The sequence below is a fragment of the Xenopus tropicalis genome, chromosome 3, assembly GCF_000004195.4.
Source record: "Xenopus tropicalis strain Nigerian chromosome 3, UCB_Xtro_10.0, whole genome shotgun sequence".
Classification (NCBI taxonomy): Eukaryota; Metazoa; Chordata; class Amphibia; order Anura; family Pipidae; genus Xenopus; species Xenopus tropicalis.
The window spans coordinates 65,319,373-65,607,730 of record NC_030679.2 but is presented as its reverse complement, the minus strand read 5'-3'; the positions used below and the strand labels follow the sequence as shown (position 1 = coordinate 65,607,730).

At 37.2% G+C, this 288,358-nt stretch overlaps 5 protein-coding genes and 1 long non-coding RNA gene across 29 annotated transcripts; 3 read left to right on the top strand and 3 right to left on the bottom strand.

The window, feature by feature from the left end:
* Window positions 1–53,798: 53,798 nt before the first annotated feature.
* On the bottom strand, window positions 53,799–59,550 carry dnajb9 (DnaJ heat shock protein family (Hsp40) member B9). Its single transcript, NM_001122724.1, is given in 3 exon segments — window positions 53,799–54,529; window positions 56,034–56,273; window positions 59,466–59,550. Coding segments are annotated over 2 exon segments (666 nt in total). The 5' UTR covers window positions 56,251–56,273; window positions 59,466–59,550; the 3' UTR covers window positions 53,799–54,080.
* Window positions 59,551–59,682: 132 nt separating this feature from the next.
* thap5 (THAP domain containing 5) lies at window positions 59,683–65,850 on the top strand. 4 transcript variants are annotated; one of them, XM_004912975.4, is made up of 3 exons: window positions 59,683–59,768; window positions 63,570–63,762; window positions 64,998–65,850. In XM_004912975.4, the coding sequence occupies exons 2-3, from the start codon at window positions 63,616–63,618 to the stop codon at window positions 65,829–65,831; spliced, it is 981 nt and encodes a 326-aa protein (XP_004913032.2). In that variant the 5' UTR covers window positions 59,683–59,768; window positions 63,570–63,615; the 3' UTR covers window positions 65,832–65,850. The 4 variants fall into 4 exon arrangements, with proteins under 4 accessions (XP_004913032.2, XP_004913031.2, XP_002932859.2 ...); XM_004912974.4 differs by having other exon boundaries at window positions 59,737–59,876; XM_002932813.5 differs by lacking the exon at window positions 59,683–59,768 and adding an exon at window positions 59,917–60,100.
* Window positions 65,851–76,016: 10,166 nt separating this feature from the next.
* Window positions 76,017–83,754, bottom strand: avpr2.2 (arginine vasopressin receptor 2 (nephrogenic diabetes insipidus), gene 2). Its single transcript, XM_002932823.4, has 2 exons — window positions 82,766–83,754; window positions 76,017–76,507 (listed from the first exon to the last, which is right to left on the bottom strand). The coding sequence occupies exons 1-2, from the start codon at window positions 83,661–83,663 to the stop codon at window positions 76,311–76,313; spliced, it is 1,095 nt and encodes a 364-aa protein (XP_002932869.2). The 5' UTR covers window positions 83,664–83,754; the 3' UTR covers window positions 76,017–76,310.
* A 16,389-nt stretch (window positions 83,755–100,143) lies between these two features.
* On the top strand, window positions 100,144–127,137 carry pnpla8 (patatin like phospholipase domain containing 8). The gene is made up of 10 exons (XM_002932812.5): window positions 100,144–100,283; window positions 105,657–106,732; window positions 107,440–107,589; window positions 109,340–109,491; window positions 110,789–110,883; window positions 114,652–114,823; window positions 117,617–117,674; window positions 119,752–119,946; window positions 123,302–123,497; window positions 126,212–127,137. The coding sequence occupies exons 2-10, from the start codon at window positions 105,695–105,697 to the stop codon at window positions 126,481–126,483; spliced, it is 2,328 nt and encodes a 775-aa protein (XP_002932858.1). The 5' UTR covers window positions 100,144–100,283; window positions 105,657–105,694; the 3' UTR covers window positions 126,484–127,137.
* A 4,008-nt stretch (window positions 127,138–131,145) lies between these two features.
* nrcam (neuronal cell adhesion molecule) lies at window positions 131,146–254,570 on the top strand. 21 transcript variants are annotated; one of them, XM_031897722.1, is made up of 34 exons: window positions 131,146–131,289; window positions 182,984–183,040; window positions 202,341–202,536; window positions 205,140–205,157; window positions 206,148–206,253; window positions 208,198–208,394; window positions 208,642–208,677; window positions 212,030–212,152; window positions 212,535–212,705; window positions 213,402–213,458; window positions 214,387–214,498; window positions 215,971–216,155; window positions 218,664–218,795; window positions 219,339–219,482; window positions 221,201–221,309; window positions 222,731–222,897; window positions 222,986–223,133; window positions 223,822–223,946; window positions 226,147–226,176; window positions 229,161–229,262; window positions 229,912–230,109; window positions 231,061–231,131; window positions 232,099–232,324; window positions 232,407–232,522; window positions 233,600–233,804; window positions 234,216–234,338; window positions 235,638–235,814; window positions 236,367–236,402; window positions 242,627–242,683; window positions 243,829–243,942; window positions 245,876–246,028; window positions 249,403–249,534; window positions 250,939–251,017; window positions 251,489–254,570. In XM_031897722.1, exons 3-34 carry the CDS (start codon window positions 202,446–202,448, stop codon window positions 251,724–251,726), a joined length of 3,978 nt encoding a protein of 1,325 aa, XP_031753582.1. In that variant the 5' UTR covers window positions 131,146–131,289; window positions 182,984–183,040; window positions 202,341–202,445; the 3' UTR covers window positions 251,727–254,570.
* LOC116409739 lies at window positions 226,112–227,702 on the bottom strand. The gene is made up of 2 exons (XR_004221986.1): window positions 227,336–227,702; window positions 226,112–226,720 (listed from the first exon to the last, which is right to left on the bottom strand). It is a non-coding gene; the product is annotated as an uncharacterized LOC116409739 (long non-coding RNA).
* Window positions 254,571–288,358: the final 33,788 nt, after the last annotated feature.

Here is a 288,358-nt window from a genome sequence, read left to right as displayed (position 1 = left end):
ATAACATATTTTCTATTGAGTGGTTTCTCTGTCTTCCATCAACTCTTATAAGTATAACTATCTTTCAAAATGAACTGACTCATTTTATAAAAACACTCATTTACCATTGATAGACACAAGGAATTTGGATGACATTTACAGTGGCTTGCAAAAGTATTCGGCCCCCTTGAACTTTTCCACATTTTGTCACATTACAGCCACAGACATGAATCAATTTTATTGGAATTCCACGTGAAAGACCAATACAAAGGGGTGTACACGTGAAAAGTGGAACGACAATCATATACATGATTCCAAACATTTTTTACAAATAAATAACTGCAAAGTGGGGTGTGCGTAATTATTCAGCCCCCTTTGGTCTGAGTGCAGTCAGTTGCCCATAGACATTGCCTGATGAGTGCTAATGACTAAATAGAGTGCACCTGTGTGTAATTTAATGTCAGTACAAATACAGCTGCTCTGTGACGGCCTCAGAGGTTGTCTAAGGCTGATGCCACATGCGGCGTAGGGCTGATTTTTTCGGCAAGCGGAAAAAAGCTTGCCGAAAAATCAGCCCTATGCCTGTTACTTGTGCCTGCCCCCGAATGAATGGGATACGCTCGGGTGCAGGCTCAAGTAGGAGGCGTAGGGCTGAATTTTCGGCAAGCGTTTATCCGCTTTCCGAAAATTTCAGCCCTACGCCTCGTGTGGCATTAGCCTAAAAGAATATTGGGAGCACAACACCATGAAGTCCAAAGAACACACCAGACAGGTCAGGGATAAAGTTATTGAGAAATTTAAAGCAGGCTTAGGCTACAAAAAGATTTCCAAAGCCTTGAACATCCCACGGAGCACTGTTCAAGCGATCATTCAGAAATGAAAGGAGTATGGCACAACTGTAAACCTACCAAGACAAGGCCGTCCACCTAAACTCACAGGCCGAACAAGGAGAGCGCTGATCAGAAATGCAGCCAAGAGGCCCATGGTGACTCTGGACGAGCTGCAGAGATCTACAGCTGAGGTGGGGGAATCTGTCCATAGGACAACTATTAGTCGTGCACTGCACAAAGTTGGCCTTTATGGAAGAGTGGCAAGAAGAAAGCCATTGTTAACAGAAAACCATAAGAAGTCCCGTTTGCAGCTTGCCACAAGCCATGTGGGGGACACAGCAAACATGTGGAAGAAGGTGCTCTGGTCAGATGAGACCAAAATGGAACTTTTTGGCCAAAATGCAAAACACTATGGGGCTGATTTACTTACCCACGAACGGGTCGAATGGAGTCCGATTGCGTTTTTTTCGTAATGATCGGTATTTTGCGATTTTTTCGTATGTTTTTTTTCGGATTCTTTACGAATTTTTCGTTACCAATACAATTTTTGCGTAAAAACGTGAGTTTTTCGTATCCATTACGGAAGTTGCGTAAAAAGTTGCGCATTTTTCGTAGCGTTAAAACTTACGCGAAAAGTTGCGCATTTTTCGTAGCGTTAAAACTTAACAAAATACCGATCATTACGAAAAAAACGCAATCGGACTCCATTCGACCCGTTCGTGGGTAAGTAAATCAGCCCCATAGTGTTTTGCATTTTGGCCAAAAAGTTCCATTTTGGTCTCATCTGACCAGAGCACCTTCTTCCACATGTTTGCTGTGTCCCCCACATGGCTTGTGGCAAGCTGCAAACGGGACTTCTTATGGTTTTCTGTTAACAATGGCTTTCTTCTTGCCACTCTTCCATAAAGGCCAACTTTGTGCAGTGCACGACTAATAGTTGTCCTATGGACAGATTCCCCCACCTCAGCTGTAGATCTCTGCAGCTCGTCCAGAGTCACCATGGGCCTCTTGGCTGCATTTCTGATCAGCGCTCTCCTTGTTCGGCCTGTGAGTTTAGGTGGACGGCCTTGTCTTGGTAGGTTTACAGTTGTGAATCCGAAAAAATCGCAAAACATACGAAAAAGTCGCAAAATGTTCGTTTTCAAGTCGGAACTTTTCCAATTCGGGTCGGATTCGTGGGTTAGTAAATCAGCTCCTGTGTGTGACGGAAAACTAACACTGCACATCACTCTGAACACACCATCCCCACTGTCAAATATGGTGGTGGCAGCATCATGCTCTGGGGGGGCTTCTCTTCAGCAGGGACAGGGAAGCTGGTCAGAGTTGATGGGAAGATGGATAGAGCCAAATATAGGGCAATCTTGGAAATAAACCTCTTGGAGTCTGCAAAAGACTTGAGACTGGGGCGGAGGTTCACCTTCCAGCAGGACAACGACCCTAAACATAAAGCCAGGGCAACAATGGAATGGTGTAAAACAAAACATATCCATGTGTTAGAATGGCCCAGTCAAAGTCCAGATCTAAATCCAATCGAGAATCTGTGGCAAGATCTGAAAACTGCTGTTCACAAACGCTGTCCATCTAATCTGACTGAGCTGGAGCTGTTTTGCAAAGAAGAATGGGCAAGGATTTCAGGCTCTAGATGTGCAAAGCTGGTAGAGACATACCCTAAAAGACTGGCAGCTGTAATTGCAGCAAAAGGGGCTTCTACAAAGTATTGACTCGGGGCTGAATAATTACGCACACCCCACTTTGCAGTTATTTATTTGTAAAAAATGTTTGGAATCATGTATGATTTTCGTTCCACTTCTCACGTGTACACCACTTTGTATTGGTCTTTCATGTGGAATTCCAATAAAATTGATTCATGTTTGTGGCTGTAATGTGACAAGATGTGGAAAAGTTCAAGGGGGCCGAATACTTTTGCAAGCCACTGTACTTTTTATTTGCCTCTATTATTGGTGCTCCTTTGAAAAATTGCAACATGTATCTGCACTCCCTTTTGGAACACAGAGACCTGTGGCAGCCCCCCTCAATATGGAGCTGCCTAAATTTGACAGCACTGTACTCATGACAGGCCAGTGGGGGGGGAGCAGGTAGGCATGCCACCCCCATCCCCTAATTTTCACAACATTCAGATGCATGATGCATGCAGGAAGCACTGGTGTGAAGGTGCAAAATTTAGCACTACCTAGCAGTCATAAGGCAGTCATAAATACTACTACTACTGTCTCAACTTGCATCTTTCTACTACTGATTTATGTAAAAAAATTTTGAAAGATCAATCTTTGCCTGCAAAGCAATCAGTTCTTCATTTATTATAGTTGCATTCCTAATTTCCTGTTGTAGTGTTTATAAGAAGCTTTTATCCGCTTTGATTGTATGAATGCTTTCCTCTTCATCCATATTAGTTCTCTACTTCTGAACTAAACTGCATGGAGGGGGGGTTCTTAACACTTACATTTTCTTCTTGAAAGAATAAATTTAGAATAGTAATAAGTAAATATCACTTTAGAAGACAAACATTTCTGTTCTGTGCTTTTAGAGGAAGAGCACTAAAGTACTGATCGTAAGGTGTTAAAATTTGATATTTCAAGGTTCTGTTTTGTATTTGCCTATTTTTTGTATTAATCTTCCCATATTATTTCTTTAATACAATATTTGGAGGTGAATTTATAAAAGTGGTTTGTGTAAAAGTATTACTAACTCAATTTGCAGTCTCTCCCTTGAATACCATTCCATTATTAACTGCCTGTTAATACTTTCATTGAAGCTCAGGGAAATAAAGCAAATGAAAATATACTGTACATATACTTTCAGCTCTTAATATTTCCATTAGGCAAAACCAGAAAGAAAAAAATTAAAGGAATAAAACTAGATGACATCACTGAGTCTGTAAGATTCCCAAATATTTACAAAATATCTGTTTCCAGAATTCATTCCATACTATGTTTTATTTGCATAAAGATTAGTAATACAAATGTGCACAAATCCATCTGTAAATGAATGAGTTGGAAGTTGGCACTCAGGTATTATGGCCCACCTGTTGCACAGTGGATATCCTAAACTTTACAAAATCCTTTTCCCTAGTTCTTAATATGTTAAAATAGAAATACATTTCTGTTAAAGTGTTTTATTTTTGTAAATCCCATATCTCATGTTGGTGAACAGTTAATTAGGTCAATCAGGATCTGAATGTGACACAAAATGATGTGCTGTGAAACCTACAAATGCATGATGTAACTCAGAATAGATCAATCAAAATCTGACAGTGTCACAAAATGATATACCATGCTACTGTTGGATGGAAGGCATTACTGGGATTAAATCAAACAAACTCTCTGACAGTGTCACTCAGTTATGTACAGAAATCTGCTCCAATGTGAATGTTTCTGATTAATCACTGCCGCTTTATGTCTCTCTCAATAATAAGATCCCTAAAGTGTGGAACTGACAAATGCAAAATTCACCCCAGAATATTCTAAAGTGGCAGATCAAAGGTCTAGAAATATAAAGAGGCTGACAAAACTCATACTGCTTTGTGCAGATGAATCTCTGGTACAAAAAAAAATAGTGCACCACTGTGGATATATTATTACTTATTTATTATGGGCATTTATATATAGTAACATCTACTTATCTGATCATAAATTCATAAACACTTGGAAATGGATTTTTCCAATAAACTGCAATTACTGTAATTTCATTAGTCAGAATGGAAAATTACAACACAATCATGTAGCTGATATGGATAGTGCTTATGAATGTGGGTAACATTTTCAAGGGATTCATGCAAAAATGATGATAGCAAATTCTACAAATAATTAATTACAACTGTGTTATTGTTGACCTTCTATGGGTTTATTTTTAATTTTTCGAGTTTGTGAATTCGAATTCTGTTTTCGCATAACAAATGGTCACTTATTTATTAAAAAGGAAACCTCTTTTGAATAAAAACTGGAATACTGTAAAAACTCGAAAAATTTGAGTTTGAGAATATGACTTGACTTTGCCTATGACAACTCCCATTGACTTCTATAGAAACTCACAAGCTTCTACATGGTGAATTTTTACATTCAAGTTTTCGGGTTTTTTGCATTTAATGAATACCAGACATATCAAGTGCAAAAAAACTCAAATCGAGAAAAAAAAGATCAAACTCGACCATTGATAAATCTCCTACTTAGTGCCCCATTGATGAAACCACGAATATTTGCCGGTTAAAAGCTCAATTGGAAAAAATTCGGAGTAACCACATAATTTTCGCTCATCATTTCTGATGGGCGAAAATTGCGCAAAAATTCTTTTCTTGGTCATACGAAAATCCTGAACGATTGTAAGCGGCGCGAAAACCTTTCTGGCTTTGAAAATTTAATGCATGATTTTGGAGGCCTTCCATATGACTCAATGGCACTCTACAGCTCCAACCTGGCCAAAAGATAGTCGCAATACCAAAGCTTGAATGAATTCCAAAATGGTCTTAGTCTTTGCGAAAAATACAACTTTTTCGTGGAAGTTAACAAAAACCATGAAAAGGTTGTGCTATTTTAACAATATTATTGTGGTCATTACGAAAAGTTCTAAAAATTAGAAAAAATATGATTTTTTCTGGAAAAAAAATCATGGTTTCATGAATGGGCCCCTTAGTGTTTGACCTGTATGATAAAAGAAGCACAATGGAGATTACAGCATTAGGTTAAAGGAAAACCAACAGTTTATATCATATTAAGTGGCCTAATAAAGAAGCTTACCAAACTGGAATATATATATATATATATATAGTATATATTGCCCTTTTATATATATATATATATATATATATATATATATATATATATATATATTTTAACCTGACACTTCACTTTCTGTCTATCATCCTGATGACGATCCTGTGGTGATCGAAACGAGATGGTATGCTGAAATAAATCACTGACTTGATTGATGCTATAGCTGTGAGTGCTTTCTACTGTTGAGTTATATATATATAGGTATAGTAGACAAACAACACTAAGCCCACTGAGTGTCAGGGACATCCAAAATTCTTCCATAATGAACTTTTTTTGTGGTACATAAATTCTTAACTCTTATATATATGGTATACACAGCTTTTGTCATACTCATATGTATTATGACATGCGGACCAGTAGAAGGGATTTATTTAAGCAGCATTGCTTTTTATTTATTCAAAAAAAGTCAAAGAAACATGGCTATTTCATTAAAGGACAAGGCCCTTTAGGGTGGATTTTAAGTATAGGGCCCTGATGTGGGCAGCTCCTCCAGCTTCCCTATACAGGTATGGGATCAATTATCCAGAATGCTTGGGACCTGGGGTTTTCCAGTCAAGGGATCGTTCAGTAATTTATGTCTATAATGTCTATAGTTTAAGTCTACTAAATTAATCATTTAAACAATAAATTACCAACTAGATTGTTCTGCATCCGGTAAGAATTACGTATATCTTAGTTAGGATCAACTGCAAGGTGCTGTTTTATTATTAAAGAGAAAAAGGAAATCATTTCTAAAAATTTCAATCATTTGATTAAAATGGAGTCTATGGGAGATGGCCTTTCCATAATCCTAGATAACGGGTTATCTGTACCTTGTACGTCTGAATGGTCTGACATGGAGTGCAGAGGCCTGCAGTTATTAGTGCACACCTGGGCCCAGGGTGCAAAGTGCAAAAAAATGGGCAATTGCAATCTTACTTTGCTTCATATGAGTTCACAAATAAGGCCTTTTATCTCATGAAGAATCCCTTAAGGGAGCATAACAGAATGTATGCTTTGTCTCCCTTGGGACATCTTTTTTTCCACTGGCCACAAAAATTCCTGCCCCTCCACATCTATTCTAAAATACTTTAGATCGCCTGTGGGCAGAGAAAATTTCCCATGGGCAGCCAAGTGCCTGGTCTGTCCTAAGAGTCTCTGTAAAAGAAAAGTAGATGCCCTCCTTGTTTTTGAGCCTAAAGCTGGCCATACACGCACCGATAATATCGTACGAAACCTTGTTTCGTACGATATTCGGTGCGTGTATGGCAAGCCGGCGAGTCGACCAATATCGCAGGAGGCTGCGACTCGCCAATCAGCCAGGTTAAAAGATTTTGATCGGGCGCCATAGAAGGCGCCTGAGCAAAATCTGGCGTCAGGGCTGATTCGGCAGAAGGAGGTAGAAATCCTATTATTTCTACCTCCTTATCTGCCGTTTCAGCCCAGAAGGTTAGTGGCGGATTTAACGATCTTTAAAGATCACAAATCGCCACGTGTGTGGCCACCTTTATATACAATGAGTTGTATAAGCATGTGAGTGTGTGTTAAACTGTCAAAATAGCTGGTGCAGTAGCAAGCACAGACTGTCAGGCAGTAAGAGTGTTTGTTTGCACTTACTGAAACTCAGTGACTGTTACTGCTACTGGGATCATCACTATAGTTCCTAGAATGAAAATGTGCATTTATGCTGGCAGCATATGAATTTTACCAACAATTTTACTGCAAAATGCTAGGCAATCTTTGCATTCTCACATTGCCTTATATCACCGTAAATTATACCCTGACAGAAAATTGCAGTAATTTAAGTTATCTTTAAGAGTATTTACAGGAAGCCTGTCACATTGTTCTGAAACTCAAAAAGGAAACTTTTTTTTCCCTTGAATTCAAATGCAGCTTGAAAAGTTGAGGTCCATTCGAGAGTCAGCCTGTAATAAATATCTTTATTGTGTAATTGATTTGCTAACAACCTTTTCTCCCAAGTGGAATTAGTAAATGCTTATTAGTGACTTTGACTTCCTCTCAATCCATCTGTTAAGCATTCCATTGCCGGCTAAGCCAGAACTGGACTCCTGTTACCTACTAACGCTTTAGATTAGGATTTGGATTGTTTCTTCATTACCAGGTAAGCATGTGCTTTTTTAACTAATGTATAGCTAAAATGAGTGACAGGTCTGAACAAACACATGAAATGAATAAAAGTCATTTAAATAATACATTTCTTAAATTTAAATGGCATAATTATACAATGTTCGTTTTTTGCATGTATAATCAGATGGAGGAACAGATGGGATATGCTCATTTTAATGTGATGTGTCAATTATACTGCCAAGAGATTGTTCACTGTAACTAAAACTTTTCCGTTTAATTGTTACTAAGAAACTGTGCAAACTCCTTCTACTCTTTTCCCAAAAGAAACATTTAGTAACTGGAAAAATCAAGGAAAACTTCACAGCAGCTAGTTTAAATCTTGGGAATATCCAAAATAACATAAAATAGGAACTTTATTTCTATCTGTACTATAGCGTAATAATTACCTTACTAAATCTGAGTTTATTAATTTTTAGCCAGCATTTAAAGGAACAGTAACACCAAAAAATGAAAAGTGTTTTAAAGTAATTCAAATATAATGTACTGTCAATCTACACTGGTAAAAGTTGGTGTCTGCTTTAGAAGGACTACAGAGCTGCTGTGTAGCTATGAGGGCAGCCATTCAGTCTGTAAGAGCCACAGGTTACATAGACAATAACTGATAAGCTCTGCAGAACATCACTGTAATATATTATTTATATTATAAGGTCTTATCTGTTATCTGATGTATAACCCGAGCCTTTAATCCTTTTTCAGCTTGAATGGCTACCCCCTTGGCTAAACAGTAGCTTGTTTATATAAACTATAGTAGCATTTCTGAAACAAACTCACAAGTTTTAGCAGTGCAATAATATAAACACTTTCATTTCTTGGTTACTTGGTTACTGTACCTTTAAGGGAAAACAATTATGATGACTATTACACTTTCTTGTGGAAAATGACACATACTGTAGTATGGTTTAATGTTAGTTTGGATACTTATATACTGTAGATATTATCAGGGTCGGACTGGGCTGCTGGGACACTGGGAAAAACCCCGGTGGGCCCCAGCAGCCCAGACCCGACCCTTGTCGGTTCCCCCCTGACATGTTAAACTTCTACGTGCTCAGTGGAGGACATCAGGTGGGGGACCCTGCAGGTGTTAGGGAGGCTCAGCGGGGAGGGGGGTAAGGAAGGAACAGCATGGCCCCCTGCGGGGGGGTTAGGGGTGCGGGGGGACGTGGCCCGGCAGCCCCGGTGGGCCCTGCACCCCCCTGTCTGACCCTCAATATTATATGTTAATTAATGCACAAGTTTAGAAAATCTTGCTTAACTTATATCAATATGATATGTAAACATTATTCACAATGTGATGGCACACGCTGCGCAGACTATTTCGGCAAATCAGCGAAAATGCCTCGCGAGGCAACTTCAGCAATTTGCTTGCACAGCGTGTGCCATCCCACCGGCGACTTACATTTTCGCTGGTGGGATGGTAGTTTGGGGAGATTAGTCGCCCGTGACAAGGGAGATTTGTCGCTGGCGACTAATCTCCCCATGTGCCAGAGCTCTTAAATATTTAAGTGATTTGAAAGAATCAAAAGAATTAATAAGAATCTACAGCAAATGAGTACTTTACAGAAATACTTAAACTCTTTCATGTTTAAATTTAGGAGAAAAGTCTTTTCACTGGAAATATTAAAGAAATAACCCTTGGTAAACAAAAAAGTCAAATTTCACATTGGGGTAAAGGAACATCTGCATTTATGTTTTGCTTCATGACTTCACACAGCTTTGTGAACTTACTAGTTCAAGCTAGGAATACAGAAGATATATTATGCGCTTCAAACACTTCCCTATACAGAATTCAAGCTTGAAAAATACATTCTTTGACTGCCTCGGCTCAAAATAATATTTATTATGCACCAAATTGCACTGAAATGAGATTTAGTTTTTTTTGCTGGAAGACATGCATAACTAACTTTTCAAATAAATATAATGAGTTCTATCATACAGTTGTGATCATTTATTACGCTAGCAGAAGGCAGAAATTGGTTTTAAATACTCACAGATGAAGTAGAGAAATCATCAAAGTGGTGGCTTCACCAGCATCTGTATTGGACGGTGCATTTGTGGAAAAAAAGCTAAAACCAATGTTGAATAAAGGTAGTCTTCAGCTGCATCAGGAATGCACAAAGTAAGCACAAAATGGAGGGACCCAGAAACCATGTTGTTCATTTCAGCTATATTCTGTTGTAAAGCAAATGGCTCAACAGAAGACACCTATCACTGTTGTGACAAAGCATGAGTATAGTTGGAAGCGGGTGGGTTTAACTAATGAGCTTACAGTGACATTACTGGAGGCAATTGTGTCTATGTATAGTGCCACCGTAATAAGACCCTAGGAGAACAACCATAAGCCTGTAATACATGTAATAAACCATTAAAACCAGTAAAGTAGATGTAAACTGCAAACACTCAACACATTAAACAGTATATTAATAAATCTGATTTGACAATGGATTCAACCCATTTAAAACTATTATGTGCTAATTAAAATACATAAACAATCAAACTAATTTCATGGTAAATAAATGCATGCTTGATTGCTGCCTTTCTATAACATCATCTACCTCCACTAAATGTAACACGGGTTCCTGCATGTAAAATGTGCACCCTAAAGTATATGCTTTCTATCTAATAAAAAAATACTTAATTCTGGAGCGCCCTCCTCTGTCCAGACTTCTCAGATGAGGTCTTATGGGGTAAAGTAAAATAAATTAAAAAAAATAAAAAAAATAGCGTAATACAGTAATGAGATATTAATAATCACCCTCTAAAACGTGTTTATATCTAAAACAAATCTAGTGAACACCACTAGATTTCTATCTAATAGCTTTTAGTTCCTTGTTAACAAGGATACACAAAAATAACATACATACTAAAAAACATAGTAATTTAGGTTGCAAAAAGTTACACGTGCCTTTTATTCTAAACGAAACCTACACAACTGCTAGTTGATCCAGAAAAAGGTAAAAACGGTATCTGAAGCCTCTCTTATTTTCCTCAGAGGGGGAAAAATTTCTGATCTCAAGATGGCATTCAGGACACTCCCTTCACCAACTTTGTGCTTAAGGTCAATTTCGATTCTCATGGGCTAAAAAAAGACATTCAACCTTTTCTTGAAGCTATCAAATGTATCTGCCAGGACAACAACTTCAAGGAGAGAATTCCACAATATCCTAGCTCTCACTACAAAAAAAATATTATTATGGGACCCTGTTGCTTCTAATCTCCATGGATGCCTACTGGAAGGACATACTGGCAAATAAAGCATCAAAGAACTATTGTAAGGTCCCTTTATATATTTATACATTTCTCAAATTAAGCACCTCATCCTCAGTTTAAACATTCCCATGTGGCCAGACCTTTTTTCATAGCTGGGACTTTCCTTACCCTTAACCAGCTTTGTTGTTTTACTAATTCTCTAATTCAGTAATAATCTCATCTGAGCACTGGTAGCCAATATTGCAGTGCAATTACACTAGTCTTTCGTGAATCTATACCTGTTTTAATACAGCTCAAAACATTGTTTGACCTTGCAGCTGCTGCCTGTTTGTTACAGCCAAAGTTATTATCCACAAGTACCCCTAGGTCCTTCTCCCCCATGGATTGTCCTAATACAGACCCATTAAGAGTATAAGTGGCTTGCACATTTATTACAAGCCAGGTGCATAAATTTATATTTATCAACATTATAGGACTGATCAGTACCGCCGCTCCCTATACGCAGAGTATGCAGTCTGCGTAGGGCACCAACAGACCAAGTCATCGGCGGCGGCTGCGGCTCCTTCTCACTTATGCGGCAGCGACAGGCCGTTTTATAAGGTTGCACCCGTGCGTATGACGTCACACGTCAGCGGCGAGGTGCAACCTTATAGAAGTGCCTGTTCTATTTTTGGCCCCTATAGTAGGTGTTTTTTTTCATTATTTTATTTTTACTTCCGTAATATTTGGGGGAGGGGGCACAAAAGTAAATTTCTGCTTAGGGCACCCATTTGGCCAGCAGCGGCCCTGGGACTGATTCACTAAAAACTGGCCTTCAAAGTTGTATAAACTTGGCATGGTATAAATTCAAATCAAACTCAATCATTGTTGTATTTATGAAATGTCACCATAATGCTGTTATTGGTTGTACTTTCAAAAATTACAAATTTTTGGAGCTGAAAGTATCGCTAAAGCTTGAAAAATTCAAGTTTAAATGGACATTGGTTTCCATAAATCCTCTTTATTTTTATCAAACAGGAATTGCTCAAGCAGCTATTTTAGGAGCATTGGCGTTCATTCTTGGACAACAATAATGTGTCTAATGATGTGATTAACTTCCCCTTGAAAATGTGTGAAATATAAAACAATGATGTGATTAACTTGCCCTTGAAACTGGTACTTGACAGATCACACCTGACAAATTTTTTTTTTGCCAAAAAAAGTTAGGGAGATTATTTAGAAAAATATGAATTTTTTTGCAAAAATTTCTGAAAACCACAAATTTTTCGTGAAAACATATCGGAAAAATTGTGTACTGGTGAAAAACCATTTATAAATCTCAAAAAATTTTCACTTTTGTGGCCACGCCCCCAATTACCATAGGCAAACCAAAATGCATTTCGATTGTAATGATATTTGGTTGTAAGCGATCAAAAAAATTAATTGGGTCTTGATATAAAGATAATGTTATACTGTATATTAAAGGAAAACTATACCCCCAGAATGAATACTTAACCAACAGATAGTTTATATTATGTTAAGTTACCTATTAAACAATCTCAGAGATCACATGAGCAGAAATAATGCAGCTGTAACTGTAAAAGGAAGTAGTGTGGGAGCAAAAGGCAGAACTCTGTTTATTAATTGGCTGATGGGGCCTAGCATGTATGTGTGCCTTGGCTTGTTTGTGTGCACTGTGAATCCTATGATCCCAGGGGGCGGCCCTTAATTCTTTAATTGGTAATTTTCTATTTTATATAGTACCCAATAGCACATACTACTAAAAAAGTATATTTTTATAAAAATGGTTTATTTAGATGGGGCAGGGTTTTATATATAAACTTTGTTTGGGTGGTATAGTTTTCCTTTAAACATTAGGAAATAGTCAACAAGGTAATGTTTTCTATTTCCCAGGCATCTTAAGAAATGGAAAAGTTAAATTTAACAATACCTGACTTTTATTTTTGTGTGTTCAATAGTATTTATATTCCTGTTTGCCCTAGTTCTTTAGGAAATGCTCAGGCACATAAGCTTCTCTCAACTACGGTTTAATACCAGCTGTGATTAATGTAAGCAGAAAGTAAAAGCAATTGTAACTCTGAAGTCAGTTTAAGCTGCTTAAGCCCAAACAAGAAATGGTTTTGTAAGTACATAAAATGCACATACAGACAGTGCCTGAGGACATTACATCTGTGGCATGTATTTTCTGTTCTATCTCTATATAAAATGGGATAGTTTACTAAATTACTCTATTAGCCAATAAAAATTCTTTCTTTTCCTTTCAAAGATTTCCTTGTCAGTCTGTTTTATCCTGCAGGATGCCTTTCTGTCAGCTTAATTTATTGTATTACTCATGTCTAACAGGATGCCTGTACATGATACCATCCTAGCTCACTAGGAGCCATCATTGACTCCACACTGCTTATTTCCCATTTTCAGTCAGTCCCTGTGGAACAGTTTCCATTCACTGAATGTCTGTAATGGTCCCTACTACATTTATCAATAGCAAGGAACCCCCAATGCTTTAATAAACCCCACAATGGTATTCTAATAACTAGCCTATCCCAATTCCAGCTAACCTTGATGCTATAACCAGATTTATTCACCTCAGTAAGCACTTTCCATTTGTTTGCATTCCTATGCACTTTCTGATAAAAGAGTAAAATAAAATATTTCATCCCTCTACTAATTCTTCCACCATCATTTAACACCCCAACTAAAAAAAAGACCTCTTGACTATCAATAAAATATAATTGTCTTTTTACTAGTCAACACCCTAAGGCTTTTCTCTGTCTATGACATTCCCCATCTTGAGTTCAGCCTCACATGTGTTTACATGAATAAATAGAAACCAAGGTATTTTTACTGCATTAACCTATACATGCTTATATGTTCTTATACAGGCCTTGACCATAATTCATCATAGATGCATGCCCAATCTGTGCACAATAATTAATGGAAATATATTTATAAAAATACAGTAAAACTCCAGCTTTAAACAAGGTACAGTATGCTGTTCATTTAATTCAATCAAAAGAAAATAAAGGAGAATACAACGTACATTGGAATAGGGAGTCTTCTAATATAATGGAGTCCTCTCAAATAAATTTGCAAAAGTGGCATTTTTAAAATGTTATTAATAAATACTGATTTAGATTTAAAATATTTGGCTAGAACTACATCAGCACAGTCGCCACTGCATTATTTTTGGTTTAGCTAGAAGGCTCATGATAACTGCACCATAAAGAGTGCAGACAGCTTTAGTCTGGTTCATTATAAGCTCAGCACTGGGAATAGGTTTCTTTATACACCTTAAGTCTAGCAAATATTGCTCCTGAAAACTTCTTTTAGCATTCCCAAGTATGAATACACTTAGAAGCTTGTGGATCTGTTCTCTCAAATATGCAACAATGCATTTACAAAACAATATCCCTCATAGTTGGTTACCATAGGCCAGTGATCCCATTATATTTGTGTTTTTGTAATACAGGTATGGGACCTGTTATCCAGAATGCTTGGGACCTGGGGTTTTCTGGATAAGGGATCTTTCAGTAATTTGGATCTGCATAACTGAAGTATACAAAAAAAACATTTAAATATTGAATAAACCCAATGGGGTTGTTTTGCCTCCAGTAAGGATTAATTATATCATAGTTGGGATCAAGTACTAGGTACTGTTCTATTTTTACAGAGAAAAAGGAATTTTTAAAAATTGGAATTATTTGCTTATAATGGAGTCTATGGGAGATGGCCTTCCCATAATTAAGAACTTTCTGGATAACAGGCTTCTGCATAACGGATCCCATACCTGTACATGTTTCTCAAAAACCCAATAATAATATAATTAAAATTAAAAGTACATGGAAAACCACCTAAACTATTATCATTAGTATTATTATTAGGTAAAAAGCTATGGTAAATGTGTACATAAATGGGAGTCTTGGCATGTCTCAGTTGAAATGATTAACTTTCAGTCTTTTCAAAATGAACTAAATAGAAAACATTTAAAACAAAAATCAAAGGAAATGTAAACTCTTTAATATCTCTTAAATCCCAAAGAAAAATAGGTTTTCCCAGTTAGAAGTAAATATAAACTTCTCATTCTAATAACCTTTTAGTAAAATCCTAAAAGTAAATAAACTTTAGTTCTGATAAAAGATTATAATGCTTAAGCTTGTACCCATAATACCTATTGCACTCATTTTTATAAGCATATACAAATATCAGTTATATTTTTATGAATCCCACCTTTTATGTACCCACCTTTCCTATTATACTATAAATATATATAATTTTTCCATTTGTGATCAGGTGATACCATTTGAGCTTAGGCCAAGTTAAATGCTGTATACAGGGTTTTCTTTGTACCCCAGAATTATATACTATATATTATTATAGAAGACATGTACTTTTCATTCAGTGATATAAGGCATGGTATCCAACCGGGAGTTAAATATGAATATTCTGACCTTATTACCATACTCAACATAAATGGTGAGATACAGTAACTGAGTGTGTCAGTAACTTAAACATCAGTCCTCCCAGGGTCCCATAAAATGTACTTAGTTTCCATAAAATAATCACAGTCAATAATTTTTTTTAAATTACAAGATGATTAATGTTGTCTCATTAACATTTATTATGTTATAAAATATTGAATATATCAGATATCTAGTTCCAGTATACACTGGTAAGGTAAGTGGTAAGAAAGACACAATATTTTTCCAAAATAATCTATAAAATCCAGCATTATGGTAAAATAACACAATGTAAAATGTTTCTTTTTCATACAGAGTAGAAAGTTATAATATCAGTTTTTGCTCTCCACAATATAAACATGTTGTCCCAATTCATTAGGTATGGTCAGTCTTGTACAACTAGCAATAATGAGCAAAATAACAAATATTTATTTGTTTGCCCTGGTCTGTTATTGCCTTGATTAGTCACTAGGAGGCAAAAATATTAGAAGGCACCTTCTTTGCATATTCCCATTTGTACGTATGAGCGTGTAACATAAAATGAATCACATGCAATATTTATTCTAATCCTTTGATAAATAGGCTAATTTCTTTGTTTCATCCTTTTTTTAAATTTGGAAAGGCTACAATGACCAACCATTTCATCTACAGAACTATTAACTAAGAGGCACGGAGGTTTTTGCACATTGTTTGAAAAGAGATTATGAAGTCTTTCAGGTGTATAGTACTGGCGCATTAATCATCATAATCATCAGTTATTTCATAGTGCCTTCAACTTACACAGAGCTTTACATCATTTATGACAAACAGGGGTCTTACAATAATTTAACAAACAAGGGTTACAGAAGAAAAATAGTATCAGATCGCAAGAGCTTACAATCTAAAGTGCATTAACAGCTTATACACTTTCTTTTTGCATTTTCCCTGATTGATGTCTGAGACAGAAGCCTCATGACAACATCCTCCTACTTTATATATTTCGCAAAAAAATGTTACTTTGGGTACAAAGGTAAGAATCTTGTATATATTAAAGATCAGACCCTTCTGTGGCAAACCTAGCAATTGTTTGAAATTGTGTTATGGAGTGTCATAAATGTTTAATTTGGAGGTATTTATAAAATGTCAGATTCATTATTGGGGCAATTTTTTGTATTTTTGAGGCATAATACATTATTGGATAAATTCTACAGTATTGGTAATCTCTTCTGAGTAAAATGTGTCTGTCTTAAAAGAGCAATGCTTGGCTTAAATGTTTTAGGGTGAAGACACATGGGCCATTCATTTTATTACAGTTGTGGTGAATAACCGCCCTGTGTGTATTCGCCATTGAGGTCTTTAAGAGCTAGGTATCTATTAGTGAAGGAGCTTAACATTGAAGGAAACAAATATAAGGTTGCATATGTAAAGAGAATGCTTTTGAATAGCCCACATTAATAACGTTTCTCTTCTGGCCCTTAGACCTTTAGGAATCCCTTGTTTCTTTCATCATGGGAAATCATGTAAAGGTATATACATAACAATATTTCAGTAAATTTCCATAAAGATAAGGAATGTGGTACAAAAATACCTAAAGAACAATACAGAATAAGTATAAAGCATTTAAATTTCACAGTTGTTTTTTAATTTTCCTCTCTTCTTCTGTGTTATTTTTCTTTGCGCTAAATTTTTATGAAGTATTCTAGTTTGTCTGCGTGGTATACCAATTCTGCTAAATCTACTTGTATATTTGCAATTGCTGCTGCAACTGCTTTAAAGGCTGTTTTAGCTGTAAAAGTTGAGATGTGATCTTGTAGTGTAAGCAATTTTCCAGCTAGTGTCTGTGCTGTAATTGGAGTAACTGGAGCGCAGGTTGATGCTACTATATCTCTGGGCTAGACTAAAGGACAAACTTGGAGATCTCTTCTCTGAAGGTTTGTGCCATAGAGCTTGTTTGCCAAAGCTTGGCAAAGTTGACAATGTATTCAAGGGGCTTGTGAGGCCTGCCATTTATCTAACCCACATTTCTTTTGAAGAGACAGCAACATTGTTAAAAGCACGGTGGCTCAGTGGGTAGCATGAATGCCTTGCAGCACTGTTTTCCCTGTGCCTGTATGGGTTTCCTCTGGCAACTCTGGTTTGCACCCACACATTCCAAAAATATACAGACAGATTAATTGGCTCTTGACTAAATTGACCATAGTGTGTGTGAATGTTATAGGGTACTTAGATTGTAAGCTCCTCTGGGGCAGGGAATGATGAGTGCTGTGGAAATGTGTCAGCACTGTATAAATAACAAGAAATAATTTTCCTTTTTGCCCATTTCAGGATCTTTTTCTTATCCCTAGTGTATTCAAGACCCAATACTATATGTTGTACTTTTACACCTACTTACACCCTCTCAGGTCCCCCACTGCCCACCCATTTATTAGCTCACCCACTACAAACCCAGACCCCCTGCATGTGTAGCAACAATACTTGCAGGCGGGGATCGGGTCTTGGTCAGCAGAGATCACTGGGTCCCGCTAGCCCAGTCCAATCCTGCCTGTACAGTGTAATCAGGCTTTTGTTGGTGGCAGAAAAGTTGCATGCCCCCAGTTCTGTCATTCTAAACATGACTATTTCTTTAAAATGAAATTATCTGTTACTACATTAACTGAACTGTGAATTTTTGTTTTGCATAAATCAATGTCTATCACTTGAAAAAAATGTGTTAAGATTTGTATGTGCCACATTTGGCCTGTAAGTATGTCATTTCTATATTAATACAAATATATTTGCACACTACTAGCTGCGACTTTGCCGACAATCCTGCATAATCAGGTGCAAAGTTGTTAGAAAAAAAACATGTCAAAATACAACTTGCATCACTATTTTAACACCAAGGTATGCTATGTAAAATCTAATGAGTGCAGTTTAATGCATCTTGGCAAATGTGTAGCTGAATGTAAAAATCTACCATAAAAAAGTGCCAACTGAAAAAAACATAGCTATTTACACAGGATTTTTTAAAATAATAAAACATTACTGCCTGAATTTGTATCATAACTTCAATGAGCGGCATAATCTTCTGGATTAAGTTTGGTGTAAAATAAATAACACAATTTTATTAATACACCAGTTGCATCTTTGTAATAGATGATATAAAACACTGAATCACACACCGAACAACACAATTTATAAATAAGCCATTTATTTTACACTATTTTTACACCTGTATTTGCATTAAATGTTTCAAACAGCTTTATAAATATGCTCTTAGCCTTTCTCCTCAGCCATAGGTGAGAAATCAGCTTTTATCCTTATCTATTTATTTATTTAAATAAGATTCCCCACAGCTGCAATCAATATAGTTTATAACATGACTGTGCTTTCATCGTTGCATGAAGGATGGAAGTTTCTATTCTCAAAACAGAGCTGCAGCAGTCCCTTGTAATGCTAATCTGTTGATCTGCAGACTGGGACACAGTATCACTTATAAAAACTGGTACTTTAGATGTCAAAATTTCCTTCTTTGGGGAGCAAGAAATCTACATCCTTTTTACTTTTACTGAATGTTGGAGATGAATGTGTTTATTCATGTCGATATTACAATACTTTGCAGTGGCAGGTACAAAACAGAGTATTGCAAAAATAAGAATTCTAGTGACACCTTGATGTAAAAACAAGCACAAGCTGATCAGTGTTCATATAATCTCTTTATGGCACATTGATAAATGGTTCAGCAAGATACATTACAAAGCACAGTTTTTACTTTAAAACTGATTGAGGGGGAACTATCTCAAAGTTGTTGCAACTCTGTGTTCCTTTTCATTATTATATTTAATTAAAAGATAAACTGCTTGTAAGTATGAAATACCATAATTACTAGCATCATCTTAATATGAACATTTAAAAAAAATCAATCTACAATTGTCTGTGTGCCTATATAATAGACACCTAACGTTGCATGGCTTCTAGAAATCCTTCACGAATCAATTGCTCCACCTAGTGCCAAAACCTTAACAAGCATTATTTTCCTTTGCCAGCATTTTCTTTTTTGCTGATTGTCTCATTAAATATTTAATAGTAAATACTAATGTTTGGTTCTACTTCTTTTGTTCCAAAACTCATTGCATACCAGAGCTGTCCAGCATGAATGACATTTTAAAGAAGTGAAAACATTTAATTCAATTACATTATTATACATTGTAACCATTTAACACTGAATCATATCCAGAATAACGCCAGCTCTGTAAGCTTATGCTGAATTTTTAGTTACAATCCCCTTGTATATGAGCACCTATCACCCATTGTCTGATGTCTGTAGGATCAATGGTCAATGAAACAGGCCATAGATTTTATATTATTGTTGGAAGACCAAGAATGTGCCTTTGTGTGAGATGCATTTCATTCTTTTGACATGCTTAGGTTTATTCTTTAGCAAAGCATGCCCTAATTCCTGATCATCTAACATCCTTCTGTATGTGAGACATCTCTAAGGCAGAGTAATCCCATTAGCATGTGTTGTAGGCTTTCAGCTAACAGAAAGTGTAAAGGGCTGCACTGCATGATTCCAGTTATTACACTTCTTGGTCAAATGATCAGATCAATGCAATTTAGCCATTTAAATGTGCAGTCACATGCGATGCAATTATTTCACTTCACTGTATTGCTGGACTGGTTTGTTACAGCAATAAAAGTATGGAACCTATTATCCAGAATGCTTAGGACCTGGGGTTCACGCGAAGATATAATTAATCCTTAATGAAGGCAAAACAGTCCTATTTGGTTTAATTTAATGTTTAAATTATTTTTAGTAAAAGGTATGGAAATCCAAATTATGGAAAGACTAAACTAGTACGTATTCATATTGATGGGTGTATTTAATAATTAACTGTTCTTAAGTATATTAAAGATATAGAGATCAAAAAAATGACCCCCTATTCAGGATACCAGAGTTCCTATGCATTCTATATAATACATTTCATAAATGTACTTAGCCTGTCCTAAATTCTTCAGTGTCTAATTCCAGGCAGTGTCATTCTGTGGCTACTAAAGCAAATAAAGTGCTGTCTTGTATAAAAAAGGGCATTGACTCAAGGGATGAGAACATAATTTTGCCCCTTTATAGGTCCCTGGTAAGGCCTCACCTTGAGTATGCGGTGCAGTTTTGGGCTCCAGTCCTTAAGAGGGATATTAATGAGCTGGAGAAAGTGCAGAGACGTGCAACTAAACTGGTTAAGGGGATGGAAGATTTAAAGTATGAGGTGAGACTGTCGAGGTTGAGGTTGTTTTCTCTGGAAAAGAGGCGCTTGCGAGGGGACATGATTACTCTGTACAAGTACATTAGAGGGGATTATAGGCAGTTGGGGGATGTTCTTTTTTCCCATAAAAACAATCAACGCACCAGAGGTCACCCCTTTAGATTAGAGGAACGGAGTTTCCATTTGAAGCAGCGTAGGTGGTTTTTCACGGTGAGGGCAGTGAGGTTGTGGAATGCCCTTCCTAGTGATGTGGTAATGGCAGATTCTGTTAATGCCTTTAAGAGGGGCCTGGATGAGTTCTTGATCAATCAGAATATCCAAGGCTATTGTGATACTAAAATCTACAGTTAGTACTAGTGGTTGTATTTATAGTTTATGTATGTGAGTGTATAGATTGGTAGGTGTGCTGGGTTTACTTGGATGGGTTGAACTTGATGGACACTGGTCTTTTTTCAACCCTATGTAACTATGTAACTATACCTATGATGCACTAAAAAAACATGCATCTCCTGTGTGATGCATGCTCAAGTTTTCAGGGAAAGATCTCTAGAGGGATTAACAGGAGGAAATAGTGAGGCGCTATAAGTTAAGCAGCAATCTATAGCCTGTATGAGGTACTGGAAACGTATCTGCAGCCACCAACACACAGAAGCCATGCTGTTCCTGGCATAGTGAAACTTCTGTGCTCCCTTCACTTTTTCGTAAAATGAAGTTTTTTAGAAAGTTGGAGGGATATATGTTGGAGTGTCACAGCCCACATTTTCACGTTGCCTTGGCTGGTCCTGGATGCAATACGTTCAGTGTCTGGGAATTATATAAAGTTTCCCATCAATAGAAATGACTGAAACACTTTAAAAAGAGAGTTCTATTATGTGAATGGCATCAGAAATGTCTTAGGTGCCATAGATTGCATGCATGTGGCATTTAATCCCCCACTAGACAAAGATAATATTTTCCGGAATTGCAAAAATTACCATTCTCTCAATATCCAAGTCATGTGTGACAGTAAGATGAATATCATGAGTATTGTCTCAGGATTTCCAGGCTCTTCACATGATTCTTACATCTTGAAGCAGTCCGGATTATATGCTGATTTTGAAATCACACATGAAATCACATATAAACATATTGCATGCTTTAAAATATCGCTTAAAATATGTAATCGCAAGATAAATAACAGCAATAAAATCGCTTCAGACAAGTGGCTTTTTTGTGAATCAATCATTAATTTTAAAAATATAAGAAGCGATACTATTTTTAAAGCATGCTAAAAATAACACTCGCTTTTTCTGCCTTTTCTGCTATTTCTCCTGATGTGCATAGAGCAGGTGCTACAAAAACAGAGCACACTCCCTCATAGAATTCCCCCAAGATTTTCTAGAGCACCCTTTTCCAGATGATAGTTCTAATCCAGGATGTTGCCTCCACAAACAGAACAAACTATACTGTGGCTTCTAATGACAAGAATATCTTTTCTGGCACTAAGATACAGGTATGGGTTCTTTATCCAGAACCTAGAAGGCTCCAAATTATGAGAAGGCCATCTCCCATATGACTTATTCAAATAATTCACACCTGTACATGGAAATGATTTTACTATGGTGTGGAATATGGGATATAATACCCAATTAAAACATATGTTTTTCACATCAGTTAAGACCAGTAAGCACCAAGATGTACTTGCTCATAATAAAAACAGACTGTAATAGTCATCAAAACAAACATTTGCCTACTTCTGTTTGCATTGTTTTTTTTTATTATACTATTATTTTGCCTGTTATAACTTTGTACATAGCCATTTTAATAATTATAAAACTAATAAAAAAATAAATATTATCCTTACATATATACTGGCAGCTATACTATCTATATTAGTTGTGTTAGTTAGTATTGTTTCCTAAATTTACAACGGTATTATCACTTTTTGTATTTGTTCCAAAAACATCTCAGGGTAGCTCTCATTAAAATCTCTTGCCAGCAATTTCCAGGTTTTCTTTCAATTAACTAAAATGCATAACTACTAAGAATATCTCATAATAATTCTGCTACACTACAGTTCTAAGGATTATGTTTGCCAATTGAGAGTGTTTGAGTATGTTTATTGTATTGCTTTATTTCTATCAGCCTTGTTTTGTTTCAAAGATTTCTGTATACTGAGAAAGGTATGAAGTATAGCACATATACCATATAGCAGTGATCCCCAACCAGTGGCTCGTGAGCAGTTGCTCTCAGTGGCCTCAAAGCAGGTCTTCATTTTTGAATTTCTAACTAAGAGGCAAGTTCTGGAGGCATAAAGACCAAGGGTACTACCAAACAGAGCCTCCTGTAGTTTGCCAATCCACATAGGGGCTACAAAACAACCAGTTACAGCCTTTTTGGTCACTCCTGGGAACTTTCATGCTTATATTGCTCCCCAACTTTTTTTTAGATTTAAATGTTGCACGCTGGTTAAAAAGGTTGGTGACCCCTGCTATATAGGATCAACTATTGTGAGTATAGTGAGTGCCCATATTGAAAAGGACATAAATTTCACTGGCTTATCGCTGACTTCTAACCTCTGATTGATGAGGTAGAATATCAAAACAAACATAATGCCTGCTAAGATTCCTAATACCTAATACTTTACTGACTGAAAGGTCAGCAACACTATAAAGTAAAATACCATATATAAAGCATGATAAAGAGTGAGGTGCCACTGAATATGTTGCTGTTAACTGCCATGTAGAATTAAGGCTTTTAAAGAATATCCAGGAGTGGATATCAGATATAGATATATCAGATAGTTACATAGTTACATAGGGTTGAAAAAAGACAAGAGTCCAAATTCAACCTTTCTAAGTGAACGCAGCACACACAAACCTGTCTATACACTCACATACATGATAGACTTTACATTTACTGTATAAACATGGAATATATATACAAAACTGAATTGCCAAGAATGGTAAGAAAGAATGTTTTCACTGTTTATCTTTCAATAATATGACACTACTAACTGTCAAGTGCGTGCTTGTTTTCGATAAGGACATATTGTTTAAAATAATATCCTGATGTGGTGATAAAATTACTCCTTGGGTCCCATGATAGAGCTGAGGAAGATGCTCACATGGGGTACTTTGGGGGTTGTAGACCTTTAAAAACCATTTACTGCATTGTTCTGTAGTATGCAAATGAGAAAGGACCTTTTATGATCTGGAACATGTAGTGCCATGCTACACTTGCACTATTGCATTGCAGAGGCTCTTCAATGGATTTGCTATATAACATATGCTTTTAATAATTGCTTGTATATTCTCTGTATTTCCAAGCGAGCCTGATGATATTTGTCAAGTCTGAATTGGGGAGATCTTAAATCTCAATTCTCAAATCTTCATTCTAGCCCTAAAACAGATCTAAAGCTTAAATCCATAGCAATTTTTTTAGATAAAATGTCAATTAAAGGAGAAGGAAAGTCTCTAAACAACACTGCCTCAAAATTAGTCATAATCTTATCAGTAATATATTGCCCTAGCTCAGCTGTGTGTTGCTGTGCTAGCCCTACAACCAAATACCTGGTCTTATCCAGTACAGCTTCCTTTTCTTCTCCAACACTGAGTACCTGGGGCCAGCGCATGCCCATTAACCTGCAGAGCTGCCCATCTTTTTTTTTCACAGAGCAGCATAGAGATGGTGACGTGCCGAGAAAAAAAACGTTGGTGCACTGGTGGACTGCAGCCTTATGAACGGCGCTAATCTTTGAAGACGGCTGATAGCATTAAGAGCGCCCAGTAGAGGAAAAAGCAATAGTGGTCCAGAAGGCACAAGGATCCTTTATCTAAAAGTGATATCATCCACCAAGAACCTTACTCCTAATAGAGAATATACCATTAAAGTGGACCTGTCACCCAGACATAAAAAGCTGCATAATAAAAGTCCTTTTCAAATTAAACAAAAACCCAAATTCATTTTTATATTAACAGAACCAAACCTATTATAAAGGCATTTAAAAATCCCAGCTGTCAATCATATATTGCCTGCCCCGCCTCTGGGCATAGAGGAGGGGCAGACAAGTACTTTAACTTTTAATTCAGCTCTCACTTTCTCCCTCCCTCCGAGCCTTCTAATTGTGTAGCCAGTGCATGGACCTGGGCATCTGGTCCCCCATTCTGGCACATACACAAGATTTTGGGGTGATACAAACCTTGCCTTAATAACAGTGTTCACAAAATGGCGCCTGCCTATTTTCTGTGATTGTGTAATTCCAGAACTGAAGGAAACAAGATTTATAATAGTGTAAGTGAAGTTTATTTTGCTTAACAAACACAGTAGAAAAGAATTTCAAATTATTTCTTAGGGTGACAGGTCCCCAACAACCACCCTCTGTACCCAATTCTGTAGGGGGAAAAAATTCCTTCCTGACACCAAGATGGCAATCGGACCAGTCCCTGGATCAACTTGTAATAAGAGCTATCTCCCATAACCCTGTATTTCATGGGGCCTTACATTAATAAGTAATTAAAGAATGAGTTAAACAAAAGTGGACCCAGTAGAGAACCCTGAGGGACCCCACTGAGAACCTTACTCCAAGTAGAGAATGTACCTTTAACAACCACCCTCTGTACCCGATCCTGTAGCCAGTTTCCTTTCCATGTGCAAACGACTTCACTAAGACCAACAGACCTTAGTTTAGAAAGCAGTCGTTTGTGGGGCACGGTATCAAATGCTTTGGCAAAATACAAAAAGATTATATCTACTGCATCCCCACTGTCCAGCTTCTTACTTACCTCATCATAAAAAGCAATTAAATGTATGTATGTATAACTTTATTTATAAAGCGCCACAAGGGTACGCAGCGCTGTACAGTCTTACAGAATACAAAATTACAGGGAGGACGAGTGATATAATAAATAAATACAATAAATACATATATGTATATATATATATATATAAGTGCCATGTGGTAAGAGACACAGTAGGAAGGAGGTCCCTGCCCCGTAGAGCTTACAATCTGAGTGGTTGGGTAACATACAGGCACAAACTGGAAGGTAAGAGTGCCTCAGGTATGGGCATTTGCCCATAAGCGCAGGACTGGGCAAAATAATGTCTTAGTGCTCCAGAAGGTAACAGCTGAGTTTTTTCTTAAAGAGAGTTAGTGAGTGTTCCCTACGGAGGGATTCAGGGATAGAGTTCCAGAGGTAAGGAGCAGCGAGATAGAAAGGTTTAAGACGAGAGAGCGCAGTGGGTGTGGATGGTGTAAAGAGACGGAGGCTCTGAGAGGAGCGGAGGAGACGACCAGGAACATGTAGGGAGACCAGTGAAGAAATGTAGTGAGGAGCAGAGGAGTGAAGGGCTTTGAATGTCAGCAGAAGGATTTTGTAAGCTATCCTTTGCTTGACAGGCAGCCATGCTAGTGAGCTTAATTGAGGCTGAGCAGGATCCCTCTTAGGAGAGAGCAGGAGGATCCTGGCAGCAGAGTTTAAGATTGATTGCAGGGGACAAAGGTGGGAGTCTGGGAGGCCAGTTAGTAGGAGATTGCAGTAATCTAAGCGGGAAAGGATAAGGGCATAGATTAGTGTTTTAGCTGTTGCTTGTGAAAGAAAGGGGCGTATCTTGGCAATATTGCGGAGGAAAAAGCGGCAGGTTTTGGCAGTGTTATTAATATGGTTAGAGAAGGAGAAGGACTGGTCAAAGATAACCCCAAGGCAGCGTGCAGAATTTACAGGGTTGATGGTCATGCCATCAATAATAATGGTGAAAGGAGGAGGAGGGCCAGGTTTGGGCGGGAAGACCATGAGCTCTGTTTTAGCTAGGTTAAGTTTGAGCTGGCGTCGGTTCATCCAGGAGGAAATAGCCAGGAGGCAGTTACCAATCTGGGTTTGAACATCAGTGGTTAGTGCAGGGGTGTCTAAATATATCTGGATGTCATCTGCATATAAGTGGTATTTAAGACCAAAAGAAGAAATAAGGTCTCCTAGAGAGAGAGTGTACAGGGAGAACAGCAGGGGACCAAGCACAGAGCCCTGAGGCACCCCCACACTAAGCGGAACCGGGGTAGAGGATTTGTTAGTAAGAGCGACAGAGAAGGAGCGGTTAGAGAGGTAGGAGGAGAACCAGGATGCAGCCTGATCCCGGATACCCAGAGAATGGAGAATTTGCATAAGAATAGAATGGTCCACAGTATCAAAAGCAGAGGAAAGGTCTAGGAGAATGAGGACCGAGTAGCGTCCTTTGGCCTTGACAGTCTGGAGATCATTTGCCACTCTACATAAGGCCGTCTCAGTGGAGTGCGCAGGCTGAAAACCAGACTGCATAGGGTCCAGCAGATTATGGGTGCAGAGGAAGTTAGTTACACGAAAAAAGACAAGACGTTCCAGGAGTTTAGAGGCTAGGGGCAGGAGAGAGACAGGATGGTAGTTAGAAAGGCAGGATGGGTCCAGTGTAGCCTTTTTAAGAATGGGTTTGACACATGCTTGTTTGAAGAGAGAGGGAAAAGTACCAGAAGTCAGAGAGGAATTGAATATGTGGGTAAGAGCTGGAGTAAGGGCAGGGGCACACTGTTTTAGTAGGGATGAGGGCATAGGATCCAGCGAGCAGGTAGTAGGTGGAGAGGATCGGAGAAGCTGAGAAACTTCAGACTCTGTTACGAGACTGAAGGAGCTGAATACGGAGAGAGGAGATTTAGGAAGGTTGAGATTACCGTTATCTGAGGGTTGGGAAAATTGCTTGCGGATAGAATCGACTTTGCTTTTAAAGAAGTCAGCAAAGTCCTGGGGGGTGTGTTCAGATATGATTGATTCATTAGGTGGGGGATGAAGTAGCGCATTAAATATGGAGAATAAGTGCCGCGGGTTTGATTTATTATTATTTATAAGTGTGTTATAGTATGATTGCTTGGCCTGGGATAGGGCAGTATTGAGGCACACCATAAGAAATTTTAAGTGGAGGAAGTCAGCTTTAACGCTTGATTTCCTCCAAATGCGCTCAGCAGATTGTGCACAGGAGCGCAGAAATCGCGTCTGAGGGTTAAGCCAGGGACGGGGATTGCGGGCACGACTGCGTTGGGGCTGCAGGGGGGCATGGGTGTTAATTGCAGATGATAAAATTGAGTTGTAGGTATTTACCAGTAACTCAGGATCAGAGGAAGCACAGGAGGAGGAGAGGCTAGAACTAAGAGAGTTAGCGAGAGCAGTTATATCAACCATTCGCGTGTTGCGAATCAGGGTTTTAGGCTGAGAGTTAGAGGGAGAATGAGACACGTGCGAGATAGAAAAGGAAACAAGATGATGATCTGAAAGAGGAAAAGGCTCACTGTTAAATGTAGATAGATCTAGATTTTTAGAAAAGACCAGATCTAGAAAATGACCATCCTTATGGGTAGCTGTATTAGTCCATTGCCGGAGATCAAAGGAGGTCTGACATGACCTGTCCTTCATAAAGCCATGCTGATTACTGCTCATAATGCCATTCTCCACTACATAATTTTGTATGTGATCCCTTAGCAAGCAAATAACTTGCCCAGCAGGGATTTTAAATTTACAGGCTTATAATTGCCAGGCTGAGATATTAATCCCTTTTTAAGTATAGGAATGACATCAGCTTTCCTCCAATCCATAGGTACCATAACAGTTGAAAGCGAGTCTGAGAATATCAGAAACAGAGGCCATTGTAAAACTGAACCTAGCTCTCTCAGTACCCGAGGGTGTATTCCATCTGGCCCTGGTACCTTGTTCACATTAATTTTAAGTAAACTTTTAAGTACCATATCCTGTGTCAACCACTGACTAGAATGAGCTGAGCCAACAGCAGCTATTGGGTGGGTCTTTGCACTCCACTACTGTATACGCTGTAGAAAAGAACTGTTGTAGCACATTTGCCTTTTCTGTATCTGTTATAACTATATTGTTACCATATTTCAATGGGCCACACTCTCAATCTTAATCTTTTTACTTTTTGTGGTTAGTTTTAGCCTCTGCCACAATGCACTCTTCATTTTCTATTTTTCCAAATTGCTGTTTTACAACACTTGTTATAGTTTTTATATTTATTAAATGCAGCTTCTGTTCCCTCTGACTTGTATTTCTTTTTTCCCTATTAACTTCTTCACCTCCGATTTAAGCCACATAGGGCCTGATTCACTAAAGGGCGATAAAAATTATCGCACGCTTTTTTGCGTTAAAAAACGCAAAATAATTTGCGCGCGATTCACCATAGTATTATCACGTGCGAAAAATCGCCATTTTCGCATGGGTTATTTCTCGCACTAGTTTTACCGCATGCGTTAATTTATGCGCTGAAAAGAATACGATCGCATGATTCACTATAACTTTTGCGTGCTAAATATCGCATTCGGCTATGCGAAAATTAACACCTACTACAGGCAGGCGAAAAATTATACAAAAGTACAGTAAATGATTTTTTGCAATAAAATAAGGACTTACAGTGTTATTTATTCAAGTATGTGTTTCCCCTAGAGTGACCCAGCCGCCAGTTTGCAGCGAAATGTTCATTTTTAATACAGTAATTTTCTGCAAGTATTGGCGTGTATGGCTAACATGGCGTGCGTTCATTTGCGCGACTATTTATATTTGGCTACAAGTGATGAAATGCTTTGCCAGGCATGGATTCGCAGCAAATTTTTGGATGTGCGTTGAATTTTTTCGGGGCGGATTTTTTCATGCGTTTCGCAAAACAATCCGCCAATGGCAAAATGCATGAAAAAATTTGCCATGCAAAAATTCACCGCACATACAAAAATTGATACAAGCGTCAAAAAATAATAGTCACAGCAACAATTTTTTTGCCCGCACAACATTTTTGCCGTTTCGTGGATCTTTCGAAAGATTTGCTAATTTTTCACTAAAGATAACCAGAACACATTTGCTCATCACTATTGGCTACTATTTATAAGCATCTACTATCTATATGATACCATTTATATGCTACCATTTATATGTGGCTAATATTTATATACACCATTTATATGCGGCGACAATTTTTATACACTATTTCTAAGCTACCATTCATATGCGGCGACTATTCGCGGGCGTAATTTAGCACATGTACCAGCAAATACCACATTGAAATAGTCTTCGCGAGTTAAATAACGCATGCAAAAAAGCGCGAGTATGCTTATAGTGAATACTTGGGTAATCCTTTCAAAGTAACTCCACAGCATTCACACCTCTGTGAGTTTCAGATGTCACCTTTCTGAAGAGTTACATAGTGCCATTGTGATTGGATTAGTGGAAGAGTATATATGCTGAGGACTTCCCATACCAGTCAGTTGAACTGAAGAAGCTGCTCGAATGAGTAGTGAAACGTCTTCAATGATTACTATACAAGTCCAGTTGCTTCAAATTTATTTATACTAGATATACCATGACCTGGATGAATGAAAATCTTCATAGACATATTGCCATTCATTTTGGAGAGAATACTCTAAAACTGGTTCGGGAATATGAAAGAACAGCAAGAAAACTCGCAGACTATCGGAACCATCTACGCTTCAATCTCAGATGCAGACATCAGGGACTCACTCCTTGTAGCCTACGCCTGGGTTCCACCGTAAAAGGTCACAGAGCCAGCAATATCTTACAGAAGGCCCAAAAACATCTACTAAATGAACGGGTTAGACAGATCAACTTCACCATTGAGGCCCTTAAACAGAAAATTGAACAACTGAAACAGACTCTGACAAAACAGCTACCTGATGTAACTCTGGAAAGGGTGGTTCAGTTCATTGAACATGCACAGATGGCCCAACACATTAAGAGTAAGGAGAGGCAAATAAGCAAGTTCACCAGCTTACTATCACGTAGAAGCGGTTTGAGGACAGAAGAACTAACCTGGAGGCAGAAAGATGAGACATCCAAGAACACCAAAGATACATGGGTTAAGAACCTATCAGACAGGGTACTTACTCAGCCAGAAAAGGACGTGCTAGCCAAGGGGTTAAACTATGCAGTGACACCACAACACATCCCAGTGGTTGAGCTCATCACAGCCACAGAATCTGCCATCAATAACAACCATATAAAGGTGGAGGAAGCAGAACAACTCAGACTAAAAGTGTCAGCTGCATTGTCAAGTGCCAGAGCACCCCCCTCTAACCTTACTACACAAGAGAGGAGAGCTCTCACATCTCTCAGTAAGGACCCGAACATCACCATCCTGCCAGCAGATAAAGGGCGATGCACAGTTGTGCTAAACACAACTGACTATCACTGCAAAATGACCTCGCTACTCAGTGATAGCAATACATATGAACCTTTAAGGAGAGACCCAAGCAGCAGTTACAAGAAAAAGGTGATAGATTGCCTACAACAACTTGAAAAGGAGGAAGCCATTGATCGAGCTTTATACCACCGCCTGTACCCCAGAGAAGCTACACCATGCTTATATGGACTCCCCAAGATACATAAAGATGGAGCACCACTCAGGCCTATTGTCAGCAGCATCAATTCAGTGACTTACAGCATTACAAAATACTTGGCCAACATCTTAGCCCCATTGGTAGGTAAAACAGTGCATCATATCCAAAATGCCAAAGAGTTTGTCACCAAGATTCAAGGAGTCAAACTAGAGGCAGAAGAAACTATGGTATCATATGATGTCACTTCACTGTTCACATGTATACCTACCACAGAGGCTACTGAGACTGTAAGAAATCGACTGCAGAAAGATGACACCCTCAGCAGCAGAACGAAACTCAGTCCCAACCAAGTATGTTTATTGTTAGATTTGTGCCTGAACACCACATACTTCAAATACAAGGACCAATTTTACAGGCAAAAACATAGCTGTGCAATGGGCTCACCAGTTTCTCCCATTGTAGCAAACTTGTATATGGAAGAAGTGGAAAGGAAGGCCCTACTCACATTCAATGGAACTACACCAAGTCACTGGTTCAGGTATGTAGATGACACGTGGGTTAAAATCAGATCCAACGAAGTGGCGGCCTTTTCAGAACACATTAACTCAGTGGACAACAACATCAAGTTCACAAGGGAGGATGTCCATGAGAACAAACTTGCTTTTTTGGACTGTTTGATATCCATTCAAGAGGGGGGTATCTTGAAAACAGAAGTATACAGGAAACCCACTCACACGGATCAATATCTGTTGTTCGATTCCCACCATCCGCTGGAACACAAACTGGGTGTCATTAGAACTCTACACCACAGGGCGGAAAGTGTAACAACTGATACAGAGTCCAAGGACAAGGAATGTAAACATCTCAGAGGAGCACTGAAAGCTTGTGGCTACCCAGACTGGGCCTTTGTCAAAACAAGAGCAATGAAGCCCAACAGGAACACCAAAAGGAATAACCGTCCTGAGGCAGAGAGAAGGCGCAATATAGTCATCCCCTATGTAGCAGAAGTGTCGGAGAAACTCAGGAGAATTTTCAACAAACACCACATCCCTGTGTTTTTCAAACCTAGCAACACACTGAGACAAAAACTTGTACACCCAAAGGATCCAACACCAAAGGAAAAACAAAGCAATGTTGTATACGCAGTCCAGTGTAGCGAGGAGTGCACAGACCTTTACATTGGTGAGACAAAGCAACTGCTCTCTAAGCGAATGGCTCAGCATAGGAGGGCGAACACTACAGGCCAGGACTCTGCTGTATTTCTACACCTAAAAGACAAGGGACACTCCTTTGAAAATAGCAATGTCCAAATTTTGGACAAAGAAGACCGCTGGTTTGAAAGAGGGGTAAAAGAGGCCATTCATGTCAAAGTGAAGAAACCATCCCTTAACAGAGGCGGGGGACTTCGACACCATCTGTCTGCTACATACAATGCTGTTCTAACATCTGTACCCCGGCAGTTTCAGAACTCTTCACACTCTGTTTGAAGAGTTGCATGATACTTGGGTAATCCTTTCAAAGTTTCGTGGATCTTTCGAAAGATTTGCTAATTTTTCACTAAAGATAACCAGAACACATTTGCTCATCACTATTGGCTACTATTTATAAGCATCTACTATCTATATGATACCATTTATATGCTACCATTTATATGTGGCTAATATTTATATACACCATTTATATGCGGCGACAATTTTTATACACTATTTCTAAGCTACCATTCATATGCGGCGACTATTCGCGGGCGTAATTTAGCACATGTACCAGCAAATACCGCATTGAAATAGTCTTCGCGAGTTAAATAACGCATGCAAAAAAGCGCGAGTATGCTTATAGTGAATACTTGGGTAATCCTTTCAAAGTAACTCCACAGCATTCACACCTCTGTGAGTTTCAGATGTCACCTTTCTGAAGAGTTACATAGTGCCATTGTGATTGGATTAGTGGAAGAGTATATATGCTGAGGACTTCCCATACCAGTCAGTTGAACTGAAGAAGCTGCTCGGATGAGTAGTGAAAAGTCTTCAATGATTACTATACAAGTCCAGTTGCTTCAAATTTATTTATACTAGATATACCATGACCTGGATGAATGAAAATCTTCATAGACATACTTATAGTGAATTGTGCGAAAAATCGCCAAAATTAAGACGCGGTAAAAATTTTAGCGCACAATAAAAATAGCGCACGTTTTATCGCCCTTTAGTGAATCAGGCCCCATAGGGTTATTCTACATTTGCTTCTTAAGGGAATAAATTGAGAACAGTACGGATTTAATTTTAAATGACAACCATTTCTGGGGGGGTTTTATGTGTTTTAGCAGAAAACATAATGCCCCAATCTATGCTCTGAAGTACTGCTAAGGAGCGTAAATTTGCTTTTCTAATATTCAGGGTCTTTGTTGCTCCAGTGTATACCTGTATTTGTTTTTTGCACCAAACATCAAATGAAATAACATTATGGTCACATAATTATGGTCAGTACTCAGAAAGGAATGCAGTAAACTAAATATTCTTTTCCACCTGCAGGCCCTTCCCATTCAAATAAATCAAAAATTCTCAGCAGGACTATTCAAACACATTCACTCCTTATCAGCAATGGGAAAGTGCAATGATAACAGATTATGTCAAAGGGCTATGTATTTGAGTGTGTTGCTATATAAGTTTATCAATATTCTTCCACCCCAAGTAGGTGATAGAAAAGAGAGAAAAGGATTTGAGGATGTCATAACAGGAGAGAATGGTAATGTTTTTAGCGGAAGGACAAATTTATTTAGACGTCACCCTAAATGCACCTCGCAACCAACTTTAACCCCACAACTTTCCCATGCTGTATCCTTATCCTAACCTACAAATGGAAATTTATACATAGAAGAAAACATTAGAAGCAAAGAAAGGAAACAAAGTTATGTTACATATACAGTAAAAGAAGGGCCTAAATGGAAGTTATCTCTTTGTGCATCACAGCAGATAGGATTACTAGGATTACTTATTGACCCTTATGCAAAGAGAACACAGTCATACAGCAATTCTGCCCGCAGAAGAAATCTGATTTTTATTAGCTGTATTTCTTTATCTACAAGCGCTTTTCACTTAAGCAGTTCATTTTATTTCTCTCTATACGCTCATTTCATTAAATTACTTCTATTTTCTTATGAAATGCTAGTTCTATTTCAATCACTGCTTCAGAACATTTCTAACATTGTTTTTAACTTCTGCAAGTTATTTTCTTGTTTTATAACCTCTTAAAATGTAGGAATAAATAGGTTTCAGAAAGTGTGTTTGTCTGAGCTTTGAATTTGCACATGTGGAATAAGAATCTTTGCAACAACTCATTTTCTATGTACTTGGCAGCATTCCCAGAATTGTAACATCCATAGTTACCCAACGAAGATTTAACCTAATGCACCCTCTTAATTTTTCTTTTATTCAGATGTCCTTGATTGTGTATTTCCACAAAACAGGTAGTTTTACAATTTCAATTTAATGAATACATGTTAATAAATAGAACACAACCATTATCATGACTTTTGTTGCTCATTGTTTATTATTTGATGACAGCAATTTTAATGTCATCTTTTCAAATACCAAGCCCACTTCCCACCTGTTGCTGCTGTTCTTAGCCTCTATTTAATCTTGCTCATGATGTTTATATATGTCCTTGGGCTTAGAGGTACCCTCTGTTGTGCATGGAGTTACTATAGAGACACTAATTACCTCTCCCATTCCAATGAACATCTCTTCATAATATGTTTTTAAAGGAGAAGGAAAGGCTAATAAAGAGTTAATCTCAAGCTGCAGGCATACCTTCAGTTGTCTCAATAGTGCCCTTAAGTCTCTCCATATTTCACCTGTTAAGATGATCAGAAGCCAAACAGGAAGAAAAAATGCTGAGCTGTGTAAAGAAAGTTCCCATAATGCCACACTCCTGCACCAAGACCGAGACCAAGGGGTATATTTATCATGCTGTGTAAAAAGTGGAGTAAAAGATCACCGGAGATGTTGCTCATAGCAGCCAATCAGATGCTTTGCTTTGATTTTCTAACTGTTGGAATCTAATTGCTGATTGGTTGCCCTGGGCAACATCATCAGTAATGCTTCACTCTACTTTTTACACAGCATGATAAATATACCCCCAAGTGTACATGCTCAGTTTGTAAGACTATGGGGCCGATTCATTAAATCACGAGTTCGAATCCTGAATGGGAAAAATTCGGATTGGATACAAAAATTTCTGATAGCAAATATCACGAAAATGCTTACGAAAAAATCATATTAGTCACGATAATATCGTATTGGCGATCCAAAAGTCACAAAATTTTCATACCGAACGATTGTAAAAGCGGGAAAACTTTTCTGTTTTTTTTCACGCAAGTGTCCGAAAAAGTCGCACACGTAAAATTTGGTGGAAATACACTCGGAGCGTTCGATTGAACGCAAGGAGCATTCGTGTCTTAGGAAATGACCCCCTATGAGTCAGCTTCCTCTTGATTGGCTCAGATCCACATTCCTAAGGGGGGGGTGAGTCCTTAGCATTCTTGAGGGAGGGGGGAGCAAGAAAGGGGAGAAAGCGGAGAGCTGCGTGTTTCTGGCACATGGATTACAGACGCAAGAAATCTTTTGACAGAGAAGTCAGTGCAGCGTTTCTGTGAGTGTTTATGGCTGTATTTACAGTACATAGACCTTTCTGATAAAGCTTACTTAGTTTTTACCTTTTGTTTCTCCTTTAACCCCTTTCTGCTTATTGTCCTTGTGTGCCATCATTTTCTTCCCCCCTCTGTCATTTTGAATCTCTCTGTATGCCCTTCTCTCTCTGTGCTTTTTTCTTTTTTCTTTTCTTTCTCTATTGTGCCTCTCTCTCTCTTAATCTTTCCACCCTTGTCTCCCCTTCTCTCTATTCTGCAACCTCTCTGTGAGTTGCGTCTCTTTCTTTCTTTGTATGTCTCTTTATCTCTATAGGTGTTTGTATATACCTAAGGGTCAGTAACTCTATATGCATCTCTCTCTAAGGATAATATCCGTTAATATTTTTCTGCATATTATAGCATTTCAAATTTTACTAATGACCATCATTAACTTATATAATTTGTTAAAGGAGAAATAAAGCCCAACTAAACTAGGAGAGAAATGTTGTACATTATGTTTTAGGGGTTCTGTACCAATCCAAGGCCTTTTTCAAATTTGTAATACTAAATATTCGTACAAAAGTAATGTCACTAGACATTTTGCAGAATGTAATAATAGTGATAAAAAATTAACTGGAAATTAAACTAGAAAAGGCTCTTTCCATAGAAGCCACACTACCATATGAGACATTTACTCTCCCTCAACAGAGGAAGAGGCATTGTAGAGGCATTATTCTTGACTTGTTGTAGGCTGTGGAAGATGGATAGATTATGGAATTTATAGTTACATAGTTAAGTGAGGTTGAAAAAAGACCAAAGTCCATTAACGCCTCCAAATGAACCACAATTCACATCTACACAAACTCATACTGATCTATTTATACACTTACATACATAAACTATATATTCCAATACCTATGCCAACTAACTAACTGTAGATCTTAACATCACAATAGCCTTGGATTGTATGCTTATTTAGTAAAAAAAAATCCAAGCCACTCTTGAAGGCAATAACAGAATCTGCCATTACAACATCACTCAGAAGAGCATTTCACAACCTCTCTGCCCTCACCTTGAAAAACCACCTACAATGTTTCAAATTAAAGTTTGGTTTCTCTAATCTAAAAGGGTGGCCTCTGATGAGTTTATCTTTTTTACGGAAGAAAAAAATCCCTCACTATCTGTTTATAATGCTCTTTTATGTACTGGTCCTCACACAATCGCCTTTTCTCCAGAGAAAACAATCCCAACCTTGACAGTCTAAACCTCATAGTTTAAATCTTCTATCCCCCTAAGCAGTTTAGTTACAAGTCTCTGCACTCTCCGGGTCATTAATATCCTTCTTAAGGACTGGAGCCCAAAACTGCACTGCATACTCAAGGTGAGGCCTTACCAGGGACCTATAAAGAGGCAAAATTATGTTTTCATCCTTTGAGTTACTGCTCTTTTTTTATGCAAGACAGCAATTCATTTGCTTAAGTAGAGTGTTCAAGTGTTTGAGTCTTCAATGGTTAAAACAAAACACCCTATGTGTGTTTAATATGCAGGTGCCCCTGTACTGGTCTCTTGGAAACTATAAATTGCTATGAGATTACTTGGACTCATTTGTGAAAGAAATGTTTTATATATTGTCAGCATACCCCTATATTGTGCCTCCCTGCACCCATGCCCAAAATAACACCATGATACTTTTTCTATGATCAAAGCGCTAGCAAAAAGGTATTGATATAATGTATTAATAGTGCTTACACCTTGAACATGAAGCAAGCCCAAACCCAATTCAAGGGACCAGAGCTATGTTTAATGAATTGGGTACTTTAATATATATTAATATACCAAAGTGGGACATATTAATTGGTTTAGTATGCTTATGATACACTTAGAAGCCGTTCCTATACATTTTAGTACAGCAATGTTTTGCATATACATAAAGTACATGTATAAAAAAGAGCCCTAACATGAGAGCTCCATTCAACAGCCTGTAAAAGTGCTGGAAATGCTTAGCAACTAAAGATTTACTGGTACCCAGAGTGATTAGAGGCTTGGTTACAATACATTTTAAAAGAACATAATAAAATATTCACTTTATAATATGCTATTTGCCTCATACTCTTTGTAATTAATTTTTCCACTGCTTTGTTGTTCTAATATAGTTTCATTTTGAAAGTTGGAGTGGGTATTTGAATATATGATTTTAGTTTCATTATATTTTAAGATAGTGTACATATTGTCTGTGCCTTTTTATGGTGGGTGGAATTCAAGATTCTTTGGCTATATTGTAGAACGAGAAAATATATGCATCTTTTGCAGCTGTCGGTCTCCAATGTCAAGCTGTGGAAATTATATATTTCCAAGAAGTACCATCTGGGCATGTGGCTCAGTGCTGCCTGCCTGCTATTTTCATGAATAATAGCTATGACTAAAGCCACAAGTTAGATCACTGTGATAAACAGCCATAGCTTTAGTGTGCTCTAAGATTTGTTGATGCTTCAGAATATCACTAAATCTGGATGGATTTCTAGTATTGCATGGAAACTAGGAAGAAGTGCTACATTTGCTGGACATTTTTTTGTAAGATATTTAAGCTACGATTTATGCTTAAACACAAATTAAAGAGGTAATTGAGAAGGGTTTTGGAAAGTACAAACATTTACATCTGTTAAATACTGTTACTTCATCTGAAACATATAAAAACTGGTGTTTTTATTTACACATCCATGGAAGCTTTCAAAATAATACAACAATGTAATTCGGTGCACGGCAAAAAAAGTGCAGTACAATTGTCTTTAACGTGCCCAACAATTTTTTGTAAATTTTTTGGAGAAGCAAAATGGGACAGATTTACTCATCATTATTTGTCATTCCAATGGTAAATAGGAAATGATCAGTAATGTGTCATCCAGTGGCAACCATACATTCTAAGAAGTATCTTGGTTTCTTTGCCAGAGGTTGCAACTTACCATTGTAAATTCCCATTGTATTTAATATTTTTCTATATTTTTTTAATATTCAAACTAGCCTAATCCTACACATCTTGCTTGGCAATAGGAGCAGTGAATTATGGGAGAAACAGAACTGATGCTGCACAGTTCACTCCCTGCTGCTTTGTCAGTCATCTTAGAGCACTGTTTGTCAAACCTTTTCATTTCAAGCTCTCCAATAATGGTCCAACCTTTGGTCAGAGTCCCCCTTAAAAGGACCAACCTATGGTCACATTAGCTCAGGAATGGATACAGATCAAAAAAAAGGTTGGCATGTCAGTCAGAGTAGCATAGGAACAGGCTGAAAAGAGAAAAAGATACACATCCATTGAGTTAAACATTTTATGTCTCTATAAAGTCTACCTAACAGATAGATGATCCAGAGACATGGAAAAAACCCATAAGACTCATTCATATGGGAAATATTCCTTCATGACCCCAAGATGGCAATCGGATCAGTCCCTGGATCAACTTAGAACCAAAACTATTTTCATTAACCCCCATTCTTGAAGCTATCTTATGTATCTATATCAGTGCTGTCCAACTTCTACGGTGCCGAGGGCCGGAATTTCTCTAGCATACATAGTGGAGGGTCGCTAATGGAAGCCAGTTTTGACCACTCCCCTTTTTGAAACCACACCCACTTCAAACCACACTTATTTTATCACAATGGTGGTAGCACAGCAAAATCCCAAATGCTTGGTCCTTACTGTGGGGATATCAACCATCATTCATATGTGAAAGAATTATGTCATATTAAGATATACCCTTAAATTCCATATGCCTCCTCCTCCCCTGTGGATAGAAGAGCAACCCCCAGTACATAATTACACACCTTTGGGACCATTTAATGGCTATATCCAACTGCTAACAAACTCCCACAACAAACCCCTGCCAGGTTCACCTCCCACAAGCAGCATAGGGCAGGCAGAGTATGGCACACACAGGCAGCACTCTGCCTGTCCTATGCTGTCTGTGTGTGCCATACTCTGCCTGTCCTACCCTGCCTGTGTGTGCCATACTCTGCCTGCCCTACCCTGACTGTGTGTGCCATACTCTGCCTGCCCTACCCTTCCTGTGTGCGCCATACCCTCCCTGCTCTATGATGGCTGTATGTGCCATACTCTGCCTACAGTACCTATGTCTGAGGTGTGAAGAAGTGAACAATGGGAGTGATTACAGTCTGAGCCTGAGGTGTGAAAACTGCAGGGGGTGAACAATGCAGGTATTAAAAGGTGTGAAAAACACAGGGGATTACATTTTTAAACAATACAGGAGGATTACAGCCTGAATCTGAGGTGAGAACCATGTAGGGGGCCAGTTAATCTCAGTACTGATACCATTTAAAGGTAAGCCATCAAAGCAGCCAGACAGGTGGGGGGCCACACAGAGGGGGGGTTCTTATCATTACTGGCCTTTAGGCTGATGCCACCCACTGTCATTGCTCCAAGGCCTCTCCAGGCTCATGGTTTGGGTACCACTGCCTTAGAGCATTACTTTCAGGGTTAATTTGGCTAATACTGATTTGGTTTAGTGATTTGTAGTTTAACAACATAGGGAGGGATTACACTGGCCTAGACATTCAATCAAAGAGATTCCAAAACTGCTATTAATTTATTATCCCTCTATATTTGTTTTGTTTTACATGTCATTCAAAACATGTTATATTACTTCTCTACACAATTGTAAAGAGGACCTTCTGACCACTGTTCTGTTGGTCGAGCTTGTGATATATATTTTAATTGTTGGCAAAAGTTTGCTTCGGCATCTACCATGCAGAAATGATGTTGCTGCCACACAGTTTTCTTAAAACTGATTTAACTTAGTCAGACATCTAGCACCATAGTTAATATGGTACTACAGCAAGTTGGAAAACACACACACAAAGTAACATACATAAGGTACTTGGTTAAATGCTATCTGCAATTACTATATTCAAACATAAGTATGAAGGTGATCATTGTTTGAATATTTAACTATAATCTAGTAAATTGCTGTATTAGACTCAATTCTACATAGTAAATTGAAAATGATACCAATGGAAAATACTTTAATACAGAAAGATTAAAATATGACATGGAGGTGGGTAAAGTAGTATTGTAATCACATGCAATTTAATGAATAATTAAATACATCATTGGTAATTTGTTTTATTCCTAAATTCAATCTAACAAAGTTAACCACGTAGTAAAAAAGCTTTAATCAAGCATACTACAAGATACTTCTCCATCCACTCTTTTATTTGATTCTACTGTAATTTTGCTGATCAAAATGTCCACAACTCCTAAAGGTATCTGGTGTAGAATTTACTTAGGTTAACCAAGCATCTGTCTGTTGGAACATTTAAATCTGAAACTTGCTGCTTACTGACTGTGTTTGTAGGTAGCTGCTGTTTTCCAGCTCTTATGTGCTAATCTTCACATATCACTTGTAAGAAACTCTTGACGCAGCTTGGTTACCCAAAGCTCACATAATTAGCCGCTATAAATAAATAATCTTGCCTTCAACACTTGAGGATTGCAAATTTGTTTAGCACCCCACTTACCAAAAAAAGGCATTTACCCCAATTGGGCAGAATTGCCGTGTGTAATATGTTTTACTTGCGCAATCCAAATGTTAGAAAATGGAAAGGTATTCCCAGGAGAACTGTGGCCCACGGTAGCACAGATTTACCTTGGGTGACAAATCTCCTGGTCTGGCTTCAGGCATGGGAAATCTGCACACCAGCGGACAACAAATCTCGTAAAAATATATTTTCTTGGTGTGTTCATGAATTGCAGTTGCTAAAATACCGGTATGTGAATCGAATAACCTCCAGAAAATGTGATTACGCAATGTTTTAGCACTGTAGATACTGACACTAATGTATTGGTATTTTTTGGGCAGCACAGATTTCCTTTGGGCAACCAATCTAACTGTGTGGTATCACCCTAAAGTGAGCAATTTTGCCGGTTTCCCCAGTCACTAAAATACAGGACAGTTTCTCTACCAGTGCTTGTTATTAGCCCAAAGCACAGCAGGAACAGCAGGATAGAAATATGAAGCTTTAAGGAGTTCAGGCAGGTGAATCCTTTAGCAGCAATGTTACCTGCCCATTCTTACCTGCTCATTGTTCTTCTAATGGGCTGCTGGGGGTTGAAAGGGATGGAGTGATTTTACTCCAACATGCAGTGCAGCAGTAAAGAGACACTAAAATTTATCAGTGCACAATCCACATGGCTGAGGGCACCTGGGAAACTTGGATAATGTCTGGCCCCACATCAAATTCCCAAATTAAATATAAAAAAACCTATTTTCACTTTTGAAAAGTGGATTTGACTGCAGGATTCTGCGGGAGAAGCTCTATTAACTGATGTGTTTTTTTTTTTTTAAAAAAAACATGTTTTCCCGTGACAGAATCCCTTTAAATAAATAAGTTCAGCTTTCCTCTAGAGCACTGCGCTGCCATTTTTTAACCATTCTCATGTAACATCCGCTGTTTTAGTCTTTTATCGTCCTTTAATTGTATTTTTACAACATGTCAATTTTGTGTAGACCTTTCTGATGAGTTATTGATGAAGTGGTTTGCAATAGTAGTACATTTAGTAATTGTATTTTTCCATAACTTACATGATGTGAAAATTTGATTTCTTAAAGGGTAATTATTATGAGTAGAATATGTCCCTGACAGCCCTTAAGCACTGACAGGCACTGTCAGTTTTGTGGCTAATTGTTAGTTATACTGTAGGCCTTTGCAGTGTCAGTGTTTGGGTAGAATTCCATTTATATCTATTCCTCACATTTTTGACCTTGCATGAACAGTGTCAGCCCTGAGTTTAAACTTTGTTCTTCACTAACCAAAGGTTTAAGTGCAAATAGCAGAAAATAGGTGCAATTTGAATGTGTCAATGCGTTTATTTATTTATTTTTTTTAAATGTTTGCGTAATTGGACTTGCTACAAGTCACTGCAAAATTCTGAACCTGTAGGACAGCATAAGCTAGAATATAGATTTGCATCTACTCCTATATAGGATTGATCTTATTCACCATCAAGGGTAAGGTGCCAGATCAACAGAACACATCCTACAAGCTGGCTGTAGCATGTGGTTGCCAGGGCAAAATTATTGGGTGGGGCTGGCCATGACCCAACTGTCTTGGTATATATTGGTACTAATCACAAAATTAATGGTAGGTGGAGGACTTTAAAGGAGAAGGAAAGGTAAAAGCTAAGTCAGCTTTATCAATAAGGTTTATATAAATACAGCCGTAAGCACTCACAGAAAAGCTGCACGCTATCAAAAGAAACACAGGATTTTCTTCTTTTGTGTAAACATGTTTTTCAGTATCAGACTTCCTCTGAGTCTATGCAGCTCTCTCTTCTCCTCTTCTTCTGCTCCCCCTGCCATAAGAATTTACTCCCTCTCCCATCAGAATGTGTGATCTATGCTACCAGCCTCTAGAGCAGGGAAGCTACAGGAGACCAAGCTAAAATGGCAGCTGTTATCTCAAACAAACCAAGGGTTCTAGGGCTGTTAACAGAATAAATATAGCATTATAGGTGGCACTAATGTGGCTAATCTATTGGCAGTAAAATGCCAAAATTACTTTCCTTCTCCTTTAAGGGCTCTGGTACACGGGGAGATTAGTCGCCCGCGGCAAAACTCCCTGCTCGCGGGCGACTAATCTCCCCGAGTTGCCTTCCCCCTGCCATCCCACCGGCGAACATGTAAGTCGCCGGCGGGATGGCAGACGCGGCGGCGCGATTTCGCGCAAATCGCCGAAAAAGCCTTGCGAGTCTTTTTCGGCGATTTCCCGAAATCGCCCCGCCGCGTCTGCCATCCCGCCGGCGACTTACATGTTCGCCGGTGGGATGGCAGGGGGAAGGCAACTCGGGGAGATTAGTCGCCCGGGAGCAGGGAGTTTTGCCGCGGGCGACTAATCTCCCCGTGTACCAGAGCCCTAAAGAGTAAGTTCAAGGATCCAGGCTCTAAGATTAAAGGAGAAGGAAAGGCTAGTAAAGAGTTAATCTCAAGCTGCCGGCATACCTTCAGTTGTCTCAAAAGTGCCCTTAAGTTTTCTCATACTTCGCCTGTTCAGATAATCAGAAGCCAAACAGGAAGAAAAAACGCTGAGCTGTGTAAAGAAGAATGCATCGCTCCTGCACGGACACTAAGACCAGCTACCGAGTAAGCGCATAAGCATTGAACATACCCTGTGAGTGTGCTTTCCATCTCACAAGCAGGCGCGGCTCGGACAGAGTAGGTCATGCTCGCATCTAGGGGGAGGGAGAAGGTTCGCTCATGCGCATTTCCTTACGCGGCGCCATATTGGATATCCAACATGGCGGCTGCAATAGAGCAAATACAGGGATTTTTAAAATCAAAAAGTGCAGGCAATATACTGGCTTTCCAGGTTAAAGCCACATGCAAGTTTAGGGAGACAGCGGGATGTGGCTAAAGTTACTACTTCTACCTCTGATATTTACCTAATATAAATATCATAGGGGGAAGTAGTACACTCTGCTGCATGCTGGCTAATGCACTGAGCAATGAGGTTCAATGTCGACAAGTGCAAAGTTATGCACTTTGGTAGATATAATATAAATGTGAGTTATACGCTAAATCAGGGATCCCCAACCTTTCATACTTGTGAGCACAGTCAAATGTAAAAAGAATTGGAGAGCAACAATAGCATCTCATGGATTGGCTATTAGGTAGCCTTTATGCACACTATCAGCTTACAGGAGGCTTTATTTAGCAGTAAATCTTGTTTTTATTCAACCATAACTTGCCACTAAGTACCCTGCTTTGTGGGTACTGGGAGCAACATCCAAGGGGTTGGTCAGCAACATTTTGCTCACGAGCCACGGGTAGGGGATCACTGCACTAAATGATAGTGTGTTGGGGGGATCCTTACTTGAAAAGGATCTAGGGATTTTTGTAGATAACAAGTTGTCTGATTCCAGACAGTGTCATTCTGTGGCTACTAAAGCAAATAAAGTGCTGTCTTGTATAGAAAAGGGCATTGACTCAAGGAAGCACTCAATTGCAAGCATGTGGGGAAGCCTTATGCAACTGCATAACTCTGAACAGAAGCCGGGACAGGCACAGTGCAGCTGAGTGCAACCATGGATTTTTAGAGTTCCTTTAATTAATAGTATTAATTCACACAATGACTGCACTGGCTGAAACTGTTTTTGCCTTTTATTATGGAATGTGATTATTGTCCATCTCTCCAAATTCATGGCCCTTTCCTCACAACCACCTAAGTTTCAAATGTAATGTTTTTCTTTATAATATTAAATTTAACAAGATAATTATGAAAAAATGCTCGCACACTTCTTAATAGCATTCACCCAGACATGTTTTCTATTACAGGTATGGGACCTGTTATCCAGAATGCTCGGGACCTGGGTTTTCTGGATAAGGGGTCTTTCTGTAATTTGGATCTCCATACTCTAAAAAATAATTTAAACATTAAATAAACCCAATAAGATTGTTTTGCCTCCAATAAGGATTAATTATATCTTAGTTAGGATCAAGTACAAAGCACTATTTTATTATTGCAGAGAAAAGGGAAATCTTTTTTAAAAATTAGAATTATTTTCTTAAAATTGAGTCTATGAGAGCTGGATAACAGGGCCCCTACCTGTATTTTCCCCTTACATAAATAAGTTTTCCTTGTACATTTAATGCAATACGGTTGTTTAAAAGGGTAGTTTCTATGTAGGGTCCAAACTACAGAGTCTCGTTACCCATCCCTGGCATATGTGATGTGCAGCTTTTTACCAGTATTTGGTCTCTGCCATAGTGACAGGGGGTTACATGTTAGCAGAAGTCATTTTATAGCCATTGAATTCTTATGTTCTTTTCTGTTGTTTTTAAAGACAGGAAAGGGTGTCAGAATTTCTCACCATGTATATCTACAATCAATATACTAATTCATATTCAAGCTAAGGTAAATGAATCATTGCTGGTTTGGCAGATGCTATGTCATAATGGTTTACTACTAGATACTGGCAGTCAGCCACACACTAGTATAAACTATTCTATGCATAAATAAAGAGACATAAATAAAATCCACCTTTGGTATTTCTGGCACAAAACTGACTATAATAAAATGCAATATACCCGCAAATTAACTGCGCAGTCCAGATGCATGCATGTTTTATTTACGTACATAAATAACACAACTATTTATTGGATGTTCATTGGCGTAATGCACCAGAAAAGATTCATAACCTAATATTTATAATTGTACCGTCCAACATGTATTTTTATGCAAATGAAAGCATAAATACAAAGTGGCACAAGGTAACTTGATGACAGAAATACAATTGAAAAAAAAGTCATTTCCACCTGCAAGTTCATTGGGCAAAGTTCATATCAATGCAAATTGGATTCAATTGCTTTAAAAAATTTCAGTTGAGATTTCATAATTTACCTTGGTGTAAAAATGACATCTGCATACGCTTATTCACTAAAATGCAAATTTTCATTTCAGTGAACGAACACAGAAGTATTTTCGTTAGTGATGTTACGCTGTAGCATAACAAAATGGCGAATTATAACTATTATATAACTATTACTCTCAAGATAAAATATCATTAACACATTAACATCTGGAAATAAAAAGTATTTTATTAATGTTACATTGGTTGATTCTTTCCCTTGTCACATGTCCTGCTCTGCAATTTTATTGTTTGTCTTGCTGTGTGTGACAAGATGCCAGGGCTTGGGTCACTTATTATGACAATGTGGCTATTTAGGTGCAGCACAAGCAGGCACACAAAAGGCAAATCATGTCAAGGCTGCAAAGATGACTCAGGAGAAGGTATGGCTGCAACTTTCAACTCCGCATCCTTCAAAGGAAGTGGAGCAATATGGAGAAGAGGGACCCGGACCATGTCATGCAGGTGCAGTGGGACATAGAAAGTAAGTTGTTAAATGTTAGGCCAAAATGTTCATGATTTATGGTTAAAAATGTGCTACAAAAAACTTTTTGTTCTATAAGAAAGACAAGCTGCACATGCATTGCAGGAAATAGTGGCAGAGGAGCAGAGGAAGGAGCAACAGGCTCCACCTAGTGCCCCAGAGGCACAGGTTAAGGAAATGTAGAGGCAGTGGAGTCTGGTAAATGTAATTATCTTTCATATAGAAATGTATGTTACTATCCCAGTATGTATATTGTTGTTAGGAGAGTTGTTCTAAAAATGGCCTACACTCAGGGCCGCCATCAGAAATCACGGGGCCCCTCACAACTACATTTTCTAGGCCCTCCCACGCCCCCAATGGCCCCTCCCCCAGTGACCCCTCCCATCAATACAAAGTACACACAGACACTGGTAGCCAGGGCCCCCTAAAACATTGGTAGCCAGGGCCCCCCTAAAACATTGTTGGTCCTCCCCCAAATTACTCATACTATGGCCCACTCCCCGCTGCTTACTGCTTCCTCCCGTGTCCTTTGGCTCCCCCCCAGCATCCTCCAGGGCCCCCCAAGCATACGGCTGCTTTTTCCAGGGCCCCCCCAAGCATCCTCCAGTTCCCCCCCCGTGTCCTCCTGCTTCCTCCAGGCCCCCCAAGCATCCGCTAGTTCGCCCCCCCCCAGTGTCCTCCTGCTTCCTCCAGGCCCCCCAAGCATCCGCCAGTCCCCCCCCCGTGTCCTTCTGCTTCCTCCAGGCCCCCCCAAGCATACTGCTGCTTTCTCCAGCCCCCCCCAAAGATCCTTCAGCTCCCCCATCACCCTCCAGTTCTCCCCCCAGTGTCCTCCTGCTTCCTCCAGCCCCCCCCAAAGATCCTTCAGCTCCCCCATCATCCTCCAGTTCCCCCCCCCCAGTGTCCTCCTGCTTCCTCCAGCCCCCCAAAGATCCTTCAGCTCCCCCATCATCCTCCAGTTCCCCCCCCCCCAGTGTCCTCCTGCTTCCTCCAGGCCCCCCCCCCAAAGATCCTTCAGCTCCCCCAAGCATCCTTCAGTTCCTCACCGGTCCCCCTGCTGCTTCCTCCGGTCCCCCTGCTGGTTCCCCTGCTGGTTCCTCCGGCTTCCTTGACGTCCGCCGCTATGTCCCACTGCTGTCTGCAGCATCTGCGCTTTTATAAAGGTTGCGCCCCGTGCGTGTGACGTCACTACGCACGGGGCGCAACCTTATATAAGCGCAGATGGAGCGGAGAGCAGCGGGACATAGCGGCGGACGCCAGTAGTAACAGGGCCCGGACTCGATTAAAGGGGGCCCGACCTAAGAAAACTCTAGCCCTCTAACAGGGCCCGGGATGACTGTCCCCCCAGTGCCCCCCTGATGGCGGCCCTGCCTACACTGACAGTTGCTTTAAATGCTTGTGAAAATAGATTAGTACAGGGCTTTGTAACTAGTGGGCAGACAAATGACTTGATATGGCTCACAAGCTCCATATACTTCCCTATGTGACATAATCATTTTAATTAATCCTGCCCTCCAACATGCTGTATGACATATGATTAGCCCACTACATGTAATAAATTGGACATTGCTGTATTAGTGCATGTAATGCATTTGGAAATCTATGTATGTATCTTTAAAAATGCTGTGTTGGAAAGTAAGATTTCATGAATTAGAAAATCCATTCCATCTATTTATCATAGAAGTTTGGTTGGATGATATCATGGCATCAAATATGTTTTACATTTAAAACCTACATAAAGAATACCACTTTAAATATGAAAAAACACATGCGTTTTGAGGCCAGATATGACATTTTTGTTGGAATTCAGGATTTTATATCAATGACACAGTCATTTTGCAGATCTAGTTTCATCAATTTGGCAGTCAGAACCAGGGGAAATATACTTTGACTAAAAAGGGGCATGAAGAGAAAATTTTAATAAATTTCAGAATTTTCGCTTCTTCGCCTGGCGAAAAGATGTGAAAATTCTCTAGCACTTAACTTTTTTCCCTAGTGAAAAGTCTGCATGACTCCATGAGCTTAATTTAGACAATTTAGTTAAGCATAAGGCTTATGCCACATGTAGCGTATGGCGCATATTGCTTTGGTTTTCTGAATTTTGTTCACTTTCATGACCAGTGAAATGTAAGACTAACAATATTTATCCTTTATTTATTGCCTCATAGGAGCTTACAATCTAAGCTATAATTCACTTTTATCAGGCATAGGGTGAATATAGAGTGGATATACATAATTGCAAAGCATTCTGGCTGGAATCAAAACTAGAACCAAAGTGCTAAAAGAACAGCAATGCTATCTACTGTGCCATTGTGCTGCCTGTACACCACTTCAAGGATAGACAGAAATGTAATGGACAAGTCTATTTAGGTTGACCCAAGTCCACAAATGTAATAAAGGCCAGACTAAAGCTCAGACATAGTATTTGCTGCTCCTGCCTTTCTGTTGTATCCAAATATCTACTATTTGCTGACCTTGGATTTTCTTTGATTTCACCTCTGGATTTTCCCTTCTGTACTTCGTTCAGATTTTGGTGTGACCTCTGCCTTTTCCTTGATAACACATCCTGTGTCCAGCCCTCGTTACATATCTATCTCTGCTACCTCTTTTTAATCAGCTACATCTCTGTCTTCAATTAAAGGAAAACAGTTTGGGGACCTGTAACAGAGGGCTTCTTCAGCCACTGGATCCAGATACTCTGTAAGCCTCACATTAACTCTTATTAGCCTTTCCAGCCTACAAGAGACTCCTTAAATAAATGTATCTGTGTTGTTAAACACAGATATTAAACATCTGTATATGTAAGATCCACATTTTACCATGGTAACCAAGATGATTCCTTCTTATGACTATGTTCTGACTAACAAAGTGATCAGGCCCTACTCAAGTTGACTTAGATAATCACATCTTTTCCCTTTATTACTGGCTGCAATCAATATAGCATCATAAGGTAAATCCATCATTGACTATAAGTTACTACCAGAACTAGAAACACCTCCTCAGAATACATAAACTGGTCCGTTTTCAGGATGTTTGGCAAAGAACCACATAATGAATCCTCCTCTTTATGTTAGCAATTAATTTATTCAAAGACATCATCGCCTAATAGAACAGTTGGAGCAGTAGTCCTTTATGATATCCATTATAGGCTGGTTATGAAAATTCTTATAGATATAGAAACTTCACCTACTGCATTCCTTTCAGTATTCATCATTAAAACTGACACATCTGGCAACCTCCTCAGCCCCACTCTCTTAGCTTTCTCTTTCAATGTGTGCCACTCTTAGTTTGCAGGCAACTTGTTCTTTACAACAGCAAAAGAAAGACAAGAGCTAAAGAGAAAAGAAAATCTGTGGAAAATTGCTATGGAAACTGCAGTAAAGTGGATAGTGTGAAGCCAAAGCCTTAAGGCAATTGTGAGCAGAATAAATCATTAAGAAATACAGCAAGAAACTGGGCGTTGGATAGTTTTTGCAGCAATGAATTACTGATGTTTCTGTTCAAGAATTTCAGAATACTGTACCTTCAACTACTTAGTCATTGCCACAATAGAGGGACATATTCCTAAAATCCCAAGCTCAAACCCATTAAACTTTATGCTATAATGCGATCTTCTGTCTAATTGAAAGGCAGCAAGTCTGATCCTCTGTGATGTATTGTTAAACTATATACTTTGTCCTACTATTGATATACATTTTTGTTAATCGGGGAAAATGTATGATTTTTTTACTTCTTGAGCTAAATGTGTGAATAGGGAAACTAGGGAATCTAAACTCCTTTGAATTCTTGAGAAGAGATTGGAAAACTGCAATTGGGAGAAGGCATCCATTAAATCTGGGAGAGTGTGCAAAAGACTGGTCCAAACTGTCAGTAGAGGAATGTAGACAGCGCATTAATGTCTATAGGACACACTTGAGATCGTCAAGAGTGCAAAAGTGGGGAGATAGGAGCCCTGGCAGGGCTTGCAATGCCCATGCTGCAACTCAACTTCAGCAGGTTTTCCAACTCCTACTGAAGTTACTAGAATTTCCAGTCATAGCCTTATAGTCTGGGAGGCTCTTGTTTTTTATTTTGCATGTGTAACAGGTTTTGTTACTTAGCAACACAGTAGTTTTGCTTAAAGGTTAGCTGTTTATGTCCATATAGAACCCTTCTGAAGTGTCTCTAATTTGCCTCAGAGAGGAAAAAATTCTGACTTACAAAAATATAACTTTGGTGCAAAAATGCTTTCCTATAAAGAATATAAGGATGCACTGAATCCAGGATTCTGTATGGGATTCTTCCTTTTTCTGCAGGAGTTGGATTCGGCCGAATCCATGGTCCTGGCCGAACAGACTCCTTAAAATCATGTGACTTTTTTTGTCACACGGAACTTGAATTTCTTCTTTTTAACCTTTTGGTAGCTTTATGTGCTCATGCAAATTAGGGTTCACATTCAGTATTCGGCTGAATCTTTCACAAAGGATTCAGGGCTCGTCTTAATCCCAAAATAGTGGATTCTGTGCATCCCTAAATGAATGAGTTAGAATGGCATTGTATGGACATTTGATTTTTTATTTAACAACCCCTGAGGAAGTCAGCTTATGAAAGAGTTTTTAAGTTCGGATAATTCTTGTTGTGATAAATCAGCTAGAGAAGGTGACGTTTGTCAATAAATCACAACAAAAATGTGCTGGTTGCAGAAGAGCCAACCTTATGGCAACATATTAGGGGATCTTTACTAATCTTATATTCTTGCTCAAACACATTTCTTTAAGAAAGCACACTACACTTGCATTTGTTAATGACCCATATTAATCCAAACACAGAAAAACTGAGTTATATAAGGAACTTGCATATCTATTCATCAGTCAGTTGCCCCTCAATATGTAGAAGAAAAAGACAGTTGGTTCCCTAATTTACAAAATTAAAAGTTTAATAGTACAGTATATGCCAAAGCTATTTGACAAATTGAGGTTCCAGCCTTTATTAAAATGTGTCTTCTATACGTCACATAAATTCAACAAAATTAAACAAAGATGGAAAAACCAAGGTATAACAAACTGGCAACAGGCTCACAGGTTTGAAAATTATTTATTTGTTTAACTCATAACTTGAGGTCCGGATAAATGGCATTTTAGTTAATATCCATAGGATTAATACTCATATGGAGTATGCCAAAAAAGTGCAGAATATTAAAAGGCTGAACATTAAGAGCACAAAAATAAGACATTTGATCACAAAACAAACGAAAAAAAATATTCAAAATAGTCAAATATTGCACATCATAAGATTTTCCACAGCAAATATAACTGGCTAATATTAGAGAAAAGAAATATTGATTTCATTACCATGGATGCAGACAATCCAATTACACATCGTATTGTTTACAAACTCAAGGGTAAGTGAAGCTTAGGGGTTACAAAAGTTACTTTGATTCTTGGCAATGAGGACTATATACTTGGCTAATGGCACGTGAGGCATGTTGATCGCAGTGGTAAGAAATGCCCCCTGCTCTCCACTCATGTTTTCAAATTGAAAGTATCAGGGCTGACACACACACACACGTGTGACAGGTAGACCTCCTTTGCTCAAAAAAATGCACAGGTGAGTGGCCTGTGTGAGTCAACCAGGAAGGTTTCCTATTAAATAACATTACAAACAATAACAGACAAGAAGATTTTCTGGCATTATTTTGTGCTGGATGCCAAACAAAACACCCTACACTCCTTAAATAATCAACAGGCTTTAGGATGAGCAAATTTCTGTTTGCAGTTTGTAACTCATCACAAATATATTAAGGGTAGACCAATTTCAGAATCGGAGGATCCCTGAAGAACCCATCTACTGTCCAACAAATGTTTCTTCGGTTTCTAAAATATACAGCAATCATATTCTATAATATAAAAAAAAAACAATTCAAAAATGGCTTGTTAAAGTTGTGAGGGAAGAACAAAATCAATGCCACTGATGGAGGAGTGGAAGCAAAGTATAAACCATTGGAGATATATTCTCAACCATAGGGCAATCAAACCTCAGATTTTCAGCTTATCTGGGAGGGGAAGACGTGAAGCATAATTCAAGCAAGGATGTACTTGAAAATAAACTTGATGACACTAAAGCACAAGTTTGGAGTTATAATAATTTTGACAGAACTACCCAACAATTCTAGGCAATCTGTGCACAGCATTACAGGAGTTAATGGCTCAGAACTAAAATGCTATTGCCCAATATCACCATGAGCACAGGCTGAAAAGACACTTCAGCCCCTTATTGTAAATACATAGGTAGTCAGGCAAAGTGCATAAGGGTAAAGACACATGGAGGTACTAGTAGCAGCTATTTGTCATGACTACAAAAATAGACAATGCTGATCTTTCACTCATAATTGTCTCTATGTGTTTTGTAGCAGAGGCATTTTTCAGCATTGTAGTACTTTCTGGTGTTTAGTAGTCGTGACAAGTAGCTGCTACTAATTAGCTCCGTGTGTCTTCACCCTAAGCCATCAGACTGTATCAGCCACTAGATCACATAATTTTAGTAGTGAAGAAGTTAAGGTTAGATCACTGGGGGGTGCCAAATTGTTAGGCACCCCCCAATAATTTTAGTCTCTTGCTACCCAGGTGGTGCTCCTCTTCTTCAAAAAAACAAATCAGCCCAGGATACTTGCAAAACAAATATTCAAAACTTAGAGCCCCCTAGTGACTTCATACCATGTCTAGAGGGGAGGAAGAAGAGGTGCTCAGCAAGATGTACCCTGGGCTAAAATGGTAAATGACTTGGGGGACACTGGGGGAGGGGTTGCCCAACAGCTTGGCACCCACCTTCTTTAAGGGGGTATAGTCATTCCACTGACTGGAGCAAAAACAGAGATTAGTACAGGAAGTTTTCTGCCAGCATTTTAGCACAGGATTATTTAAAAGTTGTCCAAACTGGCATTTTGATTTAAAGAGATGCTGTACAGTGTCCTTGATCCATGTCTTTCTAAACACAGGTCCACCCGTCCCTATTCTTTTATACATGGAATAAAAAAAAAAAAAGCGCAAGATAAACATAACCTATGTACCCGAGTAAAAAGAAAGTTACTTAGAGAATAGTTATTCTCTTATACAGCACTGTAGGCAGCAAGGTCTGGTAAACAAAAAGGACAACTTGTCTTGATTTATGATGTTTAGAACATATACAATGACAAACTAGACCATCGGAGCTTGTGCTTATTCTAAACCTGACTGGAGTGTCTTAGGGATGACAGAACCATTTTAACAAAGCTTTTGGCAAAACAAATCTCATACAAGTGAAGGGACGCTCAGTAAAAATTATCTGCAGTTATAAAGGAGTTCTTTTTTTTTTTTTTAGACCTAAATAGTTTAGTTTGCAACAGTTTTTAAGGGGATCCTACAATATAAATACATTTTTCAACTTAAATTCTTAGCACCCTATTCAGACTTGTATCATTAGCTTTCCGGATTACACACACCAATGATTCCCCAATCTGATGATTGCTTCACTATTTAGTATTACATTTAATTTAAGGTTTTTTTTTTGGGGGGGGGGGGTTGACTTTTGCTTGAACAGTTGATATGATCTCACTGTATACAATCTGTGCTCAATATTAGACGCCTTTACTGCCCTGAACAATCTGTATATGTTGTAACCATGTTTCCTCTCCGTTGAGTGACAGTCCTACAGTGCTTGCTGGATCCATGAAATCCACTTTCTGCCCTCATAGGATTTCTACGAGCCCCATCGAAACCACCGAATGTAAACATTTTTTCCATATCCTCAAACATGTCATTAAACAGTCCTCCTCCAAACGAAAAGTCCTCAAAGTGCCGTCTATGTCTATTATGAGCCTCTTGATGGCTTCTGAAATGGTTTTGAAAGTGCCTTTTCGATCTACTACTTTGGGTTTCACCAAAAAAGTCAAAGTCTTTAAATAAATCATCAAAGTTGAAGTTAAAATGTTTGTGGAAATGTTGGTCACTGCTTCCTTTTCCAGCATTTGCAAAGGCATCATGGCCGAACTGATCATACTCCTTCCGTTTACTTTCATCTGAAAGCGTCTCATAAGCTGATAACAAAAACAGGCACATTTAATATAATGAAGTGCAGAGATCATATAAAGCATTTTAAATGGTTTTAAAAATCCATCTCAAAAGACAATGACACATGTGGGCTCATTTATAATGGGTACATTTGAACTTTGGCAAGAAACCCATATCAACAAGTGATTATCTATACTTTAATTGTAGAAAAATTTGAGAAAAATTAAAGTTTCACTGGTTACTACACTAGTACAATTATGCCCACACAGTAATGAATCTGGGTTCGACCTATGTCAGAGATAAAACTATTATAATTGCTTGCTTTAAAACCTTGAAAGTTGGAGTTAGGTTTCATTCATTGACAGTTTACTGTACCTACATACATCCAAATTGTCAGCCTGACTAAATTAGTGTCTCATTTACAAGCCAATTTTGACAAAAAAAAAAAAAAAAATATGATGGCTTCAATGTGAAATTATAATACAATAGAAAAGAATGAATGCACAGTTCAAGGATCAGCGTCTGCAATTTTAACTTTGAGTGCTATCACATTTGGGGCAAAGTTCAGACTGGGAATTTTTTTATGGGCAATGATCAAATTATTATTTTTGGGAAATTTTATTTTTTTTAATCTGATAAATATAGATATTGCTCAACATTTTAAGATTACTGCTTTCGTGGTACTTTGAACTGTAAGGGAGAGATCTGGAGAAATTAATATTTGCTTTAATACAACTAAAAAGCATTATGTAACATTTAAAAAAATAGTTGATCCATAATATTGTTTACTGAGCCTGGCCCTTGACCCCTTAGGGCAGGGAAACCCAACCTTTTATACCCGAGAGCCACATTTAAATGGAAAAAGTGTTGGGGAGAAACACAAGCATGAAACATGTTCCTGGGCCTACAGGATGTTCTGTTTGGCATTATACTTTGTTTTGTTTTTATGCAACCAATACTTGGCTCCTAAGGGCTGTGGCACATGGGGAGATACGCAGCGCCACGTATCTCGAGGCAACTTCGGTGATTTGCCACCACGTATGCCATCCCACTGACGATTTACATTTTAGCCGGTGGGATGGCATTTCGGGGAAATTAGTCGCCCCGTGACAAGGGAGATTTTCGCGCGGCGACAAATCTCCCGGTGTGCCACAGCCCTTACCAGAAATTCCAAAATAGGCACCTGCTTTAAGGCCACTGGAAGCAACATCCAAGGGGTTGGGGAGCAACATGTTGCTCACGAGCCACTGGTTGGGGATCACTGCCTTAGGGTAAGGCCCCACCAGGCAGATTGTCAGCCTGTGTATAAGAGCAGGCTGACAATCTACCCGTGCGTTGAAAAATCATCTAATTGTGCCTGCACCCAGAAGCAGTGAATCTGACAGGGTGCAGGCACATGCAACCGATATCCGCCAACAAACGCCAAGTCTTGCACTTAACACTTGTTAAACACTTCAAGAAAAGCTGTATGAAACATTTAATGCTTCTTAAACACATCAGTATTTAACATACGTGCTTTGAACACCTTACCTTCAGCTATTTCTCGAAATTTTGCCTCAGCATCAGGGCTTTTATTCTTGTCAGGGTGATACTTCATTGCAAGTTTGTGAAAAGCTTTTTTGATCTGTCGCTCGGAGGCATTTTTTGGAACTCCCAAAATGTCATAATAAGTCTTTTTTGCCAGAATTATTTCTGATATCAGCAAAATACAAACAGCAAATGTGATGACTGATTGTGCTGATGCCATGGTGAATATTTCTGCAGGGCAGGCTGAGGAGAAAAAAAAGGTAAACAATTATTTCCAAGAAAGCAGTTATAAAGAACTACCTAGTCAAGGGAATCTAGTTTGCCATTATTTACAACACTGTCCCTAAAAATAAATCAAATTGCAGGAAATCTCTTCTCACAACAACTAGAGAAACACCATGTAGATAATCACCACATACATAATCCTTATCCAGATTCATGTGTAAAAGTGAAAAGCTAGTGCCATACAAAAAAAATGCAGGTAAGCAGCAAGCTACTGCACTGAGGTGGCTGAAGGGATGTTGCCTGGTGCTCACATTTTAAATACAAAAATTTGTCAGAGTACTTTTTGTGCATTCTATTGCTTATCTAATCTATCTGATCAGTTTGACAAATGTTTAAAAAATGTTAACAGAAACTTAACACTGGTTAAAATTAAAATTTAAGGCTGATGTCACAAGGGGCTGATTCTTGGTCTGCAGAAAAACGCCGAAAATCAGCCCCTTTATTTGCATTAGCCTCCTAGCTTACCTGCACCTTTAAACATTGTGCCGGCCCAGGCACAGGCACACATGGCAGATATTGGCTTTGAAATGCAAACTCTCGCATTTCTTTGCCCCGGTATTTGGCATTGTTGAGCAATACTATACACATAATACAAGTGATGGTGATCCAAATTAAGGGAAGACCCCTTATCTGGAAACTCCAGGTCACGAGCATTCTGAATAACAGGTCCTATATGTATACTGGCTTGGATCTTTCTGGCATACTGAAACTTTCTGGCTCTTCTGATTTATCAGAACATGGGATATTTTATATCCTGTAAATCAGTACTGTCCAACTGGCGGCCCATCTGTCAGGCTGCTGTAAACTGCTTACCTTTGTTTAAAATTTAAATGGTATCCTTATTAAGATTAACTTGTTCACACCTGTAAGTTCTCAGACTCAGACTGTAGGCTCCCATATTTTCACACCACAGACTGTAAGAGCAGTTCTGGCATTGTGTCATTGTATGTACTGCAGTACAAACTGTTCATCAGTGGTCATGATCAGTTACTTACATAGACATAATTTCCCTGTCTCCTTCCCTACTCTGCCTGCCCAGCCTGTGTGTGCCATACTCTGTCTGCCCTACCCTGCCTGTGTGTGTGTGCCATACCCTGCCTGCCCTATGCTGCCTGTGTGTGCTATTATGCCTGCCCTATGCTGCCTGCATGTGCCATACCCTGCCTGCCCTACCCAGCCTGTGTGTGCCATACTGTCTGCCCTGCATGTACAATACCCTGACTGCCCTGCTCTATCCTGCCTGTGTGTACCATACTCTGCCTGCCCTGCTCAACCCTGCCAGTGTCTGTGATACTCTGCCTACCCTACCTTGCCTTTGTGCGCCATACTCTGCCTGGTGTGGTGGTGTGCTACCACCTTTAATGTGGATATGGTCTTAATAACATGGGTGTGGCTTAAACTGTGTGGTTATTCTATCCTCATAAATCATGCTTTTTGATGTCATCAATTATAATTGGTGCAAGGTAATTCCTTTTACATGACTAGCTGAAAATTGTGGCTTTGGGTTCTATAACCTGTACAAAAGCACCAAGTCTTCGGTCTTGTGCCTTTATATGGTCATGGAATGCCCCTATGACTTATAAAATCCTTATATTTTAAAATAGGCAGTACATACTGCTATAAATATTTATATAAATAATAAATTCAACTGACCCTGAAAAAAACCTGGCTTTGCTTTATGGTGACAACTATAGTCAGTCAGATCACCACTATATGCCTCAGGTACAAAAGTTAGAGTAAACCCAAAACATGAATTTATGAAAACTTACTCAAAGTGCTTCTTTCGGCCTTTTTATTATATACATTCATTTTCTATCTTGGGGGTTTCTGATATAGTTACAGATTTGGACTGTTAATACCAGATATTTAGCTCAACAGAGTCAGCAAACCAAGGATTAACAGAATACAGGAAGTGCATAGAAAATGCATTGACAGGTTTGCTGACATTCTGAACTGTTCAAAAGCTGAAAGCCCACTACAATCTATCTAAATAGTTAAAAACTGCTAATATCTTAGCAATAACTAAAAACAGTAAATTGCAAAAGGATCTCAGGATAATCTGTTGAAATTGAGCCCTGAACAGCCATACATAACCAGAAAAATCAGGCAGCAAGGTCTAAACTTCACCAATCAAATCTGGGAACGTATGGACAGTTAATGATTGTAATTGAGACTACTGGTCATGGAGATTCTAAAAAATCTGACCTCAGGCAATCCCCTCTATATCCCTTGGCAATATAACCATTTAAGAAAAGGCTAAAGCTGGCCATACACGCACCGATAATATCGTACGAATATCGTATGAAACCTCGTTTAGTACGATATTCGGTGCGTGTATGGCAAGTCGACCGATATCGCAGGAAGCTGCTGATATCGGTCGACTCGCCGATCGGGCCAGTTAAAAGATTTTGATCGGGCGCCATAGAAGACGCCTGAGCAAAATCTGCCTTCAGCGCTGAATCGGCAGAAGGAGGTAGAAATCCTATTGTTTCTACCTCCTTATCTGCCTGTTTCAGCCCTGAAGGTTAGTGGCAGATCTGACGATCTTTCGTGCGACCGTGGCCACCTTAACACTTTAAATAAACCAATGATGTCTCTTTGTCCCAAGAGACAGCTCAATTAAAGCACTAAACTGTACTTCCTTATAAAACAGTTACACTAGATGGTGCAACAACTGGCAATAAATGAAATACCTAGAATCATGTAAATACTACTAAACAACCTGCAGATAGCAACTATATTCACAAAGAACTATTGAAAATGATTAATGCACAGTGTAAACTTGCTAAAAACAATGTTTTTCTTAATTATGCAGCTACTTGTCACACCTACTAAACACCAGGTATTACCCTGCCATACACATTACTGAGAATTTCTTCTGCTAAAACGCAGGCAGAGACAATTATCAGTAAATGATCAGCATTTTCTATTTTTGTAGCTGCTAGAAGTAGCTCCGTGTTCACCCTTAATCGCCAGTATGGTGACCTCATTCATACACCCAAAGTACCACCCGCACTGGGTACACAACAGCAAAGTCTCAAGAATCTCTTTCTAGCAGACAGATGTGAATGACATACAAAATCAGTCGCTATACAGTTGCTCACAGACTTCCACACAACCGCTCGCAAACCAAAACATAAAGGTACTTACCTTAAGCCTGTTACTGTGAGAGCCGCCCGGGGCAAGCACTTATGTTAGTACTGAGGCCAACCCGCCCACTCCTCCTCTCCTGTCCGCGCCACCAGCGCATCTACACGACACGATCCCCTATTGGTAGATTTAGCAACACGTGACTTTAGGCGCACGTGGACTACAGTTGTAACTCGCAGCGAGGAGCAACGTCATTTCCGCTGACCTGTCTTATTTTGACAGCAGAAATTTCTGTACTTATTGAAACTTTCCGGTACTGAGTGTAGCCATTTTTGTTTCCGGCAGCATTGTAATACATGAAACGTAAGGAGAACGTCTATCTTCGTTACCGAATTTGCTACTGAATGCAATTATCTGTAGGATGTTGTTGTACTGCTAATCCCGCTGCCTATGCCTATTTCACCACCTCAGGTGAGAGGAATGAGGTTTTGGTGAGACGCTAGGTGTCCGGATGCGGAAGTATAGCGGTGTATATTCTGTTCCCGTGGTTACAGTGCTGCGTTGTTTCAGGCTTAGCGCAAGGTCCTGGCTGCCAGTAGTACAGAACCGAGGATGACTCGATACTGCGCAGCCACGTGTTGTAAGAACCGGGGAGGGCAGGCGGCTAGCACCAAGCACAAACTCTCATTTTACCCGTGAGTTTCGTTACAGTTTGGGTTTAAGAAAGTGCTGTAGGCTAAAGTCTTTTTAAGGGAGTTTGTAGGGTGTATCCCATTAGCTGGCTATAATGTAACCCGACTTGTATAATAAAAGGGTCATTTATAAATCACGGAGGCGTCCCGTAATCATGAAAATAAAAAGACTGCAAACGGAATTCTTTAATACGGGTCATAAAACGTCAAGGTGATTTATAGTATATTCATATTTTACAATAGGGGATACATTGTAATTTGTATAAATAGAGTGAGTCATGAGAGAAGATTTTCTAGGTAGGACCTGGTGATCCTTTTTTTCCACTCTGTAACTCATGTTAGTTATAAATGACTGTAAAGCACTTTGTATCTTGCTGGATATATATATATATATATACATACACATATATATATAATACATACACACACAAACACATATATACACGCAGGCGAAGATGATATCATTAGGTACCAAACCCCAAGCTGGCAGTATATAAGCATAGTTGGTTGGCCAATTCACCTGATTTTGACTACAATGCCTGATTGCCTGGCTATGTATACCTCCCGGGGTGGGGCACCTTGAAGTTTAGCCAGTGAATAGACATCATAACTCACCTCTAAGCACAGTTATTAATCATATATTTTACAAATAATGTGTATTAAAGACAATAAACTTGGATTTGAGCAACATTTACTTAAAGGAAGCAGACTGTTTCTTTCTTAAAAGATTGGCTAAACCACAAAAGTTTTGGAAGTATGGCCATTAATAGTAGTGAAGGAGATAGGAATGCTTTTCAGATAAATAGGTTTGAGTTTATAAGCAGATGAATGGATGCCAGCTGGGTAGCCTATCTATCTGGATGGGATATAGATCAGTGAGTGAGAGTATAATAATAGTTATTAATAATAATAGAACCTTTTTAATTAATAAATAGTACTTAAAATGTGAAATTATTAAATTGCCTGTAACATGAATTCATATATGGAACTGGGTTTTGTTGAGCACATTTAAAAGCACTAAAATATTTTGAAACAATAGTCATGCATGTATTGCATTTTCTATGCAAATCATAACTATACCTGAGTTGCTTGTATAATTATAATCTGACTCAGTCCTGGGTCACTGTTCATAATACAGAGACACTCCCAGGCAAATAGATTGTCCAGCATGGGGCAAGGTGCAGGTAGCTGACCTGTGCTGACTGTCTTTTAACTTTTAAAGCACACTTTTTGTATTTAAATACATTACATTTTTTTTTAAATAAATAAGCTAGTTGGGGTCAAGAATAAAAACTGGAGAAACATTATTGCAATTCATGACTACATTTTACTTTAAATGAGTGTAGTCAACATGTTTATGTTTATTATCTAAAAAATATACATTTAGCATGAACAACATATGTTCATAGTTTACATAAGGGGAGCAAAATGTTTATTTTTGTAGAACTTACTGCTCAAAAGGCTGATGCAGCTTAAAGGAACAGTAACACCAAAAAATGAAAGTGTATAAAAATAATAAATATATTATGTACTATTGCCCTGCACCAGTAAAAGTTGTGTGTTTGCTTCATAAACACTACTACAGTTTATATAAATACCCTGCTGTGTAGCCATTGGGGCAGCCATTTAAATTGAAAAAAAGGAGAAAAGGCACAGGTTACTAAGCAGATAACAGATAAGTAGCATAGATTCCCATTGTATTCTACACAGTATCTGTTATCTACTTATGTAACCTGTGCCTTTTCTCCTTTTTTCAATTTAAATGGCTGCCCCCATGGCTACACAACAGCTATTTGTATTAACTATAGTAGTCTTTCTGAAGCAAACACGCAACTTTTACCAGTGCAGGGCAACAGTACATTATATTTTAATTATTTTAAAACATTTTTATTTTTTAGTGTTACTGTTCCTTTAAGTAACGGTTTTTACATAGTGGTGTACAGGGAGCAAACATGAAAGGGGCATATGCATTGTTTTAAGCAATGATTATTTTTGGTGCCCCAAAAAGTAGATTTTTATCCAACAGTAAATATGGAACTTGTTACCAATGCACATCATACTGTATATATAGAATATAAATGTCACAAATAAGGCTGATTATTAAATTGTAATGTTAATTGCACTGATTTCAGAGCTACCATGTACTAATAATCTGAAATATTTACTAATCAGACCTGTAATATCAGTGTATATCAAAGGCCAACCTCATTTCATGCTTAGAAATTTGCAGTGACCCCTAAACTTAGCTGCTCAGAGCGCAGCGTTCATATAGGTATCACTGACACTCCTAACAAAATCCATGGTGCTTCCTTGTGACAACTTTGAATGTCCGGATCATTACATTATAGGCAGGCTGAACCTTTATTTTGGTGCAATAACTTTAGTATAAAGAATATGGAATTTCTAGCCATATTCATTTTAAGGGTTTAGTTCTCCTTTAAGGCTGCCATACATTGGCCAGTTAGGTATGTTATATGACCAATTGTCCTATAGGCTAAACCGACAAGAGTGTGTATGAGGGGCCATACGTTCTATAGCCACCCTTCTATTTTTCCGATTGTTGGGACAGACAGCCTGAATGATTGAAACAGGAAGAAGTGAGGAGGAGCTACAGCTCTTCTACATTTGCTCTCTGCCAATTTGTCATGCACTGGACTACAAGCATTTACCTACTATAATTTGCATGGTAGTGTGTCTAATACTTAACATTAACTTTTTCTTATAATAAGGAAATAGATCACTTTTACAATTGGTATTAACACAACAGTGTTTTTCACAAGCACTTTTTGTTGGTCGCATCACATGGCATTGTTTGTCTGTTGTCCAACTCCATTATGTGCCCCCCCACACCTCACAAGGATTAGTAGAATTTTTCTTACAGAAGCTTGTAGGGCTGCATGCTTAATGTGCGGTACTTTGATCCTCTGTAAGAACTTTTAATAGGGCAGGAGAGATGGGTGAGGCATATAATTTTATTATTTATTTTCCCCCACAGACAGTGAGATTGAGATTTGCTCTTCACATTCTATTCAAGAAGAAGGGATGATTATACCCTTATTTTGCAATACATCCACCTTAGCTATTTAAAGTTATTACTTTTATTGCTGTAGGTTTGTTAGCCTAAATCATTTTTTGTAGAGTCATTTTAAAGCAAACAGTTTTTCATTTTTGACTGACTTCCTTAGTTGCATCAACAACATGAGTACTGATAAACATAGCCTCCTGTAAGCTTCCAGGTCACATACGGACTATGAATGGCCAATCACCTCCCATATTTGGTATTTCCAGGTTCTTTTTTAATGCTTGTGTTGCTCTTCAACTTTTTTTTACTTTTGAATGTGGCTCAAGGGTAAAAAAAAGTTTGGACACAGTTTGCTCTAAAAAATAGATCCCATACTTGCCAGGTGCAGGTGTAGTATAATGCATAAAAGGACATTTTTTTAATGATAACATAATTTTACTTTCTATACAGGTTTCCTTTGCATGACAGGGGAAGACTTAAAGAATGGCTGTGTAATATGAAACAGAACAAATGGTATCCCACGAAGCATCAGGTCTTGTGCAGTGATCATTTTACCCCTGATTCCTTCAGTATGAGATGGGGTATTCGGTATCTGAAACCTAATGCTATACCTACTATATTCTCGTTTACAAATAATTCCCAGGTATGTAACGCAATTTATCACTATAGTACAAGGGTGAAACAATTTTTTTGTAATGATTTCCTTTACAGATGTGGCTGAAACTTAATTGTATAATAAAAAGAGGCTTTATTTCTATAAAGAAGAATAAAAAAAAGTGTAAGAGCTCCTACACATGGGCGTTTCACCCTGCATTCCACCACAAGGGATTGCAGGATAAAATGCAGCCCATTGTTCCCTGTTGGATGGTACTCAATTCAGGCACATGCAAGCCAAATTGCAGTTTGAAAATTACATAGTTTCAATAAGGCTGAAAATTTCTGGGAAAAAAATGAACTGGGAAAAAATAAGTTGCTTGACCCAACACCCATTGACTTATACTCAACAGTTTTTATTTGCCAAGTTTTCTTGACATTTTTTTCCTCTAATTAATTGCCACTATTCAAGTTTTCAAGTATATTTATGTTTGCATTTTTCACTGAGTTTTTTTTCTCAACTTTAAAAAAAAAACTTCAATGTTGGATATTCATAAATCTGTCCCATAGTGTGAGAGTACATATATAACATATAAAAAAAAAAAGGTGTATATAATGTTGCTGTTTTCTGTCCTATTATAGTGTTCATCTAAATGATGTGTGCAAAGTATTAATGCTGTCCATTATTGAATGCATTAGGTAATTGTTAAGGTAGTAAAGTATACTTAAATGCCAGTAAAATAAGAAAGTGTTGTGTATGAGACAAGCAGAGTTAGTCAGTTTGGTGTGCAAATTTTAGGAGCTTATTTAGCCCCATTGTATGCATATAATTTATGCTGGAAATGACAGCTCTACCTTTAACTAATCTCCAAACAATGTGCATTGGAAGCGCCTAAAAATAAAGAACATGTGAATATGTTGGTGTAATATTTTGTAAATAAATAAAACACCCACAAGTGCAAGCTTGAAAAATGCACTTGTGGGTGTTTTATTTATTTAAGAAATATTACACCATCATTTCACGTGTTCTTTATTTTTATGCACTTCCAATGCACATTGTTTGGAGATCTTTGAATACCCAGTCAAAGGGGAGTCGTTGAGAGGAGGCTGCACACAATCAACACAGATTATACTCACTTTATGAAGACCACAAGAAGCGCTGAGTACTCTTCTACCTTTAACTAATGTTGGCCATCAGTTATATAACTACATTTTGTAAAAGAGAAGCGGTAAGACAGCAATATGACTAAAGATATTTGCAGTTGATATCTTTTATGTTCCCAGGATACATCTGAGTTGGACGTTTCTACAAAGGAAGGAATGCAGGATGATGCAGAAATTGATACAGACACTTTGATGTCACATGTTTTTTGTCCCAATGTGACAAACAAATTGAATCATGGTTTTGACAGAGATAAATACATTGACTCTGATTGCAAAGAGGTTCATCTGAAGAATACAATGAATGGAATTATAATTTCAGATAGTAAGGCAACAGACTTGTACTTTCCAAATTCTGACTATGAAATCCAGGCCCAGTTGATGACAAGTTCTAAGTCCTGTCAGACCTCTTCAGAAAATGTGATTGTTAGCTCTGTCGAGGACTTAATCTGCCAGAATAATCAGGTGTGTTTTGAGCTTCAAACAGACCAAAATTATGTTACAGAAAATGTTCAAGAAGACCATTACAGCAATGTGCAAAAAGAGACATTATCCCTCGGTTTGGTTAAGCAGTCTTCTAAACAGATGGCTGCAGATAAAAATTCTGTTCTAACTTTAATTGTGCCAGGTGGACTAGCTGGAAATGTCATTTCCAATAATCATCAATTTACCAGTTTAGAAAAGCTTGGCTTTGAAAATGATGCACAGAGCACCAGTGAAATCTTAGAATCTGAACATTCATATTGCAGGCAAACTACTGACCGACATTATCTCTGGCAAAAGATTGCAAAGTTGCAGTCTAAAATAGCAGTCCTTGAAGTGCAAGAAAATGCAACATTATCTCGTCTTAAATCACTGGAGTCACTGATTACGCAACTAAAGCAAGAAAATCTGCTATCTGATGAAAAGCTTAAGATTCTTGAAAATTGTAGCAGTGTTGATATTGCCATAGTATAATAAATATTTTCCATGTGTATAGTTTGTCTTGTGTGTTTAATTTTTTAAGACTTAACCCATGAAATTAATTGACGTAAACTTGGGTCTGCTTAGGAATCTTCAATCTTTTTATTACTAAAGCCACTGGACTAATTGGTAAGTAAAAATGGTTTTACCACCTAGTGCCAAATTAGTGGATACCGTTTCAACTTAAATGTATTTGTGTTCATGCCTTAACACTGATTTTTTCAACATCTAGAGAAGCAAAAAAAAAAGTAAAATGCCATAAAAAATTATGTCTTATTCTGATCAGGTAATATACGACAGTATTTAACATGTTTACACCATAATACTTAGTAGTACTTATAATTGTTAATATTTTGCAGGAAACCTTTCCTTTTGCTAAACCTTATATGGTGAGTTTTTTTTATACCTTTCCTTTTGCTAAACCCTATATGGTGAGTTTTTTTTTATATATTTTTTTTTTAATCATAAGGGCAGTTAGGTCCGTAAGGGGGTCTGTAGCAGCTTCATGTTGTAAACTTGTAGAAATAATGCAGTGTTATTTTAAGCATTTGCTAACATGCTTTTGTGGGTTTTGATATTATTACCATTTTTTTGTTGAAATAATTTTAAATGCATCAAAAAAATTTAGTACAAATAGGCAATGCAGCACTCCTAGACGTAAAACAGAAGTTTGCATATTTTGGCCAAATTGTTAGGTGCAAATAGTTGCACCTAATTTTTGTAATGCATATATATATATATATATATATAATATTTACACAGGCTGAATTTGTGCCCTAGCAATAATTAAATATATATTGTATATTTTTTGCTGGGTAATTATTGGGACAGTATAGCACCATGGTTATAGGAAGGCCCCTTTTAACGACTATAACTAAAGACCCGAGAGTATTCTTTCTTGCAAGATTTAATACGGAATATTACAACCACAGCCCAAGCACGCCAGCAAAAGGGCCTGATAGCAATTAACTGGAAACGTGCACAAAGATCTTCAGAAAAAGATTTTCACATGGTTCAGTACATACAGAGGTTGGAATACTTAACGCCACTGAAATATTCTGTAATGGAAAGGTTGCAAGGATGATGCAGCCTAGATGGATTTAGCTTTTTTTATATCATGAGCTTACACAGATTATTTTCAGTTGCCTCCTACAAGTGATAAATGAACAGAATAAATGAATGTGGACACAGTCCAGAACTCTGCACACACTACTTAAAACCTTAGTCCAATTATAGAAGAAAGCATTGGCAATAACTATCCTTACTTGATCATTCAGCCAGTTCACAATCCATGGAAAATCTTACCACCATAATCACCAGTTCTTAGTTTATAAAGCAAACATGTTTGTCGCTCTGTATCAAAACCTTGGCAAAAAGTACTGTAGCCTGACTGTTCAACCTTATTCTTACTACATAATAAAAGGTCCATTAGATTTTTATTTTTTTTTTTATAAAATTTTGCTGATTACATTAAATACTGTTGTCCAGAATCTAATTATGAAGATAACTGTTACTGTTATTACTGTTATTAAAATTAAACTGTTTTCTAAATATATCATAACATTGTATACTGTATAATAATGAACTGTATAATTTTGCCATAAAAGTACTTCCTGTTGCTTTTACATTACCTGTTAGATACCCCAAGTCCCTTTATGAGGGGGCTGCCTTTTTTGTGCAGCGGGAGTCTGTTAGCATTAGAAGCTATAACCGACAGGTTGAGAAGTGACAGTCAAGTTGGTAGATTTTGGAATATCAAGTAACAATTACTTACAAAAGCAGCACTAACAAAACAATCAACATGACCTATAGGGAACTTTTTATGTACATTAATATTTTGAAAAGTAGTTTTCAGTATCGCAGTATCGGCACTGTTGAAAAACAGGCATTCAAACTGACAGCAGACCAGTCTTTTTTATTAAAGAATAAATAACTCTTTAAGTTGTGTTAATTGAAGCAGAAGAACCACCCAGGTCTTGTAGCCAACAACACCAACTATGGACAATCCCCCCCCCCCCCATCATAAATCCCCCCTTCCCTCACCTCCTGCTCTTCTTCAGTTCTCCTCTCTTTCCTTTGTGTTTACCTAGAAAAATCGCTAAAAATCTCAAATATAAAAAAATAAGTTGTGTTAATTGAAATTGGTCCTGTTTGTGGAAAACCTGCTGTGAATAAATCACAGGTGTATACCTGCTTAAAAAATACATCAGCTGTAATTGCCTTTTTCTCTGGAAAAAGTGTTTAAACTTCTGCCATTTTAGTGAATTGTTAAATAGCAAGCATGTCAAATAACAGGACTATAATTGCCAGGGTGAGGCCAAAAAAGATTTTCAATTTGACACTAGATTACATAGAGTCCGAGTCAATTTATAATAAAGACCTGGCAAAAACTAAGCTAACTTCTCTAAGTACTCATGGGGAAGGGTTTTTTTAGGTCCAGGGCTCATTCATACACATTTCGAGGCTAATGCACAAATTCATTTTTCATTTTTTAGCAACAGCACTTTATAAATGAGACTCAGGTAGGGGGGTGCAGGGAGAGACCCATGTGCTGGCCCTCACATGTTGGGGGGAATCATTCAAAGTTAGATGCAAATCTTTGTTGCATTATGTTTAAAAAAAAAACAAAAAATGTTTGTGCCTGCATTTAGCAAGTAGCATACGCAACTGTTGCTTCACATTGAAACATTCAGGTATATCCTAGGGGAGAAACTGCGCACTTGGTAATTATCATTAGCCATATGGTTTACCTTGTTCTGTATGCTAAGATTAATCAACCAAGCTGTCATCATCCAGTACATATATTTTCCTTTTCTAATGAAATGCAATATGAAGTAATTTCCTGACTAAGAAGAATAGTTATTAGTGAAAAATTTATATAATTGTAGTTGTCTTGAATCTGTCATCTTTTATCTTGTAGTATTTTCTCTTTCACAGCAAATACAAAGTCATTTTTTAAACATAATTCTACAGGTGTATTTAGTTAGTATCATAAAACATAGAATCTGAACCCAACTCACCAAACTGATATGGTAGCTCAGGTACAGTCACCCTGAGCCTATAGCTCAGGGGTTGGGAACCTTTTTGGCTGAGAGAGCCATAAACACCACATATTTTAAAATGTAAGTCCATGAGAGCCATACAATATGTTTGGCCACAGATGCTGCGGGGCAAGGTAGGGTGGGTCCCAAAGATGCCGGATGCGATGCAGATGAGGGCGTTGCCTGCACTTGGCGGATAGAAGACGTGTTCTAAGGCTTAGAACACATCTTCTATCCGCCGAGCGCAGGCCATGCCCCCTGTTATTTTTTTTATTAAAGATTTGGCAGCGAGCCAGATGCAGCCATCAAAAGAGCCACATCTGGCTCCCGAGCCATAGGTTCCCTACCCCTGTTATAGCTTAAGGAGGTTCAACCAAAGCTCCATTCTCCACTGAGAAGTTTAGACAAAGTAGGTTAGAACATGTAGTTTTAATATATGTCTATAAATATAAAAATTAACAATTCATTCATGAACAATTCCCTGTAGAACTGAGATATAATTTGTTGTATATATATTGCATGCAGAAGCACAACACAAATGCAAGCGGCATCTAGGCAAATATTTATGTACAATGGAAAGAACATTAGCGTTATGTGGAGATATAACTGGAGGCTATATAGGTATGGGATCCCTTATCTGGAAACCTGTTATCCAGAAAGCTCTGAATTACGGAAAGCCCGTCTCCCATAGACTCCATTTTAATTAAATATTTCAGAATTTTAAAACTGATTCCTTTGTCTCTGTAGTAATAAAACGGTACCTTGTAATTGATCCCAACTATGATATAAATAATACTTATTGGATGCAAAACAATCCTATTGGGTTTAATGTTTTATTGTTTTTTTTAGTAGACTTAAGGTATGGAGATCTAAATTACGGAAAGACCCCTTACCCGAAATACCCTTGGTCCCGAGCATTCTGGATAACGGGTTCTATACCTGTACATTTTTCACAGTAGAAAAAAAAAAAAGGTGCATTAATACTATCTGAAATTCCAAAAAATAAATATAAATACAATTTTTTAGAAATTGTGTCACTGCTAAAACAAACTCAAGAAGCACATGTTGCAGTCGTTGCAAAGGCAGGTAAGGAATCTCTGGGATGCTAAAACTTGGCTTCTGGTCATTTGAAACAGGGCGATACAGTGATGCAAGGAAGAATCCACGATGCAATGATCGATTGATCGATCATAGCCTTCTGTATAGGAAGGAGTCGGGCTAGGATAGATCAATCGATCGTCACATAGTGGATTCTTCCCTGCATTGTTGTATCGCCCTATTTCAAATGACCGGAAGCCAAGTTTTAGCAGGTATTTTCTAATAAAGCATTTAAAATAATAAATGGTGTGCAGGATAGGGCAATTATTGGGGCAGGGTAGAAAAGATTTTTTACTTAAACATTTTTAGTGTTACTTTTCCTTTAATATCATTAATCAAGTAGAGCAAAATATATTTCTAGGTAACAAAATAGAAAGATCTGTGACTTCAGAAAGCCAAAGGGTTAATAGGTTGAGGAAACAAATAAGACAGCATTCTAGACCACATATGTCAAGGTATTTACAAATAAGTAATGTTACAAGACAGGTCAGCCCCTTCCTCATCTTCTTTTTGTAATATCTATGGGGGATATGTAATAAAAGGCACTCATTTTTTAACTAATCCAATCAAGTTAAAATTTACTGGTCACCTGTTTAAAAGTGAGCATCTTATTGGTTGCTATAGGTTACCACTACTGGGCAAACTTAGTGCTTTTATTGCATATGGGTGTATGAATATATCCATTAGTGGGATCCAAATTGAGATTACTCAAAAAAAAAAAAAAGTTACCACCTTTTGTCAATTATTTTTTATATCATTACTCTGGCAAGAACCTTCATAAAAAATGGCTGTCTTTTAAATATATAGTTTATATCCTATGGACATACAAGAGACTTCAGTGTGAGTGTCCTGAATTTACTTCTTTAACTGCCTGTTGAACTATATGTAATCTGGACCTGAATATTTGCAGCATTGTATAACTAGTCAAATCTCTTCCAGATAACACTCACATTCCCACAGTGCCTTAAATGTTTTATAATACGTATACCTGCAAAGAAGGTGAATGCAATCCATAGCGGGAACTGTAGTTTTTGCTTGAGGAAATTGATTTCTCATATATTGTTTCAGTTGTTAGGTAAACGGAGTAACCAATAGCAAAGGACAGACAGAAACTGCTTTCAGTCACAATTTTATTTACAAATGACTTTATAAATCACTGACTAGTTGTAAGTTGTATATATTGAAGTGTGGCTTAGAATTACAGTTTCTTTCATTAAGCAAAACAAAAATGTTTGTGCATCTGCATTAATGCATCACTTGCAAAAACAAAACATAGGTAGCAGTGAAAAAAAAGTCTTTACTTCTGGTGAACTATCTGAAAACAACTAAACGGTGAGCAACCATTCAAAACTGTTATGTTGATCAAACAGTAGATGGTGCTCTTGTAATCTTGATTGAAACTGGAGAAATACTTTGACTCTACTGCCCTGTATCTCAGTAATACTTTGTATAGAAACCCCCTTTATATAGCAATTACTTCTGCTTTTGCTTAAATGTCTGATTCAAACATTGAATGACAACTTGGAAACATTTATTGCTAAATTGCCTTGGATATTATATATATATATAATATATATATATATATATATATATATATATAATATATATATATATATATATATATATATATATATAACTTTGAGAAAGGCTGTGGATACGGCTGAAACGTTAGTTTGACGTGTTTTCATCAATAAATATTTTTTGTTTGCATTAAGTCCTGTGAGTGCGGCATCTACTTTGGATTGTACTACCTTTATTATACTGCACCCAGGCATACTTGGACTTGGATAAACGTGAGTGCCTACTTGCATGCATTCTCTCTCTCTCTCTCTCTCTCTCTCAATATATATATATATATTGCAAAGTAAAAGTCTGCTTATCAATGTTCAGATATAGGGCATTTTATGGTATAAATGTTATCATTTCTGGAATTCCCTTCCACATTCCTTTAGATTTTCTTCCACTCAAAAAGCGACACTTCTTCAAGCTGTAATCTCATACCCAAAATGCAGTCCTTTTAGTTGCAAATTAATTGATGTCTAGATCTGACAAACAAAAACTCGAGAAACTATTTCCCTGTAAATGGGCAAGTCTCAGTGTACCATCCATATCTAGGTATTCACTTAACCTATTCCATATAACAAATGGTAGATCTTAATTATAGGAAACTCCAACCAATCTCAAATCAGAGGAGGATAACTATAAGAAAGTGGAAATGTCATGGGAAGCTAGGATTAACTTGGCAAAAATGTTGCTGCCAAAAATACTCTCTCTCTTCAGAACTATCCCATTAAAAGTTCCCACAGCCTTAATGAAGTCCCTGCAGGATGTTATAATCAACCTTATTTGGAAAAAGAAGACCCCAAGAGTAGCTAAATCTTTAATGTATAGTCCATTAAATAGAGTTGGAATGGGAGTACCCAGGTTAATTAACTACGCAAAAACATGCAAAATAGATCAAATCAAAGCATAATAGCAAAACGATATCCAGAAACTATAGATACAAATTGAAAACTTCTCAGACACCCATATTAAAAGAAAACTTGTGGCTCTGGGCAATAGTTCTTAACCCTAAGTTGATTGGCCCTCACCTAAATACCTGACAATATACCTTGAGAGTATGAAGTGATGATATTGTTCTAGCTAATAAATGCAAACTCAATATACTTTACTGTTAAGATCAAGCCTTTAAAACCTACAATACCCCATTATGGGTCTTGCAAAATGGATAAGCAAAGGCATAACAGTTATAGGAGACCTATACATTGCATGCATTCTGTCATTTGACCAAATCTGACACAAAGTTCCTAAACAGGATTTTTTTCTATACCTACAAATAAGACGTTACACAATCATATGACAAGCCAAACGATTCTTACCAACCTTATCCCCTTTTACAATTCCTCAAGGGAAAAAACTAAAAATGCAAAAGGTATATCTATTGCTTATGATATTTTGACTGATAATACAACTTTTCGAAAAACTAAATCAAGTGGGAGGTGGATTTTTATTGCACTCTCCCAGAGGATGAATGGTTGGCAGCTCTCCAATGGTCCAGCAAATCTACTAGCTGCATTAACCATGTGGAAACATCAAGGAAGATCTTACTAAGATGGTACCTCTCTCATATTACAATGGCCAAAATGAGCGCTAATTACTCTCACACATGCTGGAGAGGATGTGGTCAGCCAGCTAGCATATATCATATGGTGAACCCGCTCCAATTTGAAACAATCATGGACCACAGTTTCTCAGCTTATTTCCACATTTTCTAAAGTACAAATCCGTACATCTCCAACATTAGCTTTACTGAATATCGGCATGAGCACCAGACCCACTAGAACAGTAGTGTTGCATATCCTATCGGCAGCAAGGACCCTTATAACCTCCACCTGGAAAACCAATACTGACATTCTAATCAGCTGAATTAACATCCAAGCTTCGTACGAACATGTTTAACCAATACAATGCAAAGTCCTGCTGTGGAGATTAATTAGTGGGACAGAGATATAGTAGATTAGTGCTGTCCAACTTCTGTGTTGCCGAGGGCCAGAATTTCTCTAGCATACATGGTGGAGGGCCGCTAATGGAAGCCAGTTTTGACCACTCCCTCTTATTAAACCACACCCACTTCAAACCACACCCATTTAATCACTATGGAGGTAGTGCAGCAAAAACTTAAATGCTTGGTCCTCACTGCAGGATATCAACTGTGATTCATATGTGAAATGTGATATTATGTTATATTAAGACATACCCTTAAATCCATATGCCTCCTCTCCTGTGGATAGCACAGCAACCCCCACATAATTATACACCTTAGGGACCATTTAATGGCTATTTCCAACTGCTAACAAACTCCCAGAACAAACCTCCCACAGGCAGCATTGGGCAGGCAGAGTATGGCACACACAGGCAGCACTCTGCCTGTCCTATGCTGCCGGTGTGTGCCATACTCTTCCTGCCCTACCGTGACTGTGTGTGCCATACACTACTTGCCCTATGCTGCCTGTGTTTGCTATACTCTGCCTTCCCTTAGCTGCCTGTGTGTTCAATGCTCTGTTTGATCTTCCCTGCCTGTGTGTGCTTACTCTGCCTGCCCTACCCTTTCTGTGTGTGCCATACTCTGCCTGCCCTATGCTGCCTGTGTGTGCCATACTCTACCTGCCCTATGCTGCCTGTGTGTGCCAAGCTCTGTCTGCCCTATGCTGCCTGTGTGTGCCATAATCTGCCTTCCCTACCCTGCCTGTGTGTGCCATACTCTGCCTGCCCTATGCTGCCTGTGTGTGCCATACTCTACCTGCCCTATGCTGCCTGTGTGTGCCAAGCTCTGTCTGCCCTATGCTGCCTGTGTGTGCCATACTCTGCCTGCCCTACCCTGCCTGTGTGTGCCATACCCTCCCTGCCCTATGCTGCCTGTGTGTGCCATACACACAGGCAGCATAGTTCAGGCAGTACATACAATGTCTGAGGTGTGAACAGGTGAACAATGTGGGTGATTACAGCCTGAGCCTGAGGTGTGAACACTGCAGGGGGTGAACAATGCAGGGATTAAAAGGTGTGAACACAGAGGATTACATTTTTAAACCATACAGGGGGATTACAGTCTGAATCTGAGGTGAGAACCATGCAGGTGGCCAGTTAAGCTCAGTACTGACCATTTAAAGCTTACTCAAAGGTAAACCATCAAAGCAGCCAGATAGGTGGGGGGGGGGGGCACATGGCCCGCGGGCCACCACTTGGACAGCACTGTAGTAGATCATTCAAGAAACAGTAACTGGGTTGCTATTCAATGTTAATTTATAATGAAATTAATAGGGATGCACCAAACCCACTTTTTTGGATTAGGCTCAATTAGGAATGGAAGGGGTTAAAAATCAGTGCGCAATGAAAAATTTTCAGATTCGGTTCGCCCGGGACCGCGTATTCATCCGAATTCTTAAAAAAAAAACGGAATTCGGTGCATCCTTGATATATATTTATATATAAGCTATAACTGACAGGTTGAGAAGGGGCAGTCAGGTTGTCAAAACAGTCAGATTTAGGAATTTCAAGTAACAATTACTTACAAAAGCAGCCCTATCAGTGAAAAATGATCACCATGGCCCATTCATTTAAGGAAAAGTAACACTAAAAATATTTAAGTAAAAAATCTTTTCTACCCTGCTCCAATAATTGCCCTATCATGCACACCATAATTTGAAATAAGGCGATGCAGAAGAAGCAGGATCCACTATGCGAAGATCGATTGATTGATCCTAGCCTTCCTTCTGTATAGGAAGAAGTCAGGCTAGGATCGATCAATCGATCATTGCATAGTGGATTCTGCCCTGCATCGCCTTACTTCAAATGACCGGAAGACAAGCTTTAGCAGGTAATTTCTAATAAAGCATTCAAAATAATAAATGGTGTGCAGGATAGGGCAATTATTGGAGCAGGGTAGAATAGATTTTTTACTTTTCCTTTAAAGCATTAATTTCAGATTGTTAAAAGCACGACTGGAAAAACTTTGTAGTAACCACGATAATTTCTGATGTGCGTAAATTGCGCAAAAATTTTTGTCGTGGTCGTAAGAAAATATTGTGGTTGCGACGGCGCAAAGACCTTTCTGACTTTGAACTTCAATGCATGATTTTGGAAGCCTTCCATAGGACTCAATGGCACTCTGCAGCTCCAACCTGGCCCAAGGAAAGTCACAATACTGAAGCTTGAATGAATTCCGAAATGTTCATAGTCATTGCGAAAAATGATTTTTTTTTTTTGCAAATTTATGCAAAACGTGAAAAAGTCACGTCATTTTAACAGTATTCTCGTGGTCATTATGAAAAGTTCTAAACTTTAGAAAAAATATGAATATTTCGCAATTGTGGTCATTGTGCTTTAATGAGTGGCCCGCTACATGTACGTTCATATTTTGAAGAGTACTTTTTTCGTGCAAGTATCACTTTAAGGGTTTACACCATTTATGTTAGATTAAGGTACATTCCTGGATTATATATGCATTCAAAAAAAGAAATAATGCACCACTGAACACCGAGTATAATGCTTTGTATTTCAAAACATAGACATTTCAGACTTTAGTACCGAAACAAGCCATTGCAAAATTCAGAAATGAATATATTAGCTTTTCTTCTTGTCACCACATTCAGTGGTGTTTTATGTTTCATAACTGGATACTATAGTTACCCTTCTAATGGTGAATAGCGTTCATAGCAGTTCAAAAATGTAAGGGTCTGCTAGAGAATGTCTGAAAAACATGCAACCACCTTATTTTTAAGATCACAAAGGACACATCACATTTGTTTAAATATACAAATAGTAAAGGAGTGATTTTTTAAACAGCAGTGGTTCTGTCTTCACAATCCCTGTCTCCCAGATCAATACTGGCTGTGTTTAGAGAGTCCTCTCGGGTCGATAGTGTTTCACGATGTGATACACAACGAGGAATGTGGCCACTGAAATACATGTAGATCCATGGATTGGCACAGCTGTTCAGGTTCCCAAGAAGCATGATAATAGTAAATGCAGCACCTAAAAAGAAACCATATATGGAATGATTCAAACAGAGAACAAATCATTTCAAATTGCAAAGCTGTTTCTTCTACAAAAAGTTGTCATCCTTATTGAGAAGTTATCTACCCAAGTATCCCTGTTCCCAAGTAAATACTTTTTATGAATGGCATCATTTAAAATAGCATGCCGCATTTGCAGTCGTAAATATGGGTCCTGGTACTTTCTTCCACTTTATGTAAGTGTGCAACCACTATGGTATCTGCATTGCTTTGACTTGACCTTGACTTTTGAAAAAGCCTAATACTTCTAGTGTGCCCAATTTCATTAACAAACTATTGTTATATGTAGTAACCCTTTCCACACAGACATTGCCTTAATTTCAAATTTGTGACACAGATAAGACTGATTAAGGGGACCGCCCTCGAAACATCACAAATTTGAAATAAAGACGCAGGGATAATCCCGCTGCTTGAAGTAATTTTCATGTTTTTCATGAATACAGTGTTGCCTGCATTTAGCAGCACTGTATTCATAAAGGGCTGGCTGGAGGCAGCACAGAGGCATCCCCTTGGACACCTAGGGGCACATTCATGAAAGTATGAGTTCGAATCCCGAAATGGGAAAAAGTCGGATTAGATACGATAATTTCTGATGATCGCAAATATTGCGAAAATCCTTACCAAAAAATCGGAATTGTCACGATAATATCGAAATTTTCATATCGAAGGATTGTAAACGGCGGGAAAACCTTTCCAACTTTGATCCTTCTGTGCATGATTTTGGAAGCCTCCCATAGGACTCAATGGCACTCTGCAGCTCTAACCTGGCCCAAGGAAAGTCATGATACTAAAGCTTGAATGAATCTGAAACTTTCGTACTCGGCGCGACAATATGATTTTGTCGTACAAATTTTGGCGCAAAGTACGAAAATGTTGCAGAAAATTTGCACAGTTTGACCAAATACGAATATTTTGTATTTCGTACCTGTCGTACTTTAATAAATGTGCCCCCTAGTTTAGTTTATAGCAAGGAGCAACGCAGCCCTATACTTCCTGGATGCCTATGGCAACGGCTAAGTAAAGGGCTTTTTGCGCAGGGTTTTAATGAACAAGTTCTAACCTCTTTTGTTGGGAAACCAAAAGACCTATATAAGCTGTTGGAACTGCAATCCTCAGAACTTCAGATTTAGAATGACAGAATCTAGATAACGTACATAAAATTGATTCCCATAGCCTCTAATCCCATTTTTTTTGTCACCCTCTAAATTATTTTCAGACCCTTGTTCCTTATAAAGCGCCATATAAGTTGGAGCTATAGAAATAAATGATGATGATTTTGCCTATTGAGTTAGTAAAAGAAACTAGTCATTTTTATTTCCATTATGAGAAAATCTCTAATATGCATGTATAATATTGCATATCTTAGATGCAAGAACAATGTATAAAGTATAATATATACTCGTAAGTACATAACTATGATGTATAAACAATCTTAAAAAGAGATTTAAACAAAAAATAGAAAACCTCAAGACTTTCTAGCAACTGAACATCGTTTCTGATTTTGGGCATGTAGAGACATTGTTCACTTTCATGAAAAATTGCAAATGTAAATTGCCTGTTTCAGCAGTAATAGAATTCTGTATATACAAAATTTCTGTCCAATTATGTTTCTATTCTGCTGAAAAAAAATGCCATGTACTTGGCTTCGGTGGGCAAAGTTTATGAAAACCTTATTTTTTAGTATTGATTTCACCTCTCTACCTGTTCTATCTGTGTCTGCCCTGTGTGTGTTATATATGTGCTTATAATACAGTGTGTATGTTTATAAACAACATTACTTTTATGTATTAGTTACTTTTATTTGCCCTTACAGCAGTTACCTCTTCACATTATCTTTTTGTCTTAATTTGTGTTAAACTACAATTAATTTGACCATGGAGCTGCCACAGTTCTCCTTTATGACTGCAATATCTATCATTGTAATTGAAAATACCGCAAAAGGACTTCACTTAAATATTTGTGAAGAAAAGAAAAGGTCAGAACCCAGGCCAATGCTCTTCTTTAATAAAAAAAATGCACTGCCCCTTTTTTTCTGTCTTTGGATCACCAGCTGCGCACAGAAGACAGCAATATGCTCGGTAAAATAGTACCCTGGGGTTCGCGTTTTTATTGAAGAGGAGCAATTCCAATTATAATCCAACATTTCTAGGTAAATAGATCATTTATGTCTAAATTGTTTTCTTATAGATTCATCACCTATTTTATAATATATAGCATCTTGTAGACAAAGACCATAGAGATACCAAACTACATATGATAGAATGTGAGCCAAATCTTCTATCCAGTACAAGTAAATAGCTTTTTGGGTTGCTGCCATTACTAAAAAACAGACTTTATATACCTCATCAGAGAAAGCTAAAGATAAGTTTCTATTTTTCTCTTGAAGTTACTCCCTGATATCTAAAAAAAACTGTAGAAATGAACATTTGAGTGAATATCTCTAATATATGACTGGATATTTTTCCAAAGTAATATAATCATCGAACATAACCAGATGTAACGGAAAATACCTTCTCTTTGTTTTTACATTTTGGACAAAAAGATACTTTAGAAAAGTCAGACAGCTCTTGAAAAATACCTATATTATACCCAAGATAAGCCTAAATTAATGATTTCTCCGGGATTCCGATGTGATATTTCTCTTGAAGTATTGTAATGTTTTTAAGAGTTCTTTAGTGCTAGTTTTTATTCCCCCATTTTTCAGGACAATAATCTTTACCAGAAAGGAAAAGTTGGACGATTCAACCAACATGTAAAAAAAGAGGAACAGTGGCATTAGTCAGAAGTCCAGGACTAATTGGTCTGTCATCCACTGCTTGGACAGAAAGAGGTACCTCAGCAGGAAACCCACATGACTTAGCAAAGCAACAGTCTATAAAGTTGCCAGCAGCACTAGAATCTAGTATGGTTTGATAGGAAAATGATTAAATTAGAGGTCAGGAACATACATTCTTGAATGAAAATTATCTGGGAGTGAGGAAACTTCACCTAGAGGAGACCTCCCCATCAGACCTAGGTGAGGGAGTTTTTCCGACGTTGGGGCCTGATTGGACAGGTCTTGAGGAGATGACCAGTTTGCCCACAGTACATACACAGGCCAGCGTTTCTTCAACGAGTTCTATCCTCAGGGGTTAAATGAGTGGCACCAAGCTGCATTGGCTCTTTAGCTTAAGTAAAAGGCAAAAAGTAAGAATCGGCATGGACACAATACGAGACTTGCTACTTTGTGTCTTTTGTAATTGCCTTTCTTTCATCCGAATGTCAGTACAGATACCAAAGGACTTAAAGGACATGTAAAGCCTACATTTACCTATAATGTATATCAGTTGGGCACGTCTCCCCCACCCAAATGGCATCATTTGTACTGCATGTATCCCCTCCGTTTGCCAGCACCATCCCCTTTTCCTAAAGCAAATAGCAGCTTTCACCCAGTGGCCATTTTTATTCTGATACATAATCAGTTACATTTAAATCTGCAAACAGCATACACACACAGACCCTTATTCAGTATATATTTCCTCAAGAATGCAGGCTCACACAGGCACAACTGTCTCTGATAAAAGTTCTGCTTTGTTTGAGCTGAGCTCAGGAGAGAAAGGAGAAAAATATTTGAAGCAGACAGACAGCTAGAGCTGGGTTTCTATGGGAACCAGCAATGCCATCTCTTCACTGGCTGCTAGACTGGGGGGTATGTTTAGTAATCTGAGCTTAGAACAACTGAGCATGCCCACAAGCCAAGAGCCAAAGCTAATTCCTGAGGGAGGGGGCGAGTGGGTTACAGGAGGAGAAGGCAGTCTGAGTAAAGGTGGCCACACACATGGCGATTTGCTATCTTTAAAAAAAATCATTAAATCCGCCACTAACCTTCAGGGCTGAAACAGCAGATAAGGAGGTAGAAACAATAGAATTTCTACCTCCTTCTGCCCTTTCAGCCCTGACGGCAGATTTTGCTCAGGCGCCTTCTATGGCGCCCGATCAAAATCTTTTAACCTGGCCGACCGGCAAGTCGACCGATATCAGCAGCCTCCTGTGATATCAGTCGACTCACCGACTTGCCATACACACATCGAATATCGTACGAAATGAGGTTTCATATGATATTATCGGTGCGTGTATGGCCAGCTTGATTAAGGTGATGCTGCAGCCTTACTATTAACCTCTGGACAACCAGAGTGGCAGGAATTGAAAGATTTCAAAGAGGCTGTTCACTGATTACATTTTTGCGTGTGGGGTTTACATGTCCTTTAAGGTCATCATAAGGTCTTCAGGATCAGGAACCCATAACAGGTCTCTAGATCACCAGCATAATGTAGAGGGGTAGGAATCTTAGCTTCAGAAACTTGAGCCATCTCAGCAGATGGCGCCACATTATCAGGCAGAGTAGAAGGTTCAACAGGAACCCCTTGAGAAATTTGGAGTGCATCAAGGCGGGTCAGGAAACGCTGCAGAGTTGAGACAGGTGTTGTTGCTGTGCCTCCAAACTTTTAAGGAAGTCTTCAAGAACACTTTCCAGGGTAGCAGTGGGAGCAGCAGCAGCCTGAGAGGGCTCCATTGTGGCCCATTCTAACTATCACAGCCTATGAGAAAGGAGCTCTGAGGACTGCTAGAGAGATCTTTGGTGAGCAGGGGAACTCACCGTTGCTCTTTTGTGAACTTTCTGCTGTGGCCTAACGGAGAGAACCTGAACACTGCAGAGGTGTGGTAAATGCGGTACAGACTAGTGTAACCAAAGGCATAGTCAAGAAACAGGCAGGGAGTCAGAGCAGGCTAAGTAAAATCAGAGTCAAGGACAGACGCAGAGTAGTAACCAGACATCAAAAAGTAACTAGAAGGGCCTTGGCAGGAGCTGTATAGACAGAACCAGCTTGGGCAAGGGAATGCACACGCACATTAAGCAGCACAATGGCGTCAAAACACGTGGCGTGTGCACCTATGCAGAAGAACCCGAAGAAGCATACATTAAATTAAATTAGATTCCCTAACAGGTAGTATAGTTGTAGGAAAAAATGCTTCTAAAGCTCTTTGTGGTCAAAGTGACACAACTCCTTCACCTCTTACAGTTAGTTTAAAGACACACAGCCCCTGCTACTGCACATTTACTAATGTTTTGTTCATGGAGGTACAGCCTTCTACTAATCATTTACTATCAGAAGGCAATCACAAGGCACACTTGTACGTGGAAGTAACCAACCAGTGATTAGCTTTGCGCAGATAGCTCCAGTAAGAACAATTGTTTTTTGTTTTGTTTTTTTAAATGTGATTGGTTGCTATGGGTTACTACTGTAGTGCAAATCTGGCTGGTGTTAGTAAATGAGCCTCATTCTGCTTAAAATTATAACCTTTCATCAGTTTTTATTCTTTGTATGAAGGGATAGTGCTTCGACAGCTGTTCTATATGTTTTGTATAGCCCTATGTTTTTTATTTACCACCTTTCTCTCTAATGAATCATCTCTTGTCATTTGCCAGTGTATAGGATTCTGTCTATAATGGGCTATCATGCACCACTGATTTGTTTTCTTTTAATACCAATAGTAAAGTTATAGTCAAGAAAAGCAACTGCATTAGAGCAGAAGTTCCTTCTCCAAAATAACACCTGCAAATGAAGTGTCATTTGTATTTTCTGACAAATAGTACCTGCCTGTGTGTGACAAAGTAGTGCTAAGTGTTACACCAAGTTTTGTAGCAGATAAAGCCTTGCTTTTATAGCTGTTCTAATTATGTGTTCATTCAGGCTTGAAATCATTACAGACCAACCATGTTTTGTGTATCTCTACACTGCTTTCTGTATATTTTAATATCTATGCTTTGTTCACTGCTTTACTAGAAAGGTAGTAACCAAGCTTTGAGTGTCTTTTGGCATTATACCAGCATGAAAATGTTTTCTTGCTTTCTGAAATAAATATAGTCATGCTTGCCTCTCTACATGATAGTGAAGCATCATATTATTTAGCAACCAAGTTTGTTTATGAGCTGATTGTAGTGTCAGCTGTGGAAACACCATAGACACAGGGGTCTTCTCAAAGGACTGTATGTCTAGAGAAAAGTTGCAAACAATATTATTATTTACAATTATTCTCACCTTGCTAACTCAATGGTTTCATTGCATTTTTTTGCCCATGTGGTAAAAGATCATAAACATGCTGGCAAATCTTTCTTAACTTAAGTCACATTTCACATAACAGCAGTACATGGAATGAAATGTTTATTGAAACTTACCTTCTGTAACATCCTCTGATGACCAAGCTACCCATAAATGAACTATGAAGAAAGGTGTCCAGCACAAGAAAAATGCAACAACTGTAACTACTGTCATTTTCACAGTCTTTATCATTGCCTTTGATATGCAGTTAATACTGCTTGCTCTCGATGCCCCTATGCGGTGCTGTTCTTGAAGTTCCAGATCACTGTGTTGCTTTACATATATGTTTGTTTTTATAGTTCTACAAATTTTTATCTGGCATACAATGAGTATATTTATTGGGATGAAAAATATAGCTACAAAAATCCATGTTACGTATGCCTTTGAGCCCCATGGTTCCATGAATTTTGCCCAACATTCAAAAATACCTGGGTAAATTTCTGTCTTAGAGAAAATAAACACCTGTGGGATGCTGAAGAGAAGAGAAATGCACCAGCTTGCACAGATTGGAGCATTCCACAGAGCCCTCTTCTTTTGGAAAGTAACCATGGGGTAGCATATTGCCTGAAATCTGTCCAAAGTCATCACTACGATCATGTATGTGGAGGCAAACATGCCAACCAATTGCAAGTATCGGATAAGTCTGCACATTGGATCTGGTCCAAAGAACACATCTGTAATATCCCAAATCATTTGGGGAAGAACTTGAAAAAATGCCACAACTAAGTCCGCTAAGCTTAAATGAAGCATAAACACATACATCCGAGACAATTTCTTCCTTTTGTTCCACAAAACCAAAATAAGAGTGAGGTTTCCAGCTGAGGCTACCATAAAGATAACACCAAGAACAGAAATCTCAACATAGGCTAATTGCTCGCTCCTGTCTGGTCTCTCAATGAATTGCGACTTGTTGGTCATAATTATCTCCCTGCTAGGAAATGGTTTTTCGTGCATGGAAAAGGAAAAATTATTCATCACACAGAGTGAAAGCTTTAGCTGCTGCCTTCCAAGTCAGTTTTGAAAAGACTGCTGGGAGCAGACAGCAAATTGAAATGAAAAAGAAGCAATCGTCCTTCTACTGAATGGATCTGTAGTTGTGTTCTTGGGGCGTGCTGTTCTAGAAATCTGTCCCTCTCCCTCCACTCCTCCTCCTCCTCCTGACCAATTTCAGGAGCTGTGTTCAGCTGTCTTTTACATTGCTTCCCAGCCACTTCTTGCCCAAGCCAATAGAAGAGCAGGAAGAAAAATAATGAAAAGTAATATGTTTAAACAAAATGTCAATTAACTTAGCATAGACTTGATGTTTGCTTATTAATCCTGGCATCTAATCGCAGGTGTTTTCTTTGTGTGCTAAATTATAATCTAAATTGACTGAGAAATTCAGGCATAATTTAGCTAACACCACAAAACCATAAAAGTGGAACACACACACTGACACATTACTTATTTGCCTGTATTATTATTAGATGTTTTGCAGGCTGCATATTTTAGTTATTGCATATTGTAGATTATTTATGCTTAAAAGCATTTGAAAGTATAGTACATAGAACCAAAAGCTTCTGCTAAAGCTAATGACACAGTAAATTACAATACAACAGACTTTGCTTAAGAATATATACAAATTGCAAAAACTGGCACGCAGTCCTTTAGCCACTCTAAAACATATTCTTTATCTGCAATAGTGTGGAGGAGTGTGCCAGTTTCTGCAATTTGGTTTTACGCTATACCTTCAGCTATGGGTTTGAGGTGCTGCACCTGGGCCACTACACTTCTATGGTGAGTGCGGTTTTCCTCTTGATTTTGTCAAAGCTGTTTGAAATTTTGAATTGGAGGTGGAGGGTCCGGGGTCTTTACACCTGGACCTATTATATCACTGGGTGAGCTACCGGTTTCAACGTTTATGATTAAAGGAGACATATTGGATAAATGGGAAAAACCCTAATTTTGTAGGCAATTATGAATAATACATGGGGCTGGTGTCCCTTTGGGCTTAAAATTAATCCTCTCTGTAAAAATGGCCCCTTTATTGGAGCTCCCTATAGATCCTATCACTTCTCTGTCCGAGTTTGAAATGGAGAGTGGGCGTGTCCTAACGGTCCCTGCCAGAAGCACAGTAGGAGGGGGAGAGCCAATCACAGCCCTGCACTCACACAAGCACAGACAGGCTTCAGTTCCCTATCAGGTCAGCCTAGCTGCTGATTGGTTCCTATCCTACAGTGCAGTGTACGGAGGGCCGCCGGCTCCCCAGCTCATCCAGAAAATTCAGCCAGCAGGAAGTGGCACAGATGGGCGGGACTAGTGGGGTTTTTGTGGAATTTCTCAATAAATCAGCAGGAAACACAACTTTTTAAGCACAATCCTTCTATATCTAGAGGAGTATAATTCACTGGTACATTCATAATTTTTATAGGATATGTCTCCTTTAAGTTCTTTATTTGTTAAACCTGGGGTTTACACAACTGAGTTACGATTAACTCGCGGTTATCCATTTTAAAAACTCCCCCTTATGTTAAACTGAGCCACTTGTAATTGAGATTGTTTGTCATACAAGAATATATGCAACCACATTTAACTTGTACAACATGTAAGCACATTCAGTTGTACAGCCCCACCCGCAACAAATATATCTTAATATGCTTTTATTGGAAGCAACAGCATAGAGCCCAACAGATCCATTTTGTTGCCTGTGTTGCCGACACTTGCATGTCTTATTAACACTCAGCATAGCGTAGCTGTCAATTTTTCACAGACTGGGATTAGTTGTTCTTCTCCTTTGGCAAGAAAACAATTGCAACAAGCCAGGTGCTGTTCTGTAGAACTGCCTACTACCTGCAAAAGGAACAAGACTTTCCCCTGCCTTGTACCAGTAGCTGTCCCCTTCTAAAAGTAGCAAAAACAAAATGCTTAAAAGCAACAGTGATCATAGTCAAAGTTGCCATTACTCTAAGAAACCCCTAACAACTAGCTCTTCCTATACCCTTATACCTGTAAGCATGCTGGGAGTGAATTAAATGTGTCTTTTCATGGTGTAATGTTTTATAAATCATATGTTTAGTTGACAGAATTGCCTTTGCTTCACTGGACAATGTGTAATTTTAAGAGCAATTATAATGATATGCAAGTAATAAATTATATCTGCCCATTCAAAACAAATTCATTAGACAACTTTTTCCATCCATTTGGAAATTACTTTGGCCATCAGTATACTTAGGGACTACATACAATTTTAGGATGAGCCTAAAGTGTTTGAAAATATGAATTAAATGTAAGGGTTACCCAAAGGATGAAGTCACATCACTCAGGATGTGTTACTTGGGGTTTATTGTGTTAGCTCCAACATAGTTCTTCTCCTTCATATTTTTAAAGCCAAACTCCAATATAATATCCACAGGTTGTAGAGCTTTTATAAAATAAACCTAATGCTGTAAGGCTGTACAAAGGAGAAGGAAAGGCTACATCATTGGGGGGGTGCCAAAATTTTAAAGTGGACCTGTCACCCAGACATAAAAAGCTGTAAAATAAAAGCCCTTTTCAAATTAAACATGAAACCCAAAATATTTTTTTTATTACCACATCCATACCCATTATAAAAGCATTTTAAAATCCCAGCTGTCAATCATAAAACACCTGCCCCGCCTCTATGCCTTAGGCATAGAGGTGGGGCAGACAGTTACTTTCACTTTCAATTCAGGACTTCTTAGATGTTGCTGCACTCCTCAACTTCCCCCTCCCTCCGCACCATGTAATTGTTTAACTAGTGCATAGGCATGGGCATCGGGTTCCCCCATACTGGCACAGAAACAAGATTTTGGCAGGATACAATGCCTGCTTTGATAACAGTGTCCACAAAATGGCCCCTGCCTGCTTGCTGCAATTGTGAATTCCAAGGCTGAAGAAAATAAGATTAAAATAATTTATATAGTGTAAGTAAAGTTTATTTTGCTTACCAAACACAATAGAAAACAATTTGAAATTATTTCTTAAGGTGACAGGTCCGCTTTAAGCACCCCCCAGTGACTTTAATAACTTACCTGAAACCAACAGCTCCTGTCCATGAGAATACTGCCCTACCTGCAGGGTAAAAGGAACGTTCACTCATATATACCCTGGACCGGTGCAGTTTTCTCAGGAGCAACAGGGGTATCAGGTAAGTGATTACAATCACTGGAGGGTGCCTGACATTTGGAACCCTCAGTGATTTAGCCTTTCCTTCTTCTTTAAGGGCTACAATACATTTAAAAGAGTTAAAAAGGAATCATTTAACTTTGGGTAACTCAAAAACTGTTGCTACATTAAAAGCACTGTTTACTACAAAGAAACAACAATTTAAGTATCTCCATGCATCATGTATTTATATGGAATGATCTGAACCCATGAGGTTTAGACAGCATATGAAACAATCTATGAGAAACATACCTCTGTTGCCATTTAATTGTTTATGTTACAGATACAAATATGTTTCTGTAGTTTGGAAAGACTGGATTCCCTCAGTTAAGTTTTGGAATGGTGCTCTATATAATATCTTTATACAATGATTTCCAAAACCTTTATCTAAGGTGATGACGCTAACACTACAGGCTCATTGACAACCCGCAAGTGCAGTTGCTGTCACGCTACAGTCTTGCACTTTATGTTTTGATGGCAAACACCAATGTGCTCCATTTGTATGAATGGCATGCAGTGCATCAGCATCAAAATGCTCAAAGAAATAGGGTCTAAAGAATTGGACACAGACTTCATTTGGATGCAAATTTGCAGCACAACTGCATCCAATACGACACAACTCATGGTTTTTGAAGAATAAGATGCACAACTCACACTGGTGAAAAATGCTGCAATCCCCGGTAAAAACATGGTGATTTTCTACCGGAATTGCACTATGCACCCTGCACTTGCACCAAGTGCAGCTCCCTCTGAAGGATGCATTTATGCTGGAATCATGGGGAAAAACCTCTGCATTCAGGATAAAAACATGTGTGTGAGTAAATGAACCCTTATTTGTACATATTCCAGGTTCTGGTAATTTCAATAAAGAAAATATTTTTCCCATCTTAACTACACCTCCCCACAAAGAAACATTTTGACATTTTACTGGTCCGCAGATCACTTTAAATATATGTATGTTTTTTGGTTAAAGACCAAATACATTAAAATTTTCTTCCCTTTGCAGTTTGCAGTGATACATATCGCTGAAAATAATATTTTGGCAAAGCCTTAAGAATTCTAAGCAGATACTAATACTTGGAAAAATGCCTACACTTCTACTGAAGTGGGCCAAAGTATACACAGAGACATAGCTTGAAGGGATTATTTAAGGAAAATTTAGTGGATGAATTCCTCTTGAAGATTGCAGTTGTGATGGATCAAATTCATACGTTTGGAATTGAGCCAATAGTCCTTACTAACAAGGTTGTCCAGGAACTGCTGAACTTGTGATACAAATACTGTGAGCAAACATTTATCTGAGCCTCAAGGAACCAAGAAAAGAAGAAGAAAATGGTGCCAGAAACATAGAATAAATGTTACACTCATGAAACCATGAAATAAATACTTGGTCGGAACAAAGGACAACCTTTAACCTGCATTTGATACAGTACAATTAACAGAAGGTTAATGATAAAATTAAGGAATTTTAGCCTGGAACATAATATTGGTACACGGGTAGAGAACTGGCTGAAGGATAGATTACAAATAGTTGTGATAAATGGAACATTTTCTAGTTGGACCAGTGTTGTTAGTGCTGTACCACAGGGTTCCATCCTTGGTCCTCTGCTTTTTTTTTTTTTTTTTTAAATAACACTATTTTTAAATAACACTAAGTGCCAGCAGAATTTCAGATTACAGTTGCACAAAATGCCAGACGTTTTTTGAACATTTTGTGCTCTTTCATTTTAGGGGCATTTCCTGGGGGAGGGGAGTTAGTTTAGGTAGTAAAATTATACATTATTTTTTTTTTTTTTAGGAAAACCTGAACTTTCTAAGTTTTGTGTATTTCCACTTCTGGAACAAGATTTATAGCTCTAAATACCAAAAAAGAAGAAAAATTATGATTTTTTTTTATGATATAGGGATTTATACCAGAAAAATATTTTATTTCATGCACAAAAATTTCAGAAAGCCTTGTGTGTCTCGGACATGCCAATAACAGATTTATAGTTTCATGAAGATTTCATGAAGACTTATAGATCAAAACGCCCAACAGTAAATTACCAAATTTTTAAAGCACTAATGCAGAATACAGCATACTTTAGATAACAAAGCCAAAAATCCTGGAACAGTAGCTTTACCCCAGGAAACCATATCTTTTTAAAAACGACACATTCTACCTAATCTAAAATGGGCAACCATGTCTTTCTACTTCTCATTACAAAACATTAATGCTTTTCTGAACTTAGCAGTTTCTATAAAAATGTATGGAGATTCTAAAGAATCACCTTAAAACTTTAACTTTGCAAGTTAGCATCTCCCACACAGCATTAGGTACAAAGACATCCTAAATATGAATGCCAATTGTGCATAGGATTACCAATGTATCTAGCATTTAGAGACCCCAAAAATAAGTTAATCCATACAAACTGTCCTGGTTTTGATTCAAAACCTGAAAATCGCCTCAAAGCTTTCACTAGAACCTTATCTCTCCCAAGAAAACACATCCTAATTATAAGGGCTCTGGCACACGGGGAGATTAGTCGCCCGTGGCAAAGCTCCCTGTTCGCGGGCGACTAATCTCCCCGAGTTGCCTACCCCTGCCATCCCACCGGCGAACATGTAAGTCGTCGGCGGGATGGCAGACGCGGCGGGGCGATTTCAGGAAATCGACGAAAAAGACTTGCGAGTCTTTTTCGGCGATTTGCGCCGAAGTACAGAGACACATAAACGTAAATAGTGCATATAAATTTTCACATTTGACACTGGCTGCTGCAATATAAGCACCTGGTATGTGCATTATGTGCATAAGACCCCCAAAATGGTACAGAGACCCTAGAAAACAATATATTTTTTGAAAGTACACATTCTGACAAAACAACAATGAGTAAATGTGCCTTATACTGCAACCTATCAAACTGCAAAGCTATACTAAGGGGCACATTTACTAATCCACGAATCCGAATGGGAAAAATTCGGATTGGAAACGAACATTTTGCGACTTTTTTGTATTTTTTGCGATTTTTTTGTCGCCGTTACGACATTTTCGTAGCCGTTACGACTTGCGCGAATTGTCGCGACTTTTTCGTAGCCGTTACGATTTGCTCGTATATTGTCGCGACTTTTTCGTATTGAGCGCTCGTAATCGGCGGGCAAACCTTTCAGACTTTGCATGATTTTGGAAGCCTCCCATAGGACTCAATGGCACTCTGCTGCTCCAACCTGGCCCAAGGAAAGTCACGATACTGAAGCTTGAATGAATCCGAAACTTTCGCACTCGGCGCGATGGCAACGAAAAAGGCGCGACAATTCGCGCAAGTTGTAACAGCAAAGAAAAAGTCATGACAATTTACGAAAAAAATCGCAAAATACCGATCATTACGAAAAAAAACGCATTCGGACGCTTTTCGGACTTTCGTGGATTAGTAAATGTGCCCCTAAATGTAGCGTTTTTTAGGAATGTTCTCAAAATCATAACAAAGCTTGCATTTTACCGCATTAAATGCCCTATATTTCTTAATGTACCAACATAAAACATACTAAATATAAATGCCAGGGGTCTACTGAACAGTTTCATGCCCAATATGTATAGACTGATATGCCCATCCGAAGTGTCCCCACCAAAAAAGAAAGGGACACAAAGATTTCAGGGTAAACCAAAAAAGTAGGGACCTTTGCATGTCTGGATTGTATATGCTGCTCCTCCATTATAAGGGGTGAAGTGGTAAGTCATCCTACACTAGGTAACCCTGTAAAATTGAGACAATATGCCACAAAACATAGTATACCTGCTGAAATGCCTTTGTGGTAAGTGTTGGTCAGACAGCAAGGGCAATAAAGTAAGGGATAAAAGAACACCGGGGCAATACTATAAAAAAGGTACCTTAACAGACACTACAGTGTCACAACACTTTAGTGGGGCTAACCACAACCAAACCCAGTTAAAATGGATGGTCTTAGAAGTAGTGAATCCCTTGTCAAGAGGAGGTAATTTAAAAATACAACTTCTACAAAGAGATGCCTTTTGGATTAAAAATTGGTACATTGAGACCAAAAGGTATGAATAACGGCTGGAGTATAAAATGCTTTCTCTTAATATGTACAGTAATATAATACGCTGATGTGTATATTAATATGGGCCTCTTTATTTACAGATGAATAGTTGCCCCATTATGACAATTGAATTACCTGAAAATGTACACTAGGGGGCACATTTACTAATCCACGAACGTCCGAAAAGCGGGCGAATGCGTTTTTTTCGTAATGATCGGTATTTTGCGATTTTTTCGTAAATTGTCGCGACTTTTTCGTAGCCGTTACGACTTTTTCGTAAATTGTCGCAACTTTTTCGTAGCCATTACGACTTGCGCGAATTGTCGCGACTTTTTTTCGTAGCCTTCACGCCGAGTACAAAAGTTTTGGATTCATTCAAGCTTCAGTATCGTGACTTTCCTTGGGCCAGGTTGGAGCTGCAGCGTGCCATTGAGTCCTATGGGAGGCTTCCAAAATCATGCAAAGTCTGAAAGGTTTGCCCGCCGTTTACGACCGCTCAATACGAAAAAGTCGCAACAATATACGAGCAAGTCGTAACGGCTACAAAAAAGTCGCAACAATTCGCGCAAGTCGTAACGGCTACGAAAAAGTCGCCACAATTTACGTTACGACTTTTTCGTAAATTGTTGCAACTTTTTCCTAGCCATTACGACTTGCGTGAATTGTCGCGACTTTTTCGTAGCCGTCACACCGAGTACAAAAGTTTTGGATTCATTCAAGCTTCAGTATCGTGACTTTCCTTGGGACAGGTTGGAGCTGCAGAGTGCTATTGAGTACTATGGGAGGCTTCCAAAATCATGCAAAGTCTGAAAGGTTTGCCCGCCGTTTACGAGCGCTCAATACGAAAAAGTCACGCAAGTCGTAACGGCTACGAAAAAGTCGCCACAATTTACGAAAAAGTCATGACGGCGACGAAAAAATCGCAAAAAATACAAAAAAGTCGCAAAATGTTAGTTTCCAATCCGATTTTTTCCCATTCGGGATTCGGATTCGTGGATTAGTAAATCAGCCCCTAGAAGTACCATTAATGGTAAGAGTATTGGGGCATTATGCTATTTTTTCTTTATTTACAATATGTTTATGCGTTTAAAGCAGAATGAGACTTCATTTTTCAGGTGGAATCGGTGGTAGGCCACAATTTGGCAGTACCTTATGATTATGAATGGACTTTAGGTAAAGACTATATCAAGGTTCATTTTAAGGACATTTTTTGGACACTAATTTTAATGGACAAATGGAATCACGGGGCACACCTCCTAAGTGAGGTCACTAATTGTATCACTCTTTGTAAATGTATAAATTGTGGATATATACTGGTAGGTGATTACACTTGATAAAGAGCCTCAGTGCTCAAAATATGTGGTGTCAATAAAGCACTATTTAGCAAGCTAGCACTGCTCTCTGGTGCTTTCTCTTAGTAACTGTTTTTTGATGGTACATAACATCTCTGGTGGGGGTGTTTCCGGGAATTGAGAGCGGAAGCCTTTAACCTGGAAACTTACCTTTAGTATTTTGAAATTGACAGCGCTGCAGGTTATTTATTTTAAAGCATGCAGCAATGCAGAGGAGCAAAAGAAAGCTCTGTTATTACAATAAAATAGTTCCAGGGTTCAAAACAATTGGATCCCCCCGAGGGGAAGTGGAGGGATGGCATCCCTTTGCATGACTCCTCAATTCCAGCAAAGTAAATGGGCATAGAGAGCAGCAACAAAAGATGGAAAACTGCCCTGGTGTTTAAAAAGAAAACACACATATCCATAAAACTGCCAGCATGAATGGGGAGTAGGTAACTAGTTCATAGGTTACTAGTTCAGTATAAATTGGGCACTGCTGAATGCAGAGTGGAGCAATTAAAATCAGACTACAGTACTATTAAACATCTTTGGCAAAACATTTTTAGCATTTTCTAAAATAATTATGTTTTCAAATTGATGTTAAAAGACGTACTTCAGTGTAATCCACATGGGACTGTAATTATTTCAAGTACTATAATGCTATTAGACTTTTAACAAGACAATGTTTTCCCCTTGCAATGACCTCACTCAATACTAAAGTAAGGTATTTGAAAATGAAAAGTATGAATATGAATATTTTGAGATGAAGTATACCAATTCCATGATCCATAATTATTCTCCTATATTGCAGAAGTATTAGTCACTGGTTTTCTACAGTAAGGACAATTTCATAGGTAACTCATTATCCAAGCCAGAAAAAAAAAATTAAACTTAGAGCATGCATAGACACAGTTGCCATATCTGCCCAGTACAGATCAGCTCCAAGTAATGTATTAATATCAGGCCATCAATGTTTTTACAAGCTTTAATTTTTCTAATGCAGGTCCAAACTATATACAGCAACTAGTTTCATATTTTGACTATACCATTTTAGTAATAACAGTAATTCAGTCTAAACTAAATATTTACTAACTTTATTTTTATGCTAGCTTCTGCAAATGGATAAACAAAGCAGTTAAATATACCTTTACAGATATGGGATCTGTTATCCGAAAACCCATTAACCAGAAAGCTCAGAATCACTGGAAGGCCATTTCCTATAGACTCCGTTTTAATTAAATAATTCAGATTTAATAATATTTATTGGATAAAATTGTGGAAAGACATTTGAATACCTCAAATTTGTGAGTTTACAAGCTAGAAAATCCTCTAAAAAGCTGAAAATGGCTGGAATTTTTCCTAGGATTACTCCCATTGAACTTGCATGGATTTGATGCCGAAGTTTTACATTCTAGTTTTTTGTTCTGAGACATAACACACACAAGTTCTGTTGCATTTTTTTCTTAATGTTTGACAAGAAAAATCACACAATATATTTGTAGTAACAAGTCATCTCAACTGGACTTGCTGTGTTTTTCAGTCATCCAACTGGCTTACTCAAGTCAGAATTGAGAATGCCAGTAAGATGACAAAACGCCTTCAAGAAAAATACACATCCAGTTGAGATGACCTGTCCCAGAGACCGTAAATAGCTACCCCCATGGCTACACAGCAGCTTATTTTTATAAACTGTAATGGAGCTTCTAAAATATTTTTTACCAGTGCAGGGTAACAGCACATTATATTTAAATGCATACAATACCCTTTGTTATTTGGTTGTACTGTTCATAAAATTAGCTTTTTGGCATAAAATTTGGCAAGATTTTATTTAAAACAAGCAATACCCATCAAGAAGTAAAGATGATATAGAGCTACTACTAAATCCTAAATATACATTTTATTTGTAAAGAGAAAGTCTCCATTTATTGTGATTACAGCTTATAACTTGGCGCATACATTTTAAATTCAATTTTCTGTTCCTTTCTACACGCCAAAATAGTACGCATTGTTTTTCAGTGTGTTTCTAATTCAGGCATTCAGGCAACTCAGAAATTTGATACGAGCACTGGGATTTTCCTGATCTGTTAAGGGTCCTGAACATAAATCAGAAAAAATTGTAACGCCCTCTTACTGGTTTTGCTCCACAACAAGTTGTTATATCCTTCAGAGAGATGACCCTTCCAGACTCAAAAGATATGTTTTTAACACTCCAGTCAGTTTTTGGCATGTTGTTTCTTGAGCAACTTTCCATATCTACTCACATCATACAATACCAAAGTTGCATTTGCTATTCCTGAGCTTAAGTTTATGCTAGAAAATGAAAACAATGTTGTCAGATCTATTTCTTTCCACAGTGTACTGTACAAGATCTCTTAAGTTCTGATATAAACCAGCATAGTTTAATGGATTCAATCAGAATACATCCAACATCAGAGGACACTCAGGATCTTTAAAAGATTGTTCATAAACCTTACAGCCAGAGAAGTTTATGAATAAGTTAAGGTCTTGCAAATCTCGAGCGCCAAGTAATATTTGATATATATAATGACTTAATGAAATTTGGAATTTCCTTGTCAGTCAGCACCAGGTTCACTTAATGTGTTTTTCATGATTGATACATTATTGAGCCAAAATATTACAGCTAAATGAGGTTAATGGTGAAAGTAATTTTGTTAATCACAAATTATTATTTAAGGTGCTTAGGATTTAAGCACCCTAGTTTGATGACCAGTATACAAAGGATTAAGTACCTGTATATAGCATTTATAGGTGACATTGCTGCTACTGCAAGAACAGCACAGTCTGTAAATTGACCCCAGAAAACCATACTTTTCTGAAAAAATACACATTCTTATAAATTAAAAAAGGGCAACTATGCATTTCTACATCAAACTGCAAAGCTTTACTAAAAAAACACTTGCATTTTAGAAAATCTTATCTCCTACACGTTTGTTGATACACACAAAAAAAACCCTAAATATGAATGCCAGGAGACTTCGGAACACTTTGTTGCCCAATATACATAGGGATAGGAAAAGATTGCAGCATGTGAAGACCCTAAATGAAAATAGTGCATACAAATTTTCAAGGCTGTCACTTTAGCACACGTCCTATATTTTAAAGTGTTAAAAGCCCCAAAGTAGGATAACCCCCAAAAACATATTTTTTTTTACAAATTCAAATGGCTAAATATGTCTTCCTACTCCAACTATACTAAACTTGACTTAGGGCCCAAATGCAGGCACTTGCTGCAATTTAATCGTCATAAGGCATAGACAGTCAATATATTATTGACAGCTGAGATTTTAAATTCCTTTATAATGTGTATGGATGTGTTAATTAAAAAAAAAATTAGAGTTTCATGTTCAATTTGTAAAATGACTTTCAAATTGGGGGTTTCATGTTTAATTTCAAAAATGACTTTCATTATACAGCTTTTTATATCTGGTCCCCTTAAAAGAAGATTTTATCTGTAAGGTCTATGTAAATACAGACATAAGCACTCACAGAAAAGCTGCACTGAGTCCTCTATCAAAAGAAACACAGGATTTCCTGTCTCCTTTTTTGTAAACATGTTCTTGGATATTTGACTTCCTCTCTTTAAAAAAAACCTTAATTCCTGAGGCCAGAGTCTGCACAGCTCTCTCCTGCTCCCCCCTCCCACAAGGAAGCTAGGAACTCCCTCCCTTAGGTATGTGTGATCTGAGCTACCAACAGCTAGAGCTGAAAGCAAGAAGCTACTTAAAATGGCAGCTGCTGTAATAAACAAATGGTGGGAGCTTATAGGGCTCTTTACTCAGGTATGGTAATGCTTTCTGCATATAAATAGAGTGTTCTAGGTGGCACTAATGTGGCGAATCTATTGGTAGTAAAATGCCAAAATGACTTTCCTTCTCCTTTAATGCCCTTTTTTATTCAAGACAGTACTTTATTTGCTTTAGTAGGCACTAAAGCAAATAGGCACTGCCTAAAGTTACCCAGCTTGTTATCCACAAAAATCCCAAACTTTTTTTCGGTTAAGTGGGCCCCCAACACACTACTGTTCTCTGCCCTGCCTTTATGCCTAAGGCATAAGAACGTGGCAGTCAATATATGATTGAAAGCTGAGATTTTAAATGCCTTTATAATGTGTATGGATGTGTTAATAAAAAAAAATGGATGTTTAATTTAAAAAATTACTTTCATTATACAGCTTTTTATGTCTGGCTGACAGGTCCCCTTTAACACCCTTTTATATTCAGTACTGATTGACATTGCCTAAAGTTACCCAACTTGTTATCCACAAAAATCCCAAACTTTTTTTCAGTTAACTCACCCACGTTCTATGGGGTTTTTAGAAGCGTATTTATCACAAATGGGGAGTTCTAACTTTCACCCATTAATAAGTACCATAGGAATAACTAGAATGTGGGTAAGTTTTTTTATTATTATTATAATTATTATTATTATAAAGATGTGGTCCTTAACATATCAGACTTCATTCACCCAACAGGTCTATACTTATCACACTGCACTTTCTCATAAGCCCTGTATAGATTGCTGCATTTCTCCAGTAATATAACGCTATGTGCACTATAGATTTCACACTTCATTGCCCAAGAACCCGTGTACATATAATAATGTGCATTACTCAGGCAGCCTTGTACGTATAGCAATGTCCAAAAGTATCCCAAACCTCACACAAAAGTTAAAAAAATAAAAATCACATTTTATTAAAAAATTATTATTATAAACATACAAACCCCTCAAAATGCCGCCTTATGCGTTTCGTACCCTACCGGTACTTAGTCATAGGCAGTTGTGACCCCCTGTATTCTGAAGCACATATTTAAGCACAAGGTAACCCCACCCATCATTAAAATCATTATCATTTAAAGAGAAACACCACTCTCTACACATCAAAAAGTTTTTACAAATCAACAGGGTTTTTGATTACTTTTTTGAAACATTAACAGGGTTCTGTATAATAAATACTACATCAGTAAACATCACAAGAGAATAGAAATTCAACCATTTGCTGTCCATTGGTTACATTTTAACAGTAATAATCAAATGGTAAAATGGCAATTTAATTAAATACAAACTATCATTCAATGTTTTTCAAAATTTTTTCAAAAAGACAGTTATACTGTACCTGACAATATCATTACAGATAGCTGTTAAAATACATATATAGCCCCATTATACGAGTGGGATTCAAGCAATACATTAATCAAAGCTTTTAAAATTCTTAAGAATTTTATTTTCATTTTTTATAGTAGAGAGGAGGAGGACAACCTTTACTCTCATGTAGAAGAAATTTTTTGAGTTTTAAAGTTTTTTAATTAGAATTGAAGAAGGAGATGGACTCTTTACACTCAAGTAAAGCACGTAAAATCAAACTCGTAATTAAGTCCCAAGGGTAAACGCCTATATAAATGAACAATAAAAAAAAAAACACCCTTCTTGCTAAAAGACTATGTAGATAACCCCCTCTCACTCCCAATCTCACTTTCTCAATGCCTTGGACTGAAAAGAAATTAGTTTTACTCCTATTGCATAGTGCAAAATGTCTTCTTATATTACTTTTCTGCATTGCTAAGGGATTTTTTATTTGACTTAAATGTTCCCTTGTTCTTTGCTTCAGTGATCTATTAGTACAACCCACTTATTGCTTCTGGCATTTCAAACAGGTAATTTAGTAGATGACTGTATAAGTATTACAGTTAATGTAAGCACTGATCTTAAAGATCTTGTTTATAACAGTTGATTTAAATTCTTTAAAAATATTTGTATGTTGGCAAGTTTGACACCTACGACTACCACACTTATAATTCACTGAAGTCTGAGGAAAATTTCAACAATTTGTATCTTTATTTCCAAATAAACAAACCCGATGGCTTTAAATCCTTAAGTGTATGTACTCCCTTAGGAATAGCACTAATTCAGTGATTCAATACTGGTGGGGTTACTTTGTGCTTAAATATGCGCTTTAGAACCCATGGGGGTCACAACTGCCTATGACTAAGTACTCGTAGGGTACGAAACGCGTAAGGTGGCATATTGAGGGGTTTGTATGTTTTTATAATGATTTTTGAATAAAATGTGATTTTTATTTTTTGAACTTTTGTGTGATGTTTGGGATACTTTTGGACTTTGCTGTTTGGCTTTCACTTTAAATCTGGGGGCTATGTCCTTCTCACTTTGGCTCATTTTGACTGGCCATTGAGGATGCCTCTTTATGATATAGTATAAATCCTTGTACATATCACAGAGTGTACAACAGTCCCATACATCTCCCCATGTGTAATAAAAGGCACTAAGTTTGCCCAAGAGCAGTAACCCATAACAACCGATAGGATGTTTGGCGGTGTTTCCCACCAGCAACATGAGTGGTTGCTATGCACGCGGTGCCTTGCAATGGCACGCAGCTTTGGCTCTTTACAGATGCTGGGTGCACATGCCCATCCACCAATACAGGACTAACCACAGGGGATGTTTGGTACCATGAGCGGTTAAATTGTTCCACCTGAGTGGTACACAATCTATACAAAGATGGTGAGTAAACGGTTTCCTTCTGCGTCAGTCTGCTGTTTTTCTTTTCTTTTTTCTCTTTTTTTTTTTACTTTGCCATTGCACTTGTTGTTTCTGCCCTGGACTGCTCTGTCTCGGCATTACCTGATTTTAACCTGGACTCACTTGGGTGATTTCATATGTTATATTCATATAACATTTCATATGTTATATATATATATATATAAAAGAGCAATGTAGGCCAGCACTCACGGGTCTTTTCTTGAATCACACATCAGTAGAAATAAAATTTAAGCAAAAAAGAATCTTTGTGACTACATGGTTTTTTATTGATCCGACGTTTCAGTTCCTAACAGGAACTTTCATCAGGGAAAAATTATTATATATATATATATAGTTGCCTAGCAACTTGTTTTGGCGCCAAAACTCCTCTAGAGTGTTTAAATAGATGTGGGGGGAGGGAGTGCAGTGTTTGTTTTTCACTCCAGATGAAGGTTTCTGTGTGAGACCGAAACGTCGAGTAATAAACCTTTCTATTTTTGCATTTACATTTTGCTCACAATTCTTTAAATCCTAGGAGTGTGCTGTCCTTGTTCCAGTGCATTTTTTTTTGTATTAGTACCCAGGTTTTGTTGCTACAAATGGTGTGCACCCTATGGACTATTTTATATATACATATATCACACATATATATCATATATATCACACATTATTCCCCCATGAGACTGGATTACAGTATAGTTTATACAGGTATGGGATACATTATCTGAAAACCCATTATCCAGAAAGTTCCAAATTACAGCAAGGCTGTTATAGGGAAATAATTCTGATTTTTAAAAATGATTTCCTTTTTCTCTGTAATAATAAAACAGTAGCTTATACTTTATGGTAACTAAGATACAATTTATCCTAATTGGAGGCAAAATGATACTACTGGGTTTTATTGGTTTTTTTGTTTAGAAGATTTAAAGTATAGAGATCCAAATTGTGGAATGATCCCATATCCGTAAAAGCCAGGACTCCAGTATTCCAGATAACAAGTCCCATAACTATACTGCACTCTCCCTAACATAGCTGTATATGGCAAACACCAGCAGTCCTATCCTTCCCACAGCGTGTTCTGCCAGCTTCTAAATCTCAGCAATGAATGGAACAGTATTTTCCCCCACACAAAGTAATACATTCCTCCTAAAGCCATCACTGGGCAAGAGCGCTTCACCTTTATACAGTTCTGCGCCTTTCTGGTATTTAAAACCTGTAACATCATAATCCTACAGTCAGATCTCATGTTAGTTGGGCAGCTGCAACTCCCTTTCCACAGCTGTCATTTGGTGGTGTGATATGGGCAGGGCAGTAGCAAGCAGCCAAACATACGAGCAAGTCACGCCCAGTCTGACATCACACTGACCCGCCCACACCATGTCACGTGGCTGTGACAAAACAACTTCCTCAAAATGATTCTATGAAGGTGCTGCGGCCCGTCTAATGAAGGCGAACAGACTGTAGAGTTGTTGTGCTGTAGCACTATACAAGGACGGGTTTATAAGAGGTGAGGGCTGCTGGGTGGGAAAATAATGGAGGTGGGGGCTGCAGGGGACCACTTGGGGATCTGTAGTCTGGTTTTAGAAGGAGCGTTCTTACATATTGTTTGTTCTGAGACGCTTGTTCATAGCCACTGTCTAATGGAGTGGGATGGCAGCTGGAACTATACACTGTTATATTAACAGTCCTGCTACAGTGTAATTTGTTACATGCTGCTGAAGTGTGATATGTACAGGACTATTAGCAACAATTATTCCACAGGCAAAGGACTATTATGGGAGCGCAGTATGATACGTGCAGGACTATTAGGGGTGCGGTATGCAGAGGACTATTATAGGAACGCAGTGCAATATGTACAGGACTTTTGGGGTAGCGCAGTGTGATTTGCATAGGACTATTATGAGAGAGCAGTTGGGGGAGCGCAGTCCAATATGTACAGGACTATTGGAGGTGCAATATGCACAAGACTAACTATTAGGGGAGCCCAGTGCGACATGCACAGAACTATTAGGGGAGCCCAGTGCGATTTGCAGAGGACTATTAGGGGAGCCCAGTGCGACATGCACAGAACTATTAGGGGAGCCCAGTGCGACATGCACAGAACTATTAGGGGAGCCCAGTGCGACATGCACAGAACTATTAGGGGAGCCCAGTGCGACATGCACAGAACTATTAGGGGAGCCCAGTGCGACATGCACAGAACTATTAGGGGAGCCCAGTGCGACATGCACAGAACTATTAGGGGAGCCCAGTGCGACATGCACAGAACTATTAGGGGAGCCCAGTGCGACATGCACAGAACTATTAGGGGAGCCCAGTGCGACATGCACAGAACTATTAGGGGAGCCCAGTGCGACATGCACAGAACTATTAGGGGAGCCCAGTGCGACATGCACAGAACTATTAGGGGAGCCCAGTGCGACATGCACAGAACTATTAGGGGAGCCCAGTGGATTTGCAGAGGACTATTAGGGGTGCGCAGTGCGATACACACAGCACTATGAGGGGAGCGCAGTGCTATATGCACAGGACTGCTGGGGGTACAAAGTGTTGGTGAGCACCCAGTGATTTATAAACATGCTTGCTAACTTCAACAAGTTCATACTCTAATAACTACTAGAGGGCTCGTTTACCATTTATCAGGCAGTATGCAAATTGCAAAAAAAGGCTGCAATTATTATTTTTTTTTTTTTTGCACACTACGTAGGGCAATAGCTACAAACCTCGGCGCTCTGTTTTGGGTGTAGAGACTTTCAGCTCCCCTTGCTAATACAGCATTGACTGTGTCAGCTCTTTATTAGTGAGGGACAGGTGAAGGTGGCATGTAGGCGTGCACCTTGCATGCCATTTAGAGGTGCAGAGAGCAGCAACCCCAGGGAGGGGAGGGGGCACACATTCTCTGTAAGTAAGTTGCCTTTATGCTCCTGGGGTTTATAGATGAATATCAGGTATTGACTTTCACTTTCCAAGTTGTCAGCCCCATTGCAGTTTGTTTAGAGCCAGTGAGATTTGTGCAGAGCCGCTAGGGAGCACAATGGAATCTCTTCACCTTTCCTGGGAGAGCCCAGTAGGATCAGTACAGGGTTGCTAGGGGAGAGCAACAGAATCTGTACAGGGTTGCTAGGATCGATCTATCTATAGACAGTTTATAGTAAGGATCTTACACCAGTTGTTGGACTACAGCTAAAGCAAAATGATGCTGATTTATTAAAGCTACCATCAGACTCACATCAGGAGAGCTGCATCCTTAGGTCATAGCAAGCTGGGGCTTTGCACAGATGGGTGGAGGGATGTCGATTCGGTGGGGGAGGGGTTGTCAGCAAGTGCTTGATACATGTCCCCTGACAGATATTTTTTTCCAGCTTGTCAGGGAATAACTTTCTTGTGCTGAGGTTGAGGGTACGTTTATGTCATAGCATTCTGTAAAATAGGGAGGTACTTGTGGTTATGGGAATTGTAGTTTTAAAGTAACCTTTAATACACTTTGATTAGCACCATTCAGGCTACCTAATTCTACTGACCTCCTTTTCTTTTTTTCTGTTAAAGCAATAGTAAAATAAAATACTGTTTACTGTTGCACACCTACAGGCCCACAGACTGCCAAATCTATGCTCTCCTCCCATGTAAAGTTCCGACACACAGCATTGCCATTTTCCTTAGAGTCCTGTTTAAACAAGTACAGGTATGTGACCTATTATCCAAAATGCTTGGGACCTAGGGTTTTCCAGATAAGGGATCTTTACGTAATTTGGATATTCATACCTTAAGTCTAATAAAATATTTTAAACATTAATGGGCTTATTTATCAATTTTTCAAGTTTTCAAATTCAAGTTTGTTTTTCTAAATTGAATAACCTCGAATATTGAATGGTCACTAATTTATTAATAAAGAAAACCCATTCGAGTAAAAGACTCGAATATCTCAAATTTTTCAAGTTTACGAGTTTTAAAAACCCGAAAAAAAATTGAGATTGAGAATATGACTTGAATTTGCCTTGAACAACTCCCATTGACGTCTGTTCTTGCAAGCTTTTACATGGTGAATTTTTACATTCGAGTTTTTGCACTTAATAAATGCTAGACATTCGAGTTTTCGAACCATAACTCAAATTCGAGTTTTTTAAGTGCAAAAATAAACTCAAATCAAGAAAAAAATCAAACTTGAGCATTGATAAATCAACCCCCATATAAACCCAATAGGATTGTTTTGCCACCAATAAGGATTAATTATACATCAGTTAGGATCAGGTACAAAGTACTGTTTTATTATTACAGAGAATAGGAAAATACAGGTATGGGACCTGTTATCTGGAACCAAGTTATCCATAAAGCTTCAAGTTACGGGAAGGCCATCTCCTATTGACTTAAATTTAAGCTTGTAGATTGTAAGCTCTTTTGGGCAGGGCTCTCTTCACCTCTTGTATCGGTTATTGGTTGCTTTATATGTTACTTTCTATGTCCAGTGTATGAAACCCACTTATTGTACAGCGCTGCAGAATATGTTGGCGCTTTATAAATAAATGTTAATAATAATAATAAGCAAATAATTCTAATTTTTAAAGATTTCCTTTTTTACTCTAATACTAAAAGAGCACCTTGTACTTGATTCCCAACTAAAATATGTTTAATCCTTATTAAAAGCAAAACAATTTTATTGGGTTTAATTAATGTTTAAGGTTTGGAGATCTAAATTACAAAAAGAGCCCTTATCTGGAAACCCCAAGGTCCCAGTCATTCTGGATAACATGTCATATACCTGTACGTTTAAAAATATCAAATTATTTGCTTAAAACGGACTCTACAAGAGATGGCCGTGTGTGTGTGTATATATATATAATATAATTTTTATTTTTTTTTGCACAGTAAAGGATTTTTTGTAGTTTTCGCTAAGTCTTGTGAATGCTGAATTTATTTTTGAATATTATATAGTGCTTTAGAAAAAATATCAAGTTATTCAGTATAACAGATTTCAATATAATTTTATGCTAGCACAGAAAAGTCATATTTAAGAACAGCAGAAACTAACCTTTATACTGTATGTTTAAAAGAGCTAGTGAACAGCAATCATCAGGCCACTTTAACTTTTACTCATATGACCTTGTGCTGTGTAAAAGGGGAGAGGTGTTAAGTAGAAGGCTTTGATTGGTTCAAGGCTGTGGGAGTGTTTGTTCCGACTTATGAAAATGTATGTATACCAAGGAGCTATTTCTGGTCACGCTCTGTACTCTAGGAACTTCAAGAAAATATATTTAAAGCGATTCTGTCATGACTTTTTTTTGTATTTCAACATATCTTTATTGAATTACGCACAGTATAGTTACAGCATTGTTGTCTTATAAAATTAGAGCAAATGCTTACAATCAGATGTCCTTAGTTATAAACAATGAGTGATATAGAGTGAAGAAAAAAAAAAAGAGGAGGGAGGTAAACCGGTGATCTGTCATGACTTTTTATTTCTAAATTACACTGGTTACATAGCAAATAATTCACTCTACCATTTAAAATTTTATTTTTGAACCAACAAATGTATTTTTTTAGATGTAATATTGGGGTGTAGGCAGTCATCTCAGTGCATTGTGTCCGAGTCTGAGCTTTCAGAATTTGCCATCGCTACCCATTAGAACTGCTTTCAGATAACCTATTGTTTCATACTCCCTTGTAACTGGAGGAGTCCCAAGCAGGACTTGGATTTTTTTACTGTTGAGTGCTATCCTGATATCTGCCACTTTTAGCAATACATATGTCAGGGAGCTGCTGTATTGCTACCTTCCCATTGTTCTGCTGATTGGCTGCTGGGGCGAAAGGGAGGGGGTGATATCACTCCAACTTGCAGTGCAGCAGTAAAGGGCAAAGAAGAGGCTTTGTAAGCATTCTTTTCCTGGCGAAGACACATGGGGTGATAAATCGACTTTTTAAAAGGTTGCAGAGAATTACACGCCAGAGGTTATTATACAAGTCGATGCAACTAATCGTGCGTCGATTTGCACTTTGTGGATTAGTCACTGCAACTTTTGTTTCTCTGGACATAGACATACCATTTTGAAGATCCGAGTAGAGGGGCCTGTGCTTATACAAAGGCCGAGAAAACATGCCATGTGGTAATAGCCTTAAAGCATGGTTTCTTTCAAGCAAAAAAAAAAAAAACTCTGCTGATTGTTAGCATAGCTTAATCTGGGGAACCTTTGTCTTAGGCAGCTAGTGTTATAGTTAAACAGATTATAAGAAAAAAATTTAGAACTGCCTAAACCAAGTTTACTATTGCAGCAAAACACAAGTTAAGTGGGTAATTTGGAAGAGCATATTAGTTTATCTGAGCACTGCTGATGTAGCAGGGGCCATTTCATTGTTAAAAGTTAACTATGTGGCTGCATTAGTAGCTACATGCATTTTTTTCTTAGGGCTCTGGTACACGGGGAGATAAGTCGCCCGCAACTCATCTCCCTGATATGGCATCCCACCGGCGAAAATGTAAATCACCGGTGGGTGAAACTGAAGTTTCTTTGCAAAGTAGCCCAGAGTTGCCTTGCAGAGTTGTGTTGTTTATGTTTTCCTGCCGGCGATTTATATTATTGCTGGTGGAAAAACTTTTTTTAGGAGATTAGTCCCAATGGTAAAGGAGGATTATTTTGAGCAACTAATCCTCACTTCTGCCATAACCCTAATGGAAAGTCTTTGAAAAGTCAAATTAAGTCATATTGATAAAATATATTACTTGACAAGAAGAAAGCTACAGGAACTCCATGTGGATTATCTGTGTATAATAAAACTAAATGAGATATAACAAAGTTACTAGTCAACAGTGTTGGTTGATTATTATTAGATTGTGGAAATGTGTTTAATACCTTGATCATTTAAGTTTGTTGTTATTTTATCATTTCAGGTGAAATATTTTACGTTAGAAAGTTGTACTGTCAAGTAATGTCAGTATTGCTGCTTCTGGAATCATATTTGTGCTTATGGACTGCCCAACGGAGTGTGTGGAGGAAGCAAGATTGTAAACGTTCATATTATAGTAAATGCTATTTTTATTCACGTCTCTTCTTCATTAGTAGTTATACAAATCTAAGAGAGCATCTTTGCACTACTAGCAGAGGAAGGACACTGAAAAACAAATATCAGCACAGGTGTTTTTCTTGCTCTAGAATTTCACACTTTGACACTGCTTCCTCAAGGGGCATATTAGCAACAAACAAGTCTATGTCCCGAATTAAGAACACTTTTGACACTGTTTCCAAAGCTGTGTCTAACACTCACAATGATTTAATTTCACGCATTGTACGTTCAAAACCAAATCCATCCACTTTAGGAAAAGAAGAAAGCATCAATATAAATCAGGGTGATGCTGCAGAGCCCAATAACAGTGATTCTGAGTGTAAGGAAAATAAAGACAACCACATTCTTACTCAGGCTGAATCCAGAAGTACTGAAAATGCAATCTCTTCTAAAGCATCAGACAGTTCAATAAATACTCAAAAAGAGCTTGCAGATGCAAGAACTGGTCTTTTCCATGCAAGCTATTTTACAACCAATTTTGGGGAGACTTACAACTTTTTAGCTAACCATATTAACTATTATTTCTGTAATGATACACGTATGGAGAAAACAGATATCTCACAGGATTCCAAACATGAGATTAATTCCCATTTAAACACTGAACAGAGCAAAGATAAAGAAAAGGAAATAAGTTCTGAGTCTTCAGCTGTTGATAACATGCCAGGGTCTACCAAAAAGAGCATTTCAAATTTTCTTACAAGTCCATCCAACAGCGTACATGCATTTGTGGGCAGTTACTTTGGAGGTTTGGTTCCTAAACTAAGATCTGAATCAAAGCCAGCCTTAGAGGAAAAGGGAAAAGAACAGAAGCCTGAAGTGACCGATATCAAAAAAGAGCAAGATAACAAAGAAACTAAAGGTGCAGAAGACAGAGCCAAGAAGCTGTCCCTTCAGAGGGAAAAGGTAGGTAAATAGTGCAAAATAACATGGGTACTTGTATTATGTAGTAAATAAAATTTTAATGCACAATTGGATTTCAGAAACAACACTTACCTCTAGTCAGACGTCTAAAGTAACTGGACTTTCTGAATAGTTTTGAAAATGTTTCACCGTTCATCTGAGCTGCTTTTCAGTTCAATTAAGTGATAAGGAATGACAAGGCATTTTAAACTCAGTCATCAAACTCTGATTATATTGGTTGCTTTGAACCATTAGATGTTATATGAAAATCTGCTTTAGGGCTCTGGCACACGGGGAGGTTAGTCGCCCGCGACAAAACTCCCTGTTCGCGGGCGACTAATCTCCCCAGATTGCCATCCCACCGGCGAAAAATGTAAATCGCCGGTGGGATGGCATACGCTGCAGCGCAATTTCAGTGAAATCGTGCAAGTTGCCTCGAGAGGAAACTTGTGCGATTTCAGTGAGATTAGTCGTCTGAGACACGGGAGATTTGTCGCGGGCGACTAATCTCCCCGTGTGCCAGAGCCCTTAGAGACAGTAAGCTCAGCTTTTGGGTCATTCTCAAAAGAAAGCTGCATTCACTAACACACTGCAGAACACAGCCAGAACACAAGGTTATTATTTCACTATTCCTTTTCTTGAAATGTTTTGTTTTTGTTTTTAAACAATTGTGTTTACCCATGCTGAGGTATCTTCTCAAATCATTGCAGATTATTGCCCGGGTTAGTGTTGATAATCGGACAAGAGCATTAGTACAATCACTTCGAAGAGCATCTGATCGTAGATTATGTATCAGTCGTGTGGAAGAGTTGAGTTGTCACCTACTTGAGTTCCCAGAAACTAGAGGAGTCGCAGTTAAGGTAAAAGTATTCTAAAATGTATTCAGTTCTACTCCCTGTATTATGTTTACCTATGCAACACACTACATATTTTGGGGCAGAATACTCTTGAAAAAGGCATGTGTATTTAAGAACATCTTAGATCATATGCACCAATAAAGCAGTGCTAGGCTAGTTTCTGACTTTCTGCACATAGACTAATAAAATGTGGAGAAATGCACAAAAGTGTGACCAGCTGCTCCTTGTGAAGCATGCATATCCCAGAGGGTGGGTGTTTCCTTCCAGTAGAGACTCAGAACCAGCTTACTATAGGTGTATCATAAGTAACAGAAAAAATAAACAAGCTGTTATAGCAGAATGCAACTCCACCTCTTTACTTTTAATATACAATTGATCAAATATACACAAGCATGCTTTGGGGAAGTGGCAGTTTACCTACAATTTACTACAGGCTTCTTGGCTCTCTGTAGCTATCTTCTATGAAAATCATCTCTACCATAGCCAGCATGGTAGTCTAATGTCCTTAGGAAACAGCTTGTATCCACATTCATGTAACTCAACTCTTTGAAGTCATTTAACCCATATGGTGCTATTAAAGCTTGTGTGACTTTCCTATTGTACAGGTATGAGATCCCTTATCTGGAAACCTCTTATCCAGAAAGTTCCGAATTACAGAAAAGCCATCTCTCATAGACTCCATTATAAGCAAATAATTCTAATTTTTAAAAATAATTTCCCTTTTTCTCTGTAATAATAAAACAGTATCTTATACTTGATCCCAAATAAGAAATAATTAATCCTTATTGGAGGCAAAACAAGCCAGTTGGGTTTATTCAATATTTAAATAATTTTTATCAGACTTAAGTTATGGAGATCCAAATTATGGAAAGATCCCTTATCCAGAAAACCCCAGGTCCCGAGCATTCTGGATAACAGGTCCCATACCTGTACTATATTGTGTTTTTACAAGCCATAAACACAAACAGGGGCAGTTATTATAAATTAAAAAGCCAGTATAAGTGCTAGACAATTCAATATATAGTTCCCTGCTCTACAGGATTTTCCTGTGGCTATTTAATGTCTATCTATATGTCTAGAAAATGGAACTAGTTTGCCATGCTTTTTGTGACACTAGATCGTATTCAGATGTTTCAGTTATATATTTATATATATCTGTAATGTAGTTTTCATTTGATTTCATTTTGTTATTGTAGGGTATTTACTCATTAGAATATCTTTGAAGCCTGGACCATGTGGGTTGTTCACAGGTACCTTTCAGGGACTGTTGTGTGAGCTAGGGGAAGAAATTTACTATCTCCAGACAAACTGACCCACTGAGTGATGTCACTTGTGTTGTGTTTTCGTCTGGGCAGGTTGGATGCTTGTGGACTGGATCTAAACATGAATAAACTGGTACTATTCAGGTGCGAGTCTGCCAAAGCAGACCTGTGCAGGTCTTTAGTGTGATTTGCATTGCTGCAGGTGCTTTAGCATTTGTGGCTAGACAAGCAATGTTATTATTCCCACTCCACTTGTATCAATAGAAAGCTATGCAGCTTGACAGATGGCAGGAGTTGAATGTTAATATCTTGAAAATAATTAAGATTTTTAATCAATCATCGATGGAATTACAGTATTATTATTTGTATAATATATGCATTTGTATTTTTTCTTTTTGGTTGCTCATATTATATTTTATTTAATGTTCCAGGAAATGTCAGCACTAAATCACGGTATCGAAAATACTTTGATAAATCTGTTTTTATCTCAGGAAAAAGTTATTCCTTGTTTGCTGAGGCTTCGACAAGCACATGATGAAACTCTGCAGGCGGCTGTAAGAGAGGCTTTAGCCTTAACTGGCTATCATGACCCTGTTAAGGGCAGAGGCATTAGAGTTCTCACTATCGATGGTGGAGGAACAAGGTACAAATTATTTAACCTAGCATATATGTTTGTACTTGGTTTGTGTGTGAGCACAGTGAATCATATGAGTCATGGAATGGCCCTTAATATTTAAAATAGCAATTTTATAATTAGGATTACCCAAAGGCACATACTAATAGAAAAGTATATTTTCTGTTTTATTACGGTTTATTTCAATGAAGCAGGGTTTTATGCAATATATTTTATAAGGTATAGGGGTATAGTTTCTCTTTAATGCAGTTTTGAGACAAAAGCTCTGCATGATAATGGGCTCAAAATTGTTCATTAGTGCTTTCTGGTTTCTCTTTCTGGTACTCAGCACACAGGCATAACCTTTTGCACCTCCGTTCAGAGGGGGTGGCATGGTACGTTGTATGCTAAAAAAAAAAAGGGGGGGGGTATTGTCAGTAAGCCCTTTTGTTACATAGTTACACAAACCTTTTGTGTTTGCCATTTAGACTCTTTTTGTGTATTCTCTAGTAGCCATAAGGCGGCCTTGCTTTAAAGTAGGTGTTCTAAATGTACACTTATATCAAAGCACAAGTCATGCAAGACCATCAAGGCTAGTTAGTCTAAAAGGCTGCTTGGAGTATTTATGTGAGGAAAATATCTTAATGAGGCATTAGCTTCTAGTTCTTGTTGATTTTAGTTTATTCTGTTCTTCCATCATCCAGCACAATATTTAGTTAGTACTCTCAAATTGTTCACCTTTGTTAACCTATGTGTAACCTGTATGGATTTGGTTTAGTTTATCCTTTTCTAAAAAAAAATCCAAAACATCTGTGTTGTGTACTGTGAATAAGTCATACAGTTCTTTGAAAGATAATTCATATTTGTTATGCTACTGGTTTAGATGCTTGTTAGTCCTATACATCCTTAAATGAAGACTTTCACTTGTAATTGCTTCTCTCCTACATTAGATAAGAAACTTGAGCAATAATTCAGAGACTCACTGTGACCTGTTCTGTCTCAATTGGTAGAATATGGTCCTTATTGCCTGTGTTTATTATTACCCTTTTGTGGCAGGTTCTGACAATTGGCAGTGTCTTTCTGGGATTCTTATTTTTATAGTCACATTCCGACAGCCTAATTTCTCTACATTTATATATATCATATCACACTAAACATGAGCAAAGTCTGTGCACAATTTTGTAATCTAAACTAAATTACAGGCAAACTTGTAAATTTGTGGAAATGTAATGGTATCACTTGAATGAAGTTAACTTCTGTTAGCATGTAACATGGACTGCCACTGATTTTTAAATGTTTAAGCATAATTTTATTTTTAATGTTACAGAGGAGTAGTAGCCCTACAAACCTTGAGAAAATTAGAAGAATTGACAGGTAAACCTGTCCATCACCTCTTCGATTATATTTGTGGCGTTAGCACAGGTAAAAGAGAATGTACACAACAGACTGTATTGTATGGAAAATGTTCACTTTTTGTTATCAGTTGGGTTTTATTTCTGAAAGCATAGTGCCAAACTGGGTGCTTTGACAAGAAATTATAAGATCTTATTCATGCATAATACATTTCATAAATATGGTAGAACGAATGCTTTCATGTAACAAGCAACATATATTAGAGGGGATCTCCAACCAATAACAGTTTTTGTGAAAGAAAATATAATTGCAAGTTTAAGCAAGGATATTAAAAGTCACAGAGGAGTCGAATAACAATTTAAAGGCACAAGGCCCACAGGTCATGGAACTCCAAGGTGCCTCCTAATATCTGCATATTTTAATATAGGAAAGCACCTTACTTTTTATAGTGCATACACTTCTGTGAGTTATCTGAAGCAAATGACATTGCTAAATGCTAATTTTAATTTATGGCATATATATATATGTATATATAATATATATTCCTGTTCGCCAGGATTTTGGATGTGATACTACTCTTGCTGCTGCTTAGTAACTTATTTACAGAAGAAATTTAACTAGTTATGTAAATGGAATGGGAAAGAGCAGGATGAACCCCCTGCAATCTTTAATATACATTTTTGAGTAGAGTCAATCATTTATCAAAGTACCTGCCTTAAGAAGAAAGGAAAGAATACCCATCCATGGAATTCTTAACACTGTGCCTCTAATAAACACTGGGCATCATCCTATTCATGCTACGTTCAATTTCCAGTCAATTTAATAATTTTTTTAGACCAGGCAAACTTATATTTGTCCCCAAACCCCCCTCCCTATTTATGGGAATAGCATCCAAAATTTGCTACTGTGTTGAGAATTCCAGTTGGTGGAGCCTGAAGGATGATTCCAGCTTATATGAACTGTGAACCCAAACTTTCTTGGGACAAGTACAACTCTAAAGTCTTTATATTTAGAAGGAATAGTAGAGAAAAACACGCAGAGCCTATAATGAATAAATCAGGACATGCATTCATCTCTCTGAATTATATGTGCATTTGAACCATTAGGAGAAAGACTGGGGAGCTCAAAGCATTTAGGAAGGACAGACTGATTAGGGGTAACTAAGAAAAAAACCAAGGATAGGCACAGATCAAAGATAATTCAGCAAAGCACCAGTATAATGAATTAAAACATAAGAAAATGGGTTGGGCCAAAATTAAACAGCCATTATGCTACTGGGACTTTCAAAGCCTGTAACTGATCCTAAATTAGAACTAGAGCCCTTAGAAAAGTAAGCTTATGTACATTAGTAATTGGAGCAGTTTGTCCTGCTTCAGTAACCCATAACAAGTCAGTAATTTCAATGAAATCAATGAAAAAGAATATATCAGCAAAAAAAGACTAGAAATGCAGGTATGGGTCCTATGATACAGAAAGCACGGCTTGCTAGGATTGTTTTGCCTCCAGTAAGGATTAATTATATCTCGGAGTACTGTTTTATTATCATTAAGAAAAGGGAGATCAGTTTTAAATATTTTTAATTATTTGATTCAAATGAAGTCTATGGGAGATAGACTTCCCAGAACTTTCTGGATAATGAATCCCATACTACATTTTAGGTGTGAAATCTTCCTTCAAAGCCGTCTCCAGCAGCTCCCCACCTTCTTTTCTGCTGCTTCACAGGACATAGTCGGGACTGCTATTAGTTGCCTGAGTTCAGTAGACTGATTCACAATGAGCGTTGTATTTATTATACATGCCTGATTAGTATTTTTTTAGATTCACTTTACATTGAAGCATAGCATCTAGCCAATTCTGCATTTGAGCTAAAGGTTACCATACATGTAGCAATTTTGATCTTTCATTCTACCATTGGTCGCACAAAACATTGTTCCCTCCTTCCACTGACGTGCAGGGCTGAATCGTCAGATATGGAGGCAGAAACAATAGGAATTCTAGCTCTTTCTGGCAATTCAGCTCTGAATGTAGATTTTGCTTGGGCGCCTTCAATGGCACCCGATCAAAATCTTTTGACCTGGCCGACCGCCGAGTCGACCGATATCCGCAGCCTTTTGAGATATCTGTCAATTTGGTGAGCCGCCATACACGCACCGAATATTTTGTACAATATTATCGGTGCGTGTATTACTGGCTTAACACATATTCAGACCCAGTAGCATAAGCAACTATATGTAACACTCTCTGGTAACTTTTTGATTATTTCCATGATCCCTAAATTTAGCTTCTCAGCAGCAGCCCAGACCACACTGTGCATGTGCAGTTCCACTGACTTTCATAGGAAGACCTAACAAGATCAAAATTGGTCTTTGGAAAATGCATACATCAATAATGTTATAGTGTTGTTGAACTTCTGGCCTGGTACAGTTAGTTCAGCATCTAAAATGCAGCATTTCTAGACATATTCTTTTTCAGGTTTTAGTTTCTTTAATGGATTAAATACAGCCAACTGATATATAGCTGTCCATATATTCTGGGCTAGGATTGTTTTTCAGGTTATTCACTAGATGGCGATCTAGATAAATTTTTTAAGGATTTCTATTTTTCACCTCCATACCAAGTTAAGGAAATTAACAGTGTGAAATAACATGATAAATCTACTAAAAAATATAAATCAAATAAACATATGCATGAATACAAAAAAAATCTAATTTTCCAACGTAATTATGTAATGTAATGCAATACATTATAAAGTTCATTACATAACAATTTGTTACCGCTAAATCAGCTTGAATGTAGTACAGGTATGGGATCCCTTATCCGGAAACCCGTTATCCAGAAAGCTCCGAATTACGGAAAGCCCGTCTCACATAGACTCCATTTTAATCAAATAATTCAGAATTTTAAAACTGATTTCCTTTTTCACTGTAGAAATAAAACAGTACCTGTAATTGATCCCAACTAAGATATAAATAATCCTTATTGGATGCAAAACAAGCCTATTGGGTTTAATTAATATTTTATTGATTTTGTAGTAGACTTAGGGTATGGAGATCCAAATTACAGAAAGACCCCTTATCCGGAATACCCTTGGTCCCGAGCATTCTGGATAATGGGTCCTATACCTGTATAATGTTTTTGGTGTAAAAATAAGACACTTTCTTATATGCACATGCAAACGTATTTTTGCTCATCACTAGTCAAAAGGGCCGCACATTGCAAATGAAGCATAGTATAGTTTCTTTCACCTTTCTATTTGATTCCCACTGTAAAAAACACCAAATTTGTTTTTAAAGCTAAATCCAGTGGATTTTGAAATATTTTGTTCAAGCCCCCAAAATTTGATCACTAACTCCCTCTAATAAGGTTTTTATAAAATATCTATTAAGGTTACATTAAAACTTTATGGTGTCAACCATTGCTCCACAACACATGAATATATGTTGAACCTAAATCTAACTTTCTAACTAACCTTCAAGTTTGGCTTCCAGCTAAATCTGGAAGAGCAAATAGGAAATTTCTCTTAATCGCCACCAATCATGTTCCTGCGCTTACCACAGATCACCCTACACAGCCAGTTATTGGGCAAAGATGTGGCTTGCTAGCTGGCACATATCTCTTCCTATTTGTGCCAGTTGATGTTAATCCAAGGTGGTGGGCTATGGCTCTTTTAACACTCACTAGATAGAATCAGTAGTTTTTCATGAATGTTATAATAAAAATGAATTTACAGAATCCATAGATTTTTTTTCATAACGGACACCCCAGAGTAAAATAGTATGTAATCTTTGCACAAAATGTACTATTTAGCCTGTTAAATTCTTTGTTTTCCCATTGCAGGTGCTATATTAGCTTTTATGTTGGGCTTATTTCATGTTCCACTTGATGAGTGTGAAGAAATGTACAAGAAATTGGGAAGTGATGTGTTCAAACAGAATGTTATCGTTGGAACAGTAAAAATGGGCTGGAGCCATGCTTACTATGACAGTGAGGTGTGGGAGAAAATACTTAAGTAAGTGTATCATATCTTGTGTTGCATTTTTAGCTGTTACATAATTGTGTTGTGATGTGACATTCCAGGCAGTTTTTTGAGACCTGATCACTTAATAAATATTTTGCAAGGATTGCTTACAAGGTAACTGTCAAATTTGAGTCCATTACCCTAAAGTATCAGTCGTGTTGTCAGGTTGTACAACTGAAGGTTTTGAATATAAATAATAAATTAATTAAAGCATCTGTAGAGGTAATAATATGTAAAATCAGATACATCAAATCTAATTGAATAAAAAGTAATGCAATTTTATTAAAAACTGAAAACTAAAAAATGATATACTAGTTTGGCTACTGCATGTATTGATAAACATATTAAAGCAAAGGATCAGGCAACATATTTACTGTTTCCATAAAAGAAATAAAATATAATGGATAAATGTATTTAATTATTTCTATCAATGCATTAAAATAAACCTAATTTATTAACTAATTGGTTTTTATTAGCTTCAATTATTCCTTTTGGACAAAGCCTAAAGATTCAGACAAATCAAAACCTTGTATCAATCAATGCCAGGATTCAGTGAAATGTTTAAAACTGTCCTACATTCATTGGATCTTTGTTGGGCAATGCTGATCTGGAAATTTTCTATTGTTATTTTATGGCTGTTCTCAATAGCACCAACCTTGTGATGTTTCTACAGTATGTTTGTCAGAGCCCATATAACATACAGTGAGGAACATAAGTATTTGAACACCCTGCGATTTTGCAAGTTCTCCCACTTAGAAATCATGGAGGGGTCTGAAATTCACCTTGTAGGTGCATTCCCACTGTGAGAGACAGCATTTAAAAAAAAAATATTAGGAAATCACATTGTATGATTTTTAAAGAATGTATTTGTATTGCACTGCTGCACATAAGTATTTGAACACCTGAGAAAATCAGTGTTAATATTTGGTACAGAAGCCTTTATTTGCAATTGCAGAGGTCAAACGTTTCCTGTAGTTCTTGATCAGGTTTGCACACACTGCAACAGGGATTTTGGCCCACTCCTCCACACAGATCTCCTCTAGATCTGTCAGGTTTAGGGGCTGTTGCTGAGCAACACGGAGTTTCAGCTCCCTCCAAAGATTTTCTATTGGATTTAGGCCTGGAGACTGGCTAGGCCATTCCAGAACCTTGATATGCCTCTTACGGAGCCACTCCTTGGTTATCCTGGCTGTGTGCTTCGGGTCATTGTCATGTTGGAAGGCCCAGCCATGACCCATCTTCAGTGCTCTGACTGAGGGAAGGAGGTTGTTGCTCAAAATCTCACAATACATGGCCCCATTCATCCTCTCCTTAATACACTGCAGTCGTCCTGTCGCCTTTGCAGAAAAGCACCCCCAAAGCGTAATGTTACCACCCCCATGCTTCACAGTAGGTATGGTGTTCTTGGGATGCAACTCATCCTTATTTTTCCTCCAAACACGGCGAGTGAAGTTTAGACCAAAAAGTTCTACTTTGGTCTCATCTGACCACATGACTTTCTCTTATGCCTCCTCTTTATCATCCAGATGGTCATTGGCAAACTTCAGACAGGCCTGGACATGTGATGACTTGAGCAGGGGAACCTTCCGTGCAATGCATGATTTGAAACCATGACGGCGTAGTGTTCTACCTACAGTGACCTTTAAAACTGTGGTCCCAGCTCTTTTCATGTCATTGACCAGCCCCTCCCTTGTAGTTCTGGGCTGATTCCTCACCTTTCTTATCAGTGATAGCCCACGAGGTGAGATCTTGCATGGAGCCCCCAGTCCTAGGGAGACTGACAGTCGTCTTTAGCCTCTTCCATTTTTCTAACAATTGCTCCAACAGTTGATCTATGCCCCGTAGCCCTTTCCAACCTTGTGGAGGCCCACAATTTTGTCTCTGGTGTCTTTTGGCAGCTCTTTGGTCTTGCCCATGGTAGTAGTTAGAGTCTGACTGACTGTAGGGTGGACAGGTGTCTTTAAAGAGCTCAGACAGGTGCTACTAATTTAGATTAATGAGTGGAGTAGAGGTGGACTATTTAGGCTGATGCCACACGTGGCGTTTTTACGCTGCGTATTTTCTAATTCTCTTGGCGGCTGAAAAACGCCTGATATCATCATCCATAGAAATAGCTTGAAAAGACGCGAAGCAAACCACACAATGCGGACATACGCTAGAAAACGCCTTAGCACGGATTTTTCAAGCGTAGGCCGAAATACGCCAGTACTTGCAAAGCAAGCTATTCCTATGTATACGCAAAGGCAGCTGCCAGACCTAGCGGAAATACGCAGCGTTTTTTGCTATTTCACACTATTAGCACCATGGCAACAGGATTTGCTTACGTCACCAGTACTAGGCTGAAAAACGCCATGTGTGGCTTGTGCGGCGTTTTTAGGCCGAGAAAATACGCAGCGTAAAAACGCCACGTGTGGCATCGTAACAGGTCTTTGAGAGACAGAATTCTTGCTGATTGCCAGGTGTTCAAATACTTATGTGCAGCAGTGCAATACAAATACATTGTTTAAAAATCATACGATGTGATTTTTTTTTAAATGCTGTCTCTCACAGTGGGAATTTCCCTACAATGTGAATTTCAGACCCCTCCATGATTTTTAAGTAGGAGAACTTGTAAAATTGTGTTCAAATACTCCTCACTGTATATGCTGTTGTTACAGCACACATGGTACATAGTGGTGTTGTCGATAATATAATTTGAAAATACTTGCATTTTTATCTGCATAGTTTACCTACTTTATTTTTTACATATTTTACTTGTTGCTAACAGTTTATTCTCTCCAACAGGGAAAGAATGGGTTCTGATATCATGGTTGAAACAGCAAGGAATCCACTGTGTCCTAAAGTATGTATTATATATACCAGTGTTTCAAAGGCCCAAGGCATTTCTTTATTACATTAATGGCTTCTTTATTGCATTAATGGATTTTTTTTTTTTTGGTCAAAAAAAGACTGCTGGCACCTGTTTGGATGCTTTTACTACATTTTTCCGGGAATCAGTTAGTCTCAATTGAATACTTAAATACTCATTTAATGAACTGTATTCTGCCAGGTACAGATAAAAGGGGAAAGATCCCCTTTTAGCTATTGTTTTACTGACTCTTGTTCTGGTATACCTGTTGAGTTGTAGACCAGGTTCAGAAATATGAGAGAGCCATAAAATAAAAAGAATCCAATGAGTTTAGCAGATTGATGCCACTATCTTGGATTCTGTTAGAAGTATCAGTGACACTCACATGCTCACTGTGGTCTGCTAAAGGGCTGTAGTCACCTTGGGCTGATATAAAGTCTTAAACTATAATGTGCAGCATTAAGGAGAATGAAGGCTTAGTATACTAATGGGCAATATTTCATGCTAGATAAGGAAGTTACTGATACCTGCAGCAGGTTCAGCATCAGCAAGGGTCTTAAGAGAGATACATATCATATTAGGGTTTATAAAAAACGTATCCTTTAAAGGCTAATTTACCTACAGTTATATTAGATGGTCATAGCAGACTTATAGTGATTTTTTACTTATTATGTGTTTGCATTGGGGCAAATCCACCCCTTGCGGGCACCCTGTATAGAGAGAGCAGAGAGAGAGCATGTTGCTGGAAATGAGCAAAGAGTTGTTTTTGGATGGAGGGCTCCTTTAACCAGTGCATTGCCTATGCTAAGTAAATTTGTATGGAGCAGCTGCCAATGTGTATACATACTATAGTGGTATACCCCTTCAAGGTAGGGCTCTCATCCACAAAGCATGTTGTAAAACAAGTGGCTATTGTCAGAATTGGATAGATAGAGTTACCTGTTTTTGCATCTCTACTTGTTTGAGTTTTCCTGTTTGTCTCTTTAGTTTAGCCATTAAACACTAGTTTAATGTAGTGCATGTACAGAATGCATTGTTAAATATATGTATTGCTTAATACTAAGTACACTAAATATATGAAGCTTATTTTTCTAATCAGTTCTAATGTTCAAAAATCTTTGCTTCTAGACAAGGAAAAATAATAAAATGAATGATAGTTTTCTCTTCCCTTAGTTTCAGAACAATGGCCTATTTGTGCAAGAGGGTTGTTCTCCTGCTTTAAAAAGCATCACATACTCTTAAGTAGATCAATTATTCAGTTAGAATAATACAGGCGTAGGCTGGGGAGTTTATTCATTGTTATACTTCGCTTTATCAAGTGCTGATGTAATGCTGTTAGGCTTCTGTAAAAAACAAAGACCACTTTATAAAATGTTGCATTGCAAATAGTAATTCGATTGACTCAGGCCCCAGACATACTGTTCTTCTGAATGTCAGACACGCTGTGCGCATCACTGGAAAAGTTCTTGATGAGCGTTTTCATTATGAGAGATCCAAAATGATTATACAGCTCTGACAGGAAATGCTTTTTTTTCCATGTACATTCATGTGTCCAAACCTTTATAAACATATTACAACATTCAGTGATCTTAGTCAGCATTTTGAAAACATGGAAATATTTAAAACACGGGGAGATAAAATTCAGTGAGAAAACGTATCTCATGGTTTATAACATAAAAACTCAAATCTGTAAGGAAATTTAAAACTGAATTTGGAGATATGATTTTTTCCTTAAATTGAATCTTGCCCATAATGTTAACATACATACATCTTAAGCTCAGGATTGGTGTTGTATATCTAAGACATTAGGGCTTTGAATTTGATCAGGGCTGGTCGACTGGGCTGGAGTTCTGAAAGGAGAACCTTAGCTCACATTAAGTTGTATACAGTGGCCCATATGCATTTCTTTTTCACATAAGGGGTTATTTGCTGGAGCAAAAAATGCTCCCCTATTATCCCAAGTATCAGACACCATGCTGATTTCTATCTTTAGTTTTAATGTTCACAATGTGGTAGAAATAACTGAAATCAAGGTACACTATGTAAAAGCTTGTCTTTTTACATTTCATAGGTTTCTGCTGTGAGTACAATTGTGAACAGAGGAATGCCACTAAAAGCATTTGTTTTCAGAAACTACAACCATTTTCCAGGTATTAAATCTCCTTACATGGGAGGATGTCAGTACACACTCTGGCAGGCAATTAGGGCTTCCTCTGCTGCCCCTGGCTACTTTCAAGAGTTTGTTCTTGGAAATGACCTGCACCAAGTAAGTTTCTTTTGCTAAGTTTGTTATTTATCATTAATGGTTTGCTTTGTAAACACATTTATCAAAAGAATACTTATATTACAAATTCATTTGGAACTTTCCAAGTGATGCCTATTCACTTGCAAACCACTAGTGGTCACTACATTTATATTTGCAACCACGTGTTTTCAGTTGCGCAAAGATGGAGATTGCAGATTACAAAAGGTGATTTGAGCAAGGCTTACATCTGTGAGTTTGTCTTCTCTCTTTCTTTCTGGTTCTGTGCCAACTGAGGGCCTCCATAGCCCAATAGCAGTAAATATTTGCTTCTCCGAAGATGCTCCCTGTCTTCTCTTCTGCACTGCATATGCTCTGTGCTGCTGTCACTTACCTGACTTTAGGAACATACTGTATATATAGAAATTGGGCTGGTGGATTTTTTTCCTAAAACAAGAATTTACTTGGGGGGATTTCCTCTCAGTGGCACCCCCCCAGGCTTTGGTTGCTTCTTCACAAACATGTAGTTAAGTAATCTCAAAGCAATCACTTTCATTCCATGTTTCAGAAAAGTATTTTCATTTCTAAATGTATATTGCACAACATTTTGCCATAAGTTGACCATATGCTAACTGATCACCTTAACCTGGAGCTGCAAAACCTTTTTTATTTTTATATTCCTTTTAGAATTTTTAAGGCATATCTGTGTAGATGATAATTTACCATGAAATTTGCATAATGAACTGTGAAATAAGGCAGAATAATCACATAATTCATTTAAAATGGTCTGCTTTCTGATACTATTCATATCACATATGCCTACATGCATCCAGTCTAATCTGTCTTACTTTTATAACTTCATTCTGGTCTTTGCTTTTATGACAAGCTATTGGTACTGTAATATCTGAGGCAGTGTTTCCTTTACAAACCAGTAGGTGATTAATACAAATATTATATGCCCATACACAAAATTAGGTAATGGTTTAATCGTTGCAATGGTTTTACCGTACTTTGAGTACTCAGTCATCAGGAACTTCATTTGAAGTTGGTGTACTGCAGCCTTTTCAGTGAAAACAGTAAATTTTGCTCAATAATTGCTACATCTTATAGGTTGTTTACCATTTGCGTGACAGGGAAGAAAGTGCAAACTCTGTGGGTTCTTACCCTTAGGGTGAAGACACATGAAGCTACTAGTAGCAGCTACTTGTCATGGCAACTAAAATAGACAATGCTGATCATTTACAGATAATTGTCTCTACATGTGTTGTAGCAGAGGCAATTCTCAGTATTGTCTATGGCAGGCTATTTTCTGATATTAAGCAGCCATGAAAAAATTGGTTGCTGCTACTAGTAGCTCTGTGTGTCTTAGCCATTAGTATGCATATGCTTGTCCATGCAAGAAGGCTACATTGTTTAGTGCAGAGCAACTGCTGTTCTTGAATGGGGCTTATTTTCCAGTGCCCAGGCACAAAACAGATAATAAAATATATTGCCTGGTTTAAGACGAAAACACATAGAGCTACTTAGAGCTACTTGTTACGGCTGCAAAACACCAGAAGATACCCTGCCATAGACAATACTGAGAATTGCCTCTGCTAAAACACACATAGAGACAGTTATCAGTAAATTATCTGCATTGTCTATTTTTTAATAAGCCTGTTGCAGCGTCTTTTCTGCCATAGGGTAGTGTATAAATCGATGTGGCTAATTACATGCGGGTTTTCGCTGCGGGGAATAGTCACTGCAACTTTTTAAAAAGACTAATCTCAGCGCGTCTTTATCCTAAATCTTTAACATGGTTCTGAAATATATATAGAATCTGTCAATTAAAATAGCCCATGTAAAAGGAACTGAAGTCTTTTCCTAAATAGATTATGCATACTACTACAGGTATGGGATCCCTTATCCCTGAAACCTGTTACATACAGAAAGTTTCCAATAACGGAAAGGTTATCTCCCATTGAGTACATTTTAAACAAATGATTCAAATTTTTTACTTCCTTAATTCTTAATTACTTCCTTTTTCTCTGTAATAATAAAAGTGTAATAAAATGTTTAAATGATTTCTTGCTGCCTTAAGAAATGCTGTTCCAAATTACAGAAAGATGCCTTATCTGAAAACCCCAGGTCCTAACCATTTCTAATAATACATCTATATATGTGTTGAAATCCTTTATGGTGAACATACCACTTTATGAAATTTTACATTACTTATATTTTTGTCTCTTGGACCTGTTTAAACAAGAAAGTTTCCTGGTTTGTGGGTATATGGCAGGGTAGAAGTTGAAGAAGAGAAAAATGAATTAGGTATACACAATAAACCGTGTTGCATTTTTTATCCGGAATACTTGGCACCTGGGGTTTTTTGCATAATCTTTTTTTCTGTAATGTGGAGCCACACTGTTTTATTGCATTACTATCGAAGTGTAAATTGCAGAATGTGATTTACATTGTTATTAACCATTTCCATACTGGCATGTAAAATGTAAGTCTACTGCTTCATGTGATTAAAGGAGAAGGAAAGGCTAAGTCACTTGGGGGTGCTAAAATGTTAAGCACCCCCAAGTGACTTTAATCGCTTACCTTGTATCCCTGGCTGGTGCCCCTGTTAGGAGAAAACAGCACCAGCCCGGGGTACCTGGAGCGATGCGCTTCCTCCTTCCGGCTTCGTTTCGCTGCGACTAACACAATAGGCGCATGCGCAGGAGAGTGAAAAGCCGACTTCTCTGTTAAAGTTCGGCTTTTCACTCTACTGCGCATGCGCGAGCGATACAGGAAGGAGGAAGCACTGCAGGTACCTCGGGCTGGTGCTGTTCTCTCTGAACAGGGGCACCAGCCTGGGGTAAAAGGTATGCGATTCAAATCACTTGGGGGTGCTTAACATTTTGGCACCCCAAGTGCCTTTGCCTTTCCTTCTCCTTTAAGTATTTTCCTGTGTATAAATGCAGGCTGAGAATTGGCCGATCTGCTAATCTGAGAACAGATAAGCTGATCCTTGGCCTGCATTTTTGTGTAAGGTGAGTGAGAATCAGCCCTGAGGGGTTGTATGATAGATGTACCACATGGTATAGACATTGATTTCACATTCAACATAGAGTTAATAAACTAATTAATGTATTATCATTTACCATTAATACTTTTATCATTAATATGTGGGGAAGTGAAGAATACAAAATGATAAAATATAGATATTGTTAATACTATAAACGAATGGCTACATTTTGAAATTTTCAGCAACAACTATTCCCAATGTTTTTGATGACCAGTTTAAATAGGTGATGAGGAGGAGTGTATCGCAAATTGTAGCCAAATTATTAACTTGCTGCACATTTTAAGAATCCTATTATTAATTTTAAAATACTCCTATTATATTTTACAGGATGGAGGTTTACTTATTAATAACCCATGTGCTCTGGCAGTGCACGAATGTAAGTGTTTGTGGCCAAATGCAAAAATCCAGTGTGTGGTCTCACTTGGGACTGGACGTTTTGAAAGTGCAGGGAAAGGAACCACAACCCACACAAGCCTGAAGACTAAACTCTCACATGTAATTAGTAGTGCTACAGATACAGAAGGTAAATACTATAGTTGTATTTGTTTGGCAAGGTCGCCAAACAAGCAGATCGTTCCCCTGATATACCCACATAAAGATGGGCTGCATTGTGCTGATCCGAGGGCCAAATGTTTGAAAAACAAGAATAGGACATCAGAACCAGGACCATATCAATGAGCTGATGCGGTCTCCAATCTGACAGGAAGTCAAACCTGCCCGATTGACACCAATTTTTCGGTCAGATATCCGGTGGGGAATCCCACAGGGGTCCCTATACATGGGTAGAGGCGCTGACAAATTGGTCTGAAGGACTCAAATCAGTAGCTTAAATCTGCCTGTGTATGGCCATCTTTAGACTTGCGCTTTAACTCTTGCTGTGCCTGTGGGTATAAACTATATTTGTTTATAGTTACTTGAAATGTATATCTCTTTATTTAGTATTATTGTCTACCAGGTTTCTCTGTTGTTCTCTATTCTCTAACTGTTCTTATATGCATTTAACACTGGCTTAGTATTGCCTGTATTAGTGCATCATAAATCTTGTCACTTTTTTAGTTATTATTTTTAATCTCCCCTAAACATTATATTATTTCTAATAATTGTTTAAGGCCTATAGTACGCCTGGCATCTTTATTGAGTGGTTACTACCATCAGCAAATCATGGCACCAATTGGAAACCAATGACAGGTTGGGAAGGGTATTTTAGTGCAATTCTTCTCCCTGAGAGCACTGTGGCTATCAAATAACTAAAAATTTTAAGTATTAAAAGAGGGCCGATATGAACATCAAACTAGGTCATTTGTTGTACTAACCACATAGGTAATTTTGTGGCACTATTGAGTGTTCTCAGTCTTAATTGACAAGTTAAAAGCATGGTAATTTTGAAAAAGAAAACTTTCTTTATCTTACCAGATACTACATCTCAGGTTATTATGATACTGTACATATATGTAGCCAATTTGATAAAGGGCTAAAATAAGTACACTTCCCACTGCTTATTATGTGTTAACTTCGCCTTTTGTGATTAATCTCTGTTTCCAAGCAAGTGCCACCTTATACATGCAGTCTACCAAAATTCTACTGCAGATAGATCTTTGAACCTACAGAGGCTCATTGCTCTCTACAGAAAGGGAATACATGTAGTGACTGAGCTGCCATTAATGCAAAAAGCAAACCCTAGCAATATATAAATGTGAATCAAATAAGGTTTGTCTGTAAAACCTACTCTGTGTCCCATTACCTTATACGTTTTTCATTTTCTAAAGCGATATACATTTCATTCGTTTTTATTACACCTAATTCTTTGTATTAATGACATTGTCTATTTAAAACTGTTCATTTTTTCCTGTGCTGCTTGTTCAGCAGATGCAGAGGTTGATTGTATTTCAGTATTGAGTGTGGACAATATATTATTCAGCTGAAACCTTAGTTGATGCAAATGCTGATCAGGCTTCTTATAATTTTGTTTTGTAGTGTAATTTAGTAGTCCCTAAAGGATAGGTGTGTATTGCAGCATTAACTGTCTGACCTATTAATGATCATCCAAAGTAATGGTTACTGCTCTACTTCCGAGTGCCTGCTTCTCAACAAAAATAACTAAATGAAACTTTTGAATAACTGAATGGAGCAGAGCCAACTGCTAAGCTCACAACCACTCAGAAAGGGGAATGCTGAGCTTATGCATATGTTGCAGGAGAGACCGCAAGCCCTGGGTTCCCATTTAGTTTAGTTTAGTTTGCATCCTCCTCATTTTCGGCTTTTGTATTTTTCTATAGTTAATGGAATGCACTCACCGGATACATCTCCTTAAAGGGGAACTACTGTGAAAATAAACTTTTAATATGAGCTTAATCTCGTAGAAAAAGGGAACTTTTTAAATATAATCAATAATCAAGCCACTCCAGTAATCTGTCGGCAAGCAATCTCTTTTCATGCAGGGGTCAGTGACACAATTTGATTGACTGATCAAATACAATGATGTGGGCTCAATTTGTCTAGACAATGTATTAGAGCTGACTGTTTCAGAATAGCCAGCTTAGGGCTCTGGCACATGGGGAGATTAGTCGCCCGCGACAAATCTCCCTGTTCGCGGGCGACTAATCTCCCCGAAATGCCATCCCACCGGCGAAAATGTAAATCGCCGGTGGGATGGCATACGCGACGGCGCGATTTCAGCGGGTAATTGATTATATTGACAAAGATTCTTTTTTCTATGAGATAAAGCTTACATTAAATGTTTATTTTCACAATATAGCAGATCCCCTTACTTTACTTTATTCACCTGCAGATCCCTGCAATACCTCCTTAAACCATACAGTTTCAAACTTATTGAACCTCCAAAATATAGCCTATTTAGAATTTTAACATTTCTTCTTGCTTAAGATTGGTGTACTTTTTCAGAATATTATATTCTATAAGTATAATTTTTTTTTTAATTTCAGTATTTGTCTTATTATTACATCTAAGACAGAGTTATGCTGACTGACCATTATGGATTTGGTATGCAATCCTCCAATATATTAAATAACCTATAGTAACCATAAAAGTAAAAGCTACCCACAAACTTAAGATCATTTATTACATTTTCCCCTACAGTATTTAATAATTCTATTAGTGAGAAGAATGAGCCAACCAACAAAATGTAATAGACCAAATAGAAGTGACTGCAGAAGACTTGAAATAATGATGCAGTTAATGCAGGGTATGTTCATTCTGTTTTTTTTGTTTTTTAAACAGAGGTTCATAAAACACTTGATGCTCTGCTAGAACCAGATACATATTTTCGTTTCAATCCAGTCATGAATGAAGACATACCACTGGATGAAAGTCGTAAGGAAAAACTTGGTCTACTACAAATGGATAGTATGCGATACTTAGATAGGAATGAAGAGAAGCTTAAGAAGGCTGCCCAGGTCTTGTCGCAAGAGAAAACTATTGTTCAGTCTGTTCATGACTGGATTAAACTAAAAAAAGATATGTATGAAGGATTTCCACTGTCAAAATTGTAATATTTATCTTGTGATATTCAGTATTTCTACGCTGAAAGGATTTTTACTGAGGCATAATACCTAGCACTTATAATTCTGCTATTTTAACATATAGAAATGTGTTTTGGTTTTGCCGTAATGACTATAAGGTAAAGGGATCACTGAAGATTTACTTTAATTGCTGCTCTTGAAAAGAAAAAAACAGTATGACACCTCATCACAATAGATTTGTTATTTGTATATGTACTATTTATCACATACAATGTATATATAACTGTATATTGTGAATATTTTCTTGACTTTTAATATATTCGGTTGGATAACTGAACTATTTCTCTTCAGCTTTCTATGTGATTATTTATTTAAAATTTTCTATTGATTTCTGCCTGCTACACTTCTGACCAGTTATCAAACACAGTGTTGTTTGTTTTTAGCTCCGTCCGTACCAATGAAACTAATAATGTGAGATAAGAAGGGTCTGCAACTATTTTAAATCCGTGCCACAATTCAGTTTTGTTCTGGGAACTGCCTTCATCAAACTGAGTTTATAAATGCTGGTTGTGTATTTACAGGTATGAGAACCAGTTTCTGCATGCAAAGAACTGTATCAGTTACAATTGAAAAGCAAATATACATTAACATATGCAAATAAAAACAGAAATTATTCACATGAAATGCATTACCTTATTTATTAGAATACAGGATACTTTACTTACCTTATTATTATAATAACATTATTGCAATGTGAATTGAAATGAAACTTATTGAAATCCATATTCCTCTAGCCTATGCATTATTTAAAAGGAAATTCTGCCATTTTTTCCCAGTGTGATATCTTAAGTGCATTGTGTCTTTGCATCTTTATTATAGAGTGAGATTTATTATACACCACTTCATACCGATATACAAAGGCTGTCAATCCCACTGTGGCCAAGCCTCACATCATCCTTTTATTTATACAGAGCTAGCAAGTTACGCAACATTTTACAAACAGGGCTTACATAATACAAGGATCATTAGACAGCCCTATTCACAAGATATGACATTTTAAAGGGATGAAGAATAATTATGATGATTAATGATCACCCATCTTACATTGAGTCTTGGGAAAGTATTACTCCAATCAAGATCCTATTCATGTGTCCATAAACTAAAGAATAAGAATATAGCTATATTTTCACTAGTACAGAATTCATTTAACACTTAAGATTGCCAGGAAATATAGGTTTCCATGCAAGCACAAAATGTAAATTTGAGTTAATAACTAGAATTACTATGACTTTGCATAGATTCCACCTGTCTCCTTTTGAGTTAAAAACTTTGAACTTGTGTTATTTGTAGTTCTCAAACAAATCTAGTGTCTTCTTTACCTAATGGGTTTTACAGATAGCATAACTAGCATTTCCAGCATGGCTGATAAGTCATTTGCATCTCTGTTATCACTCTATTGTATTATCGTGGCTGACATACTATAGGCTCATATTGATTGTTTGTGTTTTTTGAACACAAACCAGGTGCATTCTGGTGCATTTCTTTCTCCTGACAAATGTATGGCATTATAACACTTTCAGGCATTAGCTTTTCCTATATAATTGGGATCAAAAACTGCAACTTTTTGTACATGAGGAACTGAGCTGGTGAAAACCTTCCTTTAATCAGAGAGTCCAGTTCTGTGTCTTGTTGAATTTATCTGACAAACCCTTGGGTAGCAGCAAATGTAATTCTATACATCAGTGCTAAATTAACAGTGCCATAGTTTCATATAAATTATGAGTTATTTAATATTACGTAGACTTCCCGGCTTTCTTGCCCTTCCCCAGCATCTGGAGTCAGGAGCCACTGTTTCCCATCAGTGTGAGAGACATACGCCAGTCATACACCACTTTCCAGCCTGGCGTGTGCGCTCCGCACAGAGCAGCAAAAGCCCCAAATGACACTATTGCTTTAAATTATTCCAATTGTAAAAGTGATTATGAAGCCTTTAGAGAGGAGAATAAACAGAACATTTGTTATTCACACTTCTGGTCTACTACTGACATAATGGTCACATAATTTTAAAAAATTGCAATGAAATCATTATAACATGAACTTGCAAGTTTAAAATCAATGTTGTTTTTCTAAAGTATAGTGAGAACTATTCAAGTATAAAGGCAGTAGAGTTGAAGAAATGAAACTCAGCAGTAGACAAAATGTTTTCTAATTGCTGATATAGTTTATTAAAGCCAGTTTTAATATGCTTTTTTACTGTTTATTGGTTTGCCTCCTCTAGCCCTTCTAGCAGCTACCTGTGGCTTATAGCAATCTGTTTGCCATTTATTTAAGCTGATTGACAGCAAGTGAATGACTCACGGCATGCAAAACTTTTAGTATGATACATTTTAACTTTCCTAGAGAAATAGTTTAATCTTTCCCTATTTATAAATGATGGGTTCTTGTGCACCTTGAAATCCAGCCCCAATATAACATAAAACTGGAATGATTTTATTTCGGCTACAGGCTCTTTGCCAGGGATGGGCTGCACCTCAGTGATGGCGCAGCTGGTTTGGGATAGAGAATGACTATAGGGTTGGAGAAGTTTTTATTTTTTTTGGCGGGGGGTATAGTGAGTAATTCTGCTGAAGATAGGTTCGATGAGCTATGGTATGGTAAGGCCCCATCTAGAATATTGATACCAAAATTGAATAAAAAGTTAAACCTTTAATAATATATTAAAACATTATTAAGCTGCAGAGAGACAATCGTTAAAACCACTTTGAAAAAAGTGAGCTGACATCTATTTGTGCAGAACTCAGAGTATGGAGTATAAAGAGGACATTTTTTTTTTAGTACTCTTTTAGTAGAATAATAACTATTTATTATTCTACTAAAAGAGTACTTAAAAAAATGTCCTCTTTATTATCACACTTTATTCCACATCCATCCACATCAACTGGACTTCTCACAAAGCTATACATTTTTTAAAGTTTTCGCAAACTTTCGAGTACCACTGTGTGGCTGCACTGAGCACTACTGTGCGTGCCCAGCCAGCATTCTCTTTACGGTAATCCAGTTGGCTAAGGGGGGACTAAGCACTTAACCCTCCCTGCCATCAATCTTCACTGCCAATCTCTGCACGTCTGTAGTTAGTGACCCTCCTTCTCCAGAGGAATAACTCAGAGTACAGGGCTTATCTTAATGATTAATAATTTCAATAATGTAAAGGATGCATTTTTTTTTTAAAGCATCATATTGGGTAATGCACTTCCTTTGCAAAGTCATATCTGTCTGGTTGAACTTTGCAAAAGGCAGAATGGCCCTTTAACAGAATACATCAAAAGTCTTGGATGCTACTTGCCCACTTAGTGGCCAAGAATGCATTGGCCATGGTCATCAGGGAACAAAAAATGGGGAACTCTTGATTACTGTGCAGAGTGCCATTGGATTAATCCTAGGGCTGTGATAGTGTGAGCTAGATTATTGTTGGGACTGCCTTGTAATGGTGGATTTCCAGGTATTATTATTATTTAAGGATGCACCGAATCCAGGATTCGGCACCACAAAAAAAAATTATCAAATATGGAAAAATGGAAAATCAAGGGATGTAAATAGAGTTCTGATGTATATATTTATGTATATTTTAGTATTCTGCATTGGAATAGCATTAGGGTAGCAGATCCCTGTAATTAGAGTGTTTTTGCATATTTATATATGTTTCTGGCCCAGGCCAGCCACATTTCTGTGTAAGCACTGATATCTGCAGGATTAGAAAGCTGGGCACAGATTAAAAGCTTAAATCTTGTTGATGGCAAACCAAAAGAGGGGCAGTGCAGTATGTGCCAAGTACTTTGAGGCTTGGAGGGAAACTTAGTGGTGGGGTCAGGGAAAAGACATAAGCCACATTTATTGCCACAGATAAGCAGGGGAATCCAGGAAGGCTGTCAATTATGTAGAGCTGGCAGGGTGAATTTGCAGTGTAAATGGACACTAGAGTGCTAATAGAACCCTAAACTGTAAACCGCAAAGCGATATAAAGTTTTGGCCTGCTCCCTGTCTGCACTCTGTGATTCTCTGTATCCACATTGGCAGTTGCTATGCTTGCTGTGATATCCCTGTGCCATAGACATTAGTGAAGTATCTAGACACTAATTGTTTTGGAAAAACAGTACCTTCTTGGCAATATTAATCAGTTACACTGGAACAGTGAATCAAACATGGAGATGCCACTATTTCTAAGCAAGAAGAAAATGCATAGGCATTAAGCCAGTTATTTCAGTATTTAAAAATCAAATGCCTCAAATGTGGCAAATAGAATTTGTACCTACTCTGTTTTAGTCTACCATAGTCTTTATCTATTAGGAACAAAAGGCCACTTCGGGCTTTAGATAGGAATATTCTCCTCCCCAAGGCCTGGTAAATGGGCTTGAGTGGTTTTTGGGCAAAGTATCCATTCTCATAACCATATATGATCACAAGTAACATTGCAGTTACACAGTAACCTGATTTCTTATTCCCATAATATTGGATATACTTTGGCTACTCTTTTATTTGTATTGCATTGCTTGTACATAAGTGGCGCGGCGGGCACAGAAGTCAGGGCCCAATAGGAAGGCGCACCCACTGTGTAACAAACGTGCCTCTGGCTTGGCATGCTCGTCCCCGATCCCCTGGGCAGCGGGAGGGAGGAGGGAGCTGTGGGGCTGGAGTCGGGAGCGCGCTGTGTGCGGAGGATGCTGCTTGCTGGAAGTCAGGCTGCACAGAGACGCGATTGCTTGTGTGTGTGAATGAGAGCAAAGCAGCACCCACAGCCCTAATTATCTGCTATCGGAACCGCTGCTTGCAGCCATAGAGGTAAGGGGCTTCTTGGCATTTGTAGAAGGCAGCGTACACCTGTCTGCAGTGAGAGTGCGGTGGGAGGGAGCTGTCACTGGCAATCCTGCCCTATAGGAGACCTGCGCTGCAGGGCAACAGATGCACTATGCAGACGTGGTGTAATCGGTTTAGTGCTTGTGCTTCAGCCCGGGGCTGGATGCTCCCAGAGATCAGCATTTCTCAATGATAATGGCTTATGGAACCCATACGGACTGTGCTTCCACAACTACTGGGCAGGCACGGCCACAACTAGGGCTCCTGCTAGTGGAGTTGCTTCAGATCCACATGCCTATGATGGCTGGAGGAGGAAAGAAGATCGTGATGTTAGGATAAGGTTGGGGATTAGTAATTTGCGCAGCCATATAATCTGTAACATGGGCAGGCAGATGAATAGGTACAAGCAGAAAACCAGCTTCCTGCGTCCTTCATCTTAAGTAGTGTAGTTGGCCTGGGAATCTGAGAGCTGTAGTTCTGCAGAAGCTAGTGTTGCCTAATGCATAAGTATAGGCACTGTGCTTGTATACACTATCCTCCATGGAGTAGAACATTTTGAAGTGATCTGATTTTTAAGGTAGAAAATCATTCCTAGCGACCCTGACTGTGCTTTTCACAATTCTTAGTTAAAACGGAGTATGGACTTGGTACATTAGATCACTAGTAAAGTAAATAGAGGATGTGTATGCAGCAGGAAATGAAGGAGAATGGCCTGTTTCTTTAATGGGTGTGTCTGAATGCACCAAGTGCTACTACTGATGCTGCTGCATAGGTACCACTATCCACATTAATGGGGACTAAGTAACAGCGGGGAGCTGCCTGGGGATGTCCCCAGTGTAATGCATTATAGTCAGAGGGCCTGCTCTGCAAAATATCTTACATAATGTGTCCTGTCATAATAGCTCTACAGGTGATAGATGTTGACTGGAATATGTCACTACAATAGCACAGTCAAGCCTGGTCTCAAGAAAGTGTGGTTTTTTTTAGTGTGTCTTAAATCACCCTACCTTTAGGTTTGGTTTTCCTGCTGCCTTAAGGCCTTACTAACCCTGCTGACTTTTATGAATACTGCAGTGCTGCTTTAATGCACTGCTGGGCAGATACTGCATATAACTGGTAGAACCACGCAGCCCCCAACAAATCTGTGGTAATACTGTTTTAACCCAACATTATACTCACCTGGTTTTTATATTAGCGCCCCCTGCTAATAATGCATAGCTTTATGCAACATCAGCATTTCCTATTAGAATCAGTAGTTCATTATTATATATCAATCTAGTCCATACCCATAGCCACTGTCCTTTTATATATTTATGGGGTAGATACTAACAAATCCGTAATAAAGAAGTAATGCTAATATAAACAATATCATCAGTATCAATTGGTATGAATTGCCTTGTATGTACATTTACCAGGACAGAATGTAGGGGCTCAATGGAAATGAGTCCAGAGGTCCCAGCCCTTGGGAATTTTTCTTCTAAAGGAAAGCTAATGGGAAAAATACAAGAATTTTTGTGAGACACAGCTGTCCAAATGTTAGTAATGGGTCAAATGTGGGTACTTAGACATGTAACCAGAGGTAGCAGCATCATGAACTCCTAAACTTCTCTCATGTGCCTAAAAAATAGAGCAAGATGTGTCAACATCTAATGTTGCTACCAGCTTTCATGACTCAGATCCCCACAGTATTTTGTAGGCCCTGTGTTATTTGGAACAGCTTAACCAAACCCCCAGAACTCCCATGTGTAGAAGGCCATGCATAGAGTGATATTCTAAGACAATTTGTCAATTTGTCATTTTGTATTATCTGTGGTTTTTCAATTATTTAGCTTTTAGTTTGGCAGCTCTCTAGTTTGGAATTTTAGCATGTATCTGGTTGCTTAGGTCCAAAATACCCTAGCAACCATGCAGTGGTGTGAATTAAGGTGGCCATACACAGGCCGATTCCAGCTGCCAATATCCTTTAGACCATGTATGGGCAAAACAGATGGGCTTTTGCCCATTGGGAGAAGATCTTACAGTGTATGGCCATCTTTAGAAAGTGAAAGATGAACAGGAGCAGGATTGAACAGAAATATAAGAAAAAAACTGTGGACTCTGAATACAATAGCTTTTTTGCTGCTCCTTGATCCCTATTTAAAGGTCGGAACAGATAAAGAAGGTGAATAACTAAAAACCTATAGCAAATAAAACATGAATACCAGTTGAAAAGTTGCTAAGAATTGGCCATTCTATAACATACTTAAAGTTGGACTACCACTTTAATGGTCATGAAATGTAGGCTTTGTCCACCCCAAGAAGCAGGAAAGATAGTTCCAACAGGTAGAAGCTGTAACAGACCCATACAATCCTATAGCTCTAAATGCATGGATTAATAAGGTCTTCATAGACTTGAACTCAGCTCAGTAAAGTTACCGTAGTTGAAAGTCTGTTATTAACTATTATGATTGCCCTGGGTTGTATGAAATGGGTGCATGTTTGTACACATAAACCAGAGATGTGATTCATGTGCATTAACAGATAGAAATGTAGCATTCAGTCTCAAGCTGGCCTTACATGTGAAAATCTACATCTTTTGCATCTTTCACCGATACGGCTACCTTGAGGTGAGCAATATGGGACAGGGCCAAACAGTTAGAGCAGTCCCATATTGAATTGAAGCTATGCAGGCCGTCAGCACAAGTACCGCATCAATGTGCATATGTGGACCAGATCTGACACCGCATCAATGGTGTATCTAGATGTTACCGGCCCCACAGCAAATTCAATTTATGGCCCCAAAATTTTGGTACGTTGACCTGTTTTACCAAGACTGAAATTGCTTACTGGGAGCCCTACTCTCCAGGGCCCCCCAGCAACTGATTTTTATATACCTGTCATATTTACCAAGGTATATTTTTTTTTCCACTCCAGATGAAGGTTTCTGTGTGAGTGCATACTGTACACATATAAGCGACTGGCTGGAAAGGTCGCATATATATGTACAGTGAGCATTTGATGTAATTTTTATACAATACATTTTTTGCACTTTAATGGTGTGTGCTGTCCATTTTTGAAAAACTTCAGATTTTATAATCGGAGTCGGAACCTATAGAGGACGTGCACCACATACTAATTGTTGACAGGGTGCTGTACTACTTCCAAAAGACTTTTATATATATATATATATAATTTTAAAATAAAAATATAAGCTTATGTAAGGCTTGGATATCCCTGTTTTATACAATGCCTAGTTTTTCTGTCTAAAAAAAAATTAGGAGAAGTAGCACTTCAGTATTTTTAGGAAGTAATCACAAAGCATGCAACAGAGAGTTTGTTATAGGGTTGCCACCTTTGCCAGGTTATAAGCCTGGACATAGGGGGTGGGCGTGATGGCATCATCCCCCAATGTCATCACGCACCCCAGGAATGTCCTCACGTGGGTAGCAACATGATTTGATGTTTCTGGTGGTGTGAAGACGTCTGGGATGTGGTTATTGTGTCTGTGGGACAGAATTCTTAGGATTTCTGTCAGGTTTTCAAAATTTTAAAAACCAGACAGCTGTACTTGTCAGAACCAGAGAGGCGGAATACCCTAGTTTATTATTCTTTCAGCCTGTGTTGGCCCAGTGTTGCAATATGCAGCACTTTCTTCAGACACCTACAACTGGACTGTATAGAGTCCCATTGTGTGATTGGACTCGTTGACATTTTAAACAGTTGGGGGCTGATTTGTGAACTCTCAAGACTCAGATTCATGCAAAATTGTTGCAGAAAACGTGACTGAGTTCCCAAAAGACACTTGTTTTCTTTAATTTCTTTAATGGAGTCCTTATCTTTTATTATCAAATATTCTATATTTACATTTGCATTATAACTGACAAGGAACAGCAATATTTATGTAAACTTATTTCTGACCTTCTAACATTTATAATTAGCAAAATTTACTGCCATCATAAGATGCTCATAGTCATGAATTACATGAAATGTATATGAATTATATAAATGTACCTGTATAGCTCAGTCAAAACTTCCAGCAACCCATGTAGGCTTTGTAGGAATATGCTCCAAAATATGTGGGTTTAATAATGCCTCTTTATGAACCATCCAAAAAGTGAATTGTCAGTATAAAAAAAAACAGAAATGCTTTTGAAAGTTTTCAGAATGGAAATCACAAGGAAAAACTGTTAATATAAATAAATTTTATAATATAAAATTAATATCAAATATAATTTATTTTATACCATATAAAAAATAAAACATTTTGGTCAAAATATGTAGACTGAAAATTGGAAAATTAGAACAAATTCAACCCTTATTCCAATTTACATAAGTTATAAATAGGGCTCTCACAATCACTTTACTTGGAAGAGAAAGCAATACAAATACACACAAGGGTATTTATACATGGTTCCTTTACTGCTCTTTAGTCAATACCCATTAGTATTCATTCTTTCAGTTAGGGCAAGTATTTTAATTCATGGAAGCTTTAAAGAAACTTGGCCATAAATATTTATAGTGGGTTATGGAAATATGGCTGCATTATACCACCTTTAGCTGTGTAACCAACCTTGAAGTGAGTAGGCTGACACTAACATGCACATATTTCTTACCCATATTATACTTGGGGAGTCAGCCCTAGCACATATTTTACCAGTTAGAAAAGATAAATAATGACACGCTGAGTACAAAGTATAAAGTTTGATGGACTTTGATGATTATGTAAGAATTGTAGTTTCCAATCAAAATATCTACAATATTGCCATTTAGTTAAGTTATGACTTGCAGTGGCCGTTAGTGTTCATTAAAATTAATGAATAAAGAATTAAGAATAAATTTGACTCTATGGGGCACATTCATAAATGTACAATTGAGTCTGAATACAATTTTTTTTTACAGTTTTACAACTGTGCGTATTTTCTGCGATTTTTTTGTTAATTTGCATGACTTTTTTGTACTTTGCGACAATTTGTGCAACAAAAATCGTATTTGTTGCAACGATTACGAAAGTTTCGGATTCATTCAAGCTTCGGTATCATGACTTTCCTTGGGCCAGGTTGGAGCTGCAGAGAGCCATTGAGTTCTATGGGAGGCTTCCAAAATCATGCACAGAAGGATCAAAGTCAGAAAGGTTTTTCCCGCGGGTTTACAATCATTCAGATACGAAAATTTTGCGACTATCGGATCGCTATTCACAAACGATCGTTTTAATATGGAAATTTCGGAACTTTCGGATCGTAAGTGCGAAATTTTCGTATTCAACCGAAATGAGTTTTCGTGACATTTGCGATCATCAGAAATGATCACATTTCGTGATTCGGATTAGTTCCTTAGTGAATCAGCCCCTATGTGTTTTTACTAGATATTTATTTTACTTTAATCCAAATTTAGTTAATACAGTATGGAATCCCTTATAAAGAAACCTGTTATCCATAAAGCTCTAAATTACAAGAAGTTCATCTCCCATAGTGACCATTAATTCTAATTATAATATGTTGTTTTTTCTTTTTCCTTGTAATAATAAAACATTACCATTTACTAGATGGTAACTAAGCTGTATAAATCCATATTGAAACAATCCTATTGGGTTTATCTAATGTGTGCTTTTTATTTTTAGTAAGCTTAAGGTCCAAATTTGGAGATCCAAATTACAGAAAGACCCCTTATTTAGAAAACCCCAGATTCCAAGCTTTCCAGATAATATATATGTTGGTTATGGTGTTAAGTTATGATGTCAATCTGGTGATCCCATGCAGCAGGAGCTGCAGGAAGTAAGAGCATGGAAATGTATATTCGCAAAGTGAAATTTATATTTAGTGCCTTTCACAACAAGGTATATATCATTTCTGGAAAGAGAAGTGTAGATGTGGGGATATAGTATGACTTAAAATAGGATATACAGAAGAAAGAAACTCGATGTTTAGCAGCATAGAAAATGGCTTAAAGAAGAAAGAAAGGTAAAAACCAAGTAAGCTTTATCAGAAAGGTCTATGTAAATACAGCCATAAGCAGTCACAGAAACGCTGTCTCTGTCAAATATTGGTTGTGTTTTCCTCTGCCAGAGACACGCAGCTCTCTCCTCTCTCCCCTCTCCTGCTCCCCCCTCCCTCAAGAATGCTAAGAACTCACTTCCCCCCTTAGGAATTTGGATCAGCAGGAAGCTGACTCATAGTCTAACTGAGCATGTACACTGGTCTTGCTCTTGGTGCAAGAGAGAGGCATTATGGGAACTTTCTTTACGGAGCTCAGCTTTTTTTATTCCTGTTTGGCTTCTGATCATCTGAACAGGTGAAATATGGGGAGACTTAAGGGCACTATTAAGAGAACTGAAGGTATGCCTGTATCTTGAGATTAACTCTTTATTAGCCTTTCCTTCTCCTTTAATATTTTTTCTGGTAGGGGCTGATCTAATAGTAGTTTAGAGTACAGTCTCTTTGGGAAAGGACAATGTTTGCAATAGCTTTGCTTGTAGCTCTGTGGACTATATCCCTACATGTGTACAGAAATAGCCTCTCCAGAAAGGAATATTGTTGAAGTAGTGTTAATACCTATTTGGCTAGGTTTTGGGATTTTGGCATTGTGGAGAAATGCCTCTTTTAGTAGGGTTTATTTTAGTACCTGTGGAGAGTACAGCTACAATGCGAAGGTGTTGGTGTTTTAAGAAGGAAAGGTGATGTGTCTGAGCAGTGTGGAGGATCTAAGAAGGGCCCACCGGAACCTCTCTGGGAAAGGACTGTTCCTAGCTATAAGTCTGTTTGCAAACTCTGGAAGGGCTGTGCCTGTTTTACTGTGGCAAATAGTTTCTCAGGTTAGGGACTCTGTCTATAGCAGAGTATAGACTCAGTTGAAGTATAGACTCAGTTGAAGTATAGACTCAGTTGAAGTATAGACCCAGTTAAAGTGTAGCCAATAACTACTGAAGAGAATCCTACATGAGAAGTGTCTTTGCCAATAGAAGTAATAATTTCTCTTTACAGGAGCATCTTGCTGTGTAGTAGTTGTATAGAGTACAGCTGCAATAGGAAGGTATTGGTGTTTTACAAAGTAAAGTTGATGTGTCTGAGCAGTGTGGAGGATCTAAGAAGGGCCCACCGAAGCCTCTCTGGGAGGGGACTGTTCCTATAAGTCTAGATTGTTTGCAAACTCTGGAAGGGCCTGTGCCTGTTTTAGTGTGGTAAATAGTGTCTTGGGTTAGGGACTTTGTCTATAGCAGCGGGAAGTATAGACTCAGTTGAAGTGTAGACTTAGTTGAAGTGTAGCCAATAACTACTGAAGAGTATCTTTCATGAGAAGTGTCTTTGCCAGTAGAAGTAATAATTTCTCTTTACAGGAACATCTTGTAGTAGTGTAGAGATTGGCTTCTTTAAAAAGACACTCTGGAGCTGTGTGGGAGTTCACCCCCACTGAGGGAAAGTCTGGTTCATGTACATTTGTATTGAACCTTTCTTACCTAGAACTATGCAGATGACAAGGTGACACCCACATCAACTAGAAGAAAACTATTCCATTATTAGAAGAGAAGTGGATTCTTTTATTACTATAGTGTGATATGTAGTATCACATATCACAGATATTGAGGTGTAACACTAATTCAGCCTTGGAAATCTTTCCAGGGGATTTTGTCATGGTTACTACATTAGCTGGATGTAAAAGCTGCCTTTCTTACAAGAAATCTCGAGATATAACTAGTTGATATAATTAACAGAGCACTGTTAATAAAGCAATTTATGGTTTCAGGAAGGAAGAAAGTATTTGCTTTCTCTGTATTAGGGCAGGAGTACACGGGGAGATTAGTCATGCCGCGACAAATCTCCATCTAATCTCCCCGCAATGCCATCCCACCGGCTAGAATGTAAATTTGCGGAGGGATGGCATACGCGGCGCTACGATTTGCTGAAGTTTTCTCTCAAGGCAACTTCAGCAACTTCGGCAAATTGCGGCGCCACGTATGCCATCCCACCGGCGATTTACATTCTAGCCGGTGGGATGGCATTGCGGGGAGATTAGTCGCCTGCAAGAACGGATTTGTTGCGGCGTGACTAATCTCCCCGTGTACCCCTGTCTTTAGTGCTGCAAGGTTGTATAGGAAAAGATACTAACTTTGATGGACTGCTATTTTTATTTCACCCTTGCCAACATATGTAAATAAACTGCCCCACACAGCTATTTTGTCTTTGGCCTTTTTTCAACCAATTACATTCCTGGCTAGTAGTACCTTTGTCCTGGAGATACAGGAAGGTAGAATGGTGCCACGCTGTACTTCAGGATTTATCATGGTATGTTCTAGAATGTTTTAATCATATTTTGGTAAATACTTATTTTTATCATTTTAATTGTATTCCAAATAAATTGTAATGTTTCAGCATTTTTTTTTTCCTGTTAGGTTCCCTTTGGTGTTCTGCATCATTGAATTCTTGCTTATTGATGTCTTTTATTTGTATCAGTGCTTATTCATGACCCCTTACATGCCTGAGATGTGCTGGATCATTTCCTTTATACATTGGGTCTGTCACATTGAACTGCCTCAGTTCTCCTATTAATAAAATGCTCTGTCTTGCTACAGCCTTGGGCCAAAACTGCTATCTCAGGTGATGTGTTAGTAATCTGACAGAACTAGGAAGAGATGCTTGCTTTCAGTCTTCTTGTTTTGCATCGTGCTACACCGCCTGTGAATGCAGCTTGATAGTGATGGCTTATTCTCTTATGAAAGAAAAATTAAAAATATATATTTATATATATGAAAAGAGTAATGTCATAAAAAGGGTATCCAGATATGCTGATAGTGCTAGTTCTTTTAACAAACAAAAATGTAACCAGTAGATGCTTTTTATTTTAAAAAGTGAACTATTAAGGAATCTTAACAAATTGACAACATACATATCAATAAATAATGCCTCTTTACTTTTTTTTACCTTTTATCATGGTCTGTGTGTAACTCACTAATGACAGGAAACAATGGAGGTTCTCTCTGTAACAAAAGCGTGAGAGTGAAACGCATGCCTCTGTCCGTTCATTGGCTGGCACAATCTAGCATGTATGTGTGCCCTTGGTTTGTGTGTGACGACAGTGGCTCATATGAGCCAGATGGATGGAATTTAGTACTTAAAATTGCAGTGTTTCGGCATGTAATCCAGTGGCACATACTATATAAAAATATATTTACATGAATGTATTTACAGTATTACAGTATATACAGTATTTTATATGAAACATAGTTTTAAATATGGGTTCTTTCTTGCTTTGGCAAAATATGATACAGTTTGTCATGATTCAGCATTACATTTAGGGCATATTTATTATGCTGTGTAAAAAATGGCGAGAAAATTGGCCACACATCGCCAGGCTTCGCCATGTAAAAATGGCATAAAATTGGCATAAAATCGGCGTAATTGATCATAGATCATACTAACCCTCTGTGATCAATTTGATTACAATGGACTCTTTGGGAGATGGCCTTCCTGTATTCAGAGCTTTCTGGATAATGGGTTTCTGGATAACGGGTCCCATACCTTTATTGAATACCATATAGCTCATTCACTAACATATGTGTTAACTTTCACAAGTTCAGTTTCCAATGCCAATTGGGTCTTTCCGTTTCTGTGTTGTACTATACTGTTTAGAACTAATGCTGATTGTTGTTATCAGCATCTATATTTGTTTGTAAATTAGCCCCCATCTTTGATCTTAATCTTTATTATGCTCTATTACTGATTAGGACATTAAGGTCTATAATTTCTCTTTTCAAATATTTCCATGGATTTATACCTTATGGCATAGACTGAGATAAAGGAGCCAATAAATATGGATTGATTTCAGCAGGGCCTTGCATTTCATCACCCAAAATATTATTTAGTGTATATTTGTTTACATTAAACTAAAGTTTTTCTGCCATTCAATGCTTTGTTATAAACACAAAAGAAGGTTAAAATGTTGGCTTTTTTGTTATTTCAGTTACTTTTTCTGCCTTAGTGAATGTTTAGTGGGCCTTATTTTATTTTTCCCATGTATTTAATTAAATAATAGTTTCCTATACAGGTGTAGGACCCATTATCCAGAATGCTTGGGACCAAGGGTATTCTGTATAAGGGGTCTTTCCGTAGTTTGGATCTCCATACCTTAAGTCTACTAAAAAATCTATAAAACATTAATTAATCCAATAAGGATTATTTATATCTTAATTTTACTACAGAGAAAAAGGAAATCAGTTTTAAAATTCTGAATTATTTGATTAAAATAGAGTATATGGGAGATGGGCTTTCTGGATAATGGGTTTCCGGATAAGGGATCCTATACCTGTATCTGTAAACTCATTAGTCACGAAGGAAGTCCTGACCCAAAAAGTCTGATGTTGCTCCCCAACCCCTTGGATGTTGCGCTCAGTGCCACCAGGTAGCTTTTTTGAATTCCTAACTTTGTGGCAAGTTTTGGTTGAATAAAAACTACCAAATAAAGCCTCCTGTAAGCTGATAGTGTGCATAGAGGCTACCTAATAGCCAATCTGCCCTTATTGGGTACCTCCATGAACTATTATGATGCTTGTGTTGCTCTCCAAGTCTTTTTACATTTGTCTGTGGCTCACGAGTAAGAAAGTTTGGGGACCCTTGGTCTAGATGATGATCAGGCAGCATTTCATGAGGAAAACTACAGAGTTGTCTATAAAAAGCTGTATCTTGATAATTTTAGGGTGACTTGTCACTCAGGATGCACTGCAGCCCCCTAACATTTAGGCAATGTGTCATAAGACTTTGTCTTATGTACACATTTCACTGGTACTGGTAATTACAGTGCCTAGTAACTGGAAGCTATGTGGCCAGACAGTAAAGCACTGGAATGTGAGGGCCAAGGAGATCAGAAGTTTAGATGCACATGGCTGTATACTTGGGAACGTTTATTTAGAAACAGGTAAATGAAAAACACTGTGTTAACTACTAATGTAAGACAAGACAGGCAATAGCCCTTTTACTCAAAAGTTCAAAGCCTTTAACAAACTTTCTGCTAACCTTTACATTGTTTTATGCTATATGGATGCCAAAGGATGCACTTGGTTAATCTTTCTAAAGGCTTCTAATGGGTAGATTTGCATGTAAATGCATCCTCCGTCTCTAATTTGTAAAGAAAAGGGCAGCTAGAGAGTACAAAAGGTTGCCAGTAAAAATAAAAACAAGATCCCGTTTTGTATTCTCTGCAGAAGCTGCTTCAGATAAAGTGCAGTGGGGAAGTCTGCTGGGCAGATCCATTTTATCCCTACATCTATATACAGAGTTCCACCCCTCCTGAGCTGGATCATTTTCACAAACCTTTTAAATGGCAGAATAATATCAGGCTTTCACATTCTAATTACAAAGCCATTTTCTGCAAGGAGACTTGGTATCACTTTAAATGAAGCATTTCTGTCTCAATGAATGGATAGGAAACCCTTTCAAAAAATTCTTTTGAAATAAAAAATATGAAAATTAAAAATAGAAAAGATCAAGCATTTTATGTTCAAAGCTCAAATGAGAGGGCTTTCACAAAACTGTGATCTGTGGATTTGCATCTCAATAGAGAGACACAATATGCTTCACATTATGCTTTATATATTCAATGTATTTGCTTTTTTTTTTAGATATTTTAAATGTGATATTACTCTAGCTAACTCTAGCATCTATGTCGTATAGGTCTGGATCAGACTGAATGCTTTGAAAAAGTGCTTGGTTAATGAGGAGAAAGTGAAAGCTTGGGAATTGAGACCACAGTCAGAGAGTGCTGAGGGAATACTGTGGGAGGTCATTGGGATGTATGAAAGATGTAATGGATGTGAAATTGTTGTCAGTGGGCTAAGTATTCAAACAATGCAGCATACATCATTTTTCCAAGTCTGCATGTTAGTATTGTCATAGAAAACTAAAGATGTACTGCAAATCTGGGTTTGGTACATAAATGCTTCAGTTCACTGTATATAACACAAAAAAAGCAATGATTAGTGCATCCCCCCAATTTACAGGATGATAAACCCAGAGATAGCATGAAGGAACACATGCAAAGCCATTACTTCTGTTCTTCTTGAAATCCCAGGCATGTTTCACATTTTTCTAAACATCAAGTAAAAACCTTAGAACTTGTCAGTGTTTTCTGTAAGGTAGGCTCAAGCTGGTGCCCGGCTTTGTGCAAGTTCCTTAAAGGCTGGATAAGCCTTTTCACTTATTTACCTCAAAAGAAAAGGGCCAGAGAAAAAGAGCGAACAAAGAAGGTCTGTTTTGCATGTCCCACTTGCTGGGCTGTTGTCTTTTTCCTTTCACTGGAGGAAGGGTAGAGCTGGGTCAGAGCTGAGGAACACTGAAAAGAGACTCAAGCTTGACTGTCGAAATGTGAATTATATAGTCTAAGTACTTGTGTGATCTATGGAAGTTTTAGGTCTGTGAGGTGACAGATGGCAGCACAGCATGTACATGAGACCAGGGCTGATGTTTGGAACTGGTTTATACAAAATCTGCTAGCAAATGCTTACATTTCCTGACAAACTGGGCAGAAAAAAAGATATAAGCTGGCCTAAAATGAACAAAAAAAACTAAGCACTAGCTAATGCAAATACTCCTAATGACTTTGGTTTTTATGTTAATTATTTCATTTTTTTAAGCATTTCCCAGACATAATTTATTTAATTGTTTCCACAAATTATAGTGTTGCTTGGCTTTAAACCTTTGAGTGGCAGACCACTTTGATCTTTGCTTGCCAACCCTAGACATGGCAAAGCATAGATTAATTGAAATCCAGACATAGAATAAATTGCACTGGCACACATTTATTTGTGTGTCAGCAATATAAATTCTAAATTCCCTAAAATATAGATATCACTGGCAGACATATAAATAATATATACTTTTGTATAATTGTACAATTACAGGCAGTGGGATCCAAGATAACAGTAGGGCAGTGACCCCCAACCACTGGTTCATGAGCAACATGTTGCTCCCCAACCCCTTGGATGTTGCTCCCAGTGGCCTTAAAGCATGTGCTTATTTTTGAATTCCTGGCTTGGAGGCAAGTTTTGGTTGCATAAAAACCAGTTGTACTGTCAAACAGCCTCATTTAGGCTCCCAGTCCACATAGGGGCTACCAAATAGCCAATCACCTTATTGGTACCCTCATGAACATTTTTCATGCTTGTGTTGCTCCCCAACTCTTTTTACATTTGAGTGTGGCTCACGGGTAAAAAAGGTTGGGGATCCCTGCAGTAGGGCATAGGCCTTCTGTGCCAAGTCCCATAGACAACAGCCAAATGCCTTATCTTTCAGGTTTCACTGGCAGTGCTTTCCCTTTCCATGCAGTGGGATGGATGCACAGTTTAATTAAAGCTGCAGAAAGGCCAAAGCTGGCCATTAATGCATTCTGCTGCACTCTGCGTCACAGTTACAGTCTGCTGAGCTCAGGCACCCCACACACACTTGCCATCCTCTGTGTACTCAAAGTCTGATCTACTGCTAGACATACTACAGATATATATTTGTGACTTGCTGCGCAGGTTAAGCAGCAACAGAAATGCACATAGGTTTTGGAGTGCATGTGAATTGTGTCAGAGAAGGGAGTACCAGTGGAAACAGAATGGGAAGTAGTATATGGTGAAAATGGATGTTTTTGTCACATTGTTTCTCTCTAACGATTACAGGGTATATCACAATATTTCCTATGCACCCACACAGGAGGAGTGTCAAAGGCTGATTAAGAACAGAGGCTTTCTGAACTGCAACCTGAACCGGTAACATGTTCATATACACTAGAGAAAAATAGAAAAATACATTAATCTTGATTGTTGGCCCAGTGTCCCTAATCTTATAATACACTAACCCTGGATTATGCCGAAGGGAAAATTGGAAGGGTTGGGATTATAGTTGGGGTTTAGAGCAGGATGTGCCGAGGAAATAGTTCCTAGATCTCAATACCCAGATCTTGGGGTCCCAAAATCTTATAATTACATTTTCAGTATTCTGAAAATATCAGAATATTTATTTCCTTTATTTGTTTATTGAATCATATGTTTATTGCCTGCAAGCATTCAACTTCCATAATACCTGCCCAACCTTTGTTCTAAACCTGGCCACACACAGACTAAATTGCAGGATCAGTTGGATATTTGTACAATTTGACCATCCACATGCTTAGTGTGGGCAAAATGTGTTGGTACCTGCAGTTTCAACTCATTCATTGATTGGTATGTGTGGGAGGACATGCACAAATCAAACAGTTCAATCTGATTTTGTCTAAACAGTGCTAAACTAGGTAATGCCAGGGAATTTCGTTTTGTACACATGGAATATTATACACATATAATACTAAAGGTGTTAGTAAACACTGCATACAGTTATGTGAAAATGAGAATATGTTATATTATGAAATAACTACTTTCAATAATATATTGTAGAACTTTGGCTGCCTGGATTTGTACATCCCTAATAATGTTTGAATGCAGAGCAAGTTACTTCTTGTGTAAAATTGCATTAAGGGAACACAAAAATAGGGCAACTCCCTTTCTAAACTTTCTTTAAATTATTTTCTAATTGTATGAATTTAGTTGTTGATGGTACAATTACATGTAACCTGCAGATGAGTGTGAGTTTGTTTCACCATGTAATTCCATTAGTTCTCTTTTTGTTAAATGCCACTCCTTAAACGGGAAACCAGAGATGTTAACATCCTTGTTCTGAGGTAACACTACTCTCCTGGAAACCTGACGACTGGGAATTGTTTTCTTTTCTATTCATTGCTGGCAAAACGGAGAGAAAAATAAAATGGACATTGTACTAAACTGGCCTTTGATCTACATCCCTTCTCTGGACTTCACTGCTGTACACTTTAAGGTGCAGTATTTGTGAGCACTTCTAAGGGCTCTTACACTCCGTTGATTTTTGTCTAAAAGTAAATGCTGTGCATATACAGTATTAGGACACATTCACTTACCTAGATGCAGCGTGCAAAGGTGCAAAGTCGAGCACAATTGCCGTTTTTTCTTACAATGCATAATTTTTTCCAGAATTCTGGCATCATAGCAGATGCAAACGGCAATTCCCTTGACCCAGTTGCGCCTACTGCAGTTGCGTCTGATTTGCCAAAAAGGAACCACGAGTGTGCTTCATTGCAAAATGGGCGCAGTTATGGCAAAGGTTTTAAAAGTCTGCCTGGCGTAATTTCCTGTGCTTGCTGGTGTAATTTCCAGAGTTCAGCATGTGAATTACATCTGTGCCTGATTATTTAGGCACAAGTGTGCTGCGCCTATTGGTACAGGGAGCTCTGAGGGATACTTTTTATTTCTAAATTACACTGTTTACATAGAAAATATTCACTATATCATTTAAAATTTTATTCTTGAACCAACAAATGTTTTTTTAGTTGTAATATTGGTGTGTAGGCAGTGAATTGTGTCTGAGCTTTCTGAAGGAGCCAGTGCTACACATTAAAACTGCTTTCAGGTAACCTACTGTTTCTCCTACTCCCATGTAACTGGAGGAGTCCCAAGCCAGACTTGGATTTCTTACTATTGGTGTAACAATACCTGGTGGTCTAGTCCTCCGGTGCGGGGACGCCCGCTGTTGTCTTCTAGGCGCCTCGCTCTGCCGTTTATGCGCATGCGCACTCGCGTTTGTCGCCGGCGCGCGCGTGACGTCATTTTCGGCGCCAAATTCAAATATTTAAAGCGCTCACTGAATGCAAATGGTTGCCCAACGTAGGTTTTCCTTTGGTTACTTCCTGGGTGTGATTATTCTGCTGTTCTGCCGTGTTCCTGACCTTGCCTGTACCTGACCTCTCTTGCCTGCTGCCTGTATTGACCTTTGCCTGTTTTGACCTTTCTTGTCTGCTGCCTGAACCGACCTCTGCCTGCCTGACTATTCTCTTGGATTCTGATTCTGTGCCGCGCTGCTTGACTGTTGCTGACTCCGGCCTGTCCTGACCACTCTGAAGTGTTCCCCATCTGCCTGTCATACGATTGGTTCCCGTGCCTGCTCAGAACTCTCTCCTTGGGTCTCTCACAATAAGACCTGGCAGCATCCGAGTAGCGAAGGGCTCCTCCCGACGTGAAAGGCGGCGGTTATAGGCAGAAGCGTGAGCCGAGACCGGACCCTTGGAGCCTGTTCTGAGTTTTGGGATACCGATCGTGACAATTGAGAGCTATTCTGATATCTACTGGGAGCTGCTATCTTGCTGCCTGATTGGCAGCGAGGGGGGGGGGGTGATATTACTTCATGTTCCAGCTCAGCAGTAAAGAGTAAAGTTTAGAGCACAGGTCACATGGTTGTGGCACCCTGGGAAATGAAGAATGTGGTTAGCCCTATGTGAAATTTCAAAATGATATATAAAAAAATCTGTTTATGCTTTTAAAAAATGGATTTCAATGCAGGATTCTGCTGCAGAAGCTCTATTAGCTGATGCGTTTGAAAGGAAACATGTTTTTCCATTACAGAATTCCTTTAAACCCCACACATTTACCGGATTGATCTGTCTTTGCTTTGGTTGCCCTGTTTCCTAATTTTTCCTTCCTTCAATTAACCATCGCTCTCTCTCGCCTCATCCTATTGCCTTTTCTGTTACCCTTCATCCTCTCGTCTCTTATAGATGTATTCTGCCTTACAGGCATCTCTTCTAACTAACAAGTCTGCCCATTAATATCTTGGCAATTCTAGTATTTCTGCTAATGGTAGTGCTGAAGGATGATAACTTCTATCACATTTTATTAGAACTTGCTGTTCTAATAATCACTTCACCCTTCATTTGATGGAAGATATAACTTTACATTATGATACAGTTTACCTAGCAAACCAGAATTTTGAGTAAACCCATTCCACAGAAAAAGAGTTTACCATTCTAGCTGCCATTGCTGCCCTATGTAAATAGGAAAAGTAGGCAGATATCAACGGCAAGGTGCTGACAAAATTGGATGAGTATAACTTGAATCTATTTTTCCAGTAGTTATTTAATCTTAATAAAAAAATGTATCCCTCACCAAAATATATAAGGAAATTAGATGTCTCACTGGCACTTCCTGGCTTTGCAAAAGGCAAAAAAGCATCTAACTACATGGTTTAATTGTAAAATGTAATACAATATTGGCTGAAGCAGAGGCAAGGCCTTATGCAACATTGAAAAAAATGTATTCCCAAATATTCCTTTGTCTTTGCTGGATGCAGAGCAAGCATTCTTTGCTAAGCGTAATCATTTTGTGTATAGCTTTCCATATTCAGCAAAGATTTTGTCCTGCTTCTCTACAGCATTGTTTTTACCCTGACAGATTGTACATCTTTCTTTGTTCAGGCGATTAGTAGAATTACCGTAATTGTCTGTCACAAAATGCCAGTGTGTGTCTGACAGGATTTGTACCCTTTTAGTGCACAGGAAGCCGGAATTACAGTGAGCAGCTTTTTTATTTCATCTTTTTGTGCCATGAAACACTAGTCGATTTAAGCAGATGCCAAAATAGGGCACAGTATTTATATTACTCAAATCCAGAAATCACTTCTTCCTTCTGTTCTTTTCCTGAAACCCACATTCCAGCTACCACGCAAATGGCAAGTTTGTTGTTAAGGAATCTAGAGATGAAAAGGCCGTTATAGTGAAAGTATTCTTCTTTTTTTTTATTTTAAAGCAAAGCTGTTAGTGAAAATGGGCAGCTGTTTGCCAATTCATTTGGAAGTACAAATAATCATACTCTTTTGACCTAATTGTGCAGTTGTTATTACAATTATACTTTACACGCGTTGCACACTCATTGCAATGCTTGTGCTTTTGTTTAGGAGAAAAAAAAGAAAGAAGTTTGTCTGACAGGGAAAAGAATGCCTTACAGACATAATTACAGCAAAGGGGAACTAAAGCCCAGAGTTAAGACTGCATTTATGCATTCATTTTATGGCAAATTACTGTGCTGCTTCTCTCAGCAGGCCTAGGCCTTAAGATCTCTTTTAAAGCTAAAGATAAAGGGGCCGTATATATATACTTATATAGCAATCATATCACTAGTCAGCAACAACAAATGTGAATAACCACTCTTATTTAGCTGGCAATTCTGCATTAGATTTGTATTTATTTCTTTACAAGCATCATTTCTGAATGTGCTTTAGTGGCTAACTGTCCTTTGGGTGGCATAGCAGCAATTTCAGTGTACCTTTAGTTGCACTGTGATAAGCATTGCTACCTTGCAGAGCTGAGCTTCTCAGCTTGATTCCTATCTACATAGAGTCTGTATGTTTTATTCATGTCTGCATAGGTTTCTTTCTAAACTCCAGATAACCTATAGGCCAGTTAATTGGTTTCTGATGAAACTGACTGCTTTGACTGTATGGGCCAGATTCATTTGCATGAGAAAACATTATTTTATGGTTTATCACACAAAAACTTATGGGTGAGATTCAATTTGAAGAGAAAAAACTTTTCTCCTAATTTAGTTCCAGTTTTTTTTTTACCATAGACTTCAATTGAGTTATGTGATATAAGTGAGATAAGCAGCCGATGCCAGGATGTAAAGATGCCAGGAATTTAAAAAAAGAGGGGAAATTACATCTGAGTCTGCACCCCAGTCTATTAAACATAGACAAGCCATGCTTATTTAATGGAATAATTTAATATTTTTACCCTGGGGAAGCACTTGGACCTAAAAAATCATTCAGAGATTTTGATTACGAGAGCCTAAAATTACAACATCCTGACATTGAAGATATTTAGTGCTATTGCATTAGATTCATGTCCAAGCACAAATTCACATGGCTTAATGCTTTAGATGCAAATTCACCAAGTACGACAGCTGGCAGATGCAATGACTCTGGATTTATAGGGTAAAAAAACAGTACATTATGTAAAAAATATGGTGAATTTCACCCAAAATTTGACTGTTGTGAATGAGCTCTATAATCTCCAGTGCCCCCTTCTGCATCTGTCTTCCCCAAACTAGAAAGTGCAAGGACGCTGGCACCAACCTGCACTCCTTAATGCTCCAACACACGTGGTTTTGCTTAGTGTAAATGGGGTTTATGAGTTTAGACCACTTTTGTCTAGTGTCTATAATACAAAGCAACTATTTTTGTTGAACAATTATATTGGCAAAAGTGCTTTATTTATTCAGTTTCCTCTTACTGTATTTTACAATTAATGATAAGATGCCATTTTTATGGTATTATTAGAATTAGCTATGAAACAGGTCTGCTTACTCCTTTCGCAGAATGTGTTTTAGTGTGTTTTGTTATCTACTTGTTCCTAAAGGGTCCTGAACCTATTGGGTAACCTTAATGTGTGGGAAAGACCATGAGGGATAATCAAAAAACTAAAAGGCAAGGGGGAGCCGAGGTACATAAGTATGGGATTCCCACCAAATGGTCTTTGTTTTGAAGAAAGGAACACCTAAATTCCATTTATCTACCAGAATCTCAGATTACAGAGATTGGATTTTCCCTTCCCTCTCTGTCCCTACCACTGCTAAGCCTCTGTGGTTTTCTATTTAGTATTTTATTATGCCTGCTCTTTTAAAATCAGTATTTGTTTTCACAAGATATTGGGCTTTAGGTCAAGTGGCATTATTATTTTTCCTTTAATGTTTAGAGAATTAAGGTAAAGGTTATTTTTAACAACTTAGTTAAAAGAGCAAGAAACAAAAAAAATAGGCTTAACATTTTGGGTACCAAGTACAATTTTAGTATTCCAAAGAAGAGGTAACTAGTATCTGTAAGGCAAACCAGAAAAGGTCCCAAAATACTGAAGCCTTCAAGTGATAAAATAATAAATGAATTAACTGTAATTACATATAATAATATAAAATGGGCACAGTAAATATTGCAAGAAATAAAACACCCTGGGAAGTGAAACATGTCTACACCATAGGCTTTTTTTGTTTGTGGTATGAGAGAAAAATAATTTTATTTTTATTGCAGTGCTTGTTAAATTAATGGGCAAGCTTTGTGGAGGTGGATGGGAAAAGACTTTGCCCATATCCGTTTGATTCCCTGTGCTGAAGCCATTGGTAATATAGGATTCACACAGCTTCCAACATTTTCATCATCTTATTTCTCATTTAATATGTCTGAGGTACTGTACTGTCAGTGTTGTTCTGCTGCCTCAGCTATACTTTCTCAGTGCTACAGTATATCAAGCGCACTCTCTTCAGGCAGCACTGTAGTAAAGGTTAATAATCTCTTCTGAAAAAAGGCAAATGATCCTGCCGGGACACTGGCTCTGACCCTGAGAGTGTGTCTAGAATAATTTGCATGAAGCAAGGCAGGATTTCTGCTGTTTGTCATATGACAAGAACTTTTACATTTTTTTTCTTTAAGAGGGCATTACACAATATATAACGTGCTTTCTGCCACGTAGAAAAGGTGATTGATGGTGCCATCCTATCTAATGCTTATGTGTGTGTAATATAGTAATTTATGTCCCTTTTTCAGATAAGTTTAAGGTCAATTATTTGTTTCTGTCTTGGTTGTGGTTCTATACAGTTAGATGAGAAGATTAATGACTGCATAAAAAAAGCCTCTTTGCTGCACTCATCATGTTGTTATCTATACAGTCTTCTATTTGACAGGGGATTCTTTTTTATAGGCAATTTTTTTGAGTAATTATGTAGTGTCCTAGAAATTTCATATGTGCTCAACTATGCTCCAATAAAATCTGCCTAAAGTTTGGTAAACTAAATTTTGGGAAAAGCATATCAGGTAAGATATATGCTTGGGTAATGAGTGTCTTAGGTCAATGAAATATGACCAGAGGCATTATGGTATTCTAGATTATGGTATGTGTGTTTGCTACTTTAACACCCTTTACCAAGTCCAAGATATCTATACATGAAGCTTCAAAAAGTTTCTAGGAGGCCTAAGCAATATAAAAGTAGTTGTCTAAGTAGAAGAGAAACTGTCTTAGAAGAAGTTAAATATCGCTGAAATGCCATTATTTCATTTGCACTTCAGTGACTGTGACATTCATTTGCACAATGTGACTGTGACATTTATTGATGACTTATTCACTTACCTCACCAAACAGGTCTTCATCCTCCCATAGGAAATAATGGGATTTATTCTAAGCTGTTGTATATTCAATGTTATTTTGGTTGGAGGGGATGTTCTATATAATTAGAATATACTGTAGGAATATAGTCTATATAATTAGAATATAGACAAAGGTGTTTATATAACTGTTGCAGCCTTGCAGCATATAGTGTATTTGGTTCTTCTGTTATTATGGTCTATGGTGGTCAGGAACACCATAGCATCAAGTGTTTAAGCACACTTTAACCAGTCAACATTAATGTAACAAGCATCAAAGCAATTCAGTTAATGTTACTGGAATGCATAAAACTTTACATATCTAAATAATTTGTAGATGCCAGAATCTCAGTGGCTTTAAACTAGGAAGTACCTGTCCACCATGGCTCTGTCCTTAAACTTGCCACATTTGCTCCTAATCAGTTCAGGAACAATTTATGAAAATATGTTGCAATAAAAACCATTAAAAAAGGTTAAACAATAACTTTTCTATTGTTGATAAGACAAGAAGGGTAAGGTGGCCACACACGGGCTGATTTCAGCCACCGATATCGGTCCTTTAGACCAATTCTTTTCTGCCCCTTAATGGGCACCAACGGCTAGCCTCCTTGACCGACATCTGGCCTAAAATTTTCCAGATCTCGATCAGGCAGGTCAGGGACCTCATTGGCTTTTAATTCGATCATTTGGCCCTAGGGCCAAATTAGCCCAAGATCACTAACCAATAGGTGGGCATATCAGGACAAGATCCACTCGTTTGGCGAACTCGGCAAACAAGCAATTCTTACAGTGTATGGCTACCTTTACAGTGAGGTGAAGTGGTAAAGCTCATTTCTTGACAGATATTTAGTTCTCATAGATTTCAGTATGATTTAGTAAATTAATAATTTTGGATTTGAAATTTGTAAAAAAAAAATAGCAGTTTTCAGACTTTACAGTTGAAAGCAGTTCTATTCAGCAGAAATAATCTGCAGAGTCTGACAGTGGCAGCAGAGAGATGACTGATTCTCAGTAAGTGACAAGGGACAGGATAAAGGAAGAGCTCTTTGGTGATGCTTTTTATCACACATCAAATCATCTGGATATGACTATAAGCAGATATACTCAGTGACATCCTTAGCTGAATCTGAGTCTGTGTGATGGCAGATGCATGCTCACTGCCTGTCTTTTCTGTCTCAACTGAATTTTTAAAACATAGCGCATATTCAGTAGTGTTAGCTCTCAAGTATCCTTTATAAAGCATGCATCCCAGGGTGGGACTGGCTAATATTACTAAGCTCTTGGCATTAGGCCTTGTGACCATTAGCGATTTGTGTGCAGTACTGTTTTAACATGTTGTCTTCCACTGGTCATGCTTTTTATTCTGTTTCCCTACTGTCCTCCTCCCAGTTCCCTTTTTTTTTTTATTCAATCTGTCCTTAGTAATGGCTTACTAGGTTTCACCTTGACCTGTCTTGGTTCCATAAGGGACCCTTGGGATTGTGTCGCCTCACATAACACCTGGCAACTCTTATTATGTTTTGCCACACTCTCACCCAAGATTTCCAATGAAAGGATAACTGATTCATGCAATATAGCTGCAATGTCTGTAATAAAGTTTTCATCTAGCACTTAATGATTGCTTTGTGGGATAATGATGTTATTGTGCATTTCTAGGTATCTTTGGTTAACACAACTTGTAATTCATACCAGAGCAGTAAAGAAAATATGTATTTGAAAAGTTTATCTGCATTCATGTATCATCTAGATTTTCCTATAGACATCAAATGAATAAGAGAAATCAGGAGATAACATTTCTTTCTCAACACACTATGGAGATGCGAACTTTTTTAATTAGGTATTAACTATCAGTTTTTTCCTACTGCCACTGACTTGCAAACTAGTGAAAATTCCTGAAATAAACATTCTAACCCTGTCAGTAAATCTGAGCCTACCAATGCCTTTAAAATAAAAAAGTGTCACCAGAATCCTAAGTGCTGTTGTGGGGCATACACTGGGTGGTAGGGGGCATGGCTGGGGCAGAACAGGGGCATGACTGGGAAGGAGCAGACATGGTCAAGAGGCACCTGAATCTGAAGTAATCTAAGTTGTGTTTCTGGTAACCAGTTCTCTTGCCAGTGTATTTTCAAATTAGTGTCCATATTGGTAAACAGCATGCAAGTTGAGTTTATGCTATTTCCCTAGATTTTGAGTTGCAATGAAGTTGCTTCTAACTCCTGGGGGCATATTTACTTATCCATGAACGCTCCGAGCGTTCGTTCGATAGGTCCAATCGTATTTTCCGTAACTTTTTCGTACCTTGTGAAACTTTTTCGACACTTGCGTGACTTTTTCGACGCTTGCGCGTCTTTTTCGTATTTTTAGCGAGAATCGGATGTTTACAATTGTTCTGTACGAAAATTTTGTGACTTTCGGATCGCCAATACAATATTATCGTGACTAGTACTATTTTTTCGTAAGCATTTTCGCGATATTTGCGTTCTTCAGAAATTTTCGTTTCCAATCCGAATTTTTCCCATTCAGGATTCAAACTCGTATTTTGATAAATCTGCCCCCTGGTGTTAATAATGGCATTAGCATCCACACGGTGCAAGGCACTTGAAGTTATTGATGCAACCTACTGTAAGAAGGCTTTAAATTCCATAAAGTTGAGGGGGCTATATGGCACTTGCTGCAGTTTGAAAAAAAGGTGGTATTAATACAAATACAGATATAGGTTCCATTATTCAGAAACCCTTTATCTAGAAAGCTCTGAATTATGGGAAGTGCACAATACAAAAAAGGAAGTCACTCACAATTGTGACTTCCTTTCTTGTATTTTGCACTTAATATGTTTATAGCCGGAAGCTACGGCTTTTAGGAATACGCACTCCAAGTTAACTTTATTATAGACCCTATTTTGGATAGCACAACTGATTTTTTCTTTTTTCACTGAATTATTGGAAGGCCATCTCCTATAGACTACATTTCAATTAAATAATCAAACATTTTTAAGATGATTTCCTTTTTTTCTGTAATAAAAGATAACCTTTTACCTGATCCAGACTAATGTTTAAATTATTTTTTTTTAATGGACTTAAGGTATGAAAGGGTACAAAAAAATTACAAATTATGGAAAACACCAGGTCCCAAGCATTCTAAAAACAAGTCCCATACCTGTACCTTTCTTAATAGCATCAAACTGTGGTAAATTAAAAAGGTTCTTGTCCATACTGGCCAAACAACTGGCATAAAGGGTTTGACACAAGGGTTTCTTCACACACCCTCAGGAAAGGTGCAAAGCATAAAAAACAGGCACAAATTGATTTGTATTTTCTCCCATGTGTTTTATCCTAAGGTTTTTTATGCTCTTAAAATGGAGAACAAAGAGCTGTGCATTCCTCTGCATACATCTAGGCTTTTGTTCAGCAGTGCTGCACTTGGAGATAGCAGGTGGTCCTCAGTTATTGTATTCTATTAAAATTACCTTATTGAATTTTGACCACAAGAAGCTCTATTTGTTTGTGTTTATATTTTCATTTTCCCTTTATTTTGTAATGTTCTTTTTATATTGGCAATTTAAAAAAAAAAAAAAAAAAAAAAAAAAAAAAAAAATATATATATATATATATATATATATAAAAAGCTTACACTTGTAAGCTTGTATATGTGTATGTAATCTGTGCTTTTACATTATCCATCTTTATTACCCATGTGATGGAGAGTATGTAATGGCTTTCTTAGGTGAATGACGTTTTTCCCTAGAATGGTTAATGCATGGTTTGATATGAATTTATTTGTAAGGGAAGTAGGCTGCACATGGTATATAGCTTTGTGTTTCTGTACTGACAAGTAATCTTTTTTTTGTGCAAGGAAGAACATTCTCACAGTTGCAGTAGCAGCTTTAGCAAATGTCAAGAACAATTATGCTTTGGTTGATTGTTATTTAAAAAAACTATTTAATTTATGCAGTTTTTAAAATTGGGTCAAACTGTTATTTTCCAAAACACATTATCATAATTAAATGCAAAATGTATACTGAGTAATGTCAAACAATGCCAAGCAAATTCTCTATTGGAATATAAAGTGCGAATAATTATGTTATATATATATATAAATATATATATATAAATTTATATATAAATATATGCCTTTACATCTTCTTTTATCAGTTTAGAAATGCTCAGTTGGTTCTCTACATATGTGTCTTCTGATGGACTAAATTCTATATACTATACTAAGGGGCACATTTACTAACCCACGAACGGGCCGAATGCGTCCGATTGCGTTTTTTTCGTAATGATCGGTAATTTTGCAATTTTTTTCGGCGTCTTTACGATTTTTGCGTAAAAACGCGAGTTTTTCGGCGTCTTTACGAAAGTTGCGAAAAGTCGCGATTTTTTCATAGCGTTAACACTTGCGTGCAAAGTCGCGCCTTTTTCGTAGCGTTAAAACTTAAAAGGCGCAACGTTTCGCGCAAGTTTTAACGCTACGAAAAAATCGCGACTTTGCGCAACTTTCGTAATGGCTACGAAAAACTCGCGTTTTTACGCAAGAATCGTAAAGACACCGAAAAACTCGCGTTTTTACGCAAAAATCGTAAAGACGCCGAAAAAATCGCAAAAAATACGAAAAAGTCGCAAAATGTTCGTTTCCAAACGGAATTTTTCCAATTCGGATTCGAAATCGTGTCTTAGTAAATCAGCCCCTAAATGTTCTTCTCGAGCCAAACTGTGCAATATTTTTGGAGCAAAGCTCTAATGTAGAACATAGCAAGATTTTTCCTCAATGTTTTGAGTGCTTTTACATTTATCTCTAACACGTTACAGTACACTACAGTTCCTTCCTTTAATGAAAAATACATTCTGTCTACAATTATTCATCCATACATGTTCCTCTATATAAACTATTATGATAGTAGTTACATGACTCAGAGCTGCCATATTTATTACTTAGAGAATTTACGAGTCATAAATAGTGATTTTCCTTTATAATCTATAACGTAATCAGTTGGAGCAGGCAGTAAGGAACTTGCAACTCCTGTAAAACTGCAAATATGCAGAGGTGTCCTATAAAGCAAAAAAATCAATCTGTCTTATTTGAGCATTTTTTTTTATTGAAAAATGGAATATAAATGGGACACATTTTGGGGAAATGTCATAAAATCAGAAATTGAAAAATGCTGAATAAGCACAAAAATGTATTTGCGTTTCAGAATCTGAAAGTTTTCATTAATATTGTTTATATGGTTTTCCAACAAATTATGCATATATATATTCGTTCTTTTTGTTTTTGTGAGATTTGTAAGATGTGTTAGGATAATTAGGGTCCAGGAAAATACTTTGTTTTTTATTAAGGGATTATCACAGGTGCAAACAGTACTGAGTTTAAAAAAAAAGCAAAGAGCAATTTTCAATACTGTGCATTTCTATTGCTCATAGTATTTGACCTATAACACATTCTGCAAATTGTTTGGCATTTCAGGAAAACTCATTATAAATGCACAGGAAAGCCATTTTAAGCTAAGTCTCATGGGGATTATACTATGTTCACATTTAGGTTTGATCAATATAAATTGCTTCTTGTACATCCGGAAATTGAATGTAATTGTACGTTTTAAAGGATACTTTCTCTGTTTGGTTGATATATTGGCTGAACTAATGCTATAACTTGCATAGCATTCTAAATGGGACATTAAACTACCAATTATTTGACAATGCTTTATTACACAAGGGCACAATGGGTTCTCTTGCCTTTTCTATGATGTGAAACACCTAAACCAAATTCTTTATACTTATGGGTTTAAAGGAGGACTGCACTAAGTGGCATAATATACTTGTTTCAAAGTATATCTATGCTATGGAAAGAAAAGTTATTCCAATGTTCACTTTTCCTGAGTTCTCCTATCCTGGCTGGGCATCTGGGCATCCTCAACATTAGGTGCCAGCGAATTGACACGTGTCATGCTTGATATATGTGTGATATATTTGTTAAAAACTTTTTCCTTACTGTCAAGAACATTTTCTGGATGGTCAGGAAAGTTTTTATGAATGTCAAAAATATCAAACACCAGGAATGCCTCAGGATTCCTCAATTCGATATTTGATATATCTGCCCCCTAGGTGCCGCTATACAAATCTATGAATTGAGGCTGAGAAAGTTTATACAGTTACTCTAATTAGCAGTTCCTCAGCTGTATAGTTTATTAGTTATAGTTATTAGTTATTAAGTTAATAAAAATTAAGAACATTTTATTTATGTACAGGAGTTTAAAATCAGAAGCTCTGTTCCATCTCTATTGTATGATTTTCAGGGATGGGCATAAACATTTGTTAGGGCTGTGAGACACAAGGAGATTAGTCGCCCGTGACAAATCTCCCTTGTCGTGGGCGACTAATCTCCCCGAAATGCCATCCCACAGGCGAAAATGTAAATCGCCGGTGGTATGGCATTATCTCTCAAGTTGCCTTGAGAGATAAAGATAACATATACTATTTATATAATAATAATAATTTAGATCACATTAATTAAACTCAATTAGATTGTTTTGACCTCCACTAAGGATTCATTATATCTTAGGATCAAGTACAATGCACTGTTGTATTATTACAGATATTTGTAAATAGAATAAGGGTTTGCACACAAGAAATACAAGCACAGTGGTAGTATTAAAAATATAGTCCTTTATATAATATACAAAAAAATTTAACAGCAGTCAATTTTAATAGCAAAGTTACAAAAAGTACATAGATTAATTAGATAATACATAATAATAATACAATATCTTATTAATCTATGTACTTTTTGTAACTTTGCTATTAAAATTGACTACTTTTTTGGTGCCCTGTATGGGGGTACGGTTTTTTTTTTTTTTTGCACCAATACCTATATTGTTGTTTTTTTGCATGCTAAGTGAGTGCATAAATGGAGGCATTTATGTATATTTACTGTATTATTACAGATACAAAGGAAATGCAAATTATTTTATTAAAATGGAGTCTATAGCAGATAGCTTTCCCATAATTTGGAGCTTTCTGAATAACAGGTTTCCGGGTAATGGATGCTATACCTGAACAACATCTCTGCAGTTCAAGTTTCTACACAGGGCCAGTATGATGTCCAACCCATTTGACTGTGACTATATTCTAGCTATATGATGCACAAGATACACATACAGGAGGACTGGGATCTGTAATGGAGGTGGAATTGGTGTGTTGGCAGGCTCTCAGTGCACACCTGTACTACTGCATTTTTTTAGCATAAATAAAAGGTCACCAAATGCAAAGATGCTGGTTGTCAAGGCCTGCTTGGCCCTTACAGGTTGTAGTCGGCAGCAGTGATCAGGCAAGCTAGAATAATCCAATGCATGGTAGTCCAACGCACCCAGGAACTTGCAAACAAAGTCTTATATTTGGGCAATGAACCCGGGTCTTCAGCATCTATTTATTTGAAATGTTTACGTCATATACAATGATGTCAAGTGGGGGCAGCAACATTGTGATATTGCAAACATGGGCACCTTCATATTTAATGCAAAGCAGGAACTGTCTGCAAAAATTCCCATACTAACCATGGAGCATAGCAAGTTTAGGAGGAATATAAATCATACCTCATATCTAGAGGAGCATAATACCGGACCGAATCCTGGATTCGGTGCATCCCTAATAAGCACAGGCCAGCAGAATGCTTCCTCAGTTTCTCTTGTTTAAAGAGGTGCCCCTTCCGATCTGCATAGGTTCCTTGGAGGAAATAGAAAAGGACTGAGGAGCTTAGAGAAGAGGTCTTTGAAAGTGCTGTCCCAGGACAGGCTGGAATCTCTTGTGTCTACCTTGATACTGAGAGCAATCACATCTTCCAGCTGTTCAGGAAGCTGTTGGAAACAAGGTTATCTTTTAGCTTGTCAGAAAACCATTGCCAATAGGCTGCCACATATGGCTTATTATTCCAGCCAGTTTCTGCAACCAGAGTTTGGAATTCAAACTCTATTGGCATACTGACTAGTACTACGATTCCCTTGGTGTATTTGCATGATATGAGAAGATGCAGCAGCTAGAAGGCCAGGGTCATCAAAAACAGTTCAAAAGGTCTGAAGGAAGGTTTTGGTATCGTTAATTAGAGGAGATTTCTTTTCCCAGAAAGGAGATGCCCATTTCAGTGCTTTGCCCTTCTTGGCCTTTACTGGGGTTGTAATCGGGACCAACACGGAAACAGTGATCAGACGAGCTAGACTAGTTCAACCCAAGGTATCTGAAAGGTTAAAAGCATCTTACTCAAAATTCAGGATTAGATTGGCAGCAATCAGGATAGTCAAAAGCAGGCAGAAAAGTCAGGAGCCAAAAAATGAACCAGAATAGCAATTTTAAATGCACCCAGGAACTTGCAAACAAAGTCCTATTTTCAGGCATCAAACTTTGGACCTCAGCATATATTTGCTTTTAATTTTTGTGCCACATGCAATGATGGCACATGATAGTGGTGTGTTCCTACGCGGCACACTGACATCTTGACATTATGGCCATAGGTGCCACCATCTTTAATGCAAAGCAGAAGGCTCCTAACCGCAGCACTCCTGACACTCCTGGTAAGCACAGAGTTAAGATAATTAGTTTATAAACATCATTCAATACAGCGGGAAGAAAGCAAGAAGTAGCAGTATGAATGCATTTTCATATTTGAGATTCATAATTGGATAAACAGTGTTCACATTTGAAATATGTTTTACTAAATTAATATTACATGGGTTAGTGAAAAAAAATCAATCTTTTCATTGGCTTACATAAAATAATGAAGTTTTACCCAGTGGGACATGCATCCGTGGGCATTGTGGAATGTTGAGGAAAAGTTCATACACTGAATTTTAGATGCCATATGAGTATAACTGCTTTTTTTTCTTTTATTTAATATAGTGCTTTAACTCTTCCTTTATGTCTCCATCAAACCATGTTTTATTTTTATTTGTAGATCTACATTTAGATCTTACATTTTGATGTTTATTACTGTTATATTTGGAGGGTATATCAACCCATTAGAAATACAAATTATATATATATATATATTTACCCAATGCTGGGAAAACTGTGGGTTTATGTTTTTTATTTGCCTTCAATAACAAATTGTATATCAAATAGTGGACCAGATTCAATTTGATGAGAAAAGCTTATCTTCTTATTCATTCTATAATTTCCCATAGAGCTAGATGTGATTCAGTAAGAAAAACATATCTCACGGTTTATCACATGAAAACTCTATTGAAGTCCATGGGAAAAATCTGGACCTAAATTAGGAGAAAAGTTTTTTTCACCTCAAAATGAATCTCGCCCATAAGTTTTCACGTGATAAACCATAGCATAACATTTTCTCATGGAACTGAACCTGGCCTGTTATGTCAAACATTATTTTGGGCATTATAAAATATATGCAGTTTGGTTATGTTACAGCTTTCAACTGTGCTTCCTATTGAGTAGAATCTTGGCTTAGGATAATGCACAATATCCTTATACATACTGTAGGTCTTATACAATGGGAGTTTGTGATTTTTAGTTTGGGACTTCTTTTCCTTTTTTCTTTTATTTCTTTTTTTAGGCTGATGTTGAGGATCACTAAACATACTGGTTACAGAAATAATCTTGGGGGTGGTGGAACCAGCTGCTTTCTCCCTGCCAGAGTTTAATCACATACTTGTCCATGGCAAAATTCCCCTGAACCTTTATTATCTTCCACCTGCAGTTCCATATGCCATGTGCATATGGACACAAATAGAAGCAAATAGAAGGGAATTATTTGTTCAATTTTGTCCATGTGCAAATAAACACGTTTGTTGAAACAATACACTATAAAGGGATAACTGAGGTATTAATGAAGGTATTTGTTTATTTCAGCAAGAAGAATGTTGTAATTCATGTCATTATTTTACCCCACCAATGACACAAAGTGAAGCACCAAGGAAAATTTATGTACAGATATATGGAAAAAGTGGAGGCAAACAACACTACTTTTGAAAACGGCTTTTTCAAGCTAATATCTTTAATATGCTAGAATGTTATAACCCCCTGCACAAAAGCAAAGTTTCATTACAAATTGTCATTACATATTTAATAAAATATTCAGTGCATTATTAATACAGCTTTATGAATATTTCCCAGATAGTGATTTCTTGTGCTACTAAAACAATTGAAAATTTTCATCTTGGCAAATTAAGAATATTAGTTATTTGTAATAATAACAGTATTCTAGCCAGCTTTTAACTTTTCATGTCTGAGGACACTTTCAGTATTAACTGACAAAGATGACACTGTTTAAATGAACATCTTTTGGCTCTGGAACCATTCATTCTATTCTGGTTTCCATGGTTTTAGTATTTGCTTTGGGAGAAATATTCCATGGCAACATGTCAGAGCACGTACTGTTGATTCTAGTCAAGAGGGAATGTAAAAATAAATCCAAGAATGTGTGCATTTACCTAGAACGATCAAAATAATATGTGCTTTTTACTAAATATTCATCATTTTTTTTAAAGCGTACTATTTTATATGAGTTAACAGACAATTGCAATATATACCTTGTACATTCGTGTGGCTGTTTAGTCTAGAGCGGAAATGTTATTGTGACTGTTAAGTACCAACCCCACGCACGGTGTATTTTTTCTCATTCCGCCACTTAGGGGCAAATTTATCAAAAATCACTTAAAACAGACAAACCGTAAAAAAATTATTGAATAATTGTCATTGCATCTCTCCCCGCGACTTTCTATGACTTTTGTAATTTTTTTCATATTATTATTATTATAACGGTTTAATAACATACAGCCCCAAAGTGTCAGGGTCCGTTCTTCATTCATTTTTCTTTATTTTTAAATTTTTTATATGAGTTACAAAGAATGTTATCGCAGACAAAAATCATACTAATAAACTGAAAAATAGTATCTTTAAGCTATAAAATTTCATAATATTTTTTATATAGTACGTGTTAACATGTTTTGCTTTTTTACTGTTATTTGTATCTCTTTTCAAGCTGCTGCCTGAAATTATTTTTATTTGCTATCATCACTGACCCCATAATGCAAATTGATTGATTGATTGCTTCATTCATTTCTCTTTTGCTCAACATTCTACCAATCCTTTTACTGGCTGCTAGCAGCATACACCAGTTAGCACTGTAAATGCCAAGAGAGATGCTTAGCAAAGAATTAAAAGCATTAAATGATAAGTCAACACAATTTTTTGTGTTTGTCCTTTTCTATTCCCCTCTCTGGTGGCTCAGACTGTTGAAACAATGTAACACAAGGCAGCAGACTAACAGACCTATCTTGCTGGAAGAGACTGACCTTTGCAACATTGTGTAAAAAGAAACAACTGGGAGCAAATGCTGCTTTCAATAGCAATTACAGTTACAAATAAAAGCAATGAACATTTTTACTAAATTCATATTGGAAAATTGCTCAGAATTATGTTTTCTTTTATTAGGCAAATACTTATTTTTGGGATTCACATGTCCTTTAAAGAAGTCATACTATTCAGACATCACACTGCATTGTGATATAAAAAACACAGCATAAAAAAAGAATTGTTGCTGTCCTGCTAAAGTACAAATACAGGTATGGGATCTGTTATCTGGAAAACCATTATCCACAAAGCTCCTAAGTATACATGCTCAGGCTGGATCAGTCAGGAACTTAAAAGGCCAATTGCACACAAGTAGTCATAGACATATTGTCAAAACAGTACATAAAAATTGTCCTATAAAGACTTGGTCAACCCCAACTTCCATATTCTTGAAAAACCCTTCAAAGCCAACCAAATCAACAACAGCAGTCTTAAAACATGTTCTTATCATCCTAGCGGGAACACTACAACCACAAAAACAAATGAGTTTACCAAGGTAAGCATAAGCATAAAAATGCACATGGCCTTGATGTATGTACACTTTTAATGAGAAAAATTGAGAAAGACTGTTGAATGATAAACTGAATGATTGTCCTGGAGGATGAGGGAGCTATTTGAGGACAATAGCCCAACAGAGGACCTATAGCCAGTGTACAGAAAGGGGTTTTAGTTTGTGTGGCATTTATATTGGGGAACCCAAGTGAGACACAGATAAACAGTCCTCTGTGTGGTTTGTTATTTCCCTTCCTTTGTTGTTCTTTTTTTTTCCCACCTTGCATTATTTATATTGTTTTGCAGAGAAATTATCTACTCTTTGTATGTCAGTATTCTCTTGAGATGCTTTAAGCAAACATATATTCTAAAGATATTTTTGTTGCATTTGAATGTACTTTAACTGCAGGCTTGTAGCTTAAATTTAATCTTGTGGATTGAACTTAATGTTTTACTTTATGTGACCTTAACCAGCAAGAAAAGTATGTGGCCTCATGAGAGATTGGCTAATGCAAACTAAAGTTCAAGTTAAGTTATTAAGACAAACTTACCCCCATATGTAATAAAAGGCAATATGTTTGCCCAGGCGCAATAACCCATTGTAATATATATATCTATATATGTATATATATATTACTTATTGTACAGCGCTGCAGAATATGTTGGCACTTTATAAATACATTTTAATAATAATAATACTGAATATTTATTGATAAACCAGAAAACATGCTGTAATGGTTCTACTGATCTCTAATGACCCAAAACATAGCAAATGCGCTAAGCCGTCGAACCCCTGGGTAACCATAATTTTATCTCATTTGATGTTTGGTACAAAAAACAAATATACACTGGTGCAACAAACACCATGAATTTTGGAAAAGCAAGTTTTAACTTCTCAAGGGCTGTCCTTTACAGCACTGATTGGGGCATTATGTTTTCTGCTAAAAAAACACAGAGCAGAAATGGGTTTCATTTAAAAATAATATAATCATTACTGTTTATCTTTATTCCCTTAGGAAGTAAATGTAGAACCATTAAGAACCACCTTTTGGGGCTTCATTTGAAAGTAAAGAAGTTAATAGGGAAGAAAGGAAAACATTTAGCAGAAGCTGCATTTAACGAATATAAACACTATAACAAGTGTAAAACAGCAATCTGGAAAGCAGAGATAGAATATCAGAAACGCATTTTTTTAAAGTATATTAAAGAAGAAGGAAATGTAAAAAATAAGTAAGCTTTATCAGAAAGGTCTATGTAAATACAGCCATAATCACTCACAGAAACACTGCACTGAGTCCTCTATCAAAAGAAGCACAGGATTTCTTGTCTCCTTTTTTTGTAAACATGTTCTTGGGTATCTGACTTCCTTTCTCAGGGAAATCCTTCATTCCTGGGGCCAGAGTCTGTGCAGTTCTCTCCTCTCTCCTGCTCCCCCCTCCCATAAGAATTTATAAAACTCACTCCCCTCACCCTTAGGAATGTGTGATCTGAGCTACAACAGCTAGTGCTGCAGCAGGAAGCTACTTAAAATGGCAGCTGCAATCTTAAACAAACACTTTTTTTTTTCTTTACTCAGGTATGGCAAAGCAGAATTGGCAGTATAAATACATTGTTCTAGTTGGGACTAATGTGGCGAATCTATTGACAGTAAAATGACAAAATGACTTTCCTTCTCCTTTAATAGTAAAAAGATGTGGGTTATATATGATATATATGGTATAATATGGTTAAACTGATACAGAAAAGGCAAATGTGCTAATCAGTTCCTCAGTGTATACAACAGAGGTGCCAGAGTTCCAAGACCCACCCAATAGCTGCACTTTTGACTCAGCTCAATCTAGTCAGTGGTTGATGCAGGACATGGTACATAAAGGTTTACTTAAAAGTAATGTGAAAAAGGAACCAGGGCCAGGTGAAATACACCCTTGGTACTGAGAGGGCTTAGTTCAGTTTTAGCCAGGCCTCTATTTCTGATTTTCTTCCACTCGCTTTCATCTAGCATGGTACCTATGGATTGGAGGAAAGCTGATGTCATTCCTATATTTAAAAAGAGATTACAAACTCAGCCTGGCAATTTTAGGCCAGTAAGTTTGACATCTGTTGGGGGCAAGTTATTTGAAGGCTTGAATGGAATTATGTGCAGTAATCAACAGGGCCAGAACTAGGGGTAGGCAGCTGTGCACTCTGCTGGAGAACATGTTTATGTGTCAGAGGGAAAATGGCTGCTGGGTGAAAGCTGCTATTTCTTTATAGAAAAATATGATGGTGCTGGTAAACGGAGGGGTTATATATAGTACAAATGATGCAGTTTGGGTGAGGGAGACGTTCCCAATTTATAAGCCCATTTCTTTTTCTCTTGGTAAATTTGTTTGATTTTTGTTTATAAAACTGTGGCTACATTTTAATATAGATTAGGAGTTCAAAGCAAAGATCATGAAACAACAGACATAACTATGTTATTTTGCAAACTCGCATGGAATGGTTTCTAAAATTGCCATTTATTAGAAATGTATTTGACATATTGCACCATGCAGTAAATTAAAAAAAAACTGCCCATATAGAATCCAGACTATTCATTTCTCTTCTACTTCTTAAAAGCTTTTCCTCCAAGTGCATCCAGTTGACATTATTTGGATGCTTTTAGAAGTCTTAAATGTTCTGAAAGCCTTTTACTCTATATCTAAAGTCTCCTAGAGTTTAACTGCTAAAGTGATTTTGTGGATCTTACATTTTACCGGTGGCAATATTTTTAGCTAGAATCAGCACAATTTTTAGTTACAGGTACAAGATAAAATATAGACAGAATATGGATTAGTGCTGACTAGGAGTTTTGCTTTTGTGCTTTTTATGCTTTTTGTAATGTCTCTCCAACTGACACTTTCCAGATGGGGGTTAATAACTCTGATGTGTCGATCATGACACGGGAAGCTGGGATGTCAGCCTTGAAACAGGGATGTCAGATGTGCTGATCTTGACACAGGAATGCCATATTGTCAGTCTTGACACAGGGATGTTGGATGCCTCAGTCTTAATTCAATAATTTGTCTTTTCCTCTGTAATAAGTTGAACCACACCAATCTACAGGGTGGGCCATTTATATGGATACACCTTAATAAAATGGGAATGGTTGGTGATATTAACTTCCTGTTTGTGGCACATTAGTATATGTGAGGGGGGAAACTTTTCAAGATGGGTGGTGACCATGGTGGCCATTTTGAAGTCGGCCATTTTGGATCCAACTTTTGTTTTTTCAATAGGAAGAGGGTCATGTGACACATCAAACTTATTAAGAATTTCACAAGAAAAACAATGGTGTGCTTGTTTTTAACGTAACTTTATTCTTTCATGAGTTATTTACAAGTTTCTTACCACTTATAAAATGTGTTCAATGTGCTGCCCATTGTGTTGGATTGTCAATGCAACCCTCTTGCTGTCTTATCGTCTGTTTTAAATATCACATTATGATATTTACTGAACTCTCAGAGATTTTCTTCTTAATTGTCAACTACTAGTTTTGCTGTTAACTTTACACTGTGTTTTGTGCCAGAGAAGTTGCTTTTTATTAAGTGAGCATGAATGAAATGATCTTGCATAAAATCTGAAGATTATAGCTCCTTCTATCTGAGGCCCTGATAACCCTGTCATTTAGACTCTAGCTGTAATAATCATCCCCTTATCTGTAATTCACCGGTCTGTACACCTGTATAAAACCTTTGTCTTGAGTGACAGAACTTTTTTCATTGCAATAATATAGTGTGTACATGTATAGACATGTAGTGGCCACACTTGCTGTACACATATATGTTCTTGAACAGTGATCCCCAACCAGTGGTTCATGAGCAACATGTTGCTCACCAACCACTTGGATGTTGCTCCCAGGGGCCTCAAAGCAGGTGCTTATTTTTAAATTACTGGCTTGGAGGCAAGTGTTGATTGCACAAAACCAAGTGTAAAGCCAATCCACATAGGGGCTATCAAATAGCCAATTATAGCTCTTATTGGCACCTCCAGGAATTTTTTCATGCTTGTATTGCTCCCCAACACTTTTCCCATTTGAATGTGGCTCACGGGTATAAAAGGTTGGGGATCCCTGTTCTTGAATAAAGGGAATTGATAAAACACAGATATATGGTGCAGGCAGCTATATTAAATGAACTATAGGGAGTTAAGATCAGGGCCCAACAGGACAGGCAGCCCATCATTAGCTCTCCACCTACAGTAACATAATTGAAAAAAAAGGTAGGTGAGGCATGCATTTGTCAATTACCTGGACTCTGTAATATTTACCTGGATTAAAAGTGACTTATTCTTGGCCGTTCTTCAGGAAATACATTTAAAAGGTTTATAGTGCACGCCAGGAAATGACAGGCAGTGAGCAAATTATGTTAACCTAATTGTGGTTAATTTAATTTCCTCAAAAGACTTTAGTATTAATGCATACTGTTGCACACAAAGTGGAATTTAATTCCTTATAAATATGCTAATATAAAACCACCAAATATAACAATAGTAATCTAATCTTTATGTGCTTTGTACAAGGCAATGGCTGCAATTCCTATGAAAAGGTCATATTAAAAGAAAATATATGCAGGTGATTTTTAGTCATCTTTGGTGTCTGCTTCCTCTGCTTAATGAAATGTTACTTTTACTCATTTTACTTTTTTCCTCAACTTCTTGTGCTTTTGTACCCATTGTCATAGACAACAGCTAATTTTGGAAATGTAGACTTATTAGGCATCAGTGTTGCTTATTTCTTTTGTGATATATGTAAGATTGTACAGCGCTGCGTACCCTTGTGGTGCTTTATAAATAAAGTTATACATACATACATACATACATACATATATATATATATATATATTTCCTTCCAGATCATAGTTCTATTACTGCCATCCCTGCACCGAGGGCACCTTCTTTCCTAGGCATGTCCTCCCTGGTCAGTAGCTGCAGGGCTATTACTGTTAAACTGAAGGTCTATTTCATAGCATTCTGTTTGTATATGTGCCTGTTCGTACTGAGTTTTGAATATTGGAGATTTCCATAGCAGGTATGTATTTATCCAGTAATAACCCAAGCATCTGGCAGGCACTGCACCAAAATATCACACACTAGCTATTTCCTTCTACAATATGTGATGTCTGTTGACTTTCAGCCTTCTGCTAACCTAATGGAAAATTACATACAGTAGTCAGATTAATTTTATACAATTATTAGTAGCAGTACAACTGATAGCAAAGATTCAAAACCTCAAGTGCAGTGCACAAACTTCAATTTTAAATGCAATCACCATGGTTTTCCCCACAACTTCAGGGTAACTGTAGGGTTGTTGTATCTGACTCAGCTGAGCCCAGTGCAGCAAAGCACATATAACTTCACTTCACTTGATTTTGATGGAATTTAGATTGAATTGGGTTGAAAAAAGTGGAGGGGTGTTATGGATGCCGTGTATACCCATTTTAAAGCAAAGGCGTTTTCCTATTTCTATTCTACTGAACAATTTGAAGCCCAGTATGCATAGATGTGCTAAATTATGTGGCCTGTAGGGACCCTAAAACAAAAATAGTTCACATGAATATTCTCAGCTGGCAATTCAGCTTCTGCAAACAAAGCTCCCTGTCTGCGTATTGTTTCATAACACAGCATAACCCCAACATATTCTATATTTTTCCACATTGTTTAATATATCATCCTCTCACCATACCTTAATCTGCTTCCTAGTCCACCCTTTTCTTGTGTTCTCTATATTCATTTTCTCTTTTTTGTTTCTCCTGTTTACATCTTCTCTCCTGTTCTCTATAACCCTGTTCTCTGATGCCTTCACCTTCCTAATCTGTATAACACTTTCCATCTCTTCTCTACTACTCTCCCAGCAATCACTTCCCCCCTTATTTATCTTCTATATGCTATTTTCCGTGTGCTTTTTAACCTCTCTGTTTTATTTCCCTTCATGCATGGGCAGGCACTGTCAGTTCTTTTGCTTGCCAAATTTCCTTCTGCTCGCCCATTACCTGGAACAAAACAAATGTGGCTGAGCGGCATGCTGCCTCTAAAATTGCACCACCGTCGGCCTGGGCATTTGTGGACTTCCCACAAATCGAGGCCTGATAAGCTATGCTTCTAGTGAGAGGAAGACCTTTTGAAAATGTTGTTTTTAATTGAGCACATCTGAATTAATATAGTAGAGTCTATCATTAACATGAATTTAACACATTTTATTTTAGTTTGGCAAGTCCATTAGATGTCTAATTAGTAGCTACTGTTTTATAAGAAATAGCTCTCTGCAGAGGGTAAAAGAATTGACTTATAGAAACTAAATGTAGCATTTAATATCTTTTGAGCTGCTATGAATCAGCGTTCAGAAATAATTTCCACTGGCAAAAAAAGCTGCCAAATAAGAAATGCCATGTCATACTATGAAGTTACAGTACAGATACACATCTTTATATATACATTTTAAGGCATGACCTTTTTGATAAATAAGCATTTGGGCATGTGCCCACCAGTGTAGGAGGATGACTGACACACCATTCATCTGATATAACTTTTGTCAAAGCACCCTGTAGAGCTGACAGACCCCTCATTTTAATCAACATGAAGAGCTCTACAAAATATGGTTCTTTAATCTTTTTGCCTTTTTTCTTGTGGCATCACCATTTTGTCATGTTTATGCTCAAAGGGCTGTTGGCCCATGGTGGTACACATGGGGACCATGTCTACAGACCATTTCTTCACTACCTGCTAGCATTACGTGCTTGAGGGTGATTCTATCACAAATTTCTTGGGGCACTGGGGGTCCGCCAATGAAATTTTGGCCAGGGCCTGCTGGTACCTTTAAAGGACTGTGGGTGTGCAAGTGCAGGAGAACCCAAGGTTGCTGGTCTCTGCACTGAGTGCTGGATCAAAATTCTGGAACGTTAGGAGGGCAGGTACTAAGAACAGGGGCCCTATGCTTGCTGTGCCTCTTGAGGGTCCCTAATGTGCACATGTAAACGATGTGCAAGTGGTGCCTTTTAGGCTAGGGTATCAGAGCTTAGCAACACCCAGAGACTAGACTACTAGACTTTCTGGAGGCCATACTTAAAGGCAAACATGCCAGGTATGTGTAATTAAAAGAGAAGTCACATTAGAATGTATATGTTGTGAGCCTAATTAGCAGGCCCTGCTACAAATAAATGTTAAGCTAGGGCTAAGATAGGGTGATGAATCTAGTGTGTGATCTTTATATACACTGAGAGAAAATGGGAAAGAGGAATATTTTGGACAACTGAGAAAATGACAATAAAGAAAAAAGGGGCAAATACTAAAGAGGATAAAAAATGGAGATGCACATAGATCTGTGGTATTGGTATCATTTTGTGAAAAATATAATAATATTAACCATTAACATTAAATTTGTTTGTGAGCCATTAACAAGGCCCATAGATGTCTCAGCATTCTTGAGTGCTAAGCTGGCTGAACCGTGGACTATAAGTAAAGTATGAGGCCAGAGTTTAATCGACATAGATTAGTGGAATCAATGGTCTAAGGCCTTAATCAGAATTATGTTTTCCCTTTCTCAGGAAAATAGCATTAGATTTAATTAAAACTTTAACAGAGAGTGGAAAACACGAAAGACCATTCCCAAAAACCCTAAAGTGTGTGGGCTTGCTTTAAATAGTTCTGAAATAAAAGAGTTCCTGTGGCCATAGAGTGTATATAGGGCAGTTGGGCACCAGGTACCTAGTAAATTGGACAAACTGAAGGCATTTGTAAATTTCTTGCTCAGCGAGTTGTGCCATTACAATGGGTATAAGAGAACCACCTGTCAACATCTAGCTAAAGACTAAAGGCTGCATTAGACACCAGAACACTTGCTGGTTAGATCTTCAGAGCTCCTCTTCAAGGTCTTCTACTAATAATAAGACAGCAATATGGTAAGACCTTATTTGGTTCAACATCTACAAATAATGCCTTGCTCTTTTTTAGTCTCCAAGTGGCACTATACTTAGGATTTCATTTTTATTTTTCCTTTGAATGTATGAAATTAAATGAATGAAGAAGTACCAGTAAGTGTGTATGGTTTTTCCTTTTGCTGTTTCATGTTTACATACTAATCTTGCAGACTTGCCTAAGATGACAGTGTCTCAGCCCTGCTGGTCTACAACCGTACTTATCACCTCCAATAGCACTCGTCTTGTTTACCCCTGCTAATAACAGTAACAGTGATAGCTTCTTAGGTTTCCTAATAATCCTTAAGGGAGATATGTTAAACCTTTTACCAGCATAGGGATTCCCCAGTGCTGTACAGGTTCCTGATAAGGGATCTTTCCATAATTTGGGTCTCCATACTTTAAGTCTACTAAAAAACCCCAAAACATAATTTTGCTTCAAATAAGGATTAATTATATCTTAGTTGGGATCAAGTACAAGGTACTGAATCTGGTACTGAAAATTTAAATTATTTGATTAAAATTGAGTTTATGGGAGATGGCCATTACATAATTCAGAGCTTTTAGGATAATGGGTTTACGGGATAACCAATCCTACACCTGTAAATAAATTTATCAGGGCAATTTCATGGTAGCACAGAAGCTTACTTTATTGTATATAGTACAGGGAATACTGAAATAAGCCTCTGTCTAATTTAGGTTGTTGTCACTACTGTTCCTTGTCCTGCCATATTAATTATACACCAAATATAAAGCCATACCTCCTTTCAGATTATAACACAGAATAATTGTGGGAGCTGATAAGTACAGTTGTGACCATCCAGAGTAAAGACTTAAGCAACACTTAAGCTGGCCATATGCATAAGGATATGAAAGGTCATTTTCAAAGTGCAAAAAATGGATGCAGATGTTGTTTTTGCACATTACCTCATGCCCTGCATGTTTAATGAATTACTGCAGGTCTCTGCACTCCAAAACACAGCACAGAGATCTGGAACCTCCCCATGAATAAAGCAGTGCATATGTTAGGTAGCTCTGCATTCATGAGGGTGAGAGGCGGGTGGCAGGTAGGCATCCTCTTGCCCCCTACCATGCCCTAACTTACACATCATTCAGATGCTGTGATGTGCAGAGTGCAGCCAGACCCTAATATAAGTTCTTTCTGAATGAGCACTAAGCATTAGCATTAGTAAATTACCCCTAAGTTCATTTGGCCTGTTCTGCCCTCTAGTCACCAACCAGATCACCCTAGGTTTCAGTAAAAATTGTGTTGGTTGCAGACTTCTCACACACACATTTACTGATGTTGACCTCATTAGACTTTGCACTCAGCCCCAGATATCTGAACTGGCCTTGATTGAACATTGATCACAAAAGCACTCATGTTATGCCCACACACTATTACATTAAAATTGTTGGCTGAGCTTGTAATATTTTTATAGAAGCTAGCAGAAACAAAACAATGGTCAACCTACAGTTTTGTGTAATAGTGGCTAGATCAGTCATATGCTGACTATATTGTATGATTGTTAATACTATGGGGCAGGGACCTATTTCTCTTGTCTCTCTGTCACTAAGCTCTTTCTTTAATGCAACTTTGTATTTACTTGTGTACAGTGCTGCATGCAGAAGCACTATATTTGGTTAGCCAAAAGGAAGTGAAGCGGAGCCACAGCTTACAGTCATTTGGGTGGTTGAACAAAACCAGAGAAAAGTTGCCATAAATGTATGTACTGTATGTATCAACTGCTACAAGGATACAGTCTTACAGTTTACAAAATTACACACAGGGAAGGCACATATTATAATAAATACAATAAATAAGTATAAATACACAGGGAATAAGTGCCATGTGGTATGAGACACAGTAGGAAGGAGGTCTCTGCCCTGCTTACAGAGAGCTTACAGTCTCTATGGGATATGTTGCATTGTTTGGTCTGCAGGTCTACCTGGCAAATAGAAAAGCCCCTGCATGTTTGCCCCCTGTTAATCTGTATTGCCTTTTGGGACTGGCATGTAAATGTGCTCTTATAAAATGGACTTCAGCATGTATGTTCCTGTGGTGGGGATATTAGACGTGAAACTCCATCAAGGCACAGACTGAAGTCAAATTTCAAAAATGTTCCACAAAGCATAGATTTTTTGCAACCAAAAAAATATTTTTAAGGCTATGAACTTTTCTACACAACTTAAGTTTTAGCAGAGGAAAACATTTTATAATTTTATTTTCTGTGTTCTGTATTAGAGAAAGGAATTCTATACTCTGTTTGCAGTGTGGAACTGGTTGCTGCTTAGTGTGTGCATAGTGTTCATGGGTCTGTATGCTGAGGGAGGGTCAGCATGCATCTGTCAGTTGCAGCCTGGGCATATCTTGTTAGTTTCCTTTCTTCCAAGAGCTACGAGAATAGCTGAGACAACCAGGTCACTGTGCACAATATTTTTGCTTAGGGGGGAATTCTTCAATGAATGAGTCTATATACTGTATATGTCATTTATTATTATTTTTTTTTCTTTGCTCATTCCAAAAACCCCTTCAAATGCTGGCTAAAATCTTTAAAGATACAATAAAAACAGACATTGCATCTTGCCGTACAATGAACTGTTTTGTTACCAGAGGGGCCGGGAAAGCATTGCTGGCTATTGTATTGCCGTGGAACCTGTGATGATCAGGCTGAAAAGCCTGGGAGGTCCACATGCATCTTGATTGGCTGCTGGAACCCTTCTTTTTGTGTATGTTCTCGCACACACTCGGGCAGCAGCAGGGATCAGCAACAGTCTTGTCAGCAGGATTACAAGAGACCCGTTTCATCAAATTTCCAGCTTTTAAACAGACTGGAAAGGAATGACCACCACTTACATGGTAATTACCTCCTTGCTTATTTATATGCTTAACCCCTGTTATGTTTACAACACACATTAGTGCAGTTGATTTGTGTAAAAGTTTGTTCTCTTTTTTGTAGTTTCAGTTGGAGTTGCAATTTCGGCATTTTTTGTATGCTAAAAATATTTCAGTACTAACCACAAGTGCCAGTAGTGTCTGCGGCAGATCTGTGGTCTGACCTTTCCTGAACATTCTCCTTCACCAAATTTATTTCTTTTTACTTGCCTTATACATTTGCTAAATGTGTGATATCTATCATAAAGACAGATTGGTTTCTTAAATCTATGTTACTGTTTCTGAGTGCTAACTGAGTTTATGGCTAGAAATAATGATGAATTGTGTGCCTAAAGAAATTGAAAGTTCTTTAGAAGTATTTTTATGATTGCTGGCACATCAGTATGCTTGCTTTGCTCTGTGTTTACACATACTTGCACAAGTGCTCAGCCTCTCTATAGACATTTACTTTCACACTTCATTCCTCCCTCTCTGCAATTCTCTGCTCATTTACAAAGTGCTTGAAAATGTTCCTTTATGATAGAAACAATAGGACTTTGGCTATGAAAGCTCCAGTAGCAAAATGTAAAGAAGACTGCTCGGTCTGGTATAATCCATCATGCCATAGTGACACCAGGGAGAAAAGACCTCTATTCACATTGACCCTATGCCTTTGTATGTGTACTTAGTTAGGGTACTGCTGCTACTGGGTAAAACTGGAACATATCTGCATGGCAATATACATTTTCCCTTGTTTCATTTTGTACGAAGTTAGATTATCACTGCCATGAAAGTTTTTAGAAAGTGATTAGACAGAAAGGTGCTCTACTGGCTTGTTGTCTGTAGAATTGGTTTTACTTTCCTTACTTCTGATATTGTATATTCTGTTTGTCTGATGTGAAACAGCTGTCGAGTACCTAGCAATATGCACAAAAGTATTTGGGATGATTTTTCTGTTATTCTTGAAATTTCTGCAAACTTGCAGCAGATCAGTCTCCAGTAAAAAGTAGGGTTTTCTACTTTTTTGGGAAATGGCACCCATAGAAATGTAGGCATTTTGCCCACTGTGTTTTTTTAGTAGCCCAAACATGCAGGCCAGAATCTTTTAAATTAGTGATAATTACCAAACAAGTGCTCAAAATAGCTCTTATAGAGGGCAAAGGAGGGTAATGTCAGCCCTGTCTGTTTGGAATAGTAAAAAAATGTCACTGGCAAACACTCGAAATTGCTCTATATGTCATGGCCTTGACAGTACAAATTGCTGTGCTATTGCATTCTAGTAAGCTCATCAAATGTGTTGCTGCCTCTAGCAGTGGCCAAAACAATGAGAGCTCATGCTTCTGCTGCACGCTGATGGGAAAACTATCCAAGAGGGACAGCTGCTAGGCTGTCAGTAGACAGTAAGCCTGTTTGTTATTGAAGCATTTTACAGTAGCGGTATAGGGTCTCATTTAAAGCATAGACCTGAAAATTAAAATTAAAGATCTGGAACATGGAAGTTCAACTCAGAGCTTAGATCCAGATATGATCAAGACAGTTTTTGCTAGACATAGGTGCAGGGCATATTAAAATTATATTTCTGCGCTAATCCCTGTTGCTGTGTTGAAAGATGTAATAAGGTTTAAGGATGCTGATGATTTTTTTGTATTTGAATAAATGGGTACAGTGTGTGTATAGCAGTACAGAGTATAATATGTACCATACCATGTGTGTCATTTATCTCAAACACATAAATGCAAATCTGATGTAAGGAATAAGCACAGGTGTTTTTGCCATGAGAAATTTGTCTCACGCAGCATCTACCACCTTGGATGGCAGTAGACAAAACACCCCTATATAAGCAGGTACTAACAGGCCACATTAGTAAATTATCAAAGTCAGATCCAATAAATACCTGGTAAACATGACATTTACCATTAAGGAATATCTGCTGTGTCATCTCAGAGAGACATAGGTTTGATATCTGATAAAGACATGCGACTTCATCTACCTGCACTAACATTAGCGTGTAAGCTCTTAAGGACAGCGACTAATTTATAACCCCTTACTAAGCTTTGTGTATAGCTAGTAGTCTTGTATAAGAAACAATGACTATACATGATCTAGCCACAGCAATACACAGATACATTTGTAATTAAAACTAAGGGCCTGATTCACTAAAGTGCGATTTAACGTGCGCTATTTTTACCGCGCCTTAATTTTGGCGATTTTTCGCACGATTCACTATAAGCATACTTGCGCTTTTTACGCGCGATATTGCATGCGTTATTTAACTCGCGAAGACTATTTCAATGCGGTATTTGCTGGTACATGTGCTAAATTACGCCCGCGAATAGTCACCGCATATGAATGGTAGCTTAGAAATAGTATATAAAAATTGTCGCCGCATATAAATGGTGTATATAAATATTAGCCACATATAAATGGTAGCATATAAATGGTATCATATAAATAGTAGATGCTTATAAATAGTAGCCACTAGTGATGAGCAAATGTGTTCTGGTTATCTTTAGTGAAAATTAGCAAATCTTTCGAAAGATCCACGAAACGGCAAAAATGTTGTGCGGGCAAAAAAATTGTTGTTGTGACTATTATTTTTTGACGCTTGTATACATTTTTGTATGTGCGGTGAATTTTTGCGTGGCAAATTTTTTCAGGCGTTTCGCCCTTGGCGGATTGTTTTGCGAAACGCATTAAAAAATCCGCCGCAAAAAAATTCAACGCACGTCCAAAAATTCGCTGCGAATCCATGCCTGGCGAAACATTTCATCACTTGTAGCCAAATATAAATAGTCGCGCAAATGAACGCATGCCATGTTAGCCATACACGCCAATACTTGCAGAAAATTACTGTATTAAAAATGACAATTTCCCTGCAAACTGGCAGCTGCGTCACTCTAGGGGAAACACATACTTGAATAAATAACACTGTAAGTCCATATTTTATTGCAAAAAATAATTTACTGTACTTTTGTATAATTTTTCGCCTGCCTGTAGTAGGTGTTAATTTTCGCATAGCCGAATGCGATATTTAGCGCGCAAAAGTTATAGTGAATCATGCGAACATATTCTTTTCAGCACGGAAATGAACGTATGCGGTAAAACTAGCGCGAGAAATACCGCATGTGAAAATGCGACTTATCGCATGCGGTAATGCTGTAGCGAATCACGCGCTAATTGTCGCGTCTTTTTTACCGCAAAAAAGCATGCGATAAACTTTAGTGAATCAGGCCCCAGGTCTTTAATGCTAAATAAATCTCATTAATTCTGTAAAAGCCTTTGATGCTATACCCTATAGAAAAAATGTTTTCAAGTAAATGGGGCTAGGGAAACTCTCTGTTTATGGAAGATATATAAATGAAAAATAGCATGCTGGGAGTACTTATTAATAAATGATAACTTGCACAGGAACTATTCCGAGAATCACTGCTGTATGTGGTCTTCTTTAACATTTGTATTGATTTAATAATGGGATTTGAAGTCATGTCTTTTTACTGATGGCATAATATCATGTCAATTATACATTGCAGGAATAAAGCAATTGCAAAGTGCTGAATTTGGCAGCAATCAAGCATGTTTTACCCACAATGCAATATTTATCAGGGTTCCAGAATAGCAGGTTTCCACAAAGTCATGCACGCTGCAGCTTGCATGATCCAGGGTGGTAAATGACCAAGACACATTTACATTTTGCTGCCATGAGTGTGTATATGCCCTTGTTCAGAAAAGTGTAAGCAACTAAAGGTCCCCATACACGGGCCAATTCTAGCTGCCGATATCAGTCCCTTAGACCGATTCGGCAGCTAATTGGCCCGTGTATGGGCACTACCGACGGGCCTGCCCAATCGATATCTGGCCTGAAATCGTCCAGATCTCGATCGGGCAGGTTAAAAAATCTAGTCGGCGTTGTCGCCAAGCGAGTGGATCTTCTCCCGATATCCCCCACCCATACGGGTATCGGAAAAGTCGTTCCGGGGACAGCATCAACGACCTGACTTTTCCTATACCCGTCGTTATATCCAGGGCCAAACGATCGAATTAGCCTGGATTCTGATATCGCCCACCCGTAGGTAGGGGATATTGGGAGAAGATCCGCTTGTTTGGCCCTGGGGCCAAATGATCGAATTATAACGATGGGTATAGGAAAAGTCGGTCAACGAGCCAATGCGGTCCCCGGACCGACTTTTTCTGTACCCATCGTTATAATTCGATCATTTGGCCCCAGGGCCAAACAATCGAATTAGTCTGGATTCTCCCAATATCGCCCACCCGTAGGAAGGGGATATTGGGAGAAGATCCGCTTGCCAACAACGCCAAGCGAGCGAATCTGAAGGTGTATGGGCACCTTAAGGCACTAATACAGAGCATTGTGTATAGATGTAGGTGGATGTTGTTTTAATTAATGCAGAGTAACAAGCAATATTGCACTTTGCACTTGTGCTTACATTTGTAATTGAGCCTTAATGGGTGTGTATATAATTTAGAGAAAAGTTGGCAGATAAAGTTTAGGGATTAAAAACTACACCCTAAGGGGCACATTTACTAACCCACGAATCCGAATTGGAAAAATTCCGATTGGAAAACGAACATTTTGCGACTTTTTCGTATTTTTTGCGGAAATTTTTTTTTCGGAAATTGGCGCAACTTTTTCGTTACCAATACGATTTGCGCAAAAAAAACACGAGTTTTTCGTAGCCATTACGATGCGATCGTATCTTGTGGCGACTTTTTCAAATTGAGCGCTCGTAAGCGGCGGGCGCTTTTTCGGCGATCTCCCGAAATCGCGCCGCCGCATGTGCCATCCCACCGGCGACTTACATTTTCGCCGGTGGGATGGCAGGGGAAGGCAACTCGGGGAGATTAGTCGCCCGCGAACAGGGAGTTTTGTCGCGGGCGACTAATCTCCCCATGTGCCACAGCCCTTAGAGTGTTATGTAGGACAGGGCTTGGAATACTTTAAGTGCTATAGGAACTTGAGCAATCAGTTAAAGACAATCAAAAAGTAGTTACATTGTCATTGTTCCTAATTGGCTAATGGCAGTTAGCATGCTGCATGTGTCTGTTCATTCACTCCCAGCTGCCAATCAATATGGAAATGTAAGTTGTGAGTGCAGAGTGGCTGTTGGAAGGCAGGTGGCCCTTTAGAAAAAAAAACCCATGCAGAAGAAAGTAGAGCTGAGAGAATTTGGCAGAGCTGGCACCTTAGTAAAAGGCCTGGGATTGATTAGATGGCTAGGTGTTCCATCTGGGCGTTCCCCCTGCTCTAGCTGTAGCCCTGTGCCTTGATACACTTTTAGTAGCCAAATACTGAGTTAATTGCTTAAAGGAGAAGAAAAGTAAAAAATCACTGGGGGGAGTGCCAAATGTTAGGCATCCCCCAGTGATTGTACTTGCTTACCTTTTACCCTTTAGGTAAAAACTGTACCAGCCTGGGGAAGCTGGGAGCCAGCGATCCTCTTTCCTCTTCTTTCTATGTGCCGCTTTTGCATGCGCAGTATAGTGAAACGCCAAACTTAAAAAGCCGCCTTTTTCACTCTGCTGCACATGAAGATAGAAGGGAGAATCGCAGCTACCCTGGGCTGGTGTGGTTTTCTCCTGACAGGTGCACCCACCTGGGTTAAAGGGTAAGCGATTACAATCAATGGGGGCCTAATATTTGCACCCCCCAGTGAATTTTACCTTTCCTTCTCCTTTACACCAGTCACATGTTTTAGCTTAGAAAGCTGGGTAATTTTGTCATTTTACTTCAGTTTGAATGAATATATTTGCATGTTTATGTGCTTGGGTTGTTCCTTAGTTTTCCTTCTGTTTGAAGCCCTGCCCCTTGTAAAATGCTGTTTACTAATTGAAGATATTGTTTTTCATTTTAATTATACTATTAATTTCACCATATTTGTACTTCTCTTCAACATACTCTTTTCTAAATTCTAAATTATTTCTTGAATGTTTAAGTACAACTCATCATTTTTTTTATATTACTGGAATACTACTGGCCTATAAAATGGTTTAAGAGGTTCCAATATAGCATTACTCAGTCTATTTAACCCTGTTGAACATATTTATCTGCGTTACATTGAATCCATCTGGATCTGTTTTTTTTACCAGCTTTGAGTTGAACTCCATTACTACTTAGTTTTCAGCTTTGATTTGTAGATACAATTTTCTAAAGCAAAATAAAGTAAGAAATACATGGTGCCATTGCAGTATCCTTTAAATGAGTATTTACAGCTCTGCTGTAGAATGCACTAAAATTCTGACTGATTTACTATTCTTGCCCAGGATAGTATTCCCATGAGCCTTTTGGAAAAAACACCAGCAATTAGAGATCCTGACCATAGCTGGTAGTTGTTCTGTACTTGCTGTAACTCTCCTGACCTTAGTAGAGCAACATTACTTGTAAGAACTCTTATCTTCCTTCTAATGTTCTGTGCTAAATCAATAAATGAGTTTTAAAAATAATCCTACAGGATTCCTTTCAAAATCCTATTTTCAGCATTCCGAGCCTTTGTAGATTTTTCAGCCAAACAGTATCTCCTTACCATTCCCTCATTGTGTTGATGTGTGATCTCTTTTCATCACTTTACTACATCAGACTCTCTCTCCAAGTTTTGATATGGCCTTAAAAAAAACAAATTTCTATAAGATACACCAGCTGCAACTTTTATCATTGGTATTTCCACATATAGAGGTCATGGGAACCGATTATTTCCAGACTATATCAGTAATACAAAAAACATTTTTTTGTTGTAGACATATGTAAAAAATATCAGCAATGTGAAATTACATAGAGTGAATAGCCTTACATATATTGTTGTAACAATCCTGTTAGAGAATTAGAGGGGATTTTCTTCATTCTTCTCCTTTGAATATATGTTCTCCCATGAGACGTACTTTGCCTCTGGACATCACTACAAGCTTCTTATTTTAAATTCTTAATGGGTTTAGCTCTGTGACTCTCTGGTGTATGTTAGGATAAAGCTATTTACTTGTGCACTGACTGCTAGAATTGTGACTATTTAGGCTATTTTTGACTATTTAGGTTTGAACAGAACACTATAATTTGTTTCTTTACAGGTACTGTTTTTTATTGAGACATTTTACAGGTGCTTTGCAGTAAAGGAAGCATGGTGAACACTTGGACAGGCCCATTTATCACCATTCATTTTTGTGGTTTTAGAGGTTTTTGAATCCAAAGCTAAACTAGGGATTCAGCAGAATTCGGGGGAATCTACATGCCTGGCCAAATCGAATCCGAATCCTTAAATTGATGTGACTATTCTTCGCATAAACATGTAATGTGAACATTTTTAACCATGCACACAGTGTGTGATTCTCTTTAACGATTCCATTGCCGAATCCCAAACATGGATGTTTAGTCATTTATTAAAAGATCCAAATTGGAAAAGCACAAATGAAAAAAGAATACTAAAACTATAACTTTTTTTATATTGTCACAGAAATGTAATCATCACAAAAAGCCTAAAAACCTCTAAAGCTATGAAGCATTAATTTTTGTCCTTATATAGGTGTTCCAATCTCAGAGCTAATCCATTACAGATCTAATCTGATTGTCTGTAAAGATGTAATGCCAAAATAATGCCTAAAATGAAGCCAGTATTTTACATGACTCCAGTTCTGGCATAACATCATTGAATTCAATGGGACAAAGTCAGGCAGCAAAGAATTTCTGGCACAAGAGGGATGTCAAATACAGATCCAGATAATATGTTATGTAAAAAGATACATTCATACAATAAGCTTGTAGTGTTGTGTTGGCTATTGCATTAGAAGAGGAATGTTGTGCCAACTATATAGGATTCTGATGGGTCTTCATTCATGAAAATTCAACATGAAATTCTGTAGACTGCAGAGTTGCCTGCCAAAGATACAGTATAATGGCCATGCCTGCATGTTGGGCTTTAGCCCTCAGTAATTTGATTTGGAAATGTATCTTGCAAGATATCTGTTGGTACTCCGTCTGGACAATGTTTTGAAATATGATGTTCAAAATGTACTGTTGTCTAACAGGCCCTGTTATTTTATTGCTTTGTTTAGGATTCCAAAAGGCACAAAACATAAGGAATCCCAAGCAGAAATTCTGGATGCTGGCAGGTACGTTGTTTGTCAGTTATCCTTCCTGTATGTAATGGTCCAGCAAATCTCCCAAGCTCCAAGATACTTATCATATTGGATTAGCAGTGTGCTACATCATATTAGAAACAATAGAGGATATATTTTCAAATCTACAAAAATGTAAACCGTAAAGAGCAGGATTGTGAATTTCATATTGACACATTTACTATATGTCAAAGCAATGAGATGGACTCAGAGTGATCAAACTGGAGAAAGCTATTCAAAACCAAAGAGCAGTGGGTCAGAGTCTTGCAGCTTTTCCTCGCTGCTCATGTGAATGCTTTGTGGTGCTCTGGCAGCTTTAAAAGAAGGCAGTGAGGTAGTGTCTAGGAATGTAATAAAGACACAGCTTGTGGATTTGTGGGTCACATAAAAATATATGAACTATTCACACCATGAAAATCATAATGTGGTGTTTTTATAGGCATTTCTAACACCTGGATGTTAGTTTTGTCTGTTTTTAGCATCTTCCTAAAGTGAACATTGTGCAGTGTTGTGTAAGTATTTTTACATGACAGAATGATATGGGAATGTATCCTAGTCAACTAATGCATAAAAGAAGAACACATCTGCAGATGACATTAAAAGCACCAGTTGAATAATAACAGCACCAGTTGCTGTGAATTTCCTGATGACACTCTATGTACTGCTTGATTGCATGGTACATGATAAGTAGTACTGCCTTTTTTATTTTGGGTTCTATAATATATCTTGTATGCTATCTTGCATTTTGAACCCGACAAATACTTGTATGTACACTAACCTCTTAGATATCATCTATAAAAAAGATGATGCCATGGTTTCTGTGAAGTAAGAATTAAACTAAGGAACTACGTCTTGTTATACTGAGACTAAAACATCTTTAAATTATCGTGTCTGCCTCATAGTTGAGATTACAAAGTCTGCCTGCAAGCTACAGTGGCTTTGTTCTTTACTCTGCTCCGGAGAAAAGAGACACAGGCCTGCTATCTGTCCATAGCTATCTCAGAGCTACTGGAAGGCATGAGCAGGGAGGGGAGCATTCTGAGCCTTGGAACACAGTGCTTCTCACTGTAAACCACCCTTTAAACAAGAAGATGTCTATTATTGCTCATTGGCGTGGGATGAAGATATTTCTTGATGTCAGTTATTTGTGTGTTCTGTACATTATACTATTCAACGTTTCAAGTAAGAAATGCATATTTAGTCTTCAAGCAGATATACTTCTATATAATAAAGATTGTTACTACAGATTAGTGTCTGGAAGGATATAATATTTATTTGTGATGTGTATGACCAAATTAAAAGAGTTTATTTGGATTCTGAACATGCCTAAACAGTAATATCCTTTGATGCTTAATGACTACAGTGACTCCAATGCATTCCTCTGCAGGGAATGTAAAAGTGTATTGTTGTATATGTATAATTTTTTTCAAAGGACCCACAATCCAATTTGCAGTTAAACAAATCATTTTTATTTAGTGCATCTGCACAGACAGGATGTACAGATGCACTAAATAAAAATTATTTGTTTAACTGCAAATTGGAGTGTGGGTCCTTTGAAAATTGTTGTGTATATTGGCAAGTATCTCCTTAAAATACTGGCTCCTTGGTTTTGCCAAGATGATAACCAATGGCTACGTGCACAAAATCCCCATCACTGTGAGTCACAGTCTGAGTTTTTAAATCTGATTTTTTCCCTGTATTTATCGGTTGTCGATTTGTACATTTGCAAATGTTTGGATCTTTAAAGCACTGTACTAACAATGAAAAAATGAAATATACTAAATATGTTTCATTTCTGGTTCTGCGGATAAGCATGATTAGGTGATCATTCATTGAAGCTGCTTAACAAGTAAATGTTTACCTGTATTTCTGATAAAATAATATCATGTTGCAAATAGTAACTTGCATACTATATTTTTTTTTTTATATATTTTATTGCTAGTTATTCAGTTAGAAAATAATTAAATAGACAGTAATATATCAGATGAAGTTAAAAAAAAAACCATACATATCCATCAAGTTAAACCATATTTTGCAGGGAAACCTGAATAACGGCTTCATAAAATAGGGATACTGCTACATGGAGTGACTACATCTAATGCTAACTAACAATAATCTACCAAATTTGAAATGAAATATTTTGTATTTACTGAAAATGCTTTGAATGTTTTGCCCAAAGGCTTGAACCACCCATTGTGATTATTAATTTAATCTAGATGTCTGTAGGCTCTTAATAAAAGGACCCACCCACTTAATGACATCATTCTGTTTAAATGTATTATATGGAAATAGAAAATACTTCCATCTGAGCAGAACCTTAAACAATGTTTTTGATTATACCAAATAGAACTGCATCTGCAACAAACAGGATATCAAAACAAAGCATCAGTTACATGCCATGTCTTGGAAGCAACATATTTATCTATCTTTAAAAGTTGAAATGAATTGCACAGGAGATCCTCCATCCAGTATACCTGTATGTGCATGCCTCCCATGCTAAATATCTGTTGTACAATTACATAATTATTTTAAATCACTGTTCTCTAGTCTTCTCCCATAGCTTTTCCTTTGTATAGGAACATTTACTAGTTTGCGTGTAGTAAGCTGTACTATGGGGTCACAGTTTGGGGGAGGGACATCATTTTGCGTTGTTGGGGTTATTTGCACTTTTTGTGCTCAATGGGCATTTCAATACTTTGGAAAGAAGTGTAAGGTAACAGTTTTGTGCAATTACTGAATAACTGTCAACTGTTCTAATGCAAATTTGGTCACTACAGGAAGTGCCCAAATTTTTTTTTTTTATTAATGTACTTTGCTTGAAAATTGCATTGTGCTAGACCCATTCTAAAAGGCTATCCAATACTAAACAAGTTAGTGGTTAATGAACCTGCTGAGTAGCATACAGGTACACAGATGTTCAAATGAGAAATAATCTTAAGACAGAAATAACATTTACAAGACATCCATAGAGGTTACCATGGTAGATAAACTCTTATAAGGAGAGCAGAATCCTTGGTATTAAGTTACCATGGGGATAACAGAGTAGAGATCTCAAAAGACGTGTAAATATACTATTCAAAAGATTTAAAAAAGGGAAAGGGAGTATTTAACAAAGTACAAGACAACCAGCAGGAGTAATACATTGCTGTATAAATCCTGTTTGAAATATAATAATTATATATTACATGTCTTGCTGCTGTTTAGAAGTGTGTTGGGTGCTATCAAGCATTATATGTGCTGTGTACTCTGTATGCATTTTGCAAACATTTCTGTATTTTATTTCAACTCTGTAAAACATTTGTAACTTCAGGCTCATTTCTTTGTAAGATATAACCTTCATAAGAGTTTCATTGAAGTATCATGCTTTTGCACAGCAGGAGAAGGCCTGGTTTTGTTTAATGACATTGTAAGAGATTTCTGAGAACATATAGGCAGGATAGATAAGTAAGGTTACGACTGATGGCTCACATTTTTCTCAACACAGCTAAACGTTCTTGTGTTGATAACAATAGCTAGTTATTTCTGCATGACAGAGCAGGTAGTTGCTGATTATACTGCTAGCCCCAAAGTTAATCAGTGTACTTACTGGAATTCTAATGAGTGATGATGCTACTGGTACAGGCCTACTATTGTAATGCAGATGTTTAAAGGCAGCCATTTATAGAGGCCCGAGGTGGGAAATGACCATTTCCCAAATTAAGTTCCCATAGTTGTCTTTTCACAGAGAATGCTGTGCTTTTGATTCTGTGCCCTGCCCACTCAATGCTTTCATGACAAGTGCAGATAGCTAAGCGGGAATGATTAAGCCTCCTCTTTGTATTGTTGCCTAACTTCAACTGTTTCTCATTGTGCCAGCTATTCAGATCTTAGATTTTACTTTCTACAGTTATAATTCTTTTCTTTTACGAAAACTCTATATACCAGGGCATATAACATGGTTCAGATGTTTATGAAAATGTAAAATTGTATATTAAACATTACTTTTATGGGCTCGTGCATGTGTTACATTCTCATACAGTGCACAGGAAAAAAATGATACCAGCAAAAAATTATACCAAAGGAAATATTTTTTATGACAAACTTAATGAAGGGTTGTGCTATTTGAATTCAGGGGCATGAAAAATGTCTGTTATTTAAAAAGTGTCCAGAGCACCCCAATATATGGAAATTCAGGGAATGAGAGATTTTTACTCATTTATTTCCATGTTTTGATATTTCATTTGCTTACATACCATTAGTTAGAATTCTATATGTTATGTTATATACAGTACATTAATAAGCCATTGAGCAAACAAAAACTAATGGTAATGGGTATGATTTGCATCATGTTTCAAAAGAAGGTTTTTGGACAAATGCAAAATTCTTAAACAGATTAATACATTTCTACTATTCAATTATCTAAGCTGTTGTTGGAATCTCTCTGTTAAACATAACAGAGTGTAAAATAGATAAAAAATAATTTTGCAACCAGTGCTGGTGTTGTAAATACCATGTCTGTGTTACAAAATGAAATATTATGACTTATTAGTTATTATGACTAGAATATGATTGATTGATGAATAACAATATTATTATATTTTTTTTACCACTGCTATTCCCAGGGGAAAATTTGACATTGATATAGCAATTAATTCTGCTATGACTTAATATTATAGTCAATATTGTTTTTAATGGCTAAGCCACACCTACTTAAGAGCTCTGGCACACGGGGAGATTAGTCGCCTGTGACAAATCTCCCTGTTCGCGGGCGACTAATCTCCCCGAAATGCCATCCCACCGGCGAAAATGTAAATCGGAGGCGCGGGCGGGCGACTAATCTCCCCGTGTGCCAGAGCCCTAAGGCTTATGGTGAAGACACACAGAGCTACTAGTAGCAGCTACTTGTCACGACTACAGAAATAGACAATGCTGATCATTTACTGATAATTGTCTTGTGTGTTTTATCAGAGGCAATTCTCAGTATTACTGTATTTATGGCAGGCTATTTTCTGGTGTTTATTAGCAGTGACAAGTAGCTGTCTGTGTCTTCACCCTAATACTACATGGGGCTAACTCTGCCACTGGGGCTGAATCAGCCACTGCACTGGTATCAGCCTTCTTTCTTGCCTGCACCTGGAACCATTGTGTTGGCCCATGTGCAAAAACACGAGGTGGATTTCGGCATGGAAACGTATAGGAATGCTTTTCTGCCCTGAAATACGCCATGTGTGCCTGCCCCTAAGGGAACACAATAGTTCCAGGTGCAGGCAAGGAAGAAGGCTGATTCGAGTGCAGCAGCTGGTTGTCAGCATGCAGTTTTCCATAGGTTGGGAATCAGGCCCCTGTGGCATTATCCTAATATGTGAGGGTTCAGAGAGCAGCTCAGTTGGGCAGTTATCAAGCTGAGACACTTCTCATGTAGTACTGTCAATATATTTATAACCAGGGTCGGACTGGGCCGCCGGGACACCGGGAAAAATCCCGGTGGGCCCCAGCGGCCCAGTCCGACCTTTGCCGGCGCTCCCCCTACTGACTGTTCCTCCCCTGACGTTTTCAATTTATACGCGCTCGGGGAGGACGTCAGGCGGGGGGGTTAGGGGGGCCCTTGGGGGGGGGGGTTAGGGGACGCGGCTGGGGCACCTGCAGGGCCCCTGGGGCGGGATCCCCGGTGGGCCCTGCACCCCCCAGTCCGACCCTGTTTATAACCCTCGAGCTTATATTTTATGTTTCTAAGTTTTAATAGTAAGAGGTAAATTAATACTAGCCCTAAAATGAGTGGATGTACCACACAGAAAGAACTACAGCAATACAGGAAGAACTTTTAATTGTCACACTGTTTCTAAATTGTATTTTATACAAGCATTTTAATTTTATCAGGTAATGTGCTGAACTGGACAGTATACTGAAACATACAGTATAACTACTGCCAAATTAAGAGAATTGTAAAGTAACCTTGGTCATATATTGTTAATGTTTTGATAAATGCCTCAAAATGTGTTTTAAAACAGCATTTATATCAAGTGCTCATGTTCTCTTTTGTGTTAAAATATTGTGGAATGCTATATTCCTAGGCATTACATAATCTAATCTGAAGTGCACATGCAAACTGCAAGATAGTTTTTACAATGACTAACAGTGGGTGATTTGATCACACATAATAAATGGTTGTCCATAGAGAATGAGTAGGTTGGTCATAGCAACAATATCTTTGAAGTTGAAGAACCTTTTATCAGCTTCGTGACCTTGAGCAGATTTCTCCCATGCTAAGGGCCCCTCACATAACATTTTATATTCTTCTTTGTAAAGCCTCATTGTGCTGCTTTACTTTATTACTCTAGTTCAGTGCTGAATACTACACAATGCCACGTTAATTGTAAATTACCATTGCATTGGCATGGATGAAGCACTGTAAATTACAATGAAAGAAGTATATGTTATATTTATATATATACACTGTATATATGTACTGTATATATATATATAACTATGTAGGTATGTATGTATGTGTGTGTTCAAAATGCATAGCACTCAACAGGCCTTTGTAGTGATTTATTATTTTATTGATAACCCAGTGTTTTCAAAAGCATACTTTTTTTTAACTTTTGCATACTTTGATTATTATTAAAACTCAGGCATTTATATTTCAAGTTTAGTGTGCTCCCCTTTGGATTCTCCCTTTTGAAAAGAGAGAGACATTTTTTTAAAGAATAATTTTTTTCTAGAGCTGTTAGGCTTTTATGTAGGAATATTTACACGTGTATTGTTTGGCCCAGGAAACCCCATTTACAAGAAACATGTCTTTTTAGATTTGCCATGGTCCAGTTGCACTGCAAAAGCTTTAGTACTCCACTGGGTTGTTGATAAGCATCAGCATTTTATAAAGCCCTTAAACCTGTGGCAATAATAGATAATTATAGAGCACACGTCCACAGTGACAAAACATTGAATAGATATATAGATATTTAAATGCTGTCACTGCAAGTGAGAAAATCATTTCTCTTTAAATGGAGATAAAGGAAACCTAAACTCTGTACAGAGATTCCTTTCTTTTGACTGGGAAACCTGCATTCATATTTAGTAGGGACAAAAAAAAAATTTGACAGGCAGCATTACCTCTTTCCTTTTTAAAAATCTTCCATGGGTTAATTATATAAATACGCACATTATAGAAACAAAAGCACTCTTTGTACAGGTTTAGGATCTGTTAGATGGAATGTTGGAATTTGGGGTTTTCAGATAAGGAATGTTCCACCATTTGGATCTTCATACCTTAAATCCATACCTTAAGTTTGATTTGCTTAAACTGGAGTCTATGGGAGATGGCCTTCCTGTAATTCATATATAAAAATATATTAAAAACATGTATTGCATTTTTACCTTTTAACATATTTTAAGCAATAAATGGTTTTATGCTTTGGGCGCTGCCTTAGCCTATTAACTTTGCTGCTAGGTGACTGCTTGAGAAATCTTCTTAACAGCAGGCATTCTGCTCACATGAGGATTGGTGAAAGCTTCATTTTCTTCATAAGCTTTAGATCGGAAAACCTATATAATCATTTGAATGACTTTGAATGGTTCAAAGGCCAACTATACCTTAAATGAAAAAAAAATGTTTCTTAGACCATTCAACTTGGGTATTCAGTAATGTAAGTGCAGCTTGTAAAATCCTACACTATATACTTTTCTTGCTGGTCAATAACCTATCGCACAAACCACAAAATACCTAAACTCAATACATGTAATATTATTTTGTGGGGATATTGCTAAATAACATTTGCTTATTGTCAGTTTGCAGATAAATTATCATCAGTAATGGTGCTGGAATGAAATAGTTAAAAGATACCATTTTATATTAAAATATTTAATATTTTGTTTATATGTAAACATATCACACAAATGGATTTAAGAAAAATGTATTGCCTTTTCTGTGATTGTTTTCAGGCTGATTTAACATTTAAAACTCTTTATCATTAAGTTTATGTTAAACCTGACTAAGCCTTTTTAAGCTGTTTTGCTTTTTTAATATATTTGATCATCATAACTAGATTTGTCTTGCATGCCATTGCACCTCTTTGAACTTTTTCTTTGAACTGTTTTTTTTCACAATAGAAGCTTGAAGGGTTAAAGACTCAACATTGTATATATCTGTGCATTTGTGTCTGTGTTTTTTTTGAAGGTTTTATATGTAGGCTATACATCTGCTATATGTCTGCTTTAACCCAATTAAGCAGGCCATATATTGAAAGATCCACAGAGATCCGCATCCGATGTCAGACTAATCCAATTGTTTGGCCCTAGGGCCAAACAATCAGATCACAATGACAGGGATACAGGCTGTCGGAGCGAGCACCACATCAATGAGCCAATGTGGTCATTGCTCAGACAAAAGCTGCCCAATCAATATCTGGGTGATTTCTGGCCAGATGCCGGTTGGGTAGACCTGTTGGAAAGCCCCATAGACTTTGATTGAATGAGCCAAATCAGAAGTTAAAATCTGTATAGTCACCTTACTTAGTAGAGGCTACTTGTGATGGCTTCTAAAGACCAGAAAATACACTGCCATAGACATTAGCGAGAATTGCCTCTGCTAAAACAAACCTAAAGACAGTTATCAGTCAATGATCAGCATTGTCTATTTTTGTAGCTGTGACAATTAGCTGCTACTAGTAGCTCTACGTGTCTTTACCCTAAAGGTGGCCACACACGTGGCGATCTGCGATCTTTCGTGCAACCATCCGTTGATTTGTATGATTTATAGGTGCTAATATGCTTGTATGTTTCTTTTGAAGCACTCGCACAGCACCTGATCTGGGAACTGGCACTTATATCACTTCTATTTGCTTATTTGTGTCTGTAAATTACCCTCCCATCTAGATTGTAAGCTCTATGGGGCAGGGACCTTCATCCTCTTGTGTCTTTGACTCTTAACTTATTGCAACTGTATCTTTATAAATAAAGATATACATACATACATACATACATACATACATACATACATGTTTCATCTGTAGTTATGGACACAGAACTAAAACAATAAAGATGGAATGTTGTGCTGCCAGTAAAATTGCAGTTGTTTCTGGGTGCTAAAAATATATACTACAGCTCTACTGCAGCTAAAGTGGTTGCCTTTTGAGGTATCAAACTGGGAAAGCCTGGGAAATGACAAGTAACATCAACATTTGACCGCTGTAGGTTCATTCCCATTCCCATCACTGCTTAAGTGCCTCACACAATTTTGTGTTTATATAAAAATCATGTAACACTTTCCTACACAATAATGCCTTTTGTATAGCTCTATATTATGTCCCCTTGCATTTCTTTACTGTCTTGTTTCTCTCTAAATTAATAAATCAAAATTGGGCCAGAAGGTACTTTTTGTAGCTAAGTGGAAATGAACAGCTGTAAGCTGTAGCCTACTGTACCTACGTACAATGCATATACCTTTTTTTATACCCAGACAATGAGAACTGCATTTGTGTCATCTGAATTTGTGTCATCTGTAGCTCCAAGGTTGGAAATGCATTAGCCTTAGAGTCTAGACACCAGGCAGAAGTTCATAAAAATAGGTCACACAATCCAGTGTTCATGCATCTGTACCAGATTAAAATGTATAGGCACAAATGTAAAGGTACTTTAAACATTATTTTATCATATTTTTCTGTTTGTTATATAAAAATTAACAGATGAATAGCTAATTGTATTGTTGTTGCTTTTTTCTGGCTTCTGTATTTGTTTCAGTCTTGCAGCCATCATTTTTCTTTCTCTCTCTTACACGTACGTTAATTTTAAGTTTTTCCGCAACTGAAACCTGTGTAACTTCTAGATGATCCATAAACAGACCAAAAAACCCATGTACCTCAGAGGGATGAAAAAAATCTTCCCTGATTTAAAAAGGGCAGTCGGCCAAGTCCTTAGTTATTGTACTTTGTAATTGCCTTCTCAAAGCGATACTGTTAGTCTGGGTAATGAGACACAGTCTTCTCACAAGTCAGTCATGTCTGGGAGACAAGTTAATGGTCTGGGGTTAATTTTATTTTATTTTTTGTGTAATCAAAATGGAGAGAAATAATGGCAGAGGAGTGAAACCCCCTTATATTTAGCCATAGAGTATAGATACAGAATTGCATAATATATTATACACAACCATCCTTTTTTTAGATGCACCGCAAAAGAACTGGCAATGACTGAGAACAAGAATGATAGATTAACTTTTCTTACCACCTATATTCCTATGAAAGGGACTTAAGTAGTGCACTGAAAGACCATGGGGCAGTCCTTTATAAGGACAAACCACTACCTCAAGTATTTATGGAAACTCCCAGGATTTTATACAAAAAGGGGATACAATATAATGGACATTTTAGTAAATGATGGATCCTGAGCACTAATATTAAATTACTCCCCCAACAAACCTGGCTGGGGACACTTAAGCTGTGTTGTTACCATTGAACCATTGAACATATAGGTGGTACATTTAACCATCCACTTTGGGAAGATTATTCGAATTGAACACAGACTAACGTGTACCCCAAAATGTATAATTTATTTCTTTGATTTATAAGTGGATATATGTACAAACTACTACTAGTGACAGAATGGCAAATCACCAACATAACTTGGCAAGTTTAAAACGCATAATTATAGATCATGTACCAGTTCCACTGAGTGGAGGAGATTGAGAAAGGTTACTTCTGCAACAAGAATTAAAGCGGATAAATAGACTCAATACTATTAGTCTATTTGGTTGAATGAATGTATTACTTATGCACCCTTTTTTCTAGGATTTGGATTCCTAGGGGCTGATTTACTTACCCACGAACGGGTCGAATGGAGTCCGATTGCGTTTTTTTCGTAATGATCGGTATTTTGCGATTTTTTCGTATGTTTTGCGATTTTTTCGGATTCTTTACGAATTTTTCGTTACCAATACGATTTTTGCGTAAAAACGCGAGTTTTCCTATCCATTACGAAAGTTGCGTAAAAAGTTGCGCATTTTGCGTAGCGTTAAAACTTACGCGAAAAGTTGCGCATTTTTCTTAACGCTACGAAAAATGCGCAACTTTTCGCGTAAGTTTTAACGCTACGAAAAATGCGCAACTTTTTACGCAACTTTCGTATTGGTAACGAAAAATTCGTACAGAATCCGAAAAAATCGCAAAACATACGAAAAAATCGCAAAATGTTCGTTTTCAAGTCGGAACTTTTCCAATTCGGGTCGGATTCGTGGGTTAGTAAATCAGCCCCCTAGTGATAACAAGATAATTTTAATTTATAAACATGAATTAGAACTAGGAATTATGATCTTGGTGAATCGTTGCCACTAGGTCTTGTCTCTTGAAAGGTTATGAACTCTTCTACTTTCATTTACTACTAATTATATGTAGCTCAGACATTTTTTATACCTCAAGGTTGCTCAACTTAAATATGACCCATTGTATGTACAGGGGTTAGTCTTCTTCTGGTTTCTCCCACATACTCTGGTAAAAATGTGCATACACATGATAGGATTGTTCAGTAAAGGTGGCACTCCACATGTCCTCTCCTGTGCCATATACTATGCATCTAGCTACAGGTATGGGGCCTGGGGTTTTCCAGATAAGGGGTCTTCCTGTAATTGCATTTTCATACCTTAAGTCTACTAAAAAACAAATTAAATATGAATTGGATTGTTTTGCCTCCAATAATGCTTAGTTACCATCAAGTATAATGTACTGTTTTATTATTACAGAGAAAAAGGAAATCGTTTTTAAAAATTTAATTTATTTGCTTATAATGGAGTCTATGGCAGATGACCTTCTCTTAATACGGAACTTTCGGGATAAAGGGTTTCTGGATAAGGGAAATAAGTACAGAATAGAACTGTTCAGCAATATATTGCCATATACTTATATACATAATAAAACTGTTCAGTAAAAGTGTCACCCCACATGTCCAATCAATTGCCATATACTGTTAGCCACTGGAGGTTTGAATTTAGTATATTTTGTTGTGGCTTTTTTGGCAATAAAACTGTTACTGGTGTTAGTAATTTACCCCATATACCCGGGGATAAGTGTTTTCATTTCCATAAGCATTGCAAGCAACCAAGATAAATACACAGGTACTTAACTTCTGCCTTTTTATAGATATTCTGTGCAGGTGGTTTACCTAACTAAATATCCAAAGTGCTTCGTCCTATGAGGGAAAATTTCCTGCTTATTGTATCACTTATTTTGACTCCTACTCACATGAGTAGATATATAGCACTAAGGGCATTTTTAGAGTTACTTAATTCTGATGTAGTAGGCACACGTTACTAAGTGGCTATGTGGGTTGATCATAAGGTTGGCATAATCATTGATGTCTTACCAACACAATGTATCTGTGTTGACATTTACAAAGGCGCCTATGCATACTGCATAATGACACCTTACATTAATTGGCACTTTATTGAGAAGAGCCATCCTAAGGAGCTGATTTGACACTGTACCAATGTTTTTAATCTGTGAATTTTGTTTGTGATTATACCTCATCACTTATATGATTGTGTGTTTACCCTCTCAGTACTGACCTTATTGTTTCACCTTCCTGCCACGACATGTTTTTATAGGACATGAAAGTTACATTTGTTCACGTTGAAAAAGGCTAATGTGTTGCCCGAAACATCAGTCATCTCCACAACAATTTTGGACTACACCCAGACTAAGTTTTTCTTTTTACAGACAAGTGGGTGGCTTTTTGTCAGCCTGAGTTTGCAAAATAATCCCATTAATATATAGCTGAAATTGACATTTTCTCGTTTTCATGGCGCAGAAACAGTAGAGAACCTCTTTAACTGAAGAAGGTCATATAGTAGAGACTTTCATGGAAAATCCAGAGTTAAGAGCATTTTTTTATGGATCAACTCCCATTTTAAAAAAAAAAAAAAAATCAGTAGATGTTTAAGCTTTAGTGCTTCCTGTCATTTCAATAAGCAGTGCTGCAATAACAGCATTATTCCTGTGGGATTTATGAACAATGTGTATTGAACAGAAACAATCAATATTTTTGTTGAATGCAGAAATCTGTTACAGCTGCTATGTAAATGTGAGTTTATCAGAAAAATGTCATGTTAATGGCATGGCAGCATTTAGCACTATAAAATATACAGCTTTGATTTTGGCAAAATATTAAATAAAAAGTGTAAGGCACCTGGTAAATGTAATACCAATTGTCTGGTAAAGATCTGATCAAGGTATCTGCCATGCCTGGCATCTCATCGGTATACACCATAGCGAGTGGATTTGGTCAGGGGAGGAGGAGGTCAGTACTATGAAAGATGAACAGGTTGTTGAACAAATTTTGATTGACAGTTCTATGGCTACATTAGGTTATTTAAGAGTTTAATGGTTGCTGGATCATATTTCATGCAGTAAGTTTGATTGTTCACTGCTCCTGTGCCATTGTTAAATAATTGCCACTTTTTTAATTTTGTATATATTAAATGAATCTGCTCACCTAACATAGCTTGCTTTTCTAAAAGTGGCCATACACCTAGGGGCACATTTACTATGGGTCGAATCCGAGATTTTTCGGCGCCTTTACGACTTTTCGGAAATTATTGCGACTTTTTCGTTACCAATACGATTTGCGCGAAAAAACGCGAGTTTTTCGTAGCCATTCCGAAAGTTGCGATTTTTTCGTAGCGTTAAAACTTGCGCGAAAAGTTGCGCTTTTTTCGTAGCGTTAAAACTTAAAAGGCGCAACGTTTTGCGCAAGTTTTAACACTACGAAAAAAATCGCAACTTTTTGTGCAAGTTTTAACGCTACGAAAAAATCGCAACTTTTGGAATGGCTACGAAAAACTCGCGTTTTTCCGCAAAAATCGTATTGGTAACGAAAAAGTCGCAATAATTTTCCGAAAAAATCGCAAAATACCGATCATTACGAAAAAAACGCAATCGGACGCATTCGGCCCGTTCGTGAGTAAGTAAATGGGCCCCCTAGTGATCCACTCATTTGGTAAGTTTGCCATATAATTTCTAATGCTTTCCATTAGAACTGAATATATATACAGGTTATTATCATATCACTTTGTCAGTCAGTTAAGCCAGTTTATTGTTACATTTCAGGAATATTATTACCAAAAAACAAACAAGAGCCAGATGTTTATGAACTTGTCTTGTGAAACGCAAACATCTAACTGTTATGAATAACCACCTGGCACAAACTTTGTGAGTTTTATTGCATTACCTTATATACTAACTATCTTAGGCGAGCACTTCAGTATAATCAGCCCGTATTCTATCAAATTTGTCAGGCATCCTCTAGCTAGATAGGTTAATTGAGCAAGAGGCAGAATATTGTGTATATAGGGTGAGCCAGCTCATTCTAGATGGGGGGGGGGATCTCACTTATCCATGACATAATCAGTGTCTTTCTTGCACAAAATAATAGTCACCTCCAGAGATGCTGTTTGGCATTGGTTGACAGATTTTCATTTATTATGCCCTGTAGATAAACATTTTCAGGGATGTAGTTTTGTTTTCAATAAAGTCTGTTACTTTACCCAAATAACTGAATATTTTTAGGCATGAGCATATCATAGGCATAAAAAGCACACTGGGGTAATATAGATGTGACTGAGCATCTTAAATTGAATTAATCTGTCCCTGGTTGCTATAAGGGTGAAGACACACTGGGCTACTAGTAGCAGCTACTTTTTCATGCCTACTAAACTCCAGAAAATACCTTTCCATAGACAATACTGAGAATTGCCTGTGCTAAAACACACGTAGCGACAGTTATCAGTAAATGATTAGCATTGTCTATTTTAGTAGCCACGACAAGTAGCTGCTAATGTACATTCTTCATCAGGTAGAAAAAAAACACATATATTGATGCAATTTAGAAACCAGACACCTATAGTATGTTTTATTTGGGCAATAAAATTATTATAACTTATAACTTTGCCATTGTTGAAATAACAATTCATTACAATTTTTTTTAAAAAAAACAATGTAAATGGAACTGGGAGTATTTTAGAATTTTATGGAGATTTGTCCTTTTATGCCCCATAACATTCAAGTTATTACAAAATAATTTTGAATTCTGTTAACTCATTGGCACCACTGTCAAAACTGTTTAGAATAAAAACTCAATTGTATGTAGTTACAATGTGTATTTCACAAAATGGTATATTTTGTGCTTGCAGAACACATTTAATATTCAACCTGCAAAGAAAGTAATATTATCAATTCCATGCACATAAAGAGTTGCACTGTACATATATGACCTTGTGCAGATAGCCAGTGTTTTTTAAGTAGTTATTAGTTTAACTTATTTCGTTATGGCATTAATTTTGCATGTAGTTAATGGAGTACAAGGCCATTAAAAAAAGGTTATTAGGTTATTTGTTTGCAATTAGTCAGGGGCTGAGAATGGTTTGGATGACCCTTGCCTGGCATGATGTGTCTAGTGCTCATGCTGTTAAGGTACAGTCTTTGGTTAACATACAGTACAAAGGATTTTTCTTCATTCGGCATAGAGTGCAGAGCCAATAACCAATCAATCACTCTGTCTGCTGATGGCGGATCACCAGCGTAATTAGTGCAGCAAAGTGCACTGTCACACAGGCATATATCTGTTCAGCTGCTTTAGTCTTGATACAAAATGCAGTAGATGGTCATGTACTGTAGGTTGCTTTAGAGTACAGAAGGACTTTAAGCCTGTGGATAAAGGTTGTCAGTAGTGTGATGAGATTGTACCACCAGCAGGTTTTGGTAAGTGGAAAGCATATGTAATGTGGTTATGTTTATTAATTTTAATGCTGGGAATTTGCACCTGTACAGTACTGATGTGTTTTTGCAGTTTTAATTCAAAGCAGCGTAACTTCTCAGTAGGAATTGTTTAACAGAAATTCTAACTTAATGTATGACCTGTTCAGTGTATGCATACAGCACATGTATGATAGCAATATAGCAATAGTTGATTTTACATGTTATTATGTACTTGGTACAGGCACATGAAAGGGGTAATTAAAAAACAAATGTTTACCTTTTGTGTACATGCAAAGTTTATGTGTACATACTTACAGTAAATTGTTCTTGCTCACTGGTTTTTGTGTTAAAGTTTGGGGGAATAGCCACCAAAGAAGAGCAAGAAGTGCTAGATAACCTACTTCATTTGTTAAAAATGGACAGGGTTTATCTAGTTACTGTTTTTTTCCTCCTAAACACTTACATTTCTAGCAATAAATTGGCCTTACTTCCTTACTTGTAATGACTACCCTAAAATCTCGTCTGCTATCGAATCTGAACACTGTAGAATTACCGGAGCACCTGAAGAATCCCTTTGAGATATTTAGTGGGTTTTAGAAAGAGTGTGGCTAGTCCATATGCTTGTCAATCTATTAAACTATGAACAAGTCTTCTGTTATGTTTAGATATGATTCATGGTATGATATATACTGTGCATTCAATTATTTTAAAATTGTGCATAAAGTGAATATACCAATACCACTGATATTGTTCTACATGTGACAGTAACTTAAAATGATACTGACACTAAAAAACTAGACTTCAAAATATGAATGTACATTAAAAGTTACCTATAGGTCATGTTGATCATTTTTTTGCTGATAGGGCTGCTTCTGTAAGTAATTGTTACTTGAAGTTCCTAAACCTGACTGTTTTGCCAACCTGACTGTCCCTTCTCAGCCTGTCAGTTATAGCTTCTAATGCTAATGGCCTACTGCTGCACAAATATGGCCGCCCCCTCATAGGGGAACATGGGGGATCAAATAGGGAATGTAAAAGCATCAGGCAAATACTTTTATGGCAAAAGACAATTGTGACAGTGTGTTTAGAAAACACAGCTGTCTTGTCTGAAAATGTACTAGAAAGTGTTCATTTGAGGTGCATTATGTGGACTGCAGGGGGCTACAAAGTGCAGATAGGGTTAATATTCCCCCTCAGTTGGGAAATTAAGTGGTTGTTTGCCTACCATTATAAAAGCTAATCTTCCACAAAATGCTATGATATGTAAAAAAATAAATAAAAAAATAACTGCTGTGATTTCTAGTACATAAAAAGCACCATAGGGATTTTTGTTCAAGATCATATTTTGTAGTGCACTATGGGGCCGATTCACTAAAGGTCGATAAAACGAGTGCTATTTATAGCACGCATTAAAAATCACTTGTTATTTTTTTGCGACTTAACGCTCGATTCACTAAAAGGACAATATATTTCGCCACGTGCGATATTAGCGCACGATATTACGGTCATAACCACACTTTTGACTACAAACTCCATGTTGTGTTGCCAAAAGCTCATGAACTGCAATGTTGTTTAAGTACCGCCTGCCCCAAGTAGGTGTTAATATTCACACAGATTAAAGCAATATTTTCTGCATTTAACGCTTCATATGAATCATGCATTAGAACTATTTCTATTCGCTAATTAACGCAATGTGTTAGAAATAACGCTTTGCGATGATGCGTTTTAACGCATGTGAAATGACTTTGATGAATCAGTACTTATTTATCGCATGCTTTTTAACGCAAAAAAGCATGCGATAAGCGTTATCGACCTTTAGTGAATTGGCCCCTATGCATTTTAACCTCAGTCCAATTATACAAGTTAGAAAGTAACGATTAAACTGACCCAAAATGTATCAGAGGTTCTACCACCTATCTCAAGGTTGCCATACATGCTAAGGTTTGCTCATTTGGCCTAAAGATGGGCAATATCAGGTGGGCATAGGTGCCACTGGACCGATGACCGCATCAGCAAGCCTATGTGGTCCCCGATCTGACGGAAAATCAAATCTGCCTTATTAAAATCTGGCCAATTTTAGGTCAGATATTGTTCAAGTAGGCCTGTTGGCAGTGCCCATACAAGGGGAGATAAGCTGCCGAATCGATCCAAAGGACCTGAATCAGCAGCTGAAATCTGCCCGTGTATGGCCACCTTAACTCAAAATTAATTCCATAACAGAAATAAGTTAAACTAATAACTACTTAAAAAACACTGGCTATCTGCACAAGGTCATCTATGTACACTGCAACTCTTTATGTGCATGGAATTAATAATATTACTTTCTTTGCGGCTTTTTTTTTATCTGAAAGCCCAACACTGACTTCAGCTGTGGCTTTATATAGGACTCATCAGAGGACGAGGTAGAAAAAGAAGACATATTGAGTAAAAAACAAGAATGTGCCAGTGCATTATGCTCTTTGAAATATTGAAGACATGTAATTAAAAAAATTTGCTTCAGGATGATTTATTGAAAATTTCACCAAAAACCCATCTAGCCCCGCCCATCTGTTCCACTTCCTGCTGCCCCTTTTTCCAGGCTGTGCAGGGGAGCACTCAGCACACTGCACTGCAGGATAGGAACCAATTGGCAGCAAGGCTGGCCTGATTGGGGACTGAAGCCTGTCTTTGCTTGTGTGACTGCAGGGCTGTGATTAGCTATCCCCCTCCATCTGTGCTTCTGGCAGGGACTGCTAGGACACACCCACCCCTCATTTGAAATAGGGACTGGGACAGTATCAGATTTATGGGGTGCTCCAATAATGGGGCCATTTTTAAAGATAATTATCATTTTTAGCTGAGAGTAAAACCAGCACCATATCTTATTCACTACTGCCTATAAGATGAGGGAGGTTTTCAGTTATGCTATATGTCGCCTTTAAGAATAGGCAGAATACATTTTCCATGCAAGTCCTATTCTTTCAGAATGCATGAAGAAATTATCCCTTTGCTGAGTCTGTTTGACTTCAATGTTGCGTGGTTAGGCAAGAGAAGGGACGTTATCAGGTATTCACAGGTTAAATAGTACCAGGTAAAATTGAATTTCCTTACACTGTATGTGTTGACGACTGTTTTAGGGTTCAACCAGGTAAGTAACCAGCAAAGGAGGAGCATGCCACTGTATTTACTGGTATATTAATTAGACATTTGGCTATAGCACTGGTGCTTTCTTCATTTTCTACCTTGGTCTGCAGACATTTTAGTAATAGCTTACTCCTGTAGTTATCTCAACAAAGGAGTAATTGAATCAATGACAGACTTGGTTGTTTTATATACCACTCAATGTGGTTGGTAGTTTACTGAGACAACATTACTTAACCATGCAATATGTAAATCTTATCTATCTTCTGTTACTGCAGCTTGCACTTTACCAAAACAGCAAAAAATGAATGCAGCAATTTCAGTTCATTTACACAGAAATGATCCTAGAAATTGACTAGCAGAGAATAGAAATGCTCGCCTTGGATGTGAAAAAAGACACACACATAGTTTTCTATCAAACTTCCCATAATTCATTATTAATCTTTTTTTTGTTTCAGCTCCTATTTTCATGATTTCTGATTTCACATTGAGAAGGATTCTATTGTGCTAAGAAGAAAGGCTTCTGTCTCTCAGCAGGAGAAGGCCTAGGCAGGCTTAAAATAATGCAGGAGAAGAAAAGCACTTTCCCAAAAAGAGCTTCTTTGGTTCTCTTCCTGTGCCAAGTAATTACTGCGCTGGAAGTACCACTTGACCGTAAGTATCAGTCGTATGTAGTCTTCTTTTTATAGAATTCACTGCATGAACTTTGGGCTCCCTGGTGTTTGATGCTGTGCTGGAAACTCAGTGTCTCAAGAGTTCTACAGTTTTAATCCTTATTTATGTAACGTTAAACTACTTAACCTTTAACAGTAGAGACAGAGGCTGTGGTGATTGTTCTAAGAGCAGATATTTAAAACTTGGTACACTGTTGTGTGTGCTTACTGTGCTACAGATAACCCCTAATTAATCAACAAAGAAAGCAGCAGTGTACTATAATTATTTCTAGCAAGCTTTCCTTGAGCAGAAAGAATAGCAAGTGTATATTGTGCCATGTGGCATGCACAGTGTTACTGTTTGTGCACAAGTAATACAGTAAGAGGGCTTTGGCCACACAGAACAAAAGCCATAGAAATGAAAATGATTTCTGAATAGAAATATGCAAAAAAATGCCTTTATATTTCTGGGTCTTTTATCTCTGTGGCAACTACACTGCAGTTATAGCTGCATATATAAATCATTTACAACACTGCAAATTTAGTGTATAAAATGATTTTATAACTGTAACTCAGATAGCTTTTTGTTATCAAGACAAAGGCATAAATGGGATTTCCAAAAACAGCTCTTATAGTATTATCTGCATCTACTATAACTGAATAGTTATTCATTTAAATAGATTATAATGGCACTATTAAAAAAACGTGAACCCCTATATGTATTAAAAAGCAGAAACACACAGCAACCAATAGGATGTTTGTTTTTAAACATGTGGCCAGTAATTGCTACTTACTGATTGGTTTCTATGGGATACTGCACCTAGGCAAACTTAGTGCCTTTTATTACATAAACCCAAAGTCTTTTTATAAAACATAGATTGGTAAATATAGTGTCTGCTGAGACAGTATTATTGCATTTATAACATACAGTACAGTAAATACATCACATTTGTCTATATTTTAATTAACTTAAAGTGGAAGTCACCCCAAACAGCATTGCTTTTTAAATAATCTTATAAAACTGCCAGTTATCTACAATCTCATTAAATTAAAAAAAGAAAATCAATGTCTTTCAAGCTATAGGAGCAGTTATTTTACCCCTTACTCCAAAGGAGAGATGTATAAATCAAGTACTATTCAATATGAATCAATGCAAAATGCACAAATGATGTGGCTTTAGTGCAATTAGACAAAATATTTCCCACAGCAATGTGCATATTTGTTGAATTTTTTTCCTCATTATGGATTAAAAGTCAGTGGGTCAGTTCTGATAGCAGTCTTGCTTGGTGACTTTACACTGGTTATCTTATTCCCTTAACCATTTTATTTGCCCCGGTACAAAAACATTGGGCACCGAGGACAGAAGAAATGTGTATATGTATATTAGAGGAGCAAGTTGGTGGAACTGTGGCAAATGGTATATTGCTTACCCTACTGCTTAATGGATACAGTAATGGGATATGTTATCCCAAATGTTATTAGATTTTCCAAATAATGTTCTTAATATGTAACACAGTGCCCAAGGTTTTTAAAGAATATTTAAACATTAAAAAACCAATAGGATTGTTTTGTGATCAACTGGAATTTGTACTTTATTAACATTAAGTACTAGTCACTGACTTTTTACTACACACAAAATGAACAGAACTTTTTCATTTTAGTAGGCCATGGGAAGACCTTATAAGCTGGGAAAGGACTTTACTGTATTTTGGCACTTTCCAGATAATAACCCCCTACTTCTGTATGTAAAGATTACTAGTCGAGTTTCAGTGCAGTTCAGTATTGGATCCAGGCGATGGAACATGCATGGCAGTGCTAGGGCAGTAGCCTACAATTACCATGATACATACAGAGTTGTCAACTTTGAACATACGATGACCAGGGATGCTGACATTTTCCGCTTAAGACCGGAACTGACATCATACGCAAGCACAAGCCCCGGAAGTGATGTCACGTGTTTGCACCGCTAAACACGTTGCTAAAGCCAGAAAAATTGCTACCTGCACATGTGCAATTGCTTAAGATGATATCACTGCGCATGTGTGCCGAGAATTTGGGCAAAACTTCTGGAGTTTTTAGAAAAATTATAAGAATGCTATAAGGGGGCAGGAGACCAGGGTAGAGGTGCCAAAAATTGTGTAACTCCCGAAAATATAGGGGGGGGGGTTGACAGCTCTGCACATGGTCTACACTACAGTTACAGTCTGCTCTGAAGCAGTAATAATATAAACAGAACTTTAGTATTACTCCTACAGATTTCAGTTCAGTTTGCAACTGTTTGTTGAAACTAACCCAATTATATCGGAGTAAGAGCAACTCTAGCCAGAAGGGCCATTGTTTGCGCCATGTGATTTTGCAGTATTTCATTGATTTTCTCCATTGCACAAATGAAGCATGGTGCAGTGCCCTCGTTTGTGTGTTCATTTTCCTTTCCATAATTGATCTCTTGTCAGCTGGGTAATTTAAGGTCTCTTTTCCTATTACTTAAAGTACTGTAAAAAACAGATAAAAAGCTTTTATTTTTCCATTTATTCCCAACTAACATGGCAATTCTCTCACATCTCTGTTTATCTTTACAACTGCTGGTTCTTGTGGGGGAAACAGCTATACTACAAAAGGAATGTAAGTTTCTGTAATGTGAAATCTGGTTTGCGACCAGGCAGAAATTGTGTGCTTCCCATTTTTTTGCTGCAGTTTCAAAGCATTTTTACTTGTTTGTGATAGATTTTTGCTTCTCGGTTTGTGTGTCTTAGTTGATTTTTTATTTGATGTGGTATTTATTTTATCTCTCCCTAAGCTTTTTATTATGTTTGTGTGATCATTTTAATTAGTTTTAATAATATTTGCTGTGGTTTGTGTAATGTTTGAGAATGGAGTGTTTTTATCTTAATGACAATAAGTGCTAACACTGGATTCCATACAAGGCTTGGGTTTAACTGGGAAAATTGCTGTAAAAAGCATCACCAACAATCCTTTGCATTTTTGAATTTTCAGTAATCAGACCCACCCATTTAAATAAGATTTATGCCTTTAGGAGCCCTTTCCTTTCAATTAATAGGAAATAATGTTCCCCTTGTTGTACAATATCTGAATATCTGTTAACCATATGTTCATGGAACTCCAATGTTATCTATTTGCTTAGCATTAGAGTGTATCATTTTCCCATAATCCTTAGTAATGATTCATTTGCTATTTCTTAGTTTCTTCTTAGATGTTTATATATGAAAATGTTATCACTGTATCCACACAGATGCAAGAAGATTTGGGGCCAATGCCAGAAAGGAAAAACAATGTAAATAATAATGGGATACTGGAAGTTACATTTTAGTTGTTCTGGCATGGTTTGTAGCCACAATAAATACTTTATTTCTGTTTCTTTCTTCAATCCTTATAAATTATATTCCTCACAGGAAGTTGTATGGTAGTTATGCACAAATTACTACCAGGAAAAGTGATTTGTATTTGAACCCCTTTCAGTTGTTGGTCATTTAAAGAGTAGGTATAGGTGCAAGTAACAGCACAGTAATACTTAACATTTTTATAGCCTAAGGTTATTATATCATACAGATTTGTATTTATTTTTTTCCTATTTTTTGGAAATCTACAATACAGTGCTCCAGCCTCCAACCATAACGCATCAGTCACCGAAAAACTATATTGTGGATCCAAGAGAGAGCATTGTGATTCAGTGTGAGGCAAAGGGGAAGCCTCCACCAAGGTGAGTTTGTTTTTGTTTGTGTTTTAGTTCTACTCAACAGTCATTTTGATTTATCTGTACATGTACAAAGGGCACAACAATTTTGCAAAATGCCATGTTTTTTGCAGTTTGTATTCTGTGGGTTGGTTTGTTCTATTGCTTTTAATTGGGTTAAATCATCTTTTTCTGTTGTGGGATCTTTATGTAATATGCTCTTGTACCTTGCCAAAGTTAATAAATATAATCATTAATCATTATCTTATAGTGAAAACTATAGTAGCTGAAAAACTCCCGTGTTATAGTTGTAATGGTATGCAATTCACTAATATTATTGGGAAATATGGCCAAATTTTCATAAGAGGCAAGTAGGGAAACATCCTGTAGGATTAAAATGCTTATATCTGGCAGGTTCATTGATACCTATGTAGGGTCAAAAGTGAGTGCTGCTAGTGTCACATGCTCATGTGCTGTAAGCAGTATGGGGCAAATTTATCAACATTCAATCTGAGTATTTTTGAGTTTTTGGAAAAAAAGATGCAAAAAAGTTGAAAATCTCCATTGTGTGCTTATTTATTTAAAAACTTGAATCTTGAAATCTCAATTACATAAACATCTAAAAAAAAAAACAACTTAAAAGTAAATCATGTTAGGTTGAAAAGCTGTATTCAAATGTTCATAAACCTGCCCCTAGGTGTCTATACATGTATTTCCAAACGTGTTCTTTATTGATAAGCTAATCTTAGTCTATATTTTTATTATCTGTGTTTGAAACTTTAATGTTCTGCAGTACAGATACATTTCCTTATTCAGCAAATACTCTGGTCTTCTTCTCTGAGCGTCATTATGTCAGAATTAATACATATCATATTACCCCAGATATTAAAAGACATATAGCCTAGATTCCCACTGCATTGCTCCGGAAAAATGTGACAAAAAAGCAAATGTAATTGATCTAATGAGACAGATGGTAAAAATATAATGTTCTGTATTGTGTGCACAGGCACTGCTGACATTCTGAGAAAAATGCTTATTATTAAACCTGGTTCTGACTTATAATTGCTCCACAAAAAGTCAACAGATGAAAAGCAAACTCAAGTGTATATCTAATTGTTTTATAACCTTAAAAAGGTATTTTCCAAACTTCTGATGGAAAGAGCATTATTATGACCTTACAAACAGACTGGAATATCGGTCAGAGCCTTTTAATGACATCAGTAATGTACAGGAAAAGTTGCAGCCATGCTTTACATCTATACGCATTTTGTTTGAGTGAAAAAGAGGCAAATCTTCAGCTCATACATTTCCCAGCTCGTATAGTTAAAGTAAGCTGTCAATGGGCATACAAAATATTTGTTTGAATATATCACCAGAAAAGTTTGTCTGTGTATCATTTGGCCACTCATATGCAGGGCCAGGGGCCAAACAATCAGTACCTACATAGACGTATATATAGACGTATAGATTTATATAAATTATATAAATCTGTCTGATTTTTAAGGCAAATATTGGTTGAGAATATGTGGGCAAATAACCACCCAACTAGGTCTGAGAGGCCAATTTGGCAGGTTGTATCAACCACTGTATGGCCAGCTTTAGTCACTATCTTTATATGTATTTAAAATAGAACACTTTCAGCAGTCTCTAAGTACCTTCTGGGTTCCAATCCTGAAATGAGTACACCCATAATGTGCTGCCTTGGATGCTGTCTACTTCTTGTGCATGCATTCTAGGGTGGCACATTGTGAATGGGAAATATCTTGGAAACATGGTAGAAGGAGGCCGCATTCATGCAAAGCAGAAAGTAAAGTTATTTCTCAAGTTACATAAGGTTGTTCCTCATGAATCTTGCTATAAATTACATTAAAAGAGGCAAACCTTCTTATGGGCATAAGATGCCCATTTACAAAACTGAGGATGTCTTCTGATTCCTAGACTTCTGATGTGTTAACACTTCATATATGGCAGCTTTTCATGGACTCGCAATGGCACGCATTTTGACATAGATAAAGATCCATATGTGACAATGAAACAAAACTCCGGAACCCTGGTAATTAATACCATGAATGGCGCAAGAGTGGAAGCATATGAGGGTGAATATCAGTGTACTGCCAGGAATGATCGAGGTTCTGCGCTATCCAACAACATTGTTGTTCGCCAGTCCAGTGAGTACATTTATGGTATCTTATTATCACAGACTGCATTCTAGATAAACACATGAGTCACTGGCATATGGTATTTTATATTTACATGACTGTTTTTCTTTTTACGTTTTGATTTCTGGATTTTTAGATGTGTTACATTCAATGCTTCTTAATTTTGATGTCTCTGTATTTTGCTGTTTCTTTTTGTAACATTTGTTTTATTTTTAACACTAAATTATTTTCTTGCTTTTCTTTTCTTTGATTAAAGACATCTTAAATATCATCAAAGCCATCTTGTTAGAAGGTAACCGTGAATCATTTATCACTCTGGATAAGTACTGCATGGGAGTACTGATTTTCCCTCAAACTTTCCTGGGATCCTTGACCACACCCTTAGCATTCTGAGTCGTACAATCTCCACATAGAGATTGTAGGCTGATTTACACTCGAAAAGTAAACCTGGGTAATGTGTAAATAGTATTTTTTCTGAAAAAATAATCATAGCCATAAAATGATATCGATATCATTTTCCTTTACCAGATTTCATAGCACAGACATCCACAGACTGGATATGTTGATATAGAGGCTCATATCATATTGTTAGGATCTTATCTATTTTAGCTAAGGGAGAGTTATTTTAAATTTTATTATAAGGAACTTATAAAGAAACATTAAAGAGAACCTGTCACCCAGAAACACAAAGCTTTATAACAAATGTCCTTTTCAAATTAAACATGAAACACAAATTCTTTTATTCTAATTAAATCCATATCTTTTATAAATGTATTTAAAAATCTCAGCTGTCAATTATATATTGCCTGCCCCGCATCTATGGCATAGAGGTGGGGCAGGCAATTACTTTTATTTTCTGCACTTCCTTTATGTCATTGTTCTCCTCTCATTCCACCTCCTGCCTCACTGTCTATAATTGTGTATCATGGGCATGGGTATCAGTTCCCTCATTATGGCACATACACAATCTTTTGGGATGATACAAAGTTTTGTCCACAAAATTCAGGCAGTGATGCTGTGAACATGAATTCCAAGACTGAGGAAACAAGAATTTTATTATTTGTGAAGTGAAGTTTATTTTGCCTGGCTGGCACAAAATAAAAGAATTTGGAATTATTTCTTAGGGTGGCAGGCCCTCTTTAAAGCAGCACCCTTAGTATTATTTTAATAATTTTTAACCAGTACTTGTTTGGGCTATTAAAAGAAATGGCTATCACTACCCAGTGTTTATATTTTTAGAATCCATTATTTTCAGCGTCATTCGAACCCTCTTCATTTAAACAAAGGTCACATCATATTTCCTTTTTCCAAATCACATATTTTTCCTGATGTGTCCTCCTTGCACAGATTGTATGTTAATACATGTAAAGACGTTTTTATGTATATTTAGACAGAGCAGAATACCCAATTATTCTTGTAGTCAAAGTTCGAAACTAGCATTTTGTCAATCTATCTGTAGTACCATGTTGGGTGCTGAGTAAAAAATATCAGATTACATCTAAACATGTGTAAATCTATTCAGAGTAACCCTTTAAGTGGTTAAAGTTTTTCCAAAATAGAATGATCTACATCAAGGCATATAAAGGCTAGTGCTACAAAATCAGTCAAGCAGAGCCAAGGTGAGAATTTGCCACACAATTTGGGTCTTTCATCAGGTTCAGAAACATTTGTATTACAGTCTCTCACACTCCATTAACTACTTTTAAATTGAAAATCTAATTCTGAGCTGTTTATTTTTCTTCTCAGTGATAAAATTAACTTAATGAACTCACATAGATAACTGAAAATGTTGTCAGTGGGTGAAAGTAATTCTTCACTTTATGAACACTTAAGTACCCAAGTAAAACTGAGAAGTTTAGGACATATCACTTTAATATTCTTAATTATCCATAGTACACTGAAGGTGACATTTTTTAAATTCTAGGATAGATGAACAATTCAATAAAAAAAAAAAAACACACACAGACACACACACACACACACAATACCATAAGTGCTGTAACTTCTTTTTCTATACCCCTTCTTGGTTGGATTTACCACAACATAATCTGTAACCCAAATCTAAGACCCTCAGGCAATGCTGATTATATTGTCACCTGAGGATTTAACCCCAGAACTTTAAGCTCTCCTGCCTTCAATAAATGTGGCTAAATGCCTTGATACCTCAGAAGTTGTCTGAAGTTTCTCAATACCAATGTAATTATAGGATACCAAACTCACTGGAATGAAGTCTGTTTGTCTTTTTCCTTTAGCCTTTCTTTAATTTATAGTTACATTTTATTGTTTATTATTATAAACAAGTTATAAACTAACACATGGCTACAGAATGGAAGACATTCTTATTCATTTCATTAGCTCACTCTAACTGCTAAAATTCCCAAGTCTGCTTCTGCACCATAATTCTCTTGAGCTTGCCCATTCTTATTAATTTGCATGCAATCACTGTTTCTGCTGAGCCTGAGCTTAATAACTCTTTAAAGTCTGTCATTTCACTATAACCACTGACATTAATGCATACAGTCTCCCAAGCCTGCATATCACATTGAACCTTGCAGATAGTGTTGTCTTATGTACAGAAAGACAACACAATAATAATATTTACAGTAAACTGTTACCACTTAGGGTTTGTTATCACCTATGGCCTATACACATCTGCATGCAAAGAGATGCGCATGGTAAGATGGGCCTGGGAATACTGGGATGGGGAAGATATTAATAGATGCCTAGGTGGAAGATGTATTTTTATTGTATTTATTTATATAGCACCAAGATGTTGACTTCACAATGCATAAACACAACAACGGTATAGTTATTATAAAACCAACAGTGAAAATGAATAAATGCTTAAGAACCAACACTGAAATTAGATCCATTCCCCAAAGAGCTTACAATCTATTAGGAAGAGGAGACAGACAAAAACAAGGGTGCATAGGTCATGGGTGTATTGCTGCAGCAAAAGGCTAGTGACATGCTTCCTCTAGAAAGTGATTTTTAAAAAGCTGATTGCACCCCTGAGGCGGGTGAGAAAGGGTTTCTACACAATTCAACTCCTGAGGTGAGTGTCCCGTCAATAGCCTGAGCTGAGCTGAGTGCAGGGCTCAGGAGGAATTGTACTGGAAGATGAGAGCAGAAGAATGCAAGGCTCTGAAGGACAAAATAAGAATTTTCTACTCAATACTTAGTAGTGAGGTGGAAGAAAAATAAAAATACATAATGCTTATTTTACTATGCAAAGAATCTATGAAACCCAGAGTAACATACATATGCATGGTTCAAATATATCCAACATATCACAGACTCAAGAACTGAATTTTTGCAGAAGGACATTTCAAGTTAAAATTGTTCTATACACCTGCATTCAACATAAGTACAATAAATATATTTTTTATTGTATATGTTTTTATTGAAAACTATCTGTGGTTTTGTAGGACTGTAGGATAACTCTGCATGGTTTCTTACACAAAACCAAGATAATTTGTACAAAATAAACACATAATAGTCCAAAAACCAGCAATAATTATATCATATACAACAGATATGATATCCATACCAGAACTGAAGAAATCAGTTGTTGTGTATTAAAAGATTTGCATCATTCATGTATATATCACTGCTCTCATCTACTTTAAAATTCATTTCTACAGGATCCCCTCTGTGGACAAAGGAAAAAATTGAACCAATTGTTATTCAGCAGGGTGTTCCTTTGGTGCTCCCATGCAACCCACCAAAAGGGTTACCACCACCTATAATATTTTGGATGGACAACTGTAAGTTTGTTCCTGTGTTGGTGTACTCATTGGTTGACTTTCTGTCTAACATTATTTGTTTGTAGTATTTGTCTTGTAGAAATATTAAGTAATACAATTTAGTCTTTAATGCTATAAGAGAGCAATTTAAGGCCACAAGAGAGGTTTTTCTGTTTTTACTATCTACTTGCTTCACCTTAGAAACCTTTGTGTTACACTGTATATTACTGTATCAAGCTTAGTAGTGTTTTGGTAAAGAAGTCGAAAATTTACATAATTACAGTGTACATTAAATAACATGAAGATGCTTATATACAGTATATATAGAGATTGGGGGTATTTACTGATGCTTTTTTCAGCTGGTAAGATCTTGCTAATGTGTTTTTTTCCTTTTCTTTTTAAGCATTCCAAAAGTTGCCCCAAAATAAAAGGGTTTCACAAGGTCTAAATGGAGATCTTTATTTTTCTAATGTGCAACCAGAAGATACTCGTGACTTCTACATTTGCTATGCAAGATTTAATCTCACTCAGACTATACACCAGAAACAACCAATTTCTTTGAAGGTTTTATCAAGTGAGTTATCAATGCTATTGTCGTATTGGCTGTAGCTGATCACAATATTATACTGGATTCCTTAGTTCTAGCACATGCTTTCTGAATAATATGGTTTCTGAATGATACAGTTGCAGGTCTTTCTGGATTTTACTTCTGCTTTATGTGCAGCTCAGATTGTTTAGTTACAACGACTTTGATGCTTCCACATACAAAATGAGTTGTATTCACAATAATACAATACCTTAATTTTTTTTTCATTTGTTGGCAAAGTTTCTTTAAAAAGAGACTACCTTTATAGGTAGCTAACAAAATATAGTGCTAAAATTGTGCAAAAAGTTCTAAAACATGATGCAAGCATTAAACATTCCATTTAATACATATGCATAGGCAATGGAAGAATAAGGTGTAGTGTTTAACCCACATTTGTGCTCACTTAACATTATAGCACATTTCACTCTTGCTTGTCATTGGCTGGCAAGGTTTGGATTTAGAGCCATGACTTTTCTTAAGTATAGAAGGATTGCAAAGTGCTTTAGAGTAGCCAGTATGTTGAACATATTGATGTCAGATGTGGCAGTAGATATAAGAATATATTTCATTGTTTGTATGTTCTTTTGTAGTATATTGTGGCTCACCTCAGATGTTGTAGATTCAACATTCAAAACTGCTTTATGTGACTCTGTAAAAATATTGATGATGTTTTGTTTATTTCAGTGGATGGATTAAATGAAACTATAGCTGCTAATTTAAGTGACACTGAGTTTTATGGTGGTGAGTTTTTGGTAAACAGTATTCACTAGTATTTCCTATTTTACTAGAACTAGTAGACTAACTTCACTTCCATTTAACATCTATAATAGTTTCTATACAGCCTCTTCTTTTTGAATCGTCTATTTGATATTGTATAATTATATCTATATGTAATTATACTTACTGTAATTTTGTTCTTCCTTGCAGTTCTTTATTTTATTTTCTAAGATTTAAAGCCATCAGTTATATTCAGACATATACATATTTAACCTGTTATATATGATGCAAAAAAAACCCACAATACACTGGGATAAACTGGAACATATTTGTAACAGATGGCTTTCATGGCTAACAAAGCTTTTCTCTCCAACTTGTGTATATGAAATTGTTTTTTCTATCCATGATGTACATAAAGTATCATAGCATCTAAATGATTAAACTTTATTTTGTGATTTTTTCCTATAGTCTTCATTCTGTGCAAGTTGCCTTTTTGTATAAATTCATAAGGCAATAATCTGCATAAAAAAGCCTTTTTAGTTCTAAAGTTCTACTTTGTAATAATGAATTTCATAAGGGCTCACATCTCACTATATTAGGCAACATCGATAAGGCATAAGCCTCCACGGGGTGTCAGTTGTTAATCATGACGGGGAGTCATTTTTAACAGTTAAAATATGCTGTAATTTCTTTTCCAGGACATGTTTGTGCCTTGAGAATCACTCAGAAGTAATATAAATAGATCTGTATGGAAGCAACTCTGCATGCTCTGAATTAAAATTGTTAATTTGTTTCATACCTTGTCTACTACATCATCCATACTTTCTTTCAGCTCACTGATAACAACTGATTCTCTAGTTATCTCTGTATCTCTGCATAGATATAGTTGCATTTTGCGTTAATAGAAATAAATCTAAGTGTCTAAATTTAATGTGCTAAATTTTTATTCCAGATAGTCCTGCTGGGGAAAGGCGCCCTAGCATGCTGTTTCCAAATAATACCACAAGTAATAAGACAGTCTTACTTGGAGAAGTACTTTTGCTGGAATGTATAGCAGAGGGACTGTAAGTTGCTCTGTACTGTCTAGCACTATGTTTTAAACTCTGCATGGTTTAGGTGTTTAAGCAGCAATTCCAATCCAAATGCTTATTCCTAATATTAGATCATCATCATGTATTGATATAGCACCAGCAAGTTACTCAAATGATTCAATTCAAACAAAAAGAGGTCTTACAATAATTAACAAACTATGGTCACAGAATAAAAATAAGATCGTAAGGCCATGCTCAATAGAGATTACAGTCTAAAGGTAAAGACATATGGAACTATTTATTAGCGGCTACTTGTCACGGCTACTAAATGCCAGAAAATACCCTGCCATAGACAATACTGCGAATTGTCTCTTCTAAAACACACATAGAGCTAGTTATCAGTAAATGATCAGCATTGTCTATTTTAGTAGCCATGACAAGTAGCTGCTACTAGTAGATCTGTATGTCTTCACCCTAAGGGCTGTGGCACACGGGGAGATTAGTCGTAAGGAAGATGAAAACAGTTAGTGATTTAAAACAAGTTAGTTTGTAATGCATTGAAAATGCTTCACTAACCAAGGGAGAGACTTCTCAGTTATTTTTGTATTCTTTATTATTATTATTATAAGTCTAATAGCAATTACCTTTGCATACAGGCTTAAAAGAAATGGATTCTATATTGGAAAGATGCTTTGATTTCTATTTTGTGTGGGTTTCACCTTAAGGGTGAAGACAAACTGGGCGATTTTAAAAATGTAGTCATGGCTAATCGCTACGGCTATAACAATGCCAACTTCTCCTGCACAGAATATTCCAGATGCAGAAACTTTTATATTCACATATGGAATTAGCTGTTGCGGTGATTAGTCACAGCGACTGTAAAAATCACAATGAGTAACCACTCCGTTTGTCTTCACCCTTAAGGTTTGATCAGTGCCAGTGATCTTTTGTATTTTAGCATCCATCAGATGAAATATCCTTTACATATATAATAAATCATTTTTAAAATGAGTTTTTTAATACTGATATTTCTCAGCTTTACACAGTTTACCTATATTAACTCATTTTGAAGAAACTAATTTATTATTATTTATTATTATCATCATATTTATATAGTTCTAAAATAGAAATTATTCCCTTATACATAACCTTTTAAAGTGAAACTAAAGTGCAGTAAAGAATAAGGCTACAAATCTTTTGAACCCTAAGTATATCCCATAATTATTTTTACTGTCGTAACAAGATCCAAGAATTCAGTATTTATAATTCCGCATTTTTAGCCTTTTTTATGCTTTAGCTCACTTTAAATAACTTTTAATGATGCAGTTCCAATCATAGCGATTTCTTAAACTGCATTCAGTTTCAATTCAATTTCATTTGTGCTATACCTCATTAATACCTTGATTTAACTTTAATCATTGCAGACTGACCCAACTTGTTAGATCTGTTTTTTCCTGTAAATAATTATGTATTTGTGATCGGAAGACCTTTGTGCTCTTTTTTAGGCCTACACCTGAAATCCATTGGCGTAAGGAGAGTGCAGATTTACCTGCTAACAGAGTGTTTTATGAAAACTTTAATAAAACATTAAAGATTATTGATGTCACTGAAGCTGATGCTGGAAAATATAAATGCATAGGGAGAAATATCCTGGGCACCACTCATCACATTATAACAGTCACTGTGAAAGGTAATTATATTTGCAACCCAGTTCTAATACTTGAATTCTCACCTGTAAAACTTCCATTCTTCCAGTTGCTAATGCCATGATACTCTCAATCCCCCCTATTTTTATACATAACAAAAATGTATTAAATAGATGTGCAGTGGTATACATAGCAGTTAAAACTTTTTTTTGTGATGCAGTCAGTGTCCCTATGTTAGGATCGGCTGGAATTAAAGCCAGGAACCTACGGGTTACTGGCCACTTACCTTAACCATTATGCCAGAAGCTTGTGAGTTCTCATCCTCATCTCTCATCCTCATTAATTGTCGAGTTTTCGCTTTGTGTTTATTGCATCAAACACACAACATTTCAAACCTTATTTAAACCATTCCTTTGCCTCACTTCCTATCCTGAGCATAATGGTAGTTTTGTCTTGAGTATTGTGCCTTGATGATAGCTCTTGCCCTCCCTTTCCTTGGTCCTGGTCCTGTTTCTGCTCCAATCCTGCCTTTACACCTTCTCTGTCCCCCTTCTGTCTGTTGTTCCTGCCTTTACACCTGCTCGGTCCCCCTTCTGTCTGTTGTTCCTGGCTCTACACCTGCTCTGTCCCACTTCTGACTTTCAGTTCTGCCTTGGTTCTGTTCTTGCTCCAGTCTGTCCACCTTGCTCCCAAACAATCCCTTGCCTTAAGAACACACCACCCATTCAATCCATGCATTGGCGATTTCTCCTTTAATATCTGAGTACATTGTCCAATCATATGGAATAAACAACTTACAGTGACATTTACAAACCAACAGCAAATGCTAGTTTTTGCTTTCATGGGGTAAGGTAAATCTGCCCCTTAGTAACAGGGTTTTTTGTGTTAACCTGGTATTATTGTTGTAAATACAGGCAGCAGTAAAAGAAAGGATGTAATTGTCTGTTATGCTTATTACATTGAATCTCTGTTTTCCCTTAAAATGTATTTTATTTTATGAACACCGATATCTCCAGCTCTGTCCAGATTTCTCAAGCTGTATAAATGGTGTAACGACAGGGAGAACTGCGTTTATTATCCTTTCTGATAGTAGAGTTGGAGAAGAATCTGGTTGCCATGGTAATCAGTAGAAATGATTCCTTTCCTTGTCTAAGTGATTTACCCTCTATGTGCATCTCAGAATTCACTTGTGTTAGGAGATTCTTTTCATACTGTATGTAAAGAAAATGCATTAGTGAGAAGCACAAAAAAGAAAGAGCCTATAAGTAGACAGCCAGATAGTTGCCATTTTCTTTCAGTGATACATGTGTATGCCTAGGAAATACTGTACATCCAGCAGCATGCAACAGCTGCTAAATCAGATAATTTAACCCCTCCTTAGTAAAGGGTAGTATAGGCATGCTCATTTCTGCTTTAGATCTGAAATAATTTTGATTCCTACATTTACATTTTATGAGACCAAAAATATTAATGCACTCAGAAGACTTTTATTTGCTAATTAAATAATTCAAAGCTTTACACACCATAGGTCTCCTTGGAATTGGGAATTCATCAAAGTAATAATATGCCAATTATGGTTAAAAGGAATTTCAATTTGTTTATTATGAGAAATTATTAGAGGAAAACTTGCTCATGGATCAGTCAATTATGGTCTCAAACCAATAATGAAATACTGAAGGTTTCATATAGCAGATATGAAACCTATGATATAGTTCAGTTACAATGGATCTTTATAATGTGGAATATTGGCTTTTTATTAATGGGGATTAAACCAGTTCCCAAACAGGCAAAGAGCGGGGTCAAGGACAACATCATGTTTTTTGCACTTTGCACTCTGCCAGTGGTTTGCACCCCTCAGAAAGAAGCATAAATAGCCCTCCTATGAATACAGCATTGTCTGCAGAGGAGGGTTGTATTCATAAGGGGCAGGTGGTGGGCAAGACATGAGGCAGCTCTTGGATGCCCCCAAGCTCTGGGGACAGGAGGTCCCTGTATGTACCTTCTGCTGTGATAGGTGTTAATAAAAGGGGTTGCCTTTCTCCTGACAGCCCTGCACTCTGCATTTTCCTTTTCTCTGTAATAATAAAACAGTACCTTGTACTTGCTTGTAACTAAGATATCATTAATCCTTATTGGAGGCAAAATAATCCTTTTGGGTCTATTTAATATATAAATTATTTTTTAGTAGACAACGTATGGTGATCCTCTTACCTCTTACCCAGAAAACCCCAGGTTCCAAGCATTCTGGATAAAAAGCCCCATACCTTTATACTGTATATGACATGCTAGGGACTAAATTTATGTTTCAGCTTTCAGTTAAAAGTGCCTTCACATGTATAGGGGGACAGTATCCAATGGGATTGTTAGAAAGGTTTTCTTTTATTAATGTACTCATGTATTTCATCGGGTGTAGGCCTTGAAGAGGACAGAAAAAATACTGTTGTATTTTTTTTTTACATATCTTCATTAGATTTTAAAGGTGGCTACATAATCCTCTGAATGGCTTTTTGTTCTGGCAGATGTTACATTTAATATTTTAATTTTTTTTGCAGCTGCACCTTATTGGATAACTCCACCAAGAAATATTGTATTATCCCCAGGAGAGGATGGATCTCTGACTTGCAGAGCAAGTGGCAGTCCTACTCCTAGTATAACATGGCTTATTAATGGTGTTTCCATTGAATGTAAGTTGATTAAGCATTTCTGTCTTGTTCATTATTGTTAGTATGTGTGATAATCCTTGCACCTTATAACCCTTTCTCCTTTTTGATTGTAAGTTTTATTGTAGGGCCCTTGTATTTTTGTATGCAGTCTATATGTTCAGTTTATGTACCCTTTAACATTTATAAAGCACCAATATATTCCATAGAACTTATTGTACATACTATATACTATGGTAGTCTTGCATGGCCTTGGACAGAGCAGAATTAACGCATGATGGAAGAAACTTATTGTGGCATTTGCAAATCCTTCACATTCTCACTGCAGATCAGTCGGAGTGAGGATATTCAGCATGTTTGTTGTACCTTGCTTTTAGAGTCAATAGCTGAGGAAAATATTTAGTTAATTATGCATGATACCCAAGGTGTGAAATGATACTGTAAATAAATTAAAAATGTTTAGATAATAAAGGTTTTGTTGGCTGTGCCTCAGGAATGACCCCTTCTCTAATTTTCTGCCTGGTAAAAGAGAAAAACATCAAAAATAATTCTTGTTTTAATTTACAGTGGCTCCTACAGATGCAAGTAGAAGAGTGGATGGAGATACAATTATGTTTTCTAAGGTGCAAGATGGAGCTACTGCAGTATATCAGTGCAATGCCTCTAATAAATATGGCTACTTGCTTGCAAATGCTTTTGTAAATGTTATCGGTAAGACCACCTACACTATTCTCTCTTTTTATCGGATACTTCTTATAAAACAACCCCTCCTTACTCATTATATTATTACACTATGATTAAAATTGTTTTTCAACTATTTTTTTTTAAATGATATATTCTTGAGTTATACACTCTACCATACAGGTTTAATGCAGCTGGGTGCTGTTCAGCATCTAGAATCCAGCCGATAAATAGAATCAGGTGTACTGTCAGACCTTTATTAAATATATAATGAAATAATTTAGGTGTCAAAATCTTAGTCCTGCCAGTGGACCTCTGAACCTTTGTCAATACAGTGTACATTACTCCCTTCAGACCTGGATTTGTTATTGGGGCGTCCCGAGGCTGACCCATTCACGCGTCCATTTAAACTCACATACGGAGAAATGGGGAGAGGTCCCCATCGCTCCGAATGTGAGCAAAATTTCAGTGCGGCTTGGGTGGCATGCCTCCAGGGGCAGATTTCTGATTGGGGCACCCCGAGGCAGCCCGCCCACACATGCGTGCACCCCCCCCAACCTCCCCCCCGCCGCACGCCACTTAACTTATACAGAACTTTGGGGAGAGGACGCGCTAAAGTTTCTGTGCGTCTTCTCCCCATTGCTCCATATGCGGGCAAATTATTCCGGTGCACCAGGGCAGCATGCTGCCCCTAAATTTGTGCCGCCCTAGGCCCGGCCTTTGTGGCAAGGCCACAAATCCGGGCCTGACTACCTTTATACTTTTATAAAACAATCTATTGTTTTTTTCTTTTTAACACAACAATAATAACTCTTGTAGTAGAAAGATGAAAAAGAATTAGGAGAGAAAGGAGATAGAGAACAAGACAATTATATAAAACTATAGTTATGTGCAGTCCGTCAGGTTTCTTAAAACTCTCTGCTTCCTATAAGAGTATCAGTAACAACTTAAGCATGAGTTATGAATCATTTGGAATATGTACACTTCTTTATTGTCTTACTATTTAATACAAGGTTGTGTTGTGTGTAGTACAAAAGTATCTATTGCTCTACAACTCCCATCTCCCATACACGAATATAGCTAGAATATTAGACTTACTTATATATAAGGTACTTATACAGATCTTCCGATCTGTGGCCCTATTAAATATCTATCTATCACAGGACTTAAAAGTATGGTGAAAGTGAAATAAAGTTTATTCCAACGTTTTGGTCTTCCTTGAGGACTCAATTTGAGAAACTCAGCTCAACTGCATTGGCTGACAGGGAATGCTGAGAGTGAAGTTGGAATCCTATAAAATATAGAAATGAACAAGATAATTATTTGATAGAACTTGATAGAACTTCACTTGCAGCCAAAATACAATGATTTGTAAACTTACAGGACCTTACATGTAGTAAGGTCTAAAACTGTGGGACTGGTACACCTGACACAATAACATGGCTCTGCTGGAAATATGTATGAAAGCCTAATCATAATCAGACCATAACCACATCATAAAAGGAGCATTACAATTATTTGGAATTACTTCATAAAATAATAGGAATTAAATGCTGACAAGATTACAGCCTAACTATAATTATGTTACAGGTATCAGGATATATCTGATAATAATATGCACCATTTTGATTCATACACAATTTAAATGCTTAACAGGCTTCAACAAAATTAAATGTGAAAATGTTCTGCTCATATCTATGCAACATGTTCTGAAACACTATTATAAATGTCTGTCTTGAATTTTACAGCTGAACCTCCTCGAATTATGATGTCAAAACACGTCTATAAAGTGATTGCTAACAACGTAGCCTTGCTTCACTGTCCCTTTTTTGGCTCACCCAAGCCTGAAATTAAATGGTAGGACAACCTGTGTTATATTTATTCATAAAATATTGCTTACTCCAAGGAGGTTGGGTTATATACAGATAGCAAAATGTGTATATAAATATGACACCGCCAATCAGAAGGTAATTTAACATTGTGTAAAACAGGAATGAAGAGTAATTTAATTATTCTCACCCAAATACACAGTTTATTTTCTTGATTATATTAAATCAGTATTGTAGTTAATAAGATCAAGTGCCACATATTGACAAGTGGTCAGCATTGCTGTCTTGCTGCACTAGAGTCTCAGGTTTGATTCCGACCAGGGCACTATCTACGCAGTTTGCATTTATTCTTCATATAACCTCCAGCTGTGAAAGACACCCGTACCAGTAGATTGAGGGCCATTAGTTTCACATTGTGAGTCAACACTTTAAATTAAAAAAATGAAAATTTATAAATGACACCACCTCAAACATGCTGAGATGCAATAGAAGTCAAATATGTTAATAATCAAAAAACATTTTTTTTATTTTTCCTATAATGATTTATCAGTTTTCTTGAAAATCAATGCAAAACTGCAATTTATACTTTTTCATGACTTAATATTACCAATTTAACCCATTTGAGACTATTTATATGTATGCACACAACCATTAAAAAACTAGTGACAGCTGGAAATGTTGCCATTTGTCATGTTGCCTATAGGTCATACTTTTTGTCTTAAGAACCCAGAAGCATTAACGAGATTCATTATATATCCATACAGCAACTTAACTGTATCAGTAAGGGAGTGATTTATCAATGGTCAAGTTTGATTTTTTTTCTTGATTCCAGTTTTTTTGCACTTAAAAAAACTCAAATTCAGAAGTTCAAACTTGAATTCACAAACTCAAAAACTGATAAATAAGCCCATAAGTATGCAGATAACAGATAATATTTAAAGGTGTTCATAAGTCAGTCTGAAATTGTCATTTTTTTATGCCATTATGATATGAACACAGAGCAGTATTTGTATGCTTTAAACTGGTGCTTATTCTGTGTGTTTCTATGTGTATACTTTATTATATACTGTTATACTGTATTAATAGCTGGTTGCCAGACATACCTGCCATTACTCTGACACTTCTGGTTTCTGCTATTCTTATGTATCCAATTATGCTGCTGTGTGGTTATTTTAAATACTTTTATAGGTAATGGTTCCTGATTTTTTTTACCAGGCATTGTCTCCCTCACTTGCAAATTACAGGTGTCCCAAAAATATAAACTATCATGGAAATTTTGGTGTATAGTTTGAGATACCCTAATTTGGACAAAACAGCCAGTAAAAGATGAGGTGTGAATTGTCAGAGCCTCATGACCCTTGGGTACAATGTGAACATATTCTTGCCACCTGTAACCTTCAGACATCTCATTCTTAGACAGGCTTGTCATGCTATGCTATTTTTTTAAAGGTTTAAAGGTGCTCATGGAAGTGTTTTGCATGGAAACGGATATGTATTTCATGACAACGGAACTCTAGAAATACCCGTGGCACAAAAGGACAGCAGTGGAAATTATACTTGTGTAGCAACTAATAGTTTTGGAAGTGTAAAAGACATGATTGGACTTCAAATCAAGGGTAAATCTTAAAATAATTGTTGTAGTACTGAATGCAAGTTATCCCATTTCATAAAAGATATGAACTGGTGTTATATTTTACATTTCAGATCCAACTATGATTATTAAACAACCAGAATACAGGGTAATTCAGAGATATGGAAGTGCACACTTTGAATGTAGGGTAAAACATGATCCTACTTTAAAACCAGTGGTGATTTGGCTAAAGGATAACACTGAGCTTCCAAATGATGAAAGGTATTATTGGTTCATTCATATATAACATTATTGCAGAGTACATTGCACCTACTGTACCTGGTGTATTAGCTTGGAAATAGAACTGGGCCTATATTCTGTGTTTATATGCATATTTTTAGGTAAACCACCCTCATGTTTGAGAAATAAATGCCTGAGTACACCTCTAATTGTCCAGATCCATATACTGTAACACTAAACAGAAAATGTTGTATTAGCATATGAAACTTTTAACTGGGTTTGAATTTGTCTATCTATCTATCTATCTATCTATCTATCTATCATCTATCATCTGTCTACAAACTACTAACAAAAATTCCATACAAAATGCTTTAGTATAGCATAGTGCTCATATTACTGTTAGCTAGGGAAAATAAAGAGACATTTTTTGTTTTGTATTCAAAAACCTCACCACTGACACCTCCATACACATTGGAAGAAATCAGGAAAGCTTCTGACGTTGGCACAGGACAGGGATTGTGCAATGGGTGCACATCTAGGGCCATAGCAAATGCAGCAGTAGCTCAGGAGGAGACACCCAGTTGCCTGACACCAATTGTTTCAATTGAAAATATGCAAGCCAGGCTTCCAAAGACAATGCTTACACTAGCACTTTCATGCTTGGGCCCAAGTTTCCTCTTCATGTCTTAAAGCTATGATATATTTATTTAAAAGCATTTTTCAATTTCAGATTTAAAGTTACCAAAGGCCATTTGACCATTAAGAATGTAACAGAGAAGGATGAAGGAACATACACTTGTGTGGCAAACACTGATTTGGACACTGTCTCGGCCAGTGCAGTGCTTACTGTGGTTGGTAAGTAAACCATCAACTTCCTTTTTGGCTCTTAGTATAGTCCTGTACTACACAAATAGATGTACTTTTATTCATTTCAATATCAAAATATAATTTGTAATATTAGACTTCATAAAATATATCTAAAACACAATTGTATATATATATTGCTACAATATTTGCCTTGTACCAAAAATAATTTTGCTTTTCATGGGGTTTGTGCAGTACAGGTATAGGACCTGTTATCCAGAATGCTCGGGACCAAGGATATTCCGCATAAGGGGTCTTTACGTAATTTGGATCTCCATACCTTAAGGGGCACATTTACTAAGACACGAATCTGAACGAATTTGAAAACGAACATTTTGCGACTTTTTCATATTTTTTGCGATTTTTTCGGTGTCTTTATGACTTTTTCGTTACCAATACGATTTGTGCGAAAAAACGCGAGTTTTTCGTAGCCATTCCGAAAGTTGCGCAAAATCTGCCGATTTTTTCGTAGCGTTAAAACTTGCGCAAAAAGTTGCGCCTTTTTCGTAGCGTTAAAACTTAAAAGGTGCGACGTTTCGCGCAAGTTTTAACGCTACGAAAAAAGCGCAACTTTTTGCGCAAGTTTTAACGCTACGAAAAATCGCCAGATTTTGCGCAACTTTCAGAATGGCTACGAAAAACTCGCGTTTTTTCGCACAAATTGTATTGGTAACGAAAAAGTCATAAAGACGCCGAAAAAAATCGCAAAAAATACAAAAAAGTCTCAAAATACAGATCATTACGAAAAAAACGCAATCGGACGCATTCGGCCCGTTCGTGGCTTAGTAAATGTGCCCCTAAGTCTACTAAAAAAATTAGTTAAACTCAATAGGATTGTTTTACATCCAATAAGGATTAATTAATTAATTAAATATCTTAGTTGGGATCAAATACAAGGTACTGTTTTATTATTATAGAGTAAATGTTTAAAAATCTGAAATATTTGATTAAAATTAAGTCTATGGGACACAGGCTTTCCATAATTCGGACCTTTCTGGATAATGGGTTTCCAGATAACAGATCCCATACCTGTACCATCTTTGTCTATGTGTACCGTAATAACCTGATATGATTCACACACCACAAGACTTTAACAAGGAAATGTAATAAAAAGTCTAACGTTTGCCCCGATGTATTAGCACATAGCAACAAATCTAAGGTGTATTATGGCTGGCCAGTAAATGCTACCTGCTTATTAGTTGCTATTGATCATTAGACAAGTAGCAAACTTTAGACTGTTTATTACAAAAATAAAGCTTAATTGTAATTTAGCTTGATTGTAAGAAGTGTGCTTAATTTATGAAAGGGATCATGTGAGACAGGATATTGTATATCAGGAATCTTATTTTTTTTCAGAAAAAAATGCATTCATTGTAGTATAAAAGAGTATTTTAAAAAAATGCTTTTGAGCAAAAAGATAATAGGGTTTCATAATGTCATTATCTACAGCAGTTGATAACTTGAGAATCAGATACGCTTTAGAGTGAAGACTGTCTTGTAGTTTTAATGGCAGAGATCTTAATTGCTGATTATATGTGATTCTCAATTTATATTTTAAAGGGCACCTAGCAATCTAAATAGCTTTCCCCACCAGAGGTGCAGGCTAATAGAGCCCACACTCTGGTTGGGGGAAACAATAGTTTTTTTTAAAAAAAATATAGCCCCTTACAATGCTAGATTGTGAGCTCCCATTGCAGGTTATGTACATGTGTGTGACATAGATGGGTGAGTCGCATCCACCGCACCACCGCAGGGAGTCTTGCTCATTATGCACATGCATGCTAAATAACATGGCTGCCCGCACTGGGAGCTCCCTCCTGGGCTAGTGCTGGCATGTGCAGTTTTTATAACAAAAAACTATTGTTTCCCTCAACTGGAATGCTGGCTCTATTAGCCCGCACCTTAGGTGGGAGCTATTTAGGGTGATAGGTGCCTTTTAGATCTTTGTTTTAGATGTCCATATAAAATATAACTTTTCCACTTGTCTTACTGCTTGGTCACTTGGTTTTTCAAGAAAATCACATTTTTTTTGAAATAGCAGAAACATAATAAAGTTAGAGGATAAACAGCACTCCCAATATCTAGTTTTGGAAAAATCAACACTGTTTTAATGATAAAGTTGATAAATTCAAGCCCTAAAAAATCCTGCCCACTAATTGCACTAATATGTTTATGTTGATATCCCTTTCAGAAGCTACTCCAACTCCAGCTATTTTCTACGGTAAAAAAAGTCAATCCATTAAGTTGTGCCTGCATAATACTTCATTTCCATTATTTCTACATTTTATTAGCGAGACTTGTTGCATGTTTTGTATTTGTTGTTTTGTTGTTGTTTCATATTTTTATATTACATAAATATATTTACATATATGTTTATATTTTGTGGCATAAAATATGTTTTGATCTTATTTTGGGTATTCTAATGTGTTTGGTTTCTCGTTTCTTTTATATTGTTGTACATAAAAACCTTGTTTATAGTGCAACATATGTTCTAAAGTCTGTATATTTCTAAAGTTTCTGTAGCACAGCCATAAAACAACAATACACCTGCTTTTTTCCTGATGCATCTTATACTACATAAAATTTTCCAGATATGTTATATGTCAAAAAATATTAGGAGAACCTTTATAAAATAATTTCTTAAGTTCCAGACAGTATTTGGAAACAACATAGGCAAAAAAGCATGGTTTTTTTTGGATGTACAGCCGCTCAACAACATAATGCACGTTTTCAGCTGGAGTTGTGTAGGTAGTCACCGTTGGTCTCTGAGGCAAGGAAAATAAAGTCTTTAGAGTCATGATACACACTTCAGTATCTGGCAGTATCAATTTCCATTCTATGGCCCTGTCCAATAATAATGCCCCTGTCCACAGAGTGAGGTTCTTACAGAAATAGTTTGTTGAAGGAATGGAATAATCTGTGGGGCTAGCAAACAGCCCTGCCTTCAACCCAGCTGTGTTATGAACTGCAAAGCTGACTGTAAGCCTGGTCTTAATACTTGCATCAGTATCCAACTTCACTCAATCAAACCTGCAATGTTCAAACATTGCCTAGAAATCCCTTCTCTAAAGAGTATAATAGAATCTTTAAGCCAATTCAAGATGGATTGACTTGAGTCTTCTGAAGAGGAAAAAGCTAATGGGTGGAGGCTCGGTGGGTTCAGCCTTTTAGCACTGGGGTCTTGAGTTTGAAACTGGATTTGTTCTCCATGGTAAATCTTGGCCCTATTAAATGTGATAGGGATTTTTAAGTGTTAGCTTCACTGATGTGAATTCTGACCCATCCCTGTAAAGCACTGTGAACTATACTATAATATATAGATAACTATATAGATAATAATAGCTAAAGCTCTACAAAGAATTAAGCCTGAAATACAACACCTTATATTTTGGCCCACAGCTGCCTTTTGGGAGCGAAGATCTATAGCTCTGAAGTCCCCAGCATGTCCCCATCTTCTTTTTTGCTGTAATAGGGTGCTGTCAGTTACCTGACAAGGGGCCAGCCTGACAATATAAAGTATATTATTATACACAGTATATTTTATATATACTATAGTTAGTTAATATGTATAAGATGGTAACATTACAGAATTTCTAGGCAGATTCTTTTTTAAGCTTTAGTTCTGTATTTAGAGGGAACATTCTCACATTCTAAACTTTTAGTTTCTCAAATTCCCAATTATATGTTCCCTTTGAAGGAGATGTAAATGTTAAAAAAAACAAATCATATATTTAGCCTTAGACTACTATTCTCTACACTTTACACTACCTTAATTTTTAATATAAGACTACCTTAATCCCCCATGTCCAGCACTTCCCCCTGGTGTTTTGCAGTCACATGTGCCATGTTTGAAAGTTCTTCAGAAGGAGCGGAATCCCCCACCCTCCTGGGGAAAAAAAGCCTGCTTATGCACTGGCTGGCTCCTGCTGCCTCCAGGCATGCGCAGAAGGGCTCTCCACTTTGACAGTCTTGTTGGTGTAGTGAGAGACCTGATCAGGAAGTGGGGGCGGAGCTTCACTCTGAACAAGGAAGGAGTGGAATAGAGCAGAATGTAACTCAGCAACCAGGTCAGAAAGAACAGAGGGACAAAGGCAGGCAATCAGGGAAGCTGTTTAGAGTAATTTCAATAATGGAAAAAAAAGGTTTACTTATTCTTTAAGAAAAGAGAAGAGTCTCATGAGGTGTTTTTGCTAGGCAACCAGTTTGCCTAGCATAGAAAACGAAAAGGACATTTATAAGATACATGTACCTTTGCTATTACAATTTATCTGGTATACTGGGCAATGGAAAAGTGGAATGACATATGAATTACCCTGATACTGTGCTGGGTGGTACTGAAGACAAGCCAATGGCATTCCATGGGCAGAACACTTTTCACATATTGCTTGCATTGTATCCAAGGCTGTCATTTCTGACTATTTCTATACAATGGGCAAAATCTACATTACAACACACATAATAATAAAATGCCAATGTCATGCATAGAATTCAGTGGAGTCCCAGGGCAAGTTGGACAAAGCTGTCCTAAGGTATAATGCCAGGCCTGCAGTGCATGTATAATAATACTGGAGATAACACAGGCCGAAAGCTGTTACTAGGTTGAAAAGCTGTTACTAGGTTGAAAGAAGCCATGACTATTGTGTATTTAGAAACGACTGTTTGGCATATCTTTCTAGAATGTAGTAAACTTTGTGCCTTATGATCAATCATGTAAAATGTGTTATTAAAAGTCTATCTGTTTATAATTGTATCCTTGCTGATATTGAGAAAGAGTGGCATCCCAACCACCAAAACATTGTGTTAGTTCATGTATCTAACTTCACTTCAAAACATTACATTTACACAGGCTAGCTAAATAGAATGAGCAACAAGCAATTAGCCTGGGTTTGCCCTTTAGGCTCAATTCACAAAGAAAGATAGCTCTGACCTTTCCAAAGATGGTTTATAACTCATAAAACCCTTATTTAAATTGTTGGCTGTGCATTCAGTAGAACTTTCAGCATGTTCAAGTTAAGTTCAAGTCATTTCTTTGAGTTTATTGTGTTTCTTTGGAGTTCCTTTTGCTGTTATTTTTATTCAACTCCAGCTGCATGTGAATCAATTTACTTTCTGCTCACGTGGAATAGTAGACATGCTTCACAGATTCCTTTCTGCTCTTGGCACTAATCTGTTTCAAAGAAAACTTACTTCATGCCTTACTTACAGATCGCCCGGATCATCCTTTTGATTTGGAACTGACTGATCATCTTGAAAGAAGTGTGCAGCTCTCCTGGGTCCCTGGAGATGATAACAACAGCCCCATTACCAGTAGGTCACATTACTTGCTGGCACAAAGATCTTCCAGTTTTATTCTAAGGTTCTGGTATGAAAATATCTGACCATCATTCTAAGGTCACAACTGGAAAAAAATCTATTTTTAGGGATGTTTAACCATTTAATATATCCATAAATGAACACCTTCCAGAAGTCAGGTTAGAAAGCTGATTCTTTAAGCCTTTAAAGTTTACACGTTCACCTACTAGACTGTCTCCAATGTTTATAATGCATCAGAATACAATATACATCATCTTTTTGTGCCATTATATACCTTGTAATATTACAATTATTTTTAAACTTCTGTAATGATTTTATGCAAATGAGTAAGGCAGTAAAAACTTAAATTGGTATATGTATGTCTAGAGTGGTATAATTGTTGGTTTCAGCATGTTGCCTAACTATACACACCATAATAAATACTCCAATCAGCTCTTAGTAATATTTCAGTAACTGGAATGCATGGTGTTTGCTGTATTTTATACAATGCAACATAGCTTTATAAATACACCATATATTCTACATCAGTTTTGACACTGTTTTGGGGTATATTATTTTACATGTCTTTATAATGACACCATAGTGTGTGCTAGACTGCAACTGCCTAACTCAACCTCTGAACATGGTCTGATTTTTTGCTTAGATTTTATCATTGAGTATGAAGATACAATGCACGACCCAGGCACATGGCACTTCTTGACAAAAGTCAGTGGAACTCAGACCACAGCTAGACTGAATCTTTCTCCATTTGTCAACTATTCATTCCGAGTCATTGCCGTCAATGAATTTGGCAGGAGCGAGCCCAGTGAATCATCAGAGCAATATATGACAAAACCAGCAGGTTGGTGAATGATAAGGAACTATTTACATTAGCTCTAGATCTCAAATATAGTTTGGAACAACTGTAAGAGTATAAGTGGATAAATAAGTTAGATAAAGGTTTGGTTTAGTTCCAAGTTTATCAAACTTACTTGTAAGTGTTGTAAGGGCTATAGACTCCTGATTATCTATAAATAGTGTGTGGCTTAATGATGGGTGTGTTTCTCTAGTTAAACTTTACATCCCAGTTTTTATGGTTACACATTTTCTAAGGGGGGCATTGTAAAAAATCAATGTAACAGTAATATTTGAAAGACTACTTGTAAATTCCCATACTAATGTTGCCAATGTGTGAGGCCTGTTTGTTAGTCAATTCAATCCTCAAGATGCCCTTGCTGCATGGATTCCATTTTCTATTACAGTATGATCATATGTCTTGAGTTCCAGTGTTGCCAATCCCGGCAACACAATTTGTTATTCTTATTTCATGTATGAGCTGATTCATATTTATCTATTTGCTGTGCATGAATTATTACAGCCTAACTAAAGAAAATTGCTAAGGCACAGGCAAGTTGCTTTTTACTGGCCATTAAATTATGTGTAGAAGGGAAACCTTCAGTTTTTAGGGGAATTAGTCTCATGTATGCTTATGGTTTATATAATAAACTACCCATAATACTTTTGTTTATGTTTAATTTTCTCAATTTGTGCTCATATGAACACATGTTCATGCAACAAGAGAGGGTTCTTGGCCCCTTATTCCCAATGCCATAGTTCATATACAACATTGGACTCATATACAGTACTTAACATGTCTGCTATTTTTTTCTAAAGCTTCTTTTTAATATATGTGAACATTGATGTTTTTGCTGTTTGATGGTAACAATTGCACCACTTTCTCATGTAATTATAGTCTGAGTGAGATCTATTCCATTAATTCATTCCAATAAAATTTAAATATATATTATTTCAGAGCCTGATAAAAATCCATCTGGTGTTAAAGGAGTCGGTACCGAACCAGACAATTTGGTTATTGCCTGGGAAGTAAGTATATACATTTGCTGTTAAGCATAGTAAGATTGTATTGCTTTATAGGACATGTAAACCCCCCCACAAAAATGTAATCAATGAACAGTCTCTTTGAAGTATTTAAATGCCTGCCACTCCGGTTGTTAAAAGGTTAATAGTAAGGCTGCAGCACCCCCTTAATCACTTAAAATTCCTTCTTCTCCACTAAATCACCCGGCCCCATCCATCAGGAATTTACTATGACTGTTGTCTACTGGGCATGCTTAGTTCTTCTGAGCTCAGGTTACTAAACACACCCTTCAGTCTAGCAGCCAATGAAGAGGTGGCAATGCTGGTTCCCACAGAAGCTCTGCTCCAGCTGTGCACTCTGCTGGAGAAACATTTTTTCTTCTAACCTCATCTCCTGAGCTCAACCATTAACTCAGTTTATCCATTGCAGTGCCCAATAAAAGCAGAACTTTTTTATCAAAGTAAGTTCTGTCTGTGTAAGCCTGCATTATTCATTGCATTAAATTTATAGCACACGTGCTACTTGCAGATGTAAATGCCACTGATGATGTCAGAGAAAATGACCATCATGTGAAAGCTGCTGTTTGCTTTAGGAAAATGTGATGGAGCTGGCAAACAGAAGGTATATATGTAGTACAAATGGTGTGGTAAGGGTGGGGGAGATTGACCCAACTTTTATACACGGTAGAAAAATGTAGGGTTTATGTGTCCTTTAAGGAGTATCCAATATGGAAACAGTCATAATCTGTAGGTGAAGGAGTCAAAGATCTGCTTGTTTGATGATGCTAGCACGTGTTGCCAGCTTAGCATGAGATCAAACTTGCTTTATTGCCATGCCAGCAGTTTGTAAACACAGTTTATTTCCTATTGTTTATGCAATGAAATGTGATTGTAGGCCTGCATTGTCAAGAAGCATCATCAATGGTTGCCTTGCTGTGGAATAATGCTTTCTATGTGGTTTGTTTTGTTATAGTCTATAAAAGGATTTGACTCCAATGGACCGGGACTGCAGTATAAAGTCAGCTGGAGACAGAAAGATTTTGATGATGAATGGACATCTATTATAGTTGCAAATGTATCAAAGTATATTGTTTCTGGAACACCAACATTTGAACCATATGAAATAAAGGTCCAGGCGCTGAATGACATAGGTTATGCCCCTGATCCATCAGTAGTCATTGGATATTCAGGAGAAGACTGTAAGATATTTTGTTCTAGTCTCCACCACAGAGATATGTGCAAAAATTATTTACATGACTAATAGTTATTTGTCTCATTTAGTACCTATGACTGCTCCGAGCAATGTAGAGTTGGAAGTTATTAACAATACACTGGCAAAAGTTCAGTGGGATTCTGTTCCTTCTACATCAATCCGAGGCCATCTTCAAGGGTACAGGGTGAGAAAATGATTCATATTTTTAAATTTTATATATATATATATATATATATATATATATATATATATATATATATATATATATATATATATATATACTGTATATATATATAAAACAGAAAAGGCACAAATATTTTGGGAACTAAGTAAACTTTCACTTAGTTTTGGTATATTCTCAGAAAAAAATGAGTGTGAATGGTATTGCTGATATTACTGCCTGGGAATTAAATGGGATGTTCACTTTTATATGCAACAGATGGATCTGCTTTAAACTTTAGTCGACCTTCATTATTTATTCTTATATTCAGAATTTTGAATAATTACCATTCTTAAAGTTAATATTACAGTAAACTACAGTAAACTTTATATGAAACACTGCTTTGGAATGGATTTCCCCATTAATCCAGCTGCAGGGCTGCTATTCATTGGAAGAGATACTGATGCATATATACATAGATATACATACATACATACAGATGCATATATACATAGATATACATACATACATACAGATGCATATATACATAGATATACATACATACATACAGATGCATTTATACATAGATATACATACATACATACAGATGCATATATACATACATATATGTACATACATACATACAGATGTATATATACATAGATATACATACATACAGATGCATATATACATAGATATACATACATACAGATGCATATATACATAGATATACATACATACAGATGCATATGAGGGCCTCATCTCTTGTAAAAGGCACAGGTTACATAGCAGATAACAGATAAGTTCTGTAGCATACAATAGTGTTTTATCTGTTATCTGCTATGTGCCTGTGCCTTTTCTCCTTTGAATGGCTGCCTCCATGGCTACATAACAGCTTATTTATATAAATTATAGTAGACTTTCTGAAGTAAACACACAACTTTTACCAGTGCAGGGCAGCAGCACATTATATTTTAGTTACTTTTATACACTTTCATTTTTTGGTGTTACTGTTCCTTTAAGGTGAAATAGACAGTCATAAACTCTTTTGTAGTCTGGGATTCTCTAAATTATTTTAGATTTTTCTTTTTTTATTTGCAGGTCTATTATTGGAAAGCTGAAAACCACACAAAGAGAAACAAAAGGCATATGGAAAAACGAATGCTAACATTTCATGGAAACAAGACACACGGGATGCTCCCAGGACTGGAGCCCTATACATCTTATATTCTCAATGTTAGAGTTTTCAATGGTAAAGGCGAAGGTCCTCCCAGCACTGACAAATATTTTGAAACACCAGAAGGAGGTAAGGAATAATTAGAGATGCAGGATGGCTATTATTTTTGAATGTGCCTCACAGAACAATGTGCTCAGTTTTTATAAATTAAGTCTGCAAATTGCTTTATTTTTAAAAACATTCTGTTCTATATAAAAGATTGTTTTGCTGGTGAGCCACATCTTTAGGTTACTGGAAGAATGGAAATGTACTGGTTTCAGGAGTTAGTCTGGTAAAGTTGCAATACACTGTGTCAACCAATTGATAGATATCTTTGCCATTGATTTTTTTGTATGTACCATGAACTTGAGTGGTTTTTACTGATCTAGTTAATAAACAAGGAGTAGTTGTGGCAAAAAAAAAATGGCAAAAAAAAATCTGATTCTTTTATTATTTTTTTTTAATACAGTATGTTAAAATTATAATATTTACTATTTAAAGTCCCTAGTGCTCCATTGAAGCTGGATGTTGTTGAAAGGACTATTGAATCTTTAACTCTTATGTGGAAACCACCTGCTCATCCAAATGGGGTCCTAACACACTATACACTGATATTTCAATCAAGTAAGTCAACAGATCAATGCAGTATATCTATATTACTTTTGCAAACATTCAAATGGATGTAAGGCATGAATGGGATGTCTATAAAACCCACAATTTTTAATCATTTTTTTCTGAGAGTTGCATAAAAACTATAAATGTGCTTTTTATTTTCTGGGTAAATAAACATTTTACACAAAATGTAAAGACCTATTTCATCTAAATGACAGTTGTGTGTTTTCCAGCAAAGGCACAGAATAAACTTAAATGGAAAACTATACCCCCAAACAACAATGGTCTCTATAAAAAGATATCACATAAAACAACTCATATGTGTAACCTTACTTCATCTAAATAAACCATTTTCATAAAATTATACTTTTTTATTAGTATGTACCATTGAGTAACCCTAAATAGAAAATTGCCATTATAAGTACTAAGGACTGCCCCCTGGGAACATATGACAGTGCATACAAACAGACCAAGGACATACATAAATGTAAGTTCACATCAGCCAATGAATGGACAGAATTTTTTCTTTTACTTCCACACTGCTTCCTGTTACAGTTAGAGCTGCATTATTTCTTTTCAGGTGATCTCTGAGGAAGCATGCAGACAGACACAAAATGGTGGCTCAAGGGAAAAGAGCAATATTTAGTGATATATATTAAGATTCTTTAATATGCCACTTATTATTATATAGACTATCTATTGGTTAAGTAGTCATTCTGGGGTTTTTCTTTAAAGGAGAAGGAAAGGTAAAAACTAAGTAAGCAAAAAAGGTCTATGTAAATACAGCCATAGCAGCCATAGGCACTCACAGAAAAGCTGCACTGAGTCCTCTGTAAAAATGAAACACAGGATTTATTTTCTTTTTTTTTGTACACATGTTCTTCTGTGTCAGACTCCCTGCTCTCAGAAAAATCCTTCAGGGCTCCCTCTCCCTCCTTTCTTCTCCTTCCCCTTCCATCAGAATTTACTTCCCCTCCCAACTGTGCTGTGCAATTTTAGCTACCAGCAGCTAGAGCTGCAGCACAGAAGCTACTGAAACCAAGCTAAAATGGCAGCTGCTTTCTTAAGCAAATAGAGGGATCGTCTAGGGCTTGCACTATTGTGGCTAATATATTGGAAGTAAAGTGCTAAAATACCATTCATTCTCCTTTAAGAAAAAGGTATTTTTTTTCTAGTAACTTCTGCGAAGAACTGTCCCTAACTGCCATACCCACTACCTAATGGTAGATTTGGGCAATGTTTCTTTGTGCAGCTGAAGATTGCAGAGGTTGATAATAAACGGACACTGATCCCTAAATGATTTTTTTCTAGTAAATGCCACACATGAGCTGAGTCCGCCAGTTGAGATTACTGTTCCCACAAATGAAACAAGTTTGGTGTTAAGGAATTTGAACCAAAGCACACGCTACAAGTTTTACTTGTATGCACATACTGTGGTGGGACCTGGAATCCAGATAACTCAGGAAGCCATTACTGTTTTGGATCAGGGTAAGATGATACTGTTTATAATGCCTTGCTAAAAGTGTTATAAATATTGGTTATGTAAATCAGGGATATTATATGTAATGGCTTTTACTATTTTACAGAAAATAAGATTAAAGATTTTTCATGCATTATTGTTGAAGAAAATATATTCTCATGCTAAAATCTGTTCATAATAAAGTAGACTTGTTGCTTTAGGCACATTATGCAAAAATGCAGATCATGATAGAATGGTACACTTACATAAAACAAAGGCAGTCTAATAAAACATTATTTTTTAAATAACTGATGTTGACAGTGAATTTTATGTAAAATCCTCTGTATTTGCATGTTTATGCTTCCATAATATACCCTCTGCCTGAAGTGTTGCTGCTGAGGACAAATGAAAAGCCAGTAGTGGGTTTATTTAATATGTTATAGAAGTAGGATGCGTTGCTTCTGATCCATTTCCGCTCATACTAGGCTTCAGTGTAAATGGGGATAGATTCAGGTAATGTGTATGCATTCCCACTTGTGCTGCACTTAATTCATGGAGTGTCCTTCTGTTTTTATTTAAAGCTGGTATTCCCCCACCTGCTGTGGGTACAGGCAAAGGTAAAAATAATATTTGCATGTTTTGTGTGGACAGTTGTGGACTTCAGAATGGCAATACAAATGATTAATGCAGGTTTATGCGGCTGACATAAAGTGCTTGGCTTCTGTGCTTCAGGTGCCTGGCTACATAAAACTAGTTGTGTGACCTACAGTTAAAGGACATGGGTTTGAAATATTAGCAAATGCTAATGCCAGATATGGATGTTTTACACAATATATAGAGAAGGTGGCCATTGTGCTGTACAAGCATACAGTGCATAATAAAGGACCTTATAAGCAGCATTATTATATAGGGAATATGTTTGCTACTTTATACCCCAGCTGAAGGTTTTTTTCTATTAATAAAGTGACTGGTGTAATTTATAAAAATATTGACAGTTTTGACATCTTTATTCAGTCAAAATCATGGATTTGATTATGTAGAAGTAAAGTTGACTATTAATGTATCTTTCCTTTTTCAATAAAATGTGTTTTCATTGTTTTATTTTCTAAAATATTAACATTGTTAAACATTTTAAGGCCCATTCATGGTCACTAGGCACAGCTAAAAACTGCACCCTTTAAATGCCATGCACAACATCCACCTACTTGCATTCATCTGTACTATATTTGCCAGTTCCTCAGCTTCTTTAGTGCTCTAAGTGCAAGGTAATACAGCACAGTATGCTCTAATGCAAGGGACCCTCTACTAAATACCTGCCTAAACAGATGGTAAGTATATGGTTACCTTTAGGTGTTACGCCTGTAGGTGTTTTTCGTGAGCTCAGTCACTCTCAGTTGAAGGGTATGGCAGTAAAACCCAATGCCCTGCCTGCATGCTGTTATGTCCCTTGTGGAAGCCAGATGCACCCATTTGCATGAAATGTATTAAAATTAATGAATCAATGCAAATTATTTTGTTTTCAATATCTACCATGGTTTTTTCCACTGATCGTAGGGGTGCAAATATTCTGAATTTCTGGGAAAGAATGTTGCCTATGGGTAAATTAAACATTACAGAATTGCCGTATTTGTACACGTTGTACTCCTTTGGTAAATTAGACTTTTTAAAAAAATTTTGGTTTAGTAGTATTCTCAGTTACTTTTGACATGGAAACTGATCAACAGTTGTTTCAAAGAGACTTTTAAAAAGTCCAATCAAACACAAATTAAGCTTTTTAAAAAGTTAACATACTTTGCAATATACATGCAGCCTTTTTATGATTTGTAATGTAATATAATATGGTTTGGAAAGCTTACCAAGGTCTAGCCCCCTGTTTTCCTGCTGATCTGGCTGACTACTTCAACTACTACAGTAGTTGACTATCCTCAGCCCCCTGCACACAAGATGCCAATAAGTAAAGAACATCACAGTGCAATGCATTGTGGGTTATCTAGTTCCTGCATGCTGTCTGTAAGATGTGGAAAAGTTGTTACTATTTGTAACAAAAACAACTCACTGAGCAAGCAATTTCCCCATTAAAGTGAGATGAAAAAAATAAGCCACAAACCTTTTAATATTTCCATTAGAAAAATACAAATGGAAAATTAAAACTATGGTTTTATGGTGCTTTTTAAAAGGCAATTCATTTGTTTGCTTGCTTTCCAATAAAGAAACTAGGAAAAGAACAAGATTAACTGTTGCGGTTCTTACTTGTATAGTGACTATAATTTGCTTAATTCTGTGGCTGGCTTATTTACTAGGGCAAAGATTCCCAGGACGATTAACCATAGCAACCAATCAAAGATTTGCTTTCAGCACCATACCCGCAACAGACTGATCTAAAATAATTTCTGAATGGTTGCTTTGGTTTTGGGCATTAGGGCATATTTGTACTAATTCCTAAGGGAATTCAAATCAATTTATTTTTGTGAGCCTTGATCTTATATATATATATTATATGAATATGTATAAGGTGTAATGTAATACAAATAACATCAGATTATATCTACATGTGCCTTAATTTTCCCATAAATATAAATGCATTGTGGGCAGTATTTCCACAAACAATTTATATTGCATGTTTTTAATGTTTTTTTCCATAGAGTTTTAACGTCATACTTAGAGCTAGTTGCACTTTGCTGAGAAGCCTGTGGAATAATAAAACCCTGGTACTACTGTTTTTCTTTTGGCATATACAAAGTGTTGTACAAATATACAGCCAACTATTTTGCTAGAACAGCAAAGTCCTTTCACACCACTGCCTTTGTATTGAGCTAAAAAAGCTTTTGTTGGGTAGCCAAACTGCATTAGATAGGGCCCTTAGAACAGGAGATGCTTATTTATTAGCTTCTTTCTGAGAATGGTGCAGCTTATGTGGTTGTGTATACTGCTGCTCTTTTTGTCAGGGCATTGTAACATAAGAAAATGTTTATTAGGAAATGGAGATAAAGTTTTAAATTAGAATCATATCCGGCACTAGTTCATTTTTTTTACATGACCTCGCTGATTCAGTAGGAAACCTGAGTACAGGTATGGGATCCCTTATCCGGAAACCCATTATCCAGAGAGTTCTGAATTACAGAAAGGCCATCTCCCATAAACTCCATTATAAGCAAATAATTCTAAGTTTTAAAAATTATTGCATTTCTCTCCATAATTATAAAACAGTCCCTTGTATTTGATTCCAACTAAGATATAATTAATACTAATTAGAGGCAAAAACGCCTATTGTGTTCATTCAATATTTAAATTATTTTTAGCAGACTTAAGTTATGGAGATTCAAATTACAGAAAGATCCCTTATCTGGAAAACCGCAGGTCCCGAGCATTTTGTATAACAAGTCCCATACATGTATTCAGCAGAAAGCAGTGAGAGTGTCTGTAACATGCATCATAATAAAGCAGGTACTTATGTTCCCCTTCATTGCGGAAATTGGATCAATTTTTTGATGCAGGTGACAATTTTTTGATGTGGGTGACAATTTTTTTTGACGTGCAGAAAATTTTTCTGTGGCGAATTTTGTCCCCCGTTTTGTGAAAAAATCCGCCAATGGCGAAACGCGGAAATTTGCATCGAATGTCTGGTGAATTATTTCGCCCATCACTAGATATCAGCCCATAAATCATAAAACAGATGTGGAATATCTTCATGTCCCAATGGTAGCAAGATTTAGACTTACAATGACAAGTGCCTTTATACTATAGATGAACAGTTATATGTTTATATTTGCTTTAACAAACAGCAACCTGATGAACAGTAGAGAATGATTTAGCAGCAAAATCCACCTATCTACTTATTGCAGAAAAATACTAATACAATAATATATGAGACATAATAGAAAGGCATAGTGTGTGAGAATTACATTACACTATACCAGAAGTAGATTTTAAATTAAACAGTCTAATAAATGCAATTTAAATAAAAGAATTAATGACAAAATATAGACTCAATTGTGCAAATGAACATCTATATTTACCATGTTTTATCACCAAATTACAGGACACATATGTAATAGAATAGGGGTTTAGCATTTATCTTTGGTAGTGGGCTTACTAAGTTTAAGCCCCTCTTTAAAGTCCAGTGTCTTATCCGGGGCCCCTTGAGCTCATAACAAGATTATAAAAATTTGAAAAATTGCTTTTATCAGTAATTCACTGAATCTTGATCTGACTTTTAGGATTTGTTTCCTGTACCATCTAAGACAGAAAATGGGCATTCTACCCAAATATGTCCATATCCCATTTTGTGCACTGAACAACGCTTAGGGAGCCAGTCCCGCAGATTGGTAATCACTGCTGTTTTGTGTGTCATTTCCAGGTCAGGTTAGTAGCCTTAAATAAGAGGTCAGTACAGTGCAGTGTGTACATTGTTGAGCAACTGCAAAACTGCAGTTGTTTGTTATGAATGAGCCCTGCTATTTAATAAATTTAAAGGAAATGTAAATTATAAAAACAATATTGCATGTACTGCTTGAAAACCTAAAAAGAAACATTTTTAAAGTGTACTTCAATTAGAAATTTTGTGCAGCTGAATTTACTGTTCGTTGCCTCTCCCTCCTGCTGCATACATCCTGTGTACAGGAATCCTTTCTCAGCCGGCTGGTCAGAGTAGGAATAAAACGATTAGCGCTCCTCTGCATTCTGAAGGGCATGGAAGCAGAGCAGGGTTGTTTGATTTGTTTATTTATCATTGAGTCTAACTGTGAAGAAGCCACTCGGATGAGTGGTGAAACATTTCAAGAAAACTCAGAAAGTCCAGTTGTTTTAGACTTAATTCTACTAGATACTGTATATCATGACCTGGATAAATGACACATTGAGGCTAATCTTTGCAAGAAACAACCCGCTCTGCTTTCCTGCCCTTAGGTTTATTAGCAGTATATGTAATATTGTTATTTGCCTTTTCATCCCCTTTAACAACCTCTATAAAAAAGTGTATTATATTATTGCAGTAGGGGGGCATGGGGGGCAGTAGGGTAGTCCAAAGGGTCAAGTATTGCTATGGGATCCAATGCTACTTGGCCTGGCTCTGAATTCAGCCCAGAACCCCAGAGCAAGTCAGTGAAGCAGTCCTAACCACTGAGCCACTGTGCTGCCCCAGAGCTATCCGTTTTGTAAAGCTTTATCAATTCACATGTGTAGACTGGGTATTTAATGAATTACTTTATTGTAAATACTGTATTTCATTTATTGTAAAATATTTCTTTTAACTCCTTTTATTTAGCTTTAATTCTGTAATTTAATTTAATCTTTAAAATAATTATCATCCATAGGCTGTAATTTTCTTCTGCTGAAAGAAAAGGTAAAGCTACAAGTGCAGGAGAACCCTTATTATATGCAGTTTAATCAACAGTTTAAGATAATAAGCACTTATTATTAAATTCAAGATCCTCTGGTTAACTGTGCATATAGATGAGCTAAATGATTTGGATGTTTTTTTGAACTCTGCTTTTGACTTTTATTTGCAATAAAATAATGTGTTAGTCTCTGTACAAAAAAAGTTTCACTTGTGCGCAGGCCTTCAAAAAAGTGTCTCAAACCAGTCAAAATATATATCACAAGGTAATAATTTGGTCTCAGATTTCAGTAAATTGGATTCCTAGTTTTGTCATTAGTTACAGTATGCTGTTGAGTAGTATTGTTTGTGGTCTTCGTGGCTCTAAATGGTTTATAGGAATAGGAGTAAGATTTTCTGTCTACCATACTTTGATTTCACCAAAAGATGCAGTGGCTAGTACTCTAGTGTGGATATGCTAAATATACATGTATGTACTTGCTACTTGTCTTACTATTTTATCATTTTGAAAGATCACTTAAATTTTGTTGCTAAAATGTAAAAATGTATGTTTGTGCCTAGAAGCACTTAAACACTCAATCTGTAACAAGCTGTACAAACTATAAAAGCAAAATCTGCCAGTAAAAACGTTTCATTTTCAAAAGGTTCAGCTGCAAAACATTTGAAAAATATGTTTCACATGGTTCTGATACAAAGTTTTACAGCACTAGCATTTGTCAGTGGACAAAACACTGGTTTGAATGTGCTTAGCACAGAGGAATACACATGCCTAACCTATTTTGTGTTACCTTCTTGAAAATGGTAAAACTGTTCTTTTTGCCCTTTTGGAGACATTATGGTCAACCATGGCCCCAGGCCTCAATTTGTGGCAAGGCCTCAAATTAAGGGGCGGCATGCCACCCAGCCACACCTGTCATTTGCTTACACCGGAGCCCTGTGGTCTAGGCACATTTTGGTGTAAGATAGCATGTCTCCACACACCTTCTGAAATAACAATCACATCATAAAGAATCATAGCTCCTATTAGTATTGTATGGTCTTTTGCCATGCAAAATGATGCATACATCAGAGAGAGCTAGTATTAAGTGTGGGCTGCATTTCATTCTGGTAATGAATCTCTAATCGCATGATTTAGTTTTGCTTTAAGCCCCTCTCTATCTGAACCAGGTGAGAGAACAAAATAAAGCTGTTACTTGTTTGCCTCAAAACAAAAAACAAGTATTTTCTGTTTCCAAAATATAACTTAGACCAAGCCTTGCAATAACATGTGCATGGAAATGATTTTTCAGTGATGGTTTATCTATATGAATTTGCAAAACAGGTTTGCATGAATGTAATGGCAAGCTATTAATTCTAATTTTGATTAGCTAAATTTATTTTGCAAGTATGCATGTGATGCATGAATGCAATGGTGAGCCGGTGACATAATATTTATGAATAGCTCTAATCATATTGCATTTCTTTCTCTGCCTCTTTCTTTTCTCTCGGTGGTGTTGGATATTGCAGAACCCCTTTCTGCTACTTCCCCTGCCATGCACACTGTTTCTCCAACTCACTACAAGGGTACTGTCTTTCACTTTCTAACTATACTACCTTACTCTGAGTAATGCATAGATCTTTATTGTGTAGAAGTTGGATGCCCATGTACTGAAAATGATAATGTGGTGTTATTTACGTGTTCGTATTCCTAAGACACTTTTGGTAGTATATTATTTGAAATTAGAAATGGCAGTGCTTAGCAAACAGAAAGGGAATCACTTCTAAAAGTTCTTAGTTGTAATTGATAAGCGATTTTACGCAATTCCTAAGAACTTTAGTAACCGGGGTGGACTAGTGCCCTTTATATTCTTCCTCTATTTAAATGTTCTGCCATTAAAATATTATGTTACACCATTTAAATGTTTAATTATTTTATCTAGGAGATCACCTAGAACTCTAAAAATTGTTGGAGTTGAAAAATCAGATGACTAGTCTGACAATCCATTAATTAAATGTGAGATTGCACTAGTGGAACCAAGCTATTCTGTATATTCATGTGGTAGTTTTCATTTCCCATAAAATGTCTGTGTTCCATGGCTTGTAACACTGAATCTCAATTGCTCCCATCAATGTGGGTCATGGTAACAAAGCTCTCCTTAGAAGGCACAAGATCCTTTAAAATTGTATTTAATCCAGACGATAGTTACCCAGGCTGATATTGCCTGATCAATACTTGGTGCCAACTATTAATAATCATTTATTGTGTTTTTTACCTTTGGCCCCACATAGAAAGCTATTTTACACCATGTCTGGTCAATTTGCTTGAAGTGACCCATATGTCAGGGTGGAAAGATGCTGTAAAGACTGAATTTATTTACATATGGCTTAGTGCATTGTCCCTGTCAATGTGACACTTCAGCACTTGCTACTAGCTTCCCAGTAGCTTATCATATATAAACAGAGAAGCATTAACTGGAGCACCCATCCCAGGATGTATCAATGCACCCATCCTGGCATATTCTGATGGAAAAAGATACATAGATAATGGAAGAATGGATGTTTCATTTAAAACTGTCCCATGTGTCATTATGGCTATGCTTTTATCTGTACTGTGCATGGAGTGGGTTATGGTTCTTGATCTGGAATATTGCAAATACCCAGAACACTGATCCACATTTTTAATGATAAAAGAAGTTATGGTTGATTTTCTTGTCTTTCTTGCTGTTCAGTTCGGCCTATCCTTCCAAGGATCAAGAATATAACTTCAGCTGAAACTTCTGCTACAATCATTTGGGATTATGAGGGTCCAGAAGTGAAGTTCTATATTAAATATGTAGAAATAAGTAAGAAGAAGCACTAATGATTGTAAAATCCCACTCATAAATATCTATTTCATGTCAAATAGCAAAGAAAAAAACATTAGTGCATGCTATTTTAAGTAGCTACTTTGAATTACAGGTTGATTTAATGCTAGTAGTTTAGTAAAATATTTGGCATGTGATGTTTTTAGTTCCTAGAAATGCATGGTAAAATGTAAAATTTATTTGAGATATCTAATAGGAAAATGCAAATGCTATTTATTTAATGTACAGGTATGGAATCCCTTATCCGGAAACCCTTTATCCAGAAAGTTATGAATTAAGGAAAGGCCATCTCCTATAGACTCCATTATAAGCAAATAATTCTAATTTTAAAAAATGATTTCCTTTTTCATCTGTAATTATAAAACAGCGCCTAATACTTCATTCTAATTAAGACATACTGTAATTGATCCTTATTGGAGGCAAAACAATTGGGTTTATTCAATATTTAAGTGATTTTTAGTAAGCTTAGTTATGGAGATCCAAATTACAGAAAGATCCCTTATCCAGAAAACCCCAGGTCCCGAGTATTCTGGATAACAGGTCCCATACCTGTAATATGAATGTATTTCTATATTTATCAAATACACTATATGAATGTTCTTTCAAGGGTTTCTCAAATCCCAGCCAGGATATAATGTAGTTATTTCTAACACAATTAGATGAAGAACCAGATGTTTAGTTAAATGCAATGCTTTGTAAATATATAAGTACAAAAAGGTCACTTTGACCTTATAATGGCTTTGAACAGACCTAGGGAGTTTACCCTACAGCCAGTCCTGTTCAGATGACCATACTCTCAGTAGCTCTCAGACAATGCTGTTAGTTAACTTATCCGTGTCTTCTTGTGGCTTCTTGGAAGAGGTCTATAACACAATAGGCAAGCTAAGGGAAGTGATAAAGAAGCCTGTATCAAGTCAGACAAAGAGACAATGGCAGCTTCAGCAAGAATCTTAACTGCAAGCTGAGTCAGTTACACCTTCATACAAGCTATGGGGTAAAAAAGTAAATACAAAGTGAAAATAAAGAAATATTGTCCCTTTACATTGTGGCCTGCTGGGGATTTCTAAGAAGTAGCCTGGCAACAGTCTTTATTTATAGGCCCTCAAAAACTGTATACTATAAATCTCTCCTGCTGAGCAAGTCACAAGTGCATGTGATGATATTTTCAAAACTGCAACAGCAGTTGAGGATCTTTGGTCTATTCAGTGGAAATAACAAGTTTGATAATGTGTTATAAACTGGGTTGTGGCAGAGTATGTAGAAGATTGGTAAGCCAATAAAATTGGCATTCACAATACAGTTCTGGGATCCTTTATCTGGAAACCCGTCATCCAGAAAGCTATAAATTCTGGGAAGGTCATCTCCCATAGACTCCTTTTTAATTTATTCATTCAAAATGTTAAAACATATTTCCTTTTTTCTGTAATAATGAAACAATACCTTGTACTTGATCCCAACTTAGATATAGTTAACCCTTACTGGAGGCAAAACAATCCTACTAGGTTTATTTAATGTCTTAAAGATTTTTTTTAGTAGATAGATTTAAAGTGTGTAAATCTAAATTACAGAAAGGTCCCTTATCTGGAAAACCCCAGGACCCGAGCATTCTGGATAACAGGTCCCATACCTGTATTACACTCTATCCAGTCAAGGAAACAATTTTATATTTGTACAATTTCTGAGTACTTACATTTTACATTTATTTTCCACTTAATAGACCTCAGTTTTCAATTTTAGTCAAGTGTTGAAATTTGACATATGCATGCTTTTTTATTGTTAGGTAACAATTTATATGCTATTTTAGATTTGTTTGGGATTGTCAAAATGTACTTTGCTCTGTGTGAGATGATCCATCCATAGTTAGACAGGAGCCTCTGAGCTTTTCCAATATATTTTCCTAAAATTCTTTTAGGCAAAGAAGATTGGAAAAAAGAATTTGTAAATGATACTCGGAGCTTCTATGTATTAAAAGGTTTAACTCCTGGAACATCATATAAAGTTCGAGTTGTTGCCGATGAATTTTCTGATTATGGGGTTTCGGAAGATTCCTTTCAGACAGGTCCAGGTGAGGCAGCTATGCAGTGTTCCTTGCCTCGCACAATATACACACCAATGTGAATGCATTGTGACACATATTTACAGAGCTGTGGAATGATTTTATGCAATTGCATACCCAAGTCTAAAAATCTTCCATAAAACAGGTTTATAAAAGCGACACACAAAAAAATAATTCTTGTCCAACTGAATTAATCCATGTCTTCAAAGAGTCTTCACTGGGGTACACCACTTGCAGCATGGTGTAGAATAAAAAAGTTGACTTTGTTTGGTGTAAATATACATACCTATACGTTCTTTGTAATGGATAATTTCTGTGATTGGAAAGAATATTGTTTATACCATTATTTAGGTGTAAAAAGTATTCTACATAGTATATTAGTATTTAAGTGTAAAGGCATTAAAAACATGTATTTGTATTATTTTTTTACATTTTCCATAATTTTTTAGTGTTTTATTACCTTTATTTTCTAGGCTGAGTTGATTAGAAAAAGAATAATTAGTTGCTTACTATGGTTTGTCCGCAATTAATAATTTAGTATAGAATCCATAATCCAAAAGTGTGCTCCATATCCACATATTTTCTAGTATTGATTACTTAATCCCAAAGTGTCTGCCATCTGAATTCTCTAGAATGGATTTCCTAATACAAAAGTCTTTTTAATTTGAATTGTGTAGTATACTGTATATTCCCTACCAAAAGTTTTTGCCGTATGAATTCTCTAGAATTGATGCACCAATCTCAAATTGTTCTCCTCCCAAGGTCTGGCAGTGTCTGGCATTTTCTTTTTGTTCATTATTTATGAATGCAGAGGTGTCTTTTATTGTTGTCCTTTATGTGTGCCACATAATTTATAAACATTATAATACACACTAGTAGGCTTTCTGTATTGAAATGATTTATCTGTGTTAGAGCTGTGAAAAGTAGCATTCCATTCTTGTTAACATGCTCTATAAGAATGATTTATATCTCAAAGGGCAGTTATACTTCTGCAATCTATTCATAAAGAATGATAGATAATGGAAACAAACTGTGTGTCTGACTGATTCCCATTACAGGGGTCATTTTTATATGTTGAATAAAGCAAAGTGATAAATCTTTGCTAGAATACACATTAGTGAATGTCTATTAAATGGTACACCCCAGGGACTTCTTACATATGTTTATAGGTGCAAAAGGCTTATTATGAACATAACAACATACCACAGGGAAGTCCTAAAGTACAGTCTTTCAGGATTCCCATGTAAAATAAAAGGTGCATATTATACTATGAAAACAGTTTAGTTTTACTGTGTAAGATCTAAGGGGCAGGAACCCTGTCTACACCGTGTCTCTTAATATTTACCATTTTTGTTCCTGTGCTTATTTTTATTATGTTTTTATTTCTATTGTATAAGTGCATTTTTATTTCATTGTAGTGTTGGTCCTGTTTATTTTAAAAAGTACTGCAGACAGTAGTTCTATATAAATAAAGATATATATACATACAAGTCATTGTGACAATATCCTGGAAGTCTGCTCTGTCAGGGCTTGCTTTCTGGAACTGGTATTATAAACATGTAGCATAGTAATAAAGTATACTATAACTTGGTCTTGTAATCAATCTCAACAAATTTCAGTTTTGGAAAACCAACATCCAATTATAAAAGTATATTTTTGTGTACAAATATACATTTACACTGTATTGACTGAGAACATTTTAAATGTGTGTGCATTTCCAAATATGTGTGATTTTTATCTTTCAAAATTGCCTCATTTCAATGTATTTGGTTGAGTTACTGTAATACAAGTTTAAAAAAGATGGGGAAACTCTAAATAGAAAAGCAAGGGTAAAATGCAGATATAATATCACAAGCAATTTAGTTTAAACCTACAATGAATGTTGTGGCATCTGGGTACATTAATGCAAGAAATGTTTTAAACAGTACACTGCTAGGTTATCTATAAGAAAAGGGAACTCCATCTATGTGAATGTTTGTTTGTAATGAATGTTTTTTTTGCCATGTTTTGATAGTATATATCAGCAAAGTAATAACTAACTCTGGTTTTTAAAAGCTATGTACATTTAAAGAAATGCATGAGTGTAATAAACCAAGGGAGGGAAAACTGTAATATGCCATGACCAATTGAATTACATTATAATGAATTACAGCCTGTTGCTCTTTAATTGCGCACTATAGCATGTTACTTTAATATTACATTTGCGTGGCTGAAATACCTACCATAGGGAATGAAATCAGTTTGTATGGCTAAAATTCCTACCATAAGGATTTAAAGAAAAAAAAATTGAGTATCTATAATTGTGCTATGATCTAGGCCTTTATTTGCTGTGCAAAATGCACAGTGCCAGTACTGGTGCATGAATATGGCCTAGTGTATGTTTTAGGCATGAGAATTGCTCCTGTTGGGTGCAATTGGGTGGCAGGTGTTTCTAATGTGTATATATCACACAAATAATTTATTTTCTCATTTGTGTTGCTTATTGGTGCTTTAGCTTTCTACACATGGGTAAGTTTCAAAATAATTGGTTATTCTTGTGGCCAGTCCTGCTATAAATTGGTACAGCCCTATACAATTACCAGCAGGGGTCCTCAGTAAGGCAGTTTTGCATGAGAAGATCTGATGCAATGACAGCATTGATCACAACTTTTATATGGAAAAGGGGGAATATATACAGACCAGTGGGCTAGTTTGGTCATAAAACTCTTGGGTCCGATTAGATTATGCCTAAAGAATGAATGTGGAAACATATATATGCCATATATATATATACAGTATATATATATATATATATATATATATAGAGAGAGAGAGAGAGAGAGAGAGAGAGAGAAGCTTATTTACCAACATTTAAATTTGTGTTTTAGAGGGTTTTGTTTCAATTCAAACAACCTGGAAATGTTACTCAACTTATATTTAAATTATTATTCAAATGTAATTTATTGAAAAAGTTAAATGCATTGAATTTATAGAGGTCCTACAAACTTTCAAAAAAATAAAAAAAAAAACCTCAAATTGAACATTTCGCTTAAATTTTGCCTAGGACAAGTTCAATTGACTTCTACATGGACTTACAAGCTTGGGCCAGTCTTTCTTCATAACTGAGACTTTCCATACCCTTTACCAGCTTAGTTGCCCTTCTCTGGACCCTCTCTAATTCAATAATGTCCCGTTTGAGCACTGGAGACCAAAACTGAATGACATATCATATTTACATCAAATCCAAACATGGCTGATCTAATTATGTTTGTTTTTCTTTTGCTGTTACCTTGGCACCACCTGGTGTTACAGTGAATACTGATTTAAATATTGATACAAAGTATATATATTTCAAATTATAATTGATTTGATTTATTTAAAAAATATCAATTTCCATTTTGCAGCCATGGCAAGTCGACAAGTTGACATAGCTACCCAGGGATGGTTCATTGGTTTGATGTGTGCTGTGGCGCTACTTATACTAGTTTTGTTGATTATTTGTTTCATCCGAAGAAATAAAGGTGGTAAATATCCAGGTAAGTTGCCATGGAAACAAATACATGTGTTGAAAAATGTAAACTATATTTGAGAGAATACACTGTTGCTAAAACAAAATACGAATTACAGTATATGTGTCTATTTAGCAGTTGACATTAGGTGCAAAAGTTGAAAAGAGAGTTAAAAAAGAGCAATTCTTTTGTTACTTCTTCTGCTTAAATATTAGTTTGCATGTTCCCCATTGTGACTCTTTTTGGGATAATGTCATAAAAAGTGCAAAGTTTGCTGCAGGTCCAGTAAGTAATAGCAACCAAGTAGCATTTACTGGTCACCTGTAAAAGCAAACATTGGTTGATAAAAATGTAAAATGTAAAAAAAAGTTAAAGCAAAAACTGGTTGCTATGGTTTACTAACCTTGGCAAACTTTGTGGCTTTATTACATATGGGGTAAATGTTTGTGTTTAGAATACTATATTGCATAATCTATATAGGGTCAACACTGATACAATTAATTAAAGGAACAGTAACACCAAAAAATGAAAGTGTATAAACGTAACTAAAATATAATGTGCTGCTGCCCTGCACTGGTAAAAGTTGTGTGTTTACTTCAGAAAGTCTACTATAATTTATATAAATAAGCTGCTATGTAGCCATGGAGGCAGCCATTCAAAGGAGAAAAGGCACAGGCACATAGCAGATAACAGATAAAACACTATTGTATTCTACAGAACTTATCTGTTATCTGCTATGTAACCTGTGCCTTTTCTCCTTTTTTCCAGCTTGAATGGCTGCCCCCATGGCTACACAGCAGCTTATTATATAAATTATAGTAGTGTTACTGTAGCAAACACGCCAGTTTTACCAGTGCAGGGCAACAGTGCATTATATTTTTATTATTTGAAAGCTCTTTCATTTTTTGGTGTTACTGTTCCTTTAAGTTCTTCTTATACCTTTAAGAATGCTATCTTGTAACTCTGTATACTTATATATACAGTTATACACGGCTGATATCGTGAATCTGAAACAGAAGTGCCCCTTCCAACATAGGTTACTGGTGCAGGAGGCATTCCCTGATGCTCCTCTGCTCAGGTCTATTAGTCAAGAGCCATCAGGAGATGCCTCCCAAAGCTACTGTATTAAAATCCTCCTAGTTGTGTGCTTCCTGCATAATGTCAGGGTCTGTCAGGGTCTGTTTAGCTCAAGGCCTAAAGTTACCCTATATTAAACATCCTTACAAATTCTTACAAACAGGTTTGCAGTCTACTGTATCTGTCCAAAATCAAGTTCAAATATTATATTCAAATGTCAAAATTGTAATAACAGAGGGGGCACACATAAAGCCTACCTTATTTACATGCAAAAATAAGTATGTAACAAAATGTTTTATTCTATAACTGAAATGTTTTATTCTATAACTGAAATGTTTTATTCTATAACTGAAGTCAAAGAAAAAGAAGATGCCCATGCAGATCCAGAAATACAGCCTATGAAAGAGGATGATGGAACATTTGGTGAATATAGGTAAACTCTCTAAATTCAATTTTTCTGTATTCTTGATAACTCATTTTATTGAAATAGATCTTTTCTAAAGCATATTTGATGTCAGTTTTTATAAAGAATTTTCTATCTCTCATGAAATTAAAATGAAGAATGTCTCTTACAGTTGTGATTTTTTTCCTTATTTTGGCCTTCAGTAATAAGGTCATAGATTCCTTAGAACATAATTTGTTTCATACTTTTATTCTGTATGAATTTATTTATAAATGAATAGTCTAAATGTATTATTAATTTCTTCCATGACAGATGCATGATGCATAACGTTTCTGATTGACACTCCTTATATAGCTTGGCTTGGTTTGTACAAGCGTACATTTTATTAGTCAATCAACCACCATGAAGTCCATAATCCTGCATTGATTTTTATGCTTTAGTGAGTGTTAGAGGAGATAAGAGAGAGAATGCCTTTCACTCAGCAGTGTTCTTTCCCCACAGTGATGCAGAAGACCACAAACCACTTAAAAAAGGCAGCCGCACTCCTTCAGACAGAACTGTGAAAAAAGATGACAGTGATGATAGTTTAGTTGACTATGGAGAAGGAGTAAATGGACAGTTTAACGAAGATGGCTCTTTTATTGGACAATATAGTGGGAAGAAAGAAAAAGAGCCTGTAGAAGGCAATGAAAGCTCTGAAGCTCCATCCCCAGTCAATGCTATGAATTCCTTTGTTTAGTCATCAGGATATGGTCATACTTTTCTTCTACATGTAATGCACCCAAGCATCATAAGGTGACAAACACAACATGGAAGCATATTCAAGACCTGAGCAATCATTTACATTGCACAAGTTCAGTTGGTACTGGATGTTTTTGGGGGGGAGGGGGGCAGTACAACATGGAATATTTTTTATTCATGGCATATTTTTATTTTCTAAAAATTGTGGATACAGAATCAGCTGAACAAAAATAATTTTTAAATGCTATCCTCCTTAAAATGTATTAATGCATGATATGATGCACATTTCACAGACAAACCAGCGTGTGTCCAAAATGGTTTGATTCTTTGTTATGCAGTCCTCAGTCAGACACCTGGTATGAAGTCCGTTGTCAGTGTTTATGTAGTATTACAATGTATAGAGCTTCAATGTCTTGGTTGACATTGGTGGTGAAGTTGGTGACTTTATTGTATATCTATAATGTCTTTTTTTAAAAGACAAGAATTCTATATAAATATATATATAAATATATATGATGGCAAATTAATTTAAGTATGACACTTGCATTTGCTGATGCTTAATGAGACCCAAATATATGCTCTCTGCTCCCCTTATTTTAAACTATAAAGTATAATGTACCAGTGTTGTATTTTGTATACCATGTTTAAACCAGGTTGTTACGAGTCCATAAAATCATACGCTTTGCTATGCATTGTGGAATTCCTTACATCACAGTCACTGAAGAGAGATGGAACTGAATGAGCTTCTTCGTGTATTCATAATCATACAGTTCAGTGCCTTTATTTGATATGCATTCCATAATGCATTACTCCTCTGAAGTTTGCTGTTAATTGTAACATCAGGTTAGCTAACTGCAGTATCACTATTGCCATAAATAAAATAAGTATACAGTTGTACGAACAGGAATTATGAAAAAGAATACAGAAAATGTATTTATTATTGGATATGAAATGTTTGCTGCTGCGGTTACACTGTGTTCTAATCTGTTTATTGTAGCAGCATATGGAATATAGCACAAAAACCCATCATATGCAAACCCTTTTAAGCACAACATGTTCGAAAGAACAATGTTTTTGTCAAACATATTTCTGTAAAAACACATTCAAGTAACTGATCAGCAGTTACCAGTTCAATTCCCTTAAAGAGGAACTGTGATGATGATAAACATACCCACTAAACTAGAATGCATGTTTGCTAAAGCTGTATCACAAAAAGTATTTATTTTTTTCTTTTGGTTATTGAGATATTTAAATATATATTGATGAGCTTCTGATAGTTACAATGTTCATCTGGATTCCAGTGTTCCCTCCAGCATCACCCACCCTCATTAGGTAAAAACAACCACCACTCTTGCCAACTGTGCCTTTCTCTCTGTTTGTATATATATATATATATATATATATATATACATTGACACAAATTTACATTCACATACATACTCATATATATGTGTAGTCCTGGATATTTTGCCTGTCAAAGAGGCATAACAAGCCCCAGTTAACACCATGAAGGGAAACTACCATCAGCATTATCAGGCAGAGCATGCCACAGCCTCCCCATACCCATGGTGTCCTCTGAACACAGTTATCATGATGTGAAACACACCAATATAATATTATTATTATTATTATCTCAAAAACTCAGAGAATGAAATGAATAAAATATATTTAGAAAAAATTATTATTTAACATCCACAAGTTTGTGGCCAAATTAATAGCATTGACAGTTTCTCTTTGGGACTAAAAGGAATATAAATACATGGGAGAAGTGAAAATTCCCTAGAAACACTCCTCATATTTAAAGGTTTTTGTTAATTTGATGGGGAATATTCTCTAACCTTATTGCTAAAAACACTCCAAAAAGAGAAAATGCATCATAAAAATATGGCAGAGAAAGCCGCTAACAGAATAAGCAAAGTGGGATGGCTACTATCCGTGAGAAACATGGATCTTGCATAACCTATTTTAATACTGTGGTTTAGCTTCCTATGAAATTATACGACAACCTATGGTTGAAGCAATGCTGAGTTTCATTTGCCAATAAATTGCTTTTTCATAACTTGCATCAAGTTTAATTTTAAGTAAGCTTTTATATGTAGATATTTTGTTCAATTTGTAAATATATTGAAAGTTTAGATGCTTTATGCTTCTAGATGTTACAGAGATATATAAGGTTATGTTGTACTGTGTAAGAAATGATATAGCAAGCAGGGTGCATGGTATCTTAAGGCATCTTCCTAAATCCATATATTTTGCTGTGAAAATGACATAGTGAATTATTACATTTGCCGCAGAATTCCCAAACTTGTGCCGATACGTGTATTTTACATTTTACCTCCTAGAAAGAAACTATAGAGTTAAAGCACAAGTTTGGAAGCTGCATACATGTTTTGTTGCATTTCTTAATTATTACCCCTTATTAACCCCTTAGCAGGAGAGATGAAAAAAAAATTGTTGTGTATTGTTCAGAGTTATGAACCCCCAATGAAGTGCTAATAAAGATTGCTATTTAATTTTTTAAGCACATGAGAACAATAAATACAAATAAAATATAATGTAAAAAATTCTGGTGGAAGCTGTGGTCTTACTTAAAGGGAAAACACTGTGATAATTAAGTTTTTATCATTATATGTAGCAAAGTACTTTAAAGGTTATACAAATGTGGTTTGCAGCACTAAATGAAGTGAAAAATCACATACAAATTTTGCACCCTTGATCAGTAACCCTAAGAAACGTAACCTGCTAACACAAACTGTGCATGGTATGGTTCACCTACAGGTCTCTTGTGTAAAAGACAATAAACATTTTATATGTCAATAAATGTATTCAAAATTGAATTGCAGATTGTCTGGTCTGGTGTTTTTGTTTTAGTACCCTAATGGTAACAGGAAAACATAGGGACAGACATATTGATCAGTTCTAATCAATCCATAAAGATAATCAAATCAAGATTCTAATTTAGACCAATTCCTTTGGAAACTACATTTGTGGTTAATATTGATCAATATGAGTGGGACCTTGCATATTGCTTCTGTTTCATAGGCATTCTATATGGACTGTATGGATAATGGGCCTTTAAAAGCAATCAATATGGATATACTACTTTTTTATTCAAATTTCAAAGGAATGGAAGAAAGGCATAAAATTAGAGAAGAGGAGAGAACAGATGATAGAAGTTTGGTTTGTGAATAGATAGAGTGCTATTAAGAGGTATTTGGTAGAGACTGATAAAATTAGTCCAGGTGGGTAATAGATAATCAGCATCATTTGGTAGAGAACATGTCAATAAAATAAATCTTTTTCTTAACACAGAGATGCTATTGATTATAGATGAAGTAGATGGTGACATAGGTGGGCTTCTGTCCGTTTAGGTAGTTGGTGGGGCTATGTCAGTGTTGTAAATTACAATGATAGTAGAGACAGGAGAGAGATGTGATTATGTTTCAGAGAGGGAGCACACAGGAGCATGGTGCAGACTCATTGTACAGATGTTTAAACTGAGCTGGGCAAGAATATCAACCATCAGTCCAGGTGGGCATCAAGTACAATAAGCCTTTTGACAGAGCTGGTGGGAGGACTGATGGGCAGTTCAGATATGACTATGAAGGGTGGAAGTCAGCCATTGGCCAGAGCTGTGGTGAATAAGACACAGGTGCTGCATCTCAGTTCATCTATTAAGTATGCTCTATTCTTCCAGCAACAGGTACCCTTTCCTCCCATTAAGTGTTTATAGGATACAGGGTTGAGTGCCTTACATCAAACTTCTCTCTGTCATTTTGGCTACCACAAACACATTTAACCTTGAACAGCAAAAAGGGCCTTACAAAGCATTTAACATCCATTGTATGACATTACCAAGTTGTCACATCATTAAGCAATATGAAATGAAATGACTTATTTCATTAACTAATGAAAAAACTTTCCTTGGCAACCACATGGGTACTAATTTAGTATACTGCAATGGTATTGGCCTCCCATGGAGGGGTATTCACTTAAAATGTGGCTTCTATAATATCAACATTTATTTGGTTCCACAGAGTACTCTCTTATATTCTATTATGAATAATTTTTTCCTCCGAGTGAAAGCATTATAATTGCGCAGGTACTCCATCTTCTGGACAAATGAAGCGGTGAAAGTAAAAGGAATTGAAAAGGCCACACACTCATACCAACATATGAACGTTTGTAAAATATATACGTTTCTATTTCATGTCACTGTTCTCATGTTCCCTCTTTTTCTGAATAATTATTCCTCTAACTTTAAAACTTCTAAAAGATGGTTAATCACAGTACAAACACTCTCATTTTCTTCAGTCACCCATATTTATGACAATTACAGCACTCCACAGACACAGAACCAATATGCTAGCCAGAGCTAAATAAGCAAAGTACTTACATTTTGCTGCAATAAAGGTTATTTCTAAATGCTGAATGTTTTCCTCTGTTCAACATAAAACTTTAAAATGTAAAATTAACTTTATAAGAAAAGAGTAGATTTGGATGGATGTAAAATTTGAGATCAACTATTTGAATCTATTTTCTTGGTGGTAATTCCACTTCTGGTATGGAAGTTGAAGGAAGAGAAAAACAAAAAAAAGGCAACCAGTTAGGTTATTGTGTTTGTATGTTGTGACTGGTTAATGTTGAAGTTACAGTATGTGTTTATGTGGAGTGTATGTTGTGATTTGCTGGATAAGTGTGGAGATGGCATATACTCTATAAATATGCACATTTATGGAAGGGTAGTACAAATATGGGACCTGCTATCCAGACTACTCAGGACCTGGGGGTTTCCATATAAGGGATCCTTAAATCCATGAATTAAAAACTGGATTGTTTTGCCTCCAATAGAATTAATTATGTCTTACTTGGGATCAAGTACTGAGTTTTTCATTACAGAGAAAAAGTGAATCATATTTAAACCTTATGTATTAATTATTTCATTAAAATGTAGTCTATGGGAGATGGACTTCCTGGAGCTTTCTAGATAACAGGTTTATGGATAAAGAATCCCATGCCTTTATACACAGCTATAGCATGGTTTAGGACCAGAACATTTCTTAAATATTAGTAATATTATTTGAGAATTGCATCCTTCATGAACCAGACAGTTACTGTATATAAAATAATGAAATAAACTTCAAAAAATGTCCACGCTACGCATATAATTAAAAACAGCATATCTACAGTTTGGCACACAACTAGCTTATGGAAACCTATAGAGTCCCTAATAGCTAATTCCTATGGTTTCTTAAAATAACAGCCATAGGAATTCAACATAGGAATTCAACATAGGAATTCAACTGAATCACAGTATGGAACCTTTAATAACTAAAATAAATGGTAGGAAATACACTTTTATGAGAAGCCAGTTTACAATAACATTTCAATCAGTTGGTCAACATGAGAAATGTATGCACAATTCTCTCCCATTCAGCTTTGTTTAAACCAATCTACTCTTTGTGGAAGCACAAGCTAGTACTGCTAACTATACCTAGCTCATAACTCAAAAAGAATGTAATTGGTATTCAGGGAAGAGGGTGTTTCCCCTTGACTGCTTCAGATTCAGTGATAGATCTACCAGTATGTATGCTTTTATATATGTATAGTTCTGTAAAAAGCTACTTGTGTACACAGCAATGTACTAGTACAGCTATGGGACCTGTTATCCAGAATGCTTGGAACCTGGGGTTTGCCAGATAAGGGACCTTTCTGTAATTTGGATCTCTAAACTTAAAGTCTATTAAAAATTAAATTAATCATTAAATAAACCCCAATCAGTGAAGGAAACAGTGCTGTCAAGTACAAACTACCATTTTAGTATAACAGAGATAAAGGAACTCAAATTTAAAAATGTAAATTATTCGATTAAAATTGACTTTATGGGAGATGGCCTTCCTGTAATTCAGAGCTTACTTTTTACAAAGTGCCCTATGTGCAAATAGACATATCTCTTATGTACGCACAAAGTAAATGCAAGAGGTAGACAGCAAGCCATATAAATGGTACATCATGTCAGCACAAAGCAGCAGTTCCACAATGGATCACAGCAAAGAATGGGGCAGGCAAAACAATGATCTAAGATAAAGTGAAACCATCAATAGATGTAGAAGTACTTGATATATATTTAACATAATAAAACTGATAAAGTTAAAGTTATTCTACCTTAAATGAAATAATATTAAAGCTCCCTCACACTGGCAAAATGCAGTGACAAATACATGAATGATTATGTCTAAATTAGATAACAAAAAGTTTAAACTAAATGCAGACAGTGGTATAAAGAAGACTGTTACATAGATACCAATGCTGTACTGTAATTGTGACAGTGCCATCCCCATCCCCTGATATCCTGGAAATCTCACTAAAAAGAATAGTGTTATATTAAAGTGTTAATCACTTACCACCACAGTCTAGTTTTCTGAGCAAAAAAACTTGGATACCTACATTGGATACCTACTTGTTTGTATAATTCTAAGAAAGCTGAGTTAGCAATTGAAGGGAGCCGTATCACCCAAATCAGCTTGAATAAACAAAGATCTTACTAATTGCACCTTTTATAAAGAATAAAGTGCAAAAATTATCTTACAAATATAAATACATCCAAACAAAGATTTCAAATTTGCCCATTGGTTTGGTGTTTTTTTAACCCAAACATAACACAGTATTCTGTTTTACAGCTTTTACACTCTAGGGATTCATTTTTACATTACTCTGCCTATGTTCAGTGAGTTATGTATTATCCCTGTAACACAGAAAACACTATAAACCTGTGTATAGTGTAGTTACTTTTTACTGACATATAAATATATATGAAACAAATAAAAACAAATGAAACAGCATATAAAATATTGACATGGGGAGGTTCATGGCTACCTATTAATGTTTAAATGATCAGCAGAGTATCTGCCAGATTCATAAAGAAAGCAATGTACTTCTCTAGCTTGCCTCCTATCTGTACTTGCTATACCTTAAAGTTGTAGCTGCTTCTAAAGAATGCCCTGTTAGGACATGGCTACTAGATGGTATAATCAGGAAGGAAAAGTGGTTCTGTAGGTGTATAGCACACAAGGTAAATTTCATTTAGGCCCCAAAATGAAACCTCGTTTCGTACAATATTCGGTGCATGTATGGTATGTCGGCGAGTCGACCGATATCGCAGGAAGTTGCTGATATCGAACGACTCGCCAATTGGACCAGTTTGAAAATTTTGATCGGGCGCCATAGAAGGCGTCTGACCAAAATCTCCCTTCAGCGCTGAATCAGCAGAAGGAGGTAGAAATCCTATTGTTTCTACCTCCTTACCTGCCGATTCAGCCCTGAATGGTGTGTGGCAGATCTGACGATGTTTCGTGCGACCGATGGTCGCACGAAACATCGTCAGATTGCCACGTGTATGGCCATCTTTAGTAAACTAAACCTACACAAACCAATCTAGAAATCCTAGAAATGTCCTGCTATTTTCTTAACTATCTGAAGAACAAAGGGTCACTTAGTTTACACTAATTAAACAAACCTGCCACATTACTCCCAATGCATTATTTACAAGAATCTATCTACTTCCAGTGCAGTTCTGTCTGAATCGCTAAAGAAAACATTACAACATATTTAAATTTTGAAACTTTTGCAGAAATTTCAGAAAATACAAAAGATTGTTTCAATAAGGAGCAGCGGTGCCTTTTGGAAGACATAGGCTGTTGTAATACTGAATCCAAGATACTTACAGTACGTGTTGTTCTTTTGCCCGTTGAAGCAGAATATGATTTCTGACTATGGCAAATTCCACAGGGAATAACTATTTGACTGCAAATTTAAATAAATGCAAATTCTGTGCTGCAACAGATGTTTCTTTTGTAAAGAAACCCCATTAAATGTATGGAATACCATTAAATGTCCACAGTTCCCTCCTCCTCCTCCACATGAGTGAAAATGTCTAAACTTGCTGCATATTGGCTTTGTGTTAATATGCATTTCAAATAGTGACAAGCTAATTACATTGGTACAATTTAATATTTCTAATTTAATACTTATTTACCCAAAAAATCCAAGAGATCATAATGGTGTAATATACTATTATCCTGAAATCTGATAAAGGGATTTCACCAACTCATCTGGATTTTTAAATGTGTGCTATCAGTTACATTGTTCATTAAGAATTGTTAAACACTTGTATGAAGATTCATTTTCACAAATGTTATTTCCACAAAATATTAATGGTTTGTTACAAAATAATTTGTGTAACCATTCAATTCCCATGAAAATGTTAAAAAAAAACATTGCTTAGTCCAGTATTATGGAAAGGAAAGCCCTGGAGCTATAAGTGCAGGGGCTGCATGACAAGGGATCCGAATAACCAGCAGCCAGATTACACTGGTTTATGTTTAGAGATTGGCAACTGTGGTGAGAAGGAAAGAGTTAAGGCAGGAGAAAGTTGGCCTGGGGGGGCGGAGAAAGAGAGGGATGTGATGTCAGAAAAAGAAGCACTCACTTCCTTATCTTCTGAGCAGGTAGAAACATCCCACCCTCCCACCCCCTTTTTGTATATTTTGCAAAATGTCAAGAGTTTCTCTTTTTGTTTTCATATTATCTATTAATAACTTAATGTGGATGTTTTCCTGAATGCACTGTTATATTGTGCTTTCTGTATCTTTATACGGTATAAACTTGAGAGTCAGCATTGTATTTAATTCATGTTAACTACGATTGATTGATCCAGGTAATGTTTCCGATCGCCAAAGGGGTCAGGAAGGAATGTTTTCCTTCTTGAGGCATAATTGGCACTAGCTTCAGGTTGGGTTATTGCCTTCCTCTGGATCAAAACAGTGGATATATGATAATATATTTTAAGTTGTTTTTGTCACAGCCGCGGTAGGACCTTGCCAGAGTACTGCACAAGTAATTTTAGCAGAGGGAGAAAGGAGGTTCTCTCCTGCAACTGCACGGGGGTTTGATAGATACAGCCGCTACTACTGCTTGTGCTAGGTGACAGCCTGCTTGGATTTCCTATCATCGAGACACTGCAGATCCAGGACTGGCAGCAGGGCTGCTGAACTTCTCTCATGGTTGGTAATGCAGCTCCTGTTGGTAGCAGAGTTTGGGGCCATCCTCTCTGTAGGTAGAGGCAGTCTAATACTCATTCAAGTCTTCTACGAGGAAAGGCAGAGCATAGTAGCGACATCTTATGGAATTATGGATTTAGTATATTGCCTTGGGTTAGGCTGACAAGGTCCTATTTATTTGATAAAATGTGAATAAATGCTGTGGCCATTTTCTCCACCTCTGTCTCCTGGTGTTTCATTAAGGTATGTAACAAGGGGGTTCAGTGGGGTGCCTCAAGACGATGGGTCAATTGTGGAGTCCCCTTGTCATGTACAATGCAGCTGCATGGGTGGAAGATTCTTCAGTTATGAAGGTTATAGCAGTTATTTTCAAGTTCTCTGGATAATCAGCCTCTGCATTCAAAGGAGTTACTGGGTTGCTCATCTCAATGTGCATCTTCTTTATTGTGCCTGCTGCTTCAATGTATATTGCCCATTTCTCATTTACATAGACTAAAGTTGGAATAGCCTGCTCTAGATTACAGTACACTACATATTTTTCCGTTCATTTGGTAACTCCAGGTCTGGGACTGTTAATAAGACACTATCCTTATTATTATTATTGTCTTCATCATTTTTAATCTCATTGTACAGTGTAACAGGTTGACTCAACCCATAGGTCAAAAAGTTAGAACATACTTCCTAACTTCATTGTCTTTTCACACTCCTCCCCTCAGAAACAGTATGCCACCATGGAGCAGAAATACAGCTGTAGTTGGAGTGTTCACAAATAAAAGTGTTAGACTAAAATACAAAGACAAATAGAAATAGTTCACAAGCCTATGTCATGTAGTTATGCACATTTTATAAATGTAAGCATTGTTTAATTAGTTTAAAAAGCAGGATTTGGGGGTTTTTTTCCGCAGTGCTAAGCTAGCACAAGATATGTCACCATTGCACACAACTAACATAACAGTACTCGGTCGCATACATATTGTAATCATCAATGCAGTCACCCCTTACAGAATCGCAGTGATCATACATTTCCTGTGCCGGTGACCTTAAAAATGGAAAACAAAATTAATGCAGGGTTGCATGGGGATACACTCCATTAAATGCACTTAGCAGTATGGTCTTAGCATAAGGAGTTCTTTAAAGGCATTCACTGCTAGCTTGGTCATTCTAATTTTAAGTACTGTATATTGAACAGACTTGTAAACTTAATATCTTATAGGTTTATAGGCAGACAGAGAGAAGTATCTTTTGCCAGTGCCGCCCTAGGCCCTCTTCTCCTTTGCTGAATAGTAGATACGCAGTAGTTTGTATATTGCGCATGCATCAATCACCAGATGAATTAGTATTCCCCTTCCTCCTCATCTCTGCCCCTGGATTTAACAATTTCCATTGGCAGATGGGGGGAACAGTTTTTTATTATGGCACAAAGAGGTCTGCCCCCCCCCCCACTCCAATGAACAGTAATTTCAATTTTCAAATATCCTACTGTCCAATTTTTGCAGCAGCATAAATATATTTAATGGAACAACTGCTCTGTTGTGTTTTATTCTGGGGAAAAGCTTCCCTCTGCATCCTGTAACAGCAGAATACTTTTTCCAAGCATGGTTACTCTTCATAGGTCAGAATTACCCACCCGACTTTCATACACAATTACACTATTGTGGTGCAAATCGCTGCAATGTCTTTGCATATCAGTTCTATCAGATTAAACAGTATATCAACTTCAATAGAAGAAATGGTGTTGAACTGAAGCGAGAACCGCCCCCCCCCTCCCCATCCCCCCAAATGTGTAAAAGCAAAGAGTCCCACCAATTTCCAATGAAAGTGAAGGGAGAATAAATCCTGTGAGGCAGAGTAGTAGCAGGGAAGCAGTCTGGTACCTTTTAATCCACACTGAGTTTATGACTGAAGGAGAGAAAGCCTTCCTGAAATCCTGAGGAGATCCACTGCAGGTATAACAGAGGCTGCTGGGTAATCCCAAATCCAGATCCATAGGGATTACTACCCTAGCCATAGCTCAGGCCTGATGCACTAGTATCATTCACTATTTGGCTGAATGGGAAGGGTTAGCTAACTCCCTGTGCTCTGACTATGGGGGTAAATGTACTACAGGTGGAACACCAAGCTCCCTACTTGTACGGGTCAGCAGGAACATTCACAGGGGAGATGGAGGAATCTCAGGTTTACTCTCAGTATTACTGTGCAGAATCCGTGCTGTCCTTCTTCTCTTCTTCCTGGAAAAGAGCTGCCTCACTTTCATATTTTTTTGGTTTCAAAACCTCCTTTAGAGAAGGTCATGACAGGTGCAGCGTCGAGACTGCACCCCTCCCCATTTGATCCCAATCTCGTACCTTCTATCCTTAAAGAAAACTCACACACCTTGGTTGGAAAGAGATGGCCGCAGTTGTTTATTTACATCATAACAATAAACATAACTTAACATGTATAACATTGACAACTTGTAACCAAACCATTTGTTTAACAAACATTTTATTAACCAACAACCTTGCTTTACTCGCCCCAAGAGCTAACCCTGCTCCCAACCGTAAAGCCTGGTTCCTGCCTCCTTACTCCCCAGCCCAAACCAGGCTGCCTACCTTCCTGTCAGGACCACAGGCCTGCAAACTACCTCGACTCCTTGTCAAATACACCATTTTAACTTCCCTTGGGGCTCCGTGTAAAGGTGGCCTCTGCCAACTGCGACAACAAAAACACTCCGTAAAAGTACATTTACTTTTTATCTTTCCACAGATTTCCACTTCCCTAACTAAGGGGCTGGGGTTGTTGCACCTGGATCCCTCTCTTACAGCGAGTTTGTCTACTTTACCTGTGTTCCTGTGCTCTCATTTTTGTTAGAATTATATACTGTCCTTTTAACCTATTACCATAAATATACCAAGGTTTCTGTGCAGGATTATCCATGATAATACATATCATATCATGATTAAGTCACTATCAGGCTAGCTGGGAAATTCTGGAACAGAGTTTACATATCTCTCAGGTTCCTAATAGATTAGCTCAAGGATTGCTAGTCCTGCTGGTGTTTCATGTCTTCCTGAGACACCTGGATAATTAAAAGGTGCCTCAACACACAGTGGGGAAAAGACACAGGCGAGCTGTGACCTGAGTAATAGACTTGTGCTCTATTTGGGAGGTAGGCAGTAGTTTTTTTACTTGTTAGTCAGGAAAAATTGTTCTGTGTTAGGTTGAAGACTATTCAATAGCAAGAAGGTATTCATTTATTTTCTTGGTGCTATTTTTGTATTTAATAAAGTGCTTGAAAGTAATTTCTTGTGCTGTGATTGTGCCGTGGGCTGCAATTCCCCAAGAACTGGTACCAGCTACTTAATCCCCAGTAATATATATATAAAATTTAGAGAACAATATACCTCCTTTTGTAAAGCATATTAGAAGTTCATACTGAGAAGTTCCAAGAACATACTCTGAGGAAAATTTTAATTTGATTTCTAATTTAAAATTCTCATAATTTAACACACACACATATATATATATATATATTTATACATTTTATATAATTTCACTTTGTACAAACTCTTTAATTATTAATAAAGTACTGCCCATGATTTCAGATATGGAATCCATTATCCAGAAACCCATTACCTAGAAAGCTCTGAGTAACAGGAAGGCCATCTCCTGTAGACTCTATTTTAATCAAATAATTGCAATTTTTACAAATGATTTTCTTTTTCTCTGTAATAATAAAACAGTAACTTGTGCTTGATCCCAACTAAGATGTCATTAATCATTACTGGAGGCAAAACAATCCTATTGGGTTTATTAAATGTTTAAATGATTTTTTAGAAGACATACATCATGGAGATCCAAATTAAGAAAGACCCCTTATCCAGAAAAGCCGAGATCCTAAGCACTCTGGATAGTCCCACACCTGTAGCCTTATGCTACAATCGGTGGTTCCAGTCTATAAACTAAACTGGATTGTCTATATGCCAAAAATCTTTGTGCTGCTTTGTAATGAAGAAGAAGCAAAGTTCCAGTTGATCATTTTACTTGCCATTATCTGCTGAAAAAAAAAAAACGCCTGCCAGTTTCTTCTGCTGATGATGTGACAGAAATGTCACACGGTCCAGATCAAATGTCACTAAACAATCACAAAGTTAATTGAAATGTTTTCATTGTACATGTATAATATGTTGAATACAAATGAAAAGAGCAAAAGTGTTATATAATTAGGTTTATTCTTTAGCAATATATTTAAAAAATAATTCACCTTCTGTTAAAATGTTGAATATAGTTAAATGTCTCATGTCATTTGTCATTGTAATGTCCATTTTTTCATCATATATCTGACAGATATAGGATATAGCTAAGTGCCTACTAAAGCAAATGACATTCAAATCATTGCACTTTTCCTCCAATTACCTTCATATCTGATTGTAGCCTGACACTCTTGTAGCTGAACATTAGCTAAACCTCAGTGGTGCTCTCTAGATTTAATAGAAAACAGCTGGTGTATGGCCCTTAGACATGCATTTTGTTTGTCTGTTTTATTAATTCCAGAACCAAAATGTACTTGTTTGTGGCACTAGTACAGACATAAGCACAAAGTTGTTGTTGCTGTTGTGTTTTGGTATTTTTTCCCAGTCCAAAGGGCTGGAACTCTCTCAAAACAAACTGTGTCTCAAAACAACTCTGCAAAATAGTAATGATAATAATGTTAGTAATTTATTTGTTCTGCTTTGTCTGTTTCTTTTTGTAGCCATGCAAATATTTCAATTTCCGCTATCTGGCCCACCTTCAGCTAATGACTTTGTTACTGTATCTGCTTCTAATGCTCAATACTTTTTGATCTTTAATTGCACTACATATACATTATTTCAATTAATTAGCAGCATGCTTGTTCCTGCAGCCTACATACATAACTTTACATTGATTTTACATGCATTATCTACTTTTCCCAGTGCAATGCACCATAAGGGATTATGTGGTAAAATAAGTTTGCTCCAGTCATATAGCCAATCAAAGATTACACTATTAAACTACCACATAGTTTATATGTCTCACTCATTACAGAACATCCTCTAGGCTAAAGATACAAGCCAGAGTAAATGTGCACCAATCAATCAATTAAAACCTAACTGAAGCGCAGAAAATATACTTATGCTAGAATGGAACATTTTCCACAGAGCTTTATGATAATATATCATAATAGGTAATAGCTTGAATATGTACACTTTCACACTCAATTTCAGCGCTTGACATTACAATAACATGTAGGCAAAATAATGGTACACCAAAATAATGTAAACCAAATGATGGTTTGAATCAATGGGGCTATATTATTAGCAACTTAATTTCATCTTTTCAATTTACCCCCATTATTTACTAACAGGTTGAATATTTCGTTTTGTTCTAGACTGATAAAAATACTGTCCAACACACTGACCAGTTGGTTTACTTCACACAATCAATGCATATGTAATTTTGCCGGCTGGTAACAGCATTTATTTGTTTATGACTTGCTCTGAGGTGCATATATTGCTGAGCTGATTTCAGTCTGAGAGCTTATTAAAAATGAATGTGCAGGAAACGATTTAAGCTGACACAGCGCATTAGCAGAAATACACAGAAGAGAAAATCCCCTCAGCCTCTTACTCCAGAGGCCAAGTGGAGCATCTGCATACTGGATGCTCTCACTATTAATAAACAACTGGAACTGAATGGACGTATACCAAAAATACTGTCACATAATTGTTTGTTTTACAAAACATAGTAGAAAATATGCATTTTAGTTTGCTTAGACCTGCACGAGCAGAGATGTATATGTTTTGCATTCAGCAATGAGCTAAAGTTAGGTTTTGTTGCATTACAACAAGCAGAGAACTTGTTTCCCAGAGCTACCACATGGGGGACAGTGCTTTCCTTTAAATGAAAATCTGAGGCATCTCCAGCTGCAGTAGGAAAGAGCCTGACAGTGTGTACACAATAATAAAGCACAGGCTGTGTCATGAAGAGGCCCTAAATAGCTTCCTAAAGATAAGTAAAAATCACAATAAATACAGAGAAAGTCTGAACTGGATTCATAAACCCCAAGAGTAGATAAGAACAATGATAAACAGTATCTGGGTATATATGTATTTGTGCATTCATCTGCAGCTCCCCCACAACAGCAAATCCAAGCCTGTCCCAATTTTAATTTTATTCAGCTGACAATGTTCTCCTTTTATTGATTGTGCAATTTTGTTTATTTGCTGAGTTTTATCAGAGCAAGCATTCATACTCCATATATAGCATGTAACTATTAGATGACTGGTGGGTAAAGCATCAAAGATGTTGCCTTCAGCGAAATGATTTTCATTCTTTTGACAATCCATCAGTTTGTTCAGACTAAGACTTCATGTAATGTCTTACACAACGTTGTACAGTTCATGTCGATTTCAACAACGCTTTACTGTGTTAAAATTAAACATCAAACACAAATTGCATTATATGGACAAGAGTAAATGAGCTTGGCCTTTGCTCTAGTTACTTGTGCCTTGCAGAAATCTCCATCTTCACCCACATTAGATTAAAGACTGAGGGCAAATTTTTAATGTAGTAGCAGGTATACACACTGGCACAAAACATACCTAAAAATGGGGTAAAATAAAGAATTTATTTTATGTAAATGTTTAAGCTATGTGCAGGTTCAGCCAGCAGGCGACATCAAGCACCTGGCAGAAGTCTATATAAGAGAGTGCTTTAAGTGGCAACTTCCTCTGAGGTACATATGAGACAGCATGAAGAACGTATAGGCCAGACCTACTGGGGAGGTTGGCACCTTCAGGGCAAGCTAGAGGATAGCAGTGGGGTGTGAGTTCACTGCAGGAATGAAAGGTAGTGAGGCTAGTGAGAAACGACAACCTGACGTCCTGACAAGGACAAGGAGTATTTAGGTAGAGCCCCTGGAAGGTGACTGTATGCCAGGAAGGGGGTTTAACCATTTTAGTAAAGGTTAGAAGAGAACCTACTGGGGAAGCTTGGACACTGTAAGGAGACATGGGTTTTGGATGCTTTGGTCAGAAATGCTGTGTGTGAATAGCAGAGGGAGGGAATCTGTAGATGTTTTGTGCATTGTATAATTGTCATTATCTGTTGGCAACCAGAGACCCAGCTAAGGCCTGCCTCCCTGCAAGAAGCTGTTTAATAAAAGTGCTTTTGGTTCATTGGTTCAAACCCTAATGTATTTGAGAAAAATAGGATACAAGGTAAAGTGAAAAAAAGTGTTTACAGATAGCTGTGTGTGCAATCGGCATTCCATCATGTTAAAGACAGTGTCTGAGAAGCAGAAATGAACAGGTGAGAACTTGTGTATTGCACAGCAGAATACATTTAGCAAGCCCCTAGCATCCACTTTTCATACAACAGCCTATAAATACAAAGCCATTCTGAGCCACTGTGTTACCATTGGGAAGCACTGCTCTTCTGATGGAAAATGATTGGGGCTGTATGGTTTGAAGAATAAAAAAAATGAAATCCCATCTACTTCATCACAGTGAACCCAAGAATTAGTTCAGCTGCTTACCTAGCAATATTTATAATGATCTGACACCTTTGCAATCCCAATTTCAACTATTACAGTTGTACTGCTCTCCTAAGTGTATTTATCCTTCTCAGTTTTTCACCCCAGGATATGAGAGAGTAAACATATAAGGGCTCATTTTTTGTGTTTCTTGCTCGCAAATATAGCAACAATTTTCACTTTGACAATTTAAATTTGCAATTTGCGAAATCCATTTAGCAGATATTTTATCCTCTACCAAAGTTGTGGCATAATTCATAAGCAGAGTGTGCACATAAATATTCACATTTTGTGATTATGCCATTTAAAAAACTCTTAAACTCTTAATTTTGGCATTTTACTGACAATAGATTTGCCACATTTGAGCCACCTAGAACACTATATTCCTGCTGCAGAAACCATTACCATACCTGAATAAACAGCTTTAGAAGCTTTCTCGGTTTGCCGAAGACAGCAGCTCCCATTTTAACTAGCTTCTTACATGCAGTCTAGCCATTATAGCTCAGATCACACATTCCTAAATTAGGGGGGTGGGAGTTCTTAGCATTCTAGTGGGAGGGGGAGCAGGAGAGGGGAGAGAGGAGAGAACTGTGCAGACTCTGGCCATGGGAATTAAGGATGTTTCTGAGAGAGGAAGTCAGACACTGGAACATCATGATTACAAAAAAAGAGACAAGAAATCCTGTGTTTCTTTTGATAGAGGACTGCAGCATTACTATAAGTGCGTATGGCTGTATTTACTTAGTTTTTACCAATCCTATTTCTTTAAGGACAATTGCACTGCAAATAAAACTGAAAAATGTTCAGTTTGATTAATTCTGTGCTGGCCAAACTTTATAAATGAGTCCTACTGTGCCACATTAAATGAATGTGCCCTATAGTCCTTCATCTGCTGGGATAAAATACATTTTAAAATACAATTTGAAAAACATGATATAGTAATTTCATATGTTTAATATATTCAGCCCACAATGGGCAAAAAAATACTAGGATGGCTTTATCCTCTCCATATGAATATTGAATAAGTGTGGGGGGGAAAAAAACTTTTTACATCTTTTATGCAAAAATACAACACGGGGTAATTGAATCCGGAAATTGATATTTTAATAACTGGTAAAGCAATGTAAGGCTACTTACTCTGAGAAGCATCAATAAGTCATGAGAACCATTATCTTTCTCTTTACTAGAGCAGTGGCGGACGTGCATCAGAGGGATGCATACTGTACCCTGACGAGCAAAAACATATCCCCAGAGTACTGTGTTCTTATTTCACCTGCATACTTCTATAAACTCCAGCCACAAGTTCTTGTTCTTCACCGAACATTAAGTTGTTTTTGGAGAAATGTATACTTTGCTTGACTTTTCCATTTATTTTTAATGATCAATAAAAGTTTTATTCTATTAAGTTAAGGTGACCATCCTCAGTTCACAAGGGTTTGAAGCAAAGTTTGTAGGTGAATTTGTGTTAATGAAATTATGCCTATAGCTTATATGACCATGTTTTCATCACTACTATAGGCAGGATGAACAATTATTGCTTAAACATTCGTGACAGTCATGACGTATAGTTTGGCATCTGTGGATTTGTAGGACTGAAAGCAACTGTGACCAAGGAGTACATTAAAGTATTTGGTATCCTCTGACTGTAGACTCTGCTATGCAATATATAAGTAGCACTATTTCTATTAAGTGCATTGTTATTTATCTAACTTATCGGTTATATGAACCAATGCAATGGTACATGCAGATTCCAGAGCATTTAGTACCTGGTGGTGGTCAACAAAGTGCCTGGATCAATTCAATCTGAATGTCTTCAAGCAGCAATATCTGAACCTTCAAGTGCACAGTGTGGGTCTAGGTGTTTTGCCATTGAGGAAAATTGGTAGTTATTGCATTCCAGCAGGGCTACTAAACATTCAGGTCAGAATCTATGCATGTACCATTTCCTGTACAGCATTGGTTTAATCTTTTTAAGATGAAATAACTTGCATATTACTGTTCCTGATCCTATGGCTCAGTCTTAATTATATAAATTACTATGTTCACTATAGTACTATAAAACAGCTGAGACAGTAAGGTTTTTCAGGATGCCTGTAGATGCGAGTAATGGAAGTATAGTAAGTTAATGGCTGGCCTTCAGTGTTATAGCATTTACATGGACATCATATTTTTTTGCCAGGACAACAATCAAAATATCCATATCACAAAAAAACTCCCACCATCCACCCCATTCCATGCACATTGCATGAGTGTTTTGATGGAAGTCTTTTAGCAGTGTTATTGTATTTGTTTCCAATGCAGGCCTCTGTCCTACAATAAACAGGAAAATCAGTTTTTAAACAAAATGACTTAGTAATGCATATCTAATAACTATTTACTACCTCTTAGTTAATGTACATGCAAAGAACACATGACTGTTTAGAGTTAGCACACCACTTTAAGGATCAACGTACATCTATTAAATATGGTACATCATATCACCACAAGAAGAAAATTACAATTTTGCAGAGACATAATTTTTTTCCCTGTCACACAGGATGAGATTGATTTAAAAAAGGTGTAATGTGTGGCTGGGAATTGAGCTTAGTAAAATTCAGTTATGCTTTTCCAATTCTGTACATCAGTAGAAAGGAGCTAAACCATTTGACAGACATATATCAGTTATTAAGTCTATTTCTCTGAGGAACTAATGATTTGAAAGCTGGGAATAATGCTGGACAGTCTGTTCTCTGTTGTCAAGATTAGATCTGCTGTCTGCTGTGATGAGCAGCACATTGTGGAACAACAGTTGAGTTTTCACACTATGACATAAGGACATAGCAGCTTAATATACAATTCTGTGGTCTGCATCTTTATATCTTTTTATAGCTGATGGAAGTGCCCAATGTGCTATAGGTGTCAGTAAATAGATAATCACAATGACTTGAAGTTGGCTAAGAAATAGGAAACCTTCTGTGGGTTTATTTGTTACCTTTGTTTTGTTTGCAAATTTTCTTTTAAATGCTGTGACTCGTTAGGTGGAACAAATTAAAGTTGTTACTGGAATAAAAATTCACAAAATTAAGTAAAAAGAGAATATTACATTTGCTAATTATACAACCATTACATTTAGACTGGTATCCTATGATGCCAATAAACAATGCTAGCATTGGTATTACTAACCTATTGTTGGGAATTTGATCCAGTAAGGATAGGGGTTAATAGCTCCTTGTCTACCTCCAATCAGCATTCGGAGGAAGCCTTTTATAGATCCTGCCCACTGAGGCACATTGCTTGGGCAAACAGGTTTCTGTGTGTATGAGCTAAGTGTTCCTGGAGAAGTCAGATCTAGGGAGTCAGGGTGTTCCAGTAATGCAGCTAGTGGTGTTAAATGGTGACCTGTCTGACCTTGCTTGTATTTCCCCTTGGAACTGCATATGATAAAGCCTTGGTTACTTGTTTTGTCCTCTTGTGAATGATGTGGCCTTCTGAGTTTTGCTAACTGCTAACCTCCAGTCTCTTTTTGGGTTCTGGCACTACTGAAATCAAGCTGCATTCACAGCTCTTCCTCCACTCCTGAGAAATGGCTCCTCTCTTTCAGCAGCTGTGTGTCTTCTGTGCAGGGGAAGTTTGCTACACACAGCCACTCACACATTTGTTACATTGTAACTAATTGAACTAGTCCTGCAACTACTTGTTTGTCTAATCAGGAAGGCCTTTGCATTAAATTTGTACTGGGTTTCCAGTAACTGGGATTTTATAAATCTGAATGCGTCACCTATATGCCCATCACAGTATAACACACACTTAGGGGCTGATTTACTAACCCACGAATCCGACCCGAATTGGAAAAGTTCCGACTTGAAAACGAATATTTTGCGACTTTTTCGTATGTTTTGCGATTTTTTCGGATTCTGTACGAATTTTTCGGATCCAATACGATTTTTGCGTAAAAACGCGAGTTTTTCGTATCCATTACGAAAGTTGCGTAAAAAGTTGCGCATTTTGCGTAGCGTTAAAACTTACGCGAAAAGTTGCGCATTTTTCGTAGCGTTAAAACTTAACGCTACGAAAAATGCGCAACTTTTCGCGTAAGTTTTAACGCTACGCAAAATGCGCAACTTTTTACGCAACTTTCGTAATGGATAGGAAAACTCGCGTTTTTACGCAAAAATCGTATTGGATCCGAAAAATTCGTACAGAATCCGAAAAAATCGCAAAACATATGAAAAAATCGCAAAGTACCGATCATTACGAAAAAAACGCAATCGGACTCCATTCGACCCGTTCGTGGGTAAGTAAATCAGCCCCTTAGAGTACCATTCAGAATAAAAAAATCCCTATTTTCAAAACATCAGCCTGGACAGAAGCCTGACCTTTTGTACCAAATCTATTCCCAAGGAAGATTAATACAGTGAGACAAAAGACCTTGTGTTGCTAAGGACCAATAGCAACTAATTCAAACCCAATTGGGAAAGGTTAAATCAACACTAAAAGAAAAAAATATAACCTGTGTTTTCTGTAATCAATTTATATCAATACATTTCACCTTAAAATTTGTTGTGGCTGACCAGCCTTCTAGTTAAAAATTTTTAATACAGGTATGGGGCCTGTTATCCAGAATGCACAGGACCTCAGGTTTTCCGGATAAGGGATTTTTCCGTAATTTGGATCTTCATAAATTAAGTCTGCTAAAAAATCATTTAAATATTGAATAAACCCAGTAGGATTGTTTTGCCTCCAATAAGGATTAATGATATCTTAGTTGGGATCAAGTACAAGGTTCTTTTTTATTACTACAGAGAAAAAGGAAATCATTTTTAAAAATTAGAATTATTTGCTTATAATGGAGTCTATGGGAGATGGCCTTTCTGTAATTCTGAACTTTCTGGATAATGAGTTTCGGGATAAGGGATCCCATACCTGTATTATTACTCAACAATTCACATAGATTAAAAAGTTAATGCAATATAAGGAACTGTATATAACATGAATTTCTTTGGTTATAATATACAATATATGTTAATTTGTAGAAAAGGAAAACATTCAAGCTGGAATAATTAACTGAATGAATCTCTTCAAAAGGAAGAGAATGTTAGTTCTGCAGTAGCATTAATTAGTCACAGACAGAAAATCAGCAACATCACTTTCACACAGGAGAAATCGTGACAATGATGATTCAAAAACATCCATTCATCAAAAAAATAACTTTTATTAGGGAGCTACTTAGCAGATAGAGCAGATTGAGTAGGATTTTATCATGAACACGCTTCATTCTTTACAACTGTCTATCTTAGAAGCAGCACTAATTCTATAAAACCTTTCAGCTCAAAAGGTGTTACTTGCCGCAAATACCGCCATACGCCTCCTACCTGTGCCTGCACCTGAATGAATGGAATACGCTCGGGTGCAGGCACATGTAACCGATATCTGCATAAAAACATGAGAGATGCAAAGCCTCGCATTTTTATGTGTATTTCGGCTACATGTTGCTGCACCCGAGCATATTCCATTCATTCGGGTGCAGGCACAAGTAGGAGGCGTATGGCGGTATTTTTGGCAAGTGTTTTTCAGCTTGCCGAAAATATACTCCATATGCCTGGTCTGACATTAGCCTAAGAGCTGTGTTTTCCTGCATTTGTGTTTCATTATGCTTCATTACGCAACATGCTGCAATTTGCTTGTGCTTGGTGCACACTCATAATTCAGTAAAACAGAGAGTAGCATTTGAAATGAACAAAAAGGCACTTAGCTGCATGTAAAAAAAACACATATAAACACATATGATGTCTTTTTTTTGCGCTCAGTATGAGTTCGTAAATGCATTAAAAAAAAGCTTGTGAGTATGAGCCCTAAAAGATTAAGTGCCTATTAAGTGCCAATATGGGTTTGTGTCTGTTGTGTGATATGAATACTGACTACCTCATAATGCTTAGGAGTTTGCGACTGGCAGTATCTGAGCCATTGATTTCACCTGAGGAGTTCTCATTTATGAATAAAATGTATTGTTGTAATATGTGTTTAATGAGAGTTGATAATGGGCATAAAACTTCCTATACTTTAGTTTTTATTTTTTCAAGATCCAACTTGGTTCATATGAAACCTCTAAATGTATCCAGTTTTTTTTTATGCTGGAAGGGGTTTGCTGTACTCGTGAATGCATACAGTATTACATTTGTGTGTTTTTCATAGTGTTTATATTAGCTATCTATGGTAGGTAATGCTGAGTCACAGTCGGGTAAATTCTGGTTGTGCTTACAGCTTAAAACAAGGTACGTCTATCAGATATGTTTCACAGAAAAGTGCATTCCTTTTTTAAGATTAAATCTTTGAATTCATCATTGAACCTTGGTTAAAGGTTAGATAAGCCTTTCTTTTGCAATAAAACTCTGATGGACTGCAGTCATAACCCTCAAATCCAATTGAGGCATTTGTCTTGTCTTTGTCTTGTGTATGTTTGATACATGCTGCCATTATGCCAATTCAGTTGCCTTACTGTCTTAAAGGGAAAGCCTCCATAGATACATTTCCATGTTATATAATATTTTCTGCTCTTCTGTAGTACAGTGGTTTCTATATCAGTAGAATCTGCTTTAACATCAACACCTGTTGTTTTCATTCCTCACCAAGAGGTTCTCATGGCTCCACAAGTGACCCACAGTGACTACCTTCCCTGTATATATTGTATCTCATTCTGGAATACCAATGGCAGAGAGAATCCCGTGCCTGTCCCAGATCTATTGTTTGTGCCATCCTATTCCAGTATTAGACCTCCTAACTATTCCTAAAGGAAAAGACAAATATATTCCTCCTTGCAGACCTTATGTTTACCCTTTGACCATTGATCTTATCACTAGTAATACACCTTTTTACTTGAGAACATCCCCTTGCAGTAAAGGAAAATGTACAGAGGGTGTTCTATTCTCCCATTTGCCTCTCCTGGGATTCTTTTTGTTCAGAACAAAGGTCCTTTTGTTAGCTGATGACATCCATCCATATTCACTAACACAAACTGGTTAAGATTCAACATCCATTGAATGAAGATTTAATTGTCTTTAGTAGTGCCTGTAATTTAACAATTTAAAGTACTGTACATTTACCTAAAGTGAAGTAGGCTTGAGAAATGCTACTTAAGAAAAAGGCCTTGTTGTTTTCTGATGTATTAATCTTAACACTAATATATATTAATATTCTGAAAAAAATCAAGGGACTTCTCTCCATAAAGCATAATTTTGTTCTGTGCCTACAATATTTCTCTTTTCAGGTCTATTGTTCACAATAAAAACCTTTGTCATGGATTTTCAGGAAACTCAGCTATTCTTATTCTGTTTGTTCATACCTATACGCATTCTAAATCTTGTGTAAAAGGTGTTTGCTTTAAATAATATGGCAATTCAAACCAATAAATGAAAATATGCAATTGCAGGGGTAGGATTTTATATCCAAAATGCTTGAGACCTGAGTTTTTTTCCTGTAATTTGGATCACCATGCCTTAAGTTTGCTAAATATAATTTAAACATGAAATAAACCCATTGGATTGTTTTCCACCAATATGTAGCTTAGTTAGGATTAAGTACTATGTACTGTTTTATTATTACATCAGAAAAGAAAATCATATTTAAAGAGTAGAATTATTTGCTAAAAATAAGAAATGGCTTCTTCACAATTTAGAGGTTTTTAGATAACAGATTTCTAAAAAAACAGATCCCTTACATGTACTAGTATATACCAGCAAATAATCTGTATTTTTTAATATCTACTTTTTACTTGTTTACTAATTAAATATTAGCCTTAAGAGAAAATTCATTTAAATATGTTAAATGCAAATGCTAGCTATTCAGTGAAGTGATTTTCTGAAATGTGTTTGTGGAATTCAGTGTTACTTACACAGTTATGTAGCTAATTAGGGTTAAAGAAAGACCAAAGTCCATCAATTCCACCCCTCAAAAAAAAAACCCCTATGTGCATATGTGCATATACCTATACAGAGCTATTTATACATTCACATATATAAACTATATATACTAAGGGGCACATTTACTAACCCACGAACGGGCCGAATGCGTCCGATTGCGTTTTTTTCGTAATGATCGGTATTTTGCGATTTTTTTTCGTATTTTTTGCGATTTTTTTTGACGTCTTTACGATTTTTGCGAAAAAACGCGAGTTTTTCGTAGCCATTACGAAAGTTGCGCAAAGTCGCAATTTTTTCGTAGCGTTAAAACTTGAGCGAAAAGTCGCGCCTTTTAAGTTTTAACGCTACGAAAAAGGCGCGACTTTTCGCGCAAGTTTTAACGCTACGAAAAACTCGCGACTTTGCGCAACTTTCACTGTCACCTCAAAGTCAAGGTTTCTGCTCACCTCCTCATAGTATTATAATTTGCAATGTACCTGATATCTTTTCCCTTATTACCTCTATCAAAAGCTTTCCTACCGCTAATATCAAACTAACAGGCCTACGGTTTTCCGGCTGAGAATGGGAACCCTTTTAGAATATTGGCACCACATTAGCAATTTCCCAATGTCTTGTCAGTGTCAATGCCAGACCTCAAACAATCCTGAAAAATTGATTACGGAGGTCTGTTAATCACATAGATAAGCTCTTTCAGTATTCTTGGCTCTTGTTTACCTTTACATGTTTTAGCAATTGTCTCCTGAAGTACCCATCCTAAAAAAATGAAACCTTCATTAGCTGGTTTTTTAGTTGTGTAGATGGATATAAAAGAATCTTTTGATCTTTCTCTGTCCTACCCCTTCTTGCTTCATTTTTTTGCTATTACATATTTAATTTGGATTATTTTACTCTATGTTGCAGTGTACTTTTCATTCTCTATTTGATTCCTATTTTTTGCATGCCCTAGGGAAGTGATCCCCAACCAGTAGCTCATGAGCAACATGTTACTCACCAACCCCTTTGATGTTGCTCCCAGTGGCCTCAAAGTTGGTGCTCATTTTTTAATTTCTGACTTAGAGGCATGTTTTGGAGGCATAAATTTCATGTGTATTGCTAAAAAGAGCCAATGCTAGTCTACCAGTCCACATTGGGCTACTAATTAACCAATCTGAGTACTGTTTTTGTGCTTGTGTTACTCCCCAGCTTTTTGTACATTGAAATGTTGCCCATGGGTATAAAAGGTTGGGGATCCCTGCCTTAGGGTGTCTTTCTACCTAATAAAAAAACATGCGTTTAATTAAGGCATTTAAGTTGTAGCTGGTACCTGTGAAACGGGTGTTGAAATCTTTGATAAGAAAAATATGTGTAATAAAGTGATTGTAAATATGTCATGTTTCAACAGAGGGAAAATAAAATAACCTTGGTATGATGTTGGGAAATTTGATGTCTAGAAGAAAACAATGACAAATACAAAATGCTGCTATAAAATATTCACCTGTATAGGCTCTGGTTGTACACATGAGGGTCCAGAGCTGCATCACATTTTTTAAAAAAAAATGCAATGTATCAATTTTTACAATCTCAGCATGCATTTCTAAGTTCATAAAAAGAAGCCAGAATAAAAATATATCAGTGATTCAAATCTATAACTTTTGGATTTAGCTAAATACCAAATCCTCCACAAAATTTTTTTTGGTGACTACATAAATTGAACTCTAATTTGCATAATAAAAAATCCCACAAAATTGTATCATGAGTAAAATTAAATAGTTTCCTTTAGCTGTCCAGCGATTTAAAGTCATTTACCAACACTAGGCAAATTTGGCAATGGCAACCAATCACATTGTTACTCTCATTGTTCTTCCTGCAGCTGAAAAAAGCCAATCACTGGTTGCTATAGGTTACTGCCCATGGGCAATTTTGCCCAATGTTGATAAACGATCCCAATCACTTTTAGGTTTTGGGTTAAATTTGGCTACATACAAATCCAAATCCCGAAGAGTTTGTTTGCATAAATCCCAAACTGAAACTTGAATTTAGTGCATCTCTACAAAATGGTAAAAAAGAATAACATTCATTCCAGTTTAATAAGAGGGGCCTTTGGGTAAAAGAAAACATGAAAGAAAAAGCCCAGCTGTTAAAAAAGAAAAACTGTTTTGTTTATTAAAACAGTATTTGAGCTTGAGTTCGTTATATGTTACAACATGTTTGAATATTTTTGACTGTACCAACTGTTTTATAATCTGTTCTGTAATGTACAGTATATATCTAATGCTTAAAAAGCATGACAGCCCAGGCCTGAATCTTCATGATAATCTGTCATATTTATGATGATTTGTGCCAGAACATTTAAGCAAAACTCTTTCTTATATCTGTATACAGTAAACACCTCTTATATGCACGTTATGACTGTACCAGTAGAGAAACCTTTACCTGTTGTACATATTATATATGTGAAATATGTAGGGTTGATTGTCTCTAAAAAACAACAAATGGTTAAAGCAAGCAGGTTGAAGAAATTTTGTGTAAATGTTTTATGCTATAAAACCATATATTTCATGAAAATTCTCAATTATAAGAAAATACATTGCAGTTTGTACTACAATATTGCTCATTAGACAATCTCATTATGTATGTAATCTATATGTTTGAATTAGATACTTTTCTATTGTACAAATCTACATAGTAACATAGTAACATAGTAAGTTGGGTTGAAAAAAGACATACGTCCATCAAGTTCAACCATAATCTGTAATAATAGTATTACAGCTATGTACAATAGAAAAGTATCTAGCTAAATAGGGGCATGCAATGCCCACAGTGTAAATTTCAAATGCAAATCAACATTGGTTGATTTGCTGAAGTTTCCTCTCTCCTCTTTCCCTTCTCCTGCTCCCACCTCTCATAAGAATTCACTCCCCCTCTCATCAGAATGTGTGATTTTAGCTACCAGCAACCACAGCTACAGCAGGGAAGCTACTGAGACCAAGCTAAAATGGCAGCTGCTATCTTAAACAAACAGAGGGAACTTCTAGGGTGGTTTACTCCGGTATGGTAAAGCTTTCTGCAGAATAAATATAGTGTTCTAGCTTGCACTAATGTGACTAATCTATTGGCAGTAAAATGCCAAATTGACTTTCCTTCTCTTTTAACCACAATTTGGCATCTTTAACAAAATTCCAGGATAATAGCTGCTGCCTACTTTACAACATAGTTGTATCTACTGCAGTTTGCAAGTGGTGTGCCAATACAGCTGTAAATTTGCTGATGATATTAAGGAATTATGCTCAAGCTGCATGCACTAAACCTAAATTCCATAGAACTCATGTGTAGTTGCAAGAACCTCACCAGAGTAGGCTGAATGGGGCACATTTTGTACTCTGCACAAGTAGCTAAGTAAATAGCATCAACGCCCTTAATGTGGCATTGAGTATTGCACAGAGCATGTGACAGCGGCTTATTGTGTATAATGAAGAAATGCTTCACTAGACGATGGTAAACTTCTCTAACAAAATTATATGAAACAGATTGTGTAAAAGATTGTTTATAAGGGCAGTATACCCCTTGTTCCCCATGAGTTATATGAATGGCCTTTATGCTTAACACACTTTTGTCTATTATTTGAAAGGAAAAAAACAAAAAACTGTTTTTGCTATTGCTTGACCAAAACAGGGCAAATTGAAGCAATTCTCTATTTGCTCCTCTTTTGTGACTGTTTTGTAAACAGGACTCCAATATGAAAGAGAATTATCTGTGCACCAGTAATCTAATTATTTACTATGCAAGGGCCATCAAAACACTAACTAAACAAAAATATAACAAAACTGATTTTTTTGGTGATTTAAGCCATAGGCACACTCTATTCATATAACTAATATTGGACAAGGAGTTATACTGCCTATATAAAGGATAAAAGATTGGTGAATTCTAAGACTTATGTTTATTTGATATACCAGCGCTAGTGATGAGTGAAATTAATTACCTGGTTTCACTCCGAAAAAATGCCCTCAGACTCCAATGGGCACAAAAAAAAAGTTGCACAGTAAACAGAAGGTCACATGGTATGGAAAAAAGCCGCCACAAAAATTGCCCATTGACTTTAATGCAACTTTAAATGGGACAGATTTGCTCATCACTTCCCAGCACCTATTTTGAATCTTAATCCAGGCATGATTTTCACTAATGTTACACTTCATATATAAAAAGGGACAAACATGTTACTCTCCCAAAATAATATCAAACAACAAAACGCAAACACAAAGGGGGCATTTACTAACAATGGGTTATTTCTTGAAAAGGATTTTTTTTTGTAATTTAAAGTTTTTATTGTGCTTCTCAATGATACATATAATGTTATTGACAATGTCCAAGTTACATATTTGTATCGACTGCATTCAGAAAAACATGGATAGAACAGGTTTAACTTAGATAGGAAAACAGAGGCAGATATAACCAAATCTATGAGGGGAGCCTTATCAGGGACTTTGTGGTAAGTGGTATGTGAGGCTAGTGTAGTTGATTTGGCTAAGGTCCGCTTCTGTAGTTGGACCTATGTGGAATAAGGTTTAGGTGGGTGAGGGGAGCATTCGTCTCAATATCCCAGAAGCACTTCTCAGGGCCTAAGGAGAGTATAATGAAGGACAGGGGGTCTCAGAGTTTTTTAGAACTAAAGTTTTATACATAGTAACATAGTAACATAGTAAGTTGGGTTGAAAAAAGACATACGTCCATCAAGTTCAATCATAATGCCTATATATAACCTGCCTAACTACTAGTTGATCCAGAGGAAGGCAAAAAACCCCATCTGAAGCCTCTCTAATTTGCCGCAGAGGGGAAAAAATTCCTTCCTGACTCCAAGATGGCAATCGGACCAGTCCCTGGATCAACTTGTACTAAGAGCTATCTCCCATAACCCTGTATTCCCTCACTTGCTAAGAATAAATTATAGTATTCCTAATTACCCCAGATGTTGTCATATTGTTCAATCTCACTAGCTATTCATGATAAGGACTTCTTAACGATAAACGGCGAAAATGTTGTGCGACAAAAAAAATTGTCGCGCGCGGCTATTGTTTCGTCACACGCGGCTATTATTTTGTCGCGTGGCTATTGTTTCGTCGCCCGCGGCTATTGTTTTGTCGCACGGCTATTGTTTCGTCGCACGCGGCTATTGTTTCGTCGCCCGCAACTATTGTTTTGTCGCACGGCTATTGTTTCGTCGCACGCGGCTATTATTTTGTCGCGCGGCTATTGTTTTGTCGCACGGCTATTGTTTCGTCGCACGTGGCTATTATTTCGTCGCCCGCGGCTATTATTTTTGGACGTGCGTCGAATTTTTCTGCGGCGCAATTTTTCATCCGTTTCGCAAAACAATCAGCCAATGGCGAAATGCGGAAATTCGCCGCGAATCCATGCCTGGCGAAACTTTTCGCCCATCACTAATTGTGAGACAATTTTCTCAGTTTTCATGACTTTTCCATGAGACGTGCTTTTTCTGTTCAGATTTTTATTCCATTTTTAATAAATGTCAGACATTTGTGGAAATGGGTTTATTCAAATGAAAAAAAAAAGAGTTTTAGCAAATCTGCCTTAAATGTCACAAAACCTGAGAGATAGGAAGGATTAGAAAAATCAGTAGAATTATTTTGCAACAAGCTGCTTGAACCATGTTCAACTGCCCAAACACTGGATAATTAGTTGGTATGAAAATGGAACTGTAGATATCTGGGATCATGAGCAAATTTGTCAATAACTTCTTGTATGAACTGTTGCCTCTTTAACTGACCACGCATCAAACATAGTCAATGCTTCAGCATCCAAGTTATCAGTTATCAATACTATTGCCTTGAACGGTTACATTACGGCTGCTGGTGTCAAGTGCGGCCTCTTTTCTCTTTTTTTTTTTTTTCTCTTGATTTGGGGATGGTGGCTGGAGTAGGGAGTGTTTCACCGTTAATATATAAGTGGGTCACCAAGATGACGCTGAGACTTAATAACGCTGATTTATAACTGTAAAACTAAACTAAAAATGTTGTCAAAGTCTTCAGATGCTTTATATTTGGCAGTCCAGTGTCCTTTTATATCAGTCCCTTTACATTTTGACCCTTGCAACTACATTCAACTTGTAGGATGCATTTTGTCAATCCAACACCAAAAGCTCCTGTGGGGTTTAGCACTTAGTCTGTAGCTCAACGGAAGTGCCTTGGAATGCTAATTATGCTTGTTGCTGAACTTCAAGTGCCGCTGCTTGTTGTTCACATAAAGGTTTTGCTGCCTCGAATTAGGTTGCTGAACATCCATCTGATTCATGAAGCTTTGCCATGTAATGTCTAATATTCATTCCTTAAAGAGATACTGACAACAAAAATTAAACCTTTTTTACATCTATCATAACATTGTCTTTGCATGCTATTTATAATTTTGCCATAAAAGTATTTGTCCAAGCTTTTACATTCCCTATCTAATCCCCCATGTTCCTCTATGAGGGGGCAGCCATATTTGTCCAGCAGGAGGCCGTTAGCATTAGAAGCTATAACTGACAGGCTGAGAAGGGACAGTCAGGTTGGCAAAACAGTCAGGTTTTGGGATTTCAAGTAACAATTACTTACAAAAGCAGCCCTATCAGTGAAAAATTATCAACACGACCTATAGGCAACTTTTTATGTAGATTAATATTTTAAAAAGTTGTTTTTTCGTGTCAGTATAACTTTAAAGGTGGAACAGATGTTTTTTAATATTATAATTAAAATGCTGAATTTCCTACAGAAATATGTTTTCAATACTCAGAGTACAGGATTTATAATTTAAAATGATTTAGTAGAAACCAAATATAAAAATAAAACCAAACCCCTGGTTTGTATGCAGTGCAGTGCTTACTTTATTTATACAACACATAATACTGGACCCTTCCACCCTACATGAGTAAATGAAGAACTTAAAAAACACTGTTGTAATATTTTCACGACAGGCCAAGAATATTATTATGGAGACACCAACAAGGAGTATGAAGGGGATCCAATAGTATGGTCTTTTTCATGGCATTCTAGAGCTAAAAAGTGCAGTTCCTCACTAACTCAAAAGCTGAGCATACCTGGTGGTTTGAACTGATTTTCAAACATAACAAAATAAGCAAGGGGCAGATAGTACCCCACATTAGAGGGTGAAATGGAACGGAAGAGAGAAAAAGAGGGAGAGAGGGGAGAGTAAAGAGTATATACATCTTGCTTGCTTTAAGATAAAACAGACTAGTCAAAACAGGCTAGATAAAACATCTAGGGGGAGATTTACTAATCCACGAATCTGAATCCCGAATGGGAAAAAAACATTTTGCGACTTTTTCGTATTTTTTGCGATTTTTTTCATGGCCGTCGCGACTTTTTAGCGAATTATCGCAACTTTTTCATCGCTGTTACGACTTTTTCGCGAATTGATGCGACTTTTTCATATTGAGTGCTCGGAAACGGCGGGCAAACCTTTCCGACTTTGCATGATTTTGGAAGCCTCCCATAGGACTCAATGGCACTCTGCAGCTCCAACCTGGCCCAAAGAAAGCCACGATACTGACGCTTGAATGAATCCGAAACTTTCGTACTCGACAATTCGCGAAAAAGTCGTGACGGCGACGAAAAAGTTGCGACAATTCACGAAAAAGTTGCGACAGCTACGAAAAAATCGCAAAAATACCGATCATAACGAAAAAAACGCATTCGGATGCTTTTCGGACGTTCGTGGATTAGTAAATGTCCCCCTTAGTGTGGTGGTTCGCAGGTATTGCCTATTGTCTATTGTATTTCAGGCAATAGATCTCCTTCAGTCTCCAACCATGGTTGCCATACTCTAGCGAGGTGTGTTAGTTTGATAGAGGGCAAAACCCCATTAATTAACTTCTATATAAAAGAACTTTACAAATATGATGGCCAGTGGTGCTAGGAATTAGTATCTGAATTTAAGTAAAGCAGAAGTGCTTTATTTCCTTTTGCTCGGTACCACCATTTGTAAGCACAGTACCCAATAGAAGCCAGTAATCATGTAAAATAATGTGAGGGCATATTAACTATCAGTTATATATTTTAGCTGTTTTGAGACCAAAACATTGCCCCAAAAGGGATAGTAAAACACACATTTAACTGGCTTGTAAATTATCAAAACTCAATCTTGCATTAACTGGCTATCCTTTCACCCATGAGCCTCCTTATAAGTGCTTCTGGAAGATGATTGAGCTGAGTCCATTTGTGTTTGTGTACTGTTGTTAAGCTACATGTCTGATACTCAAAGGGGTTTAAACCCCAACCAAAAGATTCTTCTACTGTGCCCAAAGTTTTCGATAGAAAAGCAAAACCTTAATTACACATGCAAGAAAATTTACCAATAAGAATATACTGATCAACAAGAATTCTGATTACTAGCACTATGTCCATCATTTTGTTGTTATCCTACACAACAAGTTTGATATGTAATGTTTGCTTCAATAAATTGCCCTTTTAACAAATATAGGGATGAAGGGCTTACTTGTCCAGTGCTGGGAAATCTGTTTATTGCTTCCAACTCTAGTTGCAGGAAAAAATTACATGGAGCCATATTTATTGACTCTCATCGGAGGATTTTTTTGCATTTTACGCAGCTGTTGGCTATGGAGAAATGTTTTATTGTGCTGTATTGTCTTAAGAATACAACCCTGATGTTGCTAGACTACAGCTCCCAGCATGCTTTAACCTTGATAAGTTATCAACACAGCATACATAAAAACAACATACATTATGTAGGTTTAGTTATTGTTATGGCATTATATACTGCAGTCTTACCAGCTCTTTCTTATTTTCTTTCTATGGTGTCAGTGTAGAAAAGGGTAGACACTAGTCCCATCAGACCTGTACATTCCAATTATTCTGTGCTGTCAGAGAAAGAGCTCATCCTCAGCTATTTTGTAAAACTTGGAAAACGTTGTATCCTTATTTTGTTAAACTGCCTGGTAAGTGAAAGGTTCAGAAAAATCAATCCCTCAATCTTCCAGTCCCAACTCATGACCCTGCTGCCTGAATTTGTCTGAGGCACTGTCTGGACTGGCAGCACTAGAATTTGCCACCCACATATTGAGTTAATACTTTTTTGTAACTTATATTTTATTAAAGTTTCAAAACTGTTTAAAATATACATAATCTGACAAAACCGATTATGATTTAAAGCATTATTATCCTGACATTCACTGTGTGTGTGATGGTGAAACATCCATCATGGCCTGGCAGCAGGGAGATGCAGCTTTGAAAGAGTGCAAATCAATAGCACGGGACAGCACAAAAGTGGCACAGCACAAGTAGCAGGAGGCAGGGTAACACTTAACTAAGTTTAATTTCCCTTAAAAAGTACCAACCTATAAATGATAGGTCTCTTGCTATTTTTTTTGGGGGGGGTGGGTTGGCCTTCTCACACTGTGTAACCACTTCCCTTGGAAATTCCACACAAACCCTCCCCTATATGGGCACTCCTTCACTTCCTCTATCCTCTAAGCCAATGAACACGCCCTGCCACCTGTGTATTCTTATCTCTGCTAATGCCTTGCCAATGCTGCAGGTATGATGCTGCCTACCAATTAACTTTATTAATGGCATTTAGACTGCCCTTTATATCCTCTCTATTCCCTCCCTAATATTTTCTTAGAAATAGTTAAAGCATAGAAAGGATGCCCATGCCATTCCAAACTCACTTACAACTCACCTTTATAATGATACACGTCAGCCTTAAAAAAAGGGTATAGTGTTAATTAAAGCATGTAAATAATAAATTAACTACATAAAAATATATTTTAGCTAAATATCATTGTATACAAATCTAACCCAAGAAAAAAAGGACAGAAATATAATAAGTGCCTCATGGAAGTTAAAGTTAACCACTGACAAATGTTTGTCTACATACCAATATAACCCTTCTTGGCACAATCACTTAATTTGGGCTGTATATATGGCTTTTGTATAGGAGATTTTCGTTCTCTTTGAATTATAAAATACTGGGAACTGGGATTATAGCACAGTGCCTCCACCTAGTGGACACTGAGGAACACACCTCAAGGGACTTTCTACTAGGAATAATCACACACAGTTTTGCAGCAATATCAAACTTTATATAACTGTTGAAATAGAATGTAAAACAGCTTAGGGATAACTGAATTTCCTGTCCTGAGGAACCTGTGCAGTCTATCCACTCCTGGAACAGTTTCTGTAGGTGCCCAGTCCCAACTTGGATCCGGATAGACCCCAACCCTTAAATCAGTTCAGTCCCTTCCCCAAGAGCTCTTAAGTCCCCCCAGGTAGCGCTACCTGCCCCAGAGTACCTTCCCCTTGGAAAAGGTGGCTGCTCCCACCAGTGGCGTAGCGTGGGCTTTCGTCGCCTGGGGCCGACCGGAAATTTGCCGCCCCTCTATTTAGTTATTCTTAAAAAAAATAGACAAAATAAAAAAAGCAGCATTAAATTTTTTTTTTTTTTGATTGAATTTGAAATGCGGTGCGCATGTCATAATTGTCAAAAGTGGATTCAGCTGTACGTTCGTGGCTGCCCATGGTGGCAGGGCCGCCATCAGAAATCACGGGGCCCCTCCCATCAGTACAGGACACACAGACATAAAAAGTATTAGGGTCACCCTACCACAGTGCCCCCTAACACTATGCTGGCCAGGCCCCCCTAACGCTATTCTGGCCACGTTCCCCCCATACAACTGCCCCATAGACAGTACCCCCATACACAGTGCCCCCCACACACATTGCCTCCAATTGCCCATAGAAAGTGCCCCAATTTCCCCATAGACAGTGCCTCCAATTGCCACATACACAGTGTCCCCATAGACAGCCCCCTCCACACAGTGCCCCCAATTGCCCTTAGACAGTGCCCCCAATAGGAAGTGCCCCCATACACAGTGCCCCAATTTCCCCATACACAGTTCCCCCATAGACAGTACCCCCCAAAGACCTTGCCCCCCCACAGAAAGTGCCCCCATACACAGTGCCCCAATTGCCCCATACACAGTTCCCCCAATAGAAAGTGCCCCCATAAACAGTGCCCCCAATTGCCCCATACAAAGTGCCACCAATAGGAAGTGCCCCCATACACAGTGCCCCAATTGCCCCATACACAGTGTCCCCATAGACAATACCCCCCAAAGATCTTGCCCCCCAATAGAAAGTGCCCTCATACACAGAGCCCCAATTGCCCCATACACAGTGCCCCCAATAGGAAGTGCCCCCATACACAATACCCCACAAAGACCTGGCCCCCCCCATGGAAAGTGCCCCAATTTCCCCATAGACAGTAGCCCCCACACAGTGCCCCCAATTTCCCCCATAGTACATACCCCCAACAGACCATCGGCGGCGGCTCCTTCTCTCTTACAGGCAACAGGCGCTTCTATAAGGTTGCGCCTCGTCGCTGACGTGTGACATCATACGCACGGGCGCAACCTTATAAAAGCGCCTGTTGCCTGTAAGAGAGAAGGAGCCGCCGCCGCCCCTTCTGATACGCCGCCCGGGGCCATGGCCCCCTCGGCACCCCCCTCGCTACGCCACTGGCTCCCACGTAGCAGGCAAACAAGCAATACCTGTTCACACCAGGGGACACTCACGGAGATTCCACAGAGGACCAAGCAAGGCTCTTATCCTTTCAGTCTGAATTCACAACACCTGGTACTGGCTGCTCACTTTGTATCTCTCTTCCAACAACTGGCAAAAACAACAGGGGCTCCCTTTATCAACTCTGGGCCCGCCCCTTGATTTTTGGCTCCAAACTTAAGCACACCTCTTCCCAAACGTGCACTGGGGCATCCGGCCAATCGGGTCCCTCCCCAGTCTGTAGCTAGGCTGGATGATGTCACAGACTGAGAAACAGGGGACAGAGTTCTCTGATCCCCTACACCAACATTGGGATTTGGTAGATTCCACCATACCAACTCAGTGTCACCAACCATCTCTACCAACTTCCAAAAACATGATCGCCCCTTCTGTCAATATGGATGCTACTACCACCTGCTAACTTTCCCCAAATTGCTGACATAAACCACCACCACATGCACTAAGATTGGATACCTCCTGTCAGACCATACCACTAGCACAGATTAACTCACCATAAGCAAACTAAATCACATTTTAGGTCCTTGATCATGGGCACCATGTCCACACTATAC

Excerpts from the sequence above, each read along its gene's own strand:
- thap5 (XM_002932813.5), top strand. The coding sequence starts at position 60,018 with ATGACTCGATACTGCGCAGCCACGTGTTGTAAGAACCGGGGAGGGCAG. Across the intron at positions 60,101-63,569 it reads CACAAACTCTCATTTTACCC|GTTTCCTTTGCATGACAGGG; the intron begins GTGAGTTTCGTT and ends CTTTCTATACAG. Across the intron at positions 63,763-64,997 it reads CGTTTACAAATAATTCCCAG|GATACATCTGAGTTGGACGT; the intron begins GTATGTAACGCA and ends TTATGTTCCCAG.
- avpr2.2 (XM_002932823.4), bottom strand. The coding sequence starts at position 83,663 with ATGAATAATTTTTCCTTTTCCATGCACGAAAAACCATTTCCTAGCAGG. Across the intron at positions 76,508-82,765 it reads ATCAGAGGATGTTACAGAAG|GTGCTGCATTTACTATTATC; the intron begins GTAAGTTTCAAT and ends GTTTCTTTTTAG.
- pnpla8 (XM_002932812.5), top strand. The coding sequence starts at position 105,695 with ATGTCAGTATTGCTGCTTCTGGAATCATATTTGTGCTTATGGACTGCC. Across the intron at positions 110,884-114,651 it reads TATTTGTGGCGTTAGCACAG|GTGCTATATTAGCTTTTATG; the intron begins GTAAAAGAGAAT and ends TTCCCATTGCAG. Across the intron at positions 114,824-117,616 it reads GTGTGGGAGAAAATACTTAA|GGAAAGAATGGGTTCTGATA; the intron begins GTAAGTGTATCA and ends TCTCTCCAACAG.
- nrcam (XM_031897722.1), top strand. The coding sequence starts at position 202,446 with ATGCAGGAGAAGAAAAGCACTTTCCCAAAAAGAGCTTCTTTGGTTCTC. Across the intron at positions 216,156-218,663 it reads TATAACAGTCACTGTGAAAG|CTGCACCTTATTGGATAACT; the intron begins GTAATTATATTT and ends TTTTTTTTGCAG. Across the intron at positions 233,805-234,215 it reads TTTTGAAACACCAGAAGGAG|TCCCTAGTGCTCCATTGAAG; the intron begins GTAAGGAATAAT and ends TACTATTTAAAG.